Source organism: Dermacentor variabilis, chromosome 10 (genome assembly GCF_050947875.1).
Source record: "Dermacentor variabilis isolate Ectoservices chromosome 10, ASM5094787v1, whole genome shotgun sequence".
NCBI classification, from domain to species: domain Eukaryota; kingdom Metazoa; phylum Arthropoda; class Arachnida; order Ixodida; family Ixodidae; genus Dermacentor; species Dermacentor variabilis.
Genome location: NC_134577.1, coordinates 11,151,376 through 11,415,000, shown reverse-complemented (window position 1 = coordinate 11,415,000; position 263,625 = coordinate 11,151,376). Strand labels below are relative to the sequence as shown.

The 263,625-nt window shown below is 44.9% G+C and overlaps 7 protein-coding genes and 1 pseudogene across 13 annotated transcripts in view; 2 read left to right on the top strand and 6 right to left on the bottom strand.

The window, feature by feature from the left end:
• The window catches only part of bt (projectin protein bent), a 243,329-nt gene extending 234,266 nt beyond the window's left edge, over positions 1–9,063 (bottom strand). For 2 of the 6 annotated variants that reach the window (XM_075671547.1, XM_075671549.1), the window contains exon 1: positions 8,751–9,063. The gene's annotated coding sequence lies outside the window, so the exon portion shown is untranslated. The remainder of the gene's footprint in view (positions 1–8,750) is intronic. The other 4 variants (XM_075671550.1, XM_075671548.1, XM_075671553.1 and 1 more) reach the window with 3 other exon arrangements.
• Positions 9,064–34,271: 25,208 nt separating this feature from the next.
• LOC142559883 (ATP-binding cassette sub-family C member 3-like) lies at positions 34,272–120,892 on the bottom strand. Its single transcript, XM_075671569.1, has 38 exons — positions 120,517–120,892; positions 119,487–119,799; positions 117,822–117,995; positions 115,956–116,101; positions 114,494–114,569; positions 113,515–113,655; positions 113,276–113,361; positions 111,582–111,679; positions 110,209–110,314; positions 106,590–106,662; positions 104,630–104,749; positions 95,082–95,154; positions 89,574–89,707; positions 88,676–88,747; positions 87,730–87,908; positions 86,660–86,718; positions 86,404–86,492; positions 82,425–82,502; positions 65,488–65,660; positions 63,682–63,844; positions 60,896–61,153; positions 55,609–55,905; positions 54,725–54,871; positions 54,176–54,269; positions 53,658–53,878; positions 52,791–52,967; positions 51,101–51,268; positions 49,852–50,039; positions 47,328–47,403; positions 46,111–46,318; positions 44,216–44,526; positions 41,311–41,637; positions 38,684–38,785; positions 37,760–37,957; positions 37,487–37,645; positions 35,632–35,798; positions 35,283–35,477; positions 34,272–34,680 (listed from the first exon to the last, which is right to left on the bottom strand). The coding sequence occupies exons 1-38, from the start codon at positions 120,594–120,596 to the stop codon at positions 34,554–34,556; spliced, it is 5,853 nt and encodes a 1,950-aa protein (XP_075527684.1). The 5' UTR covers positions 120,597–120,892; the 3' UTR covers positions 34,272–34,553.
• LOC142559862 (uncharacterized) lies at positions 66,279–73,079 on the bottom strand. The gene is made up of 6 exons (XM_075671541.1): positions 72,938–73,079; positions 71,823–71,927; positions 70,432–70,572; positions 69,097–69,216; positions 68,739–68,806; positions 66,279–66,464 (listed from the first exon to the last, which is right to left on the bottom strand). Exons 1-6 carry the CDS (start codon positions 73,070–73,072, stop codon positions 66,341–66,343), a joined length of 693 nt encoding a protein of 230 aa, XP_075527656.1. The 5' UTR covers positions 73,073–73,079; the 3' UTR covers positions 66,279–66,340.
• On the top strand, positions 96,430–100,686 carry LOC142559860 (uncharacterized). The gene is made up of 5 exons (XM_075671539.1): positions 96,430–96,753; positions 96,835–96,963; positions 97,275–97,370; positions 97,939–97,998; positions 98,056–100,686. The coding sequence occupies exons 1-5, from the start codon at positions 96,531–96,533 to the stop codon at positions 99,036–99,038; spliced, it is 1,491 nt and encodes a 496-aa protein (XP_075527654.1). The 5' UTR covers positions 96,430–96,530; the 3' UTR covers positions 99,039–100,686.
• On the bottom strand, positions 100,421–104,108 carry LOC142559861 (uncharacterized). The gene is made up of 3 exons (XM_075671540.1): positions 103,800–104,108; positions 103,186–103,259; positions 100,421–102,576 (listed from the first exon to the last, which is right to left on the bottom strand). The coding sequence occupies exons 1-3, from the start codon at positions 104,091–104,093 to the stop codon at positions 101,481–101,483; spliced, it is 1,464 nt and encodes a 487-aa protein (XP_075527655.1). The 5' UTR covers positions 104,094–104,108; the 3' UTR covers positions 100,421–101,480.
• A 160-nt stretch (positions 120,893–121,052) lies between the features above and the next one.
• LOC142559863 (protein FAM32A-like) lies at positions 121,053–123,668 on the top strand. 2 transcript variants are annotated; one of them, XM_075671542.1, is made up of 4 exons: positions 121,053–121,235; positions 121,707–121,851; positions 122,736–122,789; positions 123,267–123,668. In XM_075671542.1, exons 1-4 carry the CDS (start codon positions 121,171–121,173, stop codon positions 123,417–123,419), a joined length of 417 nt encoding a protein of 138 aa, XP_075527657.1. In that variant the 5' UTR covers positions 121,053–121,170; the 3' UTR covers positions 123,420–123,668. The 2 variants fall into 2 exon arrangements, with proteins under 2 accessions (XP_075527657.1, XP_075527658.1); XM_075671543.1 differs by having other exon boundaries at positions 121,056–121,235; positions 123,283–123,668.
• A 3,525-nt stretch (positions 123,669–127,193) lies between these two features.
• On the bottom strand, positions 127,194–186,770 carry LOC142559859 (endoplasmic reticulum metallopeptidase 1-like). Its single transcript, XM_075671537.1, has 14 exons — positions 186,014–186,770; positions 159,531–159,658; positions 158,162–158,267; positions 155,851–155,997; positions 155,424–155,516; positions 150,110–150,340; positions 147,760–148,025; positions 145,500–145,710; positions 144,492–144,682; positions 142,620–142,772; positions 141,543–141,742; positions 140,490–140,605; positions 138,249–138,424; positions 127,194–135,240 (listed from the first exon to the last, which is right to left on the bottom strand). The coding sequence occupies exons 1-14, from the start codon at positions 186,633–186,635 to the stop codon at positions 135,070–135,072; spliced, it is 2,811 nt and encodes a 936-aa protein (XP_075527652.1). The 5' UTR covers positions 186,636–186,770; the 3' UTR covers positions 127,194–135,069.
• On the bottom strand, positions 175,661–179,338 carry LOC142559797 (uncharacterized; annotated as a pseudogene).
• Positions 186,771–263,625: the final 76,855 nt, after the last annotated feature.

Sequence of the window (263,625 nt, the reverse complement as noted above, 5' to 3'; positions counted from 1 at the left end):
CAACTGCGTATTGTCATCTTGAGAATAATCATCAAGCTCAAATATGAAAGTAATGAAGTTCCCATAACTTTTCGTCATTAGACAGTGAAACAGCAGCCCATATTGCCAACACCAACTGTATTAAACGCTATCTGTCTTTGCGCAGCAACGCAATCTTTGTATCTTGCAACTAATCATCCATTTGTCCAACCTCCGTGTGCCTTATGTTGGCCATCCTGCCGCGCACGGGCAGGAGGGATACAGAATGCAGAAGTCTGTAGAAGGTGCGTATGGTTATTACGTAATGTGGCACCGCTTCATGTCTATTGCTTTTTCGAACTGCAGTACTGGTAACATGCCGTATATGTTTCCTTGTTTTTATTCATGGCTTATACCAAACAAAAAATGGCTTTCGAAATAAGGTGAACGTTATCACAATGTGACTGTGGCCGGAACACAGAACTGTATGCTCTTCTGTCAACCCATCGTGGCCTCATGAGTGTGTTCCAACTGGACTACAGAAGCGGGCAGCTCGCATAACGCACGACTGCCAGAGTCACAATGGTTCGTAATGGGATCTTCGCCCTTGACCTTTCCGCGCGCTTTTCATCATTATTATCACCGCGACTGCGCGCGCTATACTTGCCTACTTTCCAGAACTTTCACCCCTTTTTCTACTGCCTTAACTTTGTCTTCACCCTCTTCAACCACAATGTTATAAATTAAATGGATGTAAACGTAAAAAGCGTCACCAATAAGCTCACCGTCGGCAGAGTGAAATCCGTACTCTTGAGGCCTATATTTCAGATGTGGCGAAGAAAACACACCCGCTGGCAGACAACCGCACCAGACTTGCAGGACGGAGAACTGCCGACGAGCCGCTGGGCGAGCACGCGGCCGCTTCGAAGGGGACACATAGAATGCACCGCCCGACAAGGACCAGAGAGAGACGACACATTTGTAAGACAGAAAGAACGGCAAAGCCTTTCGTTCTCGAGCCGAGCTCAAATAAAGCAAGTGCCATACGCTCACGCCTATCACTAAGACGCGGGGTAACAGACGCGTAAAGCAAAAACATTCATGGAAAGATTGACTAGCCAAGGAAGTAGACAGCGGGAACGCAGTGGGCCCACGCGCCGTCTGTTTCTATACTCGGTCTCGCTAAATGCGTGCAGCGCTGCAGCGGCTGGGGATGAACGCCAACGATCCTTAGGCTGAAGCTGAACGGGAGCCTTGAGCTGTTCGGCTTAGCCGTGAGCTCCGAGACCATACGCGCTGTCTGTTTAAAGCGACAGAACTTGACACGAAAATTGCTACGGCGCAGCCTGTTTATGCGCTACCTCGTTTACACATCATTAGACTCGCGGACAACAACTATTTGGCGCTCGAGGTGCATTCGCGCCACCATCGAGCTGTCCTGCTATCAACGGCGCAAGTGCGGCCTGCACGTGGAAGGTCGACAGACGCGCGACCTGGCGCAGTGCGCCTGCAAAAATCGACGAAGCCAAACGGACGCGCCGTCACGCTCCTGCCAGTCAGCTCTGCCGCAACCAGGGCAGTGTTCTGGCTTCCGCTGCCGGCATGAGCGTTGCGCGCTCACACGTTAGCGCTCCTGCTGAGCAGCCGTGTGCATAACCCCACACCGTGGTGCCATACACTGGCGTGAGCGGAACGGACGGTACTAAATCTCGTTGCTTTGGGCGCCGACAAACGTTCATGGTTTCCCTTCGGTCTCGTCTCGAGCAACGTCGAGGTGCGAAGCCTGCAACGCCGCTGGCACGCCTCTCGTCACGCCAGCGTTCTCAGACGGCTTCACGATGTATGTATGTATGTATGTATGTATGTATGTATGTATGTATGTATGTATGTATGTATGTATGTATGTATGTATGTATGTATGTATGTATGTATGTATGTATGTATGTATGTATGTATGTATGTATGTATGTATGTATGTATGTATGTATGTATGTATGTATGTATGTATGTATGTATGTATGTATGTATGTATGTATGTATGTATGTATGTATGTATGTATTTTTCGTTCTTTCAGTTCGTTCGTTGGCGGCGTACTGAAAAACATCAGTCTCGGAGAATAAATTAACATAATATTTTTGATATAGTGAATTTGCGATGACAAATAATACTCAAGGTTAATTTTATATAGGAATTTACAAACACGCTTGAAACACGATGACCCGCCGTGGTTGCTCAGTGGCTATGGTGTTGGGCTGCTGAGCACGAGGTCGCGGGATCGAATCCCGGCCACGGCGGCCGCATTTCGATGGGGGCGAAATGCGAAAACACCCGTGTGCTTAGATTTAGGTGCACGTTAAAGAACCCCAGGTGGTCAAAATTTCCGGAGTCCTCCACTACGGCGTGCCTCATAATCAGAAAGTGGTTTTGGCACGTAAAACCCCAAATATTATTGAAACACGATGATGAAGCTTTATACAGATCCACGTAATGAGAAGAATCTATTATGTCGGCAGATCGCGTAAAGAGAAGCATCAGGTTAGCCGCTCGTAGCCTTTGTGCTGAACACTGTAGTGATTGCGCTAGTCTTCCGATTGCACGATTTTGCCGCTGTATATTGCACGAGTTTGCCGCTAGCAGCCTTTGTGTCGAATCCTGTAGCGATTGCACTAGAAAGCTCTATTACAGCGGTCTAGCGTAAGCAACGAATGGCGGTTCACAGTGCGCACCCGCGAAACGTTTACAGCCTATACGCAAGTCCTATGAGTGCGCTGTAGTAAAACTGCAACACTGTTCACTATTTCAGATACAAGTGCAACAATAACAGACAACCATAAATGCCTTGCTTACAGCATAGAGCTTGGCGTGTAGCTTCAAAGGAAGGTAGCGCAAGTACAGCACAGGTAAAAGGAAGCACACGAATGAAATAAACCATGTGGTTTAGCGTTCCAGAACAGCTCACCGAGTATGTCCTACATGTCCTCTACCGGAGGACTCCAGATTATTTCGATTACCAGGGGCTCCTTACTTTGCCGCTGAATTGGATTGTACAAACTTTGATAAAGGTCCTGCAGGACGCACGTCAGCGCGCAGTGGGCGTCTCCCACGCAGGGACCGACAGGGAGTACCTGGCGACCGCTGCGCGAGCCTGCTGGACGCCCCATTTTGCCACTGAAGTACTTTCTTTTTGCATTTAGACCTCATCGGAATGCGGCCGCCGTGGCCGTGGATCGGAATCGAACCCGCGACATTGTGTTGGGTAGCAGAAAGCCAAAGCCACTGATGTCATTTAGCAAGAGGTGATTAGTGACTTGCCCTCTTATTTACGATTGTGATCGATACAACAAGCCAGCTAGGTACCTTTAATGACGCGGATGGTGCTTACACTGAGAGCACGGTGATGGTGATAACTTATTGGCATCTCATTTGAAAGGGGCGTTGACAAATAGTCACGTAGCCTGCTTGAGCTAATCAGGTATGCTGTACATGTTTTAAAGCGCCGCTCTTACCGGCCCGTTCCTGCAGCGAGCGTCGGCGTAGGCGGCAGTGGCGTAACCAAGCGAACGAGCACAGCAGCGAAAGATGAAAGAGCGAACGCGGGGCGGCAGATAAAAGACGCGAGCCGCGAACGGCAGAGACCAGTGAAAGTGGCCCCTTCAGCGAAGTGTGCGCGGTAAACTTATTTCATGCGGAACCGCCCGACTGCTCGATGCGTACTCGTATCTGCTCTCAGCCGGACCTGTCGTTTCGTACTATCATCTTCTCGCGTCCGCTCTCGTTCGCGCTTGTTTGGTTTGGTTGGATTGGTCTGGTTGGACCACTCTGCTTATCTCGACTGCTGACCGGTTGATGCTTTCGCCCAGTTTAAATCCAAGCGCTTCTGGAAGGTGTGCGTTACCTACGTATCTCGCTGGGTGAATACCTTCGCATTGCATTAGGAATGCTGAGTGCTCTCCGAACTTTTGCTGCAGCAGACACATGCCTCATCTTGTTGCGAATATTTGCCCCGATATGATTCTGTCCTTAGGCAACCAAGTCGAGCCTCAAATAGCAAGGCACCGCCTTTTGTGTTATCCTACAAATTTTCCCTTCTAATTTCTTTCTTCCCATTCTTGTAAATCTCTATGGTCTTCTTTGTTTACACTCTTTGCATCCAATTTACTGTCTCTGTTTCTCTCACTTCCTTTTGGATGGCCCCTGGTTGTCTATTTCGACTTTCAATTAAGCTGTACTCGGTTGCCAACTTCCTTGACCTCTTTTCCCATTCTGTGACCATGCTTTTAGGGTAAAGATACTTGTGCACTTTACCCGCCCGTTTATTTTAATCCATGTTCCTGAGTCATTATTCGAAACTAATGTCGCTCTGCGCTTCCCTGACTTTAAAAAAACTCATGTCAACCTGCACTGCCTCACTTGTGGTTTTACCGCGAGCTCTTAAATCCAACCGGCCTACCGATCTTTGGTTAATTTCCAATTCCGACTAGGTATCCTATATTAAGCCCACAATGGCATTTGCCAGCGTCAGCGCTGGCACCACAACTCCTTTCAAAATTCCACGCACCGCCTGATACTTATTGTGGCCCCAAAGTGCTCTGTTTCATTACTGCTGCATTCCGCTCCCCCTTTATTTTCAGCTTATCTTGGTGGGTGTGTCAGTAAACCATTGCTTCGTTTTCTGTATACGCCCAGGTAGTTTATAGCTTGAAAATGGAAGCATTCTATCCTTGCTTCGACGGATGATGATGTAGTTAGGACACCTTTATAGAATTCGCCGGATTACTTTGTATTAACCAAAGCATAGACATCTGGCGGGGCAAGGGCAATGCGAAAGGAAAGGGTGACAGAATTCAGTCTCGGAATCCGGCGAACCCGCAAACCGTCTGCCTCTAAGGGCAAGGACCGTTCGTCGGATGCAGCCGCGGCTGGCACCGCTGCAGCGAAGAACGAGATCCGAAATAAGCATTCGGGAATGCGCCGAGGGAAGCAAGAGAAAGTCGCGCCCAAAACAGCCATCCGCCCCGCGTCGCAAGCCACAGTCGTCTTCCACTTGCAGAGCACAAAGATGCCGCCCTCAGAGTCGACGCGCGGACAGACGGACACGCTGTTGAGACCAGAGCCCACACGCGTTGGGCGCACGGCGGGTATCAGCGTTTTGAGCCATGCATCTGAAATCGAGATAAGGGAAGAGCTACGCCGTAATATAGGAGCATGCTTGCTCCTCGTTTACTTGACTCCCGACGATGTCGGAGAGAGACGGACCGGAATAATTTATCATAAACTGCAGACCGTCCGCGGAAGTTCTACAGCAAAGCCACAGAGAGGAATGGTGGCGCTGCTTTTAGGAACGCCGCAAAGACGTCTTGGCCGGGCCGAACATCTTTCCCGGGCGGCCATCCACAGGGACCTAAGTTCTTTCGACCAATGCGGTGGAGCAGAATGCACGGTGTGCGATCACACCCGACGACCACAGCTGCGGACAGTACGCGAAGGGTTGCTTTCGTGTGGGCACCGTCGCGACGCCCCGGAGTGTGAGGACGGCCGTTCTCTTTTGTTCTGGCAGCGCCACCAGTGCTACGCGAGACTCCCGTCCTACTGCATTAAAACAGTTTCGGTCACGCGCGGAGCACACCTCGCTAGCACAAATGAGTGCAGGGGTCACGGAATGCAATAAAACACTGGTGTTGCCAGTTCCTAGGCGTCAAGAGTGTCCAAAGTTTCTTCCATTGCCGCGCCTCACTGGTTCCAAAGGCCGAGAATAGCGCCGGCAGCTCTAAAAGAACGCTTACGGGGCGAGTGGCTTCTTCCAGACAGCGACGCCAGACAAGCCGAGACGGCATCGCTCGCTGTGGGGCGATAAGACGAAGGCTGCGCGTGCGGGAAAGAAAGGGCGCCCGCGTGATTGTGTCTGTGTATGTGCGCGGCCGCGTCCGCCGCAGTGATGAATGGCTCGCGATAGGCCACGAAAGACGCACAGCGGGGTTGTTCAACCTGCAGCGGGAGGGCCACAGAACACGCCGGCTGAGGAAAATGTAGGTGTATATTTAGACGGGACAGAATCCCGCGACGCCAGCGGCAGCGACATCAGCATCAGCCGGGCAGGAAACTATCCAAAGGCGGGCCCGCCTCCTTTCCACATCGCTCAGTGCCTTTCTGCACCTGTCGTCCTGGCCGTGGCAACAACAAAACAGTAGAGCCTCTTTGTTTCACGCCTGCGGTGAGTGGGCAGCGGTTTTAGTCAATCCAAAAAGGAAAACGGTAACTTCAAGAAATGAGACGAAGCAATTGGCAGCACTAGGACGAATTATAGCTGGCTCCATTTACAATACTGGTAATTTCGTGCGCACTGCGATGCATATGTGTCATATTTGTTGAAAATTTGACAGACTGTACTCGTCGTCTACCAAGATTTGTGCAAGGAATGCATAGCTTGTAGGTACATTATTCGCCAGGTACTAGAGTCATGCAGTAGTGTGTCATGAAAGCGCATTATTTCCGTTTTTTCTTTGATCGCAACTGTTTCTTTTCTTTTTTTTTTTCTAGTTTTATCCTGCTGTTTCTACTGCCATTCCGCTTGTCTTACTGTATATAGGGTGCTGGGAGAACAAAGTTGGATCCCACCAAAGCGCACGTAATTATTGTCTGTGCGTGAGCTACTAGGCAGCAGAGCAGCCCCCGTCAGCAAAGTCCCGGAGGATTCGCGAAGAAGGACGGCCTGACATTCTCCCTCAGCCAACAACTAAGGCCAGAAACGTGAGGCTTAGTTGGCTACCTACCGCGTGTTCACGGCGGCACACTGCCCGTTGCAGTCACCCAGTGTTCCAAGAAAGCTTTCTGTGCCCGGGAATGAGCTCGACGACGCCGAGTCAAAGATGGTCCCTCTCACCGATGGCAGCATGATAAGTGTCCCCTTTCGTCAGACGTGACGCAAAATGCGTGCTTCGCCATGTCGCACGCGATGTGGCTGCATGCGTCTTTGTGGCTCTAGCCAGATGACAACCGAGGCTTTCCTTATGGACATGACCCAATACTTGCCTTCGTGTCTGCTGCTTACCACAAAAAGAAACCTTGCAACTGCAACATTCTTTAGTGGTGTACTAAATAAATAGGTTAAAGCAGTTTTTAAAAAGATACTCGGAAAAGTATGGATTATAAAGGCACATTATGTCACACTTCTACGGCTTCAGCACACTTCATTTATGTTCGGCTGTTGCATATGTACAGTTTATATCTATTTATATTTATCATTATAACAAGAGCTGCAATTATTTTGTTAGTGTTGTTTCTTTTCCGATAATGGTGAAAGTTGTGGATCAGTAGCACGCATGAGGCATACGCCAAGACATAATTTGCATCGGTTCGCCTGAAACACGTCTGTACACATCTTAGCGTGGATTATTTCTAGAATATTCTTAAAATATATTACTGACAGAAGGGTCCACTAATTTATCGCTTAAATGCCAACATCACGGGAGTATTCACGTGAAATAATAAACATTTTAAAAGAAATCTTAATCTGTCGAGAATATAAAGCAATATCAACCATAAAGGAAACGTTGAGAAAATGCATTAGTAATGTTAACCAAGCTATGTTTCTTCTCTGTACCCGCCGTGGTTGCTCAGTGGCTATGGTGTTGGGCTGCTGAGCACGAGGTCGCGGGATCGAATCCCGCCCATGGCGGCCGCATTTCCATGGGGGCGAAATGTGAAAACACCCGTGTACTTAGATTTAGGTGCACAATAAAGAACCCCAGGTGGTCGAAATTTCCGGAGTCCATCACTACGGCGTGTCTCATAATAGGAAAGTGGCTTTGGCACGTAAAACCTCATAATAGAAAAAAAGTCTATTTCTCTCTATGAATTTTGTTTTGTAGGTGATATATTTGGAAAACAAATTCATTTCCCATGTGAGGCCTCTTCGGTGTTCTACGGGTTTCGAACAGTCCTGCAGACGACTTTCTCTCTGCTTTATTCTACATAATAAAACATCGGCATGCTTAGGCCAGCAGATGCTGCTTATCTCTCGAAACTTTTAATTTCAACTCGGTTCTCCAAGTGCCACAGCCACTCTGGAAGTTCGACGGAGACCAGAATGTTCCAGTCGCTGCGGCTTAAATATGCAGAGGCAGTGCGCTGGTCCTAAAATAATTCCAGCGCCGTCGCAAGCCCGAAGCTGCGTTTGCGGTCCTAACTATAGAGGCTGGTCTGCGCGGCACGGCAGCGAACGTCCGGCATGCTGCAAGAAAGCGCGCTTCGCGAAGACACTCTGCACACGCCCCACTGCGGGTTTTGCGCGCGTAACCCACTTATGGTGCCGTGTGCACCCGTTGAAACCACGTGCGCTCCGCCATGCCGGCACCTGTCGGGAAACACATTTCCCATTAGTGATACATTTCAAGGCGATATCAGAAATGACGCTGAGGATCGATTAACTAAATGCTGTGAGCACGATGTAGCTCACCGTCGAGTCTCGAAAGCGCCCGAAAACCGGACGCTAGAGCCGTTTCCGCGACCACTGATTAGCCGGCACGGTGCCGTCTGGAGGCAGCCATCTTTGACAGCAGTGGCGGAAGTTGCCGGAGCTAGTATAAGGCTTAACAGCGCGTTGTAGTGTTCTGATATCGCTCACTGACAAAGCAGAGGAGGGGCAGGTACGATATAAACTCAAGGGCCGAGGTCTCAGTAACTGCAGATGCCAGGCTTGAACACTTGACCTCATGGGCGTCGCCATCTTTGAAGCGCTGCGCGAGAAGCACTTTCGCAGAGGCGGCAAGAGGGGCGTGGCGAAGGCACTCACCTTTGCTACTCGACAAAAAAAACCTCGTCGATGGCGCGGTGCAGTCGATCAAAGCACCACGCGCTCTCCTCGAATCAGAGCGCGGGCCGCTCGTCGGTCGGTCGGTCGGGCGGGGAAGTTTCGCGGGGGTCAGCTCGGGCACGGTACGCGACGCACACAACACACGCACACAACACACGAAGGAAGGAAGCGAGACACAGGTCCCCCCTCTCGCACGGGCGAGGAAAAAGGGAGAGCCGCAGCCGGAACGCGGCACTAAACCCCCGCGCAAAACGCCTACCAAAGGAACTTGTGCGTCTCCTGCCCTTCGTGCTGGACTCCCTTCCGGTCCTTCCCCCCCACGCTCTCACCCGTAGCGCTGGCTCGCACCGGAACGCCAGACGACAGAGCGTTCACGTGGAGGAGAAAAGCCCAACCAAAAAGACTCCCTCTAAGAGCGCTGACGAGGAGGGATAAACTTCTCTTGCGGTCCCCAGAGGTGAAGGGAAATGGTACGGAGCTGTCTGGCTGAAAGCAGAAGGGCAGGGGAGAGAGAGACAGAAAGAAGAAAAAGATGGGAACAAAATTTCGTTCCTGGCTAGCAGAAGTGTCAAGCCCGAGAAATGGTCCCAAAAGCCGGCCCCGCACGCTTCCTGCGCGCCCTCCACCGGAGGAGCGCGCGTTATCTAATTTTAAGCACGCGTCGAGGAAGCGGCACAGCGCCGTGCGTGCATAAGACGAGTCGAGGGCCACCGAAAGGAACTTGGTGTACCTCTGCTCGGTCTGCTGAGGATCTGTCTCTTTAAGCGGTCATTGACTATGACAAAGACTCTGTAACTTATCCGTCTCCCCCCCCCCCCTGTCTCCCCCTCCCGTAAACCGTTACAATGTAACAAAAAAAAAAGATTTTTTTTTCTTTCTCTACGGGTTCATGTCATTGCACTAAAACAAGTAGAGACGATGTATAATGGCCGATGTGCCCGAAAATTTTAGTTGAAGCGCCTAGTGGAAGCACAATTGAACGTCATCTACCTTGATACCCGATTGCATTTCTTGGGAGTAGCAGTTACGGCTTCTCAATGAAACAAGACGACATCCACCACTGCAAATGTGATTCGATAAGGGACCGACGGATGTCAGCCCGCCTTCAGCAGCGAAACTTTTTATTTTTTACAGTTTGTGTTACAAATTGTACGTATCTGCCCATTCTGCAGGGAAGAAAAGAAGAAAGAAAGAAAAAGAAAAGCGAGCTCCAAAGACACAGACGGCTGCCGCCGTTGCTGAGTGCTCTCAACCGACCGAGTGACTCGTCGAGCTAGAGCCGTCGGTTGCACCGCGCGCTTGTTCGCGGTGTACGCGGTGTGCCTACCGCCAACCTCGGGCGCGCGCGCGTGGACGACGTCAGGAAGCGACTCGCCCGCTGGCTGCTCGAAATACTACTTCGGAAATAACCACGCGCGTCCCAAGCTGCGGCAAGCAGCACGAGAAGCGGTGACGGTGAACGAAAACAGAGGCAGCTCGAAACCCTCCCTCCTCCTCTCGGGAGGACGAGAGGAGGACGGGCGAATCGGAGACAGGGGAGAGGCGCGCGTCTAAGAAAGGGAGCACCCGGTAACTCTATCCCCGCTGAGAGCTGAGAGAATGAGGGTAAGGGCTTTGACGCCGGCAGCCAAAGCGCCTGAGGAGATTGCAGCTCGCCTTATAAGACGGCGCCCGGCTCCCCCCGTCCTCTTTTTAACGCACCCTTACTGGCTACGGCGGCCGCAAGCTCTCTCCAGTTTTCTGGTTCTCCAACGCGAGTTTTCTTCTCCAAAAAAACATCCGCGTTTCTGGGTTTTTGCTAACAAAAAAAAAAAGTGTTCTCATACGACTGCAGCAGGCGAGTGACCCAGAACTGACTCTGTTCTCTCCTCCTCTTTTAGCATACTTTTCTTTTTCCTTTGTTTAGCTTCGGCAGATCGCCATGATGAGGAGGGGAAAGCCAGAGCTCACTTTTACTTGGTTCGGGCCACGCTCGACTTTTCGAAATCAGCTGTTCTCCTCGCCTTCGTCTTACTTTTCTCGTGGCCCATTTCTGCCTAGTTCGGGTCGCGATCTTTTAAAAAGAGAAACTAAGGAAAAATACGAGCCATTGTCCAACACACACGGCTGGCCTCAGTGTTTCAGCCTAGGGCACTGTTTCCGCGCAGTTCCCACGGCCGGCTACCCTCGCTCCACCTTCTCCCTCCCTCCCTTCCTCTCCCCGTTGAATTCGCGGTTCCTTATTATGTTTCCCAGGCCTTCTTCTTCTTCTTTCTTTTTTATTTTGCAGGCCTGACGAGCGGGTATCATGGGGCTTGGCGGAAATGGCGCCTCTTTGTGCACAGTCGCCGAGGCACGCGCACAAGGCCGAGATAGTTTTCCGTCGCGGCCGATTAACGGCTGAAGGAGAGAGCAACCTTTCGCTCGGTTTCCATCCGCATGCATCCTGTTACGTAGCAACGCCCTAAGGTGTTACTGGTGCACCCGAACGTTTGCCTGGCACCGTGCGGAAGACGAAGAGACGGTTATGCATAACGCAGTGAGCAGCGAAAATGCCGCTGTTACTGGATACTCTACCAGCATTTAATAGCATGGCATCAAAACCTGCAATGAGAGGGATAGAGAAATGAGCGTTTATTTGATAAAAAGCAGAGATGTATGCCTGATGGTTAGCGGTCCTCCAGCCTGCTAATTTGCCCAGAATGAGAATATGAGACAAAGAGAGGCATCAGGAGTGATGATGAGGAGTGGCAGATGGTGTGACTGCAGATACCTACGTGTGTGATGGACCCATTTAGAGCATTGTATCTAGGCCTGCGTTAATAAAAAAGAACCTGAGAAACCTGCAATAACGTTTGAAAAAGTGTATATATATATATATATATATATATATATATATATATATATATATATATATATATATATATATATATATATATATATATGTGTGTGTGTGTGTGTGTGTGACCCGTGTAGGTTGTGAAGATTACAAAGTCAGTCTGAGAGCGTGTAGCCAAAAAAAAATTCAATCAAGATTCGTGACAGCAAGAACGAAAAAAAAATATTTCACAAGCAGAGGTTAGGTCTATGTGTAAGCCTTATTAGCAATAAATATGATTAAGCACAGTGGAAAACTAGTAAGCTCCTAGTGTATTTTAGGCTCCCTTCAGTGTGTTGGTGTGATCGATTTGTGTACATATTTCTGCGTGTTCTTCGTTATCATCTTCTTTCTAGTTCGCGTCAGCTACTTCCTATTATCATGGTTGCCATGCTTTAACTTTCAACAAGACGCCCCTGGTTTTTCGAACTTTCATGCTGCTTTCCCATCTTCGATAACAATGCTGGCCCGCCATAACCAGATCGTACGCACGCCGCGAACACCGTATTATACTTTTCATGGACGCAAATAGCACCGATTGCTATACACATCGTATAAATAGCTATAAAATTTATAAATAGCAGGGCAGGATTGATCAGCGCCATTCGATTTAACGATCGCTGGTTGTGACTGGCCCTACACGTCAATTAAGTGTTGTGTAACTTTTCAAAAATGTTCGACACGACAAACAGTTTGGTTCGGCCTGTTCATCACCTTCATCTGTGTTCTTACGTGTTCTTACGTGGGTACCGTCACCGCAACGTGACAATACTATTTATCATCGAATACCCAAAATAGCATGACAGGCCGTCGGCCCGGCTAAAATTAGCAGCTTCTCATCAAATTCAGCATATATGTTTTTCTCGTTCCTTAAGTTTCCAGTCCGTCATGTAACAATTTTATTGTATCTTTTTTTTGTCCTTCTTATTGCATTGCTCAGTTCGGTATACATAAAACGCATATATATCATTCCTTTCTTTGTTAATTTCAAGCAGAAAGAAATCCATGTGACGCAAGTTAATCCGCAACAATTAAGCACAGAGATGTGGGAGTAGTAGGCGTGCAGCTTTTCGGTCCAGCCGGTGTTTTAAAGCTGGCTTTGTTGCATTACTCCGCTGCAACATTGAAAGCAAGCTTTGCCGAGCACCTCCATCACTCGAAATTGAGGTTAAACTAGTTTTATATATATATATATATATATATATATATATATATATATATATATATATATATATATATATATATCAGGACGCGTTGTACCCGTAGAAAAACCTTCTCTGAAATGAAAATTTACAAGACACACCCTTAAAGAATTCCACTCGCAAGTCAGCGTTTGCGTATGCCTTTTATCACGACTTCATCTCTTCGCACTGGTTCCGGGAACCAAAATTAAGCTTAACTTGACGTTACGAATAAGGGGGCGAGACCAGTCGCCGTAGGGATCGCAGCCCGTCGACACGCACGCCACAGTCGCCGCGCCGGCGGGGAGCGTGCGGCTTGAGCTGTCGCCAGAGAGCAGCTGCACTGGAGCATGTCGGGCAGGTAGCGCGGTGGGTGCTCCCGAAAATAGAGACGGCCGGCAGCCGCTTCCCCTAGTAAAAAGATAGCCGATGACATCAGCACAGCATGCGCGCGGAGCCCCCATTTCTGGACCACGGCGCGAACGGCTCGTTCTGCCGCTTATACGGCCCCGCCCCCCTTCTCGCACGAAGGGCCACCGCTGGTCTCGGCGCGACGCCCTTGCGAGTGTCGTTTAGGGCCGATTTACGCTCAAACCGCCCATCGCCGCACGCCGCACCGCATGCATGCGGTTCGTGAAAAACCGGCGGTCGTCGCGATCGGTCACAAAATTGCATTTACGCTGAGTCCGCATGATGCGGTGCGGTTCGCATGCGCCCTCTGGTTGTCCAAATAGGTAACCAGCAACTGGCAACATGCATCAGCGAGTTGGCAGCCTCGTGTGCTGGCGACCAGCAATATTTCGCATCGTGCCTGGATATTATTATTACGTTTGCTGTATTATTAGTTATTTTTTTATTAGTTAGCTCTAGCGGTTCGAATGCGCCTGCATCCGCACTTCGGTTTGGGGACGCGACGTCTGTTGAAAGCTGGTAAACATTCGGCAGTGCGCAGAGCAACACTGTTCGAAGTCGGCAACTATCGCCAACAGCAGACGACACTGTCATATTTTTGTCGATGTAGGTTGAAGCTTCCGCGTCATGGTGAAAACGCGACTCTTGCACTCTCATATTCTGTGCTGCATGTGTGGCATTGACGTGGTGACCCACCTTTAGAACACTGTGCCGTCGACTCACCTGTGCCGCTTTTTGTATTATTTATTTACTTGCTACCGCATAATGTTGCGACAACATACGTCACTATGTGCTCGGTTGTGTACGGCGCGATGGCGCACTTTTTGTAGCTGTGCTAGCGAAAGCTTGTGTTGTGGAGAAGCGACGCACCATCACTCCTCGGCTGGACGAAGCACCAGCGCGGAGAAACGGGAAGCGACATTATCCCGAGTCGAGTTCTGAGAATCCTCCGTCGCCCTCAGCGTCTCGGCTACCGGACAGGGACCGAGAGTTTGCCCCCTCGAACACATGCAGCTCTCGCCTGCGTCTTTTGTAGAAAATAAACGCAGTCTGTTTTCTGCCACCAACCGATGCGCACTCCTTTCACGGATGGGGCCAGACCCCGTACGTAACACTGGCGATGAGGCAGGAGTTGCGAAGCAGATATCTATAAGTTTTCGCAGTTAAGGCCATGGCTACAGGACGAATGCACGGCGCTGTCGAGCCTTTCTCGGCCAAATCATGGGAATCGTGGATCCAGCGCCTCGACTTTTACTTCGTGGCGAGCGACGTCAGCGAAGAAGCGGGCACTTCTCCTCACGCTTTGTGCAGCCGACACTTTCGAACACCGTGTGCGCGCTGATAGCGCCGAAGATCCCGGCAGAAGTCAACTTAAATGATTCAGTGACACTTCTTAGGCGGCACTTCGACACCAGGACATCCGAGCTTTAGAGCCGGTACGTGTTTCAAAGACCCGACCAACGGCCAGACGAGTCGATCAGCAGCTACGCTGCGGCCCTCGGAACCTTGACAGCCGACTGCAACTTCGGAGCGCTGCCTTTGTCTACAATATCGACGACGTCACCTGACACCCAAACGACCGCTTCAGCGGCGAACCCAACTATGCCGCCCCAAGATGTGATGCTGCGGGACAGGTTCGTCCGCGCGGCGTCTGGGACGAACATCTTCCGCAGACACTGTTCGCTGAAAAAGCCTTACATTTCAATGCGCTGTGGCCTTAGCCTTGTCAGCGGAAAGTGCGTCAAGGCATCAGCGAGATATCAAGGGAGTGGCAAACTCGGAGGAAATTAACAGGACGTCGCAAATCAAGCCAGGAGGCAAGGATACGTCAGCGCGTCATTGCTATCAATGCGACGGCTTGCACGACCCTGAAACATGCAAATTCAAGACAGCCGAGTGCCGTTTCTGCTCCAAGGAAGGTCACGTCTTGCATGCCTGCATCTCAAAGAAAAAGAAAAACACGGAACCACGCTCCGACAACTAGCAGCAATGGGCACACAGTGTCAAGCCACCACCTGTCAGCAAATCCTGCTGCAAGCTGCACACAGATAGTGTACGTACACACTGCCCCAAGTTGCTCGTGGACTTGATAGTGGAGGGAAAGCCAGTCCAGTCTGAGGTGGACACAGGTACAGCATGCTCCCTGATAAGCGAGGACACGAACTACAGAAGGTGGAAGAAAAACACTCCGTGGCTTTCATGTGAGCCGCTCGATTTGTGCACATGGTCAGGTAAACAATTACACGTCCTGTGCTCCGCACAAGTTCATGTGATGTTGAGATCAAAGGACTATCTGCTGCCGTTGTTGGTTATGACGGGCACCTGGTGCAACCTCCTAGGAAGAGATTGGTTTTTGGCACTTCAAATTCAGGTGAAGGGGATCAACCACATTGGAGAGCCAGCACTAGAAATTACAGAGGTCGTGGGATGACACCCAGGTGTCTTCAAGGAAGGCATTGGAAGCTATACAGGTCCTTTAGTTCACCTGGAACTCGAAGACGGTGCGACAGCAATGTTTTGCAAGGCTCGTCCAATTTCAGTGGCGCTGCAGGCACTTATGGAACATAAGCTTGACCATCTACAGCGCCAAGGTATCCTAAAACCAACGCAGCATACCAAATGGGCAACCCCATTGGTACTTGTTCAGAAGACCGACAGTACACTCAATGTCTGTGGTGACTACAGGAGTACTGTTAATACTGTTACTGTTAATGCAGCAGCGAAGAAGGCATCTTACCTGCTACCAACTACAGATGAAGTGTTTGCAAACCTACATGGTGGAACCCTCTTCTCAATGTTGGATCTTTATCAAGCATATCAACAACTGAAAGTTGATGAGAAAACAGCAGCACTGCTCACAGTGAACACCACAAAACGACTAATCAGGGTGGAATGCCTCCCGTTCTGAATTTCCACTGCACCAGCTATCTTCCAGTGCCTGAGGGAGACAAAGATGCCTGGAATTCCAGGGGTGAGTGTTCCTCTTGACGACATCATTGTCAACGGGAATAGTGCAATGAGCACGCAGAGCATCTGAATCAGGTTCTGTCGAGACCAAATGAGAAAGGCTTACGCCTCAAGAAAGAAAAGTGCAGGTTTGGAATTACGTCAGTTTAGTTTCTGAGACATCGAATTGATGGCAATGGTGTTTGCAACACCGAGAAAAAGGTTGAGGCTATACTTCAAGCACCCAAACCATCTGACAAGACATCCCTAAGGGGTTTTCTGGGCCTTATTTCATTTGACGACTGCGTTTTGGAGAACAGAGCAATGGTCGTGGTGGAATTGTATGGGTTCCTAGAGAAAAACACACCCTGGAAGTGGAAGAGCAAGCATCAAGCCAATTTCGAGGCACTTAAGGAGATGATTCGTGCATCTACAGTGCTCACTCACTACGACGGGACGAAGCCCCTTCTTTTGTCTGTGGACGCATCGCCGTACGGCGTTGATGCCGTCCTCGCTCGGGAAGATGCTATTTGCCGAGAGGCACCCATTGCATTCAGTTCATGAACACTGGGAAGTGCCGAAAAGAGCTACTTCCAGCTCAACAAAGAAAGTGCAGCAGTAATCTACAGCATCAGTCATTTTCATAAGTACACAGCTGGCCGGCATGTGACCATAACAGATTGCCAGGCATTGATTGTAATCGTGAGTGAAACAAAGCAAGTATCCCGGGTCTTTTCATCAAGGATTATGCGATGGTGCCTTAAACTAGCAACATACGATTACAAGTTGCTGTACAGGCCTGGCCTACTGCGCCAAAATGCGGACACTCTAAGCTGACTTCCACTACCGGCACAAGATGAACCTTATCCCCCAAGAGACGTGCTCATGTTGGCTACCATGCCCAGCTTCGAGCTTTCACCGCGTCAAATAGCACGAATGACTCGAGAGGACTCAGTTCTGTCCCAAGTGATGGAGGCTGTTTCAAATGCTGAAGTTCATAAACTGCCAAAAGAACAGTTTTCATCATGCCGGAAACTGGAGACTGAGCTTTCAGCACAGGAAGGGTGCCTTGTTAGAGGCTTCCGGAGGCGAGAAACTACCTTCTTAAACTCGCACCTGCAAACCACCATATAATTGTGGTCATGAAGGCATGTGCACGAAGGTACTTTTGTTGGGCAGGCAGGCATAACAGGCCATCCTTCATTTCAGTAGAAGTTGAGAGCTTCCTAAAGAAGAATGGGGTGATCCATGTAACAAGCACACTGTACCATCCTACAACAAATGGCCAAGCAGAAAGGATGGCTTTTGAAACAAAACAAGCATTAGCCAAAAACAAGGACGAAACATTCGCGTGTAGGCTGGCCCACTTTTTCTAAAGCAACACACCACCATCTGCACATCAACGGGTGAAATGCCAGAAGCACTTGTGTTCGGGCGTGAGCTGGATACAGCTCTCACGTACACTCAGCCCCAAGCAAAAGCGAACAAAATCCATACCAACTGCAACAGGGACACAAAGTCGAGAGTACTCGCTGTCGGACAAGCAGTTTTCTTTTGAAACTTTGGAGGGAATCCGATCTGGACAGAGGGAACGGTTTTGGAAAAGCTAGGCCACAGATCGTGGCTCATTAAAGGCCCCAACAGGTTAGTGCGATGACAATGTGACCACATCAAGCCTGGTATTTTGAGATACTCCACAGAAGATTCGGCGACACAGAATAAGGGCTGTACGCTAACCGCGAGCAGTGTCCCGCTCCCATTTATGCTTGGGATAAAAGAAGATAACTCCACGTCGTCAGAGGCCACTCTCTCAGGAATGCTGGAGCCTTCGCAATCATCGGTGACCAAACCAGAGATCGGCACTGCCCCTGAGACCGTGCCAAACACAACTGCAGAGTCATGCCCGCAGCGGGAACGACACCCTCCGGATCACTACGGCGACTCCATCTGAGAAGGGAGGCAAGTGTTTTGTACAAGCGATGCACCACCACTCCTCGGCTGGATAAGGCACCAGTGCAGACGAAACAGGAAGCCATCCCGCCCCGAGTCGAGTTCCAAGAGTTCTCCATCACCCCCAGTGTCTCGGCCACTAGACAGGGACCGAGAGTTTGCCCCCTCAAACACATGCGGCTCTGATCTGCATCTGTTGTAGAAAATAAACTCGGTCTGTTTTCTGCCACCAACCAATGCACATCCCTTTCACGGATAGGGCCAGACCCTGTACGTAACAGCTTAGAAGAACGCGCATACAGGAACACACAGGTATATCTAAGCCAATGAGCAAGGGATCTGTCACAGCAACAGCGTAGCACGCTGAAGCGCCGCAGCATTATCTATTAACATACTCCTATATAGATGGTTCTATTATCACGGAATACAGCTGTGTTGATTGACAAGTCACTTCGTCACCGGGCACGCATGTGAATCATCAACAGTGGCTTGTTGATTTAGTTGCACTTTGCTGCTGAGGTCTCTTTAGTAGCTGTCAAGTTAATAGTGAGCCTACAATTACTTAGATGATGTAATATGGCATCGCACTTCTGAACAATGATGTTACACCGAATGAAAGTACAGGAGCGCACAGAGCTAGCATTTGTTCATTCTATGTTACGTCATTATTTCAAAGTGCACTGCCATGTTAAGTCATGACTAAACAACTAGCCATCAGTACGTCTTGAGCAATTGATTACAATTATGACAGACATAAAAGTGATATGTACATATCACAGTTACTTCTTCAGGCAGAGATGCTTGTCAGATATGTTTTCAAGAGAAGAATGTTTGCATGAAAACAAATATTAATTCATATTGCTGAAAAGACACCACATATAGGCGTGAATTCACCTAATGTTTACATTTCTTGTTGGTGCTAAAAATGTCCCTGCCAATAGAAGTAGTGTTATGTCATTCATGCCTTAAGAGATGACAGAGGTTTACAGGGTACACAAGGCAGCAATGCCCATGCATAATGGCCTGGGTGGCCAATCTGCTGCCCCTTCACTATTTATCCATACCTCTATCAGCATTTAAACAGTGTACAGCCTGTGGTCAAAGGGAATACAGGCATGCTTGCTCTCTCAGCAATGGTGACAATCAAGGATGATTGCCTTGAGACCGTTTGCTGCTGTCAACATCATTTATGCATGCATTCTCTTTTTATTCTTTTCCCTAGATAAAAAAGAAGCTTGCACAGTCAGTGAGCTATAGCAAAGTAATGTTATTTGATAGCGTTGGGCATGGCCCTAATCTCATTCATGTAGTGACAACCTAGCTAGCTAATGCACAACCACATTAAAAAGAAAGAGAAGTGCATAGGCTAACAAACAGGTGCACAGTACGTATACTTCATCTCAAAGCAAAGCAAGATTATCAAGCGACTATAGAGATCTACATTAAGGGGACGCAAGCATTGAGGCCCCCTAGTACTTCGAGCCTCAACGATTGCATCCCCCTGATCTAAAACTCTCTAATAAGCTTTGCAATGAGTGCAGTGATCTTGCATGCGAAATGGTTGATGTAGTAAGTCGTTTTATATTTGCCTTTCTGAATCAGTAACAGCTTAAACAGGTACACGACAATGAAATGAAATGCTGGCTCGTATGGTGCACAAGACACAAGTAGGGGAGAACATTTGCTATGCCTGCTGTAACACCAATTCCAACATGCCGTAGCTTGTAGGCAATGAATGCAGGTTCATTGTTTTGGGGCAACTTGCACCTACCCCTAATGAAAGAACAGAATGTCTGCATCGTAGACATTAGTTAATTAGCAGCATGTGCGGGGCAGCACAAGAAAGTAAGGGAATGTTTGTTGCCTTTTTTTGTTTTCATAACCAACAGACAGTTTCTTGGGTGGAGCTTTATGATGAATTCATATTATGTTCTGTGTAAATCTGTAATGTGGGCATGTTCTATTATCCAATCACTTCATAAGTAGCCAAATGAATGCAGGTAGCCCCATGAACACTGTGAAACGGAACGCAGAAATTTCCAGTTAAGAAGCCATAGTGACTCACACTCTGTGCTGAACATAAAATAGAAAAAATGCGTAGTGGCAAATCGGGTGCACATTCTCATCTGCCATACAAATCCATATATTACAAGTAATCTTTCACTAATTCTCGTATTGCTTACAGTTGCACAAACCTTACTGCAGCATCCTCTGTGGAGTAAAATAATCTTGCCAGTCACAGCTACTCGTTCACTCTATTAACATATATTAGCCCCCAGGCTCTCCTGTATTCCTTCACGCATGCTACAATAGCATGGCTGTGCTCAATCACCTATTTCCATTCCACTGAAATGAAGATGGCATATATTTGTTACCAAAATATGCTCTAAAGCATAACTGTTTATCATTCTTTAAGCCTCTGAGAAGTAAGGATGGATGTTCAGCCTTGCTGTTGTGGCATTTCATAGGTTTTAACCCACCGTCATATTTCTAAACAAGCAATGATGAAATTATATATTCAAACCATACCATCAGTACAACTGAGGTATTGCTTTCCCAGGAAGTCTCACTGCCACCTCCCCAATTTCGTAAATAATTAGACATGTTGACAACCTCGACATGTTGAAGTTACCTTCACAGCCTGTGTTTTAACACGACAATTAAACCAGATTAACCAAACAGCCCTTACATCATTCTCTTAATCACTTGGTATACTAACTAGCACATGGCATTATAGTCATATTATATTCTGTTTTTATGTTTGGTGAATTGCACAAATCATTTTCGTCGCCCTTACAGCCTAGCTGATGCTGTCTTACTTTATAACATTGAAGCAACAACCTTACTTGGTGCATTGCTGTGAGAACTATAACTAGCTTCACAGTAGCACTGCACATGTACCCTCAGACCACATCGTAGACATGCCTCTGTACATACTAGAGGCTAGCCACAATCAGCATATTTTGAAATCTAGACGAACAGGGTGCGAATTCATGTGTATCAAATAAATGTCTGTTCCATTGAGAGGCTGTGTGTATGCGATATAGTTATCAGTTCACTATACTTATGGCAGAAGAACAGAATACGCAGAACAACAAAATCAAGTTCTCTCTGAAAAGCTGCTTTTTGCCACTATTATATGCAGCAAAGTAAGACTTCAGAAAGCACAAACATGGCTTAGAACGACAGAAAGCTGAGCTAGTTGGTAAGGATACTTTATGCAAAAAAGAGGTGAGGTGTGCAGACAGGAAACAAGAGTAGAGAAGTCCACTTCTCTACTCTTGTGTCCTGTCTGCATGCCTCACCTCTTTTTTGCATCACAAATATGGCTTGGGCGCCTCTTCATGCATTGTGAGGTGGGCGAATGTTAATTTTTTTCAAACAGAAATTGAACAAAAATAGTAAGTGTCAAATATTGAATAGTGACACAACGACGTGAGTACTTGTAGTAGCAATATTTATTTCCGTATATTTAGGTACTACATCTTAATCAACTAGTGCGAAATGGAGCTAACTATTGGGGACAAAGGATAAGTTTTAAATGCAAGGCTACTAATGTTATATAAAAAAATACTTTAAAAGTGTATCAACAACTTTAGAGCCTCGTTGCAAAGAAGCTTTCCAAGAAATAATGGCTGCCGTATGAAGAGCTTCCAAAAATGCAAAATAAATTGTTTCCAAAAAAACATGAAAGTTGTAGAAAAAACAAACATAATGAAGGGCCAATGTTTTGCGGACACATGTAAAAGGACTTGCTGCAAGGAAAACAGCAGAGACTTGTCACATAAAAGATAAATCTGCTAGATTGAGATGGGTGGTTGGCTTTAGGCAAAAAAAAGCCCATGGAAAAGTTTTGTGCCAATATGGCTAAAAGATACATTCGTAACCGTGCTTGCCTTTGGAAGGCTGCATACGCTTGTTCACATGCAAGTACTTGTCACACATTCTTTGTTAAAAAACTTCCAATTTATATATTGACACAAAAGCCTCCTCTGATCATGGAAAAAGAATAGTATTGTCATATAGTATACATAACATTTAGAACATCAGGGTACTATTTTTCACAGTACGCAAATACTCATGAAAGACAAAACTGCAAGAAACAGCACAACACTTTGGCATAATCCGTAACTGATTATATCAACGAGTTTCCCATTTCATGTGGCAAAGTTGCATAGGGCAGATAAGATGTGATATCTGTGATTCAGAGATGCGTTATTGTATCTGAGCACAAGTATTATACAACTGATCGTTGTGGGAATAAAGAAATAACAGGCATTGATTACCAGTATGTCATCATGTCACTTCCATCTAAAAAGTGACTAACATTTCAAGTCAAACTTGCAACTGGCAAACTTGCATAGAGAATCATCTTTATGTGCCCATATATGTGGGCCCCATGAACCGTTGCTTTAAGTTATGGCCAGTGTCATGTCATTCCTGTATGTAAATGTGGTTTTGCACTATACAACTATAAAATTTTTGATCAGCATCCTAGTAAATTTCCTTGAATTTGCACCACAGGCTTTCTGTCGCAACACCCTCTTCACATCCATGATAAATGCTGTAGTCAGTAAAATATAGCTTTAGATTATTTCCTAAACTGCTTTCATTCCAGCAAGTAGACGCCGAGCAGACGCTGTGCCGCAAGTGAACATTTATGAGGGCATTCATACTTGCTGTTTATTAAGGTGGCTGCAAGGTAAATGGAGGGAAAGTGTACAGGTGAAGCGAAGCTCTGCTGTCGCATGCACGTAAACAAAGCTTCTGGTTATGGCATCAAAACATTTTTTTCATCAATCCTCCAACAATGGAGCATGTACTGACAGGACGGAAAGCAGACACCGAGCAGACGGTGCGGTGCAATGAAGACACCTTGAGGGGCATTCAGCCTTCCTATTAACTAGGGATCCCTGCAGCTTCCCTAGTGCGGCAAGGAACTACTGAGATGGAGTACAGCTCACAGAACACATTGTTAGCGTGAAAGGTTGGTGTCGTGTTCCAGGGCTTCCGTGAACGAAGAGGCAGACTGAACTTGAAACATGTTTTATTGAATGGCAGCAACTTAACGTGGCAGAATGACGGCCAAGGAATATAAGGACAAAAAGTACACCACAGCTTGGCGGCCAATGATTACATACACGTAGTGAGCGAGGTTGATGTGATCGCAATATGACCCGCGTGACAGAAAGGGAAACTCTATCACACATGTACACGTGTACAGATATGCGACAGTTGGGCAGTGGCAGAGAAGGTGTTTTGCTGTGTCGCCACATGTGCAAAAAATTGCATAAGGAGCATATGCATAGCTTACATTACAGCACATGACACCTAGCACAAAATGAATGATTGCAATACGTGGAGCAGTGATATAACTTCTAAGCTGTTCCCTAGCCTCCCCTCTTCATAAAGTGTAAAATGTGCAGAGACAGCTCTGGAAACAAACATGTACAAAGCAAGGAATCTGCTTTGATACAATACCTATATTGAGAGGCATAAGAGCATAAACGATCAGCGATGCTTCTGCAATGTTTATTACTGCAGAGCACATGCAATTGACAGAAAAAAATCAGACGATTATGATACTCCCTAATACGAAATTTGAGTGCAGCTCTACATGTGTTGTCATTTTGTTGGCATGGACAATCGGTCTCGTGTGGCATGTTGCAAATGGAGCGAAGTGTGGCACCACTGCCTTGCCAATCTGGAGATCGCATGAGCCAGCACATGCGTGACGCGTGGGCGTGGTTCACAGAAGCCACCGCCAACAAACCTCCCAGACATTGCGTGCTACTCTGGCACCATCTCATAGCTACCGTCACTGCACTTCGCTTTTATTTGCACACTTTTGCCATACACTCCTCTCCTTTCTGCCTCATGGTTATGCTGCACCTTCCTATCCACTTTCCTCCTCATGCCTCTTCTCACTTGCCGATTTTTTAATCTCCCACTGCCCCATGCTGCCTTCGCTCTCATCTTTTGCTGAACTTGTTCGCTCCGTTTAACCAAGCGAACGAGTGGTCCTCTCAGCACGACAAAAGCTAAAGGAAATGTGCTCAAAAGTAAATGGAATGACCAGCAAAAGGAATACCCTGAATGCGTGCACTATAAACCACGTTAAAGGATTGACTGAATGCACGATAGACATGGTCTACAAGATACCTTTGACACGTGGGGCTGATTACATGGGCCAAACAGGCAGGTGCATAAATGATTGACTGTGCGACCACCTATACAACTACAGTCTGATACAAGCACCCAGAAGCCTTGCCATACACTGCGCTTCATGCCGTATCTTCCACAGGATGGGGATCTTGCTGAAATGTAGTAACCAAAGAAAAAGAAGTCATGGAAGCCTACAACATCAAGATGACCCCATGTGCCATCTATATCAGTCAGCAAAGAGATTAGCTTAATGACTGACAATAGATGGCATGGTTAGACTGGGAAGAACATCCTTGAACATGCGAGTAGGCTATATGAAGGTCTCATTTTCCAAAAATAAAACACTTGTTAGTTTGCACTTGGGTGTCGTGCATTGTTTTTCTCTCTTAAGTCCTGTCCCTTAGTCACTTTGTGCAACAGTGTTATGTCAAACCAACTAGCCCACTGGGAATTTTTTTTTAGTTATATGCAATATGCTCTGAGTGCACATTTACTTGAGTCTTGTTTGCAATGCACATGTGAAAGACAGCACAAAAAAGATGCAATATTACAGGTGAGCAAATAAGGGTTTTTGGGACCGAATAGTATAGTGCCAGAAGCAAATTGAATCGAACACTTTTCTAAAAATGAACAGCCATTATCATAATTAACATAAACTGATGTTTATATCACTGTATTTTTGAAGTTAGCAAATTTCTGTAATAGTATAGTACCTCACTAAGTATTGTATTTGAAAAACACCCCAAACTGAGCATACGAGCAAACAAGTACTTTATTCGCATGCACAGGGCTCTTCAGAGGATGCAAATGATCACTGTAGAGCCTGTAAAGTGTGGCTGCCTGAGTAACCTAGCCTGCTAGTCTACGCAAGTTCTCATGTTTTATGGCTATAGCATGCCTGTCATGGTGAAAATTTACCGTACTTTTCTGCAATTTAGTGTTTATGTGGGTGCAGTTGGCATTTTGAAATATCCGAAACGTATGAAAAAAATATTCACATTTACAAAAGGTGACCACCGAATCGAATAGGGCACTATTCGATGCATAATTACAAAGTTGCAAATATTGACACATCCTTATGCAATACAACAGCTTAAAATAATGGTTTCGACACTTACATACACACTACATGCTCCAGCAGCCAACAGAATATCATATATTGACAAAAGGGTGTTTAACTGGGCTACTTGGTTATTCTTTGAGGATTGTAGCAGCAAAACTTAAGGAACATGGACACAGAAGGAACGACTAGACGAATACGCAGCTGCACTGTCAACTGATTTCTTGATTGAAATTCCCACTATTATTTATTTCATCGCCATATCTCTTCTCTTATACATCTGAGGCTGTCTCAAAAAGGCGACTTCCTTTCTTGTCAAGGCCACTGACGGTGTACTTACACATTACACTCCTGTTTTACTTATCTCGAATGCCTCAAGGATCTCCAGAGTTAGCCTATCGTCGTTCCTTTTCAGGACTTGTACTTCATGAAATTACGAGTTACGACAAGAAAAGTTTGCCAAAGTCTGGTGCCTACTGTCAGCGGCATGTGTTCGTGTAGTGTCTCTGCGTTTCTCGTTGGACGGGGTGAAGCGATGGAGCAAGACCATTCTCAGGAGAAAAGAGAAAAGTGTGCGCACATGAAACAAACTTACGAGCGTCTCAACAGACATTATTTGCAAAAGAAGCCTCCAAAGCAAAGATTTCTCGCCATCAACTTAGCATGAACGATCATTGTCAGCAGTGAGATAGCCGAGCGTCTAACGGTGGTGTTCGAGCATTGTGTAGCACCGTTGATTGATTGCTTTCCACCAGTGCTCACCATGCGCGCAAGCTGTAGAATGTGTGCTGTGGCACAGTCACGCATAAGTTGTGCTGCCAGCGCTCGATATGGTTTCCCACAACATAGCTTCACGCTGCTTTTAGATTCTCGTGATATGTTGCAATTAAAAATTTCCAAGACAGTGTTAAGAGAGCGGTAAAAAAAAAAATAATACAAGAAGGTAGGTAAAGCAGCTTGTGAACCCACTCCTATAATACCTCTACCCGCGTCTGTTCGTAAATGTGTTTTCTTGCGTTTGTCAATTTTTTTTTAATTTCCCACATTTCTTTCTATTCAATGTTTTCTTAGTTTTTGCATGTGTGTGAACACATGCCTGCTACCATGCGTGTTTGCGCTTACTCTTATTTCTGTCCTTTTATTTTATATTAGCATTTGTTTTTGCTAGTTTTTTTTTAGCAAAGTCTTTACACATTTTCATTAACAAGTCTCATTCAAAGCACTAACTCCTGTACACTGCAGGGCTGGCCTCTTCCATCTCATTAAAACCTGTCTCACTGGTCTACCTCGTCTTTTCAATCTGCCTACTCGCTGTGTTTCTGTCCTTGCTTCTTGTGTTGTTGCTGCAATGTGATTAACCAACTTGCTCAAAACAAATTTTGGTCGCCTATGAAAACAGAAAGGTTTAGAAATACATTTTCTTAAAAGCGTCATGTGGGTTGCACAGTACTTTGCCTTTTACCTCTGTTCATGTTTATGCATCAGTGCATGTGGTAGCTTGCCAAAGTGCACATGAAAGGCTGCATATTGCAAAACAACACCTTGCTATGCTGTTGCACTTTTCATGCATTCAGTCTTAGTAAACAGACGGTTTCGCTGCCCATCACATATGATGGTAAAAATATTCAACATGAATAACATTGTGCAGTGGGGTATCATTTCCTGTCTGATGCTTTCGTCGTTGCAAAGACATTTTTCAGTGAATGGAGCCCGGCAAAGCAGTGCACTGAGAGCTTTTGCAACTTTCACCATTTATTACTTCACAAATGTCATTGTCTGAACCTGGCCATCGATCGCTATGCCGATGGCTTGTGAATTAAATAATTGCCTCAATAAAACACATTCAACTTCACTCAGCATTTTTTAGTACAAACAATGTTAGCAGAGCTATTTAGGGTGAATAATTGTGCTTACATTGGTGTTACTTGCCCGGTCAGATAAACAAATACAACAATGGCTGCGGCATGACTGTGATTTGATGTGCAGATTGCAAATGGTGCCTTTCAAGCATGCCCTTGACTACTGCTATTAATACCTACCCGACTGAGTATTTTGGGCCTAACTAAGCTATTGATGTTTGATAATTGTTCTCTTATTCGCATTACTTGCCTGGGCCAGGTAGCCAAAATAAACAATGCCACCACATTAATGTGTGTTTGCATGCAAGTTGCCAACAGTGGCTGTCCTTTTTGCGTTGATTGCTGCCGTTTCACCGACAGTGGCGACAACTTGACTGTGCTTTGACGTGCAGACTGCTAATGGTGCCTTTCAAGCGTGCTCTCGACTACTGCTATTAATAGTTACCCAAATTAGTATTTTGGTCCTCACTAAGAATGATGTTTCATAATTGTTCTCTTGTCCATATTACTTGCCTGAGCCATATAACCAAAATAAAGAATGCGACCACATGAATGTGCTTTTGCATGCAAACTGCTAAAGTGGTGGTCAATTTCGCGTTGACTGCTGCTGTTTCACCTACAATGTCTACGACATGGCTGCGCTTTGAAGTGCAGATGCTAAAGGTGCCTTTCAAGCATGCCCTGACGACTGTTATCTCATCACAGGGCCCGTCATGCTCGTAGGTGGTTGCCTAATAGAGTATTTTGGGCCTTCGGACATTGCCATTAGTCATCTCAGTGGGCTGGAAATAACAGTAGGGGCAGCACAACTGCACGCAAAGCACAATGTGCTTTGGCGTGCACATTGGTGTGGCTGTCACTTTCACGTTGACTACTGCTTTTTCGTGTGAAGCTGGACAGTGGCTACCCGAATGAGCATTTTGGGCCCCGCATAGTTATTCAGGGTTAACAACTGTATTTGCATTCAGATTTTCCAGCATTTCAGCACGTTTCCATGCCAATACTTATATTGAGCACGATCTGTGCAGGACGTTGCTTTTTCAGAATTGGGCTTCCATTAAAAGGAATATGTCACCAAATGAACTGCTTATTTATTTGAGAGGTCAGGGCAGAATGCTTGGCTGCTGCGAACCCACCGGCAATATTTTGGTAGCCCTAATAAGGGCTGCTCTTTCATTAAAAAGAAGCCATTATGCTTCATCGAGTGGCTCAATGCCGGACAGCTCGCAGTCGGAGTCGCTTTCTTCACTGTCACCTTCACCCAGTTGGATGATGATGGGTTGCACGTGGTCACTTCCAGATGTATCAAGCCTGAACTTTGCCTTCAGGTCCATCACATGGTGAAGTTTTTTCCTCCAGTCTTCCACCGTTACGTGCTTGATTTTTTCCCTCAAGCCGTCTTTGACCGTGGACAGCTTGACGCCTCTGTTGTCCTCAGCTATGCCACTTTTTTACCTTTGCCCACACGAGCTCGATAGGATTAAATTTGCAGTGGTATGGTGGGAGCCCGAGTACGATGCAATCGGCCCTTTCAGCTGCATTGTCTACGATGTAGCTCAGAAGTGTGGCTTTACAGATGCTACCAACTCAAGCAGTTGCTTTTTAACCACCCTTTCGCTGTAGGTGATGTTTTTGCTTTTGAGTCACTCCTGTATTTTTTCCTTCTTCCAAGCTGTTGACGGCAATTTCTCTTCTCGCCAGGAATGGTAAGATGCATTAGCCAAAACAATGACGCTACCAGCAGGCAACTTCTGCAGAACGTCGTTAAGCCATCCCTCGAAGTGATTGCCGTCCATTTCTTCATGGTAGCCGCTTGTTTTTTGGCCTCAGAATATATCTAAGCAGCCGTTGACGAAGCCATCCTTGCTGCCAATGTGCGTCACAATCAGGCGCTGGCCTTTTCCAGAAGGTTGTTCCAGACCCATTGACAGGACATTTGCTCGAGCGTATAGGTGTCCGCGCTTCTGCACCACGATGTCTGTCCACACGATCAACCCAGTGTGTACCGCCGTCACCCATGTCTCGTCCAGGAAAAAGATCTTTTGGCCTTCTGCCCGTAGCGCTCCACGTCACGAAGGTAGCGATTCTGCCATTCAGCGATGTCATCCCGTTCGGTCAGCAACGAATTGCCTCTCCTCTTCTCGTGCTTGAATCAGATCTCAACAAGCAGGCGATGCACAGTACACCGCTTCAGTGATGGGAGATCCATTGTTGCGTGTGTCGAGGTATGTGTGGCTGGCAGGAGGTCTGGACCCCACTTCATGCAGAGTCAGAGACGAGGAGAGCTTTCTCGGTGAAGAATTCTTTATATAATGTTGACATGTTGTCGTTATCAGGAGAGAGACCAACAGAGCAGCTGCAAGCTGCTCAAATAACACCCCTCAGTCCACAGATTCACCAGACAGTCCCTAAGGACAAAACAAGGTCGAGAGAGAGAGGGTCTGGGCAGCTTCTGTGGTCCTAACGCCACTCTCGTTGGCCGGCACATCCTCGAACCGCGCTGCAGCATCGGGCCGATCTGGCGGTCGGTCAGAATGGTGCGCCGGGGAAGTTTTATGGCCCGCATAGGACAAAGGGAACCAACTGTAAGGCACAGGGTCGAAACACAGCCTTCCTTTGGAAACCATCCCAAACACAGTGGGAGTCGTTTGTGGTGCAAGCACTGCTGGACAAAGGAGGGGGGGTTGTGTTGCTGCCGGCACGGGGAGGGGCCGAATAGCAGTCCGTGGTCCGGTGGCCGCTTCCGTTGTGGATGCAGTGCAGCCACGGGGAAACCCGAGCCGTGCACGTAGTCGTGTGCCCGAAGCAGGGACCATGCGGGGACGAATGCTGCCTCCATAGTCGACACACCATAGCACTGGCCTTCCGTCAGACAAATCCCAGGGCACAAACATAACACCATATACGCTTCGAGAACTCGTTAGTGATCTTCTCAACCGTCCGTATCTCGTTGTGGCAAAAGAAATTGTGCACACGACCTCGGTGTGCACAACGTGTCATACTTCGTGCTGCATCTTCTTTTCTCCGCATTTCGTGGGCACTTTCGCGAGGGCGTCGACAGTTTGCCACCCGAAATATGTGAAGCTTTGACCTCCCTCCTAACCTTGAACACTGTGCTTTCGCTGACACCGAGCATCTTGAGTTTGTAATGGTTGCAATAAATGCATTGTTTTATATAAGTACTTGTTCAATGGCAACTGATTCATTTGAAGCTCGGAACAGGAGTAGTAAATGTGCCGTGTACATGCAAACAAGCGCAAAGCTAGAGCTTCTCTTTCTACTTTTGTCACTTGCATGAAGCTAAAGAGCAGACGACGGGCAGCGTTGTGGAAGGCAAGGGGTTATTTTTCGGTCGTGATCCGGCATGTGCTGTAGCACGAGAGCTCCACTAAACCAGTTTTATCAAAATACAAAAGTCTTTATTTATACCTAGAATTGCGCGTTTCAGAAGCATGATTTTTTTAGTGGAATTATTTTAGTCACGAAGGCAATCGGACATCGCGCTTTGGTCATCTGGGCGGGGCCTCCCCTTTTTTCTAAAGTTGTATCCGACTATAGTCGTTCCTTCTGTGCCTGCATTCTTTAAGTTCTGCTACAATCCTCGAATCATATATTGACCATACCAGTTGTGTTGCCATCTTCATGCTTTGTTAAAATATGCATATGGCTTTTTATCAAAAAATGCAAATTGTCAAGAATCAAAATGAAGTATCTAGTTTTCACACATTATATGCTTATCATGCTGAGCCACTGGTGTTGGCACTAACAGTGTGTACTCAGACACTAACAAGAAACAAGCAGCTGAATTTCTTGCACATGCAAGGCGCTCACATCTCTCAGTATAAGAATGTATACTTTGCTTAATCTAGAAATACGCCTCAGGATTTCTGCTGTTTACACCAATGTCCCCATGACAAAAATGAAGAGTGCCCGAAATTTGCGTTCATGAGAACAGTGCATCCGTGCGTCCACATTTCACGACAGCGTGCATGTACTCATGTAACTTTAAAGCTGTTCCTTATATTGCCCTCAGCGACTATAAATACCTTCATAGCACAGAAATAACTTCTGAAAAACACACAAGATACGTGAACGAGGCAGAAAGGGCCGGAACCAAAACTCGCCCGCAACTCTTATGCACTGTTCACTTCAGAACATGTGCATATTGCATGAAACGAACACTTATACGCCTAGCACCACTGCGACACATTGCACGTACATATCACAGTACACTTACGCTTCGTAAAAGTAAGAACGCTAGCGCTCGAACATTCTGTACGTGTTCGCGGTCAACAATGCGCATCGCAGCCGGCAAAACAGCTCACACGAAGCAAGACACAAACAGCACATTACGATTGCCTGCAATGAAACGACAATGAAGCTCATCGCTACACATCGTGTCATCACTTCTGAAACACAAACCAGCACTGCACAAACGTGCAATCTTCGTATCGATGAAGCGCGCACACACAACACCCACGAACACTATATGCTGATGTGGGCGATCGCAAATCTTTTCTTTTTGGCGCGTACCGAACTAGTGTCATGCTTAGAATGCAGGTTTGTGCGATGGCCTTCACGTTTGTAATGCACATGCAAAAAAACGGCCTAAAACACACGAAATCGGCGGCTTCATTCCTTCCGATCCTCGCGTAAACACAACACACATCCGTCTGTTTCCTTTGGCGATCGCACGTACTGAAGACTGTCAGAAAGAGTACAGCTGCTTGTTGCGTTAGACAAATAGCTTTGCAGGTGCTGAATAGCTCTTGCAATCATCACAATAAACCACACAAAAAACAAACTGCCGCTGCAGCCTAGGGGTCTAGGCCTTGCGCCCCGCTTCGCTTCGAACCAGCGCCATGTTTGTGCGGACACCGCACGGAGGCAAAAGTTCACGACCGCCTCTCATGACGTCACGTCGGCCATAATTGGCGGACCGCTGGCTTGCGGTGCGGCGTGCGGCCATGGGCGGTTTGAGCGTAAATCGGCCCTTACCCGCGTCGACGCCAAGCGTACCGCTAGCTCCACCTGGCGCTGGTATATGTGCGCGTCGGTAGATGGCGCTGGTACATACGACAGCACGCTCTCTTTTTTCTCTCCTCCTCCTGGTGCTGATGATTTGCTGGCATCACCTTTGAAACGGAGCGGACAAATAGTCAACTAGCTTGCTTGATTTAATCAGCTATGCTCTACATGTGTCTCATTATAGCATTCTTGTACAGATTTTCGTATCCTTTCTATGTTGTAGTGCGCCATCTGTCGACTTTGTTTTAAGACTTCGCGGGTATTCGGATTGAGTGCTGTGGAGTGCTGGAAAAGTTCAGGCTGCACATTTAAATAAAAAAGAAGAAGAAGCTAGAAGCTTTACGAAAGGAAAAATACTTTACGAACCCTCGCGGCATGCTCTTTAGCACTGATGCCTGCAATGAACAATTACAGTTACGTTCAGAGGATGCTATCAACATTCAAACGCCGGGCGATTTGTTCAATGTTGTGCAGAGTGACGTTAAGCGTCGGGTGTATTTTGCTGCCATAACAACACTTGTACACGTTACAGAAAAAAAAGTGGCTGCAATTACAATTACTTCACTCAAAAATATGATTGGTTAGGGCTACCAATAACAACACTTGTGCATGTTACAGAAAAAAAGTGGCTGCAATTACAATTACTTCACTCAAAAATATAATTGGTTAGGGCTACCAATTACTACCTCGCAAAATTAACTGGGCAGTTACTAAACTGTAATTGATTGTTCTTACGGCGCTTTACTCCCCACCTTTATAAACATCGCACAATTAAATTGAACGACCTGACCTGGCTCCTACAGTGCGTGCCCAGCAGTTCTTCGCGCGTTATCTTCACAAACAAGTGCCTTCTAAATTTTTTATCGGACAGCTTCCGCTGTTTTCATGTGAAAACACCAGCAGCGACACTGTAAACTCACTTAGTGTACATGCTAGCGGGAAGGACGGTGTTGAAACACCCGCACTATAGTTGCGGAGTGTGGCCCTCTATATTCTATTACCATTCGGTTCTCCACAATAGAGGTCAGCGTAATTTGACTCATTTTAAGTCCTCCGATTGCCACTTCTGGAATGGCCGAGCTGATCCATTCCATTTCTACAATTCCAGTAAATGAAATGCTTTCTCTAAATTTGTTTACTACTTGCGCTTGCGTGTTACAGTAACTGAAAACATTTTAGAGCGGCGTTCTGAGACGCCCATTCCTGCGGCGAGCGTCGGCGTCGGCGTAACCGAGCGAACGAGCACAGCGAAAGATGAAAGAGCGAACGCGGAGCGCGAGATGAAATACATGTGTGTGTGTATGCGTGCGTGCGTGCGTGCGTGCGTGCGTGCGTGCGTGTTTTACGATATCCTTGGCTTTGGGTTTTCGCACGTTCTAACCTAAACAGCTTATTGACGAGACAAGCTGCAACGGGTGACGGAGCTTTGGGCACGTGAATTTGGGCGGAAAATTATGCAGGAAAATTATAATCCGCTCTGATTGTGTACAACAGCCCCCCCCCCCTCCCTTCTATTCCTGTAAATAAAGCCCCGTGCTTCTACAGCAGCACTCTATTTTAGCGCTTGCACCGCGAGGTGTGCCTCGCTCATTTGGTAAATTTCTCTATTTGATTCTACTTGATGACAATGGAAAGTTCAGTCGGGGATGATAGTCTCTTCTCCTGCGTTCTTATTGTACTGAACAGATCAGAAAGAATAAGAAAAGAAAAATTTGTCCTCCTTTCTCCTGTACGTCGTAAGCGCCCGGTGTATTCTATGGTAGCTAGGCTGCCATGGTATACTTATCCTGGCGGCGGCGAGAAATATGGCTGAACGGGCACCACTGGTCAACAACAACAAAAAATACTAATCTATCCAGTTCTAGGAGCTCGGAGCCTCGTAACCTGCTGCCAAAAGCGAGACCGGGCCTTTATCAGGGCACCTGAGGCTCCGCCGAGGTCTCCACTGCGGGATGCTGAAATCGATGGTTTTGTGAACAAGGTACAGAAGCCAAAACAACTAACACTTATTAAAAGCACTTTTTTTTGTCTGCGTCCTTCTATTTCTTTTCACCTGCCAGCTGCTCACAATGGGCTCTCATTTGGAGCTACAACTACAGTGGCTACTGTACTACAACACAACAGTGGATAAGCAGTCAAGTCAAGATAGTCAGTCAGCCAAGTCACGTCACGTCAGTCAGTGAGTCAGTCACTCAGTCAGTCACTCAGTTAGTTAGTTGTTAGTTACACTCCCAAGAAATTGCAGACGCGCGATGAATTCTCGCAGTTTGAAGAGCTCTTAAAACATACGTACTGAGCGTTGCGGAAGTTTCTCATAGCTAACACTCAGCGTATTGTCGCAAGGTCAATTCCTGCAGTAAGAGCCATTTCCCGGAACACTGAGCTTGGGTCGGCGGCCAGTTCAGCTACTGTGCCGAATTCTGCGACGCCACCGTCTCTCATGACCAAGATCCTGCAAGAGAAAGAGCCAAACAGCGTCATCATGACCAGCGGGATTAAGTACAGAGAACGCAAACTCTCGCTCCCCAGTAATCTGCTGTTATCTCTTGCTCCAGCCTAATATACTATATTGGCGATTTGCCTAAACTTGCCTTTCCACTAATTCTCGTCTTCCGCGTCTGACTGCTTTTATTTCTTTGATATTCACAGTGCGCAAGAGGCTGCGCCATGCTAAAAATTGCTGCAAAAGCCAACTTCCTATTACAGCATTGAATACGAAGATACAAACACGCGCCTGATCAAAAGCAAACTCCAAGACACTCTGGACATCAGCTTACCAGGGGCACGATATACGACAGCCGGAAACGGTTAATGCCGAAATATCCGATGTGCTTTGGTTACCACTCATAGACAATTCTATTTGCGTTTCGTGAGCGCCGATATGTATTAAGCAGTTACACGAAACACTAAAGATGCCTGTCCAACCATTTTTACCCATCCAGATCAAGCGTAGTACAGTGAATCATCACTGCAGTAAGGAAACGCCGATGTTAACCGTCCACCATGGCAGCACTCGAGCACTTCCGCCCAACCTTTGTCCGACAGCGCCCTCACCTGTCGCATGCGAGCACCGTGTGCAGCCGGTGGGCGACTGTGATGACGGTGCATGCGGCGAAGCTCTCTTGGATCGTCCGCTGCACAATCCGGTCCGTGTCGCCGTCCATGCGCGACGTGGCCTCGTCCAGCAGCAGAACTCGCGGGCAGCGAAGCAGCGCTCGCGCAAGACACACCAGCTGACGCTGTCCCACACTGCAGGGTGGGAGGAAACTTCTGTTGTCGTAACATCGCTCTTACAACGGCCTTGACGTGCTCGATTTGTCTAATTGACTATACTGTCACTTTCGTTTAGGCTATAAGCTACCAACGTTTTTCAGCAGCTGTACTTTTTGATGCAGTATAGTACCTGAGGTTATCGGCCCCGTCTTCAATCTCCATGAGGAGGCCGCTTGGATGCCGGGATACGAAGTCAAACAGGTGCGCTTTCTTCAGTGCCTCCCAGAGCTCCTCGTCTGAATGTCTCCGCAAGGCATCGAGGTTGTCGCGAAGGCTCCCCATCATCAGGTACGGCTCCTGCCGACAGCCCGACGCATAATTGTCAGGGTGCCCTGAGACTCAGTGTCGTAAAAAAAACTGTTACAGGTCAGCTAATTCTGCATAACACTTCGATGCAGCTGCTTTCTCGCTATTCTCTTATAACTGTCTTGTCTCTCTTATTTGCTGATCAGTCTCTCGTGTAGGTTTTTCTCCACAGAAAGCGACTAATGCTGGTTTCAGCTCCTTTTACCCCCTTTACCCCTTTCATGCCCGAACGCATTCGAGAGGAGTGGCCGTGCCCTGTCAATCAAATAAATTCACTGTTGACATCTCTATCGAGTTCGAGCCAGCGTCCTATCTTCTCTGCCCTTAGCCTCGAGACTGCAGTGCGGTGCACCGAGGAAGCTGCCAGCTATACGTGGAATATGAGGTTCCATTGTATTCCAAGAGCACACAATTTTTATCTCTGTATCCGCCAAGTAAATCGATTTCCTAATTATCATAAACGTTATACCGCACCCTGATTTACTTTTCCGTTTAAAGTTTTTCTCTCTCCCTTGGCTTCTTGGCCAATACCCCGTAGTGGGCAAGTGATACAAGTGAGGAGCAAGCAAGCAATCAACCAAGTACCGTAGAGTTTCTTACTATAGCATCTAGAGGGAATCTGACGTCACCGTCTATGGCAGTTTCCTCGCGCTGTGCTGTCATGGGAACGACGGTATATGTGTCTGCGAGGCTTGTGCTGGCTGGTGTTGTAATAGGCTTCGTCTAAAACGTGGATATGGCTACACAAATTGAGCTAACCTTCACATTGAGCTGACCTTCACAGCGCGGCTTACCTTTATCATACGAGGCCCCGCCCAAAAGTTAAAAGCGAATGTAAGGCGACAATAACCATGCACGATGTTAGCCGCCTACAGCGAGAATCAGTTAATACTTGCATGTGTGTGACTGAACTCGTGCTTGTAAGGGAGTTTTAAACACTGATACATTTTGGACGAATCTACTGGGACGGTTCACTGCTGCAATGTTTTCATTCAGCATATTACATCTTTCAATGAAGTTTTCTCACCTACGATGCATGATCAAGCGAAGAAAAGCAAGAACAGACGACAAACTTCCAAAGCGAGGGCGAATCTTGTCGTCTGTCTCTAGCGGCCCGCTGATACTTTTTACGTTTCATATCATTGTACATGCAATAACAAGCTCTCATAATTAGACAAAACATATTTTTGTGTTATAATAAAGCTAAGACAGCTTTTAATAATAATAATATTCGGGGTTTTACGTGCCAAAACCACTTTCTGATTATGAGGCACGCCGTAGTCGAGGACTCCGGAAATTTTGTCCACCTGGGGTTCTTTAACGTGCACCTAAATCTAAGCACACGGGTGTTTTCGCATTTCGCCCCCATCGAAATGCGGCCGCCGTGGCCGGGATTCGATCCCGCGACCTCGTGCTCAGCAGCCCAACACCATAGCCACTGAGCAACCACGGCGGGTAAGACAGCTTTTTATTTATGTTTTAGTAGAACATGAATCATTGTGACAGAGGGAACGGTTCTTGCCAGGCGCGTCTTCAAGGTGTCCTGGCGAACGGTGCCTATCCTAAGTCACAATATACCGGAGTCCCCATGCATACCACGGCGCAGCAGCGCCAGATTTCCCTCTAGGTAAGATTGTGAGTAACTTTATGCCAAGTACGAGGTGCCTGCCTCGGCTCACCTGTGGAATGACGGTGAGCGCAGATCGCAGGGTGCTTCGGGGAACAGAGGCAGTGTCAACACCATCGATGACGATGCGGCCTTGCGACGGCCTCAGTACTCGAAGTAACGAGAGAATGAGCGACGACTTGCCGGCTCCTGTGCGACCCACCACGCCGACCTGCAGCGGTGATGGATCAGAATTTTTTTAACGAAGACAGATCTGCTAAAACGTGGTAGTCATGAGAATTTAAGTTGCTCCAATACGAGCGTATCGCACCCACCAGAAACTTGCCTTCTCACGGGCTTTTATAACAAAGGAAACGTTGATAAGAACTTGTGGCAGGACACCTGGCTTGTAAGACGTTGAGAAATCGTCGAATACGATCTCTCCTTCGACAGGCCAGGCACCCTGTGCGTCTGTTGAGTTATCAGTAGCGACCTTCTTCCCTTTTTTTGGTTTATGTGAGTCGTATTTGTGGCCAGTGTCCTCCTGCGGGCACAACAAAAGCGACGAAGTGGATGTCGAGTCGCCGAAAGATGGGAACATATGTTCGGCGCAGTGAACCGTCCCAGTAGATTCCTCCAAAATGTATCAGTGTTTAAAGCTCCCCTACAAGCACGAGTTCAGTCACACACATGCAAGTATTAACTGATTCTCGCTGTAGGCGGCTAACATCGTGCATGGTTAATGTCGCCTTACATTCGCTTTTAACTTTTGGGCGGGGCCTCGTATGATAAATGTAAGCCGCGCTGTGAAGATCAGCTCAATTATTCTTTTAGTGGTACACAAATTAGAGAGCATGGTAATTAGAGAAAGATAAGAGCGTTTTCGTTTGATTGAGTGCAACATTAAAAGTCTGTTTGTTTCATTGTTTGACGATATTAAAGGTAACTCAACCAGGCCGACCACCGAACCTCCTTCATTTCGGTGCAGTTTGTTTCTAATGCGCGCAATAATCATCACGGCAACCATATTTCATAACCATGGTGTCTTCAACACTGGGTTTTGTCGCCTGACGTGAGTTGCGCATTTCATAAAGGACTCGACGAGAGCAACGTCGCTACGATACGTATATAGGTTTGGACCAAAGGCGCCAACAGGACAGCAACGTAATGGTCTACAATAAGTTTAATCCAGCGTAAGGAAACGCGTCGAGTGGTGTGCACTTGATATCTTAAAATGTAGATGGAAACACAAGGCGCCGCCTCTACTCACCTCCGGCGGTAGCCTGGTGAACTCGAGAGCCCGCTCGAAGGCGATTGAATTCAGGAAGCAGAAGAACAAGGACGCGTTCACAGCAGCCAGCGACATCGAAATCTGCGGGTATATGGAGAACAGCCAACGGTCTAGAAGGCAGCGAGACGCGGTGTTGAATGCATTGATTACAAAGAGGCAAACCTTTGTACAGCGTGCAAGCGTCAAAGACAACTCGCGACGCTAGATGTAACTTAAAGAACAGTAATTTTCGATCCGTGCCGCTGTTTAGGATCGCGATGGCGAATGTGCGGCACGTGTAATGCTAAAAACGACGTACAGCACGAAGGACAAGGACTGCGAGAGACGACAGACAGTGCGCCGACTTCCAACAATATTTTTATTGCGTTGCCACATCATGTGTGTATATATATATATATATATATATATATATATATATATATATATATATATATATATATATATATATATATATATATATATATATATATATATATATATATATATATATATATATATATATATATATATATATATATATATACACAGGAGGGGGCATGTGCAGAAAATGAAAGGCGGTCACAAGGGCTGTTCTAACAGTAAGTCATTGTATTAAGTACATGGTCACGTGAAGAAAAGACGCACGTTACTATTACCATCTGTTCAGATACATGACTTCACTGGGTGTCTGCGCGATATAGGGAGCGCTAACGCACAAACTACCCAGTTTTCTGATGAAATCCGCTTCTATAATCTCGTGCGTGAGCTGTGAGCTGTGTCTCGTTAAAACTTCCAATGGATGCCCAAATGTCCTTGAACAGTGTTATGAACGTTGTTGTAGTGCCCTCTTCAGCGATCGTTTGAGAGAGCACTACAAGGATCGTTAAGCGATCCTTCGCGCTGTACGTTGTTTTTACCATGAGTTACCAACTAGGCCAAGCAACCACCCTTGTACGTTTAATGCGTCAGTCGTATTGCTGCGATTAGCACATTTAGGCTACCTTACGCACTTTCCTGGATGTTCGTATGTTTCTACAGATATCTCTAACCGCTTTCCTGCCAACTTGGGTCACTAAGTATTCGACGGTCTGTCTCATGAGCAAAACATCGGCTCCTCTGCTGACGGAACCGGTTTCGAAATCAACCGTCGGACCAACTTGGGTCACAGGATATGGGCCACTGAATATGTGAAGCTGTTCAATGAACCTCTTTGGCGCCAACTTGATCACAGCGTATGTGCCACTGGGTAGGCGCCGTTTTCAACAACAAAGGATCAGTTATAGGCCCTAGCTCTTCTTTTTTTAATTTACATTAACGATTTACCCAATGACGTTTGTTCTAATATTTACCTTTTCGCAGATGACTGTGTTATCCTCCGTGAAATCACGGACAAATCTGACCACAAATTCTTACAAGACGATATAAACGCTATCTCTAACTGGTGTGACGTATGGTTAATGCAACTTAACGTAAGTAAATGTAAATGTATGCGTGTAACTCGCAGCCATATTCCTCCACCGAACTATTACTTTAATGATACTCCCCTGGAGGTCGTAACCTCCTATAAATACCTAGGCGTCCACATAACCTCGTCACTTTCCTGGTCGTTGCACATCGACAACGTAATTAACAATACTAATCACATGCTAGGTTATCTTCGCCGAAACTTTTCTTCTGCTCCTGCATCATTAAAATTAATTCTATACAAAACGCTTATTAGGAGTAAAATGGAGTACGCCTCATCCATCTGGGACCCGCACCTCGAAACCCTTACTCAATCCCTTGAACTAATCCAAAACAATGCCGTACGTTTCATTCATAGCAATTACAGCAGTACATCAAGTGTAACTGCCATGAAAAACTCTCTGCTGCTTGCTCCTCTCTCAGCCCGGCGTAAGTGCTTTCGACTTGCTTTACTTAATAAACTATATTTCCACAATTCGTACCTACGCGATAATCTAATATCACCTCCTACCTACATTTCCTCTCGCATCGACCATAGCCATAAGGTTGGAATCATTCAGTGCCGCACCAGAACCTGTAACGAATCATTCATTCCTAGGACTTCTCAGGAATGGAACCACCTTCCCGGCGCAGTTGTCGCAATCAAAGACAACTCAAAGTTTCGTTCGGCCTTATCAGACATCATTACTTCCGGATGCAATTAACTAATCACATTTGTTGTTTATTGCTGCTTTGTTTATTTACTTGTGTATGTTTTTTTTACCCACTCCCCTCTGTAATACTTCGGTCTTGAGGGTACAATAAAATAAATAAAGAAAGAAAAAAAAGTTCACTTAATGTTTATCTGGTGCTAGGTAGGATGCCGCGTCATATATATTCGAACAATCTTGCCTGAATACATATCTATACATGCTCCACGCGCGGTTTTCGCGGCGGTGCCGCCAGATGGCGTAGCGTGTCCAGAGATAAGCGCGAGAAAGGAGCATGGCTAGAGTACGCGCCTCATAAACGACGCGTTTCGGCAGAAACAATGCGGTGTGTGGCTACATTGTGTCAACGTTAATAGCATTAACGTCGACATTCAGCGTGAGATGGGTTCGCCGGAATTTATTATCGCCTTTTGCTTAATCCACACAACTTCCCACGTTCTTTTTTTTCCTCACCGACATGGAGGCACTCAGGGCCAAGCCGAGCCCGCTCTGGGACGGTCCGGAGTCGGCAAGCGAAACGGCCCGCAGCGATCCGACGACGGCGCAGAGACCCGCGGCGGCACCGGCGAGGCCCGTCAGCCGCACGCAAGCTACCAGCGCCCAGAAGGGCCGCAGTGCGCCGTCGACGAGCCGGTAGAAGCGGCCGCACACCAGGGCGGCCGCGCCGTAGCAACGCACGCTGCTCATCGAGTCGCGCGTCTCGGTCAGATGCTGCAGCATCCGCGACAGCCACGCGTTCTCCAGGCACCGGAGCGCGCTGGACGCCCGCACCGTGACCACCTGCGAGTGCGAAACGGCTGCGGTGATGATCGCGCACACTGGATCCGTCCGCTGCACTTCTCAACGCTGCCCTGAATGAAAAGAAATTATTATTATTATTATTATTATTATTATTATTATTATTATTATTATTATTATTATTATTATTATTATTATTATTATTATTATTATTATTATTATTATTATTATTATTATTCGATTTGAAAACGCACATAAAATGGACAAAGAAGGAAACAGTGAGGAAGCAGGCTGGCAACTGCCACCGAGAAGGGCAACCTGCTCTTTAAGAAGGGAAGGAAAGAAACACAAGTAGAAGATAGGAAGGAGGAAAGTGAAGAGCAAAGAAAGAACAAGGTGATAGGATGGAAAGACAAAAATAAAGCAACGACAAATCATAGACTACGCCAGTAGCAACAACATAGACACAGAGGAACAGAAAAGAAAAGAAAAGAGAAAGTACGCAGGTCGCACTAAATACGAAAGAATGTGCAAAAAAATATGTGGAGAAAATGAAAAAGAAAGGTCTCACTTAGTTTCTCGGAAAGAAAACGAAATGCTCTACAAACGCGAAGCTAAGTCAGTTTCTTGTAGAAAAGTAAGCAGAGCGCGATGGGAGCCTGGTGACGTCGAGAAGCACGACCACTCGGATACAGGCAATCACAGAGTCTCGTACACCACAGAAGTAGACTACAGTCCCTTAGAAGTGAAGTGCGCTGCGCCAGGAAAGCAGGCAACTCTAATGTAAGGTTCACGAAAGAAAACGAGCATAACATAAACGACGCGGAGGCTGGTAGGGCATATACTTGGCTGACAACTGTTCTAACAACAGCAGTACTTGAGCAGTCCCCTTCAGTGTTCATGTTTTATTTGTTATAACTTTTTTGTTCGTTTAGCACTGGTCAAAATCAAATTCCCTCAACGTGCAATGGCAGAAGCCAATGGCATTAAAGGAAAATCAGTACCTTTAGCCGCCATCATGAGCAGGAAACAGGCGCTGAAATAGAGTCTTTTGCGAATACGAGTATTTCATCTCGCAGGACGCGAAACGAAAGTGCTACATAGAAAAAAGGTTCCATGCGCTTTGACGCGTGCACTGCACAGAGCAGTACTGCTTCTCACGGTCAGAGTTTCCTGTCCCACTGGAATTACCCCAGAAAGCTCGTGTTCAAAAAACAAATTTAAAGATAAAGAAACGAAAGCGTAGCGATTGCTGAGATCGAAACAGTGGTCATTGAGGAAGGCACTGTAGCGCAAAAAAACTAACACAAAGAACAGAAGACGCGCCGGACACCATGGCCGCTGCTGCGGTGTCCGGTCTTCCGTTCTTTGCGTGTTTTATTGGTGTTGCAATAGGCTGTTGTGGAACAGGGCTGGCCCCCAAAGATAGCCCCCCCCCCCCCCCCCAACGATTACCAGCGTCTAGCCACAGCGCATGCGGCGAAACCAAAATAACCTGCTTTGCATCGTCTCGACGTCGCCGCGAACATCTTAAAAACGCGTCAGCGCCTCTTTATTAAAAATAATAAACTCTGAGATATACTTTTCATCCTGTGAAATATTTGATTTTTTTTTCTGGCATTATGTTTTCACTCTACTTCCCCGAGAAGGAAGGGCGCTGCAATCGCTTGACGCTAACGCAAGCAGGGAAACCTATTAGAGAAATTTAGAATAGGGGCCCCAATAGTTTGGGGCCCCAAAGAACTTTGCGGGTGTTAGCGTTGGGGCACGCAGGAGTAAAGAGCTTTAGAATAAGGCTTTGCGTTTGTGGATAGCGGCTTGCGCTGACAGCGCCACTACGGCGTCAAAGAAAAGCTATTAGAAATAATTAAATAAAATGTACCATTTTATGATAGGAACAGTAATTTTGACTTGTGTGCATTCGCGTTTAATTACAATATATAGTTTATTCTGCAAGCAGCAAACAATTCGTTGAGCTCAGTTTTGAGCAAACCAACTTTACGTGCCTCCACCAGCCAAGCTTAGCCGTGTTAGGCCTACGAGCCATAAAATCCACAATCGAATTCGTAATCAGTGGCGTCTAATGAATCAATCTTCATAACACACGCTAGTTGAGAGAAAGCGATAACCGCAGTCACTTCTCATAGCTCGCGAACTTCACGTGTTACCACGAATCGAACCCAGTTTAGTGCTAGGCTAGAGCCGTCGCTTCGATGGGTGCCGCCATGTTTGCTTACGCAAAGCTTTCGATGCCGCCATTTGGGCTCCCGCTAAATCTGTGAAATAGCGTTCCCAACGCAAAACCCAAACGAAGTTTGCGTCTCGCGCACGCGCAGTGGCTTCGACGCTATTTCTTTGGGGCCCCAAAACGTTTGGGGCCCTTATTCTAAAACTATCTATTCAAAAGACCTTCCCGGCAGGGCAGACCGCGAATGCAAATCGGTGGCTAGTTGTGGCACTCTAAGCTCGAGACCCTCGCTCTAAACCTCCCTAATGACGTCCGAAAGCACCAGCCAACTTGCCCAAAAACAAGTTATTGCCCAAAAGAGTTCACACTTCCCAGGTGCATCACCAAATCTGCGCTGATGAGAAGGGACAATCGGCGCCGTGACTCGCTCACCGCCACGACGAGATAGGCGGCCAGGGCGAGGACTCCCAGGCCGGCGGCGGCGGGAGCCTGCGATCCTGCGGCGGCGAGGTTGGCCAGGGCCACGGTGACCGCCTGCAGCACTTCCTTGCCGGTCACGCACAGCTGGCAGTCGACCTGGTGCAGGTCGGCCGAGAAGCGATTCAGTAGCCGTCCGCGGGGCGTCGCCTCGAAGAAGGACAGCGCGCAGCTCAGCACGCGACGGAGCATGGAGGCGTGCACTCGCGCCGACAGTCGCCGGAAGGAGAGCGCCAACAGGAAGCCGCCCAGCGAGCACAGGAGCACTGCAGCGAGTTGCGGTGAGGAGAAGTGCCGAGAAGAGCGCACGTCTTCACGAGGTGCTAAATAGAGTGCCAAACCTGCACCTTATCTCGCACTCTGTCTTGGAAAGCGTAATTCTTACAGACGAGGACGTTTCTTTTAACGCGAAACATTCTTTTCTTCCTTCCTGGCACACTGCGGCAGGAAGGTAGCTAGGCAGATTTCTGTCTCGCCTGAAAAGGAATGAAAAGGAAATATATTGCGGCCGACGGTGGAACCGAGCTTCCGCCGTCGAGAGCAGCAGCTTGGTGCTCTATACCGCTAGGCCACAATCACTTTCTTTTTGTTTATTGCCACATTGAAGAGCACAAGCACATATAAAGGTACATTTCGGGATACTAGTCTCTAGTACTAGTCTCTGGCTTTACACGATCCTAAGCATAATTATCTCGTTCCAAAGCGAGCCAGTTCGAAACGCTCGGCGCGTCTCCCCCGTGTGGCACTTCCTCCTCTTCTTTCCTTGCGACAGCTCGCGGTCTGAGTTAGACCACACGATCTCCGGTACCAGCCCACTTTCTTCAGCACTTTCCCCGTAGCACACGACGTGGAAATTGTGCGACCTGTACCGACTTCACGATCGCCCAAGTTAATAGTGTAACATTTCTTTGCCAGAGTACAAATGTCAACGTCTTTGTGCACATATCACATGACATAGCCACAGATACGCACAAGTGCATAACAAGTAGTCGCGGATGAGGTAAAAATCTGCGGTTCCCTTTTTTACGCTCGTGCACTACATAAGCAGAAGCTAACAATTACCATGTCGTAAGATTGCATCCAACGGCCGGCATCGAAATCGTGCCATTTCCGCCACATGCTCGTCTTCAACGCGGCCGTTGTCGTGCTGCTGTCGTCACAGGCACGCACGCTCGCGACCCATGCACACAACTACCCAGCTTGGACAAACACGATGGTCCACCTGGTATCGCGTTTTGGAGCCCCAAATGATGCTAAGTAACCGGGTAGCAGGTTAAATGCTTCGCATAACATCGATTACCACAGTGCGTGGGATCTGAAAAATTCCTTTACGCTCCATATCTTTTGTTTGCCGTCTCAGTATGGTAACTTGTGTGACTCAATGTCCCGAGAACAGACACTTGAACCACACAACTGTCCCGAGACTGCACATCGGGTTATGAGGGATGCCTTAGTAGAGGGCTCCAAAATAACTTTGACCACCAGGAGTTCTTTCACGTGCACTTAAATATACGCACACGACCGGTTTCTTTTTCTTTTATTTTTTTCCTTTCTTTTTTTTTTCGACCACGTCCAAATGCAGCCTCCGGGGCCAGGAATTGAATCCGTGCTTTTGTATACAGTGCCAGATCGCCATAGCCACTAAGACACCGCGACGGACTGTTGCGTTACGCTACGTAACCCATGATGCCTGTCATTGTTTCACTCTGACAGACTGTGTTGCGAAGACTTACATGCTACAGTTAGGCAGGTCCTTCCCTCCGCTTCCTTGGTATACTTGAACTGAATAAAAAGCTTGCTGGCACGTGAGAGCATGCGACGTGCGACATCGTTACGTGACCCTTACTCACAGTCGCAGAGACAGAGTGCGGCCAACACCATGACCCAGGTTCTCGTGGACACGTCCCCGACCGGTACGGCGACGCTCGCGTCTGTCCAAGCCTTGGTCCCGATAAGAAACAGCCACACGGCCACCGCGTGTGCCAAGATGCAGAGCACGGCCAGGGGCAGGCAGGCGCCGGACATGGTCACGAAGGAGCGCAGCAGCTCCACGGCACTCTTGGAAAAGGGAACGGCGTGATTAACGCTCAGGCGGTGCGCAGGGCGACACTTTGAGAACGGAACCGACCCAGCTGACCCTCCTGGCTTTCTGTTCGCGCGACCATATATGGGGAAGTATTCTAATGCATCACCGTCTAAAAGCATGTTGTCTCCGACTTTTGTGGCCGTGTTGGAGAAGCCTACCCTTTTTTTATATACTTCAAAGGCAATTACTTAACGAAAAAGGCCACATGCGACGGTTTCTACGGAATAAAAAGGAATCAATTAAGCGCTATACCCAGCTAATTATAATGGTAATGTCGTGACCGAAGCATTGGAGCACATTGTACACGCTGCATCGTGTGTATTCAGCCCTCAAGACTGTTACAATCATATATAGCGAGGGTAATGTTTCCTTGTTTAAGGTGTAAAAGACACGGAATGATGTGAGGAATCGACAGGACAGGAAGGACATAATGTAAGATTAAGAACAATAAGCTTTCCTGACACGAATACACTGGCAAACAATGTGCCGAGACGAATTTCCGCTGCAGAATTCGTATTGTTCCTATCTTGTTTGTTTATACTTATCAAAACTTTATTGGAGCAGGAGAAGCGCTTGCACTAAATAACACATATTACCAGTCGAGTGCTCTACAGCTCACTGCGGAGGAGGAGGAATAAACTTTATTAGTTGAAATGAGCTGACGGTAAAATCGTCCGAGGTGGGCGGCGTCCCTAGTCCAGGATGCCGTGGGCTTGAGCTGATAGCTTGGCCCTGCTCACCAGGCGATGCTGGTCTTCAGGGCTCGAGCTTATCAGTTGGGCCTCCCACTGCTCGACGGTTGGTCTGGTGATGGGCGGTGTCGATGGATTTTGTTGACATTCCCATACCATGTGGTAGAGGGTATTAAGCGTAGAGCAGAAGGCGCATTTGTGAGTATAGGTCGTAGGGTACATTGCGTGTAGCAGGGTGCCGTGCGGGAATGTGCCGGTCTGTGGTATGAAAATAAAACGGCATACGTACCAAACTCGTGTCGCGGACTTCCTGAGAGGTGAGCTGTGCCGCGACGCCACCTTCAACTGTGAGCAACGCGTCGCAGCTGCAACGAACCGAATAAGGAGCGCATATTATAAGAATGCGAAAGAATATAAAGGAGCATTCGGCGAGAGAGTCGCGACGCTCAATTGATTTCGTCCCACCGTAAAGAAATTCGATGGTTCTTGAAGCTTTCCACACAATTCTGTCATTCAAGGCTTGCAACACACCGTAAGACAGCTAGAACACAATAAAATTATTATTTCATTTCGAAGAACAATAACTAGCTTTCAATTTATGAAGTTTACTAGCATTCGCACTGCAGATGCTTTCTATAGCGAGAGGATCTATTCACGTACCTCCACTATATATTTTCTATTTGTGGTTATGTGACCTCTAAGTTGTGCAATTGTGACCCGTGCATAGTAGTTTCTGGTAGTAACTTTCTTAGTAACGTAAGTACGGTTCGAAGAACGTGCGGCGCGGGACATGACTAGGAGTGCGAGGAGTCGGATGCTTGTCAAGTCGAATGAACAGAAGAGGTAAACCGGTATGAGATCATGCCGAACTGTCGTTACGGTTCTAAATATTCTAATTTAGTGTTTCGAGTACACGTTGCTTGAACGAAAGCGCGTACAAGAAAATAAGACGGGCCATCGGTCAAGTCAATGGACACAACGTTAGTAAGTCACGGTGTGTTGTCCTTCTCTCGAAGTTTCCCTGAGCTGCTTTAAAGCGACAAATTTTATTTTTTTCTGCCTCTTCTGCTGCCTCTTTAAATTTTGTTTATTATTTGTGTTCGTTCAACCTCTCGCAATCCTCATTAGATCAGAGTAAATCTATCTCGTTCTTTTTTTTTTTACTTAAGGTGGTACTTTTTTGGGGACTTGCGACTAAGTGGAAAAGTTTTTTATACTATCAGCATAAAATTCAAATGTGCACTATTCCGCAACTACACCGATGTGTTGTTTCATTTCCAGGTTCACACGTATTTGCAACTTAATTCACACTCCAAAATGTACACTTGAGACTACCTCATGCTTAGAAACAATCTACGGTGCGACAACAAGCTGCTCTTACATTTATAATTACGCGCACGCTATAGTCCTTTTGATCACTTATTTACTATTCAGCGTTTCATTTACGCTGATTGTACCTTATTTCAAAACAAATACGTATTGCAACGATAAAACAGACTGCTTCATGATTACAAACATTTTAATTACTAGCTGTTTGTGATGCTGAATGCTTTCGATGTACGTAAACACGCCCAGCTACCATGTTACTAAGCATTTCTTACGAATACACATCGATACCACAACATGGTCCCGCGCTCCGACTGATTTCCTTCTTTACAAACTGTGAATTATGTAGTTTTTCCACCGAAAGGGCTATCCCAAGACAGCCAATTGGATTGGATTGGAGAAACTTTATTTATGCCTGCAGTTGGGCGCTCGCGCGCCCCGACGAGGGCCTACGTCATCCTCGAAGTTGCCGTTACTCGGCGCGGGTCTCCGCTCGCCGTTGCCGGCTCGCTGGGTCCGTGCCTTTCGAGCGCCTCGAGGACCTGCTGGACGGCCCAGAGCTGATCGTCTCGGTCGTAGCTCTTCGCGGCTGCCTCGAGACGCGGTGGGAGTGGTCTTGATTTAGCGTCTTCTGGATATTTAATGCAGTCCCACAAGATGTGCGTGTAGTCTGCGGTCTCCCTCCGGCAGACTCTGCACATATCTGTCGGATATGTCTCGGGGTACATGCGATTCATCAGTTTCGGGCTCGGTAGCGATCCGGTCTGGAGCTGTCTCAGTACTACCGCCTCCGCTCGACTCAGTCTCGGGTGCCAAGAAAACTAACTAGAAGAGGAAATCACAATAAAATAACAAAACACTCTCGGAATAAAGTTATAGGTTAAGGAAAGTACAGATATAAAATGCGTTATAAAAGTACAAGAACAACATAAGCATGAACAAATCATAGAAACCCAGAGAAAAAGAGAACGCAAACAAACTGATGTTCTCATACAATTGATCGCATCACTATTAACGACAAAATCCCATATAGCTTTGAGAGGTAGTCTCTGTTCGCAGGGGCAACGACCAAGGTCCAAATTTCTTTCTGTGCAGACAAAGAACATCGGTAAGAACGTTGATACGACCACGAAGCATGCTTCGCCGCTGGCCACGTTGCGGGGGGCTCACAGAGGCAGTGCTCCACACAGGCTTCCACAGTGCCACAAACATTGGAAGAATGTAGGACAAACTTTGCTAACTGTAGTATAACCGCGAGTATTGCACACGCCATTGTCATAGTGCATTGTCATGCTGCACTCAGATAATGTCCTTACACGGTGCAAGTAAGGCGTGTAGGCCACCTTCTAAGCGGCCACCTAAGCGTTGTGTGAGCGTGTCTGATGTTCGGTCCATCTTGAGGCATACAGAGAAGCGACGCAGACGATCAGTGCTATACGACAGATACGAAGCGACTAACGCTCAATAAGGTGTAATCCGTCAATCACCCGCTGTCACGGCGCTTCGCAGTGGATGGTGCCTTCTGCCTGCTGCCAAACAGCAGCGTCTTCGGAGCCACGGCGTCCGCGTTCAGCTCGGAAAGGGAGCCGTACGGAACGACTCGGTTGTCCGACAGAAGCAGCAGCTTGTCGACGTGCTTCACGAATGCCTCTTGACTGCAGACCATTATTCGCGTCTGTGAATCGAAACAAGCGGTATGAATTTCAGCAATTTATTTATTTATTTATTTATTTATTTATTTATTTATTTATTTATTTATTTTAACGACCCAAGGCCAAACACAGGGACTACGAGAAACGCTCTAGAGGAGAACTCCGGTTCAATTTTGACCACCTGGTGCTAACCGGACGCGCGTTATGCGAATACTAGAACATAACCAATTTCTTTTTCAGCACAACATATATCATCTCGAAGACAACTTATCTTGCTGTTTCTGCTTTATGGTTCTGATTTCTGTCTGAATCTTCCGAGGTTTACTTATTGTGATACCGTTTTGTGTACATTTTATTTATATTACGAAGAGCCGAAACCTTATTGGCACCATCAAAATTGGCCCCCTGCTGCTGAAGAACATTGCAGTGTCGCGATGGTGCGTCACCAGAAAACTAAGTATTCCTTAGTTGACAAAAAACGCTGACGATTAATTAGTGATGTTCCCTACGTTTTCACATTGTAAGTACTAATTTTCTTTCTGTTTACTGCCAACTCAAACAACATAAATACTTTTAAATGCATTTACATACCAGATGTTTCTACGAACCTTTTAAGCAATGCTTAAGTAGAGCCACTTGGAAATAAAAGGACCGTTCCTTCGAAGACATAGTGTCAGCGGTGCCGACCACGGGGTGAAACTGAAGCTTCCCAGTTTCGGTTTCGCGCGTGCCGATAGCCGAAATTCGTCGTGCCACAGTTTCGCTAGTAACCGCATTTTTTCCCAGATTCATAAGCAGGCATGGCTTGTACGGAGGTTTCACTCCAATTTCCCAGTTACAATGAGCCAGCCGAAACTAAAAGCCTTTTTTTTTTTATTAGCGTCCAATTAAATCCTATCACCCGTTACCCCGTAGTCGGCACCGCTGACGGCATGTCTCCGAAGTAACTGTCTTTTTATTTCAGAAGCGCTATTTTTTAAATATTACTTAGGGTATTCGTAGAAACACTCGGTTTATATTCAGCATGAACTACCGTTATTGTTTCCGTAAGCAAAGTGATAACGAGAGAGTCTGTGTCCCGTACCTTGTCCCTGAGAAGGCCCTCAGGTCCGATCACCCGTGCAAACACCTTGGCAGCTGTGTGCACGTCCAAAGCACTGAGAGTGTCGTCGATGAGGTAGACGTCGCTGTCACTGTACACGGCTCGAGCCAGAGCCACCCGCTGCTTCTGCCCTCCACTTAGCGTATCTCCCTGCGCATAAAATAAATAAATAAATAAATAAATAAATAAATAAATAAATAAATAAATAAATAAATAAATCTCAGATAAGCGCATTCGCTACATTGTGCACGCGAAATACTCGTGCGCGGAAGCTGAGGGCACATGAAACTCAACGTTCCGTCCATTTCAAGCGCTCTCGTAGTGCAAGGTTCGAGAAAACGCCGTCTGCAGCCGAAGGGCGAAAATTGTCAGTAAAATCGAGCATTCGCCGAAAGAAAAAAAGAAATGAAAGTGCACTGACGTTTCAAAGGCCCATTTTTGCGGAGAGTAAGATCAGTCGTAGGCAGGCGCTTGACGCAATATACCACTTTAAAACGTTCGATTTTCTTGGACAACGCAAGGCTTTGAGTGCTATAAATAATAAATGTAGCACATGGTTCGCACGGTGAGCTGTAACATACCTAACCTGGAGAGAAATGAACTGAGCGTGGGCCTTGTGAGCAGGTGCCACTGCGACTTTCTTCAAGAAATGATGAGAAAGTTAAAGAAAAGGTCTGCTCGGCAGCCGGCCATATCAATAGCTCATATTTTATTGACGCTGAAACAGGAAAACCAATTACCTAGCCACTCCCAGGGTCCGCTCACAGGTGAACGCACATCCCGAACAAAGATACAATAGCACGCAGAGAGCACTCGTGTTTCATCTAAGCAGACAAAACAAGTAATTTTATTCGCTAATTTTCTCTGAAGGCCAAAGCATTGCCGAGAGGAGTGGGTCAGTTATGCTAAACAATAACAATAAAAATAAAGAAATGTTACAGTAAAGCGCTGCTGAAAATATTCATGAGCAATCGCTGTCTTGAAAGCGTTCATGTAGGTGATCGCGGCAGTAGAGACGGGAGATTGTAATGGAGATTGCGATGCAGATTGAATGCTTCACAGAAGAAAAGCATAACTGGACTTCGTTGGCCCAGTGACGTTAGCGCATGTTGCTCCATTTCTGCACCTATCACACTTACAAAAGTAAAGCTAAAGGAACCGGTCAAGGTAGGAAAGAATTGACCACAGAGCAACTTCGACTAGCGCAGCAAAATTTAGTTTGAAATTGTGTGTGTTACTTCCCTTAGTCCGTGACAGAGATATGTAGTCTTCTTTGGGTAATAGTCACAGTCGAATAGATGAGGTTTTGTCAAAATTCATAAAACATCGATAAAAACCATCGAAGCATTCAGTAGATACCCGAATTGCTACGACTGGCGAGTTTTCACCAATAGACAAGGCCAATCGCGGAACAAAATCGCAAAGAAACGCCCTCTTTGGCTCCCCCCTGGAATACATCGAGGACGCAAAACTACTGATGCACTTTTATCTTTGCCTGTCATATCTCATTCCCTTTTCCTTCTGAGATGGCAGCCACCAAGGAAGGTAATACCCGCATCTAGTTAATAGAGCATTTTGACCGTCACCACCTCTCATTTCACATTCCTGTCAGCGTGTCCTGTAGGCCATTGCATGGTTTCCATCACGACGTAATACAGTTTAGCAGCTATACCTTCTCTCCAAGTTCGGTGAGGTCACCGGCCGGCAGGAGCTCGAGGTCTCGAGCCAGGTCGCACGCTTCGAGCACACGGTGGTAGCGGTACGGTTCCATGGGCCTCCCGAAGAGCACGTTGTCACGGATAGGCATGTTGAAGATGCAGGCTGTCTGCGGGAGGTACGCCACCCTGCCCTGTCACCATGAGGAGTAATGCCATGTGCGGTGATAGTGAACATCGTTGATCAGCCATCTCAGGCACTTCAAGGTAAACGTTCAACGTAGACTGTTCACTTTAAAGCAGCTGCTCAATTGACACTCGTCAAGTCGACCGTATAGTTCGCCGGCGGTTCGGTTGCCCTGTACGTATTAGCGCGGAGAAATGCGCACCGCAGTCACTAAAAGTATGTGCGTAAGACTCGTCTTTGCGTCTTGTCCTATGAATGTTCGCTATGGGCGTTATTTATTGCAATTGCAAATGGGCGCGAAAAACACCAGACAAAAAAAGACCACACAAACAAATGCTCTGGGAGTCCAGTTCCTTGAGCAAAACGGAGCACCGAGCGACGGTCCTTGGTACCCAATTTCATGCAGTAACAAGTTTGAACCCACTGAGGGTTGCGATTCAGGCTTGCTGGTGCGTCATCCAGACGACGCTCAGTGTAGCCCGAAGTACAAGGACGACAAGATGACTGCGTGTGTGTCCTGTATCTCATCTGCATCTGTGTACTATAGTTGTGCTACACGTCAAGCCTTCGCACTACGACCTACATCTCGTTTCACTTTCTACTTAAGCAAAACAGATTTCACAGACTTATGTAACTATGCGTAAAACAACAGCAGAATGCATTCTCCCGAAAGGAGTGCTTGATTCGAGGCACTTACCCCAACGTGTGCGGTTCCACGAAGCCGCCGCAGCTCGCCCAGTATAGCCGCCAGCAGCGCAGATTTCCCGCTTCCTACGACTCCGACGACGCCAAGCAGGGTACCCGGGGCGATGTCAAGGCTGACGTCGTAGAGTGTGGGTGTGTCTGCACCTAACAATTTACGTTTGCCTCTCTCTAGCCCACTCCAGCAAAACGTGCACTTTTCCAGCAACACTGCACCTGCAGACATAAGAAAGAGGCCCTAGAATGTTCGCTTTTGGCTTTTTTTCGTGACGCGTTCATGACCTAAGTCGCTTCGCTCCCGTGTTTCCGAACTACATAAGAAACCAACTTGAAGACCCTTTCAAAAGTGCACATGAGAAAAAAAATGGTGTAGTGATTTCCAATATTTCTGTTTACGTTGCGTAGCATTTCGTTGGCTTGGTGTTGACAGTGTAATTAATCGCCGTGTCGTACGAAGTCGTAAACTGTCACCAGATCACTAGTTGGACACACCTCAGGTGCGGCAATACTAACCTTTCCGGACTTCCAAGTTTTCTTTGACATCCGCACCAATGACGTCCTCTTCGGCTGTGAGGGTCTTCATCATTCTTTTCAGACCCTGTGATACCTGAAACATTCACGGTAGCAAGCGTCAGTCATTTTCACTAGTTCATACGAGCTCCATTTGATTATTCGTTAAAATATTTTTAATTGCATTGTTTCGTATTGAGACTTACAGATAAACAATATGACAGATTGATATTAAGAGGTCAGGCTGTTGAAGATGTAACACTGCCTTACTTAGGATCTGACATTACAATGGCCATTGTGCCGTACCGAGAGTTTGCATAGTGCTCTGACACACCTGTATGAACAGCATGCGCATAGAACACCAAGTATGTCGTTTTCGTAGGTTCTTTCTTTTATTCTCTCTTCTTTTCTTTTAATATGTTTACTCTATTTCTTCTTCTCTGACAGGAATAGATGCGCTTTCAAGAAGTTTGTGAGAGAAATTACAATATTTAGGAGAGGTTTTAATTGATATATTTTGTGTTCGTAGAAGAGAAACGCTGGGTTACATACCATACTCCCGTAGCGAAACACAGTAGGCATGTTCTTGAACACCATATCAATGATGAACAGCATGTAGAGAGCAGAAAAAGAATGCGCTGCTGTCAGTACCACCGGCCGGTTCAAAGCAGCATAAGTGCCCAGAAGTAAGATCATCATCTGAAATAGGCAATATCGCATAACGGCGGTGCTTAATTTCGGGTCTAGACTAAAGCTCAAAAAAAAAAAAGAAAGATTGGTACAAGACACGTACACAGACAAAGGGAAGCGAAGTGATATACAGCGGGTCTATCAAGGGCAGGAGCAAGCCCTTGTAAGTCAGTGTTCTGTGTGTCTGCTGCTGTCCGTCTCGTGTTCCTGCCCTCTACATCGAATCATGAATCATCCACAAGACAAAATTATCGTTCTCCTGGAGCCAATGCTTCTACAAGATCGAGAAAGACAATTTACCTTCTCGAAACGTTGAAACGTTGCTTCAAGCCTGAATTATCTATTGTTCACGCACTGTTCTTCACTCGAAGAAGTACGACATAGTATACGTCGGCTACGTCGTTTCTGCAAGCATTATTTTGCCTTGATCTTAGTGCGCGCGTTACTCAAAGTGCCCTGCATCCTTCCCTTTGCTGTGCACAGGAAATTGACTTGCACATGGTTTGTACGACTATGACTGAGAACGCTAGTTATTTCTTCCTATCGTTCCTACTCAGTTATTTTTCAGAAATTTGTTTGATTTTGTTCTGTAGGGCAACGCAACATTTGCTGATTTTTTTTTCCTTTTGCAAACACTTTTGCAAGGGCAGCGCTGCTGAGACAAGCGTCATACTGCTCAAAGGAACACCGAAGCGCTATATCGCGAAACCTGTTTCAATATTCAAAGCCAGCCGTCGGCAGCTTACCACGGTACTAGAACAAGACTGTAGTGATTCGGTGAAGCCGTTGAGTAAGTTGGAGAAGAACAGGAGGCGGCCCTCCCTGGCACGCAGTCGGCTCACAGCCTGAGTGACGGCCTCTTCCCAGGCGTAGAACTTGACGAGCCGCACGCACGACAGCGTGTCGGCCATCTTGTTCAGCCTCTCGTCGCGGTAGCGGATGATGCGCTTCTGTCGGTATTGAAAGCAACGAAGAGACAAAGCTTTCTCAAAACGAAAACAAAAGTCACCAGCGTTATAGTGCGTGCGTGCGTGCCTGAGTGAGTGAGTGAGTGAGTGAGTGAGTGAGTGAGTGAGTGAGTGAGTGAGTGAGTGAGTGAGTGAGTGAGTGAGTGAGTGAGTGAGTGAGTGAGTGAGTGAGTGAGTGAGTGAGTGAGTGAGTGAGTGAGTGAGTGAGTGAGTGAGTGAGTGAGTGAGTGAGTGAGTGAGTGAGTGCCATGCGTTTAAGTTTTTCGGGAAATTATAGAGAGAGAAGAAATCAGGCGAAAAAAAGAAGTCACGTATTCTAGGATATATGCAAAAGAAAAAAAGGAAAGGAGAGAAGCGTCGCGAGATCGCAAGCCGAACGAAGAAAAAGAAGATGAATAGAATGGGTTGAGGTAGCAGATTAGATAGTATTCATGACGTCTTTGAAGAGAAGTTTGCGAATCGGGAACCCTTCAGAACGTCCGGATAAGGGGATGGGTGACATTACGATCGAGTTTTGCATAACCAAGGAGATGAGGATAGAAGAGACAACAGGTACTTCGCATCGGAACGACGTGGCTTTTGTATTTGAATACTGTTTCAGTATTCAAATGTTTCAGTTACTGGAAGTCGTAAGGGAATACATCTACTTAGGGCAGGTAGTGACGGCGGATCCGGATGATGAGACGGAAATAATCAGAAGAACAAGAATGGGCTGGAGTGCGTTTGGCAGGCATTCCCAAATCATGAACAGCAGGTTGCCGTTATCCCTCAAGAGAAAAGTATATAATAGCTGTGTCTTACCAGTACTCACCTACGGGGCAGAAACCTGGAGGCTTACGAAAAGGGTTCTACTCAAATTGAGGATGACACAACGAGCTATGGAAAGAAGAATGATAGGTGTAACGTTAAGGGATAAGAAAAGAGCAGATTGGGTGAGGGAACAAACGCGAGTTAATGACATCTTAGTTCAAACTAACTTTCCCTTTTCCACAAACTCTATTACAATTTCCCACACCTCAGGAACACTCTCTTACTTCCGCCCAACCGCTCTTCTAAGCGTCTCTTTAACAACCTGAGTCTACAACGTCTCCATGGTTCCTCAAATGCCTTCAACAACTCTTTCTTACCCAGTGTTATTGAATTGTGGAACGCGCTACCCAACAGCATAGTAAATGAAAGTAATCCAGATAAATTTAGACACCTCTTGTCATGTTTTCTAAACCCTTAACCTACCAGTACTATGCTGTTACTCTAACGTCTAAGTTCTTTTTTTTTTCACTTTTATGTTATATTGCAGGTTCTGTTGCCATTTCTACTTTCGGTTCGTACCTTACTTTTTTTTTTTTCTTGCCCGTCGTCTACTAGCATGCATACTACGTTTTGTTTGCCGTTGTACTAATGAGTTAACCATTGTATAATGATGACCATAGCGTTTCTTGATGCTTTTGCCCCCCCCCCTTATGTAATACCCTGAAAAGGGTCTTTAAGGGTCAATAAATGATGATGATGAAATGATGATGAAATCAAGGAAAAGAAATGGGCATGGGCAGGACATGTAATGAGGAGGGAAGATAACCGATGGTCATTAAGGGTTACGGACTGGATCCCAAGGGAAGGGAAGCGTAGCAGGGGGCGGCAGAAAGTTAGGTGGGCGGATGAGATTAAGAAGTTTGCAGGCACGGCATGGCCACAATTAGTACATGACCGGGGTTGTTGGAGAAGTATGGGAGAGGCCTTTGCCCTGCAGTGGGCGTAACCAGGCTGATGATGATGATGATGATGATGATGATGATGATGATGATGATGATGATGATGATGATGATGATGATGATGATGATGACGACGACGACGACGATGACGATGACGACGACGACGACGACGACGACGACGACGACGATGACGACGACGAAGACTGTTTCAGTGAACTCCAAGTACCAGAAATGACGATCTACGAGGGCATCAAACAAAGAGGGCGCACAGAAGAAAAGAAGAGTTCATCGGCGTACAGTACGTCAGCTGAGAAATCGGCGAAGAGCCTGCACAAGACACGACAGTGCCCGACCGCCACAGGGGCGACTGTTCGAAAGCATGGCCAGCGTCGACGGCCTCTAAAACGGTAAGGACAAGAAGGAGAAGAGTGAAGTTCCATGTCCAGACGAACCCAGGTGCACAAGCTGCAAGAGTGGCGCAGAAGGACCAGACGTAGCAGCGCCAAGAGAGATAGAGTTCAATAAGAAAGCACATCAGTGGATCATAAGATAGCGGCAGAAGAACAGACCGAAGGAGTGGCGGGACGACAGTAATATTGGGAAACGATTTTCAACAAGTCTTGAAGGAACTACGGCAGGGCGGCACTGCACAGCGATCACTGCAGAGCATCGAAAAAAAGAACAAAGATCAGTCGATGAAGTTTTCACTATCAAGACATACACACATGTCCAGAGCAAGTACCACGGGTGCTCACAAGCAGAAGTCTCCGCAAAAAGTTTGATTAAGGTGTGTGCCTAATGCGGAGAGACTAAGGAAGAGTCATTTCAGTTCCGAGAACAAGGACAAAGCCAGTAGATAACCTAATCGCCCAAGGTGTGCAACGTGTAAGTGTGGAAAGAAGATTAGTAAGAGGCTGAGAGCAAGATGGTGTTATAACGTGTGCTTGAGGAGACATATAGCGGGTCAATGGGAAAGAAAATGAAGCCGAAGTTAAGCCAGAGTCATTCAAACTTTTACAGTAAATGTGTAGGATAGGAAAAAGAGGGAAACAGACAGGAAGTAGAATATCGTGGCTATCTCCAAGGCGGCCAAAAAAGGGCGCAGCTGCAATACTGGAAGGATCTTAAAAATATTATTTAGGAATGACATGCAACAGTTGTCAGCTTACGGGAACGTGGGTAGATATAAAGCGTTGGAACCGTACTTATGTTTAATACAGTTGACCAACTCGGATATACTTTGGTTCAGTGCGAAGAATCTAAGAGTGCGTAAATTGCCTTTCAGGTATTGTGAAATGGGTTCACATATTGTCCACACTAGTGTAAGTTAAGCTTTAAGAACACATTTGAAATTATATTGTGTGTTCATTTTTTATAAGGTGCCTGTGTGGCAGAAAGCCAACAAGATACATCGTCAGGCGCAGCTGGTGTAGATTGCGTAGCGTAGTGAGCATAGTATTGTAAACGCTGTTTGCTAACTGCCCTCAGTTTTGTAGGTGTGGTGTATAGTGACATACTTGGATGTGAAGTGATGTGAAACTGTAGACAGCTGCGTGGTATGTGAACGTTTTGTAGGAAATATTTTATGCCACGTTGCAACACGAGTGGTGAGTAGTACTTTTATTTTATAAAGATCTTAGAATGGGGGCCTATGCCATGAGTGACAAGCGAACCACGTAGGTCCGGCGTGCAGAAGACAACGGCGCCGGTCGGCAAAAATAAGGAATGTATATACGTAAAAGAGAAATGAACACGAGTAAAATGAATTCATCTGAATGGTAAGCACGTTGAAGCGCGAGAAGAAAAGAATACAAAGGAAGAGAGGAGAGATTCAAGGCTGACTACCTTACTACACGCTATTTCATTTTATTTACTGTCGGTTTCTTTCACATTTTCGATTAACTTTATCCCCGCTTCTTTTTAGTATTACCACCGGGTTCGCGGTCTGTCTCCACAGTGACCTTGTGCCATTAAAAAATTGGATCTAACATAAACGAACAATTTTTTTCCTGTTTCCCTGAAACTGCCTCGTACGCTGATACGTTTTCTGCGCGGTGCATAACAAGTATACAAGCTTTTATCTTTTTTGTGCACACCTTAGGAACTTAAGAAGAATTCACCGAACATTACGATATTCCCTAATTCGAAATTTGAGTGTAGCTCTATATTTATCATTTTGCGATATATTGGCCGGCGCGCGCAATATGTCGCATGCGGCACGTTGCAAACGGAGCGAAGTATGGCGCGACTGCCTCGCTAATCGGGATATCGCGAGAGACAGCGAGCGGGTGACGCGTGGGCGCGATTCACAGCAGCTGCCGCAGACAGACCTCTGCTCATGCAGCACTTAGTTTCCATACGTGATATCGGTGGCGTCATCGGCGAACAGACGACGCGCGCTACTCGAGCACCATCTCGTAGCCATCGTAGCCGCAGAGCTCGTCTTGCGCGGCACTACGATTTTCTTCTCGCGCTTTCACCATACCGTCCTCCTCCGCTTTCCTCCTCGCGCACTATTCACTCCCGCCATCTTTCATTCCCCGCTGCACTCCTGCTTCGCTGTGCTCGTTCGCTCGGTTATGCCGAGGATACCGAGGGACGCCGACGCTCGCCGCAGGAACGGGCGGCTAAGAGCTGCGCTCTAAAAGGAATGATCACCATCATCGATGAGCTGGCATAAATGACGTGGGCATGGACTGGTACAGACACATCGTTTATCCCCAGAGTGGATTGGTGCCACTAACATCTAGACTCTACATCTACGTCTGTGTCGCTAGCTGTACTCTGGTGGCGTGATCGGGATTAATAGGGAATTATAGGGGACCCGGACCGGAGAGGGAACATCTGATATTTAGCCGGCCACAGCTCCCGCTCCTGAGCCCGGTTTACGGTGCCGCGGCAGTGAAGCCTTCACTGCAACTGTCCAGTGCCATGGAGGCAACCGTCTGCCGGTTGGCGATCTGGCGCACTACCGTCTACGATCACGTCTGTACCACGTGAGCCGCGGGTGTACTGCCTCCACTGCGGAAGCCAGCCCCGTCAATCGACAGCAACGCAGTCCGACGTCTGCGTCACGTCGGAGCTACAACGGCCGCGACTTGTGCTCTTTGCAATTGTTTCTTACGTTTTTTTTTTTTGTTGTTGTTATAAATGGCTTTTTATCATGCTAACTTTGTTTCCTGTCTGCTTCTAGACCGCCGAAATTCGTGGCAGCCACGATCCTCGCGCAATATCCACACGCGTCCGTTTCGTGTTTTCCTGTCAGTGTGCCTGCGTGTGCCACCTAAGCAGCGCAACTTGCACTACACGGTCACGTTCTCAAGCGCGAAAAAGCTAGGCGAAAAAAGACCACTCGCCCACAATCTGGTCTGCAACCTCGAGACCAGCGCGGAGAGTGCAAACACAGCGAGCGGCCAGGCGACGCAAGCGACGACGGGCAGCGTGCCCACGCGCCTGGACAGCATCCACAGCAGGACGGGCAGGCACAGCAGGCCGCTCAGCGTGTGCGATGAGAGCACCATGACCGTGTGCAGTAGTTCGCAGTCGACTGCCACCAAGGAGACCAGGTATCCCGCCGGGGCCTCGGACAGCGCGCGGGCGGTCATGCGTGTCGTCTGCCGCACAGAAGCGTACAATCGTAAACTCGTTACTCATAAGTTACAATAAGTAAGTAGAACATATCTGCATTAATGTTTCACTTACTTAGTGAAATTTATGTAGAACAAGATCGATCAAGCGGCTATTTTCAGTTAGGCAAAAGAATTGTCTGTCTAGCAGAATTCTTTGCTGGACCAGTTGGCGAACAGCGAAGGACTGTCATCTCGCCTCCTGTTTTTTTCTTTTTTCTTCTAAATTTCAAGTTGCCTGTCCTCATGGTTGACCCAGCGAGTCTACAGTGTGAAAGCTTTTAATTCGAATCATTCTTGTAGAGCTTAGCCCGGTTTTTCCTGCTATCTGTCTGACCGTTCTTGAGAAACAGCTAGAGCTATCAAACGCCTAGATAGTGCCCGAAAGCCGGCGAAACAGGGCGCAATCATTTATCGCCTGATACGTCCGCTGTCGGCTTCCGGGAAAAGAGATTGTTGACGTTGACGTTAGCCCTAGGCATCTAGTAATCTAAGTTACGATTGATTGTAAACGCCCTAGGCGCGTGTAAGTGACGTCAGAACTCTACATTGAGAGGTTCGCTCCTTCCCGCTTCTGTGTGCCTTGGGATCTGCTTAGAGTCTCCACGTCGCTCTAAAGGACTGTTTCCCGCCAAAATGCCTCACTTCAAGTAGCTTATTGCCCCAGCCGAGTTCGAGCAACGCAAAAGTAAGCACGCTGAGGCCCCTCGTTGTTCTGCAGCTAAGGAGCGCGCTGCCATACTGTAACGAAAATAGATCGCTGAACGTGAACGTTATAAATTAATGCATTCAATGTAACCATTAAACCAACAGACATTAAATAACTTAGTGTCAAACTAATGTAACATTAAGCACGTAATCATCTCTAATATTTCAGTGTAAACCAAAATCAAGAAGTGGGCTACCCGCCATGGTTGCTTAGTAACTATGGTGTTGGGCTGCTAAGCACGAGATCGCGAGATCGAATCCCGGCCATAGCGGCCGAATTTCGATGGGGGCGAATGCGAAAACACTCGTGTGCTTAGATTTAGGTGCACGTTAAAGAACCCCAGGTGCTCCAAATTTCCGGAGAGCCCTACTATGGCGTGCCTCATAGTCAGATCGTGGGTTTGGCACGTAAAACCCATAATTTAATTACTTTTTAAGAAGTGGGCTGACAAGTGGAATAGCCCTCTGTTGTATAGAATATACATAAACAGGGATAAAGTGCCTTAGAAAGGCCGGCCTATACGCTTCAATAGGTAGAACTATCTTTAGGCCATATGTTTTGGGGCACTTTATCTCTGTTGATGTAACATCTGTACTTCAAGTTAAAATACTTCATCTTCGACAACCACTGTGTCATTTCCGCTGCAGATACCACCAGTTCGCACACACGATACGACTGCAGTCGCCATTTCGCTCCAGAAAATTAACACGATTCGTGAGGACCGTTCTTCAAACCAAACAACAATGTTTCGTCTCACGTTGCACTCAGCTTTGGTTGCGGAAATGTTTCGAAGGCTGTAATAATTATGCGCCGATGTGAGTCGACGCGGTAACACGCCTGTTCAGCAACCTACTGGAACGTTCACTGCGTTTGGCTTGCAGGGGTTCCAGTTGACACAAGCGTTCGTTCTCTTTTCTACCATCACACCTTAACTCTTACTGCGATAGCAATTATATGAACACTCTAGGCTCATTCCCGCCACCGTCGCCGTCGCCATGACGTTCAATATAAAGTCCAAGTGCGATAATATCAAGGCCCTGCGAGTGAAAGGTGCGAGTGATAGGTGCGAGTGAAAGCGTGCGAGGGTGAACCAAGGATGGTGGCTCAAACTAGCGCGCGCAAGGCAGGAAGGCTAGAAAGAAGCGTGCCGTCTTCTATCGAACGCAAGGCACAGGGGGTTGGGGGGGGGCGGATTTTACTTTGGCGGCGGCAGCGTTTGGCGAGCCTAAACGCGGCCAGGCAGGCCTTATCTTGAAAACGGTGTGCAATGGGGGACAGAGTCCAGGCACACTGAGGGCTGATAGATTCGTGTGCACTGTTTTCTCGGCACTTTCTTTCGCGTTTAAGCTAGAGGCAGCACGAAGGCAAAATCGCTCGCTGCTGCTGCCGCTCTTCCTCGAGCCAGCGTTTTGACAGCGAGTGTCCGAGGTCATCTACTGAGATGTGTTCATGTTTGTCTGTGCGCGAGTGACTCCATGCTCGTTAATTTAGTTAAGAAGCGAATGTTTCCAAGTTTACGAGGCCGATAAGACAATTATCCTTACTTAGTACAGCTGTCTAATAATTTGCTATCGCAATCGATGCTTCGCTTTTCGAACGAAACTGCGACTTTTTTTCTAGTAATAGTATGTGTTATCTACTCCTGCATTTCCGGGACAGGCAGCCGTCGGCTCAAGGGCCTGACCTCGTTACCAAGATGTGTGCACGCTAACCACCCTCTTCAATTATTCACAGCCCTGAAAAATAAAGAAAGACAAGCAGAACAACAGGCACTTTTTTTTCAAAGTTAAAGAAAGATTCCACTCACTTTCGTGAAGAGCGCTGCTTGCATGAGGAGCTTCAGTTGGGTGCTGAAGCGCAGCGCCACGTACTCGAGGAAACCGAAAAGGCAGACCTCGGCCACGCACGACGAAAGGAACAGCACAGTCAACGCCTTTGCTTCCCGACTACCGACGTCATCAATCAGGGACCTTGGAGTTCGAGAAATGTGTGCTTGCTAAATGTCCGTGGTTTGCACGTGCTTTCTGACAGTAGCGCGCAAAAGTAAAAGCTGCTCATGAGCATAGCTAGTACACTTCACACCAGGTATATGCGTGACTTGGAATAAAATACGAGACGAAAAGATTGGCACGCTCTGTCGGCGTCGCACTAAGGCCATCACGAAAAACTATATTTCAAATAGCACATCACGTAATGCTGGTCTGCCAGGTGCGTTTTCTGTTCTCTTTCTCTCTTTTTTGCGCTAAATGGATTAAGCGGGCGGAAGTTGATTAGTACATCCCCTTTAAGAATATTACTATGTCTCAATAGGGGGCGATTCAGGTGTGAAACAAGTTTTCCCTAATCGCGCGAACTGCGACAGAAAGAGGAGTGTGTTTGCTGCCAATGACCGAAACACGTGGCATATTCATGGAAATTCATGGATATTCATGGATATTCATGGATATTCGTGGAAATTACCGTGGGATACAGACACGTGAATTTCTGTGCTTGGATTATGCATCTTGCAAATCACTACGATGTGAAAGGTTATATGCTGAATCATCGGATCAATACTAGCAGTAAAATAAGGAAGCAAGAATAAACAAAAGCAAGTGCGTTCACCTGTAAGTTCAAGCACGTTTAAATTCGAGGGCCAAGGAGTCCTTCTTGATGCCAAATGTTTGATTCGACATTGACTCCTCATAGTGTTTTCTTTTTACTTCGAACACATTTTTTTAAATAAAGCCGTCTAAGATTACTCGAATCACCTCACTATACATTAATTATGTGCCCAAGCGGACACCAATTCCAAAAAAAATTAAAGCAATCCATTCAGTGATTAAACCAGTTACAATTATTAACATCTTAGCTACAAACTTTATGGCACATGTCTGTATTGGAAAGTTGAATGAAAGTCTAGTACCGTGTCTGAACATTTCAAAAAGGCAATTTTAAACGGCCCTGCGAACCGAAATATTTGGCATCAGATTATTTGTTTAACTTGCATAACGAGGTTGCCGTCACCTTTCTCTCTTCACGAGATCTTATTCCGATTAGTGCTGGTGGGCGCCTCCCGATAGGATGCACATTCACTTCAGCAGCAGACGCAAGACGCTTTATCACACCGCGAAGCCCAGCTTCCCTTCTCGCCATCCTGCTACCTCACAAGAGTGTATTTTCACCGCAAGCCGCGCTTCGCAGTGCTGCGTGCGTAGTCAGGTAAATTCAACAAATAATTTCAGACCAATTACTTCGGTTTACATGGCCGTTTTGAAATGTTGAAACACGAAACTATACTTTTATGATAATCTCCTTCAATTTTCCAGCATAAACATGTGCCGTAATGTTTCCCTTTAACTGAAAATTTATTCAAAGTAAGTAGTTTAATTATTGAATGGATTGCTTTGGTTTTTCTTGAAAATTATGTCTGCCTATAGGCGTATATTTAATGTGTAGTGACGTGGTTACAGTAACTTTTGTGGGCTTTTTTACAAGAAAGGTGTTCGAAGTAAAAACAAAGAGAGAAAGAGAGCACTGTATATTACGCATGACATAGTTAGGCACCTGCCGAATGAGCGGGTGAAATTGTGCGAACAATAGACGCGCTCGACAAATGTACCCGGCGGCTCACTCAAGCAGCGGGACCCGGACGATGAGCGCGGCGTAGTAGGCGAGTCCGGTCAGCGGTATCCACAGGGCCTCGTGCCACAACACACGCACGAAGGAACAGAACACGCGGCCCTTGGCGTTCGGACCCGTCCTGGAAACGGTGGAAGCGCCACTGTCAGACAGGCGCCACCGTTCCTGGGGCGCCACAAGGAGATGAAACTTTTCAACAGGCTAGGCACCACGCCCCCTGGCATTTCGTACTCGATTTGTTAAGTGACAAAACCACGCGTTTCTCGTGTGTGATGGCGTTAGAACTATATTGAAATATCAAGCGTAGAGTAAACAAAGCTTATACACTAATATATATATATGTGTATATATATATATATATATATATATATATATATGTGTGTGTGTGTGTGTGTGTGTGTGTGTGTGTGTGTGTGTGTGTGTGTGTGTGTGTGTGTGTGTGTGTGTGTGTGTGTGTGTGTTACATGTACATGTTACACGTAGAAAGACACAGACGAAAGGGGCTATTTACAGGCTATTTACACTGGACTGGAGCCAGAGCACCAGGCCGACATTCACTCGCGCCAAGGGCACAGACCCACTTCGTCGTCGTTCTCGCGGCGGCTCGTCCCTTGAGCGTCGCTCGATGATATCATAATAATATATATATATATATATATATATATATATATATATATATATATATATATATATATATATATATATATATATATATATATATATATATATATATGTGTGTGTGTGTGTGTGTGTGTGTATATATATATATACCGCGCTCTAACATCATTGACTAAACGTATCAGCCTCACCTAGTTTTCAGGTATCCGTGTCTGATGGCACTCAACTTACCATTTATACTTTGTCAAAGGTGGCAACAAGGCAACAAGTCGTCTGCATTTGAGCCTTTTTACGAGTGGAAGAATGTCTTTCTCGTCGTATTTTGATAAGAGTCCAGTTTTCACAACGTACCTGCAAAACGTAGAGAACTACAGTTCACAAAGAACAATGTAGTGCATTCACAATGCTCTCGTGTTTGAGCACGACTTCCTGAGTACAACTTTTCTTTAGCGTCGGAGTACGCGAAAACCGCGATTCGCAGGTAACAGTAAAGCATATTGAATTAATTTCCAACGCTCTCTTTTCGTCTTGCACCTACATTGAAAGTTTACGTAGACAGAGGCGCAAGCATACAAACGCAAAGCATGACACGAACACAAAGAGCGCGCCGTCCTGTTTGCTTCCTTTGTTTATATTTGTCTGATCACACCTGCGTTTAAATTAGCCACGAAGCTCCAGGAACAAGTTTTATGCAAAATTTTGCGACACTCGGCAGATTCCAGAAAAACATGAAGTCTAATGGATGCATTTCAGTAGGTGAAATGAAACCTGAAAGCGTCCAAAACAGAAAGAGTTGGTATGTTGTGCATTAGTGCAACATTTGTCACATCGTGTCTTGTGATTTTTCCAAAATTAGTGAAAACAAATATAAGATATCACTTAAGTTAACACGCAGATATTGTCTCCTTTAAAAACTCTACCATGTGTGGTCTACTTAACTGTGAACTCCAACTACGCTACGTGATAACGAAATTGCAAATCCAATGTTTAATGGACTGTATTCACAAAAACCTCTTACGCTACAAAATTGTTCGTAAAAGCCCATTTCAGCCAACTTTGATGCCAGCAATATCATTAGCGAAGACGACCAGCTAATGGCAAATAGTAAATAATTGCGGATTAGGCCCCAGTTCTAAATTTGTCCAAATGTTTACCATATTTGTTGAATTTTCGCCAAGAACTTTGAGACTGTGAATTGACAACATAACCTAAAGACAACAGTCAGAGCTTAACGTTTTCTCTTAAATGATTCAATACGAAAGCCGCCATATGTGAGCTTCCTCCAAATTGCTTTCTCTTGCGCAGATACGTTTCTCCGCATTGCACTTGCAATATAGATATATAAAATAATAAATGTGATTATTCAACAGCGGTATTTATCACATGTGGTTCCAAACATTCAAAGGTTAACAGCTGCAGAATACGCGTAGGCACCCAACGAAAAAATAAATAAAACACCCGCAGTAGCGTATGTTCCTTTGTGACACCTGGTGGACATCTGCCACTGGGCTCGTGAAGCCCTCAAACGCGCACAGGTGAACCGTAACGAGAGATGATAAACGATACGTATATTTATGTTCGGCGCCCCCTTCCCCTCTCTCTCTCTCTCTCTATCTATCTATCTATCTATCTATCTATCTATCTATCTATCTATCTATCTATCTGTCTGTCTGTCTGTCTGTCTGTCTGTCTGTCTGTCTGTCTGTCTGTCTGTCTGTCTGTCCGTCCGTCCGTCCGTCCGTCCGTCCGTCCGTCCGTCCGTCCATTCTGGTAGAAATATTGTCTGACTTGTTTTTATTTCTCTTGCACATAAGCAGTCTACCTACGCGTCGTATTAGCGGTGCGCTAACACACTTTTTCTTCTTTATCTTTTCTTTTCCAAGTTGTTGAGAGTAGAAACAGGCTGAGTATCAGGTTACGTTTTATTCCGTACATTTATTTCCGTACATTTACGTTTTATTACGTACGTTTTATTCCGTAATGTATGTATATACATACACACATTTGCTCGATGATAAAATTTTCAATCAGTTTCACCAAACTGTTACTGTACCTGCATTTGTCCTCTCTCTCTCTCTCTCCCCGCTCATTTATGAGGTGAGAGTAAACAGCATTTGCTCTTCCATTAAAGCTTCACGTGCCAAAATCACGATCTGCTTATGAGGCACGCCGTAGAAGGGGGCTGCGGATTAATTTTGACCACCTGGAGTTCTTTAACGTGCACCCAACACGCGGTACGCGAGCGTTTTTTGCCACCGCCACCATCGCCACATTCCGCCACCATCGGAATGCGGCCGCCGTGGCAAGGATCGAGCTCGAGACCTCGAGATCAGCAGCGAGACGTCATAGCCACTGTGCTACAGCGGTGGGTAAACAGAAACAGCACATTTCGATAGGAAGAGTCTCGAAACACAACCGCAGCGTTGCGAATATCAAATGTAAAGGACCTATGCGTGGGACAAGGCAAATTTGTGACCTATGACGCCATCTTTGTCTCTGTCCATTCTCCTTCTCGTCCCTGTACGTGTTCCGCGCTGTCAAGTTGGCATTAACAGCTGAGCGCTTGGTTATTAACTTATTGTAGTAGCAGGCGGTTTCGTAAGCATACCATAAGACCGGACTCACCTAAAGACAGCACTGCCCACAAGCTTCCCGCACGACGAGAAGGTCTCTTCGTGGGCGATGGTTTGCATCTGAGGAAAACAGCAAAGGTTTACATGAAATGTATTTCTGTTAGGGCACAAGCTTGTTCTAAGCGGTTTTATTTTTTAAAGAAAGAATGATGAGTGCCTGTGTATGTTTGCATTGTGCGAAACTGCATTAAACATGCTCAGATGCGCCAATAGTGATTAACTTTATTGATGAGGGCTGTGAACAGGATTCGCAAGAATCTAGCAAAATGTGGACGTCTCCCGGATGAACGTGACAATTTGACGCGTTTAATTCTCAAACGAGCTTCACTTAGCACATGTAGAAGTACAACCTCATGTGTGTTCTTGTCGACGACTGGACTGCTTCGAAAACAGGCATACAAGAAACTGCCCAGAGTCGTAAGTGCCAGCAGTGAACTCTGGTTTGCCATTCGGACGTCATTCTTGCGACTCTGAAAAAGAAATGGGCGTGCGCACAATGATGCAGAAGGAGGGCTGGTTATTCTCACTCCTCAGTAAATACTGAGATGCTCATAACCCTTTTGCTTGTAACATGGATCCGCAAATGAGCAAAACTCCTACGAAAATTCTATGTTGACGTTACACACACACACACACACACACACACACACACACACACACACACACACACACACACACACACACACACACACACACACACACACACACACACACACATATATATATATATATATATATATATATATATATATATATATATATATATATATATATATATATATATATATATATATATATACGGAATCTAATTATAATCGAAATCGAATGTATTACGCAGGAAGTAGCCGACAACACATGGTACCTAAACCAAGCCTCGCAAGCCATCTGTACAAGTCCAAAGGAGTTCCTGCAGCTTGATTTCGCCTCCAATATCCCTTAACAATACGTCTCGTTCACCTTGCACACTGTAGAGTAGCCAACTGGGCGAAGTCTTGGTTGACCTCTCTGCATATTCCCTCTGCCCTCACCCTCTCTATCTCTCCGTGTGAGTTAATCGAAATCCGCAAAGTAAACGTTGACCCCCTTTATTCTTTTAAGGTGGCTTTTCCACACTAACGCTCTTTGTAAGGAGAAGCCCACTTTTACGTTTCTCTTCGTTTAACTTGGCGAGATCTTGTATTTTGAAAATACTTGTGCAACAGAGAATGTTGCGATTGCGACGGTAAGCGTTGTTTTTGGATTTTATCAGACAGACCGCGTCGCCTTTAACATATGCACGCTCGTCGGCTCCACTTACTGCCGTCACTGCGACAGCTGCGATTATGTATCGTACTATCTGATTCGTCACACGGCCGCCAAAGGCCACCGCCTTACAGAGGGAATAAAGTAATGACTTAAATTGAACGGTTAAAAATTGGGCGATACCTTATGAGATACATTAGGATCATTTTTTTAACAAGCTTGGCGAATACAGATGTCAATACCAAACAACGTACCTAGAAAAGGAAGAACAAAAACAAATACGGTTAACGAAGGAAGTGGAGCAGGAGAAATACGCTCGGATTAGACAGAGAGAGAGAGAGAGAAAGAGAGAGAGAGCGTCAAGCGCTAATACAGTGAGCGATGCTTCAGGGTACGAGTGCGGTCAAAGATAAGCTCGGTCACGATTCAAAACACAGTCTCACCCAAGTGACAAGTACATGCTGTCGCTGCACGAGTAAGTCGCTGACGGCGGCAACAAAGTGAAGTGCATGAAGCGAGAACAGGAAATTGGAGGCGCACAGTCCCTTCAAGCGCTGGCAAACTGCGCTGAATGTGAGCCAGACCTGTTTCAGTGGAGAGAAGAACGTCGGCCTTGTCACTCGGCAGGAGGGCGCTGAAGTGGGCTTAGCTCGTGCATTACTGGAACGTAAAGGCAAACGGCGCCCACAGCGAGACAAAGTCAAGAGCATGACAAACGCGGCCCTCTGCTTGCCTAATCTCGACTTTGTCCCACTTTTTTGTCCTGTGTCCCTTTTTCGTTCCGGACACCGCAGGCAAAGCGAGTTAGTATCAAACTACATATTAAAATAAGTTAGGTTAAAGGAGCCAAAGCCGCAAGCTAGCGATGACGAAAGCCGTTGTGACGGACTCCTGATGAATTTCGACCTCCTGGGTTTCTTTAACGTGCACCCAAAGCAGGGTACACGAGTTATTTTGCAATCAAACGGCGGCCGACAAAGCAGGGAGTCGCATCCCAGCAGCTGAATGGCATAGCCACTGAGCCATAGCTGCAGTAGGTGCAGTAGGTGCTCTTTATCAGGCTCTTTCACATCAAAATAACCAGCGGTTTCAGAATGCTCACGTAGGTAAGTCTAGAATCCCCGAGAACATCATAATCTCGGTGAGGCTTTGTTACACGACCTGGGCCACTGCCGAGGTGAGTAGGCTGCGACGAGCTTTCGCCTAAATTCTAGAATGTTCAAGTGTAGTGCGTGGACTGTCCTCACTTATATGCGCACTGCTCTACAATCTCAGCAGTCACCGCACATGCAAGAACAATTTGTGTTGACATCAACTATTTATTTGCAGATACAAAAATCCCGCATGTTTAACCGCAGAGTTATGCCGCAGTGGTTGTTCTCAACAACGCGGCATAGCGCCGCTGCGAGAAAGCCGATCAAGCAACTGGAACAGACCCAGGTGGCTCCTCGCAGTTGCTTCTCACACAATTCCTTCCACGTGATGCAGCAGCTCTTGTGTATCCTAGTGTTTCTTGTGGCGTAAATTGGAACGGGTCCCTTCGATACGTTGATCTAAATTATGAATTTTGCATGCCACGTGGTCTCGATAGGCGCAACCATGCCTGCTTGCGTCGCACTCGGCTCAATGCCGCCTTGAATAAGCAGACTACTTAAATTGAGCATTATAGCACTCCTATGCGCCACACGCTCAGTGTTTGCGAGCACTTGGCAAACACAATTTCTACTTGTAAGCTTTTTATAACTTAAAGAAATGACTTAAAGTGTTCGTTAAGCCCCGGTCGCGATGCAACCAACATTGAAACTGTCTACGACATCCAAGCTGCCGTACTCACCATTGCACCAGCGATGGAGACGTCCGTGAGCACTTGAGTCTGGCTAGGAAAGACGGACGTGGCGGCAGTCCAGCACAAAGTCGTGACCGTGAGCATGTTACAGAGCTGAAAGCAAAAAAAAAAAAGAAAGAAAGAAAGAAAGAAGCAGAGGGAAAGCCCCTGTTTATGTTTTCCGAGGTGAGAATTCCCCCAACATCGCACCTATCACCTGTCTTTCGAGCTACACAGAAAACGTAAGAAATCATCTTTTAAGTTAAAAATCCCGCGACAATTTCTTTCCCTAATTTTCTAAACCAGCTCTAACGTAATACCTCCTCGTGGGGTTTTCGGGAAAATAAAACTGAAATGAAATGAATGGACAACTGGAGTCGCCATTTTTAAGCAGTTAGCATTTCACACCTGCCCATGAACTCAGCCAAGCGCCATGCTTCACTCCTACCCTGTCTAGATCGGAAACAATGAAGTGCACGTGAAAAAAAAATCCTTCTAATAAATTATTTATGTAAGAGAGGAAATTACCGCAACTATAAACCTAGGTGGGGAAAAAGAAAGGAAGCAGGCGTTACAAAGGTTAGAAAATTTAATTGTAACCAGCCGGATTCGAACCCGCACCCTTAACAACGCGTACCTGCACCACAATGTAAGTTACTTCTTTTTTTTTCACGTAAGCTTTTGAATGTACACCCGTGAGCAAAAGTATGCGGACCAGAGTTTCCGTGATAAAACTCATTTTCTACTCTGTCTGTGAATGCAACTTGAACTAAAAGGCTGCAATCCAAACTTGCCATTACGAATTTTCTAGTTCACTCGTGAGTTTCCGTTTATGCATGTTAACTACGAAGAAATTCTGTTATTTTTTTTTAGGCGATCCTGTGGTCCGTATACGTTTGCTCACGGGTGTACGTATTGTATTGTTATCACTGATTGTGCTTGCAGGTTAAGTGTTACCGGGAGCACGAGCCCCCGCCTACCTTCATGTACCCTTATTTCTGTTCTGCCGAAGAAAGACTCAATATGCAAGACTCCAAATCTGACATTTTTCTCTGTTGTGCGGACTAGTTTCTTTCTCTCGACCATTTGAAACGTTGTTCGAGGCAAACTACAGCGCAGCTCACCAGGTATGCGATGTCGCAGAGTGTCAGGCACACCGGACGCCTGGGCGACAGGTTCGGCCTCTGCACGAGTTCGACCGCAGACACGAGCGACGCTCCGACGAAGGTCCCCTTGAGCAGCGCGGACGCGCCGGCCATGAGCACGGACGGCTGCCGTCGAGGTTCACGCCAATGGGCAGCAAGCGAGGGTTCATGCATAGAAACGTTAAACGTGCTGGTAGCAAAAGCGCACCTATTTTAATAGCTGGGCACGACTACCCAACTCGGCTGCCGTCGTCCCCGGCGGAAGGGGTAAAAGGGGAGGGAGCACTGGAGATTGGCGCTGAATGAACGTTATAACAGCACTGTCAAATCGTATTTCCACAATCAACTTCATAGGCGGTTTTATCGAGTTCTCACGTTAAGCGGGACGGCTACAGACTACTACCCCCTCGCCCCCCCCCCTCCTCAATGGAAAACCAACAAGCCCAAGCTGTTATTCTAGTGAAATACATAGACTACTATTTTGTTTCGGTTGAGGACTGAGCGCTGCGATTAAAATGACGGCGTCAGATAGCCTGTTCCTACAATACAATTTGATTTAAAATGTTATGTGATTGTTTTTGAGCTGCGCTTCTACGGTCGGCGGCAGAGGGAGTCTATGGCCTAACCATCGACACTGAAATCTTCAAGAGTGCTGGCTTGGGCGTCACCCGCTGCCGTAAAAGGATCGACCTCGATCAGTGACAAGTATTTTAAACACAAACTTGGTGAGCTCTTGCAAATATGCGTAGACACGCTTGCTTAAGTGGCATTCTTTGTTTGAACAGAGTGACTATTTTATTTTATTTTATTGGCACACTCGTATAGTCAGGATACGCAAAGGCCATAACATCTACACCGGAAGAGTTCCTGTGATTTGCCCTAGATCGTTCGGCACGTCTATAGCACGTGTTGGGCGAGACTTGGTAGAACCATGCATGGCTTCCGATGAGCCCCCGCACTAGGGTCTGCGTTGAATAAAATTCGATCTTTGCCCTCCTCTCGGTGTCCTGAAAATGGGCAGGTGAGGCAGTATTGCGTGCTTAAAGTTTATCGAATAAAGGCCCGTCACCTGCGCATTCTTTGTGGTTATACTTATTGCAAGGAGTTTTGCAGCTTTTGAGACCAACATTCAGCGAAGCACGGTACCATACGAGTTAAGCCATTTTTTTTTAAATCTCTCTGCCTAAGCAACCCGAACCAACAACCTCATATAGCTCTGTGAACAGCGTGAATCAGAGGGAAGTATAAAGGACATGTATGTGCACAGATACTCATCTATTGTCTGGAGCATTGCAAATGTCTAGCGATGGGCGAATTTTCGAGAGTTTCGTCAAGCGAATGGAATATCCTGCTAGTCGATCCTGTAGACTAGGAACCGAAAGGCTGCTGGTTGATTTGGTGCTCCAGTTCCGTAATGAAAGCCTTAATTATTTCTTGCGACGCTAGTTTCCGAGTAGTGTGCACTGACTGTCCCTGCCGAACTACGTATCACTCGGCCAGAAGTATAAGAGTACGCGGAAGGTTTCCGCAATACTCGATTGAAATCGATTGAAAGCTATTCCGTTCGGCGAAATCGATTCGTAATCGCCTCAGCGGCGTTATTATTCGCCTCGCACTTAATTAGGTTTCCAAAAATCTCTGACGTCCTTCCGAAACTCAGGTCACCAATTTCTTTTTTTTAAATAATGACATGCAGACACAGTACCTCTGCAATGACGTTCATCGCTTGTCGTTTTTCGTGTCGCTCACAGCAGGAGATGAACCGCAACTCGCATCGGTCGCTGGCGCGAACAGCGCCTTAATCCGTCTATATTAACTGAAACCTGTAGATGCACGGAAAAACAAAACAGATGCCCTTCGACGGTAACCATCCATGACCACCACAGCTGGACTTATTTCACAGGAAAGATCACGTGACACCTGCATTCAGCCGTGCGCGACGCCTTGCGCGCAGGCGTGCCACCGTCACGGCTCGCGTCATGGTCGAAGTTTTTTCCTGTTTCTGGACACGGTCTCGAGTTCGATGCCCGCCGCTGGCAGCCACTTGTGAACGCGCTCAAAACGTTTCAGCACGGTATACTCTTCGCATTGCGTACTACGCACCTATCTGGCGAGCACAGAAACCATGCAGGGGGCGTTATAATCTCTGGCGGTTACGTGGTCCCGACGAAAACAGATCCAGCCAGATCCACACAAGGTCTAAGACCGTTCGCCCCTTCGTCTGCATATTTGCATACAAAACACGATGCCCCGTCATCACTGGCCGGTGCTTAGGCGCAAAGCAGGCCGGAAGAACTCTCCCATGCAGATATATTCAATTATGCCGCGGTGCGCCGCGTCGGAAAAGCCGTTCCTATGGCTGCAGATTCCCCAAGCTCGCCGCGTGGTCTAACCTTTTCCGTTACAAATTACGATGCACTAATGATAAATGTGTCAAAGAAGCACAATTTTATTCTAAGGCACTGCAGATTCTACTGAAAAAATTTCGGTGTGTCCGAATTGAGTTTTCTGCATTTCCTACTTTCAGACTTCACAATAACATCGTGCTCAAACGTATAGATTTACTGGACAATCAGTAATCTGGCGTTTATGCACGAACTGAATCCCCCGTCTCGATGTGCATGCGCAGTTCATTTATTCGCTGCATGCGTCACGAGGCGGCAGAAACGGTCCTTTCTGACGGAACGCGGCTTGTGAACGTCGCGTCGCAATCGGCGTAGCGCCTTCAATAAAGCGGCCAGTATGAGTGAAAAATGCAGACTGAAGTTAAATCCTGCCATAGAGAATATGCAGGGGCCATATAATTGGCCCGCAGTTTAATGTCGATGTTCTTTTCTCCTTGCTTCCACTGGACAGAACTGGCAAAATGAAGCCACGCACGCCGATGTGTGCAGCGTTACTACTGAAGGAGCTGATCCTCCGCCGCCATAAACCCGCTCGTAATCTGCTTCGCTTTCTGAGATGAACGTTCTCGTTAAAGAATGCCGCCAGAGTTAACTATTCAGTCTAACACAGACTAACAGCAATCATTAGCGGAGCAGTGCGAGGTACAGCTCGCCAGCTCGGACCTGGGGGTGCAGAGGACACTCTTCCAGCAAGTCCAGCAGGCGGCCGAGGCCAGTGGAGTCCTGGAGTCCTGTACTAAGGGAGCCACCCATCGCTCTTTGGCCCCTTTCCCCCCCTCCCTTTCTTAATAAAGCTTTACTACTACTTCGCTGCGATTCATAAAATTCCGGGGGTTGTATCAAGCAAGAACTTCTCGCCCAGAGTCCAAGAACGCACGTTCATCGAGTTTCGGACGCACCTTAAGAAATCTCAGATAGTCAAAACTATTTAGACCTCCACTCATAACCCATGTGTCTCTCGTAGGATCTGCGTTGCTTTAGGGCATCAAAGCAATTAAATGAATAAATAAATAAATAAATAAATAAATAAATAGCAATGCTTATCAGACGTGGTGAAAAAAGCTATAGTAATGCGAGAAATCAAAGAGCCAGCAATTGTATAATTGCATATTTTTGTGCAGACTTGGTGCCCTAGGTCATTTATTATGTCAAAAATTTTGCAATACTCATGCGTCGCATGGGGCTGCGATTAGACCCTTTCCATCGCATTTAATGCCTGGTGATGTGCCGTAAAACATGCCGTGGACTGCATTTGTATAGCCACTTCGCGGGCGCTAATGACTACATTGCAGCTTTTAAGACTCATAAGCTCCCTAAAATCTGCTGAATTCATGACACAAGTCCCAACATTTGTGGAAAACTCCACTTCCTTTTCTTACTTTTCTCGTTCATATTGGCAGAATATTTATGCACAACTAGAAAAACGAAATTCGGACCAGAATCGGGTAAAATAGGGATATAGTGCTTCGCTTTCTCTTTCATTCAAGCGCAAATTCGAACTCAGTCCTTGGATTTGTGCTTGATCTTGAAAATCTTTTCATATTGTATTAAACATATAATGACGAAAGTGTGTGTGGCCTTGTAGGTATATACTGTATCGAGCTATATCGCTGGGAGCTGTGGTTCTTAACACAATATGTCGCCACCAGCGTTGGTGGTGACGTCGATGTCATCCGGTAGTACGCCTCCACAATATGCTAAACGTTTCAGAATGCAAACGCCGCCACAGAAGAGTCTAAATTATCTAATCAACTCCTCAGTTATTATAATTAGATGGAAAATGACAGAGAAATGTGTAGAGAAACATGAAAAACTCCTGATACAGCTTTTTGTTGCTCAGTACGCGCTATATACAAGAGTTTTTCCGAGCATGAAAGAAGCCCGCGAATACACGCAATGTGCCTCAAGTGGCCAATCGCGCGGCAATCTAAATGTAGGAGCGCTCACAAGAATGAATAATCCACAGCCTGCCGACAAGAAGAAAAAAGTAGTTGTAATGCCATATGCACATAAACTATCACACCGCCTCAGGAATGTAGCAGGCAGGTTTGATGTAAAGGTTCTTTTCTCTGCCCTGAACAAGACGACCAAATTTGCGGTAAGACTGATAAGAAGTTGGCCCAGACTGCCTCCGCTCATGCTGGGAAAGGCTGCACTGTTAAGTACACGTCCATGTCTGTGCGCTGTACAATGGGAGTTGTTTACGAGTTTCCATTTTCCTGCGGTCACGTCTATATCGGCCCAAAAGGTCGTTGCCTGAACATTAGATTGTCTGAGCACAGGCGCTCGCTAACGGGTAATGCCTACTCGCATGTCGCGCGGCATTGCTCTGAGCATGGGTGCACTCCAATCTATGAAGACACCACAATACTTTCCGCCCAACCCGCCGTGGATGCTCAGTGGCTATGGTGTTGGGCTGCTGAGCACGAGGTCGCGGGATCGAATCCCGGCCACGGCGGCCGCATTTCGATGTGGGCGAAATGCAAAAACACCAGTGTACTGAGATTTAGGTGCACGTTAAAAAAACCCAGGTGGTCGAAATTTCCGGAGTCCTCTACTACGGCGTGCCTCATAATCAGAAAGTGGTTTTGGCACGTAAACCCCATAATTTAATTAATTTCCGCCCGTAGCAATCAGACTACGGGGGAGATTATTGAGACCTACTATATCAGGCAAAAAGGATCGCGTTGTGTAAGCATGCCACCATTAAATTTGTATGACAGTGAATTTCAAGTTTTAAACTCTCTCATAGTGGTAGCACTAGATTACATGATTTTTCGTTTTTGCCTGCGCACTAATAATGACGCCATCGATGGGAGAGCACGTGGTATTGGTTGTAGTACATAAGTTTGCGTATCCCTTCTAATAAAGTTCAGCGCTGTCCTGGTATGTTTCTTGCCTTTTGTCTTCGTCGTCTTGCGCTGCTCCTTCAAGAGGTCGTAAAACTTAAAAATGATCACCCTGCATATTAAAAAAAAAAAAACGGTCCCAACACCGATCCTTGCGGAACGCCCGATGTCACCTCCGCTGAACAGGACTGGACACTAATGATAAAGAAGTGGCGGCGTAATGCGAAGTAATCAGCTACCTGTGAAATGACGTGAGGATTCATTCCATAAGCAGTCATCATTCAGAGAAGTAAACAGCGTGTTACTTTGTCAAATGCCTTCTTAATGTATACAAAGATGCAATCTGATTTTCTTTTGTCTAATGCGTATGCTACATCGTGAGTAAATTCCGTTAGTTGAGTAGTACAGGACAGGCCTTGGCGAAACCCATGTTGTAGTCGCATAAATAACGAATGCTTAGTAAAGTGATCCGTTATACTAGCACACATAACGTGTCCAAGGATTTTTTCCACACTACACAAGTGAGGGGTTGTAGGTCAGTGGTTAGAAACATCGCGTGGTGGGTCAGACTTGTGGATTGGTACTACCATTGCCGTTTTCCAATCTGACGGAAGGCTTGCGTCATGAAGTGAGTGGAGTCCCTGGAGCCATAAGAAAAAAATTATATTCTGGGCACGTTTCGATCCGCAGTTGCACTAGGCGAGACCGAGGCTCCAGAAACACCAGAAGTGCAACACAACACTCTGGATCAGCGTTGAAAATGCTACCAAATAAACATATGCATGATGTCCTACATGCAAATATATGTATATGTATCCAGCTTGTCTATATATAATTCACTGCAAATAAAATCATTTCTTCGCATAACATATGCTGCTCTTTAATACGAATGTTTGTACCTTGAAAACCACACTTCATATGCGCGCCCACGTGGTTCATGCGCCAATCACACCAGGAATGCTTCGCGTTACATAGATGTCAACTGGAATCGAATCTGCCAGGAATTTTTTTATTATTTAAATGAAGGTCCGGGACCTCTAAACTCCAGAAGCAATACTGTCAAGCTGCACAATGCCCTTAACAAATTAATAAAGCAGCTTTTCAACAGTCAGTTTCAGTTTCGTTTCTACAAAGTCGTGACGTCAGATGCAATATATGATCACGTGAGCAGGAAATGGCGATGCGACACCCGCCCCAGTTCGCTCGGTAGTCCGCTATGCTACTACATAGGCCCTCACGAGTAGCAGCATACAAGGCGACCGAGCGAGCCGCGGCGATTCTCAAAACGTCGCAATCTCCTGCTCTCACACGACCACATACTGAGTCATGATGTCGCGACACAGTATCCTCCTGAGATACGAAAACCAATTAGGCTATAGAAAAGCTATTATGCAGTCGAGCACCGTTAGTTTGACCTACGGGACCAACGAACTTGATCGAATTATCCGGCGGGTCGAATTAAACAAGGTGCTGAAAAAAACACTAAAACATGCCGCCGATTCATTTAGCAGTATTTGCCCGATTCTAACACACCTTTGAATCAAACGTGCAACCATCTTTTTCAAAATGGTGATTAGCCGGGCTTGTCGGTACGAACGCATACTTCAGCGAACAGCGGAATAACGGGACACAGAACACGACATGCGCCCAAAGCAGCAAATAGACGTAGAAATGACGTTTAAGCTTCTAAACAAAGCAGAAATTTAAAGCGCACACCTTTTTTTTAATTTTTTTGCAAGGGGAATGGGCAAGGGTATATGTGTTGCACAATGGCGGCCGGTTTTCTAAAGTCATGTTCGTTGCAATTCACTTGCGTTATGCAGTAAAGCACACGAACGCCACGAAGCCGGTTTTGGTTCTGTATCCTATTGCAATGCGAAGGCAATTTCCTGCCCAATTGGGAAAAAAGGGGAGCACGTTAGAATTGTGCAAATACCGTATTCAGACATTGTGAGCTACGGCTATTCGTAGAGCATATTTTAGGGCAGGCCGAAAATAGGCGTTTTCGACGGGAGATGACAGTTGTTCCATGCATATACTGTCCTCAAAGCTTCTCTGTCGAGACAGGAGCTGCCACTAAACGGGGTCGCTGTCGGGGTTACACAGGGGTCAGGCGCGTGCGTGTTGAGTGGTCAAGTTCGAATTATCCAGCGAAAGCCACTTTTAGGATCTAAATGACGATAGTCTGGGCCCGTAGAAATGTATGGACGTCGGCCGATACCTTCGGTCTGGATCAAATTAACAAAAAAAAAAAAGAATTAACCTGAGTCGCATTAACGGGTCTACTGTATTATTTACGGCTCTCGGAGGTTTGTCACTATATTTTTCTACAGTTAGAGACGTCTATAGGACCTTCATTTAAGGAAAAAAATGAATTGTCGAAAATATGACAGTACCCCCTTTAAAATGCACCTAAATATAACTAACTACACGAGCGTTTTTACATTTAGCCCCCATCGGAATGCAGCTGCTGAGGCCCGGACTATGGAGGAAGGAAAAAACGACTGCGAGAAAGCATGACGTCAGGCAGCTTAGCCTCGGCAAGCCAACTTTTGGTAAATAGGCCTCACGCAATTGCAGGCTTTTTTAAAGGCATTGTTAGGTTCGTGGTAGCTCTCTGTGATCGACGCCCTCGTCACAATCGGCCTTCGCCACCCGCTTTACCCTCACTCATTCTCTCAGTGCTCGGAGGGCCTACTTAGTCACATTTTCCTTTCTTTTTAATTACTAAGCTTCAAAGCTATCCCGTGAAGCTTCCTCATAGACTTTCTTCCTTTCTCCGTGGTGGTGGTGGCAAATACTCAAAGGGATGAGGAGGAACGTATCGCCAATGAGAGAGAGCTGGTACAATAGCTGCAGGCTATTGCGTCGTCGCGTGACAGCGTGGCACCGTATTATATATTCTCACTGGGTTGCGCCAGTCACGGTGCCGACTTTTTTTTTATTTGCTTGAGTTTCCATGCGGCATAACGTCAGTATGAAACTAAATGTAAGCATGCAGACCCGGTTCATAGAAGTACTGCAACAGTGACTTATGGAATGTGTCGTCCATAATACGTCATTCGTGTCTCCAGTTTGATCACTGTTCAATTTCACACCTTTTAAGAAAACTTTTGCCAACTGCATTTGTGCCAAGGCACTTCTAGAGGATATGGCGGGCACTCGGTGCATACGCAGGAGCGCAGCACTTCGGGCACTGGACGATGTCTTCGTATCGTTGACCCCAAACATAAGTGATGGCTGTGACGCTGTGCGATATGCAGGTTGCCGAATGCAACAAACTCGCAGCATGGCGACCATGTCCCAAGTGGAGGCAGCTGCAGCGGCGGAGGTGACAAGGTGTTACCAAACCGAAGCAGCACGGAAACATCGGGCTGCCATAACAACGTGCCGCTTGGAAGTCACTCGGGTATCGATGGTGCGTCGTTTGGCAAAACGCAACAACAGCTAAAACGCAACGGCTAAGACTGACGGGATTTATGCAGAAAAATACTCTGAACGAAATTTTCGTGGGATTCTCGCATAAGATTTCCCACCGCGTGCTTCAAGAAAAATTTAAAGTTCATTTAATGCGAATATGTGGTAGGATCTCTTCAGTTGCTATTCCAAGTGCTGTCGTTTGATACCTCGATCTCTCGGGTTATGATAACGTACGTGCGGGGTGTGCGGAGTTTAGTCTTTTCATAGACAAAAAGAAATCCCCGCGTTTTTACATCTAACATTTCAAAGGGCAAGACTCACACCCGAGACTTAAACCACACCCTCAAATTATTCAAACCCAGGCCTCTGGTTTTCAAATTGTCAAGTGCTTCGTTAAAGGCAGCTTCACTGCATTTTCCATACAAAGTGTAAAGGTCGATGGTATATGCATTACACGAAAGACAGCAAGGATGATAAGAAGGGAAGCGCCGCAGTTCCTGCAATGCTCCAGAGGGCACTGTTGCACATTCAACGCGGTGGGGTCCAAACGAGTTTCTAGCATCGCCTTTCCTTCTGCGACTCGCTCCTATCATGTAAACACGCGCTCTGAACCACCCCCCAACGCGGTGTGCCAGACAGCTGCAGCCACAGCAGCAGCAGTGGGTAAGTCGAAGGATGAGGCAAAGAAAGCTTCGGTTCAAAACAATAAACATCTGTTTGTAGATTTTACACTCATGAAAACAACGTGTAGGTGGTGTCAGCCTTTAACAGAGGGTTGTCGAATCAACCCACTCCTCTATGGAGCCCATGATGTTGGGTAAGCTTCCAGTAGACACCTTTCAGCCTTGTCAAAGACTTGTGGTCTCCAATCTGAAAATTAAATGAACCAAATGAAATAACTTCAGACTCCTCCACACATTACCAGAGATACAGTTGTACCCCCATTATAACGTATGAGCTTAAACCATGCGTTATTACAAATACAGTTCAGCAGAATTACCAACTTGGTTGGGCGCAGTGTAAGGGATGGAAACTAAACCTATGGATGCAAAGCCGTGCTTGTTGTTTCACTTTTGTCTCCGCCTCTTGCGTTGTCCCCAAACATGACGCATGCCATACCCACAAAAGCATAATTTCGTTACATATCTTTTACACACACATAGAATATAAATATGCAGGGCGTTTCTACGAAGACTTGAAGCAATGTTTAAACATAGCTGTTATGAAATAAGAGGGCGATTCCTTCGTACACATGCCGTCAGCGGTGACGACCACTGGGTGACGGGTGATATGTGGTAATTACTCGCTAGTTAACAAAAATCCATTAACTTTTTCACTTTTAGTTTCGGCGGGCTCATACGATTGCGAAATTGGAGCAAAATCTGCGTACAAACTGCACGAACTTGTGGGTCTTGAAAAATGCATTTACCCGCGGAACTGTGGCACGACAAATTTTTTATATCAGCGCGCGTGAAACCGGAACTGGGAGGCTGCAACGAGAGCAGAGGCGCGGCCGCCGAGGCCACGTTCTACTTACGTCATCCAGATGCGGACAGCCAGTGAGCTGCGGCAGCGATGAGCACGTGCTCCTCCGTGCTCGCGCACTGGCTGCCAGATGGTGGGTGACGTAAGCAGAACGCCGCTTCTCTCTGAGAGCTAAAATTCCTCGTGCCACATTTCCGCAGGTAATCGCATTTTTTTTTTCAGATCCAAAAGTTGATATGGCTTATACGTAGATTTTGCTTCAATTTCCCAATTATGATTTTGCTGTAGTAAAAGTTCAAAAGTTAATAAACAGCTGTTTGTTAATTACAAACTAATTACTATGTGTACGAAGGAACCAACCTTTTATTTCAAAACAGCTATTTTTAAATATTACTTCAAGTCTTCGTGGAAACACGCGGTATATAACGTGCTTCAAGTCAAAAGCCCTCTCGGCATACAAGCGTCGTTCTCTAAAAGGCTCTCGTCGAAGTTGGCTTCACCACAACCCGATTCTACGCGGGGAGAAGCCAGCTTCACTATTTCCCTCCACTTTTGGGGCGATAGAGTTGGAGTGTGGACGCACTGGCGCTCACGTGTGATTAAGAACGTTACACTGGCAACTGCGAGCAAGCGCGTCAGGCGGGATCATGCTTCCTTTCTATCCTGAGAACCGATTTAGCACAACTAGGGCATCAGCGCATGCACATTGAGAATCTCAAAGAAAAAGCGAAGCAGATCTCAAGCATTGTAGGAACCGACGTTATGCGAAGAATTTTGATAGTACTTTGCTACCCAGCACCATATGAGACTACGGAAAGCGTTACCGCATGGAGCAACATGTTTGCATAAGACGAATCGCTATGTGTCTGGAGCAAGTGTGCGTGTGGTGACAGAAGCAAGGTGACGCCGATGGCATTTCTTCTCCAGACGTTTGACGCGAGCTCACAGCATGCTGACTGTTGTGTTCTATATAGGTGCTCGACGAGCGTAAGCGAGAAAAACATGGATTGTGACGTCAATCGTACGTACCTATGGCTCTGTAGTATGGTGTAGAATTAGATCACCTGTGAACTGCGATGTTACTGTCTGTAGCTACATTTACTCTGAAAGGGCACCCCCTATTGTCGCGGAAAAGATCACGCGACTGTCTCAGGCGAGATAGATTTGTTTCGTTCCGCTCTCGCTTTCTCGCAGACACATGCCCCTTTCGGTACGTGCGAGTTTGTATTATCCCTGCGGCATAGATTGTCTTTCCCGCACGTGTCAGTTGTCTGGTGGACGAGCACGTCACTTATTGAAGAGTGTAAGGGAAAGATTGCGCTGTAGACCTCACGACCTTGACCAGGCGGTGCTACTGAGCCCGTTGAGAGCGCGCCCTATTGAATGTCTCTTTTTGCGGTCGCGTCGCCGCGCCACTGTAATCTCTCTACGGCAGCACACGTGCTCCTTTCTCGTTGCTTGTGGCACTGTACGTTGGACAGCAGCACAAGGGCTAGTTAGGAAACAGCTATGTGTAAACTACAGTGCCATTTCAGAGAAACTGTCTGACGCAGAATACCCTTCTCACAGTGGGAACATCAAGAAAGGCAAGCACCTGCTGTGCCTACATTTTTAGGGCATTAAATGAAATGAAGGACGCAATTACAAAAGCCAAGTAAGTTCTGCACATCAGCAACAAGATTTTCTGCAACACCGAGCTTGAAGCATACGCCAATTCAATGAAAAGGAAGCCGCCATGCTTAGAAAATGTGTGAAACAAAAACGAGCACCCCATTTGTTTATTTACTTGCGATAATAGCATTGTCACTAATAACATTCCTGGGGTGCTGAGTGCCATTCGAATTTTTTGAAGGTGTATCTGTATGCAAATGGTAACTTGGCAACATTGGCATGGCAACATTGCAACATGGCAACATTGGCACAATGTAAAGTGCAAGCACATTCAATGGCTTCGTACACAGCAGTCACGTGTCTCACCAGTCCCGATTAGTTTAGTAAACTGCATGACAGAAATTTCTGTTGTGCGATTATAACGTTGTTAACATTAAAAAAATAAACATTAAGCAACTTGTAATTCTGATATTGCATTGTTCTAAAACAATCACCATCACTTAGTGGGGGGATGCCAAATTTAAAAGAAAGATAAGTGATCTTTGTTTTCGCAATGGTTACAAGCAATGATTAGTGCAAGAGTTGTGAGGGGTTGCAAAGATTAATGAACAATTTGACGTAATAGTTCTGTGGAAACCCTCAAGGTGGAGAGAAGTAATTATAATTAATAAACAATGTGCAATTGCCAATTGTTTAAACTACTGCATCTGTCGTTCTGTCATGCAGGACTTCACAGGCTCGCAGACTGCAATTTTAATTTCCAGAAAACACCCCTTTTCACTGCTGTCATAACATTCTCTTGCAGTTACTGCGTTTCCATATTGCACACTTAACCACTACAATGTTTCCTATCTGCTGGTCCTGCTGAGCGCTTGTTCCCGAAAAGGGGAAAGCATCGAGTGAACATGCCAGTACGTCTGAAGCTTACTAAGCTGTGTACGGTATGTAAGGGCCACTCAATTTACCGCAAGACATATATCAAAAGAAGACACGTGAGAAGAAAAGTTTAGAATTTGTCTATATGCAGTGCAGCAATTGTCTTATCTGTGAATTTTCCAGAAATAAGCAGTTTCACGGGCTGGTCCATGTTTCATGTTTTTGAGGCTGCTGTGTCACTGAACGACACACTTGTTAACGTGCAGACACTACCACCGGTTGCATACATTCCAATGCAAATGGGCAAGCCGTTGCTCTGACAGGAAAGGAGGCGGCCGCCGACATTCGAATATGCAGCACCAGGGGGGGGCAAATGGTGATGATGTTGCAAGCAGAAACATGAGGCTGTCTTACCTATATGAGAAGTGCTGTTTCAAACATTTCAAGAGGTGCTTTCTTGAGATGGTAAATTTTCTTTCAAAATCCTGCTTTATCTGTGCAAATGCAACAACTACAGAACTTACAGAATTTCTTTTTTTTCTTTAAACCTGTGTAGGCGGCAGCTGGTAACAATATGACTTAGGTTAATGCGCAGCCCTTACTCACGTTGGCAGATTGTTTGTCAGTTAACAAAAGAATTGGGAATGGTCCACTACATTAAAAACATTTGCTAATCAATATCTTGAATCTCATAAGTTCTGTATGATGAATGAATAAGGTATGTTTGTTGCACTTGAGCAGGACTTCTAGCAATTTTCACTGCAGTAGTCGTTAAGGCAAGCACCAGATTGTGCATTACCTCAACAATGTTCCCATCCAGCAAGACAGCAATGATGTCAGCATTTCTGATGGTAGACAGCCGATGAGCAATGACAAGAACAGTTCGACCTGAGAAAAGAACAAAACATCAATAAAGAATGCCTTGCCAAAGCAACAGTTACTCAGCATGCAGTACGCAAAGATTCTAACAAATGGAACCTAGGAATCTTTTACAGTTATTCTAATTTATAGCCCTCAACTAACCATAAACCAACTTATCCAAGATGATGACATACCTTTACTCAGCCTGTCTAGGGCTGCCTGAACTACCGTCTCTGATTCCGTGTCCAGTGCACTGAAAACGAAAGGAATAAAAAATTAAACATCCCATCACAGCCATTGAGTTACCAGGTTGTTACACTGAGAAGTTTACACATTCAATCCTGCTTATTTCTAGACATGCAAGTCTTCATATACTAAACAGTTCTAAGTTTTCAATAACAGCATATAATGCAAAAACTATGACAACAAATACATGCAGCAAATGATCAAGATATCCTGAACACAACCAGCTTTCTTCAGGACACCAAAGACAAGTCCAAAAGTCTTATGCATTATTTTTATGCCTTCACAATAGCCCAATTTATTACCCTAAACACTACAAGCACATTCTTTCATTGACTTAATATGCTCCTTAAGAAACAGTTTCCTTAGTGAAAAAGATGTCCAAAGGCATCCTAGATACAAAACAAAAGAAGATATGATAATGGCAACAATGTTAAATGCTCAGACAATACACAAAGGGCAGGAAAACAATATGCAGAGTTGTAGCACAGCAACAAACGATAGCACTGAAATAGCTTGGAAAATGCAAACACAACATTCTGAACTACTGAAATAAATCTGACCAATGACTAGTACGACACCGTAAATGCACAAAGCACAACGGGCTCAGCTAAAATTAATGTATCACAACATAATGGACAGACATTTGCAATATTATGCATAGGCCTCAAATAAAATGTTCTCATTTTCACAAGAATGCGTATTATTGTGCATCAAACAATGTTTCTGCATTCCACTCCAATACCAATAGACAATGCCATTAAATTACGTTCATTCCAGTAGAGTCAAACCTCAATATAACAAACATGGATGTAAAAAAATTATAATATGTAACTAACTAAATCTACAATCTTTCTTACCGATATCAGCATGTAATGAACGCATCCTATAACAAAGATATTTTTTTGTCAAGTGCAACTTCATTATATGAGGTTTCACTGCACATAGTAAAAGCACCGTAGCATTGTCAAGACAGTACTAAACTAAGAAAATAGAGCAGAAAATGTGTTTGTGCGCCCACCTCGTGGCTTCATCGAGTATAAGCACTTGCGGGTTTTTGAGTAATGCCCTGGCAATCGCAATGCGCTGCTTCTGCCCACCCGAGACTGTGATGCCACGCTCTCCAACAACAGTGTCGTATTGACGTGGAAACGACATGATGAAGTCATGAGCATTCGCTTGCTTTGCAGCACTGTACACCTACAACAGAAACATCACCAACTCAGCAAAGCTCCAATTTTGTTCTCTCATAGAAGGGACAAATAGTGCTGCATACATGGACAAGATAAAGCATGCAACATGCATGCTGATAGAACAACCGACTAACGTTGGCTGTTAGTTGTTAGTTGCTGTGTATTATGTGTCCTCCTTGATATTGTCCATGCTTTTGCTCTATCTGCCCCTTACATGAGCTCACCCAACTAATGTTTAGGCAACTCCAAAAATACCAAGGCACCCTATATAAATTAAATCAATTGAATGTTGTAAGCCTTTGTGCATTATAGTCAGCTTTTATGTTAGAAAGAGTACAGATAATGTGAGACAAGAAAGAAAAATGATTTCTTACTTAATCAAAAGTAATTAAATAACTTTCTAACAGATCACTTGATAACGAAAATGTTACTTAGATAAATGCAGGAAGCACTGAGAAAAACCCAGTTCAACTTCAACTTCTTGACATTTGATCTTTAAAGTGATTAAGTAAACAGTTCCTTAATTAACCAGCTGTTGCTTAATGATTTAGCCACAGTAAAAGAAAACAAAAACAAGAACACATGTCTGATGGCAACATGTACTTGGTTGTCTTTATACAAAGCTATCTATTACTTCTGAAATTGTGTTCCCTTTTAGTTTGGGACACTCTGTAGGTTCTTTGCTGTATGCCACCACAAAACAATTTCTGTGCTTTATGCATAGCACTGCTTCTATCACAGCAGCACTATGTAAAGTGTGCATTCATATCTCACCTCTTCATCCGTTGCATCAGGTTTGCCATACCGAATGTTCTCTTTAATCGTTGTGGCAAACAACAGTGGTTCCTGCAAAGACAAAATTTCCTTTCTTCTTTTTTTTTTCTAAGTTTCATAAGAGGCACTATAGCAGCACTTGCACATTCTGCAAGGATTCCTTTAACAAGCAAACCACAAGAGATATGTTATACGCTGTTGTCTTGCAATGACTCTGGCAATCACTTTAACTAGTGACTTTCTGCAGGAAATACTGCACAAAAATGTGATATAGCAGTCAGGAGCTTAATTTAAAAATATAACACCTTTGAGGTGTTCAAACAAAACCTCACACCACATGGAAATCCACGCAACCATGCACCAGTACAGTTATGTTTACCTCAAATTAGAAAGCATACTTTAATCAATGCAACACTAAAATAATTGCAGAGACGCTATATGCAATTAGAAGAGAAGGTTCCACACAAGACCGAGAACAGAAAGCTCTTTAAGTGCCTGTCAATTTTTTTCCCTTTATAGTTTGCATCATAAATATCAATAATAACATTTTAGGCAATTACATCTGCATGTCACACTGAAAGTAGCAGATGTTAAGCATTAACAAAGACATTAAAGGCACTACAAAATTTGTTGTCAGCACCTCTGCCACAAAGGTTTAAAGCTTAAATGTTAAACCCTTCCAGAGACACCAACCTGCAGGAATATATAAAACCATAACTGTTGTTGAGTTTTTGCTTGCTCAAACAAAAGTTAAAGTTCACTAAATCAGTGCAATGACTGCATGCTTCATAACCCTTGCCTTAAAACAAACAATCAAAAGCTATCTCCATCGAATATCAGAAGTGTAAATGCACAGAATGCTTGTAGTTATCGAAAAGAATGAGTAATGGAGACGCACCTGTCGAATGAAACCAATCACATTGCGTCGAAGCCAGTCAGGGTCCAGTTCCTTCAAGTCATGCCCATCTAAGGTTATGGAACCACCAGTTACATCGTAGAAACGTTCCAGTAATGCTGCAATTGTGGACTTGCCTGTTGTAAATCAAGGATAGGAAGGCATCAGCTGTTGTGATGGCTTCAAATAAATATGTGAAAGGAAAAAAAAATTAAATTCTGGGGTTTTATGTGCCAAAACCACTTTCTGATTATGAGGCACGCCGTAGTGGAGGACTCCGGAAATTTCGACCACCTGGGGTTCTTTAACGTGCACCTAAATCTAAGCACACGGGTGTTTTCGGATTTCACCCCCATCGTATGTGAAAGGAAGATGACCTTCACCAATGAAGAAAGACATCTATAATTCATCCAAGACACTCAGAACAGTATGGCCTAGATAAATAACCGAGATGTTTGAATCTGTACCGCACCGATTGTCTGCTATAGATTTGGAAGTTCAAATTCCCTAAATCAGTAGTATGTCAATCAGTGTTAGGTCCCTCTGTAAGTTTTCTTTACTTCTATAGTTATTTACCTACTTTACTATGCCCTTTGCTTTTCTTACTATACATACTGTGGAAGTCTGCTCAGTATACAGCTAGAGCTGAAGGTGAGCTCAGGATCTAGCAACACAGTCGTTCCACAGTACTCCCCAACCTGCAGCGCATGTAATCGCAGCTACGTTGGGTTCAGATGAATAAGGCAACCAGCATCATCAGCTCTAACAATGTTTATTGCAACAAGCAATAAATAACAATTGCAGAGGAGAAGTCCCCTTTGGTAATAAATAGGCTTGCCTTGTTGCGTGTGATAGTCAGGCAATGAGGTCATTCATGAGTTGAGGCAGGTATCCCTTAGGTCGTTGGTTTGGTTTGAGGTCAGGGCGCCAGAGAGAAGAGCGCCTCTCTGGTGACGCTCTTTTATGACCTTTTACCTTCGTCAGAAAAATGTCCTCCTCACATGTCGAATAACTTTCCCTTTCCCACAAGTCTGGGCGAAGGGCGGGCACATCGCGACAGTGGAGGGAGAACCGGGAGAAGGTGTAGTGGTGCCTCTCCCGTGTCTATGTTGGCTCTCGACACGTTCGCAAGCAAATGCGGTGACATGAGTACGCAGGAGGGAATGGGCACGATTGCTACCTGCAATACTTACCCGCAAGGTTGTTTAATTCTAAATACTGCAGTTGCACAGAAAATCTTACATGTTATAGCGCACATATAACAATCCCACAAACCATGAAAACAGATGCACATGATAAGTGCATATGAATTCTGTACAAGAATGACAAGCCAGGGACATAAGAGAAAAAATATTGTTGCGTGGAAGCCGAGTAGGTGAACTATTTACACGGTGTATATACAAGGAGTAGCAAGCACTAGCCAACATGGAAGCCAGCCAACATCAAGCAAGGCAGGTTGTTATCCTCATATCAACCAGAGGCCGCTTATCGGTACGTCCCACTATACACAACTCTCCACATCATCTTCCTCAAACAGCACGTAGCATGACCCCCAGTGGCAGAAGCACCAGCCTGGCACCACTAACGACCCACAGCAGAGGAAGGGTGGTAATGCTTAAGTCTAAAAATGTGGACGACGTCGCTGGACAACGGAACAGAAGATGTTGTGGGACTGGCGGACACAATCTCGTACGTGATGTCAGTCCCTTGTCAAAGGACATGGTATGGGCCCGTGTAGCAAAGGAGCTTTTCAGAAAAACACACACGTCAGGAGGGGGTCCAAAGTAGCACAACAGCACCCAGAGCAACATGTTCCTCGTGGTGTCACTGGTCATAAAGGCACTTCTGATTGTATTGGGAAGCAGCAAGTCTACTAAAGGCTATCTGTCACACATAATCAGCCCGGGAAATGGCGTCGCACTAGTCAAAGTTGCAGGGGAAGGGAGAAATGTGTCCCACAGTAAAGCTGGTTCACGTCCGAAAAAAAAGGTAAAAGGGAGAGTATCCAGCAGTGTGGTGGCGGGAGGAATGGTTTGTGAGTGTCATGTATGGCAGTGCAAGGTCCCAATCACAGTGGTCAGCCGGCACGTGCTTGGAAAGCATATCTGTTAAGGTCCGATTCAAGCGCTAGGTGAGCCCGTTCATCTGGGGATGGTATGACATGGTGATCTTGTGCTGCGTGGAGCAGCAGCACAGGATATCATCAATGACTTTCTACAGGAAGGTACAGCCTCGGTCAGTCAGCAATTGATGTGGAGCACCGTGTACTAAGATTACGTCACAGAGGAGAAAGTCCGCCACGTCTATAGCATAGCTGGTCGCCAGCGCTTGTGTCATTGCGTAGCGTGTCACGTAATTAGTAGCGACAGCAACCCATTTGTTTCCTGAAGCAGATGTAGGAAAGGGTCCGAGAAGGTCCAAACCAATACAGAAGAAACGGACAGGTGAGACGTCGATGGGCTGAAGATACCCAGCAGGAAGAATACACAGTTTCTTTCGTCGTTGACAGATCTCGCAGATGCTGACGTAATGCTGCAATGAGCTGGCCAGGCCAGGCCAATAGAAGCGATGGTGCACGCAGTCATGTGTGCGAGTGACACCAAGGTGACCAGCAATTGGGACATCGTGAAGCTCAAGAAGAACTGCAAAGCGCAGGTGTGATGGTATACCTATCCTATAAGTTTTCTATAATGCAAAAAAGCTAGAAAGCAGACAGATGTTCACTGCACGTGCAATTTACAAGACAGTGAATTTAGCACTGTGGCTGATTTTGGTTTGTTCTCTTTTTTTTTTTTTGCACAACTGTTCTTATCCGGTGATGCCTGTGGAATGCAGGAAAAAAAATGCAGCTAAATATTGCATGGTGTTAATGAAGCCAGTTACTCACTGCAGTAACTCAGTGGCTGTGGTGCACTGCAGCTGGGCACAAGGTTGCAGATTCGATTGCCTGCCTCAACGACTACATTCCAATGATGGCAGGGTGCAAAAACACTCATGTACTGAGCAATGGGGGCATGTTAAAAGAGCCACAGGTGGTCAAAACTTATCTAGAGCACACAACAACAGTAACTCTCAAAGCTCTTGTGTTGGTTTGGGATGTCTCACCTTATTGCTCGTTAGCCCAGAAAGCCCTAAAAGCTCTTCTACAACACCTGAAGGCAACAGATTTGAGTGCCCAACTGTAGAAACGGTGTGCCTTGCATGTGATTGAGCCAAACTTCTGTATTTTCTCTTTTTCACTCCCCATCCCCACATGTAGGGTAGCAAACTGGAGATCGTTCAGTTAATCTTCCTGCCTTTCCTTCTCTCTCTCTCTTCACCTCATCAGTCAGTCTAATGAAGTTGCTGCAAAGGGGTGTCTGGATTTACTAGCATAGAGAGCCAATATAGATTGAAGCTTACATTCTAGAACTTTTTAAGTTTTACAGAATATTTAAAAATTGCTTGTGGCAGATAGCTTAATTTTCACCTTTGAGCTGGATTATTCAAAAAGGCAAACATTATTTGCACAAGAAATCAAAACATATATTAAATTAATTGACGAAAATTTACTTCTGAACTTCCCAATTAATTACTTTTTGGCACAAATTGCAATTTATGAATTGCAGCTGGTGAGATTGCAAGGCACATCCACTTAGAATGAATTTTGAGGATGGCATGGTTTTTCAAGATATGCACCATCATACCAGCAATTGATATGCACGGTTCTTCCACTTAATTTTTTTAAGAAAACACTCTTTTATGGATGGAAACAAAAAAGTAACTTGAATGCACATGTATTTCATCCCACAATTTGGTAATGAAGCTTGAGCAATTGCAGCTTGAGCTCAACAAATTTAGCTCAAGCTGCAATTTGTTGAGAATAAGATGCAACAGTGCCCTGCTGACACATTTTGTTGTGACCACTTGTGCAAAAAGTGTGCAAAAGAGTGAGACATGGCTAGTCGTAATGAACATTTCAAGAAGTTAATTAATAATTTTTGTTAATTAGTTGAATATGTGTTTCAATTTCTTGTGCAAGTAATGTCCAACTCTTTGAATAACACAGATAAAGGACTCGAACTGTGCTTTTTGCCACAGGCGATATTTAAACGTACTGTAAAACTTGAATCTGATAACCCGGTATAGGATAATGAGTTAAAAACTTTTGCTAGTCACAACCACTAGATGCCAACAGACAATGAAGTCAATGAATTGAGGAAAGCACAGGTGAAATTTAAATGTTCATGTTTAATTTAAATGTATAACTGACCAGGAAAAGGGAAATGAAAGTGGACAAAAAGGCAGCTTTCTAGTGGCGGGAACCAAACCCACATACTATTCCAAATTCCACGTGCAATTCTCTGCCAAGTGAGCTACAGCAGCGGCTATCCTCCCATCCACTTGTGTTAGTACATTTTGTGTGTGTATGCTGGATATAAGAACGTCAGTCAGCACCACTCACAGCCATGGTAGAGTGCACTAGAACCTTTCCTGAGTGGTGCGACCCCGCCTCTCCACCTGATGCATTTTGTGTTGTCAGTAATGGCAGTGCTGCTATCACTAACTACTGAAGCTGGAGAGGTAAAGTGCGTCACATGCTGGAGCACAGCCGATTTGGAGCGTGCGTCTGGCGCCCGACCTGACACATGCTCCAGACTGGTCATGGTTAGGGCTATGGCTTGCTAAATGATTTAAAGAGTGAGCGACGGCAATGCCACCGATACAAGCATCACTTTGCAAGTCACGCGTTATAAGACATGGGACACTACCCATAAGTTCTAGTTCTTTGTAGCACGGTGGCAGATTTAGAACATATTTTCAACTACAGAGCAATGAGAGGTCTCATAGTGGAGGATTTATACCTCTGTGGCTCTTTATAGTCACTTGATACATGTTACACTTACTTGTTCATGGTATCACTGTAATAGCTAATATTGTATAAATAGGAAGAACTTTGTTTTGTACTTAATCCTTGTATCTGTGACCACACCATTGTGTAATGCCTTTTTGACCATGACGGTAAATAAATAAATAAATAAATACTCGACTTGACCCCCCTCTCTCTTCTTATAGATATTCACAGTCAGGTATATATAGGTGCCTGTATCTGCTTTTCACTTTTTTCTATTCTCTTTAACACCTATTTTATTGTAATTTTTCTCTCCCATATCTTTGCACTTAGCCTACATCTTTCTCATGGCCACGGGACAGTTCAGGTGTCCGTTGAGAAGCAGAACAGTTACAATGCTCACAGACCTTCATTTCCTATCTACTTTTGTGCTTATTGTCCATATCACCACAAACTTCTACTATAGCACTTTCAGTCCATCAGAATGCAGCCAAAATGGCTACAAATCAAACCAAAGACCTTGCATTAGCAATTAAAGCACTCCTCTGGCATTAAACTACCACAGCCAGTATGGCTTGATTCACGAGCCCAACCACATAGGGCGACAATGTTGGCATAAAGGGTTGAGATGAAAGGGTCTGTCATAAAACTGTCATCACATCAATTAGGAAGTAGCTTACCGCTGCCTGACGGTCCACATATGGCTACTATCTTTCCTGCTGGAAGCTTGAGTGAGACATCTTCAAGAACAGTCTGGAAGACAATGAATAAGTTCACCTTAAAACTTAACTACTGCAACACCCTACACTTTAGTCATTCACTGCTCTATGCCTCCAAGGGCTATAATGTGTAATAATTCATTTCACTTTGCATTGTTTCCACTATCTGTTAGTGTTGCAGACACTGCAATACTGCTGTTATCAGTGGGATTGGCCACTTGACATGAAAGAATGAAAAATATAATGGTTTGTTACAAAATATGTCCTCAGGAGTTGCAGAAATCAGAAAAGCAAGATACCGAACATTTTTCTGGCCTTGGAGAAATTAATGGCAAGAGAAGCATTCATCTTTTAAGTGAAATAAACTGTAATTGTGCAGAATTCACTGAAACAGACCAAGACAATCCATCATGGCCAAATCTGGAATCTCCAACTGTTACTAAGCCCACCATCTGCCATAAGCCATAATCAAAATCACTCTGACACATTTCAAAATATATGTTAGCTGTTCTCATAAATTCCAGAATGCACATCATTGGGATATCTGTTCAAACTAGTTTTGGTCGCACTGTGGTGAGTGACAAGATTTTTGGCCTTAGTGTTTTCTGTCATCAAATGGCTTTTTTGTTAATACATCTGAATATGTTTCTTTAGATATCAAAAAAAAAAAATTATGGGCTTTCACATGCCAAAACCGCTTTCTGATTATGAGGCACGCCGTAGTGGAGGACTCCGGAAATTTCTACCACCTGGGGTTCTTTAACGTGCACCTAAATCTAAGTACACGGGTGTTTTCGCATTTCGCCCCCATCGAAATGCGGCCGCCGTGGCCGGGATTCGATCCCGCGACCTCGTGCTCAGCAGCCCAATACCATAGCCACTGAGCAACCATGACGGGTAGATATCAAAAAATGCCACAACTCCGCTAATTTGCTCGCAATGCCACACAAACCCTGATGGCAAAAAAGTGCACATGAAATGTGGTTACACACTGCTACCAACAAAGACATGAGCTTGACTTCCCTGTCAACTTGTGTGCTCATTTTATTACTTAGAGCAACCAGTAGGCAAGATGTTCATTGCTACATGTCCAAATTACTTGTGAGATTCATAGTTACAGGGCATTGTTAATGGGCAGACTCATGGCCACATGTCATTGGTAATGAGAAAAATTTCCTTTCAATATTCATAAAGTGCTTTCCTGTATGCTTCTGGTAACTTATCTGCCTGCTACCAGAAATGGTCACAAATGTTTGAGCAAACTGGAATGGTCCAAGTCAGGTCCAAGTATTCGCGCTTTCCAGAAACGCTAGCGCCGCCGCGCGGATCTTTTCGGAAGCCGGGAGGGGGTGATGGATTTCTCGCTCACGCGGTTTCTGCAGCTGCGTTGGCGTACTTGTGCTCTTCGTTATGGAAGAAAACAGTCGACGAGCGAAGAGCAACCGCATGTGCAGTGTGCCGCAATGCACAAATCGTGCAATTTCCGGAAAAGTGAGCCTGCACCACTTTCCAAAAGATAAAAAACGGAGGAAGTTGTGGGCGATCAAGCTCCGCATCGGGAAGCAAGTGAGCGAAGAAATGGTCGTATGTAGCGATCATTTTAACAAAGACGACTTCTTTTGGGGCCACCTTGGTGAGTAATTGACTGTTGCGATGCTCTCAATGATTTCATTTTATTCTTGTGGTGAGCTGATTGTGAAATTTTGCCTTAAAGACGGGTTGAAGCCCTTACGAAAGCGGCTGAAAAGAAACGCCGTGCCTTCGCAAAAGATCCCTATGCGCTCCCACGAAGCAAGTGTGAGGCCTAGGGTTCCCCGAAGAAAGCCCCCCACAGATTCTCAAGGTAAGTTTAAGTACGCAAGTGTCACCGTTTATTAAATGTTCTGCCTGCACTCGCGCTGTTTCGGTAAATATTCCTCGACGGTGCCTGACGCTGCGTAGTGAGCATTTCACACTAGCGAACGTATTCTGCATCTGTTCTTAGTCGTTCTGTGTGAAAATCAAACAGGCGGTCAATGTGCAAGGCGTTCGCTACTTTTTTTGGCTGTAGTGAAAGTTGTGTACCGATCGGAGGTACTGCGCAAGCGTTTGTGATCTTGTATTTGTTTTGCTTGGTCTTAAAGCATCTCTTCTATTGACCTAACAATGTTGCAGGAAACGAGGGCCAACAGGACGACGTATCTGAAGTCGTCATTAATGAAGATTGCGCATGCGAGCTTCCTGATAATTTGGAAGAAAGTGAATACAATGGTGAGAATTTTTTTTCCGACCTTCGCACCCAAGTTTTGATGATGCATAGGCGTTACCGCATGTTTAAGTTTGCCGTTTCACCAAACAAGGCGAGTCCGGTTGTGCAACTGCAAAGGGCAATATATCGAGAGTGGTATCGCCGAAAGATTTTGGGCACCTAGATAAATACACGTTCTACTATTAAGAGACTAAGGCTTTTCTAATGTCACCTTAGGCAAGTAACCTACTGGAGTGACTCTGATGCAATAGTGTTCTGTGTGTGTGAATGTGTTTTTTTCTATGATCTTTCTCACTTTTTGTGCTTTTCTTTGTAATATTTCGGCACCCCCCTTACCCTTTCACCTGTGCACCAGGTTAGCAAAGTGGATGTTTACCTTCCAGGTAACCTCCCTGCCAACCTACCCGCCTTTCGCATCTGATACTTTCTCTCTCTGCTCTTGAATTTTAGAGCAAAGGCAAGCCAGTGCAATGCATCTTGTTTTATTTTGCCGTAGGACTGAATACACCGTGTTGTAGGACACTTCACATGGTTTTATGAAGGATTTAGTTCACCATCATTGTATTGCAGACCCACCTGTGCAGGATTGGCTTCCCCCCCTTTCAAGCTCTTGCTCACGAACAACAGCAGGTAACTTTTTGCTTAAAACTGTACCAATTTCGCTCTAAATTTTTTCTTGCGTTACAGAACGAGACGCTGCAAGGGCACTTGTTGAACTTCAAGAGCTGGGCCACACACCTGAGCTAAACAAATCCGTTCAAGTGAACTCACTGGACTTCACACAAAAATTTAGGATTTCGGACGTGCTTCTTTCTGATGCTCACCTAAACACTTTGACTGGCGTACCTTCTCATGCACTTCTAAACAAGATTGTTTCACTCGTAGAGAAGTATGAGGCGGCAAATAGGATGGAAGCTTCTGTGAGGGACAGAGTTATTTTGGTGTTCATAGTTCTGAAACAGGCTATGTCATTTTCCTGTCTCAGTGTACTTTTTCAATGCAGCATTTCGTCCATACACAGATATTTTGTGCACACACTGCCTCTTGCTGCTGCAGTGCTGAAAGCTGCCATTGAGTGGCCTTCAAAGGAGGAAATTTTAAACAATATGCCTTCGCACTTTAAACAGTATCCGAGAGTGCGAGGTGTTGTAGATTGCACAGAAATCCCAGTTGAAAGATCTCGCTGTGTGAAATGTCAGCTACTGACATATTCACAATACAAGTCGACTTACACTGTAAAATTTCTCATATGTGTAAGTCCAGCTGGCACAATAACATTCATCAGTGAAGCATTTGGTGGACGAGCCTCAGACAAAGCCATTACAGCTGAGTGTGCAATACTGGAGAAGTTCGAGTCATTCACAGATGACATTATGGTCGATAGGGGTTTTTTCATTGATGACTTGTGCACTGCCCGTGCAATTGGCGTAATTCGGCCACCTTTTGCTAAAAAGGACTGCCAGTTTGACCGCAATGATGCCCTTAGGACAGCTGATATTGCTAGGGCACGGGTTCATGTAGAACGAGCAATACAACGAGTTAAAATATTTAAGCTCTTCAACTCAACTCTGTCCTGGGAAATGCTGCCTTATATCAATGAGCTGTTCACAGTTGCGTGTGGGCTAACTAACTTGTGCGCACCAATACTGGCTGATGATAAATTTCAGTAAGCACGCTTGCAAAGCTGACACAATTCATCCTCATCATTGCAATCCTATTTTATGTCCACTGCAGGACGAAGGTCTATCCCTGCGACTTTTCAATTATCCCTGTCCTGTGCCAGCCGATTTCAACTAGTGCCTGCGAATTTCTTAATTTCATCACCCCAGCTATACTTCTCCCGTACTCGACTGAGCTTCCTTTCTCTTCGCACCCATTCTGCAACCCTAATGGTCTACCGGTTTTCTAACCTACGCATTACATGATGTGCCCAGCTCAAATTTTTCTAATAATGTCAATAAGTATATTCGGTATCTTTGTTTGCTCTCTGATCCACACCACTATCTTCCTGTCTCTTAACTATATGCCTAACATTCTTCGTTCCATCGCTCTTTGCGCGTTCCTCAACTTGTTCGCAAGCTTCTTTGTCAGTCTTCACGTTTCTGCCCATATGTTAGCACCGGTAGAATGCGCTGATTGTATACCTTTCTTTTTAATGATAATGGTAAGCTTCCAGCCAGGATCTGGCATGTGCTCCAACCCATTTGTATTCTTTTGCTGCTTTTACTATAACTTCGAGATTGCTGGTGCCATTACCCTGCTTATCTTTTAGTGCATACATCTTGGTTTGACCTACGCCAAGCTTCCTTCACCGATTTCATGCTGCGTCCATCTTTTACGGCTTTTTTCAGTCTTTATCGCGTTATAATTTCGAATCAATTATTTTCGCCTTGTTGATCAGTTTTGACAGTTTCGCAAATTCTATCTTATCTCTTGAGTTGGACACTTTCATTCTTTGTCGCTTCTTTATTAGGTCCTTTGTTACTTGGGAGAGCTTGCCTACTGGTTGCCTTGGTGCCTTGCCTCCCACTTCAATTGCTGCCTCTGAAGCCATCCTCGTAACGGTTTCATTCATTAGCTCTATGTCATCTTCATCTCTGTTCTAAGGCTGCATATTTGTTTGCAACTACCAGCCTGAATTGGTCTGCTTTTACCCTTACTGCATCTAGATTGGCTTGTTTCTTCTTGACCAATTTTAATCTTTCCCTGTTCAAATTGAGGTGAATCCTAGCCCTCACTAACCTATCAGTGTTGATCAGACACATATTGCTATGGTTAACGGAACACAAACTGGCGAATGTTAATGTTACTTTAACAGAACAATCTCTTTTGGTGTATTTTCCACTTAATTTGTGCGACATCATCAGCTGTTCAATTATACATACTGTCTATAGTATGCGCTGTTGGGTCAAATAGGCGTGATGGTTATTTTTTTTTTATTTTTTCATCACTTTGTCGTGTACATTGCAATGTGTGACTAAGTACAGCTGTGAACTTGTGGGCATTGCAACCACAAAGACGTGAAGAATGTGAACCGAGAGCAGGTGGCAAATATACGAGCATGCGAGAGCCTCGCATGTGGCATACATTTATTTGCAGACAACCTATACAAATGGAAGTGATGTGTACACATTCAGTTAAGAGACATATGAAAGTTGAGAGGAGGGCGAATATCAACATTTTCTAACAAATAGTAAATATTGAATATCACATAGCAAAACGCAGACACACATTTACAGGAGGAATGTTTATTGTGGTATGTTTATAGGTGTGATACGTGTACTGACAAGTAAAAAAAAAAAGCAGCCAAGTATATCAGGTACAAAGGACCAGTTATAAACACAGAAGCACTAATTTTCAAGTAAAAAACTACTTGTATTCGCTCAAGTACTTTAGAGTGACTGCAAACAAGCTCTTCAGGAATTATGAGCTGCTGTGTGACTAGCTTTTCGAAGAATGCAAAATAAATAGTTGCTTAAAAAAAGGATCAACAGCTTTCTTCTCTTTTTTGCAACATGTGCACTGTAGACACTTGTAAAGGTGTCATTTGCAGAGAAAACATCACAGGTTGTAGAGTAAAAAATGAAACTCCATGACTAGACATCCAAAAGCACTAAATGACAGAATACAAGCAAAATTTGCAGCTGGCCATTTATGCATATGCTGCAAAACCTAGAACCAAACTTGAACTCCTCATTTTGCTTCTTCGATGCTTCAAAAACTCTTGCCATTTCAGTTCTCACAATTTGCTATACTTTCCTTAGCAGACATTGAACAGTAAATATAATTAACAATTGCTTAATTGCTGCTACATATATTGCAATTCACGGCGGCCGCATTTCGATGGAAGCGAAATGCGAAAGCACCCGTGTACTTAGATTTTCGTGCACGTTAAAGAACCCCAGGTGGTTGAAATTTCCGGAGTCCTCCACTACGGCGTGCCTCGTAATCAGAAAGTGGTTTTGACACGTAAAACCCCATAATTTAATTTTTTAATATATTGCAATTCGTAAATATTACAAAGTACTGAATAGCTTTTCTTCTAAGTATCCCCCCTCCCACTGAATGGAAGTGATCAACAACGAAAAAAACCTATGAACACCAACATACTTTCAAGCCTTGCTAATCTGCACAAGCTTAGGTAGTACCCTTTTGAAGTAGACATACTGCAGCCTGTCTACAAGTGCCTGAATATGCTCGGTGTCTCTCGGCACATGAATGACAAGGCTCTCAACTTTCGAATATACTATAAAATGACACAGATTCATGTTAAGGAGGAGCATGCCCAGTTGAACCTGGGAATAATACTTGTGAGCACGTCTCAATGCATAATTTTCTCCATCACACACAATAAATGCCAGCTTCTTAGCATTTACAAGGTCTTGTATGCTAGAGTGCTTGCCTAGAACAGGACACTTCACTTCCAGCAAGATGTTCGTTCCCCTCTGCTCACTTATTCCATCCGGGCTGTAGCCAAGCCAAGGAACATCTGGAATGACGACGAGTCCCAGCTTGCTCACGCTTTCGTTATGAGTCTTCTCGTACTCTTCAAGTGCAAGAGGCTCGTTGTCTTTTCCATACATTGTGGCTTCATTTCCCTTGAAAGGCTCCCTGCAGTACAGCCTGTCCAGCTTTGCTTCCCAACTGCGTGTACCTCTTTCTTCAAACGTGTAGAGTTCTCTGCAGATGCTTCCAGTAATTCTTTTTTTTCTTTCGCTGTGCCACAGAGTGGATGACTGATCAGTTGTCTCGCGGCATATTTCCCTAGCTTTGGCATAGGAGAGGCACACATTTTGAAGATAGAAACTCTTTTCATTTTCATTGAGATGTTCAAGAGTAAACCTTTTCAGTACTGTTTTTTCACCATCTAGCACCGATTCAAAAAATGAAAATTTTGTGTGCTCTCTCAAGTAGCAACCTTGTGTGAAAATTGTGTCGATGGCGCGGACTATGTTCAAATTGCTAGTGAAAGGGATTGACTTTCTTGCACGAGTTTTGTGTTTTGCCAGTGCAGAATTTGGTACTGCATCGATAAGTTCTTTCCTAATCAGGGCTTGAACATCTTCAGGGACACTTATTGGTTGAAGCTGCTCGACGTGGCAAAACAAACTAATTGGCCTTGGTTTGTAGATGCTGGCGGCACTGGCACGTCCCCACTGTTGTTGCACATCCGTGCATGACAATGCATCCAGGGAAGTGGCACTTGTCCTGTACATCAAAATAAACATACCTTGCTGAAATACTCTGTGTATTGGCTTTTTTCTGCATCTTTCATATGATTCAAGAAAATGTTTCCTAACAGTGTCGCGATGGGGCTAGTTGGAATTCTATGATGCAACTTGGTAGTGCGGAAAAAAAAATGAGACAGACGGGAACCATTTCAGTTTTGAGTTAGCGCTTGTGTACATTGGTTCCATTTTGTTTCATCCTTTGTTTCCGTGTTAGTAAGTTACATCAACAATATTTTACAGCAGATTCAGAATCAAAATCCTACAGTAAACAAATAAAAAAGCCCAGAACGTTTAAAACATTTCTGGGCATTCTGTGGTTATTAATACAGCCTGTGCCCACCTGAAGTGACTGAAGCAACACATACTCAATTGATTGCTGTGTGCATGTTCTTGAAACTCTGTTCCTAGTGCAACAACAAGCCCCAGATGGCATTGAAAAGGCATCATTGCCACTGACTTCTATGTTCGCCTTTTACAATGTGGCTCTTAGTTCGACATAAGGTAAACATATTCACTGTCACTTGATGCACATTACAGGCAAGCCAACTAATGAAAATAAATAAACACATGATGTATAAAGTTTTACCTGTTCAAATATATCAAAGTGGCAAACAAATGTTTGCATTGACCAGAGAGACCGGCCTTGCACGTGCATTCTCCCTGAAAACAATCAAACCAATGTTAAGCACGCAAACGACCTTAAAACCGCGCTAATTATTTACAGGGCAAATGCGTAGGCTCCCACATGCACATTGAATTCTGGAAGCCGAAAACAACACATTGGTGCTTTTATGACACTAGAACGACGAAATTGCGCGTTTAAGCCCGAGAAGTAAGTAAAAAAATAATTGCATTTAACGCGTTGCACTTTGGCGAAATCGCCGTACAGCACGCGAAAACGCTAATCATGCTGGAAACGGGGCGCGCTGGCACACCTCATTGTCTCGCTCATAGCTTCTAAATCGGCACTACTGAAATGTTTCCGTGTTACCTGGCATTTTTAACAAGCATTCCACAAATAAGCCATTGCAGGGAGCCATGAATGCACATAACGTCATCAATGCACACAACGTTTATATTATGCAGCGGCATGAGGGGTACTGCGCTTTGTTTACATCCGAGCGCCACCAATTAACTGCTTGGTGTCAATTCTCGTACATCACGTATATCTTTAAAAAAAACGTAAGGTGAAATACTGACCTTTACGGCGCCGGTTTCATTGCAGACTTGAACTTTTATAGTATGCGGGGGGCCTCTCACGGCGCTTGTCTGCAGGCATAGTGACTCGACCTCGACAGCCGCGCTTGTCGTCGCTCGTATACCGCAGCATATTATATGGCCAGCGTTAAACGCAGCCTCTCCTTCTACAACACATCTCTGCGTTTCCTTTGCAAGATCAAGGATCGCGCTTAGAGATACTAGAGGCCCGTGAGCCGCCTGCACCTGTAGACGCGCACGCTTTCGTGTCGGCTCCATCACCTCTATCCCCGCCATATTGAAACGTTCTCCGCGCCCCCTATAGTCGCTGGAAAGTGCGAATAAGCGGGCTTGTGAGGGCATACTAAAGACATGTGTTTCACATCAGGAAAATAAATATTTTCACTTGCATACACTTTTTGATTGATTGATTGATTGATTGATTGATTGATTGATTGATTGATTGATTGATTGATTGATTGATTGATTGGACAATATCAAAGGGAAAGAAAGAAAAACAACAGTTGGTCGCAAATTCAGAATTCAGTTACATTAAAGCACGCACATTATACACTAGTATATATATGCACATTGCCCTAGAATGACTCAACCACTTGCACTAAAAATGGCTTCTCTGGTTTCCCTAAATATAAGGACGACTGATAATTGCACTTGTTTTCTGTTTCCAATTTTTTGGGTAATCAATCCAAGGCACACCATATGAGGGAATCATGGTAGAACTCTTAAAACACGGGAGCTGGTAGATATCAACTCAAAGATCACTAATATAATGTGTTGCTATTCGTCACAACACACTGTTTTTGGTGACTTACCTGGTCTGGCCTTGTTGAATAGGCAAAATAAACGTGGCGGAACTCAACATCCCCGCGCAATGTACTGAGGTTTAGCTGCTTTGCTCCAGTTATAGCCACTTCACTCTTCAAGTCGATAAGCTATAAGGAAAAAAAATCAAGCATCAATTACTAACTGCAAAGCCTTGATGCAGTGAATAAAAAGAAATAAAAACAGCACCACTCTGATATCGACATCACAACAGTGTGGACATCAACTACATCAGAGCTCGGATTATGTTTCCTTAAAGAAAATAAGAAAAAAGAAGAAAGAAGGAAAACATAAGAAGAAATTGTATTATTGAAATCACATGTTCTGAGAGTACTTTCAATGTTTTTCACCATGAACACAAAAACATAAAAGTTTTTGAACCTGAAGCATGTCAACAAGGTTCTACCGTACTCCCTTCATACAATCAGCATGTACTGCCATTGCTTATTCAACTAACACCCACACTGTTACAGGTAAAGAAAAGCACATCATCAAGAAGCACACAATCACAGTAACAATCCTGATTCTAGATGAAGCGATAATTCATGATATTGCTCATAGAACCAATGCGCAGTCAGCCACAAACATTTACACGGACAAGGATTCCACGAAAAATGTGAGCTTCTGCTCTGTTAAGGCAATGCACTTCTAATCGAATTTATCCCTGTGTAGGTTGTATAGGCTACTACAGTTTTTATTTTCTATTTATTTCATACTGCCAGCCTGTTTTATAGGTCCTAGGCAGGAGTGGGATATACGTAAAGGGTTTAACAACCTAATAACACCTGAAACACAAGAAAGAAAAAAAGAAAAAAAAGTTAAGAGAAAAGAAAAAAAGGGTGGAAACAAGCAAAGCGTCATCTTGTTACAATGCAAAAAAGAAGAAACAACGATAAACAACAATATAAAAAAATTCTGCAATACAGCACACATTTGCACAATGGCTTATGCACATAAAAATAAGGGTGCCCTTAACATGATATGATCTGTATCACATAGTGTATGGAATAGGGCAGAGATCGTGGGGAACGTTTCGGGTCATAGATTAATGAGAGCGTGCACAAAGGACGATAAGGTTGAGCTTTGAAGAACGTTTTCAGGCAGGGCGTTCCAGTCATGGATGGTTCGGGGGAAAAACGACTGCTTAAATAAAGTGGTATGGTGCGAATACTCGGTGCGAATACAGTTGAACCTCATTATAATGAAGCTGCATTCGACAAAGAAGCACACTCACTATGTTTGATATTTGTTATAAGCATATATTCGTTACTCAATGATATCAGCAAGAAAGCTTTTATACTTACATCGAGTAATTCATTATATGTGTGTTATATCGAGTTTCGACTTTACACACAGAAACCTTAAATATGAGGCTATGTGCATGAGCTTCACAGTAGTTCACGCTTTTCACAACTCCTTAAACTTTTGCGGCCGACTATAGATTGATAGAGGTCACAACTATTAAATTTTTCTTGCTCATCCTTTTTTAGCGCATTTAATAGCCCACTAATATCATAATAACATTGGTGCCTACACACAGCTAGTCACCACACATGGAATCTGATATCTGCTTGAAAGTGAAGAGGCAGAAAACACAATCTTGGATGGCATCATGTGGCTATGCTTCACAGATTCAAGCAAGCCAGTGCTTAGCATGCAGCAATGATGTTTGAGGATTTCAGCCATGTGTTTTACTCTCTTAAACAAAATGAACACAGGATTTTTCCCTTCTAAGGATATAGCATATCAATTGACTAGACCATGCTGTAGATGCTACTTTCTGTCTTCATATTTTTTTTCTAAGCATGTGGAGGCAAGAGCTGTCTGACATGTTACAGACTAATTGCTTGTGCAAGAGCTGTGTGACTAGTATAAGAATGTCAATAAGCATCAAACTTAGCACCTCAGATAGACCGCGTGATCCCAAATGCAAAGTCCATTCAGACTTGCCTCAAAGATTCTTGATCCAGCAGCGATACCACGGACATAGTGTCCAAAGAGGACAAAGAGCTGTGAAAGCGACCTGCATATATGACCAAACAAAAAGAATGTCAGAACGAGACGAGCCTTTCTTAAATGGCACGGTTACCTCCATGGAAAACTTCCCTATCCAGAGGGTGTCAGAACGAAATGTTTTTCATTTTGGTTTTAATTTCGTTCCACTGAAAAAAGTTCTGTACCAGTTCTGCTCCGTAAAAAAAAAAAAAAATGATCCGTAATGGTTCATAACAGTTTTGGTTCGCATACAAGTATTTCCGAAGCATAGTAATGATTAAAACATAGTATTTATTTTTCTCAATAGGTGAATTATAAATTCCGAGATCATGCTCAGTGCCTTGAGGCAAGGCACTAAGCATTTTCCCAGAAGCAGCACCTCAACGAGTGTATTTGCCCAAATGCGAGGCCACTGTCATGAAAAAAGGAACTTAAACAAACGTAAACGAATGATAAAACTTTAGTAACAAAGTGTAGTACCCGTAGAAAATGAAACGATAAGCCCTTCAGCGCACAAGCCCTGGGTTTTCCTTCAATGCCAATCTGCTAGTGCACCGAGCGACAGGCTTAGATTAGTGGAGCACTCGACCGGCTATCGCTCACACTGTCTCTGCCTGAGATACGTGCTAATGCCGACGTTGCCTGACATCAGTTATTTCAGACTGCCGACTTGCCCCTTGAACCGAAAACCGAGAAAAAAATATTTCAGCTTCACTCTGAAACAAAATAATAAATGTTTCAGTAATAAAAATATTTTTTTTTTCATATTTCGTTTTTGTTTTCGTTACATTCCAACACACTGCCTCTCCACATATTACTTTGGTTGACCTTGCAATGCAAGACCCATGTTCCAAATCTCATTGCAAAACCAAATATGCACATTAAATTTATGAGCTTAACATAACAGGGAGACTAGATGCAGCCAGGTAAACAAGCTAAGAGCCATCTCAAGACGACTACAGATAGTCGGTGCTGTGTCTTCACACAGAGCATAAAGAAGAGGCAGACAATAGTTTAAATGATTGCTTAAGGCAAGACTCTTTCTGTAAATACACTCAGATGACATGCATAGCAACAAATCTTTAGCAGGAAATGGGTTTCAGAAAACTGATGCAAACTGGTTGAAATGTGGGCATTGTCGCTGCTTACTGTGTTAATTTGTGCTATGGCAACAGTATCTCAACTGCTCTTTCTTTCTTTTCTGTTACAAGTACGCATTTCAATAGACATAGTTAACTATAATGCCCAAATAACTTGCAATACAAAGATAATACATAAGATTACCATACTTAAAAGCAAAGCTAACACAAACGTGTCAAAGACCAAAAATATACAAAAGTTATTCCCGTCAGTCACAAATTACCATAGTTACTCGCATAATGAACGCACTTTTTTGTCAAGAAAGATATGCACAAAGTTGGAGGGTGCGTTCATTACACACGGTAAAATATCGAGGAATTTTTTTTTTTCCACAGCCACCTCTAAAAAAAGTTAGTTTCGCCCGAAGTGCAAACCGTAGATTACGACAGCAAATGTGTAGACAGCTACATGAAATAAGGATAGTAGTTTTATCGGCCGTATAAACTTGCAAACATTCGCTTCAACGCAAACTAACGCAGCATGCACAAAGGTATGAGCTGCCATCGACTCAGCCACCCCCCCTGCAGATCACTCTGAAGATATGGCGCGCTGTGGCCGTGCAATGTGCAGTTGCTGCCAGAGTAAAACGCCACCAGCCCCCACTCTCCCCTCCCCCAGTGCCATGCGCACGATGGGAGACGGCATGCTTCCTTCCCGCTTCCCGCCCTTGTACGCGGGAGATTGAGCAGCGATCGTCGGCACCCCTCAGGCATGGTTGTGCAATATGCAGTTGCTGCCAGAGCACAATGCCGCCTCTCCCTCTCGGGGCCTTTTGAGCGCGGAAAGCCGGCACGCGAGATTGAACCACGATCATCAGCTTCCCACATGTGCTTTCACTCACACCTACACCATGCGGCATGCGGCAACGACGACAACGGCAAAAATGTGCCTGGAGCATCCATGTAATTGCAATCGCAATAAATGTAGGCGACATGGTACGATTCGGCAACAGACACGGCATCGGACTCAATCGCACCAGCCGGACGCCATATCAGACGCCGAATAGTACCATGTGTCTCATATTTCACAATGGCAAGTTCAGGGTGCGATCATTATGCAAGAAAAACAAAAAAAAAAAACACTTCTTTATAGGAAAAGTGGGGACCGTGCGCATTACACGAGTGTGTTCATTATGCGAGTAAATATAGTACAACTGAGTATTTTTAAGGCCTCCAAAATAATATATTTTTCTGGAAACAGCACAAACTTTGCAGAATAAAGTTTAAGTGTGTAGCAAGAACATTTCAGTCACACTTGACCAGTTCTCATAATTAAAAAAAATAACTGATTCTGGATATTAAGCTCAGTAGATGATGCGTGATATCACGAAAAGAACTGAAATGTTCATTAAAGTAGACAAGCTGGTTAATATTTTGTTTAGGGACCTGGGAGGCAAGAAGAAAGACTAACTAGCCGCAATGAACGAGAAGAAGTGTTACAGAGAGGCTCAATTTTTTTTATAGACACTACAACATAAAGTCCACAGATAATGAAGTTCAGGAAAGCAGTGGAGAAATAACCTTTTGTTTTTAATTGAAATACAGAAATTATAAGGTAAAGGGAAATGAGAGTGATTAAAACCGACTTGCTCCACCGGTAGGAGCCAAACCCATATCTTCTGAATTAGAGGCATGACCCTTTACGAATTGACCTATGGCAACAGCTGTTCTCTGTCTAAGGCACTCATATGTGAAGAAGATCTGGCCCTGCGAGTGTGTTATCTAGTACCACTCATGGCCATGGCAGTGTAAGCAGAACATTCTTTTACCAAAGGTGGTTAATCGGTAGAGTATTTCATACGTACAGTGGAAGATGTGGATTCAGCTCCCACGGGCAGCAAGCTGTTTTCTGGCCACTTTTGTTTCTGGCCACCTTATTATTCTTATATTTCAATTAAAGAACACAGGTAGTTTCCCGTATGCTTTCCTTGCTTTCGTCATCTGTTGGCTTGGTGTGGTTGTATCTCACGGCAGTGATACAGAGTAACATGTTGAACAACTCATGAATCCTGGTAGTACAACTCTTAAGGTAACATTGTTTTACACTACTCTCTGTGCTGAAGTGACTTATACCATTGCTTTTTATTAATAGAAACTGATGGTTACATTCAGCGCTACGGACAAGTTTGTTGTTTCCTCGGCATAACTCCTAAGAACGTTCAAAGGTAAGTTGCGTCTCGATATGCAGACACTGTAAATTAAAGCTTTACAAGAGCATCATTAAAAGACCTCTAAAAGATAGAGACAAATTCCCTCAGAATAAGCAAAACTAGCAAAACTACAGGAAATGCTTACCACAACAATAGAGGTACCGAAGACTCATTAATGTTTACTGATCACAATTTATACGTAACACTGCTACAAGGCATAGTAATATCATTTAAGTCATTGTGGATAAAGCCCTTGAAGTTACATCACATTTTCTTTGGGCATACCTCTGAATTATTTGGCTGGACACAAAAAAAGACATAACCTGGCCGGCATTCAGGCTGTCTGATTCCATCATGGTGCCTCCAACATACAATACGCCAAGCACAACACCTGCAAAAACCAGAACAGCTCTTAGAAAATGCATAAAGACCATCGACAGAGTTCTAAAAGCAGCTGAAACTGCTTAAACAGTTTTAACTTTTTGCTGTCTAAACCAAGAACTAACTATGGGAAAATTCACTGCCAATTTCGCTTCAACTTTTTTATGGAATTACTCAACCACTAGCCTAATGAACTAATACCGCCATTAGTTGATTTAAATTCAAGTTGCACACCTTCTTGCAGTACATGTAATCTCAATTTAGCATATATTCTGATGTAGGCGTGCCTCATAATTAGAAAGTGGTTTTGGCCCGTAAAACCCCATAATTTACCTTTTAATTCTAATGTAGTATTCTTTTGCAATTTTTCTGTTTCTGTAGTTATGCTTTATTGTTTACTATGCATTTACACTCACATTTCTATCGTGTATGTAACAATTTGCCCTCTGCTGTAACAATGTTTATTTTTCCTGTTTGTAAGTGTTCCACCTTGCAGCTTTTCACATTGAGATCTCCTTCCGCATATATTTCAAGCCTAAATGTACTTATGCTATATGTGATAAATAAATTGAAAATAAATTGAAATAAAGCCACAAAAGAAGCCAAAGCAGCTTGCCACAAACAGGCTAAAAGAAAAGTAGAGAACAGAGAGAACACACAATGGCAGCTTATGACAGTATACAATTGCTCACAAGGTACTATAGTTGAGTACAACTTTAGAAGGCAGTGGCATGTGCCCCCTTTTTTTATATATATAGTTGTACTTGGACCAGGTGATTGGCCAAAGGTAACAGCAAAATCATATTCTCATTACATCAAGTTGAATGAATGACTGATGAATTCCACTGTCTAAGCATTACTACATGGCTTATACAGCATGTGTCAGCATAATGTGTGTCAGCAGATATTACAAGTGCTTATAAGTTTACAAGTTTATTGTGCCAAAGTGGTCACAAGTTTTGACAGATATGAAATACAAAAGGAGGTCCCATAGTCAAAGTCTCTATTGGGACGTCGGAAGGAAAAAGGAGGAAATTTTGCATTTTACAAGTAAATGGGCTTTTAAAAACATCATAACAATTATTTAAATAACATAACCAGAACCAGAAATGAGACTGTAGTACCAAAGGAACAGTCTCTTTTTCATCATAGACTGATTCACTAAAAAGGTCCTGCAGGCACTGACAGAGTGAGTGAGATCGCTTTAACCAGACAACAGCTATAAGTAAAAAGAAATTTTGATATTGCTAATACAATAGTTAAAGGACAAGCCTTACCGTTGAGGCTGAGGTTGGTAAGCCCCTGAAAGCAGCCAATACCAACGCCAAGTGCAGTATGCAGGTTTTCAGCCTTGTCAACTTCATGCTTAAAGAGCCTTGTAGGAATATGAACAAAAAGAGTGAAATATAGGCTGGCTCAATTACTCAGTCAGTCCGTCACTCAGTCAGCCAATCAATCAATCAATCAATCAATCAATCAATCAATCAATCAATCAATCAATCAATCAATCAATCAATCAATCAATCAATCAACATGCATACCGAACTTGAGTATCAACCTAGTCTCACCTTACCTGGCATTATTGTATTCAACTTTAGCTTTCTGTATTTAACCTTACTTTCTTATGTACTGTATATGTTCATGTAAGAGCCGCACTTTTTTTTCGATCTTGACAACATGCGGCCCTTGCACCAGATTGAGCCATTAGGGTCTAATTCTTTGGGCTGCACGTAATACCCGTTTATTTCTTTATCCAAAAAGAGTGAATGCTGTTGTTTTCATGACACAAATATTTGGTTATACAAGCATGCCATGCAGCTGGTGCCTGTCTAGAGTCCTCACTACTGTCACTGTCATCACTGCTCACATTAAGATAGGCAGCCCACTCTCGGATGCAGTAGTCTTCAGTGCCCTCCATGGTGTTATATACAGGATGTTTTCTTCTAGCTGCACTGCATTTTTTAAATATTGCCTGTGGCAGATAATACAATTATAACCCTTGATCTAAATTACTCGATGAGGCAGCCATTACTCCTAAAAAAACAAAATGGTTGATTCACTAATTAACAAAATTATGCTAATTACTTTTTGATTAATTACGTTACATCACATATTACAATCTACGAATTATAGCTGCTGAGTTTGCATGGCGTATTCACTAGGAACAAATTCTTCTACAGCACCAGTTCTGAAATATTAATTTTCATAGTGTCCATCGAAATGCATTGGTGTTCTAGTTACTTAAGTGTTTCAATGCATAAAACAGCGGTTTCCTAAATAAGTAAATGGAACGCCAATGCACTTCGCCAGACACTTCAAAAATTAATATCTGGAAACTGGTGCAGTCCAGAGAATTCATTCCATGCGGATACACCATGTGAACTCAGCGGCTACAATTCGTAGATTGAAATATGTGGCATAAAGTAATTAATTTAAGCTTAATTAGTGTAATTATGTTAATCATTAAATGAACCATTTTGATTTCTTGTAGAAGTAGTGGTCGCCTCATCGAGTAATTTAGACCAAGGGTTTGAATCGTGCTACACGCCATAGGCAATCTTTAAAAAATTTTGTGCAGCTAAAAAAACACCGTGTGTGTGTATGTATATATATATTATATATATACACACACATGACTGTAACATTAAAGCTTTCCACAAGGATGTCTGCAGACCATGCATACCACACGCTCAGAATCCAAGAGCATGTACACAGGCTATAACGCTATGTTCAGTCTTCGAATTCTTTATTTCTAGATTACATGAGTGCGGCCCTTAGTGCAGTATATATATGGCACCTAGCAGTCTCTCTATATATCAAAGGAAACTTATGACTTAACGACAGAAAATATAAATATATGCCTCACAATTAGGTCTCCAAAACCTATTCTAGGCCTTGGCCTAAATCATGCACAGGCATTCCATTAATTTGTGATGCAGTGCATAAGCAAAAGGGACTGTTGTGAACTCACTGAACTTCGGTGTCCTCCATAGCAAATGACCGAACTGTCCTGATGTTGCTCAATGCTTCGTCAGCCACACCTGCAGCTCGGGCACTCTACAAGAAAGGCAGAAAACATAGAGTAACTACAAAAGACAGCACCTAAAGCAACCACTGTGAAAAAAGAAGAAAATGTCAAAGCTATTACACTCAAGAATTGTTTATCGCGCCAGTAAGGAATAAAACTACTGACAGGCAACCCATATTCACCTGCTCTTGTGCTTTCCGAGAAAGTACTCGCAGAAATGAGCCAAATACCGTGCCCGTTGCCAACATCACAGGCATAACGACCACAGTCAACATGGTCATCTTCGGCGAGATGTAATACAGCGATATCGCACACCCAACCGTCTGAAAGAGAGAATTTTCATGTTAGTTTGTGCAGTAACAAGGTGTTGGTGACCAGCAACATGAGCAATGCCTTAATGTGGTCCGCAACCAAAAAAAATTTAGCCCCTAGATTCCCCTAATTCTTCTCGCTCATTGCATAGCAAAAGTTTCAACTTTGGCAGCATTGATGCTATAAGGTCACATACAAAAACGCATTGGCCAGTTGCCCGCTCATAAATTCACATACGAGGGGTGTTCAAGTCAAACCTGGACTTCATAGTTTTCTAGATTACAACACATGTTCACATGCGTGGAAGTGGTCTCATTTCTCAAGGTAATCCACGATGAAACTGATGCACTTATCCCAGCTTTTCAACAGTGCATGGATGGCAGCAGCATAGCAAGGTTTCTCCTTGCTTTATCAGTTAAAAGGTGTACAATGAAGCAATATGTGATCATAACAACATTTTGATGAGCTCGAGACATTTTGCTGGCATTTCAACCAGGGGAAGAAAATGGCCTTTGTGGCTTTGTTTATCAGCGTATACACTTAAATTTCTACTTCACATGTTGTCAAGTATCTCTCTTTTTTTTTGCCGTTTTGCTGTGTCTGCCTTGTAACGGTTACCTGGGCCTCTGTCAAGCTTTCTATGCAGCTTTTAGTCCCAGGTAGCCATCCAGTACTATATGGTCAATAAACTCAATTGAACTGATTTGAAAGTGGAGTTAAAATATTTTTCCAAGAACAAAAAAAAAAGCCCAGTTATAAGAGGTTCATCTTTATTGCAAAATAGTGTAATGATAAGAGGTTACTACTCTACAAGAAGCCTGATGACACAGTGATGAAAAATATGCACACCTGGGCCACACTCCTGATTCCTTGTGATACACACAGCTTGAAGGCACTTTTGAACTCCTGTACATCTCCACTGAGGCTGTAAAGGACAAGTGAGGAGGCAATTATAAACTAGTACTTAATATATGCTTAAAAGATCTTCACATATGTTAATAACAATGATCTGATAACAAGGTATGTTTAGTAAGTTTCATCAAGCCAAGAAAAGGTCCATTTTAGTATACAAGTGAAAAAAGCAGAGGTCCATGGCATAAGTAAAACACTCGACTCCTACAACTGAATGCAGCATAAGATGCTGCTTAGACAAGTAAACTACCACAAAGTATTTTCTTCTTTCTTTAACTTACAGCACTTCAGTAACAGTCAATTAGTTTACACCAACATATCATTTGCATTATATCTACACTTTCATTTTAACTAATGCAACTAACTGGAATAAACTTGACAAAAACAGATACTCTTTACAGTATGGAATACACCTGAAACAACAACAGGGTAATCTACAAAGCTTTCTTTTCTCAATGGGAAAGTTTCAGTTTACCAAACTACAGCACAATGCCACAAAGGAAATCTTTGAGTGTTCAGGTATACAACTTTTCTTTGTATGTGTTTCAAAGCTCTGCAATAGGGCTATGAAAAATGCCATGGTGGAGATTCTTTGGATTATTCCTAAAAACTCGACAGTGCTTTTCATTTCTTGTTCTCTTGTTCTACATACTGGTTCAGATAGCCGACAATTCATGCTATACAGAGGCTGGTTTTTAGTGATCCCTTCCTCCTGATTCAGAATTCACGAACAGTTCATAAATCCCTTTGCTTGTCAAAGCGTGGGCAGACGTGCCACACTGGCTCACCATGGTTGCCCTGCCAAGACAGCACTGAGACACTCCATCTGCTGTCAGAAATTTGGATTACAAGATTTGAGTAATTAGAGGACCTCTCTATAAATGACACAATGGACATGCAACATTCCTTTTCGCACAAGTTGCTTTGGTCTCTACCAATGCAACCATAGCACACTTCCTACCTCTGCAGGAAGTATGCTGAAAACACAAATGAGCATACTCAGGAGTGGTAGGGGTAGTGGTAGGGGTAGGTCCCATTATCGCAGGAATGGCAGTGTGAGGGTTCAACTGCACCTACAGCTGAAGACAGGAGCATTTAGAAAAAAATTTCATCTTCAGCCCGTTGTAGTCACTGTAGCTCTGAAGCAAACCCAGCAGAACACAGAGCCACTGAGCCAGTATGGCTAATATTTTATAAACCCACCTCCACCTTGGAAATCTCTATGGGATTCATCTGATAGACCTTTCCTGATAATTCCTCAAACAGTATCCTGCAGCCATTATAGTTATGAGAATATCCTTGACTAAAAGTGATTTGTGCATCAGTTAGCACCTCTCCAGTGGCAAGCAAAACCAGAGTTTTATTTATGATCTCCAGTGTCTCTCGACTCGGGCCTCACCAGTTCATGATCTCGCCAGTCTTTGTCTTGTCAAAGAAGCACATGTCCTGCTTGAGCACAGACTCGAGCAGCGCTTGGCGAAGCCTCGTGGCATAGCGCTCGCCGGTGAAGGACAGCGTTGATATGTAGATGGCTGTAAACACACTCTGAAGGGCAGTGAGAGAGCACGGATGCTTCAGCAAGGCTATTTAAGTGACCTCAGAGAATTATAGGAAATAACCACATACATATATATGGAAAATAGGCTACCAGTGAGCTTGTACAAGTTTATGGGAAATATACACTAGAGAGAAATATCAAGTCAAGCTGCATTAGTAAACTGCACCTTCAGAATAGTGTAAAGGCCAGTCTTACCATGAGTAGAGTTTCGGTAAGCCAGAAAATATGAAGCAATGAAAAATGAGTGATGAAGCTCTTATGAAGTGCTTGTACTAGCCTCCTTTGGCATCATGGATTTTAGCAGTGTGTTTGCTTGTCTAGAAATAGTTTATTGATGAAGATAAACAGTGCATCACAACTGAGCTCAAAGAACTCACTATAGAAAGTTCTAATGACTTTCTGTGCATTAAAACATCCCAGTTATGATAGAATACCCTAAAATCGACGACATCACACTTGTTTGACACATAAGCTTGGCAAGAAATTTGAAAATTAGAAATCTGGCCCTCCTTTTCTCAGCTAGTAGCCAATGTTTTTCTGCTGATGTAATGAAAACAGAGTTTTAGAAGAATACATAGTCTACCATGACTTAGTTTCTTTTTAGTGTTTTTTTAAGAGTAAGTTTTATCTATGAGCTTCTATTAAATGAATGAGAAAGGAGAAATCATTTTCTCCAGCACCCACTGAACCCACTTTGAAGAGGTTTATTATATTCAAAAGAACAGGCTACAATGTACTGAGTGGTTATTTATTTATTCATTTATTTATTTACTTATTTATTATGCCCTCAAGGTATAATTGTGCATTGCAGAGGGGAAGTGCAAAGGGTAGAGGTAAATACAGAGGCAAATAACACATACTTGATTATATATACAAGAAATAATGCAAATTAGCAAATAAACTTTAAAAAAAAAAGTCAAAGGCAAACAGATGGAAGTCAATAACTAATAAAAAAAAAGAATTGTCCCGGTAGTGTTAGATAAGTAGCTCAATACAATATATGGCAAAGATGGTGCACATGGCATGCAAAATGATAAGTATGGTAAACAAAAACATGGCATGCATAACAAAAATACATGGTATAAATTCAAAAAGAAATTCTACCTTGCTGGCAAACTAGAAAAGTGTCAGTTCGGGTGCTTTTTTTAGTGTATCTAGTGCTTGGCTCAATGCAGCAACCAGCCACAGAAACAACTTCAGCCCTACAGGAAAGGACCGCAGCAACAAGCTAAGTAGCACAGAAAAATAACACATGCACATGCATTACTGTTATTGAGGGGAATCAGCACGAGAAAATAAACACTCACAGGAAGGGAAACTACATCCTGAAATAATTTTGCACCCTTTGGAGCATAGCTTGCCCCAAAATAATAATCATCCTCAGTGTTGCTTGCATTTTCTTTCTTAAAAATTCTGTGCTTGCTACTTTCCCACCAGAAATCCCATGTTGCGCTGATAATGTGTATGCTGTTCATGACCTAGAAGTACCGGGCGAGTGGCATTATTGAAAGGAAAAGCGTGCAAGACAGATGAAGATTATTGTTTGAGGACGAGATAAGCCAAGGGGTGTAACCTTTTCTTAGAGTAGAACACAAGTGCTTGTGTTCATCGTCACTTCCTGCAAATGCATCTTCTTTAGCACTATTTCCCCTGAACATTATAAGAGACCAACTAGCCTAACAGTAAGCACTCTTTAGGTATACTCACTTGCATGACGTAAATGAGAAAAAGTCGTGTTGCTGGTCCACGTATTTCCTCAAAAAAGTTTATGGCAGTTTCGCCAGGGCTTGAGCTGCCAGATTTTATCCTGCTCAGGACGTCAACAACTGCACCCAGGAACACCGGGATTTGAATGTTGAGAGCAGCAACAATTAAGGCACTCTGCAGGGCACACAGAGAAAATTGTATGTTACAAGCTTTGCAAAAGGAAGCACAATTCCTATGCTGTGTTGAAGGCTTGCAATGGGAAAAAACAACTATTCGAACAGCTCTACTAAGAATGGCATACCTTTATAAAAACAAAAAGAAGTTTTTTGTTAAAAGGTCTATTTCTTTAAAATTTATACATTAGTAGACAACCTGTGTATCAGCCCGTATTGATGCACAAGCTAAATGAAGTGAATATTTTGCTGTTAATTTCCTTATATTTGTAAGACAATCAAACCTGTCACTTTCTCAAGATAGTTATGCATTTTGACTTAGTTAATGTAATACTTTCAGACAACACAATGAAGTGTAGATTGACCAGTTAACTGGAAATGAGGCTTTGAAAATGTGAATAAGAATTCATTTCAAGGAAGAACAGGCTACAAAGTCAAGGTCACTCCAAATTAAGGGCGAGGTTTTTCATTAAAAGAGAATACACCTTAACATGAGTCAGCTGTACTATTCATTATCTTAAAATGGCATAAAAACAAGCAAAACAAAGAGCGTTGAAAAAACTCACTTAATCATGACAGAAGGCATGCGTTTTTAACATGTTATACATTATGTAAATAGTTTCCTTCATCCTAGTCTACTGTCTCTCTCTGTCTATTCCTCCACCCCCCACCCCCATTGTCAAGCCTGCCCCCACTGCTGACTGCCGTTCAGGTGCCAGCAGATGTAGCTAGATAGTTAGTGTGGTCAGCAGTAGCTTTCTTTGCTTTCATTTTCTTCATAAACAACCTACTATTACTCACATCTGCAATAGACACATCAGCCTTCTGTCACTGTGTGCTGCAAAGTTCACATGTAAATGAATGCTACGGCAAAGCAAGTGGTGTGCCCTCAAATCTTTGTTTTAAGGCTCTCACACTATAAAAATGAAGCAAGAAAGCCTGGTCTCTAATCTATCTCACCAATTCTGAGATTAGGTACAAACCAGTGCAGCGAAAGCTATGGGCCACATCAGCCAACAATAGGAGAACCAGAAGAAGGGCTCTTTCAATGTCCACCTCTGATCACACTCCATATGATGTATCAACTGACCAGAAGCATCATGGAAGGGCTGATAGCGAACAATGGCCAAGCCACGCTCCTTTCTCTGGAACATGCAGCTAGTTCACTTTACTGAGTGGCCGAGCCCTTGCCTTTGCCACACTGTATCACCTTGGCTAGACTGAGTTTAGGAGGAACAAACAAATGACATAGCACTTTGTCGTCCGCTTCTTTCCTCCTTTTCATTTCTGCACAGCTCCTGTTGAAGAGCGAAATGAGCATTATTCAGTGGTCAGATATGGGGTTCATATCATACTACCGTCAAGCTACTGCAGGCTGTACTGTTGCTGAAGTAACAACGATTAAGTGGCTAGAAACAACAGATTCCATGAGATACAAGTTACACTGATGATGAATGGCAGAGAAGAAAGTGAAATAGATATACATACTTACTACAACAGCTATGAGAAGCGGGAGCCAGTCTGGCTTCAAGAAGCGAAAAAAAGAAGCCCAGTTGAAAGGCACTGTGCTGCCTTTTTTGGCATCAAGGAGCCTTGTGTTGTGCTTGGCACACTGCACTCTCGTCTGCAGCAGGCACCGGCCCAAGGCAATGGACAGTGTCACAGTGCATCCTCCACCAAACACGAAAATATGTTGCAGGGGATGATAGCATCGAGATGATCTGGCTGCCGGGAGCGAAGTTGCGGAAGTCTTAGCGAGTCCTCCTAGTGAGTTGTTTACAGAGAGCTTGCAAAAGGAGGCCACACTGCAAAGAAAAGTACGTAAGTTTCATTACGAATATCATCTTTATTTTAACTGAAAAGGATGTCCCAATGCATTTATCATACAAAGATTTATTTACTCATAAATTTTTAATATATTCGTTTCTTTTCTCGTGACCTTCCCAATTGCTCCTTCTCCAATAAAAATGTTCACCACTATTTATAAATTAATATAGAAGTTCATTGTAGAAGCGGCAGTAGCATTCTTTTATTTAATTTTATTTTTGTAATTTCCAGTGTGCAAAGTCTTGCACATGAAGTCAGGGAAGTTACTGCCTTAATCAAGAGCGGCTCAGCAGCTATTGTTTTTTGCTGCCGAGCGCAACGTCGCGGGTGCGATTCTGGCGCCCGTATGCCGACTGTGTATCGAAAAGACGCCTTCCAGTTCTGGCCTCAAAGTTACAGTCAAATGAGTCGCTTCTGACTACAATTTTGATGGCAATGGGTTTGTGTAAATAGATACCTTACCAGGAAACGTCGTCAACAGGAAAGACAATCATAATTAAGGCACGTGTCTCACGTGTGTTTGTGGTGCAATATTCAAGTCATTCATGGCAATTAAGCAACTGTCCAAACTACCGTGATGTAGCAGGACGCGTAAAAGTGGGGCATGTCGCAGTTGGTTTTGGAACTGCGCATCGTCGTGTAGAAAGAACTGTCTGCTCGTATGAAAGCATACAGTACGATTATGGAACGCTCACCTTTTCCTAGCAGAGAACTTGAGCAGAGACAAGTAATGCCTGCAGACCGCACCGTTGAATCTCAAAGCAGCGTACAGCATTTTACATATTAAAAGAATGTTAGCTACAAAATCGAAACAAACATCTTTTCAAGAGCAGCAAGTTCTCCAATGACAGCGACCTTGATACCGTTAAGTTGCGAAACGCACAAGAAGCGTCTGATATGTCAAACAGATGCACCACATCATGCATAATATTCTAATCTTACGTGCTACAAAAAATTATTGTTTCAGCAAAGTCCATAACCGAAGAATATCACTTGCATACAACGTTCTTAACACGGACGGCATGGTAGCAGTTGTAAGAGCGTAGCAGCCGATGAGACGATGACCACCGTAAGCTGAATGGGCAATTAATGCAAAGCCGTAATATTATATTAACTTAGTTTTATTAGAATTACACCTACCGTTGTTATAGTTTAATTTTTAGATGCAAAAATTTGTCATTTTAAATTAATGAGCGAAGGGGAAGAGCCCGCACTCAGGCAAGCCAAGCAAGGTCCTTAAGCCAAGCCAGCTGGCCAAGCTTCGTTTTCTCCGTTTTGCTCGTGCTTCGGTGCTTCTGCGAGTCGCTGTTTACCACTCCTTCTACTTCTGTATTTAGTAAACCACAACGATGTCTGACTACGACTTGGTGACAAAAGCTCCTCTAAAGCTCAAGAGTCCCTCTGCTATTAAAAAGTAAGCTGACAAGTGATGTCCGTGTCGCGAAAACACCGAGTTGCGATTAGGCGTCTAGTCCGTGTTTGATTTCGAGCAAGTTGTCCGAAACATGTCAGAAATTGACGCTGACAGTACGTGTACCCTTGGCTGATATTGCTCTTGGCCATTTCATGAAATTTGTAATAGTGCAGGCATCGTATGAGGTATTCCAGAAGGACTTCTTCTTGGGCAAGTTGGTGCTTAGATTTTCTATGCATACTTTGTGGCGCAAAATGCGTTTTGCGCGCCACGAAGTATACATAGGACATCGTATGCTTTCGTACGGGCCGGGGCGGAGCGTCTCTTGACCGCTCGTGAACGCGACAAGCGCGAAAGGCATTGCTACGAAATCGCGGTCCAGTATTGCTTTGCGCTCACAGCTGATCGAACAACAGTGTATTTGCATTACACCGAAGTTCTCTCTTTAATGTTTCTTTTTGTCTCCTACAGAAAAAAGAAAAAGGACAAGGATCTCAAGAAGGCTCTGGAACACGTAAACGTGACTTCATCAGAGGGACAACAGAAGCAACCGGTTGTCAAAGAAATACACAGGACCAACGCAGAGAAGGCGTTCTTGAAGATGCAAGAGAAACGGGTAATATATATATATATATATATATATATATATATATATATATATATATATATATATATATATATATATATATATATATATATAATGCTGCAGCACTAACGCTGATAGCTTGTTTGATCTTTCCGCTCTGACGACTATGCTTAATAATCTACAGCGGGAAGTCATCATAGGATTTCGATAGTGCTAAGAAAGAAAGTGCATAGTGAATCCTGCACCAAGTGTTTGCGATGTGCGAGATGAAAACATTGTATGCCACAAGAACTCGTCACCACATCAGATGTGCAACCGTTCTATGTTGCTGCATATATGGCATACCAATCACTGGTGCTGCACTGTAAAACACAATTGGCTGCACTACAATAATACTGCAATGGACTTCGACTATAAGCCACATGTTTTTATTTCATTCATCATATTGTAGTAAATAGCTATGCTTTGTAAATTTTTGTTTGTTTTTAGTCTGCGCTGTCAAAATACTCTAACTAGCTTCTGGCCAAGGAGCCTGATATATTGTAAACAGAAGTTACAGTATACTATCAACATGCCTCTGTGATTACATTATTCAATGAAATAAACAAAAAGTATCTGCATACTGCCTGCTTCACTTGAGAATGGTTGGTCATGACGTACTCTGACACATCAGGCAGTAAGATTCTGTGATAGATTAATGATTTGTTATGAAATTTTATTGCATGAGGCTAGCAAGACCTTTTTTTTTTTTTATGTACTGGCATACTTAACAAGAGGAATAACTTGCTTTCATGAAACAGCGAACTGTCAGGCAATCTGTATAGTGTACCATTTTTGACAAGGCTTCCTTTGACAGCTTAGGCATAAATGTTTGCAACATTGAGCTTATGTGGTGATCAATCTTCCTTTTGCAGCAAATCGAAAGGATCATGGAGAAAGCATCAAAGACCCACAAGCAAAGGGTAGAGGCAAGTGGTGGCCCTTTTTTTTGAACTTTTTTATGTGTGTAACCTACATACTCACTTGATAACTGTTCTGAATGTGACGTGAAGTTCGGTAAGCTGGCGCCCGGGTGAACTTCATGGAAGACGCTTGCAAACTACGAAAGTGTTAACAAGCAGCACATCTTGCCTTTTATGTTTTATCCCTATGTAGGTACCAGTGCACCGACTCTGTTGTCTTGAAATGGCAAATCCAATGCCAGATGACACTTGTCTGAACAGTAGATACCTCTCTTTTGTTTGTTACAAGATAGCATCCTTTCAAGCCAGTTTACAGATCAGGACTTGAATTAGGTATAAAAAGAAATAGCGTATGTGTGTGCATGTGCTCATGCAACAATAAGGACAATGTTTTCACTGTTTATTATACTGCAGGTGTCTTCTCTCTGCTGCATGCACTGAAACCCTGTGGTGCAATTTTTAGATATGCATCAACAAAAACAGTTTTCCCATATTACAGGAATTCAACCGGCACCTGGATTCACTGACAGAGCATTACGACATTCCCAAAGTGAGCTGGACAAAATAAGCATCCTTCGCATACTTCTTGAGAGGACATTTGCTTTCAAGGACATTCGTCAATATGTGCTTTGGTGAACTGCGCTCAACTCGGCGTGCATTGTCTTCTGTCAGATTGCGCAGGTTGATGTATTGTGGTTGTAGTACACATCTGTGTGCACACAATCTTGTCAATTATTGTGGAACCAAAAACTGCCCAGCTGTATAGTATTGGTGAAAAAAAAAAAGCGGACTGTCTCCTGATCACTAAGAATGTCCTCTGTGCTAATGCATATATTACTGCATTATCAATACTACAACAAAAAGTGGGACTCTTCACAACTTGGGAAATAAAAATATTACTATTGTGAAACAAAAATGTTGTGAATGCTTCTATAGCCAAATGGGCAAAATCAAATACTCCAAATATTATGATGCATGATCCGCTAAAGCAGGATGCAGCTGTATGCGATCACTTGCCAAAGCAGCAGGGTCCATGCTGAGACATTCTGTCATTCCGACACAGACACACTACAGTACAATGCATTTCCATGTATGAGTTCATTGCATGTACCAGCAGGTCATTCCATTAACTCTCTATCACCTGTTTCATATTTGCAACACTGCAAAAAAAAAAGAAAAACTTTGCAGATGTATGCCAATCAGAGAAACTGATGCATCAAAGACATACTTCAACGTGTTGTTTTCACTGGCTTTACTCAACAATAAAATAACAAAAACAGAGAAGTTTCGCCACCTATGCGGGTGGCATCGTCAGTACACAAATGGCAACAAATGAGAAATACATACTACTTATATATGATACTGCCATAAACATCCAGCAGGAAGTCATGGTTAGAATTGCATGAAGATTGATTGCGGCGAATGAACCATGATTCCACAAATTTTCTTGGGCCCCATCGGTGTTCCCGTGCTAACATGATTACATTATCAAAATCGGACATGTGTCCCTTTGTTAAACAATGATCCACCAATTCCGTCTTGGCACGTGTGGCATGGGTGGCTTTCATAGCCGCCCCGTCTCGCCAAAGAAGCTGGCACAACAGTCCGGGCAGTTGACCTTGCAGACGACACCACTTTGTTCGTCTGGAGGGCCACCCCTGAACCCCATCAAGGACATAACAAAGTTTTATCTCTCTCTCTCTCTCTCTCTCTGTGCGATCATTTGGATTCGAGAACATGTTTGCCCTGCGCACTGTGTCTGATACATTGCAGACATACGGAATGCACGCAAAGGAAGCCGGCCTTTCAGCCTTTGCTCTTGTGGGGTCTCCGCATGCGGCGTCGCATATCATTGACAAAGCGCTCAGGGTAACTCCGTTTATGCAAAAGAGCGGCAACATTTGTTAATTCTCGCTCCCTCAAAGTTTGCGTTGACGAGAGTGCATCGCAATGGGACAGGAATGTACATACCACGGCATGTTTGTATTCTGTAGGGTGGTGAGAGTCAAAACACGGGAGACTCCCGTTATCGCAAGATTTGCGATATACGGCTTGCTCCACTGAACCTCCTTCGCTCCATCGTACCAGCACATCTAGAAAGGCTAGGCTGCCACTATTCTCCGTCTCGCATGTAAATTGAATGGCATGATGGACGGCATTAAGCACCTCGTGCATGGCATGCAGGTTTTTCAACAATCACAAAGGTGTCATCTACATAGCGACAATACATTTTGACAGGGAAGGGCAAGGACGTCATCACAGCTGTTTCCACATGCTGCGTTAATGGATCAGCCACGATCACAGAAACGGGACTGCCCATCGGGATGCCTTCTATCTGGTGATATATGGTTCCGGCAAATGTGAAATATGTTTGCTTCAAGCAGAACCTAAGCAGAATCATGATGTCGTCGACAGTCAGGAAAGTGCGGCTTTCTAACGTACAGTCATCCTGCAGGCGTTTCTCAATGATATTCATAGCCAATATTATCAGCACATTCATGAACAAGGACTTGACATCATAAGATACCATAACATCGCCATCCCTAAGATGCTGCTGACGTACCATGGTAACAAATTCTTTAGAATTCTTGACCGTGAACGTGCTCCCTTCTGCAAGTGGCTTCAAGATTTCAACCAAAAGCTTAGACAAGTTGTATGTTGGCGACCCAACAACAACAACTGTCGCTATGTACATGACACCTTTGTGATTGTCGAAAAGAAAAACCTGCATGCCAAGCATGAGGTGCTTAATGCTGTCCATCATTCCATCCAATTTACATGTGAAAGGGAGAACAGTGGCAGCCTAGCCTTTCTAGATGTGCTGGTACGACAGAGCAAAGGAGGTTCAGTGGAGACAGCCGTATATCACAAATCTTGCGATAGCGGGAGTGTCCTGTGTTTTGACTCTCACCACCCTACAGAACACAAACATGCCGTGGTATGTACACTCTTGTCAACGCAAACTTTGAGGGAGCATGTTGCCGCTCTTTTGCATAAATGGAGTTACCCTAAGCGCTTTGTCAATGATACGCGACGCCGCATGCAGAGACCCCGCGAGAGCAAGGCCAAAGGGCCGGCTTCCTTTGTGTGCACTCCGTATGTCCGCGGTGTATCAGACGCAGTGCACAGGGCTTTACGGCCTTTGGGTGTTCGAACTGTGTTAAAACCCTCGTACACATTGGCAAACATGTTCCCGAAGCCAAAGGACCGCACACCTCCGGACGAACATAGTGGCGTCGTCTACAAGGCCGACTGCTCGGACTGTAGTGTCAGCTACATTGGCGAAACGGGGCGGCGACGTCGCACTCAACTCAAGGAACACTTAAGGGATGCTACGAAATCCACCTATGCCACACGTGCCAAGACAGAATTGGTGGATCATTGTTTAACAAAGGGACACATGTTCGATTTTGATAATGTAACCACATTAGCATGGGAACACCGATGGAGCCCACGAAAATTTGTGGAATCATGGTTCATCCGTTGCAATCAATCTTCATGCAATTCTAACCGTGGCCCCCTGCCGGATATTTATGGCAGTATTATCCATAAATAGTATGTATTTCTCATTTGTTTCCATTTGTGTAGCGACGACACCACCCGCATAGGTGGCGAAACGTCTATGTTTTTGTTATTTTATTGTTGAGTAAAGCCAGTGAAAACAACACATTGAAGTACGAGTTCCCCTGGCTTTTGGTACATTTTTTCGAATCAAAGACAGCAACGCTGTACAAGAGAGTTCTCGTACACTTCATTGGAAGCACTAAGCGTTTGTTTACTGGCTGTTCTTAGTGATGATTAATCACCGACCCCAGATTCATATTAGCACTTTGGGGCTCCCACATAGTTGCTGGCTGGTGCTTCAGCTGGTAAAGACGATATTACTTGCGCCTTCTTTACAATGAAGGCATTGCTCAAGCGGAAGGGTCGGGGCCGCACTAGACGGCAACCAAGTGAGATGCATTTGTGGCTGTGAATTCAGCACTGCTTGCACAACATGCAAAAGAGTGATTCTGCGGGTATTATCAAGATTAAGATATAAAACAGTAAATGTTAATACTTCTCGCTCATGTTTACACAAATATGGTATGACTTTGCTGCATGGTTAGCCACTTGCAGTTTAGAAGGATCGACATTTGGGCGAGTTGGTACTGGTTGAACGTCTTGAAGGGGCAGCGCAAGACGACGAAAGCAGAAGGCAGGACCTTTCACTGCTGTCCTGTGTGTTCCTGCCTTCTGTCTTCGTCTTCTTGCGCTGCCCCTTCAAGATGTTCACTTGCAGTTTGTTTATTTCATCCATGACGCAAGCATACGAAATGTCAATAAATGTAAACTAGCTTGACTTAAACGCCCTTAAGCATCATGCCGAGTCAATGTTGTGTTCTATGCATACAAGAAATTGAATTCATCTTCCAGAAAGAAAAAAGCCTTTATTTCTCAACAGCTTTGTTACTCTCGTAGTTGCAATCTAAAACCATGGTAGACACTGCATGGCAATTTATGTTCAACCAGCTCAATGCAAACTGGCTACGCTAGGTGCTACGCAGATGCACCATTATTTTTTACCTTTATGTCTGCTGAAGCCTAGTGACCAAGCCACAGCTGAACACTGAACACTTCGACTTACACAAGCAGCAACTACTATGCATTAGTGCAGCCAGCTTAAGTAAGGCTAAGACACATGTTACAGGCTTCTACAGAACTCAAAAGGATGCTAAAGGCAAACATTAGGTCAACTAATGGCTATAGAGCACACTGTCCAATACCTTTAGTGAGCATTCTGTGCCAAAAGAATACTTAGCCAAGAGGAAAATCACAATTGAAGACGGCAGCCATGTCTCTCTGTGAATTCAATTTGCCAGCAAAAAGACAGTGCACATTATTCACAGCACAGGCACATTAAGCTGCACTGATGATCTCAGAGGCCATGCTCTGCCATCATTGGTAAGTTACAGGACAGCACAGAAAGGACACAATGTGCCTCTGGATAGTTCTGACAGTGCAGTGCAAAGAGATAGCGTCAGCAAGATCTTTAGCAAAATGGCCAAGCTGCTTCTTTTCCTTCATATTCAAATTTACTGTAATCTGCCCTAATGAGCAGTGGCTGGCAACTCTTAATTTGTTGCCTGTAATGGACACACACATCAGTGGAAGCTGGTTCCACATTTTACATTACGGTAGTGCCACTTTTCTCCAATGTTTATTATTTAGCAATGTTAACGTATTTCGTTTAATAGTACAATCACTTTCATCATCATGAAGTTTGATAACTTCATCACATCACCTAATCCTCTGCCACCCTCAAATGTGTTTCTCTTTCCTTGGCACCCAATGTTACTCTAGAGAACTCGTTACCAGTCCTATGCACTACATTAACTATCAACACTCACGGTTACTCTAATAGACCACCTGTTATATGTACCATGCATTACATTAACGATCAGCTTAGCCTGACCTAATTTCTGCCTTTAGTGCCCCTTTAAGAACAGCGCTGGGCTTCAAGTTAAAATTTCTAAGCATGCAGACTCTGCATTGTAACAGAGGCATATAGAAGGCACACGCCGTTGTACAATGCAATTGCAACTATGTCACTGGCACAGCATTACAAAACACTATCACAACTCCTTGAATATATCTCTTAGTAGATCACAGACTTCCTTTTGTTGTTTTTGTTGCATTCTAGACAACCACTTAAACACTGAAGCATGACATTTGCAGGGCGGCTTGTGTCAAGCTTCTACACAAAGCCAAGTTTTACTTTTCAGTGAAGTGTTTGTTTAGAAAGTCTGAATGTTGAGGTCAATGATACACAAGCAATAGATCATATTTTTCGCAGCATATGGCTGCCCTCTGGGAATATGAAGTGCTGAAGTTTCATAGCTTCCTCGAGAAACTCAACACACCAGATTTTAGTTGTGTACGAGACCAAACAGGCCAGACAACCCTGCTGCCAACACTACCTCATGACACTTTTGTAGGCCATTGACTAGGCAAGCACTCACTGCATGCATATCAAGTGAAAAAGAAATGTTTTAGTATTGGGATGCTGGTCACACATTCTCTCTGCCCTCAATGTGTCTTACAATACTTTCTTCACTGGTCAAGAAACTCCCACAGAGTTCCATATGGGAGAGACAAAACCTAACTACAAGAGAAATATCAACAGATGGGTGCTGAGTAGTGCTCTACGGCACAAGTCATGTGAAACGATTGCAGTAATGCCAGTAGTAAGTAGGTCGCCACTTAGTTTCAAGTAAAATAATTATGCTTTATTATGTTATTGCATTTACTCATTGCACTGCATACCATATTTTGCCACACTTAATTGGGAAACATTAATGATCTGGCATTAAAATATACACACAAACTGGACTTTCCCGCTGAGTATGTGCTGTTAAAGCATCATGCAAAACAAAGTTAGCTAAGGGCCATGGTAGGAGCCACTATAAGTGCTAATCCATATATCCATAACAAATACACCTTTCACTGGCTTTAGATGTCCATAGCTAAAGTCTGTACAGCTCTAAAGTATAATATGGCATTGTTCAAGTTGGTTTAGATAATAATTTATTATAAAATTGATAAACTGTCAAAGAAAAAAATGTGGGGCTGTATTATGTAATGGCTGTGTTTCTTTGATCCTTTTGTTCCTTATCGTCTGTCTCGCCAAGTGGCTGATCCTAACCATAATGGGAGCGTGGCTTCTTGTGAGCCAATGGCAAAGAGCAGAAAGAATGGAAAATTGAAAGGGTAATTACAAACTATACCTCCAGCCTAAGTAGGCCCCTTATTGGCCAACTGCAACGAAAGTTCACTTTGGCCAAATTGGTAGCACGTGATATACTACTGAAGCAATTTTAGCAAAGCTTCAGGGCTGTTAATTGTCTAATTTTCTTATTACCGGCCTTTGAATAGCACCTAAGCATTGATATATGTAAGTGGCTGTGAGCGGATATGACACAAGGTACAGCATGTCGCCCGAGATGTTTCAGCACCCTGCAGGAAGCTGTGGGTGGTGCCTTATCTTGGAGGTCATGCTGAGAAGTTGGGCATTCTGACTAATGCATCACTTCTGGCGAGCAGTAATGGCAGCATTTTGATGTGGTTAGGATTCTTATGGAACTTCACCTACTTTGCAGTATGTATGTTTGTCCGTATGTGACCTTTTTCACACTAACTTGGGGCATTGGGCAATTGCCATTCGTCAAAAAAAAAAAAATTCAAGGGCCACTTAGTTATTCCTATGTGGATGAATGCGAAAGCACTGTGATTATGTGACTCAAGTGGCCATGTCAGCAGAAGTGCGGCAATGTCTGGTGGTGCCACTGGCGGAGTCGTGCAATTTGAGCGGTCACGTGGTCACGTGACCAATGGTGTTCGTCACAAGGTGCATACCACGCAAGGTCGTGGGCACGACTCCCAACAAAAGTTGTCGGTTCGAGCGTCTAAACTAACTCTACCTTAATTATTGGTGCCTTAATTAACTTTGCCTTAACACCAAAAGTAGTGGGTTCGTCTTGCATCAAAGGTCATGGGTTCAAGTGCCTTAATTAGCTCTATCTTAATTAAGTGAACCTTAATTATCGCCGAAGGGTGTGGGTTCAACTCCCACCAAAAGTCGTGGGTTCAAGTGCCTTAACTAACTTTACCTTAATAAACAGCAAAGGTCATGGGTTCGACTCCCCCAGAGGTCAAGGGTTCGATGGCTTTGGTCATACCAACACAGACAATTACACTGGATTTTTTGCCTCATGGGCTATATAATGCTTTCGCAATAATAATTTTGTGGAACCCACCTCACGATGACTGCTGACAGTAATGCATTTAGCATTCAATCAATATAGCAACACAATGTATTGCCATCGTGGAAACGAGTTATGTATGAGGCTTGTACTTCAGCAGGATTTCTCTTTCATGCTTCTCTAAGAACACTCGGTGTCATCTAGCACCATCGCTGTGAGGTCTGCGCGTGCTCTCCGAAATGCCTGCCACATCGGTGCATGTGAACACTGAGAAATGTGTGATGTGGCAACCAAGCTCCTCTCTCTAGCTTATTTCTTGACATGCTGCACCATCTAGTGGTGCTGCCAAGAAGTTTGTGCATGGCCTCCGAGACAAGAAGAGTGGCACACCAATGCTTGTGAGCTCCGAGATTTGTTCCCTCACTTGCCGCACACTCAGTACCTAGCTACCCAAGTTGGCGTCAAAGGCATTTGTTGAAGAGTGGCACACTTGCTAGTACATACCCAGTGAGCCAACTTGGCATCAAAGAGGTTAATTGAAGACCAGCACAGACAAAATGGCACATACCCAGTGCTCGCAGTCCTTGTCAAAAAGCTTCTTCAGACAGCAGTACCTACACAGTCCCTCATCTACAGTGACCTATGGCAGCGTGAAAGAAGTTCGTTGAAGAGTGGCACGTGTGTACACATTGCCATACTCTTAGTGACTCAAGTTGATCCGATGGTTGATTTCAAACCCTGCTCCCTTAGCACAGCAGCATGATGCACTACCCATTCGTCCACACACTGCCCAGTGACCCAGGTAGGTGGGAAAATTACATAGAAACATACATACATACAAACTACATACATACGTAACCTCCAGAAAGTGTGTGAAGTACCCTAAGAATGCTAATGCATTAAGATCTTTTAAAATTTCTCCTGTGTGGAGAATCAAATCTGTGTCACATGTGTTCATCAAGCACAGCAGCCAGATGCTTCAGCAAGCGGTGCCACAAATGTACTGGGTATATGCCACTTTTCAATAAACCACTTTCAAGCCAGCTTGGGTCACTCAATATGTGTCACTGGGTATGTGCTACTCTTCAATGAAAGCACATTGCACGGGTTATTCAAGCTGAGCAGCCAGATGCTTTAATGTGATGTGCCATGAATTGTCACAGCCAGCAAAGGAATAATGCCCAGTGCTCGCAAGGACTTCATGATGCCACAACCAGATGGCGCTGCATGTCCAGAGGGAAGCGCGAGAGAAAAGTCTAGTGACAGTACACCTCATACACAACACGTTTCGTAGGTGGCAAATAAGGTTTGTCGCTACATTGCATTTAACGTCTACATTTGTTGCAAGCTGGATTCTGTCATTATGTTTTTCAGTATCAGCATCTAAGGCATCTACTTTTGCAAGCCTTTCATGACACATTCATTTGTATTTCATTTGTAAAATTTTCCATGGTGGCTGCCCTATATCTAAACTTGCTAAAACAAGGCTTCTTATGTGGCACAAAACTTCATTGCAGTCGGCCTTTAAGCTTCATCACGTGACTCTGCTACTCCATATAAAGCACTCCCTTATTTGTTACAGAAAGTTACCCCAACAAAAAAAGAAAACATTGAAGACTGTGGCATTAGTGATAGATGTCATGCTCAATCTCAAAACCTGCACCTTCATTAAGCCAGCTTTGTCATGCTGAAGGTCATACCTACAAAACAAGCTTCGCATCTATAGAAGCTTCTGTGGCAAGGCCAAGGAGGGTGTTTTAGTCCGTACCAGCAGTCCCTGTCTTGCTTGCAAATGATACACCAAACCACTAAAAAGTTGTTTTAAAATAAGGATGCGGTAGTGATGGCAGCGTAATGGCCTGTGTCTCCCTGCTTGATGAATGCTTCAGTGCACGGCAGTTTAAGTGCAGTCTGTGACAGTAGGTACCTGTCAGCACTTCATAAATACAGTAAACTGTAAATAAACATCTAAACAATGTTGGTCCACAAGAACAGCACATGCAACTTTGAGATGATGTCTTTTTGTTAATGACATATGATGAATCATGAACAATTTCTCTGGATAAGCAACCCAGATCCCATCCTCTACCCCCGTGTTTTTCGTGAATGACAATGTGACTAGGTTACAGATTATGCAGAACTTTACATGTGTTTCCACACAACCAAGGTCTTTTACACACGTGTAATGATATGTTGCATAGTCCAGGGCTTAAAAAAGGAAGAAAAAAAACACTCATTAAACAGTTCAGTTCACATGGCGCAATGGACTAGAATGTGGCTAATAACAAGCATGGCGTGACGACAACCCATATTGAAGGCACGAGCGCAATTGTATAAGACCTAACACACATGGAGCATGCATATTTAAAATAATGAGAAATTCTCCAAAAAATTCTGCAAAGCATCTTATCTTCAAGCACAATGTTTCAGGAATATAACAAATCGGCCAGTGCAACCCATAATCAACAAGTTCGACAATGATTCCTTCAATGCTGTTTTACCAACTGTGAACACACATTTGTGATATAGCATAAGGGAATATGTGAATGTGAATGCTACCCTGTGCACCTAACAGCTTGGTTTAATGCACTGCTCAAGCATAGACTAGCATAACCACTGGAATTGGTAAGAGACTGTTGGCTTTTAAGGTACATAAAAGAAGTTACAATAAACATAATTACAAAATTTTTAGCTAAGCAAACACAATTTTTTTTAATAATGGAATGCATCATACAAGGCTGTTATATCTTCAGCCAAGCTGATACAGTCTTGGAATGCAATCTTTACTCAAACAAACCTATCCCATCTTGATGTTGATAAAAATTCTGGAAAATTAAGGTTCAGAAAGTTCATCCTCAGATAATGCATTCTGCCATGATTTTAAAAAAATCAGGAACTCTTGTGGAACTCCACAGAGCTTGAAACAGTTTGCTTGAGTTGTGGATAATGTGTCAACAACTGCAGCCTAGAAAAAGTAACGTGTGGTGCTGTGTAAATGATTATGATAAATTTTAACATTGTACACATAGCTTGCACAATGGCATGCTCATAAGCTTAATGTATTTGAAATACAACATTCTGTTCCCAACACACAAAACCAGCACGCTCTTTATGGTGACCCTTGAAATGACATAACTGCATTGCACAAGACCAAAGTCCCAAAAGGGCTGTTTATGTGAAGGGGAAAACCTGTTAATGTCAGAGTCATGCTAATGGCAGTGCACATGCTAATTTGACGAATTTTCTCAACTTTATCAGCTATATTTGCACCTATCGGGCGCTCTTTATCCTTTACGATCCTACAGCTACACGAGTTGTGCATCAAACCTGTTACAGAAATTACTTTTCTGCAATTGCACACTTAACATCAGCCACACACACACAAGTTCAGTCTTGGCGATCAGTCTCACAAATGCACCTGGAATCCCAAACGTTCCGAGAACATTGCACCTTAGTACACAACAGCCGTGCATAGTTTGGCATTGCTTGCACATATAAATGCCCTAGCCTTCCCCACAACACTGCAACCTTGAGAACACATGCACAAACTCTGGCAACGTTTGTTCAAACTTAAGTATGTCCTTCTAAATGGCCAACCAAACAGTAAAAGGTGGTATTGCAAGAAGCAGTGTGAATGTGATGTTGCAAGTTCTTTTTCAAAGAAAAAGCATTGAATGCTGAGGAACAAGATCAATCCCACAGATTCAACAGCAAGGAACTTGCAGCGCTTTTCAGAATAATATGAAATGGTCCCCTCATGATAACAGCTTGGCCAAACAGAACAACCTACAGAATGCAAAGCCTTACGCGACACCCTGGCTAACAAAAGACATGTAAAAAATATTGTTGCGAACACACTGTTCTAAGAGACCTCTCCTTGTAAACTTCAAGAACGAGTTGCAAGTGGAGTTATTTGACTACTGCATCAGGAATTTCAGACTGTTACTTTAAAAATATTTTTTGTTTGCACATTCAAAACACACTGCAGTTAAGCATTTCATTTCAGTTCACCTGAAACTGCAAGATACTGTCACCCAGGATGTTTCACCTTTATGTGCAGTCACATATTAAGTGACTATTCTATATGTTATGCATGATTACTCTGCACATTAGGAGTGTTTATATGTTTTGCAGCACAGCACACTGTCAATGGCAAACTAGAGTGCCGGCGACAAGCTGATGCCCTAAAATCTTTCTCTATACATGCACATTTTTGCCCACTGTAGCAGGTAGTGTTTGCCAAGCAGAGGCCTACTTAGAACAAACAACAAGTGTGCCTTGCAGGTGGCATCATATGCCAGCCCTCTCGACAAGACAACATCCAGTAGCAGAATGTATTCAGGCTCATACCAGCCTGATAATTTAACTCATGGTACAGCTGTGGCACGTTCCACACAAGAAGTGCCCGGTGTTCAAATCTTGTGGACGGCCAATGCGCAGAGTTCCTCGCAGTGGTCGTGCATTTGGAATCTTCAAGATAATGAAAAACGTTATACCAATCTCCACCCCCTAACCCACTGGCCACCCTGTGGAATGCAGCCGCTTCAGAAGACATAGAAGTCTGAGCTTGATGTCCATGCAGTGGCGTGAATCCATTCTGGCAACTCGTTGAGGAAGTTTATGAAGGCTGGCTGCCTGTGCTCAGACTTCTGAAGGCGATATGTGTGGAAAGCGATGTCCACGGCGGACTTGTCTGCTGGGTAGCCATGGGGTAGCTGCCATTACAGAAGCAGAGAGAAATGATGCCATGCATTATAACTGGGTGTGATGGGGCAGTCCAACACAAAAGTACCTTCATTATATCTAATCTTCGTTATAAACATATATTTGTTACACATTAATATAGGCGACAAATGTTCTGAATTCACTTCATTATATCCGACAGTTCATTACATCCATGTTTGTTACACTGAAGTTTGGCTGTATATGAATTTTGTGTTGCAGCTATTGTAATCCTCATCACCAGGCTATTCAATAGAAATCTGCAGTTTGATGGCAACAACTTTGGCTCAGAGCAGGGCCTGTCAGTCGTACCATTTGTGAAACTCCCCACAAGCCATATTTCTCATAATGTGGACACAGTTACTGTAGAAAAGCTCACTGTTGCATCAATTATTAAAAACAAATTTAACTATAGAAGATTGCTTTTCTTTCCATACGTATGAACTGGCAATGTGACACACAAGGGACATGAAAAGAAGCAACAAGTGCTGACTATCAACTGAAATTTAATGAACACGAAAAAAATGTATATATCAAACAAGCTCACAAGGCAACTGTAACAGAAAATGCCATGTCGCCCCTGCAAACTTCTTAATCTCATCTGCCCACTTAACCTTCTGCCGCCCTCTGCTATGCTTCCCATCCCTTGGAATCCAGTCCGTCACCCTTAATGACCATCGGTTATCTTCCCTCCTCATTACATGTCCTGCCCATGCCCATTTCATTTCTTGATTTCAACTAAGATGTCATTAACTCGCGTTTGTTCCCTCACCCAATCTGCTCTTTTCTTATCCCTTAAAGTATATACACATATCATTCTTCTTTCCATAGCTCGTTGCATCGTCCTCAACTTAAGTAGAACCCTTTTCGTAAGCCTCCAGGTTTCTGCTTCATACGTGAGTACTGGTACACTGTAAGTACACTGTACACAGTACACTGTAAGCAAAAGCAAATAAACAAAACTTATGATAGCAACCTTTCTTCCTCTGGTTTTGCCACTTCCAAGCACTTTTTAGCTGGCAATTGAAGCTTCATTTTTGTCACCCACGGGTGGTGCAAGTCCGTTAACACCCATTGAACTATAGTGCCCAGAGTAATGCTCAGCATTCAAAATGGAGTTATGGAACTGGCATGATTGAAGAAGTGTGCGGTTAGGAGCAGTAATGGTACCTTTTTCTCGACATGGATCATTAAGCCTTACAGAGTTTTGGGTTAGCACTTCCTTTGTATATTCTTCTGCAGTAAGCTATAGTAAGCACAGTATAAAATGAAGGCATCTCCTGAGTATATTCTGTTACCCATGTCTTGAGTCAGCCAAACCAATCCTGTAGGCACAGAATGATGCAACAGTACACCAAAGATGAGGATGAAGGTAAGTAACACAACAAAAACTTCAATGAAGGATGTACAGTAGCACCTGATCGTTCATACGTTTCGGAAAAAAAAACACGCGCAAAACGTACTAACCGAAAAAACGTACGATCCGAAGTAAATAAAAAATTTTGGCAGACTCAACTATTGTTGACATCTATTGTAATGCGAAGCGTCGCGCGGATCGTTGCGACACGAAACACCGACGCGTGTCGAGTTGGTGATGCTGCCGCGGGCGGATGCGCGTTTTGTTTTCCTATTCCGTAGTTTTTCTTTTTTTTTTTTAAGAGAGCGACGGGGAAACCGAAACAAAATCGAGCTGGTGGGTGACAACGGATGCTGCCGGAGCGAAAGGGATGCCCACATCGCACAGCAGGGAACGGCCGCGCGTTTGTATTATCGCCTGCTAAAGGCGTGCAGTACGCTACCAATGGCACTACACAACACGCGCTGTAAAACAGATAGGTGAAGATGATTATCGCAATAGGTCTGGCGGCGATAGCTGCGACTGTGGCGTGCGACGACCCGGCCGGAGTTACTGCTGGTACCGAAATAAGGAACTGTGCGCGCCGTCATTTTCAGGCGAGACGGGCGGCTATATATATTGCTCTCGATCGCGCGCGCCTCGCGCCTTTTCTCGTTCACATGGGATCTAGCGGCCGGAAAACGTATACGATCGCAGTCTGCAGCTGGGAACGGCGGCGCGCTTCGGTTATCGCGTATTAAAAGCGTGCGCTGCGCTTCCGACGGCACCACGCGCTCTGAAATAGATAGGCGCAGATACTTATCGCAATTGGATTGGCGGTGATATATCCGCGAATGCCGCGTGCAACGACCCTGGAGAAGATTTGCTGATACCGAAGTGAGAATTGAGTGCACGTCGGCGGCGTCACGTGAGACGGGCGGGCGAATATTGCGGTAAAGCTGCCGCGGCGGGCAGCTATATACTGTTCTCGATCTCGCGCGCCTAGCGAATTTTCTTGTTTTACATGGGATCTAGCGGCCGGAAAACGTATAATTCGATCGCAGTATGGCGACGTGTACTGAATGTTGGTGCCGAAAAATCGTGTGTTCCGGGGATCTATGAACAGGTAAAAAATTTGCGCAACTCTATTGGGTCATTTTTTATGTTCTCGATTGCGAACGTTGGCGCCGGGAAAGCGTACGTAACGGGAACGTATCAACGAGGTTCTACTGTATTGTAAAAATGGGGATAATATACATTATACTGTGCATAATCTTGCAATTAAATGCCATAAAGATGATAGATGAGATTACCATAAAACACAGCAGAAGCCTGCGCTTTTATTCAACTACCTCTGTGTACATAATTAAATTATAAGCACAAACTGTGGTCGGAAACATTTATGTAACTACATCACAAGAGCAGTGGCTTTAACTGTAGCACAATTGCTTGCTTTGGCTTTGTTCCATATAGCAAAATATCGCCACTAGGTCTCATTCTGGATAGGTGAAATGCCAACTAAGAACTAAACCGATGGTTTTGCCCTCAACAGAATCACAAAGCCACTCGAGAGCTATGAGGAAAATTATTGCTAACGAAAAGCATAGCATATACTAGAACCCCAAACTTTCCATATATTACATACAACATTTTAAAAATATTTACCTGCAGCTCGAGCCAAACGTTCCAAGGTCCCATGTCAACTCCTTGAGAAAGGTAGACAAACTTGGTGTCCCTATTCTTCCACTCGATACCTTTGTGCGGCGTGTCAGAGGTGAAGGACCAGCGGCTGATACTTACGCCTTCCCAGGGAGAGATGATCAGACCCATGTGGCTGGGACCTGCAACGCAGTGCCCAAAAGGCAACAGATATTCGAGTTGATAAAAAGAGACGTACACCCATATTCTATAATGTTCCATCACTTGAAACTCCACTTCTACTAAGCAAAGTAGAAGGCAGATGAATTCCCTTGATTGAAGAGGTCACTAATATCCAATAATTCCCCAGGTGATCCCCAAGTGAAAATTTTGTGACTAAGAAGTCTTGAAGGTGTTACAGTCGAATGCAGCTAAAATGAAGGTGCATCTGAACACAAAATACCTTCGTTACATCCGATATTTGTTATAAGCATATTTGTTACATTCGTCATATCCATTTGTTACATAATATATCCATTCGTTATATATGTGTTCATTATATTGAGGTTTGATGATACACATATGCATCTCAGTGAAGGTGTGCCTCGAGCAACTTCATGTCTTAAGAAATGCCGAGGAGCATCATTGAAGCTGAGTGCCTTCTTCAGCCAAGGGGCAGCACTGTGCTACAGTCAGTGGAGTCTAGGATCAACTTCGCGTCGAGATCCATTTGTGAGTAATGGTGTTAGCTAAACCCGGGCACAATACCTTTTCTTAGCATTTTTCTTCCGTAGCATATTATATAAGCACAATAGGAGTTTGTGAATACTTAAATACAAATCAAATCATCCTTGTTATTCAATTCATATCCTATTCAAGAAACCACTATTACTATTTGAAGTTGTCAAGTATTTCTTTCTTTCAAATACATAAAGGATAACAACACTTATGCCTTGAGCGAGATAGAATGAAGGAAGTGAGGACTGTTCTGAATGATTCTGCTGTCTTGTTGAGCAGGGGCACCAACTCCTGAGCAAATGCACAAGGCAGATAGCTTCCACTTAATAATTTCTAGTCATTAATAAGAATGGCTCGCTTTTAGGCAGACTAGATACAAATTTGTTTCGATTTATCATTTCACCAGTCTCATCATGTTTGCAACTTCTATAAAACAACCTGTGTTGCTGCAGCATCACACTTCCCTCCTTCAATGAACATACCACTGTATATGCATTTGGCGACATTCTGTTCCCTTGTTTCACTACTGAGATTGCAATAGTGCCACACATAACCCAAAGTAGTTGTTTCTCACTTGCAAACTCCTCAGTTGTCCCGATGTCTAGCGGCAATCAGTATTGCATGCATGTGTCAAATAATGTACCTAAACCCTATTTTTCTTATTTTACCAAACTGACTCTACACATACTTTATGTTTAAAAATGAGAAAATATCTGGTATTTGATTTGATGTTCGGTGGCTGTTCTTCCTGAATAATCGTATTCGATTCAATTGAAAAATTTCACTGTTCAAACACCCCTAATGCACAACACTTAATATATACAGCAGCATGTAATGTCATATCATTATATATAATGGTACACAAAATATCACATGTGCAACACAAAATATAATACTGCCAGCATAGCAGTGGGAGCTCACAGGCAGAAACACTAGCAAAAAAGATTATTAAGAATAGAACTGTTTACAGGACAAACTGATGTATGGGAAGCAAAGCAACACCTAGGCGACAACTATAGCCGCAAGCACATTTGGCAATCATTGAATCATTTGTCACTGCTTTGCCACACAATTTGCCACACAATTTATGCATACATGCTGATGCATTCCGGAGCAATCAGTGGTGACCATATTGGTTCGAGAATGGCATTTGTGACAAGTATATGGTGTGATTATGAATGGCCCATCTTACTTCTTCAAAAAGACGAGAATGAGCCCAAACGTTTCAGTACTACACTAGCACATCCTGCGAAAGAGTAACATGATAACTGTGATACTTTGGTGATAACCAATCACTGTACAAAAAGAAAACAATGCCATGCATGGTGCTGAGTTGCAGTAACAAATGTACTGATACAGAAGTATTGTTTCTTTTCCTTTTTCTCCAATCCACTTTCAATTTTTATATGCTGTTTGTGGTGAACAGCAAGATTCTGGCATACCAAGTACTTGAAGTAAGTATGATTACGTGGACATGCACAAAGGCATATCATTAGAAATTCACCCATGTGTAGTCATGCTCACTCTCACCTGTAAATTCAAAGCTGAGCATTATCACATTGGCCTTAGTGATGTTTCGAGATAGAAGACGAAATGTTCTCTCCTTGTCAAAGATGGGCCCAGGAAAATCAACATAGAAGGTCTCTCTAGAAAAATAAATGGAAGTTTGAATAAACAGAGCAACCAGCCAGCTTTCAAAAAGAAGCATTCTAAATGTTCTACAGCCAAGGTTCTTTCTGTTGTTGTTTTGTGTGTAGAACAATGCTATGCAGACAGATGAAATACATAATGTCTACATTAAATGTACCTGATGCTGAACAACTCCTACAAACTCAATGAAAGCGCCCTTCACCGATCTATAAGAATAATGAGCAGAAATGTAGATACAAAGCAGCAGCAACATAGTGAAGCAATGAAAGATCTGATGCAATTGTGAGTGAAGCACTGTCAAAGGCACCCTCAGTCAAAGCACCAAAGGAGGATGACTAGCTCTCTAAGAAGACAATTCACTGCCACTTCCTCTTTTCCTCATTTTCACCATGTGGGCCATGCATAGTTGAAGAGCTTGATTGCTATGAAGCCATCCTGCTTTCTATGCAGTCCAAACAGGACTGGTGCGCACTCAAGCCCAGGCATTCAAGATTGGTCACACTAATTCTCTCCTCTGCGTAGACAGTGGGCAGTGCAGAGCACTACACATGATGATGGTCCTTAGACACAAATAAAAATATAATTTGGCAAATTGTAGAGAAGAGGGTTTCCTGATACTATGTGTGTGCAACAAGACCCCAGAATTAAGGAACGTGCATAATGCAAACGAAGTCGTCGAGTATCCTGACATTTTTATGGTCGTGGACACATGGTCGGGGTGCACATTGTTTTTTGTTCAGCAATGCTCAAGTGGAAAAATTATCTGTGATAAATGCCAAATTAACACTGCCTGTAGCAACAACACCACCATGACCACCACCACCTGTATATTAAGATTGGCAGAGGTAAAAATGCGGCAATAATTGTTGCGCAAACATGCTTAAGTGCAATAAACAAAGTAGAGGACAATCAATTCTATGGAAACACACTCACTTCAGCTTTGTGATGACCGGAAAGTAATATGGCATACCACAGTAGACATGCTCACTACAGTCCACTTCTCTTATCTTGTGCTTTGTTCCTATATGCTGCCGAATAGTGCGCGGACCATTGAAGTCAAGCGGGACGGCCCACACTCCTGCATCTTGGTTAACCATCTTCTGGTGCCTGTCGTAAAACTTTCGCTCCACATTCTGAAATAAACATTAAGCAATAAACTTGCCTAAGAATAAGAATTTCACTGAACAAACCATGTACCTGACTTGTCTACTATTGCAGACAAAATCCAAATCCAAAGACAACAGCTGTATATATATTTAAACAATATGATCTTGTAGCAGATTATGAGTAAAAACAGAGCCATGGTAAGTGAAAAATATTTTTTTCAAAGCTATTTAAATGAAAACACAACTATCTCACTGTACATATACCATCTTTCATGAACATAAATGTGAACTGGAGGCTACTGCTTGCATCTAGTTCTGTCCCTGCCCTGTTCAGTGCAAGTTGCTTCTTAAAAAGTATGTATGTAATATCATTATCCTTCTTGTTGTCGTCGTGGTTGTTGTTGTTGTCGTTGTTGTTGTAGCAGCAGCAGCAGCAGCTCTGTTATTTACTGTTCCAGCATCTGCTGCATACATTTTTTTGAAGTTTTACAGTATCTATTGTTCATGCTGCACATTTACCTTCTGTGTCTCTGTTTTTACCTTGTACAATATGTCTTCCTATTGTCTTCTTCTTTACAATATCTACTTTATCTTTTATAACATAACTTGCCTTCTCTATACTGTATATACAGCTCTGCCTGTTTTATGTGACATAACCATAGTCTCTTTGTTTGGTTTTTATAAGGACACGCCTTGCTAAGTGCACTAGTACCAAGTTGAATAGGTGTTCCTAGGCACTATAATAAAAATTGATTGATTGATTGATTGATTGATTGATTGATTGATTGATTGATTGATTGATTGATTGATTGATTGATTGATTGATTGATTGATTGATTGAACATTGGAGGCACATGTGTATAGGGGAAAGAGAAGGCAAATAAAAAGGTTGGTGCAGACTCACAAAAAGCAGCATTCGTTGTGGGGCCACTTCTCCTGGGTCAGCAGAGAATGGAAATCCCAATGGGCTTATGGCGACCAGCATACTTAATGCAACAAACCCAGAAAGGACGGCTATGGGCTTCCAGCCATCACGTGACACGTGTGTGAGTGGCACCTGCAGGAAAACACCAGGACAGCAATCAGAGTTTCGGACAATAATACTTAGAGGAAGCCCTGGAACCATCACGTATGCGAGTTTCTTAAGTGGCACTGAACGAACATGGGAATACTGGGATATGGGTGTGCGAGGCTTGTTGTGAATGTGACTTGGCCTAAACAATGCTCATGGCTGTGCAAATAAAGCTTTCTCCAACTAAAGCTTTCATAAAAAATCTTCGTTCACCCACACCAAATCTAGAACTAAAGATTACTCACATATCGCACAATAAGCGAAGAAAACAGAAAGATAAGATTAAAATTGGTGCACAGTGAGCACAGACCTTGTTGGCTTTCTACCAACTTTGGCAGCCCATTGGTACTGTTCACGTTTTATATCATTTGACAACCAAGCAGAAAGCCTTTCAATTTAATAAAACGTTTTTTTTACTTTGTAAGACTACAGCAAAATATTGACTCGCCATCCCGGCCCTGTGAGAGTGGATGTCCAGCGAAGCTGTTGAAAACCACCACTACAGCTGCTGAGGAGGGTATACAATGCTTTATTCCTTTAGAGTAATGGTAGTAATGGTAACTGACAGTAATGGGAGTAATGCTAATTTTGACAGCAAGCTGCCACTGGTTGTACTGTCATTTCTTTTCCCTTTGCCACTCCTCGTATTCACGCTGCCCATCAGGAGTCCCGATTATGCGTTGCCTAAATATAGCAGTGTTGCAACAACAATGAAATCAGTTGCTAGGCCGGTTCTTTTATACATGAAAGGCTATAGTGATGTCACTCTCCATGTCGCAAGTTTCCGTCGCCATGGCAGCTTGCGCAACAGTAGTCTTTGCCGGGAAATGTATACAGGGAGCGCTACATGCTTTGCAGGATTATCAGGAGTATCTTATCATCACTGATGTGATTTGAATGCTTGTTTTGTGCTTGTTCTCTATTGAAATGAATGCTGTGCTGTATGTTGTATGCATGATACCAAAGAATGCATGCACTTTTCACTTCGAAAATATCCTGAAGGTCTTCTTTAATCGCTGAAAGTATTTCTTTTCCGTGAGGATGCACCATGAAAAAACCCAACCAACTAGATGCTAGCAGCTTCACTCTAAAATATAAGCATTTTATGTATTGTTTCAGTAAAGAGATGACCATTGCAACAGACAGAACACTGTTCGCCAGATGTGCCAGACGTGTCTTCAAGGTGTACTGGCTCTCCATGAAAGATCTTAATCCAAAGCCACTACTTCATGGCATTCCCACGCGTACAACAGTGTGGCAGAACCAATTTTCCTTCCATGCAACTACAATAAACCCCATAGCAGCAAGTTTAGTAAGTACATTAATTTTTATGTGTAAGTCTTGGTTGTCTCACACTCATCTCTGGCTGAATTTGGTGAAAGGTTGTCAGCAGCTTGTACTCTTGAAAGCAGGTTATAAGCAGATTACGTTGTGCTATAACATGGGACACAATAAAATAAAGTGCTTCTGGCCCCGCATTGTGTTCAATATTACATAATGACAGAAGTCATAGGAGCTGTCAAATTTTATTGAAAATGATGTCTACTTTATTCCTCCCTTTTCTCACCTTGGCTTGGATTGCTGCCGGCTTCTGTGTTGTCACAGCTTGTCTTAGGACACTGTAAGTGTCTCTTCTGTTGTGTCCCATGTTTCAGCACTACGTTTTTTCACCGCACTGGTCCAGAGGGACAGACTTATGCTCACCACGAATGACGTGCAGGCAATGGCAAGGATGCCCGACATGATTGCCACTGCAATTTCGGGGTTGTCCAGGGTGCCATTGCGGCCCATGATGGGCACAATGGCCATGTGGATGTTAAAGCTCAGGTAGATAGTGAGGAGCAGTGGAAGGAATACGGCACCCAAAATGGCCACCATAAGGCCTCTTTTCTCACCTGCATGGAGCGTATGACACAGTGAAACGCCATCTGACAGCCCTGAAGAAATCACCGAGAGCACAGCCTTGGTAATTCATATGTTGGCAAATATACTTTGGTGCCATACTGATGCTCATCAGATCTGCAGATTTCGACGCTTTCTTGTATTCTACTCAAAGAGGCCCACTAAACCTGCTTTAACCAGCTTTCTGCCATGGCATCCATTTATATGCAATAACTTATTTTTATTTATTTATTTCATACATACTGCTTGCCTTATATATAAGGCTGTAACAGGGCCAGGACACAAATACAACTGTGAAAGTAGTATCAAACATGGTTAACAGTTTCTGTTCATAACAATTCCAAATATTGTGGACAAAGTATAAAGGCAGTACAGACACTTTCCTGCAAGTCATGTCAATGTATGCAATTCGTATACACAAAGGTATTAATAGCAGTATAAACATATTTAAAAAAAAGAAGACTTACCACGAACCATTACTGACACGAAAAACACCGATACAACATTTAATTTTTTCAAGCTAGGGCAGTAGAGAAATATAATTGGTTAGTCTTGAGACAAACATATCAGTTTAACTACTACCAACGATGTGTTAAGGTAGTGCATTCCATTCTGTTATTTTCCATGGGAAACAACAATAAATAAATAAATTGACCTGATCTGACACCTGCAAAAATGCTTAAACCATTTTTTTTTTGGCTCTGGCATCCATTTCTATACTGCACTTTGAAATAAATACTTGATCTTATTGCCTGCCAAAATGAGAAAAGAATGTAAAAAAAATCCAGTTAGCCATTGAAGCATCCATACCTTTTCGGCCCATGCCCAATGTCCAGTGGGAAAGTACGGACACAACTGTGCCTGTGCAGACGGCCCAAAGGTTCGGGATGTAATAACTTAGTATGTTCTTGGACGACAACCAGAACACCAGTGCCAGCCACAGCAGCTGGGTGGCATCCAGGTACCGCTCGAGTACGTCCCAGTCATCACATTCCTCGCTTTCACCCAGAACCTTCAGCCCCTGCAGATGCATTGACAACTCCTCTATAGCATTTGTATACCATCACATTGTAGTGATGGTGATGATCCAATCACTTCTAAAAGTGCAAGTTAAAAATCTAACTCTTATGAGGTGAACATGTATCCAGAGAGACAAGCAGCACTTGGATCACAATGCTAGCTGTGAACAGAAACATTGGTCATTGAATCTGAATCTCACAGGTCAAGTCTGTCTGCTATTTATACTATCATCACCACGCATCCATAATAATTTCCGGTGCTTGTGAACAATCAACTACGTTCGTGTTGTGCACACAATCAGATTAGACAAAAATTTCACTATGAAATTGGTGACATTTGAGAAACTTTGAATACAATAGGTGCATCTTCTGCTGAATGATGACTTGACAGCAGTGATGATCCAGTGGAAAACAGTCTCGTACAAAAGTAAAATATACATGTGACAATATATTGGCAGATATATCAACAAGTACTGTTATTTTTATTTTGTTTGCAATCAAAAACAGTCCTAGGAACCTCGGGATAAGATTAAAGAAAACACCAGAAACTGCCAGCAGAGCTGAAATAATGACCACTGCATTGTTTGTACAAGTTTTGCAATGGTTATATGCACAACTTACTGATAAATTTAAGAGCACTGTATAATGCATCAATTATCTCTATTTTAAACATCCTAATGAATCACTTTGCAGGACTTTAATAGAGGTATATCTGTTTTTATTGCACAGGTAAACAGTTATTAACTTGAAGCTTAATTTTTCTTGCTTTTCTTTAATTTTCTGCAATTTTCCTAAAAGACAGAAGCCTAGAAAAATCGCCTCACATAACTACTAGAACAGAAAAATTTTTTTTTTAGCAGCATAATTGGATACTCACTCACCAGTATTTTTTCAGGCTCTGTGCTCACTAAAATCATGTGCAATCACACTCATTGGTGCTCACTCACATTTCTACTTGCACCCACTCATCCTCACTCATATTCACAGTCACCTTTCACTCACGCTTACTGGCACCTACTCATGCATATATTGTGTCCACTCCCAATTACCAACAGTCACTCATGTTCATACTCACATCTACTGAAACTCACTGTCACTTAATTACTTTTGTTCATACTCATGTTAACTGGCATTCACTCATATTCATGCACAAACCCATTCATTCCCCTTATCATTTACTAACACTTCATCTCACACATGAGTGTGAAGCAAGTATGAGTCAGTGTACTTGTTAGTGAGCATACCAACCTATGCAAATTTCATTCACATTAATTCAGTAGTTGTTCAACGAGAGAATTTCAAATGCATTTAAACAGAGCAGACACGTGGTATACCTTGCTCCTTTAAAGGGGCCCTGTAGCAATTTCTTTTTTTAATTGAGAACACACTGAATTGAGTACATATCATTCAGTGATCATATTCCCACTGAAATCTTTAAAAAGTACTTAATAACAACAGTGATATAAAGAGTGTAATGTTTACTTTCCCTATTTCTCCTCAGTGCCATACTTCCTCTCAGCTGGGGTGGTGCAAATAGCAATGCCCTACCTATTGTGTCTTTCTTACTTTTTTTTCATCGTTCCGATGTGCATTTAGGCAACTCTTCAACATTGGCATTCGGCAAATGCACCAGAGAATGACAAAGAAATAGTGAGAGGATGGGTGGGATACATTAACAACTGTTGTTTTTCCATTTGCCGGACGATTGGAGAAATGTGCAAGCACTTGCTAGGGGCTTTCACTCATGAGTAATTCATAGTCATGAACGATTGCCCAATGGCTGGCGTCTATGGGCCGTTGCGTGGGTCTATGACATCATAGGCAGGACATAACAGAGAGTGCCTCGAAAGCCGCAGGAGACAGACAGTGAACATTTATGAGAGATTGTGGGCTCCCTGCTGCATACAACGGAATAATATTTGGCTCCCATTTTCACAGCAGCATTGTCTGCAGATTTCAAACAATTTTTACTGTTTTCAAAAAGAGTTGCAGTGCCAATTAATGCACATCAGAGGGTTCAGTGCTAACACTTTTACTTCTACCCTGCTGACCGTGGTGAATGGCTTGAGATTCCTGCGACGTATCACTGTGAGGCCCCAGTGGCAAGCCATGAGGGTGGCAATCATGGTGCTGTAGTAGAGTCCCAGCACCAGGTATGGTTGCTTGTACCAGGACATAGTGCTCCTGGTCGCCGTCAGCGTCAAGGCCACAAGCACACAGGCCATGAGGCCGAGTCCCCAACTGCACACTGTCACCAGGAGGGCCTGAATCCGCCCCCACACTTGCAGAGCCAGTTCTCGACGGTGCAGCTCTCGTCCTGTCTCAGCCACGGCCAATTAGGAGAGAGAAAAGATTTCACCCTTTGTAGTCATGATTACTTTGTGGCAGTTCCAGCCAGAAACTATTTTGTGCACTTTGCACTCCATGCAGAAAAAGAATATGTGTAAACACATAGTGAGTCATTTATTCCAGAGAGGTTTCCTTATTCCTGAGGCTATTTATTGTACCTAGTCTTCTACCAGCATGTGGGTGGTCACCAATGGAACGATTTTTTTAGAATCCTTCTGTTGCCTTTCTCTCCAGCGCTCTCATCCAAGGACATTTGCTGGTCATTGGAAGGCATAGTATTCCTCCTTGGCATTTATGTCATCTTCAGATTCACTAAACTCACATGAATTCTTTCTATAAAACACACACATAAAAAATGATGCCATTTCCTGTGCTTTATGCCACAAAAAGTGTGTACAAATTCCTTCAGAAGTGCTGCCCTTATACAGAGACACTGCGAAGCACATTTATATTTTGAACAGTGGAAAAAGTTTCTGAAAGGTGTCGCACCAAAAACAAAGAAAAAGAAACGGTGCACGTGTGCACTTGTCAGGCACTGTACAACATCCAACCGGAGCCAATATTTTTGTGTCGAGAGTGGCCCCAACACATGGCCACCATAACAGGTTAAAAGTTAGCGAGGGATGAAGAAGAAAATGTGAGGTTTATGGGGGCTGTGAGTGCCTGGCCAGCCTCGTCACCAAGGCAGGTGACCAAAACAATATAAAAACAGCATAGGCTAGAGAGCTCATACCAATAGGGAGTTAAACTAAAAACTTATTGCCCTGACGTATGTGATGGTTCGTGACAGCGATATGTGTAGGAACATTCCTATATGTGGTGACAACCTCAGTACACAAGCTACGACTATAAAGCTTTGCTGTATCTGTCCTCTGTGCCTGCGTGCTCCAAAACATAGTTCCTGAGTTACACCGACATGAAAAGAAGTTAACCGTTATGCCACAGAAATAAGCAAACGCAATTGGCTGCAGCATCTATACAATTTCTCCTGAGCTGGACAGAAGTGTGTATTCCACTGTATTGGGTTCTCACTGAGTCTAGCTCATTTTTGTAACAGCTGGTTTTTCACTTTGACTATAAGAAGGCCTGCACTGAGGCCACTAGAATTGGAGTTGCATATCATTTCAAGAAAGTTACACCTACTGTGAAACATGTTTAAGAAATGTATCACAGATAGCTAGTCTCTTCGGTCATGAATTTAAATTTACATATCTTTCTGGAAACGCAGCACAAGCCTTGGAGAAAAGAATTTTGGACCTGCAGCATAAATATTTAAGTCACAGCAGGTCGTGCAGTCATCATAATTGCAAAAATTAATTGTTGATGAACCTTGACCTCTTATAGATGAAGTGTTGTGTCATAGAAAAAATTGAAATATTTTATACAAGTAGATGCAGTGGTTACTATCGAGTAGTGTGCCTTCTGACGCAATAAAGAACACTCGATTAGCAGCAATGATATATGTCATGATATATATATATATATATATATATATATATATATATATATATATATATATATATATATATATATATATATATATATATATATGAGCAACATGTCAAAGTTATTATCAACCCTCTTGGTACTCTGTACTAGAATGACTACTAATGGTATTGTTTTATCATAAGTTGTTTAGTTGTCATAAGTTGTCATAGTTTTATCACAAGTTGAGCCTACATATGGAGACACTGTGACTGATGGGGTTAATGCAGTTTCCTTTTAACAACAACAAACTACTTATTTCGATTCACAGTACAAACGACAGACTGAGGAAGATTGGACTAAATGTGGTTCACAACAGCTGACAAAGGTGCAGCCTCCCTTCAGTAGTTAAAGCACATGCGATTGCAGCTGAAGATTTACAAAAATGTTGCACAATGTTAAGGGATTGTCGCAGCACCCCGTGCCAGCCACGGTAGATTACGCTATGCAGCACTTCACTGCCATATCGGCAGTGCAGCAGACATTGCTACGTGCAGTGCAAAAATGAAATTATTTTTCTGACTGTTTTCACCTAAAAAGAACTACTCATTTCAACAGACTACTCACCCCCAGTTGCAGAAGCTTTCATCCGCATAGCCATGGAAACAAGTGAGATGATGATGATTAGCTTGACCATGATACTGCTCACAGCGACCGAGTAGTTCACCATGAAAATGCCAAGGAAGTCATAGTACACAGCACGAATGGTGTTTGTGTCTCCATTGGCTCCCACTGAGCTGCCATCACTGAGTTCTTGTGCCTCCAGGATCTTAAGAATGAGACCCAGGATGTTGTCACCTGGGCAGTGAAATACAAATAATAAGCCAGTATGCGAATTAATCACTCAACATCCAACAGCTAACATAACTAGCATGAAGTCTAACTATGAGCAGATGCAGCTCAGAAATCCATTTACACTATTATTAAAGCTACTTGGATGAAATTTATGTACAATAATGAGTTTATTCTCCTATTTTTCGAATACGATTTTAGTTTCTTAGTATCTTACCTCGTTATTTTTTTGTAGCCCTTGAAGTGGGAAAAGTGGGGTCTCTTATGCAATGTTTTAGCTTCATACCATTATAGCTTATATTGCTCTTTATAAGCAAATAATTGAATATAAGCTAAAACATGGTTTACTTTAGTTTTATTATCTAAAAAAAGATTTAATCTTGACTGTAGTTATCAAATATATTGATTGGCCTTCTAGAATGCATGTGACCAAAATTGCTGCAAATTACAGTAAAGTCTAGAAATTTACATACTGGTGAATTTACATGAAAAATTTAGCCAAGATCGAGTAAAATAAGATACAATAATTTTTTTCACTATTAAAAACCAGCGCAAGATTGAAAGAAATATAAAAACAAGGTTGAAATTATCTAAACATGTTTACTACTCTTGCAGACCAAATTGCATGAAATAAGGCCACAATGCAGACTTGTCTTTCTGGAAGTATAAAACTACCAAATTCTCCCGCTGCGTAGATGATACCCTCAACACCCTTGCAAGCTTCCTCCTCCAGGCTTCCTCCTCCACCGGGCTTTCTTTGCTACACAGCAACAACGACAATTAGCTTCAGCTCTCTGTGTTCCAAAGATTATTTTGATTCTTCTAAGGTCTCTCTAGCTGCTCAGAGAGGTCAACTCCTGCACTCAGAGGGCACCCAATGCCTGTAGTATGTCTACAAAGCCTTTTTGGCCTTTGTTTTACTACAGTATATAGAAATTATTTATTTATTTATTTATTTGTTTATTTTTTGTTTATGTATTCTAAATACCCTCAAATGCAGATGCATCTTCACAACAATGTGTGAAGAAACGCTTGTTTTGGAGCACAGTAACCAAATCTTGCTGCTGAGAGGACTCAGCTGCATTTTGGAGTTTGCCCTGAATGCAGATAAACAACAGGATTTCAAATGTAAGCCTCTCATATGTGGGAAGCATAGCCTCTTCCTAAGCACCGATGAAAAGCAGAGCATGAGCTCATGCCGATTCAGCCAGGGCTAGTGCTTGCTTGTTGCTATACCAGAAACGCTCACCATCTGTGTAGAAACCGTAGAAACCGTAGAAACCTCAACCGTAGAGCATGAATGGAAAAATGAAGCCCCTACAGCTACCATGCCTTGATTAAAATAATTCTTTATAGTTTTCTGATTAGACAAATACCTTAATTTATTTTATGCATGAAAATAGAATGTTGAAGCATAATTCTGCAATCAACATCTAAAAAATAATTTTTTGAAAGAAGAATGTGATTTTTTTTTACCAACATCTTCCCTTAAAGGAGCCCTGAAACACTTTTCTAACTAATTGTAGAACGGCCTCACTACTAAAGTATGCCATCTGACAAATCCCATGTCACAAAAATTTTTTGAATCTTTCAACCATAAGTGGAATTACTGCACCGATACCTGGCTTTCTTTCTCTTTTTGTCTCAGCTGGTGTGCTGGAAGCTACACAGTGGAGAAGCCAAGAGGACAAAGCCCCAGCCAAAAGCTTAGTGTCGTGGCGACGAAAGGGCTCGTCATGGCACCCCGTGCCGGCCACGGTAGACTGCACTATGCAGCACTTTGCTGCCACCTCGAAGGCCACGTGCTGCAGACACAGCTACACGCAGTGCAACAATGAAATGATTTTTCTGTATTCTTGAGATTGCAGATATTGTATATATTTTGCATTTATGTAACTCAAAATTAGCAATTATGTATTACTGAGAATGCTCTTGCAATCATGAAATCAGTCAACAGTGTTGGCAAACGAACTACTTTCGATGATGACATTGCAGATGCGAGAGCAAGCAACTGTTTACTGCTTTTGACATGAGTGAGTAAATTGCATGCTACATGCAGTGCAATAATATTTGGCTGACGTGTTCAAGGAGCCTCGTTAACAGATAAGCAACATTTTTTTACTATGTTCAAGAAGTGTATCAAAGCGCCCCTTCAAGTCAAAACCAGTTGTGTTATGGCATAAGGTTAAACGAATTTGTCTATTCTGTAAATTTGCTTTTTAACTGTAAAACAGCATGACAGACTACTTTTTCCCTTCGTATATGTTATCACCAGTTGACCACAGACATTATGCGGGTATGATGTGCTGAAAGATCGAGACTTGTTCTGATTCATATGTTAAATTCAAATCTCTGTACAGCCTTCCCTTTATATACTGCAGCCACAATGACAAATATGTTTTATTCTATTTTGAATTCATTCACCTATTGAACTAGCGTAATTTATCTTTATTACAGTTGTCTTTCTTTTCTTTCCATTTCTTTAAATATGGATTTTCATGACTTGTATATATATGACATTGTACTCGCTTTATTACTTTGTTATTGGCTATGTTAAATAATAAATCAATTCAGACTAGTATGTAGATTGTTATTTCAAAATTGCCTTTGCAGCTAAGTAACCTTCCTCCTGACTAAATAGAACTACCTAGCAAAAGAAAAAAAAATCAAGGCAGACTTTGCCTTCTTGATTTTCAAGATATATATTTCATTCACACATGTACACCAAAAATATTTCCTTTTTGTAGGTGCACTCACAAATTAAGCAGTGCATAGGCAAATTGTGCGACTCTTGTACATTAAAAATTTATAAGTGAGGACAACATAAAGCAAAAATGACAGCAAATGCGCAAACTTGCAGCTGGACTTTTGAGTTTGCACACATCCCATCCACTTTTGTTTATGCTGTCTCCATTCATACGTTTTAGACTGATCGGTATGAAGCAACCAGCGCTGTAGTGTACATTGTGTGAATCCAGTGAATGTGATTCTGACACATTTACTCCTGGCATAGATGCCTCAGTGTCCATAGTAAGCAAATGCGTTACCAAACATTGATGACAATAGCATTTTGTTGTCCACTATGTTGAACAGACAGACAAATGTGCAGATGGACAGACCGATAAGGTCAGTGGTGTAGTAATTTCGGGGGGGGGGGGGGGGGGGGGGGGCGTTCTCCACCTAAACTACCACTCCTTCCCTTCCTTCACCTCTGTCTGTCTCTCTCTCTCTCTGCAGAGGTTGTACACCATGCAAAGACAAACAAACTTCTAGCACTCCATGGACAAGAATACTTTAACAACGATGACGGATGCACGTTTTTCGGTTGCTGGAACAACACTTCGTTGAACTTCTGACAAAAGTTTTTCATTGCTAAGGCGTACAGTCACTTTGCATCAAATTATGCTATCACCCATATGCTATGTTTAAAAATGATGACATTAAAAAAATGTAAAGTTTTGTTTACGAATTGATGCATTCCTATAATGTATGTCAATGACTTAGCGGGTACTTGACTTCAAAAAACAAGCAGCGCTAAAAACGGGGCCAAATAAAAACAAGACAGCACACTGCCATGTGTCTTATTGTTTGCAGGCCAGACTCGTTGCAGCCCAAGTAACAGTTTTCCAGTCAGGTCCTCTAGTGAGTGGTACAGCGACAGCTACGTACGGAAGAGGGAGGGCACTATATTGCAAGTCGCCGACCACTCAATCGCGCTTTTGGCATTGTAGGCATGCTATATTATTCTAGATTTAAAAATACAGGAACGAAGCTTTGCGGTGGAACTTTGATAGTATCATATGATGCAAATTTCACTCACTTTCAGTAACCTGCGGTTCGACTTGTTTGAATTTATGTTTTGAAGTAATTGCAATCATGGTATTGTAGTGGTCACGCGATGCATATTGTTATTTGATCGCAGTCAGGAATTGATGAGGCAGACAGACCGAAGCAGGGCTGCTTCCTGTTTAGAAGCCTTTGTAAAAATTACGGCATCCGTAGTTCACAGCAAAATATGGGCCAGTAGCTTCAAGAGATTTGAAAGGGTCATATTTCCTGACACCTGCCTATTCTGAAAATTGCTGAGATGTTTAGTTAGGATGGTCTCTCCGCAGCAAGCAGCACGTGTTAGAACAGGATAGGTGGGCCACAGCTAAGCGACTGGCCACAGCTGTCTGATGTTGAGTGATCAGGCAGCAATTAGACGCTCTCCCTATGTCCATAATTAACCGTCAACTTCGTTCTTTACATCTTTTATGCATGTCCCCGTCCCCTCCTCGTATCCATTGCCCCACTCACCTTATTAAAAGTATTTTCTGTTAGTCGCTGTCACATTCTTTAACATTCACAATATTTTTGGAATGTTTTTCTTCCGCGCAGTGTGGCCGATGATTCGGTCAACTATCAGAAATGAAAAGCTCTTCGACGAGGCGAAGGCCTGATGGGGAGCAACAACGCCTCCAACTTTTATGCATGCACTCATCCCATATTTGTCTCACTGTGGAATTTTTATAGCTGATTCCCCCTCAGCAGTTAAGGTTAACACGATCCGGAATGAGGTAAAGGTGCGCCATGAGTAGGGTCGCAATGTTCTGTGCATGGGAGAGAGGATCACCCCCGTGACAATGCTGCCTCCCCCCCCCCCCCTTGGAGTGCAACTAGCCCTCAACTTACTTTCACATTCAAGCTTTCCATTCATGCTGCTCTTTTGGAGCCCACCTCCTGAAACATTCTGTTCCTTGGGAAAGGGGGAAGAGGGTTCGACACCCCCAACCCCTCCCACCCTGGCTATGCCAATGGATGAGGTAGACCAGATAGATAGTTTAGCATCCCAAGTCTACCCAGAGGCCCTGAGTGGTGCTGTGTGGATAGCCTTGAATTAGTTTGGACCACATGGGGTTCTTCAATATGGCACCAAAGCACTGTACAAAAGAGTTTTTTCATCCCGCTCTGATCGGTTTTCCAATGCAACATTGCAGGAATTGAATTCACAACCTCATGCTCAGTAGCAGAATGCCATGGGCACTGAACTACCGTGGCAGGTACTGAACCCATATCATGGGATCAGCCATGAAGAACATGGACTTACCTGCATGCTGAATTGAGCCGTCTGGTATGTAGTCCATGTTGTCATACTTTGTATGGTACACGTAGCCATTTTTGGCAAAGGCAAAATCAAGGCCTGTGGAGAATTCATAAGAGATAACATGACGGCTGAATCCCAAGCAACCAATAACTTGTGCCTAAACATCTTGCATTGCAAACAAAGCTCCAGTAAGCAGCATCTTCAGCAGAAACTTGTGCAAGATTTTCACATATAATCTAACTTTTTAATTAAACAAGGCTGCACATATAGAGAGCTACTGTGAGCACTTAAGCACTCTGGGTTAGATTAATAGTGAAGCAAGAAACAAACGTAAAATGTGAGGCCAGAATCTACATTTTTTTTTCTTCTCTCATACACACCTCAGCTTTGCTTTAGCAGCAATAAACCAAGGCAGATGAAAGTGACTTGCCTGGTATGCCTCCAAAATCTCTGAAGATGCGAAAATCTGTGTCAGAAGGAATAAGGCCACTTTGAAAGACTTCTTCTGCAACGATGGAGCCAAACGGTCTCACAGCACCATCAACGTATGCTTTCACCAACCATGGATCACTGGGACCTACAAAAGAGATGAAAGATTTCTACATTTTAACGCGATAGCGTTAAGGAGCTCGTGTCGCAGAAAAGCCGGTGTCGTCGGCGTCGGTGTCGGCGTCCGCGGCGTTGGCCGTGAGCGATAAATCACGGCAGGCACTTCATAAATAAAAAGCAACTTCCAAGATGGGCTGGGTGGGAATCGAACCAGGGTCTCCGGAGTGTGAGACGGAGACGTTACCACTGAGCCACGAGTTCGATGCTTCAAAGTGGTACAAAAGCGCTTCTAGTGAACGCGGTGTTGCCTTAGATACGAGCTGTTTCTAAGGCTCAGGCGTGCGTCGCTTGCTCAGGCGCACATTTCGTTGTCGCGCCGAACACTGCATTGCTCGACGCTCACCGCGTCCGATGCGGGGCGCGTAGTCGCTGCGCCGTAGACCATTGTCTTACACCCCTTGGCGGGTCGACGGGAACGCTGTCGCGTTCCACTCTTGAAGGCGAAGCTTAAGCGTCCTCAAATTTTTTATTTACTAAGCTCTCTAGAAATATTGAATGTTGTGTAGACAAGGCAGGCAATTATAAATGACTCCTCTAGCTAAACTAGTGGAACATTCACCACTGAATCAAATTTTTATTTGCAGTTAATTTACGCACAAAAAATATATCGTATTAGAATCTTTGAACATTTGAATCCCTAGCCTAAGGCTAATTGAGATCCATTAAGATATAAATAAAGAAGTGAGCATACAGTCGTATTACTGACTAAAATAATAAGTCAGTGCAAAGATAACATAGGAATACAAGAAAGCTCATTCAAGACATAACAAAAAGACCTAATGTTTTATAATCCACTAACTCGCACAAGTAACACAGTCGTACAAACAGTATATGATTCAATCAGATTTTGCTCAGAGGGAGCATTTCAATTATTGTCATTTGAGTGCAAAAATAAAACAGACATAAGTACGCAAAGTGGGGTACACAATGCACTCCAGTGCATGTTTATGTGTGCTTTATTCATGGGCTCTAATCACAGTAATTGATACGCTTAACCAACTAGCCCAGAAGCAAGTACTTCAGGTAGCAGTGTATAGAATATCTTTTGCAGTAAGGCTAGAGGAAGAATGTACATTTCCTTAGCAACAAAAGAGTGTTACTGTTTATACATGCTTATCACTGCTATGGCAAGGCATGGAAGTGCTTTAGTGAACCTTAACAATGACACATGGCACCAATATTTCTTTCACTGCAACATATACTTTCTGGTACCATATTGTCACATACAACAGGCAATTGAAATTTATGCTGAATGAAAGAGGCAAGTGCAGAACGTTAAGTTGATATTAAACAATATAGCCATGAAATACTACCTCTTTGTGTAATCTGTGCAATTTGTGCAACAGAGAAAGAAATGTCTCAAACACAACATGAAGTCATTTAAAAGAATGTAAAAAGGTTATCGTGCATCTCAAACCATGACTGCATGAAGAACAGCACAGGTTAGGAGGGTGCAAATTTGGGCTAGTTGGTTGGGCATAAATTAACTAACATCACTGAAGCGATGAAAAAACAAATACTCACCAAAGTAAGTGAAAATAATAATAAAGAGCACTTACATCATTATTATTGTTCCTTACTTTGGCGAGTGCTTGTTTCCTCTTAATTCAGTATGTACCCTCCTTGCCAAATGGTATTCTGTCAAACTCTTGGCTATTAAATAGATCAACAACGCAAAAGCTGAACATCCCATCCCATCTATTATTCTTGTGTCCAAGTTCTACTTTAACACTGCTAGTTCAATTTAATTTGACAGATCAAAGAACTGATACTGCACAGTTAATTCAAGGTTTGCGAAAGAAGCGCTCCTGTATACCTAGTTAGTTCTCAATACAAGGGAAATGCTCAATAGAATTGCATCTTGAGTAAATAAATGAACAAATTAATGAACGATCAAATTTAGTGTAACGTCCCAAAGTAACAGCTAGGCTTCATGAAAACGCTATAGTATAGAAGCGGGTATTAATTTTGACCAAGTTCTTTAACATACACTTAAATCTAAGTACATCGTAGTTTTCCTGTCACACCTGCATAAGAAGCAGTTGCCATGCCTAGGAATACACAGCCTCAAGCTCAGCAGTAGAACGCGTAGCCATCTCACTATCAAGGCAAGTCCTACAAAGGCACCTTACTTGCTTGGAAGAGCAGTTCCTTGCCACCTGCACCGCAGGCTTCCAGGTTCACAAAAGCAGCCACCTCCTTTGCCCATTTGTGTTGCGTGACAAAACCATGTGAACCCTGAAGCAGAGACCACAAAGAAAAAAAAAAAATAAGTACAAGAAAATGTGAGGTGTGTTCCGTGCTGTTCAAACATTTTTTTTCTTCTGTTTTGTGTCTTTATTGCCTTTTCTGACACATTATTTTATGGGGTGTTTAAGGAGTGAACAAATGTGCAGCTGTGCAATATACAAAGTTTTCAACGCCCTGTAATATAGCTTAATTTGAACTAAGCTTTTAGTCGAACTGCTGTTTGTATGCCAGGGACAGCAAAAACCAAATATAGCAGCTCATGTGGCCAAAAGCTAATCAAAGTATAATGGGAGTTGAATATCCCTAAGTCTCAATATCGAAGTCTCACATGTAGTAGCAAACCAACTGCAGCTGTCTTAAAACACAATGTCACCACTGTTACACTGTTTTCACCAGATTTACATGAACTAGTACAGTGAACCTTGATATTATGAAGTTGCATCCGACATAACACTACCGTTGTTATATCTGATATTTATTATAAGCATGTATTCTTTACATACATGATATCTGCAATAAACATTCAAGATTTCTTCTTCTTCCTCGGCCTTAGTCCCATTCAGTTGTGGGGTTGGCTCTTGTAGATCACAGTCTCCATTTTTTTCTATCGTGGGCATTGTCACTTTAAATTTACTTCGTTCTATCCAATAATTCACAATATCTGTGTTCATTATACTAAGCTTTGATGTACTCAGTTCATTTTCTATTCTGTAGGAGTCTAGATATGCTTCATATGTCCAGATATATATTCATTATCTGCAGCTGTATCACAGGTTGCCATTAATCACATCTTATGCAACTCAGGGATTTTTGAACTTGTGGAAATCAAAAGTTTGTAGTCACAAAAAAGACTGACGCAACCAGAGTCGAACACCTTTAATGCATTAGGATTCGCATAATCTTTGGCCGTGCAAGTTCTGCAGAAATTCACAAGGCGGAGAGACGTTCAGAAATGAGAAGATTGGTATTGACCTGATTGTTGCCTGTAGCTATACATTCTACTTCACCTTTCATAAACACATAGACCTACATTGCTATGCAAAAGCAGACATGCTATGACAGACAGTTAGTCTGCTCACAAAAGTCGGACACAATGACATTTATAAAGGACCTGCCATCCCTGACAAGTAGACAGATGAATTGTCTGCTGTCAGATCATTGTGTGTACGTGGCAAGCACTGGCAAAGTGACAAGACCAATTGTCTGCGCAGACACTAGAGGAAGAGACAAAGAAACAAATTATGCACAAACCTGCAGGATGTTCTCTTCTGCTCCATTAAACAGGAAAATGATGGGATGGGGCAGTGGTTCTTTCCTCCTTGAAAGGACGTGAAGGATCTCCAGCATAATGGCACAGCCAATGGAATCATCGCTGGCACCTGAAACGAGTTAATGGAGGACTGCTATTAAAAATATATTACTCAAATAGTCTTATTTACAGTGCAGGAAACAGCGTTGCTTCTAACCAGCTGTGCTCAAGCATTCTCAATAAAGTTGTCAAATTTTTAGCAATTTCCACTACTTCGCCATTAACTTCTTAACTACTTCGGAATGGTTTCAATTACCATTAAATTGTCCAGTGAAAAATTTAATTAGAAAGCTAAAACCTTCTTTATTCCCTAGTTTTGGCTCAATTAGAATTATGTTTTCGAAGTGTAGTTCTCATTCCGCCATTACAATTACAAAGATCTTTCAGTTGTCACTTGATAATGGCTCTCAACCTGACCAATGAGAAGTAGGGAATGTGACTTGCACTACAGATATAAGGTAACAACGATTGATTCATGGGGTTTAGCATCCAAAGGAAACACGGAAACTATGAGAGGTGCCATTTATGAGGGCTCCCAATTTATTTTGGTTACCTGAGTTCTTTTAAAATTCATATTGTTCCCATTAAAATGCAGGTGCCCCAACAGAAAGATGAACCTGCAACCTCCTGTTCAGCAGCACAGCAGCCCACAGACACTGAGCCTGAGCCAATACGGCACGTTCAGGTAGCAAGCATTCCCCACTCAATCAGTAGTTCACTTCAATTTTCTCTAATTTAACACTTTTTTCACATGTTCACAACATGGGTTTCAGAAAACCTAATCATGTGAAACGATTTGAATTGCTCACAAATAATCTAAACATTGTCCTTGACTACAGTTTATTTGCCAAATGGTTTTATTTTTTAAGAATTTTCAAAGGCTTTTGCAAGGTACACCAGAAATTATCACAGTACAAATTGTATTTATTTAACCCTAAATTTCTCACCTGGCTCGAACTTCTTTTGCTGAACACCCATCTACTCCAACATGTCAAGGCTCTGGCCTAGCTCATGCTTTTTCTTATCACCATTAACACATTCTAGATACCTTAAACCTGTGTTTCATTTAATTAATATATACACCTGTCTGTTGATCACTGCATTATCTTTCACAAAACAGATAAATAAATTGTAATCTTTAAGCCCGCTTTAGAATCCTGCATGGATGAATGAACCATTTTTACTATGTTGCCAGAACAATGGTAAGATAGACAAATTGAATTAGTTATACTTTATGCTTTTAACACTCCCGCACTTTCTCAGTATGATATAAACATAGCCCTCAGAATTATTTTGTTGCTGTTGAATGCTGCTTTTTCCCTCTCTCATACAGGCATTTTGTTTGAATGTAATTATATATGGCAACCTTCTAAAAATGTGTAACGTCACTTCTATTATCCCCACTCCCACTATAGCTGTGCCATTGTTTCGTTGCAAAGGCTGCAACTTTAATGCAGAATTAAGTGCTACCGCACATAATGTTGTGCCATTGTTTTGTAGCAACAAATCTAAGGCTGCAATGTTAATGCAGAGTGAAGTGCTATAGCGTACGTCATGCTACAGAATGGCAACATTCCATGCATGCTAATTGCAACTCCTACTTAATTGGCCGCAGAAGAAAAGGTCTGAAAAAGTTTGGTGTTCAGACAACACACTATGACAGTCACAAAATATATATCAGCAAAATACAGCTTCATATTCTTTTTTTTTTTTCAGCCTAATTGGTGTGAGATAGACATTGGCACAAACAAAACGAATAGCCCGATAGGGCTGCAGTATGTACAAATAAATAAAATGTGGTTTCAGCCAAGTGATTTTCTGGCAAATTTTCTCACGCGTGCATGAAGCATCCTTAATTACATTTAGCCAACAAGGTATACATATATGCCCAACATGTCAAATGCACTCATTGTCACTGGCAAAGCACGCCCGCACAGAAGCTAATGCTTTAAGTTACTGAAAACACAGGCGTTTTATTATCGTACTAGCGTGACACACACACAAACACACACACACACACACACACACACACACACACACACACACACACACACACACACGCATATATACGCATGCACCCACACGAGGCAACCAGGAAACATGTACGTGGCATATTAATTGCAACAGAGTGACCTCCAACAAAACAGCAGACAGGTGGAAATGTCCCTGCATAAGGTCAAACTCATTATTCATGCTTTATCGAGCCACACCCAGGAACAGGGATTCAGCTCCAATGGTGTTTGATCTACAGCGGACAGGTGGTTCAAAATAACTTATTGAAGGAGGCTGTACGTGGATATGGTGATAAATCAATGTAAAGTCAGCTTTACCACACTTCCTCACTTTAAGTGTCCTAGCTATAGCTAGCTAAATCCTTTTGTATTTATGTATGACACGCGGTATGCATATACATGTGATGCTGTGGCAGTTTCGTCGTTCCGTGTTTAAGCTGACAACCATCAATTGGCTGTGCGGGTGTGAGCCTGCGCGAGAAAAACAATCGTGCCCTGCAATGCTGAAAACAAGAACCGCAGCCATCTGCAAGTCCGCAGCGCTCAGCCCAGTGCGAGAGCAAGTAGTCCGAGCTAGCTGACCTTCGTAAAGAACAACTATGTAACCAGTAGTGAAACTGTTGGCGTACCACGACTGAACACACATGTCGTACACGACTTTGAGGCATTTATTACTCAAGGTTGCAAAAATGTATTTTCCGCGCCGGCTGGATACGTGTACATGCGCTGTTCCACCACCATAGTTATGCCACCACTCACCGCGTCAGGTGATTTCGCGCGCGATGTTCGGTCCGGCAAGTGGAGCGGTTCGACTGGTAAAACAAGTAACAGAACACTTATTCAACGGTGTTGTTTCCGTTGCAGCAGGTCTTGATTTTTTGTTCATTCGCTTGACCATGTTCAGGACATCCGCCGTTTTCGGCTTTAGTTTATGGGCTCTCAGATGTCACCGCCGGTGAACTCCCAGAGAGGTAAGTACGATCGAGGATCTCGTCTACCATACTGCCTTGTCTCGTCTAGTACTGCCAGGTTGAGCATTCCTCCGTCAAAGGCGCAAATTGATTGAGCACGCGTTTAAGCAAGAAACCTAGGAGTACTGAATGCTAGGCGCGTTGGTATTCCATACTGACAAAAAATGGCGCGAAATAACAACGGACGAGAAAGAAATACATGAAAGAAAGCACTCATATCGTTTCTTTATCGTCCCTTGTTATTTCGTGCTATTTTTAATCAGTACGGAGCCTAGCTAGCTTAAATGGCAAGCCGCTGTTTTCGCTGAGTTGTTCGGGTCTGTTTGATGCAACACTTTACGGCATCCGGCATTCGCTGGCTTTCGTGTGGAGTTCCAACTGATTGTGCGCCCGTGAAAATTAATAATTCGCTTCGGGAACATTACTAGTTTGAGAACGACTGCGGTACAGCATTTGTAGTAGCACCAACGAATATTCTGCCAATTTATTCGTATACATTTTACATACAGCGCCAATTCTGATTTCATGGATATTCGCGGCAACCGATCTTCCGTGCACGACCGCTTCCGTGCCCATCGTTTTCCCGCCAAAACGGAACTCTAGCTAAGCTAGGCATATCTTACTCAATCTTTTTTTTCGTTTTTATTAATTTACTTATTTTGAATACTAGTTATATATTGATGTTGACGCAAGTTCTCTCTCTCTCTCTTTTTAATGCAGCTATTTGCATGAATTGAAAGCCATGCACTGTGCGAAGCTTTCTGTGCCGTGTTCGTTCATTGACGATATTTGGCGGTGATGTTGACGGCCTACGACAATCGAGATGCGATGCTAAATATTACCTCGCGTGCACACTTGTGTTTGTCTACGTAGTGCACGGGACACACAGTGAGACATGTTTACTCGAGGCGTTGTTGTGCGGCATTGTTCGTAGCCTGCGGGAAAGGTATCACTGTCATTCCCTGGCACGGGCGCATCGCATCGTGGTCGCTGGACAGCTGTTCGCATGTCTTGACGCTGCGGTGCTTTGGTGCGGCTGCACGCCCTGCGTCAGTGGTCCGCATGTACAAATTTGCACGGTGTTCATATTTGAGAAATAGTATGAACGTGCCGCATCATATACCTTGATCTAAAATTTTTAGTTTGTACGCAACTGTGGCCACGTCTAGCAATAGTGTTTCTTTTATTGGAAATGCCCCAAATGAAGCATGCTTTCTGACGGCGCTTTTCCCTTCTCCCGCTATTATACTATGTATGCAAGCTGTCATGAGTGAAGAGTGGCTATTTCGCTATGGGCCCGTTTCGTCAGGGTGTTGGCTTTACGCATTCTTTGTCCCCTCTTTTAGAGCGTAGCTATTTGGTGTCCTGTTCCTGCGTTGAGGGTCGGCGTGCCTCGGCGTATCCGAACAAACGAGCACAGCGGAGGATGAAATAGCAAATGCGGAGCACAGTGACGGATGAAAGACTGCGAAAGCAAAGAGAGCGCGAGGAAGTAAGCAGAGGAGGCCACCTTGAAGCACCACCAGATGGCGCTCACATCCGCGGAAAAGGACAAAGGGAAGCAGGGACAGGTAGGAGAGAGTGAAAGGGTGATTATCGCCGGCTGCTCAAACTTGGCTGTGTGCTCAGACGCAATTGTGGAGAGGCTGAAAGGCGATAAAAGAGTGACGGTAGGGACATTTCCAGGGCGGACACTGCGTTCTGTCATGGAGCGAGCAAAAAAAAAAAGCTAGCGAAAAATGCCCATGTGTGCAACCTTGTCATAGTAGCAGGTGGGCTAAATGACGTCCTAAACAGGAAGGGGACAGGACTAGCCCAGTGCTTGGCGAAGGGGGTGGACGACTTGCGCGAGCTATCCCCTCAGATGCAGATCGTGGTGTGTGCAGTGCCGGAGGTGCTTGTACGTGACAATCACGTACAAAGAGCCGTAGTGGCTGCTAATGAGGCGATAGGGAAAATGAGCCGAGAGAAAGGCTTCGAGCTTGTCGAAGTAAACAGGGAAATGAGAAGGTGCGGTTGTTTTAAACGAGACAGGATCCACTTCAATTACAGGTTAGTACGAGAAGCGGGCTGGCGACTTGGTGGTCGCGCTGTTGCTTTTTAGGAGGCCCACGGGCGCTCAGGAGGCCAGAGTAGGTAGTAATGAAGGAGGTCCCCTAGGGGAACCTCAGAAGAGCATCGCCATCGATAACATAAAAAGGAGGAAATCAAGAAGGAGAGCTCACCATGCAATAGGCTACATAAACATGCAGGGTGGCAAAAGAAAGGAAAAGTGGGCAGAGATTGAGGAATAGTTAAATAGAGAACAAATAGGGGTGTATGCGGTGAGAGAAACCCACCTTAGAGACTCAGAAGAGCCGCCAGTGATTGAGAATTATGTATGGGAAGGGTGCAACAGAACTAAGTCGGAAAGAAAGGGAGGGGGAGTCTGAATGCTCATCCATCAGGGAGCCAAATGGAAAAGAGTAAATTCAAAACGTCAAGAGCATCTTTGGTTACCAGGTACAATGAGTGGGAAAAAAACGTGGCTGGGCGTTACGTATTTGTGGACCGGAAATAATTGCACAGAGAAGAATAAAGAGTTCGTGGAATGCATAAGCGCTGATATTAAGAGTTTTGGGAATGGTGCTGAAATTATCCTATTAGGTGACATGAATGCCCACACACAGGATTTAGATGTCTATACCGACAACGGGAAGTCAGTGCTAGACCTTTGTGAGCAACATGACCTCGTTATTGTGAATACAGGGCCTAAGTGAGACGGGTAGATCACGTGGGAAGTGGGAAACTGGCAATCAACCATTGATTACTGTCTGATGACAAAAGAAATAATGATAAGTTGAGAGAAATGGTCATTGATGAGGAAGTGTATAGCAGCATAGGGAGTGACCATAAACACATCATTTTGAAAATGGGATATGTAGTTGGGAAAGAGAGCAAGGAGTGCAAAATTGCCAGTCCAAATTTGAATGCTGAACAAATAACAAATATAGTCATAGAGTCAAGGAAGAACTTGGCAAATGGCCAAATAAAGAGTGAGAATATGGCGAGCTTCTAAATGTAATAACGACAGAAATACGGAAAGAGAAACAACATGTTCGTTGGAAAGGAAGAAAGAAACTGAAAAGCTGGTGGAACAGGAAGATACGAGAAGCGATCGCCGAAAGACAGAAAGCATTTCGAGAGCACAGGCAGGCAAAGAAAGCGCAGTTGCCACAGGATGAAGTAGCCAGTAAATGGAAAATATACCGGGAGAAAAATCTGTGGTTCAAATACTGATGCAAGCAAAATTAAAAGGTGAAAGTGAACGTTGGTTGTCAGAAATATGTGAGAAAAAGAAGGCCGCACCTAGAATATTTTGGAAACACATAAAATTGTTAGGCAGGAAGTCAACAACAATACAACAACATATCCTAGACTAAGATGAAAACAGTCTGTAAAGAGAAGCGGCAATAAATTGTATCTGAAAAATAACAGCCAAATCTTTCCAAGGCAATGCCGAGGCTGTATTTGAAGAAAAAAGGAGCATGAAAGAGACCCAGGTGAAAAAGGAGCTGGTGCCAACAAATTTCAACTGGAAGAAAGCAGAACAGAAAATTCCGAAGTGCACAGGCACAGGGTTACACAAGCTTCCCGTTTGGTTGATTAATAAACTAGGACCAAAAAGTAAGGAAGCTCTGGTAAAAGCAATGGAAAAAACTTTAAAAGATAGACGAATAGCAGACAGTTGGCAACAAAGTAGAGGGAACTTAATTTATAAAGGTAAGGGGGAGAAAGATAGAATTCACTCGTATAGACTGTTGACCATTACATCAGTAATATACAGGCTAACAATGCAGGCAATCAAATTGAAGCTTCAAGCATGGGCACAGAATAATGGAATTTTGGGAGAACTTCAGTATGGCTTCAGAATAGGTAGGCGTTTAGATGATAACTTATTTGTTCTTACTCAGTGTATTGAAATATCAAAATTAGAAAGCAGACCGTTATATGTGGCCTTTTTAGACATTACAGGAGCCTATAACAATGGAGACCACAACGTCTTGTGGAATATTCTGGAAGGGGAATGCTTAGGTGACGATTGTCTACAGCTTTTGAGAGAGATTTACCTAGAAAATACCGTTTGCATTGAATGGGAAGGGATGAAGGGCGAGGAGAAATTTCATATGAACAAGGGACTGAGGCAGGGGTGCCCTTTATCCCCACTGCTGTTTATGATGTACATGGTGAGGATGGAGAGGGCTCTAGAAGGAAGTAATATCGGTTTTAATCTCTCATACAAACAGGCGGGTACAGTAGTAGAGCAGTAGCTTCAAAGTTTATTTTATGCGGACAATATTGTGTTGCTAGCTAACAAGCAAAGTGATTTGCAACATCTGGCTAATATCTGTGGACAGGAAGGCAACAATTTAGGTTTGAAATTTAGCGTCAGAAAATCAGGTGTTACGGTATTCAATGAAAACAGTGAACAGACAGTGGCGATACATGGCCAGGAAATACTTCGGGTAGCAGAGTATAAATACCTTGATATATGGATAAACGAAGGCAATAGATATATGGAAACACAGGAGAAACCATAACAGTGAAGGGGAAGAGAAATGCAGCCATAATGGAAGCACAGAGCACTATGGGGACACAATAGGTACGGGGTGCTCCGGGGTATGTAGAAAGGTGTAATAGTTCCAGGCCTTACTTTTGGAAATGCGGTCGTTTGCTTTAGATCAGGGGTACAATCAGGACTCGATGTGAACCAAAGGTCAGTGGGTCGCCTCGCTTTGGGCGCTCATGGGACGACTACAAATGAAGCTGTGCAGGGTGATATAGGCTGGACTAGTTTTGAAGTGAGGGAAGCTTGCAGTAAAATTGAGTATGAAGAACAACTGAGGAGTATGGAAAAATGTATATGGGCTGGGAGAGTGTTGAGGTATCTGTACAGGAAAAAGATTCACAGTGGAGCAAAAGAACTAGGAAGCTTACCAGCAAGTATGTGGCCTGTAGGGTAGGCAACACAGTAACAAAGAACATCAAGCGGAAAGTCAGAGAGGCCGAAATAATCTCATGGGTGGCGGCAATGGAAATGAAACCTGCCATAAGTAACTGCTTAAGAGGAAAAAACGAAATCAGGAAAGAAACAATTTACGATAACTCAAAGGGAAGCTCATTACTTTTCGAAACAAGATCGGGATGCCTTAGAACATGCACATATGAAGTGAGATATAAGAAGGAAGAAGAAGCACGTGCTTGCTGCAGTAAAGCTAGGGAAACTATGGAGGATGTTTTATTAGAATGTGAAGACTTCTACCCAGCGGTCGATTTAGGCACCACTGGCCTCCTTGAAGCCCTTGGGTTGAACGAAAGCAGTGGAAAAGTAAACATGTCCACAATAGGGATTAGCAAGAGGTGATTGGAGGATTGGTGGAATAAGAGTAGGGAAACGACAAAAAACGGAGACATGCAAAAGCACAGTTTGCAATAGCGGATCAGAAAATCTGGTTGTGGGAGTTCATAGTGTTTTTTTTTTCTTTCTTTTTTTATTGTTTAACCTAGGTAGGACATTAGGCAGTATAGTAACAAGAGGTTGGTGGCGCAACCCACCGCCCCGTTCCAAAGGGGATGCTCATAACATACATCCATCCATCGATCATGCTCATTGGAAAGGAAGAAAGAAATGGAAAAGCTGGTGGAACACTGAGATATGGGAAGTGATTGCCGAATGACAGAAAGCATCATGAGAGCACAGGCAGGCAAAAAAAGCACAGTTCTTGCAGGAAATAGCCAGAAAATGGGAAATATACCAGGAGAAAGAAAATCTATGGTGCAAATACTGATTCAAGCAAATAGATGAAAGGTGAAAGTGAACATTGATTGTCAGAAATACGTGAGAAAAAGAAGGCCTCACCTAGAATATTTGGAACCACTTTAACTTATTAAGCAGGAAGTCTGGAATGATACAACATATCTTAGACAGAGATAGAAACGAAATGGAAGGGGACGTGACATTAAATTACGTCCAAAAAATAACGGCTGAATCTTTCCAAAGCAATGACAAGGTTGTATTTGAGGCAAAAAACAGCACGAAACAGAATAGATAGAAAAGGAGCTGGTGCTGACTAATTTCAATTGGAAGAGAGCTGAAGAAAAAATTCCTAAGCGCACAGCCACAAGGTTCGACGAGGTTCCTGTTAGGCTGATTAATGAACTAGGACCAAAAAGTAAGGAAGCTCTTTAGAAAGCTGTAGAAAAAAACCTTAAAAGATAGACAAATACCAGACAGTTGGCAACAAGGTAGAATGAATTTAATTTATAAGGGTAAAGGGAAAAACAGAATTCACTAGTATAGACCGTTGACCACATCGGTAATGTACAGGTTAGCAATTCAGGCGATTAAATTAAAGCGTCAAGCATGGGCAGAGAATAATGGCATATCGGGAGGTCTTCAGAATGGCTTCAGAATCAGTAGGCATCTGTATGATAACTTATTTGCTCTTACTCAGTGTATTGAAATCGCCAGAGTAGAAAGGAGACTGTTATGTGTGGCTTTTTTAGACATTACAGGAGTGTGTGGTCAACGTAGACCACAACATTTGTGGGATATTCTGGAAAGGGAAGGTCTAGCGATGATTGCATACAGCTTTTAAGAGAAGTGATTTACCTAGAAAATAATGTTTGTGTTAATGTTTGCGTTGAATGGGAAGGGATGAGAAGTGAGGCGAAATCTATAACAAGGGACTGAGGCAGGGGTGCCCTTTATCCCCACTGCTGCTTATGATGTACACGGCAACAACGGAAAGGGTGCTAGAGCAAAGAAATATTGAGTTTAATCTCTCATACAAACAGGCGGGCACAGTAGTAGAGCAGCAGCTTCCTGGTTTGTTTTATACAGATGACATTGTGTTGCCAGCTGACAAGCAGAGTGATATGCAACGTCTGGCTAATATCTGTGGAAAGGAAGGCGAGAATTTAGTTCTGAAGTTTAGCGTTAGAAAATTAGGTGTCATGGTATTCAATGAAAACAGTGGACGGACAGTGTTAATGCAGGGCCAGGAAATACGTTGGGTAAAAGAATATAAATAACTTGGTATATGGATAAACGAAGGCAATAGATATATGGAAACACAGCAGAAAACAATAACAGCAAATGGGAAGATAAATGCGGCCATAATGAAACACAGAGCGCTATGGGGATACAATAAGCACGAGGTGCTTGGCGGCATCTGGAAAGGCGTAATGGTTCCAGGGCTTACATTTGGAAATGCGGTTGCTTGCTTGAAGTCAGGGGTACAATCAGGAATCGATGGCAACCAAAGGTCAGTGGGACGACTTGCATTGGGCGCTCACGGGAAAACTACAAATTAAGCTGTGCAAGATGATATGGGCTGGACAACTTTTGAAGTGAGGGAAGCTCACAGTAAAATAGGTTGTGAAGAACGACTGAGCAACATGGCAGAAAGTAAATACGCTGGGAGAGTGTTCAGGTATTCGTACAGAAAAAAACATTGATTCACAGTGAAGGAAAACAACTAGCTAGGGAGTTTACCAGCGAGCATGCGACCAGTATGGTGACCAACATGGCAACAAATAAGGTCAAGCAGGAAGTCAAAGAGGCTGAGAGGCCTGCTCTGAGGAACTGCAGAGGAAAAAACAGTATCAGGAAAGAAACAATTTATGATAACTCAAAGGGAAGCTCATTACTTTTCGAAGTGAGATCTGGATGTCTTGGAACATGCACTTATAAAGCGAGATACAAGGATGAAGAAGCAAGTGCTTGCTGCGGTAAAGCTAGGAAATCTATGGCGCATGTTTTATTAGAATGTGAAGATATCTTCCCGGCGGTCGATTTAGCACCTCTGGCCTCTTTGAAGCCCTTGGGTTCAGCGAGAGCAGGAGGGGGAAAGTAAACATGTCTGCAATAGATATTAGTAAGAGGTGATTGGAATATTGGCAGAAGAAAAGTAGGGAAACAACAAACAGTGGAGACATACAAGAACAAAGTTCACAATATGGGTTCAGAAAGTTTGATGGGAATTCTTTGAGTTTCTTTTTCACGTTATTTTTTAAAAATTTTTTTAACATAGTTAGGACATTAGGCAATAACAAGAGCTTGGTGCAACCCACCGCCTCATTCCAATGGGGATGCCCATAGCATCTATTCACCTTGCACCTGAGAAGCCCGGGAAATTAAAATTTAGCTTTCATTGGAAAAAAGCTGAAGAAAATGTCTCTAATAACATGGCTGTAGGACCCGATGAAATCCCAATGCAGCTAATTAAACACCTCGGTCCAAAGAGCAAGGCATTGCTAACTAATGCCATAGAACAAATGATTAGAACAAAGAAAGTTCCGGTTGGATGGCGGGAAAGCAAGATGAACCTCATCTGTAAAGGCAAAGGTAATAAGGATAAGATGAGCTTGTACAGGCCAGCTACAGTAACGTCAGTGATATATACAGAACGGCAATGTAAGCCGTAAATATTAAACTGCCGTAGTGGGTGAAGAAAAATGATGTACCGGGGGAACTGCAAAATGTTTTCAGGCCAGGCAGATGCTTAGAGGATATGTTTGTACTAACTCAGTAGATAGAGATTTCCGTATCTCAGAATAGACCTTTATCGATAACATTTCTAGATATTAAAGGAGCCTATGACAGCGGAGACAGGGAATTGTTATGGGATATTCTTAAGCACGAAGGTATAGAGGACGATTTTGTGAAGCTGCTAAGGGAGATATACCTATAGAGACAACCGAGTACTAGTTGTATGGGTACCATCTGGGTATCCACCTGGCCACCGGCGCCTTCAGAATAAGCCCTGTTGAAAGTCTATACAGTGAATCAAATGAGTTGTCCCTTCACCTACAAATAACATATTGCAGTTTTACATATTTCCTCAGAGTACAGTCTAACTTATGACATCCTCGCTACACATGCATTAATGATATGGCATGTGCTGCACTATTCCATAATCGACCCTCAGTAAGAGAGCCTTCGTCAATGCGAGTCAGAAAACTTAGTGATGAAGTGGGTGTCCCAATCCTCGAACATTGCCTAATGGCACCAGTAAAGCTGTTACTGCTGTGATAATAGCAAACCGTTGAATGTGACACATCATTTGTAGGTGTTACAAAATACGCGCCAGATGCGCACATACATAGGCACTTTAAAGAGCTCCAGTCAACGTACACCTGCCCAGAGTTTTACACAGATGCCTCAAAGTCGCAAGCCGGCATTTCTTATATGGCTGCTAAATCGTCATTTTCGGAATCTGACGTTTCTTGGCCCAGAACCTGTTTGAAAGCAAGGCAGTGCTTAACTTCCTACATGATGTTGCGCTGCATGTTATTTTAGCCAGAGAGATTCATAGCCTTCTGTCTGTCTAGAGGGTACTGCTGCGAGCATCCCGTTTTCTAGAGCACATGCCTCCAGACCCTTGTGCTCAAGGGTCTTAGTGAGGCGGTAGTGCTAGTGAAATTCACACATTTTTCTGTGTTACTTCATTTTAGAATATATTTTGAAAAAGTAAACAGAGATACTGACTAAAAATGATACGGTTTAAGAAAAAAACAGAACACTTCAAGATGATTCAGCTTCCGTATGGAAGCCTTGTTCACAAAAAAGTGGCTCGACGAGGTGAGCTTATGTTCGTTTTAGTATGTGACCAAGGTGCCTAGCATTCGCTGGTGGAAGATTGCATAATTTCTGTTTTGCAGGTTTTTTTTTTTTTTTAGTCTGGACAAGAAGAGATTCCAAATACTGATGGGAACACCACTTTCTTTTGCGACTATGCTTGCCTTGTCCCAGTCAACCTCATGATTAGAAGTTTCCACATGTTCCGTGAGTGCGTTGGGCACAACTTTTTTCTTTCTGACATCATTCATATGGTCTTTCAGCTGTCTTTCAAAGTATTGGCTCTCGCTAGCATAAACATAGTCACAATATGTGCAGGGAATTCACAGTCTGCACAGGCTCATGTATCTTATGGTCATCGCCCAGGTCACTCGTCCTTGACATTATTTTATTACTTGCATATTTTACGCACCTTACAGGGAATAATTTAGGCCTCTATAAAGCTTTGCTACATCTGGCACGTCATTTAGTGCATCATCGACTTTCTCACACCATTTCTTGGCACTCTTTGCCAATCCCTGGCCCTTGTGCAAAAATCACCCAGACATCAAGTTGTATGGGAAGGTCAAAAAGGTAATGAAGTGGTAGGAATTCATCAAGGACTGAAGCAAGGATGTCCTCTGTCTCCTTTGTGTTCGCACTTAGGTTGAGGGCATAGAAAGACAACAGGAAGAAAGCAAATTAGGGTTTGATTTATGCTACGTGCGCAATAGAAGAATGGCGCAACAGAAGCTACCTGGACTGATGTATGCGGACAACATAGTGCTATTGGCAGACAATAAAAGAGATCTACAGACACTTGTGAATATCTGCGGTAACGCAGCGACATGTGTAGGCCTTATGTTTAGCTCAGAGAAATAGGGAATTATGATTTTTAATGTAATAGTTCTGCGGAAACTCGCAAGGTGGAGAGAATCAACAAAGGGAAAATGAGACATCCACCCAAACGTAGTTAAGTGCTACAAACCAAACCCATACAGGTTCCTCAAAAGGAAAGCTTCGCAGTTGAAAAAAAATTCATCTGCAGAACTATTACGTCAAACTTGCCTTTGCTTCTGAGTTGATAAATTCGACTTGCCTGCCATCTGCTAACTGCCTGGTTAGCTCAGATGGTAGAGCGGCTGCCCCGGAAAGGTGGTGGTGCCGCATTCGAGTCCCGGACCACTACGAATTTTTCTTCAACTGCGAAGCTTTCCTTTCGAGGAAACCATGTGGGTTTCCTTTGTAGCACTTAACTACGTTTGGGTGGATGTCTCATCTTCCCTTTATTAATGATTTTTAATGAAGAGACGAGTAATTATGTGGTGTCAATTCAACAGCAAGTCATACGCATATTCAAGCAATATAAATACCTCGGCATATACCTAAACTAAGGAAAGACTTACTCAAGCACCTACTAAAGGAATCTGAAATTAAAGGGGAAGCATAATGCTGCAATAATAGGGAGTTTTAGAATAGGGGCCCCAATAGTTTGGGGTCCCAAAGAGCTTTGCGGGTGTTAGCGTTGGGGCACGTAGGAGTGAAGAGTTTTAGAATAGGGTTTTACGTTTGCGGATACCGTCTTACGCTGACAGCGCCACTACGGCGTCAAAGAAAAGCTATTAGAAATAATTAAATAAAATATACCATTTTGTGATAGGAATAATAACCTTGACTTGCGTGTATTCGCGTTTAATTACAATTTAGAGGTTATTCTGTAAGCAGCAAACAATTAGTTGCGCTTAGTCTTGAGCAAACCAACTTTACTAGCCTTCACCAGCCAAGCTTAGCTGTGTTAGGCTTACGAGCCATAAAATCCGCAATCGAATTCAAAATCAGCGGCGTCTAATGAGTCAATCTTCATAACACACGCTAGTTGAGAGAAAGCGATAACCGCAGTCACTTCTCCTAGCTTGCGAACTTCACGCGTTACCGCGAATCGAACCCAGTTTTGTGCTAGGTTAGAGCCGTCGCTTCGATGGGTGCTGCCATGTTTGCCGACGCAAAGTTTTTGGGGCTGCTATTTGGGCTCACGCTAAATCGGTGAAATAGCATTCCCAACGCAAAACCCAAACGGAGTTTGCGTCTTGCGCATACGCAGTGGCTTCGACGCTATTTTTTTGGGGCCCCTATTCTAAAACTCTCTAATGAAACACAGCACTGTGGGGCCACAATAAGTACTGAGATGGTACATGGAATCTGGTAAAGAGTAACAGTGCCAGTGCTAACATTCGCAAATGCCATTGTGTGCTTAAAATTGGACATCTTGTTGGGGTTGGAAGTTAACCAAAGAAGGCCAGTTGGCTTTGCAAACCCATGGTAAAACCACAAACGAGGCACTGCAGGGTGACATGGGTTGGGCCTCTTTTGAAGTCAGAGAAGCACAGAGCAAAATTAGTTATGAAGAAATACTCAGGACATGGTTGGAAATAAATGGGCAGCTAAAGTGCACAAGTATCTGCTTGAAAAACTTGGACACAGAATAGAGGAAGAGGTAAAAAAGTTGGCGACCAAATACAGGGTAATTGAAACTGTAAACAGACAACCAGGAAGCATCAGAAAGGAAGTGAGAAACATAGACAGTTAATCGGATGCAAAGAATTGAAACGAAAAAGAATCATGTAGATTTACAAGAATGAGAAGAAAAAAAATTAGAAGGGAGAACCTGTATGATAAAACAGGGGGCAGTGCCTTGCTATTTGAGGCTCGAGCTGGTTGGCTAAGGACAAACACATACTAGAACAAATATTCAGAACCAGATGAGGCATGTGTATGCTGCAGCAAAATCCGGAGATCACTTGGCACATCCTAGTGGAATGCAAAAGGATTCACCCTGTGAGAACCGTAGGTAATGTACACCTTCCAGAAGTGCTTGGGTTTAAAGTGGACGGAAGAGTCAACTGGTCAGCAGCCGAGATAAACAAGAGATGTTTAGAGTATTGGTGGAAAAAAAACAGGGAACAGATTGATACGACCGGATCTCTTAGTCATAGCTAGTGGTGCAAGGTAGATTCTGAAGAGGGGGGGGGGGATTAAGGATATGTATAAAAAAATGCTAGATAAAAGTATTTGTCACCACCCCGTTTCAAAGGGGATGCCATTAATTTGTCATAATCACAATGGCACTGGCCGTGCAGGGGAAAACAAAAAGAACCAGAAAGCTTGCTTTGCGCATGACGTTCGCCGGAAGCGTTTCCTGATAGAGATTACGATTGCATAAGCTGCAACTGCCAGAAAGTGGCAACTGTGTGGCCAGTCTATATATAGTGCCACGTGTCGCGGCTCTGCCAGCCTGCGCGGTCATCGGTGCGACGTCTTAATATATTGTGAAATGAAAAAAAAAATTGCAGACGATTACGTTACTTTCTAATGCGAAATTTGAGCGCAACCCTTCTGCTGTTTCGGTTTTTCGATATATTGAGGTAAAGAATTCGAGCAAGACATGTACTCACAGTTACCCAGACAACTTTTTATTCATACATATTCCTTCAAGAAACATTGCACTCCAAGTTCTTGATTGTCATGAGGGAAGCTTTGTGGTTGAAGAAATAGATGGATATATGCTCGACTTCCTACACCAATGCCTGGTTCTCAAAGACGAGGTCTATGCAAGTATTTCATGAGGTTCTCACAGCCGTGGGAGGCGTTACGAGCGAGAGGAATGGGATGTTCTCCCGCGTAAGTGGTAAGAAATTCCTTTTGTCTTTATATCTACATTAAGGTCCCCCACTACTAACATTGGTGTGGATCGATGGGCGGTTAATGTGAGTCGCAGTAAGTGCACGGCGTCCTTGGTGAGTGCGTTAGGGGAGAAGTAGAAAGCCACTACCAGCAAGCCGTTGGCCAATTCTGCGGCACACAGTTCACCAACTTCACCTGACGTGCCAAACATTTTGATCGGTATTGCAGAGAGACCCGTACGCAAGTAGATAGCCACTCCTGCTGCTCTGTTGTAGTCCTGCGAGTGCCACAGCAGTACTGGTAATCTTTGATTTCGAGAGGCTCTTCGGGATTCATCCAGGTTTCCGCAACGCAAAATACAGGGTCATGCCGTAGAATGTGATCGAGATGTACGTCCTTGGCATTAAGCGCGGAGATCGACAAGTATTGCAGCTGTTCAGTCATGGCAAGGCATGTGGCGGTGATGGTGTCAAGTTTGCGGGACTGTAACTGATGAAATTCATCGGCGCGCTCTCAGTCGCCACCACAGAGGAGAATGGATACATGCAGTGGCGAACGGCGGCGGCTATGCGTTTCGGCTTGGGCACATCAGCAGTACATCATCGAGATCAGCCGCCACCGAGCCGGCACTACCGGCGCTCTGATTGCCGCCGCACAGGGGTGGCATTGGGGGAGGAAAGTGAGCAAGGCTCGCGCCGTGCGCGAGAGATGGCGCCAGGAGCGCGCGCAGAGCGCGGGCCCCTGCTACGGAGCTGGTTACGGCGAGGGACGGCGGCGCCGCGAAACGCAGGAACGGGCGCCCAAGAGCTGCGCTCTAAAACGTATAGAACTGCGCTCAAATTTCCCATTAACAAGTATCGTAATCGGTGATTTTTTTAAAGCGAAGCTTTGTTTGCGTCTTCCTTCGACTTTACCACTGCTGCTGCTGTCGCGCACACCGCGTCGGGGGGTGGGGGGGGGGGTTCAGAACAGGCGCGAGTAAAAGGTACGGGAGAAACCCGTTTTCACCCCACCGCGTCGAATGTGCACAATACCCTCTGGAGCTCCCTGGCCGTCGCCCCAGCCGCTTGACAGCTGTAATTATCCTTGCCTCCCCTCAGAAGCATTGCAGAAACTGCAGCGCTTCCCTTTCTGCTAACGTGCAAGGCCAGAGGAGACGCAGATAGAGCTGTAAAGATGAGAAGGAGAGGGAGGAGAAGAGGCAGTTTGCATACAAGAGAGGGGGGGGAGAGGTGACGTGAGATATATATATCAAAACGTTTATTTAAAAAAATGCAGAAAGCGAGTGGGTGGAGCCCCTAGTCCAGGGCCCCACTGGCTTGAGCGGTCCGCCGTGCTTGGTCGAGGAGCGCTACTTGCATCTCCCGATCCTCGCTGGCGAGCCAAGTCTCCCAGGCAAGGAAGCCCCACTACATTGTGACAGCGGTTGCGGTGACACAGGATAAGCTTAAGTTCAAGGTACGGTACAGTACGTTGCTGCTATTTATGAAAAATAAATGCCATGAAATATGTCAAGTGCGCAGAAGCAGAGCCGTATTTATTGAAGCGCACCGCGGGGTCCAGGAGACGCTACGGAAGCGGTCGACCGTCACATCAACACTTCTGTGCCCGCCGCGCCAGCTTTGCGGCTATGGCATTGCTAGAGGTCGTGGATTTGATCCCAGTCGCGGCAGCCGCATTTTGACGGGAGCGAAATAGAAAATGCACGTGCGCTTAGATTATGGGACACGTTAAATGTCATCACGCTGTCAAAATTATTCCGGAGTCCACCACTACGGCGTGCCCCATAATCCGATTGTGGTTTTGGCACGTACAGTCCAATAATCCAAGTTTAATACTTCTGCCACAATGCGATGTGCCATGTGAAGCAAAGACAACGTGACTTTTTAGGCTTGTAGCGCAGCTCAGAAAGAGCAAAAAAGGAAGAAGGTAGGGGTAATGAAAGGGAACGGAAAACACTCACTGTTTTCCGTTCCCCTTCATTACCCCTACCTCCTTCCTTTTTTGCTTTTTCTGAGCTGCGCTACAAGCCTAAAAAAGTCATGACATACCAACTCGCCCAAACTGCCACGCTTTTGGCAAAGACAACGCTCTACCCTCTCAGAGGTTATAAAATATGGCGCACAACGCCTCAAGGAAATACCTCTTGCTGTGTGTTCTGTCTACTACGCAGACAAACAGCAATGGTGCACGCAAGGTAACGTTTAACATCAACTCACCACTTTCGTGTTAACCTAAACGTTGAAGAAATTAAGCTTTAGCCGTCAACATCACCAGTAATTATCGTCAATCAAAGCATGCAGCACGGAAAGCTTCGCTTACATCGATTCCCACATGCGTGGGATCCGCATAATTTTTAACCATACTATCTCCTCTCTGGGTTGTCGCACGTGAGTACAAAAGTAAGCGCTGCATGCAACTTCTACAATGCTTTTGCGTAGGGCTAACGCCCGTGGAGTGGTTCAGGACAACTTTAACGTGCACCCAATGCACGGTACAATACACGTTTTTTGAATTTCGCCCCATCGAAATACTGCCGCTGGGGTCGGCAATCAAACCCGTTACCTTGTGCTTAGTAACACAACAAGCGACCGCGGCGGGTTATATGTCCAGTTAGAGAAACGACCACGATGGCATCATGACACGAGCACATAGTGGCCCAAGTATAATGTCATGCCATGTCATGCATATTCTGACATATATCCATTTAAAGAATTAACCTTGGTGGCTTCATGACCACAGCGTGTGATGCATGTCGTCAATTCGAGTCGTTCATATCATGTTATGATATGCATGTTATGACATGCATGCACGCCATGGACACATGCACACACACACATTTAAACGATCCCGGCGGCATAACGACCAGGAGCGCGCGTACCCATGGCCCAAGTTAGACAACATGGGTCACTTGATCCGCATAGGAAGATGATTAGATAGATAGATAGATAGATAGATAGATAGATAGATAGATAGATAGATAGATAGATAGATAGATAGATAGATAGATAGATAGATAGATTCAGGTACAACTTTAGAAGGCAGCGGCATTCACCCTTCAAAGGCGGATGCACACTATCTTCCACTACTAATGGGCGCGCACTCTAGACTGACGTCATGAGCCGGATCGCTGGCGACTCTGTCGACGTAGAGCCTGGTAGAGCGTCAATGTGGCCGCCGCGCTTCGAAGTGGGCCGAGTGGCGTCAGCTGTGCGCGTCTGCCCCTCGTTAGAGTAAATTCACGAACTGTTTATGGTGCACTATCGTGCCGGAAATATTGCGAGCTTACGATGCACCTTTTGTACCGCATGCATTCGTTCGCTTTTGCTTACACCGAGCATCTCGGCGACAAAGTAGCTCGTGTACAAGCTGCATTGAGGCTCCCTGTTACGCCAATACGTGTAGCAGTGGAAGATCATATTGCGTGAATCGCTGTTCAGGATGTGACCGCTCTTATTCTTGCCAAGGCTCCCTGGTATGGACATCGAGGCGACACAAGGCTCGTTTGGCAACAACGGATCGCGTTCCAATGTCACCTCGCTCTGCTCCACGGCGAAAAACTCGCACGAACACCGCCGCGGGATTGCAGGTTTGCAAAACGAAAAGTGAAAAGGAACGAAAAAAGTAACTATCACATTCTTAAGACCAGTTTGTGAAAGCGCAAAACCAGAAATTATAAATCTGATGCTATTTAAAACCAAGAGACAAGCATCCGTGTATTTATTTAAAATATAAATGAAGCATTTTTGCATCTTTCCTGTCTTGTCTTCTCGACCCAGGTTTGTAATGGTTTCGATGAATGCATTGCTTTTTTTAAGTACTTATTTAATAACAATTGATTCATTTTAAGCTCGGGAAACGAGTATTAAATGTTCCGTGTACTTAATGTAAACAAGCGCAGAAGTGCAGCGCTGCTCTAGCTACCTTTGTCCCTTGCAACGAAGCTAAAAAAAGTTATTCATAGGGTTTGACGTCCCAAACCACATTTTGGTTATGAGGGACGCCGTAGTGGAGGGCTCCGGATTAATTCTGACTCCGTGGGGATCTTTAACGTGCACTACAAAGCAAACACACGGGCTTTTTTACATTTTGACAGTAAAGGCAAACATTTCAGTTTCATATTTGCAGAGCGGTACGCCTAGAGGGCGCCTGTGGATTAAACCAACGACTGCATTTTAAAAACGTACGCCCGCGGCTGTCGATCTTGCGCCATAGCGGACGACGTGCAGCGTTGCAGCCTCGGCGTCGTACCTCGCAACCGAGCGAACGAGCACAGCAAAAGATGAAAGCGAACGCGAAGCGCATCGGGAGATGAAAGAAGAGAGCCGGAGGAGAAAAGTGGAGGAGAAGGTTACAGTGAAAGCGTGAGGCGGACGGTGGGGAAACTGTCTGCGCATGCGCCGAGTTGCCGGCGGCCACGGCATCCGCAGCCGCTTGGGTACAGTGTTCTAGAACACTGTACGCGCGGGCAAACTCATCTGCGCTTCAGAGGGGGCAGTGGGGGGGGGGGGGTGAGGACTACACTTGTTCGTGGCGTCAGCTGCTGAGGTCAGTCCACGGTAGCAGCGTGCGACGAGGATTACTGCTCCTGCAAGGGGCAATGGCGAGCGGCTACGAGTAAGGCTCGATGTGACGCTCCCTTGGGCGTTGTCGCTGATACCGATGGCACGATTTCCCCGCGACGAAGGGCCACTCTCGTCGTTGGTGGAACGAAAGCGTGAGAATACTGTAGTGCCGCGCAAGACGGGCTGTGCGGCGACGATCGCTACGATATGGCGCCAGAGTAGCCCGCGTCGTCTGTATTGGAACAAAGCGCTGCCTGCATGAGCGGAGGTCTGTCAGTGGCGGCGGCTGTAAATCGCACCTACGTGTCACCCACGCGCTGCCTCGCAGCTAGCGTGGCAGTCGCGCCACATACTTCGCTTCTTCTGCAATGTGCCGCACGAGACAGATTGTCCGCGCCAGCTACTCAACTCAGCGTTCTCTTCCTAATATAAACCGTGTGCACATATAATCATAATACAAAATATTAACAGGTAAAATGAAAACGCATATAGAGCTGCGCTCAAATTTCGCATTAGGGGGTATCGTAATCGGTGATATATTTTTTTTTCTCGCGCGATCTATAGCATTCTCATACGAGTGCTCTGCCAAACCTCTCAAGATATAAAGTCTTATTTAGCGTGAAATACGATTTTAGAAGCACGATTTTGAGCGGGGCTATTTCCCTAGCCGCGGAGGCAATCAGCTGCCGCGCTTCGCTGATTCGGGCGGTGCCTCTCCTGCCTTCTTAAGTTGTAACAGACAGACAGACAGACAGACAGACAGACAGACAGACAGACAGACAGACAGACAGACAGACAGACAGACAGACAGACAGACAGACAGACAGACAGACAGACAGACAGACAGACAGACAGACAGACAGACAGACAGACAGACAGACAGACAGACAGACAGACAGACAGACAGACAGACAGACAGACAGACAGACAGACAGACAGACAGACAGACAGACAGACAGACAGACAGACAGACAGACAGACAGACAGACAGACAGACAGACAGACAGACAGACAGACAGACAGACAGACAGACAGACAGACAGACAGACAGACAGACAGACAGACAGACAGACAGACAGACAGACAGACAGACAGACAGACAGACAGACAGACAGACAGACAGACAGACAGACAGACAGACAGACAGACAGACAGACAGACAGACAGACAGACAGACAGACAGACAGACAGACAGACAGACAGACAGACAGACAGACAGACAGACAGACAGACAGACAGACAGACAGACAGACAGACAGACAGACAGACAGACAGACAGACAGACAGACAGACAGACAGACAGACAGACAGACAGACAGACAGACAGACAGACAGACAGACAGACAGACAGACAGACAGACAGACAGACAGACAGACAGACAGACAGACAGACAGACAGACAGACAGACAGACAGACAGACAGACAGACAGACAGACAGACAGACAGACAGACAGACAGACAGACAGACAGACAGACAGACAGACAGACAGACAGACAGACAGACAGACAGACAGACAGACAGACAGACAGACAGACAGACAGACAGACAGACAGACAGACAGACAGACAGACAGACAGACAGACAGACAGACAGACAGACAGACAGACAGACAGACAGACAGACAGACAGACAGACAGACAGACAGACAGACAGACAGACAGACAGACAGACAGACAGACAGACAGACAGACAGACAGACAGACAGACAGACAGACAGACAGACAGACAGACAGACAGACAGACAGACAGACAGACAGACAGACAGACAGACAGACAGACAGACAGACAGACAGACAGACAGACAGACAGACAGACAGACAGACAGACAGACAGACAGACAGACAGACAGACAGACAGACAGACAGACAGACAGACAGACAGACAGACAGACAGACAGACAGACAGACAGACAGACAGACAGACAGACAGACAGACAGACAGACAGACAGACAGACAGACAGACAGACAGACAGACAGACAGACAGACAGACAGACAGACAGACAGACAGACAGACAGACAGACAGACAGACAGACAGACAGACAGACAGACAGACAGACAGACAGACAGACAGACAGACAGAAAGTGCGTAAAATAGGCAAAGAATGCCTTGCATTTAAAATCTTACTATTTGAGAACATGAAACACGTCATGTTATAAATCTTGGGGCACTAGCTGAAGTATTTAGTATAATAATTCATCCCACAGAAAGATGCATGCGATGAAAATGATAGCTCGTATCTAACAAAAGTCAGTTGACGTAATTGTCGACCCAGGTGGACACATCTTAATTTCAACCGCCTCGCTCAACATAAATTTGTTGCGCTCGATGGTCCACATGCAACACATGACGAAAAAATGACAAGGATGGAATGACCGCGACGTCATGAAGACTGCGTGACGACAACGAAACGACGAGGACGACAATGGCATGGCACTGAAGGTGGAACGACCACCACGGCATGACTACGATGCAATGACGACAATGGCATGGCAACGACTGTGTGACGACGGTGGCATAGCGACCATGGAATGACGACACTGTAGTGACAAGGACGGAAAAAGACGTTAACAGCATGGCGGTAATAGGATGAGATGCTAAAATGATTACAATGCTATGATGACAATGGTTGACAATGCCAGACTGAAGGCGGCCGTATGATGACAATGGGAATGAATGAATGTTTAGTGGCGCAAGGGCCAAAGAGCGCCATGCCAGTGTTAGTGACTTCGCAGGGGAGTGAGACGACGGCGACACTGGGAATCGCTGCGGCAAAATGACGAAGATGGAACAACCATGACGACTATGGAATAATGACAATGGCGTGACTACCATGGGATGACCACCCTCGAGTGACGACAAAGGTGTGATGACAACGTGATGATGGTGATGCAGTGAAGACGACGGTGTGATGAAGGGATTGACGGAGCTGCAGTGACGCCGGGAGAATGGCGATGCTAATATGATTAGGATGGTTTGACGACAACGGCACGACGACAATGTTATGACGACGGCGTGACGAAAAGGCATGCCGACAAAGATATGACAATAGAATAACTACGACGAAATGACGACCACCACAGCATGGCAGCGACTTTTTGACGACGAAGCAATGACGATGGAGCAACGATGACATTATGACGACGACGGCTTGAAGATGCAGGCGCGTTGACGACGATGACAACGCAGCGACAGAGTGAAGATGGCGACGATGACATGACAACGAAGGAATTATGACTGGCATGACAACAAGGGAGTGTTGGTGATAGAGCTTACGTCCGCGCTTGCGAGCACCACCTGCCACTGCGGGCCGCCTCGACTCGCACAATATGTGCTGTTCGCACTCTGTTCGGTCCCGTCCAATCGTCAAGGCAGCAGGGATGACAATTCAACGACGACGGCGTGCCGACGTCATTACATTCAGTTCTAGCTCTTTGGTAAAACAGCAGCAGCGGCGGGAAAGTTGAAGCAAGAGGCAAAGAAGGTTTTGCTGCAATAGAAGAATCGGTGGGAGAGGTGTGCTATTCACTGCCTTAATGTTACACCAAAGAAAAAAAAAAACATTCTTTCGTATCGGTAAATTACCCTTCTGCACTATCAAAAACACCAATATTACCCCGATAAGACGCTTGGTAAGCCAGGAAAATCGCAATAACGAAATACGGGTGGCGACGCCTCCTTGAAGTTGCCGCACCAGATCGCTGTGGCGTCATGGGTTTTGACAAGTGTCTTCTAAGGCCTAGTTAATGCTTTAGCGGTAAATATAGACTACACTATAGTGTTCTAAAGGAGCCAAAGATTGAACATGGCGAGTTTCGGGGAGTACTTGTTGAGCCATCGCGGCCTAAATACGAAAATATAATTTGAAATTCGTGGCGTCACAGTTACGTACTGGCGTTGGGGATTCGGCGCGAAATTCAAAAAGTAACACGTTGACCTTTTTCTGTTCATAATCAACCTATGATCTCGAAGTTAACTACAACATAGTTTTCAAAGAACGCTTTATCCGTCCAAACTGATTTAGTCTTTTGCTTTAGTGTCCGTTTAAATCAAATTTTTATGATGCAATTCTTAGAAGGATGCATGTCACGTTCTTCCAGTGCGCATCGACGCTGCACACTGCATAAGTGTTTAGACTAATTGTAATTTCAATAAAAGTGTTTCGCGGAGAACTAGTGCGTTCTTGTGTTAATACTACTGCATTTATTGATGATCCATTTACGGGATGCAGCATGCGTTGAGCGTTCATTAGTCACTGCATTATTCATAGCTTAAAAATAATTTTTTGGCAATTCCCAAAACAGTCACCGAGCAAATCGTAAAAATGCCTTTGCGCTTTGGAAGGCGAATAATACTAATTAAGCGTCTTCGTAGCACCCCATCTTGCCAATGGTATTCCATTGTTGGCCGTCCACTGCTCGGTCAATGAACTTGTCACATCCAAGTACGGAACAGTGTCATTTCCAATTTGTTGCCATCGTTGGAAACAACCCGAGACCGCAAACTCGAAATGAATTATTTGCATTCGTATCACACGGCGAAAGCGCACCAAATATTTAATTACGCGCACGCCTCCGGTACTGGATGCCCTAAATATTGTCACCAAGCTCAGACGAATGATTCATTTATGTCGAGTCTCCTAGGTGACGTCCTGTAATTTTGTACAATTTAGCACTGCCTTTGTGCAAATTGGACCCAGTCACTCCGCAGATCTAAACAGCACACCGCCGCCCTCGTAAAACGACAGCGCTCCACGGCCGCGCTAGCGTTTGACGACAGAGTGGGCATTCCAGTCACGGAAACCGTCCGCACACAGCGCGCGCGTCGCTATACCATTACAGGAAACAACTAAAAAGACGCAAGCTCTTATTTGCGGTGCACGCGCGCGCTTAACGACTGGGCCCGGAAGAGGCGCGTCGTCGCCGTCGAGCCCCGCAAGGTTACGTCAGTGGAGCGTGAGCCAGAGGGGACAGCGGGACGTCGAAGGCCGCGCGTAATTTGGCCCAGAGCTACCTCGTTCTGGGCGGTCGAGCGCCACCGGGCTCTGGTCGTTGCAGGCGCGACCTTCGCTCGCAGAGGAGCCGCCCGACAACGCGGACACGAAGACGATCGCTCGAGACGATGTCGTACCGCCGCGGTGCTCTTCAAGCAGCTGTTCGCGAAAGAGGGGGCGTGGCCGCCACTAGCAGCCGCGCACGTCCTGACCGCCGGAATTGGCCCAAACGAAAAAGCGCCGCGCCTTTAAGTCGAATCGTTCTGTTCCGCGGTGGCGTAATCTCCTGACGTGCCGGTATTTGACGTCCATACAAAAGCAGACGCCTGGCACATCGAAGGGTAATAGCGCTTTTCGTTCCGCGAAAAAGCTGCCGCACCGCGCGCCTCTCGGTGCTCCTCTCTGAACCACTCGTCGGCGAGCCACTTGGATGTTTTCTTTTGGCCAGCCAATCAAGGAACACGGAGTGGTGCACGCGCGAGCGCGCGCGCTCGTCGGAATCGGAAGCCAACTTTAGGATGGCGGCATGGCAGCGCAGGGGGAGATTGAGCGTGACTGAGGGGATACATCTTGACTGAGGGGATGCATCTCGGGGCTTACCTGGGCTGCCTGGCGCCGTGTCGTAGTGACAGTTGACGAGCAAGGAATGCCTCTGATCGACCGCCAGCGGAGGATCCCTGGGTGCCAGGCGCGCGATCACGTTCTGGATGCCTCGGTAGCTCGAGGTGAAGCCGTCGATGAAGTCGAGAAAAAAGGAGCCGTTCGCCTTCTGCACCTCAAACTCGAGCTTGTGCGCGGGTCGCGCCCGCTTCCTGAGCTGCTCCAACTCGCGCACGAGATAGTCCACGGCGATCGCCTCGTTCTCGAGGCTGCCGACCGTGCGCTGGCCGATCGCCACCAGTTTGGCGAGCCGTTGCCTCGCCCTGGCGCCCACAAACACGCGTCCGTCGTCGGCAGGGTCCGTCGATACGGCGTCCGGTAGAGACAGTTGCAGGCGGCGCACCAACAGCGCCGTTCCGAGGTAGAACACTAGAAGGCACGCGTAGAACGTTAAGCCGAGCAGCCGCTTTTGATGCCTGGCTAGCGGCAGCCGCTGGCCGTTTGCTTGAGATGTGACGTAGCTGCCGCCGTCTTGGAGGACTCCGTTCCAGGGTGGCTGGTGCACGCCGTTGGTGCCTTTCTGGCGGTAACGAAGCGAGCCATCCCTCGTATCGCACGCCATCGCGTCGTGGTTCGCTTGTCTCGATGCCGCTGCTGCTCCCAACACCACCCGCCGCGCCGAAGCCAGCCGAGCGTCGGCACGTGATCACGCAGCCGCCCTTTCCGCGTGCGCTCTCATCGGCGCGGCGCTCGTTCCTCCATCCGATGCGACCGCTACCGCTTGGCGGCGTTGACGGTATGGGTCACGTGCTTCCTCTAACGGCAGTGATTGGAGAGAGCGCGAATTCTTACCGTTACCTGGCCGGCGGCGCGCGCAAATTTGAAGGGGAAATACGTTTACACTGGTGTCTGAAGCGTACTTGCCGGCGTGCAGTGTGTCATTCCTGCCGGACATGATGGACTATGATTGTCTTAAGTAGTTTTGCATAATGAATCCTTACCAACTAGCTCAGCTTTCTGTCGTTCTAGTTTTGCCTGCCGTGGAGTGACGATGCAAACGCGGCCAGTTGGTCGGAGAACACGGAAGAAATGCGCACATAGACTGAGTTCGATCTCTCGTTTCGATAGATAATTCCAGCGAGTAGGCTTGTGATTCCGTCATCTAAACTTTTCCCGCCGTCCGAAGATCTCTCAGCACGGCCTTGCTGCTTCGGGAACTGCCCTTAGAAACGCCGGCTATAAATACACCTTCCCCATTGAATACGTGAGCACTCGACCGAAGCTGAAGGCAGACTGAGGGTTCCACAGTGCAGCATTTATCATCGTTCTCCGTTACCTTGGAGCGTTAAGTATAAACGGATTTCTCTTCCGTGTCACTCGTAGCGCTCCATTCCTTCATTTACGAGTTGAATAGCTTGCTGTGTTCGTATTGCACTGACTTATATACTTGCCCTATGCTTATTAAGTTCTTAAAGATAAGGATACAGCTTACTATATCCTTATTGTATTGGCGTCGGGGTATCGCTGGTTTCGCGCACCGACTCACGCTGCTTTACCATGCAAGCTCGTTTTCTGCGTTAATTATTTTTCTTGATTAGTTATTTTTTAGCGAACGTCAGACTTGGAAAAGAAGAAAGGCGTATCCTTAGCCGATCAGAAAATATATCCTGTGAATGGGATCCTTGTAAGAAATAACAGACAACGCTGATTTGCGGGACGTGGTATTGGTAACGTAGACGGCAGGATGAAATAACTATTTTGGGACGTAATTTATTGAGCACTTCGCCGTCATGAAGCATTATTGCAATACGTGCTCCTTACGTGTGTCAGTGTTCTCACAAAGTACGATATTGGGCTAGTTGGTGCATAACTGTCAATGTTTGTGGCGCGAAAGGCCCTCTAACCTTTTGCGCCACAAACATTGACAGCCAATGCATGTACTGAAGCCAGCATGTCGGGTTACTGCGAAGGGTGTGCTGTCTGAGTAGAGGCTCTTCATTGGTCTGGTGATTGGCCTGTCTTGATCTTGTACTGCTCCTTAGAGTCAATTGTGTGCATATGGTTCGTTCCGCGCATTCTGCGATATTTTGAGTCGGAAAGCGTTAATTTATTCATTCACCTATCGGTCCGTCCGCCCGTTTGGCCAACTCATTAATTTGTTTTGTTTGTTCCGTGCAACGATCTTTCTTCTTTCTATCTTTCTTCGTTTTTGTACGTTGCGAAGTTCTTTTTTTCCCTCGCCATTACAAGCGCGACGTTTGGCTTTCATTGTGCATGTGGTGTTTTTCGTGTGGTGTCGCAAAGCGATGCGGAACCTGCTATCCCGATTCCCATTGATTGTGTTCTCGCTGGCGGTAATTGCGTGTATATTCTAAAAGACTGCTTCCTTCGGTTCCTATATCTCAGAATATAGGAAACATTCTCTCTATTATGGGCCGTTCTGTACAGCGAGTCTGTAAGTGCACCTAGGGGCGCTCGAGAACGCTGTACACGTATGGCTGTGTTAGCGGCTTTTCGGAGAAAAAAGAAAGAAAGAAAAAGACACACAAAGTTTACATTTCGAATAAATGTAGGAAATTTCAGAGCTCATATGCATGCACAATTGTAAATCGTGTGGGTTAATTAGAGGCTAAATTAAATTTGTTACATCCCCGTTTTAGGCCTGTTTAGGGGTGATACATGAAACGCTCGCAGTGCCTCCGCTTTGAGAGGACCAATGGCGGCCGCGATTTCGTATTGGAAGGAAACGGAGGCCGTGCTGTGGGTGAGGTATACCGAAATTTTGAAGTTTGTAGGTTAATTATGTGCTTTGAGAATATTTACCGAGTACTCTATTTCTTGCAATTTTCATGCAGTATACGTGTTGTGTCGTTGGTTTTACCAGTGTCCTAGGTATGCGAGGCACATTGCTGATATTTGGTTAAAGTAGGAAGCACGTTGTCGGTGACGTATGGTAAATGTTTGATCTGTGTAGGTTAGTCACAGCGATTGTAGAAAATTACTTATTCAAGCGTTAGAGAGTGTCGTATACGGCCGTTATCCGCAATATATTCCAGAGTTCTAAAAAAAACTGTGCTTGACACAGAGTCCGCACTCTGTGGAAATAGGGGGTATGTTAATTGTAACGTCTGGAGAAACATTAACGATCCTAGCTTAATTAGGAGCTTTGCAAGTAATCACTAAAGCGTCGTACTTGACCTAATTTATTGCGTTATTCGACGCTTGTAGTTGGTTTCCCTTGTGTCCTCGGTGAACTAAATGAGTGCACATTGTATTTGGTGAAAATAAAGGGCACGTTATGGGGGATGTGTAGGCAAAGTTCGAAGTGATTGGGTTAACTGCTACCTTTGTAATAAGTTAGTTATGCAAGCGCTTTTGTAATTTAGCCTGCTACACCGGCATAACTACCAAATGTTACCGAGATCAAATTTAGCAAAATTGGGGAGACACTATCGCCAGTCAGTACGCGAAGTTAAATGCGTGTGGATCGCTCATCACAACTCATCACCCTTATGAGAACAAAGAAAAACTGCACAAAAAAGAACAAGACAGAGAAAGAACCACATGACACAGCTGCGCAGGTTCTTTCTCTGTCTTGTTCTTTTTTGCGCAGTTTTTCTTTGTTCTCATAATGTCATACCAACTAGCCCCTCACCGTACGCTTCTAGACTTCATCACCCTTGTTAAGGCTTTCACAATGGTAACAGCGCGATCAAAAAGACGACCTTGTGAAAGGACACAGAACGAGCGCTGACTCGCAACTAAGTTTACCGAAACAAACGTGAGGAATATAAGCGACACAGGTCCATATGAGATGCAGGTTGTCTTTTCGGCTCCTGGAAAATTGAGTGCTATTTGTCCGGCGGTCGGAAGGCGAGAAAGTGGAGCAGAACGTAATTCTAAAGTAAGGTGCAAAGTGAAACATGTTAACAGGTATGTAGGCTGCACTACCAATGTGTTGTACTCTTTCCCGCTCAAGTGTGGGTGAGTGTACTTAGGGCAAACCGGCCGGTGCATCAATGTAAAACTTAGGGAGCATGAATTGTCCTGGGACAAGAATGATTATGCGAATGTGTCTGCCCATTGCCGGCAACGTAAGTGTAAGCCTCTGCTGAAAGAGACAATTTTGTTTAAGCATACTGATGCATCTGCTAGATTAGTCGTGGAAGCAGCCCACATTGAGCGAAAGGGCACGTGGTGCATTAGCCAGCCTTCGATCGTGCTTTCTCAGCAGGAATTAATTTACCTAGACAGCTCAATACCATCACAGATGTCTTGTATCCACGTGGCCTGGTTGTGAATTCCTCGATTGGCCATGTGATCGCCTGTGTCGCTTATATTCCTGATGTGTGTATCAGTAAACTTAGTTGTGAGTCAGCGCTCGTCCTGTGTCCTTGCACTCCGTCGTCGTTTTGATCGCGCTGTTACCTTTATGAATGTATACCAACTCGGCCAACTTTCCACATTGTTAAGGCTTGTTATTGGGCTAGTTGTTTCTGATTCACAGTGAACGAATAACTGCGCGAAAAGACAAGGACGAGAAGGGGACATACACATGCGCTGACTTAAACCTCCTAAAAAAAAAAAAAGGAACCCTAGCCGATAACGATAGCAATAGCCCTAGCTATTGCTACAACAGCGTAGCAATAGCTAATAAAATCAACGACTAGTTTTGCAGTCTGGTGTCCATCGTTGTTATTCCTGACGCATTTTTGTTTTAGTTAACTATTACTCCAGCATCTGCTTGCCGTACGTATTAAGACGTTTGAACACATATTACGCCTGCTGCACTCTGTAACGTTCTATACCAAAACCGAGGAGTGACAGACGCAGTTATCGCCTCTTTTCTTTATGTAGTATGTGGTTTATATGATAAGGAATCCCGGTTTCTTGATAGTTAGACTTTCTTTAACTTTTAACGTTGCCTTTGATATTTAATCCGTGATCCTTGACACGCATGCGCAGCCGACCTACTTCGTTTTTGTACACATGTATTCGCTTCCTTTCAACAAACTTGTTCAGTTGTGAGTAAGCGCCTCGTCTTGTCCACTCTCTTCGTTCTTGCTCTTGTGCGTTTCTACAGTTTCAAGATGCAAAGTACCAAAAGCACGATACGGTTCCCAGGTATTTGGTTTGAATACCGCAATCTTCCTCGCATGAACAGATGAACATCCATCTAACTACGAGTTTCTAGCATGCCAACAAACTGTGGTGCCTATTTTAGTTTATGTTTCAGGCTACTATAATCAAAGTCTCGCCAGCATGTTTAGGTACTGGACTGATTGCAGGTATTACAGCCACAGTAGCACTTTGTATGTCCGAAATGACTCTTTAGTTTGTGTGTGCGTGCGTGCCTGAACAAGTGACTGCCCACGACGTCGTAGAGAACAGTTTAATAGCTGTAATGATTCACGTCACCTCATATCATCGTTTCACTCATACGTTAGCTTAACGTTGTAGAGAAACTGACGAGATATATGCAATACAAAAATGAATGAATCAATCAAGCTAGCAAGCAATAAGAAACTTCAAAAAATCAGTGACACATAGCTAGATTACTAACTATATAATAACTCTAGTTTAACTTGCATGTTCGTGCTCCGTGCGGGTGAATTCAAGCCGGTAGATTTTCGTGGTCATCTGCGTAGCTTCCCGCGAATGGGCTTGAGTTCATACGAACTTGGTTTGTTCGATGTTTCTTAGTAAAATGGCGTACCCTACACTCGGAGATCGGCCAGCTAGCAATCGGGCGGTGCGAGGGTTCAAGAATATAAAACAGAATTTGGAAGTTGAATGGAATTTAATAACCGGAAACATTGGAATTAAGAGTTAACGCGTACACGAACAGTGACCCATATCACGTTCTCGGACCAACTGCAATTTGCAAGGGATTGGCGGCATTGCACACACACACATAATATGTTCTCGTCTTGTGAATCCTCAGTGTGCCTCCTTTGTATATTTCACTTAGTGTTTCCTAGAAATGTGTTATTATTCCTTGTCTCCCAATCTACGGCATTTTTATGAAATGAATGAAATCGTTTTGGGCTGCTTAATTGACGTATGAAAGAAATCTTCATCTCCTTGCTTTTTTTTTTAATCTGTGTACTCGGTTTGTAGCCTCCATTATCAGCTCATCTTTCAAAAGATGAAGCGCCAACATTGACGGCACACTAGGAAGGAACAAAGACAGGAAGCGCCTTGTCCTGTCTTTGTTCCTACCTAGTGTGCCGTCACTGTTGGCGCTTCATCTTTTGAAAGCTATGCACCAACTTGCCCCACAATGTGTTTTACTGCAGCTGGTCTTCTTTAGTTTGTCCATATGGTGCGCGTCTATGCAATGAATTATAGATTAATTCGACTTATTTTATCTTTCCTTTTAATAGAATTCGTTTCTCGTCACATGCAGATTTTGTCTGCGCCACTATGTACAGAGATCAGGGCTGAGGTTAAGTAGCTCCGCAACATTTTTCTTGATGATCTTTCACATGTATGTGTTTATGGGAAACGAATTGATGCAGACATGGAGTAAACTATTCTAAATTTTACAATATAAAAGGAACGAGGGCACGTACGAAAATGGAGAAATTTTAGTATGCAATTCTTTTTGTCCCGCTTAGGAAATTGAACATAACGCCACCAACGTTCCTGTTGCTGAAACCCAGAGGGGTAGAAGGAATGAAAGAACCGCCATAAGGAGTTACGTTCACTCCGATCTTTCGAAAGGTATTTTCAAAAATTCCTTTTCGTGGAACAGTAAAATGGCGGCATGCAGAGACATTGCACATTGGGAAGCGTACACGCGCAGAACGTCTTCGTCGCTGGCACAGCTGAGCCTGTGTCGCTGTTTTCCTGCCGTGCGCAGGCCAGATTAAAAAAAAAATAATAATAAAAAAGCAGTCAGAAAACTGACGTTGGACGTCTTCGCGCTAGAGCTACTGCACTTTGTGCGTAAGAAAGGCGTCAGTTTGCTTTCAACCATATCGAATACCAAAGAGTTGTCGTTTCTCGCATCTCTTGAACGTGATAATGCCTCTTGTTAGTACAGTTTATAGTATGGGGGCTGCTCATTATACACTACGGGCGCCTCGAGGAACCTCGATTAGCGCTTTGTTCTCGGCTTCCAACGCGCTTACGCCTACGTGAAGTGGTTACGAGATTGGTATACTATACGGTATAAGGTTTCGACAAGGTCTTATCATGGCTCTTGGGAATGTATTAGCGCCGTCGTTAGGCTGAATATATTAGTGCTGCCACTGGCAGGTGCAGCACGCGGCCTCTTGACGTAAGTTGGCTTGTTACTGTGAGCATTCTACTTTTATATGCGTGACTGCGGGAAGTAGGAAATAAAGAAATTTTCGTTACTCAACTTGTTTTGCTAGCAAACGTTCTAAAAAAAGAGAAAGAGAGAGAGAGAGAGATACGGTTAAGCGGCTGTCGTAACTATATGAAAACTACGTCAGGAGCGTTGTGATCTCTTAATTTTCATTGTACAGTTGAAACTCCGTTTAACGAAGTGATGGCCACGCTCGAATTATTTCTTTAAATCGGGCAGTTCGGAAAATCCAGTGAGGGGTTTTTCGGTCCTTCGAAATCTGAAATTGTAACTTAGCGACACCCGAAATGTACCGCGGCATTGTATTTGCCGCTAACCCACGCCTGCGCGTGTAAAAACTCCGCGAGGGTGGCTCACCGCCGCCCCTAGCGCCATTTGCATGGTACGCACGAACACTATAGCGACTGCTGAGTCCGTTCCGTACTTGGGCGCGTCGTGCAACCTCGTCGAAAGAAAGCTAGGGCCGTGACTAGGGCGCGTAGATGTTTTAACGCGATAGCGTTAGAGCGCACGCTCGAAGAAAAACCCGTCTTCGTCAGTATTAGAAAGAAATCGCAGCTTTTTTTACTCATTTATTTCTGGAAAAGCTTCGTTAAATCGGGTTTAATGCAAGCTAGTTTCTTTCACTCGGGTTGATGATAACATTTAGCATTACGGGTACTTGCCGGGGAATGGAAATTTTTTTGTTAGATCGGGAACTTCGTAAAATCAGGTTTCGTTAGATCGAGTTACAACTATACAAAACCATCGACAGCGTGTCAGCTTAAACGTTCGTGTAATTCAGCCGTGGCAAATTTTCCCACCGTCGACTCTCTGTGATGGCGGTTTAGGAGCGCTTCGAAGTGCGTACCCGAAAAGTGCTCTCGGGAATGAATGAAAAACTTTATTTTCACAAAGGAGGTATACCAGCGAAGGTGGAGCCCTCAGTCCAGGGCCCCTGTGGCCTTTGCCATCTTGCTAGCTCTGTCGATAAGCTTGAGCTGTTCTTCAGGCTTCGAGCAGGACAGCGCAGCCTTCCACTGCTCCGGTGTTGGTGTTTTGTGTACTGGCGCTACCTTTGGTTTCTGGCAGGCCCATGTAACGTGGTAAATCGTTGCGTGTTCCCCGCATAGCGGGAATTTATTGTCATATGTTGACGGATAGATTTTGCTGAGCAGACTCAGATTGGGGTACGTACTAGTCTGCAGTTGTCTCCAGGCAACCGACTGCTCTCTACTAAGGTCTTTGTGGGGAGGGGGGTAGATCCTCCTTAGGGCTCTTTGGTTTTCTAAAATTGCTCCATAGCGTCTGGTGACTGTGTCCGGTTCCCCGTCGTCGTGCGCCTCCCGGTTGGCGTATGCTCGGGCGTTGGCGTCAGCACGCTGGTTCCCTGTCACAGTCTCATCATTTCATCATCATTTATTTACCCTTAAAGGCCCTTGGCTTAGGGCATTACATAAGGGGGGGAGGGAGCAGTCGTTACATATACAATGGCCGGTAACAACAAAAAAGCAATACAAAGTGACCTGGCGTCCACGTAATAAAGCATCTCGAAAAGGTGATTTTTCTCGTCTTGAGTATGCGGATGGCCGCAGTGGATATGCGTCCACTGATGTACCTTCTGCACGCTTCTTGCGAGTCCGTAAGTATTGCTGTAGTGGCCTCTTCGCCTTGGTGGGTGAATGCGAGTGCGATTGCCGCTTCCTCAGCCTCTAGGGTGTTGTTGCCTTTGATCGAAGCGCAATTGCTTTCTCTAAGATGGTGATCTACAACGCTGACTACCGCCCCGGAGTGCTCTCTGTATGTGGTCGCGTCGACGTATAACACGTCTTTTCTCGCCGCGAAATATCTGTTGTGTGCTTCTGATCTTGCCTTTCTTCTGGCCTTGTGTAATTTAGGGTGCATATTTCTCGGTATCGGGCTGACCTCAATGATCTCTCGGATCTCTTTAGGTATGCTTTCCGTGCTGTTAATTTCTCTGCAAGCATCCCTCATACCCAGTATCTTCAGCGTGTTCCTGCCCGCTGGAGTCAACATGAGTCTCATTTTCTGCGCGAGAAGGTGAGCTTAGATGTGTTCTTGCACTGTGTTTATGCCCAATTGAAGGAATTTCTCCGTCGAGGTGTTGACCGGCAGTCCGAGAGCGCATTTGTAAGCTTTCCTAAGGATTGCCTCTAATTGTTCTTTTTCCTGCTCGAGCGGTGTTTGGTCGGGGACACTGTATACAATCCTACTGACCATGAGGGCCTGTATTAGCCTACATGTGTCCTCTTCCTTCATACCGCGTCGTCTGCGATTCTTGCGATCCTCCGGCACGAACAATCGGGGGATCACGTTTGGTTCACTTCGACATTTCCTCGTTCGCCCACTGGAAAGTATAGCATTCTTCGAGACTTACGCATGTTCAAATTGAAAAAAAAAAAAAAAATCGCGGGACGAAATCAGTGTCGTGTAAGTTCATCGGGCAACATCAAGTAAAACAAGGTTTGTTTTCCTTCTATCGGGCTTTCTCCGAGAGCGGATTTGTTGCTTCGCAACGAACGTACGCGGCGGTGGCGCCCCCTTTCCGCCACTGAGCTGCGCCGGCCGATGTCGCATTAAGGAGAATGCCGCGAACCTTGAAGCCATTATAAAGATGGGCCGCAGTCGCACACGGTAGCGACTTCTTTCTCACAGCATCTCTTGAATTCACGGTAAAAGAATTTGCACAAGTGCAACGCACACATTAGGATTTATGTTGAGTGAAGTAATTAAATTCTATATACAATTAACGGTAGTGCTTACAATTGTTTTCGCTTTAATCCTAAATCTCATGCAACGTATATGTTTAGCTTTATGTTTTAACGCGACAGCGTTAAGGAACTCGTGTCGCAGAAAAGCTGGTGTCGTCGGCGTTGACCGTGAGCGAAAAATGGCGTAAGGCAATTCATAAATAAGAACAACTTGCAAGACGGGCTGGGTGAGAACCGAACCAGGGTCTCCGGAGTGTAACACGGAGACGCTGCCATTCTTTCAGTGCGCTTCTCGAATGATTACCTGTCCGGTGTGAGCAAAAACAAACTGTATTGTGCTTTGTGCGACGTTCTTTTCCCAGTGCCATTGTACAGGTCCTTGTACGGTGGAGGCCCAAGCAGCGGTAAAGAAAATGCAGGTCCCGCCAGGAAAAAGAAACCTTCTTTTTTAAATTACACACGGGAACATTACGAGTTAAGCAGTTTTCGGAGAGAAAGGGAGTATATTTACCGTGTGGAACGCACTGTCTAATTTGCAAGCAGCCAGAGACAATAGATCAAGTTTTTTAAACTGTTGGGAAGGCGTGTTTTTCTGGGATGCATTGCAGACGACACTAAAGATAGAATTTCCACTAGACCCGTATGGCATTCGTTACTTAAGCATAGATAATGAGGATGGAGTGCCTTTTTATCTAATTATGCTCTTGGGCCTTCACCATATTTGGCGCGCGAGAATGGCAGGATACCATGTTGATAAGATGCGCGGTCGGCAAGAATGTATTTCAGGGAACAGATGCACTTGTTTGTCGCTCTCCATAAAGCGACAGAGGAACCACCCGAGTGGCTCCCAAGAGTAGAGCCGTTGGTGGATTTGCGCGAATTTTGATTAGACTGAGCCAGCACGATGCTGGTTGAATACGTGCAAACACAGCAAATGTATATTCTACTTTGGTTGTCGTTACGGTGACTGTTGTCTCTTGTGAGAAGTTATGTACCAAAAATCAGGCAATAATAAAAAAGGAAAACTCAGCCATGAGTTCGATGCTTCAAAGCGGGACAAAAGCGCTTCTAGGGAATGCGAGGTTGCCTTAGAAACGTGCCGTAGAAAGTTATACTGTGGTGTATATCGGTAATTATCAGCATGTAAATTACAGAAGTCGCAGTTAAACGCGTAACGAAGTATGTTTCCGCTACATTTCTTCTGCGCTTGGCGCGCACTTAGAGCCATCTTGCGGCAAACACAGAAGACCCCCTCCTCGCAATGTACGGCGCTGCCCCGACAGGTGGCGCGCCACTCGCCCGCTTCTCGCTTTTGTCTCGATTGAGCGCATTGGGGTCGTGCGGAGACCGGTGCGAGGATGCCCCAATATCCTTGCGTTTAATAAGTTTTCTCGCTCTCTCCCCTTCCACCTTCCAGCGTGCGTCACTCGAACCCTCGTGTTTAGGCGACGCGGCTCCTCTTTCCGCTCACATTGCGATTCCTAGGTGCAGCGTCCGATGCGGGACGCCTCTGACGTGATCCCTCCGCCGTAGCGCGTCTGGTGGGAAAGCGTCTCCTGCGATGTGTGCCGTGCTGCTGGCGAGGAGTCATGCGTCTGCGTGGTGCTCCCAAGCGAGATAGAGGACGATCCCATCGAGGCGTCAGTCTCATGATCGCGTCCGCCTTCATGGCGCGTCGCGGCCCGGCTGTCCGTGCCGATCACGACGTTTGACTCGCGTAGATTGTTTCTTCCTGCGAGACCCCGAGTTCTTTGGTTCGTTCCGCTTGCTCAGGCGCAGGTTTCGTCTTTGTGTGACTCAAGGGCTTGCCGAGCGAACGAGTGGGCGGTGCGAACGGGGTGCGATAACCCTATCGCGTTCCACTCTTGAAGGCGAAGCTTAAGCGTCCTCCAATTTTTAACGCGATAGCGTTAAGGAGCTCGTGTCGCAGAAAAGCCGGTGTCGTCGGTGTCGGCGTCGGCGTCCGCGGCGTTGGCCGTGAGCGATAAATCACGGCAGGCACTTCATAAATAAAAAGCAACTTCCAAGATGGGCTGGGTGGGAATCGAACCAGGGTCTCCGGAGTGTGAGACGGAGACGTTACCACTGAGCAACGAGTTTTTATGTTAGCGTATATGTTTTATGTCTGACCTGCCATGGTGCACGGCCTAGCGGCTATGGCGTTGCGCTGCTATGCGTGAGGTCGAGGATTCGATACCGAGCCTCTACGGCCGCATTTCGATGGCGGCTGCTGAAACGCCCGTATATGGTGCGTTGGGTGCGGGTTAAAGAACTCCAGGTGGTCAAAATTAAAGCGGAATCACCCACTACGGCGTGCCTGATAATCAGGTCGCGGTTTTGGTGCGTAAAACTTAAGAATTAAAGTTTTTTTTAATACCCATATTGGATGACTGGCCAAAATTGGGCGCACACCCAGTGACACATACGGAATGGCTAAATCAAATGGAATCAAGTAAATAAAGTAATCTACAGAATATAATGCGTTTTTCTATGAAGACGTCGCTGTGCTTTATAGGTACTTACGAGCCGACATTGTATGTTCAAATTTTATGAAGGAATTAATTCTGTTATCACGCAAGACGGAGGTGTTCTTACTGGCATTACCTTGTCGGTCAGCATACACGGGTATGCTTACCGACAGAGTGGTCGGTCACATATACAGGGTGTTTCAGCGAACGATTTAAAAAATGTTTGAAAATTACCTGTGACACATATCGCAATTCTAGTCCATGGGCTGGTCTTCTCGAAGAGGCGGACATGTACAAAAATTTAAATGCATCGTCCATGAATTAAAAGAAATTCGCTAATTATGTTTTCAACTACCTCACGGTACATATTGAAATTTACAAATTATATAGTGGGTGAGACTGCAAGGCATATCCAAATGAAGAAAATAAAAATATTTTGTGAATAACACCATGTATGGGATATGTGCATTGAAACACAATAGTAACTGGAAAGCGAATGCATTTCTCCGCAAAGTTCGGGAATTAATATCCCGAAACTGGTTTCATCCTGAGAATTTTTAGAATTTCTAAATTGCAATGTGTGCCATAAGGTAATTAGTCAAAAACTTAACTAGTGATTTTGTTTATTAGCCGATTATGCATTTCAATTTTTGTGCAAGTTATGTCCGCCTCTTCGAATAGACCAGCTCATGGTCTAAAATTAATTGGTCTATCTGCCACAGGCAATTTAAATAAATTTTGAAAGTGTTTGTTGAAACACCCGGTATACATATATATCCACTGGATTTTTTAAATGGGCCAAGCGTGTTTAGAAAGATCACAAGCACAACATTGCGGTTATATCTGTTTTATTTACCCAACACTTTCGGTCGGTAAACCGACATATCTCAAGGGATAGAGAAAAATGTCGATCCACCGAGCGAAACTGTTGGGTAAATAAACCAAAGATAACCGCGACGTTGTGCTTCTTTGCTATGTATATATAGCAAAGAAGCAAGGAGAGAGGGGAGTGTTGCTTGCTGCAGGCAGACCTAGCCTTTCAAAGGCCAAATATCAAATGCGGTAGGGTCTGAAGGCCGTCACATCCCATCTGGTAACGCATGTCGCAACATACTAATAAATGCGGATTTGGATCGGGGCGCAACAGGCTGCACGCCATCCATTTCGCGTTAACTCACACGGCTCACTACTGTCCATTTAAAGCCTCGCTTTGAGGCACCTGGGTATACAGGGTGCGGATCCGTCCTTTTAGTTCTAGCAACTGAAGACAGTAGGGCTGGGATGGGGTGATGGGGCTAGAAAGGGTGGGCTGACGTTTCAGATGCATGCACGATCGTGAGCAATCCGAGAGGAGACACTGAATTCGTGAAATCTGACGCGCTGATATATAAGAAGAAGCCTTCCCGTTCAGCATCGAGGGTCAGGCCCACTGCAAGGCGCCGAACGAGCAGAAAGTGCTCGGCGGACTGGACGGCGAGCGACGGCGGAGGCCCGCGGCTGCAGCCAAAGTTGGCTGCTCAACTTGCGGAACAAGCAAACCACTTGCCATGCACCGTGCTTGCGCATTTCTTTCGGCTCGATCGTCAAAGGGCGTGCCTGGCCATAGGAAAGGCGTTCGCCATCTGGCAGTTTGCGAGGGACACCTCTGCGAGGGCCATCACTTCCGAACGACGGCGTTTATGCGTTACCGTTCTGCGGAAGAAGCGAATTCTCAGATACACGCCCTAGGCTGGTGTCGACTGTTTATATATCGACATGGGATCCCAAGTGTGAACCCGAATACCTGTTGAGAACGGGCAGCTCCGGCATAGCAGTTGCGGGCCTCACGCTGATCTGTGTCTGCGGAGGCCGACGAAGGCTGGAGCTAACGGGTGACCTATAAAGAACCAATTGTGGCTGCGTTTGTGGTGTGGGAGGGACGCTACCGTGCCTGAGACCAATGAACAACTCCTGGGAAAGACTGCGGCCGAGCTCAAGACCAACGAACAGCTGCTGGGAAAAATTACTGCCAAATTCTGAACCAGTTGACAATTTCTGAGAAATGGGAACCATCAGTTGATTGGAGATTACTGTTCACTGTTTTTAGAAATTCAATTTTCAGAGAGTATCCAACTTTTGCAGAGGGAAAAGAATAAAAATCCGGCTAATTTATATTGCTTGTCTGTAGAGGTTTTCAGAGTACGTTGAAAGTAGGAGAACAGATGCTGCGTTGCGAATAGGAGTTTCGAAGCGTAAATACAATTACGTATAAGACCACATAATAGCAGTCGCATCAAGCTTGACAAATTTAACTTTGAATGTTTAAACTGCTAGCGCAATTTAGTCTTGTTTATTCAATAATCAAGCATTAGCCGTACGCTAACACATGCGCCGTTTTTCTCCCCCGTTGCCTTCGAAAGTTTTCGATGTCTAGTGAACGACAGTGTCGTCATTATGACAGTCAAAGAAGAATGCTGGGCTAGCGGGTAACGCGTTGGCAAGGTGCTGCGTTTTGCCAAACAGGTGGGTGCGGTAATCACCGATTGAGGGAGCTCCGCACGAATTGGGGAAGGCCCGCGTAGCAGGGAGCAATTCGATCACTGCAATACGTATATCCCCAGCATACGCGATGCAGCCACACAGGGCTCTATTCCAGGCTTACTTGATATAAAGAAAAGTGGCATGTGCACTATCGCTTGACCTAAACGAGTCCTTGTCGAAAATTGTACAGCTCTATCTAAGACAGATGTCTCATTTACATGCGCGAAGTCTGTGGTCGTGTTTGACGATAGCGGTGCCCAATGATTAAGATTTTGCGTACTCTACGCGCGACGACTGTTTCGAACATCGTTGCCTAGTCCTACGTCCCGCGTTAATCCTGTGTGTATTGTCTCACTTCTTCCCACCTAAATTGGGCGCCGATAAATCATGTTCGTTATGTTATGCTCTGACGATGTATGGAATTCCCAATTACAGAGCCGCAGCCCACCGCCGTTCTTCTTTCGGCTTGTGCAGTCAGCCATTAGAGCTGTGCCATTGGATCGTCCACGTGTGCCATAGGCGTATTACGAATCGCAGGTAATAATAGCATGACAGAAAAGAAAGCTAACACATTTCCTTCTTCTCTCATTTTTTTTTCTTTCTTTCGGAGCCACCAGCTGCGAGATACAGGTGGTCGGAGCGCGCTGCTGGAGAGGGCCTCCACGTGTGGCTCTTGTGCGTGTATACTCCTCAACGACCTGACGTTATGATCCCCTCCACATAAGCCGCTGTTTCTCGCGTATCTTACGGAGACAAAGGGTTGTTATGTAAATCGGAAAAAAATAATAAAATGTCCAGGGTAGTGCGAAGCGTGTCGTCTACGCGTGTACGTGATCCGGGAGTCAAAGCGGCAAAAACGCATATAAGCACTGCTACGTCTCACATCTCACCCCTGAGGGAGCGGGTTTGGCTCCGAAACGTTGGGTCTTTCAAATAAATTTTAATTAAGAGTTTTCCGCCTCTTTAATTCATTTGTCCCCAACTATAGGCAAATATCTGCCGAATGTTTACCTTTGACATTGCAGACATTGCAGCGACACGCACAAACGGTTTCGTAAACTCGCCGAACCACGCCGCCAGAAAAAAAAAAAAAAAAAGAAAAACGTGGGTTGTCAAGAGCTTTAACTTTGCCGTGAGAACTGTTTTCTTGCGGCCATGCATTATAATCTTAAGAAGATCGTTGCAGACGTGTGTGATGTGGTATGGCGCTGGAAACTACAAACGGGCTACGTATGCCAGCAGCCGAAGTTCCAGTGCGGCGTCGCGTATCTACCGGAACCATGGAGGAACGAAAAAGAAAAGGGAGGGAGCGTGCTCTCAACTTTTGCGAGTCAATGCATTCCGATTACGTTCTTCGTATCTTTCTCACTTTCTGCGACATGCAAAGCGCACCAGGAAGGTCTGCAGTCATACAGAGAGAGAAAGAGAGAGAGAGAGAGAGCAATACGCAAATAGTTTACTGCAAATTCCGTTTCCTTCCCATCCTTCGTACCCCGACCACGTACACCTCCTCACCACAAATCCGCCTACAAGCACTTGCACATAGACTTTAAAAACAACTAAGAAACCGAAATTGTTATGTTAAGTACTTCCCTTGTACTTGTCACCTTCTCCGAGTTCGATTAACGAAATAAATGGATCTGAGTAAAGACGTGCTATCAGCATAAATTCAGGCGCGAACAAGACGATAACGACTAGAATATGTTCTTGCCTATCCAAGTTCAAGCGCGTTCGTAATCTTAGCGTAGTTTAGGCGCATGGAACGTGCATATAAGTCTGAGACTATACCATGGTCAGAAACCGTCTGCGGTATGATCGCACACATCACGCCCACGTAATCATGCATAACAGGTGTTTTGATCAACAGGTCTGATTAATTTGTACTGATGGTATGCATCGGGTAGTGTGCTAACTCTCGAAAAGGGAGTAAAAATATTATTCGAGCAGTGAAGGACTGCACAAACCTGTTGCCCGCACCACTTTATGCAGTGTGCACTTCTGGCTTGTTCCGCTTTGGGGTCTGTGAAACCTCAGGCTAAATAATTGTCGATACCCTTCATTGCACGGCGAGACATGCTATACCCCGTGCATTAAATATGCAGTGTCTGCACGGTGCATTTATGCTATTATACTCCTAGTCATAGATTCAGGGTTCAGAAACGAGAGATAAAAAAAAGGAGAGGGAAATAAAGACGCCGGAAACTTGCGTCTGTAGTTTCTTTGCAGGTTGTGCCTCAATGTAACTCAGTTAAATCATACGTAAAGGCAGCACGGAAACTTAGTGTAGCAGATCACGCTCCATTAATGCAAACAGCTGTCTGCAGTTGGCCCTGGAAACTTCACTCAGAATTAGCACAGTATCCCAAGCTTAGGAACAAACATCTGGTCAAGAAGTGTACAAGCCACCGTTCTGTTAAAAGAAAACGAACTTAAATTCAGATACTGCGTTACGTTAGGCTTTTGCCGCAGACTATACATTGCAGCATGGTCAGCGGAGACTCTTCATTGCTTCATGTGTATTGTCGTGTGCCCAGCGTCGTGATTCACTGGAACAGCAACGTCGTTCACGGCTCCTATAAGGCGAACGCGATGCACCGTTATTTCTCGCTGGCAGCGTAGCAGAGAAAAATCGAGGGTGCTTTCGAGAACCCGTTGCGCGGCGAATTCTAGTCAACGGGCGCGCTGTGTTTGCCGCTCGCTCGCCTCCTTGTTTTCTCGATCGCCGCAGTTGCCAGGCTCGGCATATCGATTGCCGCGTAAATGTCATCTTGGCCACCGGTGCGTGGACCCGTGGTGATCAAATGCGCTCTCGGTCGCTGACCTCCGCGGCTGGCGTGGCTTTTGGTTCCTGATCCGGCTGAGGGACTGGGTGACGTAAAAAAATGGAGAAACGAAACGTCATACGCATTTGATGTGGAGTTATTAAAAAAAAAAGCCTCTTTGCATTGCTATGACTCAAAGGATTCGGGATAGCAAGTTCAGGTCTCTTGTGCACACGGTGTCGCTGACGTACAGTGTGGTTCACTTTTAAAGGGAACACACTAATGTGCGGCTCTGACTCTGCTGGCGCTATAGTTGCAAGCACCGGCGCACTGCACAGATCTGTAGGAAATTGCTCTTCACTCTCGTGTTCTCTTTAGCAGATGCTCAAGAATCGGCGATTCAAGTGCTCGCTGAGAAACTCGCGCTAAGCGTCTTAATGCATATCCTCTATGTAGCACACACTCGGAAAGGGACATCTGCATTTTCTGCTTTCCTGATGAGACTTATGGCACACAAAAGGCTTCACACAAAATGACACGAACAAGTGCAAACACTAAGCTTCTAATTTTGCGCGATTGCACATCTCGGATGCACACATGACACACTAGACGCCTCGCTAACCAGTATACACGTACATTGCCTTACCTATCCCGTATTCCGAAGCATATAAACATGTAGGCAAGAGCTTGACGAAAGGTCGTCTAGCCAGGTACCATAACGAAAGTCAACGTAACGAAGGTCAAGCCCTACGCACGTGTTTAGGGCTGCCTCGGTGCACTTCAACAGCAGCAACAATTGCCATCGCGGGAGACCATATGCTCCAGAACATGTAGCTGTCGACTCTCTCAGAGCGCACATTCGCCATCTGTCAAGGATTCCCGACCATCATTTGACCTCCCTACCAGCCGAGAGACCTCAAGCGACCTTTTCAAGAGGGATTAGCGCTCATCAAGAGTACATACCGTCATCTTTTACACCGGCGGCGAAGCCTTCATATCCCCTGTGGTGCCTGTGACAGCCTCAAGTGAATTTTGTTATTCCCGGAATTACAAATAATTCCAATCATCCATCGCCGGCTCTGAAGCAACCTACGCTCCTATTACTGCACCAGACGTATAATGATCACATACATATATATACCGATGGTTCGACCTCAGCTATACCAGCTCAACTGCCGCGTTCGTCGTTCCAGCTAAGCTGGTTACAGTTAGATTCAAATTGTCACACATGACTACATCTACGTTGGCAGAACTTGCAGCTCTCCATGCCGCTATTACGTACGTCACCGAAGAGCCAACAGAGAAATAGGTCGTATTTTGTGATTCTAAGGCAGCTCTTCACAGTATCAAGTCTGCATTACACCACAGAACTTACGAGCAGATATCTGATATCAGGGAAGTGCACCACCATGCTCTGGAAAGAGGGCGCACCATCATATTTCAATGGATTCCTGCTCACTGTTGCATCGTCGGCAACAGCCTAGCTGACAAGGCTGCCTGGTCTGCCCACGAAGATACCTAGACGCGTCCAACACCTTTGGCGAGGTCGGACGCTGCCAGTGAACTTCGCATACTTGCACGCAAAAAGTCACAAGATCTCTGGAGTTCAAGTGCCTTCAATTGCCGATTACGTAAACTGGACACCACGCTACGGCTACAACTGCCATCTAGCCTTTCCTGCGGCGAAACAACCTTGCTGTGCCGCTTGTGGCTAGGAGCGGCGTTCACGAACGCATACTCCTATCGCTTTAGAATGGGCGAGAGCCCGATGTGCGACTCCTGTGGGTGCTTGCATTACATTGCTTGTATTACGTTACATTGCTTGCATTACATTACATTACATTGCTTGCATTACATTACATTACAGTGCTTACATTACATTGCATTACAGTGCTTACAATACATTGCAGTGCGAGGAAACCATCGAGCACCTATTGTATACCTGCCCTCGCTACGATGTACAACACCTCTCTCTGCGGGCAACTTTACACCGACTAGACTCAAGACCGTCCACTGAGTCAAAGATACTGCGGACCGTGGCCACACACGTCACTGGCACGAAAAGCGCTTCGTGCACTAGTGCAATACTTGAAGTGCAGCGGCTTAAGAGACCGTTTATAGTGTGCCTATGTATAGTGTCCCTCCCACACGCACTCAGTGCTTACTCTTTTTTTCCTCTTTCTATTCCCCTTTCCCCCACCCACAGTGTAGGGTAGCAAACCGGGTGCTCTTCTGGTCGACCTCCCTGCCTTTCCTGTCCTTGCTTTCTCTCTCTCTTAGTCAAACACCTGCATAACGATGTGATCGGGACCTCCAAAATTTTTATCCAGGTCACTGCGTTGTAAAGCTGACACCATACCGCTCCCGATAGAGTAGGCTAAGCACGCCCAGCAAAATGATGATGACAAAATGTATTTATTAAGGGATGGCTCGAAGGCCTCTAATGGGGAATAGGAAGAGGAGGGGGGAGGTGTATTCAGAGCCGTCCTAGGAGCTGCGCATCCTTGGCAAAAGCCAAGAGCGAGTCCAGAATGACCCTGTCCGAATCCATCGAGCCAGTTGCCGGTCTAATCCACTCCTCGTAGGGCGACACTCGCACCGCCCTCAGGTGGTGGTCCCGCTGCTGAGCGTGTCGCTGGCACTCCCAAAACAGATGGGCTGTGGATGGCCGCGTGGCCATGTCGCAGTCAGGGCACCTGTGTGGCGCCTGGAGTGCTTCTGGGTCCGCGGAGGCTGTGGGCAAATAAAACGTTTGTTTAGCGACAATTCAATGATAATCATACAGGGCACGTGGCACCTCTGAATACTGTGAGCTACTGTGTAAACTGCACGTGGCGTTGTCGATGAACCATCGCTGTTGGCGTTGACGTTCTCGATGCTTTCGACGTTGTCTTCCACCAACAACCTTATTCTGGGTGCATCCTATGTTGTGGGTATGTGCCACGTAGCATCGTCATAGCCTTGCAGGCCTCCCTTGTGCCGCCGACGCAGTTTCCACGAGCATGACGACGATGAATCGCGTGGAAACACACCGCCATCTTGTCAAGAACAGTTTCTATGCCATGCACATGATGACAGTATTGCTCGTTTCGGTGGCGGTGGTGGGTTGTAGCAACAGGCGGGTTTAGCCTGGCGATCAAGGCCGGCAATTGCTCCGCCCGAGCGTCTCTTATGGTATCACTGCGGTATTTCATCACATGCCCATCAGGCCAGTCTCTCTTAAGAATGCGGTAAGGAGACGTGAAGTTTCTTTGCAGGCTATAACTGGTCCTTCGGGGAACGCAAGGCTTTGCTCGTTCCGGCTTATACATGCACAGATGCCACTGCTCTCAGGGTCTGTGTGGAGCGCTAAACTTTGCGCGAATTGCACTGCACTGTTGTTGCGCGATAGCTCAGCGGTTGTGCGCCCTCGACGCCCACATGCACACTGCTTCGCTGGCATCGGTTCAAATTCCCGTGGGGGAGTTTTATTTTTCGCCCCAGCTGTCGCAATGGCGAAATTGAGGACGTAGCCTGACGACGACAAAAATCACCGTTGTGTGTTGTCGATGACGACGAAGATTGTCGTCTGTGTCGGCCGGATGCACCGACGAGGTAAACACAGTTCCGAGCGCTTGACTGCTGTCACAACTGCTGCCACCGTAAAATGTGCGTGTTATAATCTAATATACACGGTACTTCAACCTGTTTGCCTAGCCGTGTTCATTTTTGTAGAAACGCGTTGCAGGAAACCTCAGTAATGTTTTCTGGTGTGTTATTTATTGCAGTTACTTTTGTTACTGCTGCCTATTTGCTTCTGTATTTTTGATGCTGCGTGGCAAAGAACGTGTTATTCATTAATGACTGCATCTATTGCAGCGCTGGTGTATGTCGCTTTGTTTCCTTGCGCTGTATCACAAGAATGGCAACAAGGGTCCGGGACCATGCAAGTCAGGCACATTATATATATATATATATATATATATATATATATATATATATATATATATATATATATATATATATATATATGTATATATATATATTCTGGGGTTTTAAGCGTCAGAACTGTGATCTGATTATGAGGCACGCCGTACTAAGGGACTCAGGATAAATTTGGACACCTGGGGTTCTTTAACGAGCACCTATATCTAAGCACACGAACGTTTTTTTTTTTCGTCTTTTTTTTTTCTTTTTCACAATTGGCCCACATTGTTTAAGTGCGGCCTTCAGCTTAGCAGCTACTAAGCCACCGGCGGGTGCCGATATGCTTGGACATAGGCTTATGCACAATGTCTGTCGGAAGTAAAATTCAAATCACTACTGCAATAGAAGCCATAAAGGCCGTCGTAAGATATTCTAATAGCGCCAGCAGGAAGTAACAGGGAACACAGGATGACACAAATACACACGCACGAATACCTGTCAACATTTAAAGTTTTATCGCAAACGTCTCGGTTTTAAGAACTCGTTTACGTTTTTCGGAACGGCATTATTAATTTTACGATATATTTTTTTAATTTGAGTTCAGTTTTGGGTACAATCGAGTTATGAGATACAATCGCCGACAGAGTGCGAAGACTGATGTTTTAGATCAGCTCGATTATTCGAACCTACCCGCAGCATTCCTCACGCAGCTCATAAAGCTGCCATACGGCAGCTGAAATTTTCGCAGCCTTTGCAAGAATATTATGTGGGGTGCTTAACTTTAATAATAGCCTGTGGCAGACATCGCTATTGTAGTTCTTGAGATGGATTACTCGAAGCGACGGAGAACAGTCGCACGCGAAATTGGAATGTATAATCGTCTAATTAGCAACATTAACGAGTTAGCTTTTGAATTAACGACTTTAAGGCACATAGTGCCATTTACGAATTGTGGCCGGTGAGTTTGCAATACATGTTCACTTGAAATGAATTTTAAGGAGGGAACCGGTTTCGAAATATGGTGCCGTGAAACTTGCAGTAAGGATGCTCTATTACTGCATTTACCTTTTTTAACAAACCGCCGTTTTCTTAGCACAAAAACACAAAAGTAACTGCTACGCCCATCTATGTTGTCGGACACATTGAGGAAAATATACACACACACACACGTGTGTGTGTGTGTGTGTGTGTGTGTGTGTGTGTGTGTGTGTGTGTGTGTGTGTGTGTGTGTGTGTGTGTGTGTGTGTCACTTTTTTATCGCCTGTGGCCCATAGCATAATTATAGTTACTAGAATCATGTTTGCGCAGTTCATTCTAGCCGCGACTGTAAGCTGAGTACCTGCATAGAAGAAAACCTGTGAATTTTGTTGTAGGAAATGAACGTTTTAAGTAATAAAGCACTTTCGAGTATTTTTCACCATACTTTAGAATTTTATGGCATCGAGTGTAGTAGCTTTCAAAATTTAAGATTGTGAGGTCTGCACACGATGTCTGGCCCTTACAGAAACAATACAATGCATTCAGTTGCATCTCAAATGACATTCTATTAAAGTCAATAGAAAGTCAATATAAGCGCAACACTACCTCTGTGATGGTTTTTGTAAGGGCTCCTTCTGTTCGTATTCTTGCTTGCGCAACTATGGAACACCATAATGTCGTACGAACAAGCCCGTGTTGCAGTTGCCGTCGTAAGTAAAGGCAAATGCTTTCGGGCTTCCCCTCGTCTAATTATATTTTTCTTCCTTTTCATATTGCAACAACTGACCACCGTATATAGCTTCTTTGTGACGCCGGCAAACTGTCGACCAAATCTCGGCTCTACAAATAAATAAAAATACAAAGAAGAACAAAGAAAGACAGCTGTCTAATCATAGGCGCCCGTATCTGCGGCGAGCGAACGAGCATTCAAAAGCAAGTGCACGCACCGCGGGCCACTTTCACTGCCGAGGCGTATGGCGTGGATGTAGGCTTCGCATTCGTTATCAGCACGCGGATAACGCGGACCTGCTGCGGCGTACGTTTGTCCCTAGCGGCTCTCCAAGGAAAGATCGTTATTTGTCGCCACGGCGGAACGGCGCGTGTCTTCCTGTCTGAAACAGTGCGCCGTGCACTGCTCGAGACCGAGAACGCGATAAGACGCTGGCCAGAGAAGTACCCGCGGCACAGAGAGAGCTTACGCATTCTTTTTTTTTTTTTGGTTCGCAAGGAGGTTGCATTGTCAGTGCAAACCATTAATCTCTTGCGAAGAAAATGCAGTGCCGATAAGTGTTCGCTAAAACAGCAATGCATTTTGCCGCAGGTCATGAACGTGTTTTTCGATCGCTGTCTTGCACTGACGTCATCGTAGCCGCCACGGTGAGAAGCTATGTCCGTGACGTCACGTGCAAGCTGTCAATACCCGGTGCTAGGTACATGGCATATAGCAAATGTGCGGGCTTTACGCTCGAGTTAGGTTCGATTTTACGGTTAGTTGTCCCCTAAAGGGGTCAGCTAAATGTTAATCAGGGAATTTTAAGTAATTAGTTCATTTAGAAGCTGCCACATATCTTAGCGCCAGCAACCGCGAAATTCATGTTGCGCAGAAAGTTGTCGCCCAGAGGACCCCTAAACCACACTGAGCTCGAAGGGGAACGAGCGATTTCTCTGCCCTCTCCACGACGGACGCTCGCTCCTCGCCGCGTACTTCTGTAGAAGACACGTCGACATTACGTGAGTGCCTGCCGTGATCGCTTAATGGTTATGGTGTTGGGCTGCTACACACGAAGTCGCGGGATCGAATCCCGGCCACGGCGGCCGCACTTCTATGGGGGTGAAATGCGAAAACACCCGTGTACTTAGATTTAGGTGCACGTTGAACAACCCCAGGTGGTCCAAAAATCATTCCGGAGTCCCCCGCTACGGCGTGCCTCATGATCAGATCGTGGTTTTGCACGTGAAACCCCCATAAGTTAATTAACATTACCTGAGTACCGAACGTCACGTTGGTGCTCGTTTCTTTTGTCGCAAATGCCATCAACTCCGCCCTTTTTGACTGCATGCGGTTGCCGTCCCACGCGCAGTTCAAAACAGGCCCCGCGGGGTGAAATCAGTTGACTGCGCATGACAAGCAAGCGAGACACGGAAGAGCGGGCGTGCGACTGCTGGCTGGCAGGTGCGAATTGATGTCCCTCGCATTTGAACCGATCGATAGCCTTTACCCTGGTGACGCCACGTGCATGCATGACCCTGTTGGCATCGCGACGTGACAAGAAGGGACCTGAAATGCTCGCGAGAACACGCCTGTTCTTTTCATTTAAAATTATCAGAGGTGGTTTTGGGCTCTTTAATTAACTGCATTTTATGATCACTTAATGCATTCGATGAAATGCCCGGTATAGTGATTGCCGATCGCGTGGCAGGCCTTGCATTTCGGCTAGGCGGCCGAAAACTTGCCGCGGGAGGAAGCGCGAAAACTATGTCTTGCTAACACATCGCTGCGCGCCCTAAGCATGCCGCCGAAACCTTCCACACGACTCCTCACTTTCTTGGCAGGCTCTTCGCCGAGTCACCCGGTGAGCGGGAACGAGCCGATATCGACATCCTCCCTCGGTCAGATGTGGGTAAGCCGCTCTTACTCCTAGAATACAGACAAGCTATTGCGAAAGCGAGGTCCGTGCAGCGAACCGCCGTCAAAATATCGGCCTTAATCTTTCAGGGCTCGGAAAGATACAAACTTCGCATTGCTCTTTCCTGGACCGCGATGTAACATTTCAAATAGAGCTCAAATTTTTTTTCTTTTCCGGCTTCCTTTCAAGCATTTCTTATTCAGAGATTCCGGTTTGGAGTCCCGGACCAGGACGAATTTTTCTTCAACTGCGAGGCTTTCTTTCTGAGAAACCCGCATGGGTTTCGTTTGTAGCTTCGTTCTACAATTCGGGTGGACGCCAATTTTTTTCCCTTTCATTCACTTTCCTCCACCTTGCGGGCGTCCACAGAACTGATTTGCCTTTTACGTGCCTGTTCATGCACGCGTGCGCGCAACTGTTCTCGGTTACCACGCACCCTATACTAGGCGAGGAAACGACGATCAACCCCGGGGACGAATAATTCGCTGTAATACATTTACGTCTTCGTACTCCTTGTGTCACAACGGTACATCCATTTAGTAGGCAACTTGGTGACGTCACCCTGTGGGTGGGCATGCGCTGGCTCTCTTGCTGAAAATGGTGTACTAACAAGCGCAAACAGTCACGATGGCAGATGCCCTGTGACCGAGCCCAGTTGTCTACTCGGCAAGAGAGCAGCTAGCCAGTGCTGCCAATTTCGGAAGCCGAATTTTTTTTTCTACATCGATGAAAAAAGTTTATAATTTCCCCAGTTTTTTACAATACAGTTTTTCCCTTTGGCGATATACTTTTCGTAGAGGTAAATTTGTTTAAAGCAGATAGACTGAAAATTTGTAGCTCAAATTTATTTCGAAGCTTGTGTTTATGAATTCAAATAATGTTGAAATCGCTGCACTTTTTGCTGTACAAGTGCAAGCTTTTTGCTGTACAAGAGTTTTCCCTTCCTCCACGAATTTTCTCTAGATTTGAAAAGTATTTCCTAAGAAAGACCTAGGATCGCTAAATCTAGGGAAATTATCCTTGCTGTAGCAGTGCCGCAGCCAGCACATAGACAGTGACCCAAGTTCTCTATATACATCCGGCGAGGGGAAGACGACTCATGCCAAACCTCGGGAAAGAGCCAAAAAAACCTTCGCTGTAAAAGTTCATGGAGCCGAAAGATGGGAAAAAATATCGCATTTATATTCAGACGAAAGCCCTAGGTGGCTCATGGGTTGAAAAAATCCGATGTCCGGCGTTATGGCACATGGCACCAAAATCCATAGGGAGTCGTACCCTCGACCTTTCGTTGCAGACGAATTCACGAACGCTGGTGTTAATTAAGGTTAAGTTAATCAAGACCCACGACCTTTGGTATTAATTAGGGCGAATTACGCCATCAATTTCTTTACAACAAAGCGTGAAGCCGAAGCGAAGAAGAACAGTCAGGTATTTTATTAAGGCGAAAACTAATAAAATAAAACAACAATAAAGGTCTAGTGGTGTCCCATGTGTGTGTGCTTCCCCGTCCCACCCCTGTTGCGTGCCCCGTTTGTGAAACGTGCTGAATTGTCCGGAACCAAAAAAAAAAAAAAAAAAAAGCAGTAAGCGAGCTTAGCTCCAAGTTAATCGCTCAAGTCTGCTGATTCTTTTTCGGTTTTTTGCCTATTCATACAGCAATCTTGAGGGCATCATGTTCTTGATATTTGTTTTGTTGGGCCGTTCTGAAAGGGACAGCAACGTGATCGCGATGCCGATTTGGCTCTGCCAAGAACTCTCGTGCGGAAATCTCGAAGAGCGCCTCTCGCAGCTGGACAGCGTCGATGCCAAAGAGAGAACGGCGAAACCGTGCTTACATCTCGAGCATGCATTATGCGTTTATTTCTCACTCTAAAGTGGCCTCCTGGTATCGACGTGCAGTGGCCTTCCGTTATTGTACCTCGACGGAACCGCGAACACCGGGTCCATTTACATGGGAAGGTCGAGTTAGTGGTCTTGTCGTCAACGTTGCTACAGGAAAGTGATCGTGGCAGGGCAGGCCTAGTTGTAGCTTACAGTATACTTCCTATTTTGACACCATCGCTACTATCATATACGGTCTGTCCGAAGCATTATAAAGTAAGAGGAAACGACAACAACAACTATAATAATATGAGCTTCGCAGGTGTATCTAAATCAGAACAATTCGTCAGACAGCTTAGGTGAATAACATAGTCCACATCCTTCGGCAGTCCTACGGGTTTAATTTGTCACTGACCGAAATTTTCCTGGGACTTTGCAAAAGCGTCACTATATCCCGTGCAATTCCTTAGCTATATCTGAGCTTAGTACTTTTATACTCTCCGCTCCATACGATGCGCTTTTGTCTCCTCCTCCTGCTCGATATCGAGGAGACACAGCACCCCTGCACAGCTGTGCTGTAAAGGAGAAAAAAGAAAAGTTCACTCGCCATCCCGACCTTCCGAAAGTGGATGGCCTGCGAAGCTGTTAGAAAACCACTCAAATGCCGTCGATGGCGATATGAAATGTTTTATTGTTCTGCCTAGTCTTAGCACGACACCGTTGTTGAGCATTACGATGTTGCACTCTTCGATGCTCATCGTATTCACGCTGCTCTTCGGGAGTCTTCACGTGTTCTACCCATAGCGGTCTTGCGATGAACTGAACGAGTTGCTAGGCAGATCTCCCTTTTATATATGAAGTTTGGTGACGTCACTCACTGATTCGTCTGCCGCTGTTTCCCCTTCCTCCCCGGAGGAGCTTATGCAACCGTAATCTTTACCGGGAAACACACGCGAGGAGAAGGACCGTGCCTCGCATTGTTCACAGGCGCCTTATCACCCATCGTGCGGTTTTGACGCTTGTTTTGTGCCTTTCTTTATTGAAATTGCAATGAAGCAGACGCGCCCCTGTGTATGTGCCGACTGAGGAGGAAGACGAAGGACCGTGCCGTAATCGCGAGTGAGCCCCGTGCTACGGACAGCGCTTGCAGTGCCTTCCTATACCTAGCGTTCCAGCAACGTTGTCAACGACGATAAACCTAATCGCATTTGGTGTAGGTGCTGAGTTCATGTATACTGAGCTGCGTGTTGTATGCCTGATTCCAAGGGAGGTATGCACTTCCTCCGATTCGTTTTTTTTTTTTTTTTTTTTTGCTGACGGACACGAAAAAATCTCATCGAACCAGAGTCTAACAGCTTCACTGTAAATATTACGCTTACTTGTAACTTAGTCAACTGTGCCAACCTCTTCAAGTAGAGGTTCCGCTCTGAGCAGCAGCTCTGAGCCAAAAACGATCGCCGTCACTGACTGCCACAATAACACTGCCTGTAGCAACAACACGACTACCACCACCACCACCACGGCATATCTAGCATACTTTGTAAGAGATGGGTTCGGGCATGTCGAAAGGGGCGAAAGGGGGGAGGGGGGGATGGCCCATGGCGTCGTCCGATTCATCCACGCTAAGGACGTTGTTGAAGGGAGGAACATGTTCTCGTCGAGAATGAGGAGTACTGGGTTTATTTGCAATATTTACGTGAGGCGTGGAGAAGGGTACGTCTCATCATTCTAGCTTGACTGAATTGAAGCACACTGAGGAACCGAAGAAGTGCGCTTAAACATCCTCTGTCCTTAGATCCCTAGGCCAGGGAAAACTGTCGCCCCACCTTCGTCCAATCGGAGCGTCTGAAGTCGTTGAAGGAATCGCGTTGAGTGCGAGGGTGCACACAATCACTCCCGCATCTTTGTTCACTGAACACACAGAAAGGAGGGAAGCTTCGTAGACAGGGGTTGTCACGCTTGAATCAAGCTGGCGCGTCTTGGTTTCTGGAATGACCCAGCAGTTAGCTGGAGCGTCTGTCAGACGACCGTGGCGGTTACCGGAGTCCGCGAGGAAATGCCGTAGGACGCCCTTTTCCAGGAGTTTCTTGCTCCCATCTTCCGTGACGGCAACAATGAGCCAACAAACAATACTCGATCAGCCAAACGTGTCTTGGCTTCCTGGCGCCGCACGTCTGTCCGAGAGGAACGCATTGTTAGCTTCACGAAGCGATTCGTCGCACTGGTGCAGGTGAGGCTCGACGATCACTACCCTCGCTGGCCGATCGTAACAACCTCTAATCGGCGTCAGCAGCGGGACAGGGATAGCTATTTTATCTCTAGTAGAAAGTCATTCTCGTAATCTCAACTGGAATATCAGCTTCTCTGGCATGCTATTCAAACCATGCGGCTTTCTAGCGATCTCTTAACGATAGGCATGTCAGTTTCTGTTCAACCATGACTGGAGCAACATTTTGCGAACGCGAGTTTCGAGTGATTTCAGTAAATTACTCAAAAGGTATGGATGGAACTACTATCTTTGGTGTCTTACGGGAGAAAAGTTAACTTAAACAGCTGGAATTTTCCCACATAATAAGGGAGTTGAAGTGAAAGGGTTAGAGTGACACTTCTAACGGGAATGCCTAAGGATTTAGACATCCTGGAAGCAATGGAAGCAGTCCAATTCCATCCAGACGGGTCCTAGTTCTTCGGAGGCGTGAAACACGTAACGGACCTGAGCCCTTGAAGCCCGTGCCCGTCGCGTCTGTTTGTGTGAGCCTTGGCCAGCACTCGCGCATGCGTTCCCAACTCGCAGCGCTGTTAAAGTGGCACAACGCGGCGGCACGCGCCTAATGAGACGAAAACTCAGCCTCGTCGACGGCCATGCCGCAGAGTAGGTGTGGTTTCCAGCTTGCAATGGTCGTCCGCGCCTGGCCCTCACGCCGCTGCCTTCGCAGGCTTGCTGCGGCGAAGGTCGTGGGGAGCCGCCACAAAAACATCTGCGTGGGTAAGGCCGCCCCTTCTCACGCAGACTGCCCCCCCCCCCCCCGCTACTTTTGTTGATCTACCACTGTCGCCACCCTAGCTTCGTCGTTATTTCGTCGCGTGACTACTCTTGCGCGCTCTACCGCTCACCCAGGTGGCGGCAGCGAGTAAGGATGTGATAGGGAGCGAGTTGGCATCGGTATGGCGGACAAACAGATGTGTAAATATTGTCAGGATCCTTCAATATATCTTGGAGGACCCTGATATCATGAATCGGCCCTGTTTACTTCCCTTCCTTCTTCCTCTTTCAACTTTTATGATGTTATGCTATGTACGTGGGTCGTATGTAATCGGTCCCCCTTATTTTCTCCTCGTGGTATGAAGTGTTTTAGCCTTTCATCGTGTTTATGCCACTTTTCTATACCCTCCTCCCCCTCCTGAAGTAGCGCTGACGGGCTGCAGTATTTTCAATACAAACAAATAAATAAATGATTGAATCTTCTATGCTATCCAGTTTTTACAACATTAGCCGGTCGTTATGATTCGCTGTCATTACCAACCGCCAGTAATCAGTCATTACAGCGGCACTTTCCACTATGCACCGTTTATACCTTTTTTGCCTTCATGTCTTCTTTTTTTCCCCATAAAGAAGTGTTACATAACTCAAGGAATGGGCCTTCAGTCCACAACCTGAAAGTCTGGCTCTGCGATTGCAGAGCCTTCCAGTACGTCATAGCCCCAGCGTTGGGGCGTCAAACCCCTCGGAATCGCGCTCGATAAATCGGTTAGTTGATATCACTTACACCCGGGTTCCCGTGAGCAGCATTAGGTAATGGAGACGTCGCACGAAAATTTGTGCACAGCCTGCTTCAAGTCTCTGCCTTATGTATACAACTACAAAAATACATTACTTTATACATAATTACACGAGAAATATAAGACCAAAATTACGTACGCACGGAATATGCTTTTAACTGCTGAACCAACTAGATCACCGGTTCAAGGACACTAGATCAGTGTCCGCCTCAAGGTAGGACACCTACGAAGCCGGCGGCGGCCACCATTTCTTCACCCGCCCTTGTTTCGACGCAATAAGTACCGCTAATACCTAAAGGGTCGTCCCGCGAGACTGCAGGATTTCGAGCGGGGTTTCGCCGCAGCAGCAGCTGCTGCTTCTATGGGATTAAGAAACTTTTTTTTTTTTTCGTGATGGCCTTGGCCCCGTGCGTCACAGACAGAAGCGCTCCAGGCTCCGTGACGCTTGATTGCTTTCCTTTTCATTGCGGAAGCGTGACCACGGCGTAGCGCCACCTTCTCACCCGCGCGTGCTTACGTACACGGCGCGGGCTCTCGTGGAGGTTTCACCGCTTGTCTGTCCGCTTGGCGGTGACGTCGATGATCGTCTGATGCGTTATGGTGTGTGGAAATGGTAGCGCACAATCTACTGAGCATGTTCTGTTAGCATGCCGCAGTGTACGCCTAGAGGTACATAAGCAAGCAGGCTTTATAAAAACGACTGAGGAAAGGTGAATGAATCTGGCAGCAAGGAATAGCAAAGGACGCCTGGAAAACTGGGAGTGTAAGGTTAGGGAATGCAAAATGAAAACGATAGAGGTGCGCGAATATTCGAAACTGTCGAGTAACGAAACGAATAGTACCCTATTCGTTGTGGCTTCGTTGTGGTATGGTATGATATGATGAACTTTATTCAGGTCCTGAAGATCAACCTTTAGGTTGACGCAGGCGTCTCCCACGTCGGGACAGCAAGGTTTAACCTTACCGACGTATCGTGGGCTCTCTGGACGGCCTGTACTTGATCTAAAAAAAATTCCACTGTGAAGGACTCGTCACCACCAGTCTCTTCCTTGTCACAGTCTGGTAAAGACGAATATTTTTTTTTTAACAGTCTTCGAATATTTCAAAGCGCCGATTGTGCGCAATCACGCATAAATGTGCAGCAAAAGTACGAAAAATTTCAACCCCGCGGAAAGTAAGACATATAACATGGGAACGTATGTAGTGGAGCAGACTATGCGTCGCTTGGAAAGCGAGCCTTTACCGCCTATACAGCGATCATTCGCACTTTTCGAAGGTGCGAAGTGCTTATTTGTTCACAATGCTATATTTGTGCTTGTCATAAGCGATTATTTATAATGTGCGATGTAATGACGGATCCTTAATTTTATGAATTACTAGGTGTGAACATCGTTTTATATTAATTCTGAAAACGGCTGTTCATTATTGTAAAACTAGTCGAAAAGTATTCGATTCGTTATTCGGTCAAGTCTTAAAAAAAAAAGGCTAGTCTCACACACCTAGAAAATACGTTCCCTTTTAGAGCAATAAATTCATTCGAGATTCGATGGTTGCACCAAACCCATCTTAGCCTTCTCGAGCCGTTTACGTTGGTGGAATTTGTACTTGACGATCTTTATTCTGGACGTGCGAGCTTCCACATTATCTTCACTTTGAAAATAAGCCAGTCGCGTTAATCTTTATGAAAAAAAAATGTTGCATTAAAGTAACTTCCCGTTTTCTTCAATGTAGCAGTAACCACACCGCGACTTGCACGCCGTAAAATAGAACGCGCCGCTGCTGCAGCAGTCTGTGCGCGCCGTGATTCGCATAGGTAGCTCTCACTTCCTCTGTCCTTATTTGTATCTGCTCTGATTAAACAAGCAAAGAAGTCATGAAATGACGTTGTTGCGAAAAGGAATGCGTCAGCGTGCTCTTGAAAGAGCTGTTAATATGCGAGGCTGCTGGTGCGCTGCCGTGTTGTTTGGCAATGTGCCAGTGGCATGGTGTCTTCTTTGTAATTTTCTTTATTGACATGAATAAATCAATAAATGAGGAGATGTTGGTGCCAACTGATGGCGCCTGCTTCTCTTTTTTCGCCTGGGTGACATGAAAAGCACCACACAATATCACAAAAGTAAAACAAAAGCAATTTAAAATGACACATTATAAGTGTCACAAACACCAGAAAGAGAGATAGGGAGAGAAAGTGCATGATAATATGACACAATATAAATGTTCCAAACGCTTCAAGTGCTATACAGACAGACATTAAGACAAAGGTGCACACTGTATACGCATTTTCATTGCACATACGTACAGTGTTATTTTCACTAGGGAAAACTCGCGTGCTTTTCTTATTCTGACATTTCTCCGCAATATAAATGACCTCCAAAAACACTTTTATAGCAGTGAGCGTGCGTTTTAGATGAGCAGCTGTTGCCACGGTCTTGGCAGCTTCTTTGGGTTCATTGGCCTTCGATCAATCGTCATGACTTTTGACACTAGCTGGTTTCTTGGCTCAAAGTATTTGCGACATTCTAAAAGTAAATGTAAAGAAACACAATAGATTCCTGCTCTCCGCCAGTGAACTCCTGCATGCATACCAAAGCTTTATCTGGCATAAGCGCATTTCTGTTTATTGTGAGTTTTGTTTCATTGTTTTGTGGATATGTCTAAACGAAATATGTAAAGTAAACAAAAGTATGCAAGTCGTCACCGAGCGCTATAGCCTTGAACGGGTCCAGGCTGATACGTATTGAACAATAGTTGCAGCGGAATGTGCGGATGTGAGACCTGTCACGGTATTTCAGTGCTATAACTTATATAACGTTATATGGTATTAAAGAAAACTAAGCAACAATGATGTCGCTGTTGTCTGGCGTTCTGGTTCTGAGCGCTCTATGTCGCGTGCAGTTATGTTGGCTCGTTGGTATGACATCTTCTACTTTGTTGTAGCGCAATCTGAACGACAGGGACATCAGAAAGGCACTGTTTGGCTTTCGAATGCGCCATTTTGTGGTGCCTGTCGATGATCGTTTAACCTGCGCTAGAACTAATTAGAAGATTCAGCGGGCGGCGGTGGCCGCTCGCGTTTACTGTGATTAGGGCGTACGTAAAAAAAAGAAAGCAGGTGGTTAAGCGTAATCCGGAGAGAGAGAAAGAGAGAGAGAGAGAGTAGGGAAGAATGAAAGGCAAGGAGGTTAACCAGACTGAGTCGAGTTTGCTACCCTACTCGTGGGGATGGGATAGGGGAGTAAAAGAGAAAGAAAGAAAGAACTTAGGTGTAGGATGTCTATAGTCGGGCACTCAAGTCTGTTGCCTTCAGGTAGTGAAAAAGCGCTCGAACTGCTTTCTGGGCTAATGAACTGTGAGGCCAGGCTCCCAAGATCTTCAATTCCGTAAATGGCCTGTCATCCAGTCTATTCAAGGCACATTGGAGGGTCTCACGGTGCTATCCGGAGCCTCCTGCTACAGCCTTTGGTCCAAGCCTGTGCGTTGGCTTGGGACGTTAAACCCCATGATGAAATAAATTATCGATTTGTAAATTACCTAGGTGCTATCTCCACGCCTTTGTAAACAGCGCCAGAGCAAGTCCGTGGGTCAACATCTCTCTCTGTCTCTCATTTTTTTTTTCTCGATTACTTGTGCATGTATATTGACACGTAATTGCTCAGGCGCGTGTTTTTTGTTCCTTGGATATGCGGTTGAGCATCGCTGTAAGTATGTTCTAATTCATGTTTTCTTTTTCTCCCAAAGCTGTAATAATCTCAGTGAGGGATTGACAGTATATTAAAATAAAGAAATTCGGCAGAGACACTGAGTACTGCTTACGTGTGGGAATGCGGGAGCATTATAGTACCTTTGGTGAAATGTATTTATTTTACACACACATGACGTGGCGCCACCTCCTCCCCATTGGCTGCGCCGTCACGTGCCCAATGACGCACGGACTAGGCCGCACCTTTAGTCAGCCGGAGCTGTGGAGCCGCAGTGGCTTTGGCGAATCGCGCTCGTCCCGCACCCCCGGAAGCACAGGTTCGATTTACACCTAGACCGAAACGTACAGAATTTGGTTTTCAAAGCCATTAATTTACTTTGTTTACAGGAGCCTCCCTGAGAAATGTGATGTCAAACCGAGCATCTGTTTGACCTGTTTTTATTCTTTGCCCCGTCGGCTATATTTGGTACCATCGCTCGATCACACCGCAACCGACCCCGGATTTTCGCTTTACGGGGCATATAATGCTTCCGCATTAAAATATCCAAAGCAGTCGAGCTGCGTTCAGGGTAAGTGTCCTCCCACTCCGTTCGAATCCGCAGCTTTTCATGTTCGATAACGAGCTAGACGGGTTCAACGGCGACGGCTTTCAGTGACCACTGGGAACGCGCGTACTGTACGGCGGTCCAGATTCGCTCTCTCGCAAGTGCCGGCGAGAAGCTTCGCTTTCGGGCAACTTCGGGAGAAACGCCCATCGTGCTCGCGCGCAAACAACCGCGCACGTTCTCAAACGAAACGCCGGCTAAGTGCGCGCGATTCTTTTCCCCTCGGTGGTCGCGACGGTGCCGGAGTTTCGCGACGTGCAATTACGAGCAATCAAGTCGAGTGTCGCGGAGTGGCTTCGACGAACGCCGTTATTGATCCCCGAGTCGCGCCGCCGTAATTTCCTACTTCTGCGGCCGCGAGAGAGAGAGAGAGAGAGAGAGAGAGAGAGAGAGAGAGAGAGAGAGAGAGAGAGAGAGAGAGAGAGAGAGAGAGAGAGAGAGAGAGTGAAAGTGAAAGTGCATCGTGAAAAGAAAGTGGGTGGCCAAGGCTAGAGAGAGAGAGACAGAGAGAGACTGCCTGTCTTGCGGGAAAGCCGACCCACCATGAGACGCCAAGCGCCGAAGGATGCGCGAGGCTCGATTCTGCTGCCAGATGCATTGATGTCACGCAGCGCTGTGGAAAAATGAATTACCGGCAAGCGTTATCGCGAAAATCTGTGGGGATCTTTAAGTGGCCCCCCCTTTTTTAGGCTTCCCATTTCGCCTGTCTTCGCGCTTGCTAAGGTTCAGTCAGGCACAGTCTTCATTTTGCCTAAATATGACTAGTAAGCCAGACAAGAAACCCGGGAAAGGACAACACTCGCCGAAATGCATCCGCACCATGTTATCGGACCTGGCTTCAATCGTGCATGTACATCGCTTTCCGATATTTGTAATGACAAAATGTTGTTCTCTGCTTTGTGGCCTAGCTATACATATATCGGGTGTGTCAGCGAACACTTTAAAAAATTTTTAGAAATTGCCTGTAGCAGATAAGGCAATCCATGAGCTGGTCTACTCGAACAGGCGGACATGCAAAAGAAATTGAAATTCACAGTCGACCATTTAAGGAAAATTCACTAATTAAGTTATAGTCTAATTACCTTATGGCCCATATTGCAATTTACAAATTCTAATCGAGGAGTTCGCAAGGCGGATCCACTTGGAACGAATCCTCAGGATGACATCATTCTCGAGATATTGATTCCCGAACTTTGCGAAGAAAAGCGTTGGTGTTTCAGTTACTTTTGTGCTTGAATGCATAAAACGACTTTTTGTTTAGAAGGTAAGTGGAACGGCAGTGCATTTTTATCGCAAGTTTGACGGCGCATATGTCGTGAATGGTGTCATTTGCACAATTCATTTCAAGTGGATAGGCCTTAGAATGTAAATTAGTATTGTGTGCCGTAAGGTAACTAGCTAAAAACTAAAATAGTGATTTGTTGTTAATTAATCGATTATGCATTTGAACTTCTTGTGCAGGTAATGTCCGCGCCTTCCTCATTCCGGGAGAAGAGATGCTTGCTCAATTGCGCAGCATTGTGACCGGTCTGCAGGCCGCCTTTTTACTACAACGGATCCTGGAACAGGTAAACATCTGAGCACGCTACAAGACAGCGCCGTTGACGTCATTGGGTGGACGATTTCGATCTGCCTTCGAGAATCGTTTATGCATGTCCACGGGGCACAGTATGAAAGAAATAACGCCAGCTTTCCGTTTAAAGCAGGTAATTTTCCTCCTTCCTGCTCCGAAATGAAGACAAAAATGTTTCCTTACATACGTATGCAGATTATGTCACAGGTGCAGTTCTTCCGTGTGCGCTTGCAGGAATCCATGTTTGCTTATTAAGTTTTGCGTTTCATTATGGCTGGAGTGTGTACGGTGCCAGAGATAGGAACGAATAAACTAACGTATGCTTGTGGTTTCGTCTTCCGCGATTTCATCTGTGTTTGCGCTTTCTTAAATTCAGTTCAGCTCTGTTCTTCGTTTGCAATCTACTCTGAGAGACACGTAATATCGGTTTCTTAACTTGAAGGTACGGTCGGGCTGCTTGACAGGACTTGGGCACCGTTCTTGCTTGACAGCTGGTAGTGTAAAGCTCGATATATTGTGAGCTCATATCAAATATGTGCCATATTAAGGCAGTATGCTAACTCCAGGTATACTTCTTGTTCGACGGTTAATCCCTTGCCAAACCTTCTCATTCCTGTGGGCTTCTCTCTTGTTTGACTTCCATCGCTGTATGTGGTATTCTAACAGATGCTGCGAATTTGTGAATGCGTCCCTCGTTGTAGGCAAGCGTAGCAGTGTACAGTGTCGTACTTGTAGAAGGGCTGAGGGTGATCACAGCCGCAGTGACGGATCAACCACCATGAACGACGGCTTCAATTCTACAGAGTATTCCAAGGAGCCAGCGTGATGTCTCGAGCAACCGGACGTCCGTCTGATTAACCACCCTTGCGTTTTGCTGGTCCCCCCCCCCCCCCCCCGCTCCCACTTTCTGCCGGAAATCATGTTTGCCCCTTTTGGTGCTGAAAATAAATGACTAGGCGAATATGCAAATGTCTTGCATATGCTCACCACTAAAGCACAATCCTGATTACTTCCATTGTACATGCATTTATTAAAAGCACGCGCACTCGGACACGCATGCAGACGGAGATTGGCGTTCGGGAGAAATGCATGGAAACAGCATCTGCCAGTCAACTCGCTTCACTTTCCGCCTTGCTGCAAATAAAGCGTAGCGCTCATACCCTCTGTATAGCTTGTGCGCGCGGCCTCATAAAGACTTCGGGAACCTTTTTTTTTTGTTTTTTCGAGCTTTAGACGAAGGCTGTCCGTTTCAACGCCGCGTGCAGTTCGACGTTGCGTGCTCGCAGTCGTCGAGGCAATGACGCGTAATCAGGGTTTGCGCAGCAGTAAACACAGGGCGCCCAGGACGAGGAACAAGGTGGTTAAGGGCGAGAGGGAAGGGGCGAGGGGGAGGGCGGGCGTATAACCGTCACGCGAACTGACATCTCGCCCAAACAATGGGACACAGCAGGACATTCAAGTCGCTCGCTATAGCGCGCACTAATTCGTGAACCCCGCAAACAAAGGGAGGCCAACCAGCTGCGTAAAACGCGAATGCGTTGCTATGTGGACGCTCGAAAGAATCAAAGCGGGTACTGCTGCGGACACGGTTTTTATTTATTTATTTATTTATTTATTTATTTATTTATTTATATACATACTGCAATAGGAGGGCTATTTCAGGAGTGGGTAAAAACAGTGGTGAACAAAAAATAAAGTGAAGTCAACAATGACTCTTACAGCATTTGTACGACCATAAATCTCCGAAAACATGCATCTTCGAACGACGGCCGATTTTCGAGAACGAGGCAGCGAAAGGTTCGTTTAATGCGAATAGCAGTCCTTGTGTACTTCAGCCGTATTGGGCTTATCTCCGTCCGTCCGTCCTCTTGCGCTACAGTGGCCCAACTTGTCTTCCTGCTTTAGCCGCTGGGTACGTGCTTTCGGTCGAGATGCCGTCGTGGTCTTTCCAGCCTCGTGATCTTACTCTCCTCATGTCGTCGTCGTTGCGCTATTTATCCCGACCCCGTTGCCCTAATTTTATAGCAGCTTGGGCCGCGAGGTATGGATTCATGGCCGTGATGCCATCGCGGTCGCTGCATCGCTATCATTCCAGCTTTGTCATCAAACGCTAGTCATGCTGCCGACATCACGCCATCGTCGTCATACAGTCGTCATGCATTCGTTGTCACATCCTCGTAGTATTGTCGGGGTGGTGATGCAATCGCCGTCATTCCAGCTTTGTGTTCTGACTTGTCGAGCTGTGATCGTTCACGCCTTCTTCTCCGAGTGGTCCAAGTAGCTCGGATCATTAGGTGTGTGTCAGGGGCCGTGATCCCGTCCTGGTTATTGAGTCGTTGTCAGTCTAGCTTTGTCATCTGACCCCGGTCGTGCCGTCATTAGGCCATTGTCTTCATGTCGTCGCGCTGTCGTTTTATCATTGTCATCACTTCAGTGACGTCATCCCGTGGTTGTCATACCGCCTTCGTCTTTCCATCGACGTAAATTTTTCATAGAAGGTTACTGGTTTGGGCTAGTTGGGTAACAATTCACGATAAATGTTATGTGCGCAACACTTGAAACGAGGGCTACGAATCGACAAATACAAGCGCAGTTTTTCATCATTGTATTGTAGTCATACTGTCGTCATTCAGTCGTTATTATGGCGCCCTTTTCGTGCCATCATCGTCTGTAGCTATCATGCCTCCACTGTCAGACCGTCCTCGTGATGCCGTCGCGGTCGTGTCATCATGGTCCCTCCAGCTACGTCATGCCTTCATTCCGTCGTCGTCATACAGGTTTCGTGATGCAGTCATCGTCACGCCATTGCCACCGTACACTCGTTATACCATTGTCCATTTGCCGTTGTCTCGGCATCGTCGTCATGCGGTCGTACTGTTGTCGTCATGCCATTGCCTCCACGCCGTCGTTTCGCCATCGTAATCACGTCAGTATCGCCATGCCACTGTCGTGCCATCGTCTTTGATCCATCGACGTCATTCCTTGTTCGTCATTCTATCGTTATCATGCTCTCGTCATTCCGTCTTGATTACGCCGGTGTTGTGATGTCGTCGTCGTCAATGCATCGTCGTCACGCAGATGCTATCATACGTCCGCTTTCATACCGTCGTCTTCATGCCGTCTTGGTCGTGGCATCATCGTCATTCCCGCTTCATCCGGTTGTGATGCCCTCGTCGTCACCGCATCACCGTCATATAATTTTTATCTCATTGTCTTCATGTCGTCGTCATGTTGTCGTCGTTATACCATCGCAGTGGTGAGAAAGCTGCGCCATTGCGCCAATCTGCGCCTACTGGAATTTGTTGCGCCATACTGCTAGAAAAGGTTTTTTTTTTTTGCTTGCGCCATTGCTGCGCCACGACGCATGCTAAAGCGACAGTATGCTAAAGAATGCAGAACTGCTAATTGAGCGTGGCATGAAGATGAAAAATTTCAGTGACAGTGTGGGCAAGCTGTGTTGATACAAGCGAGGGAGAAAATGACAGCTAGTGTGAAACAGCTAGAGTTGGTGAAAAGGGCAAAGAAAGAAACAGGGCAGTGCACACTGAAGTGAACGTTCTGTACGGATATGCTTGTGTTAAAATTCAAGCACATCACGAGTTCATTTTGCTAGATCTTATGCTTTGTTAGTGCTTATTGATATTCTTCTTGTGCTGTGCTGGTGCAAAAAGGGAACGCATTGATAAACACTGAGCTTTCATATTTTTGTAAAAGCATCTTCTTACGAACATGCTCATGCTGCAAGCAGCTTGTTCCTATGTGCGGTATCATAACATTATTTCTGTTAATTCCCTAATATAAATAGACCCTGTGATACTCTGCCTTAAAGTAATAGAATGGGTTAATATGTGTTTTGCAACATGTTCTGCTGTTCTTAAGGATAATACAGAATCACGCTTTTGTTTGAAGTGGGCTCCTTCTGGGATGTTTATAATAGTGTGATGATCTTTTCTTTTTTCCTTTTACGAACTGTGCTAACATTTTTATCGAAGAGGTAAGAGGCGCGTGACTTTTGCTTGCCTATAAAAATAATATATTCTTGATCTTATATTCATGGTTCTTATGACGATTATATGAACTAGTGAGAACATTAGACTAAATATTGTTCATCTGGTATGCGCTTTCATGAAAACCCAACGCCTGCTCCCAACACAGGCGCAGCTGCTCCAGAAGTAGATTTCGCTTGCTCTAATGGCAGCTGTAAAACAATGGAGACCATTTCCACCTTTGCCACCGTCACATTTTAAAAATCGACAGCTCATTGTCGTCGTCGTTATAGAAGGATGAAAGAGGCTTATAAAAAAATAAACTAGGGGAAAATGTATTCTGCTCGGTGTTCAAAGTGGAACAATCATCATGCTAAAGTAAATCGAAAAATGGCTAATCAGTTATTTCAATGGACTGTTTTAGGAAGGCAGCCGATTGGTATCAAGAATGAAGTCTTTGATCGCTGTGCAAACATTCTGGTGTCTGTGCCCTAACGTGGTAGCTCCAAACGAAAGCAAAACTGGGACGTTTATGCTGAGGCCAAGCTTATTTACCGGGACCTCGAGCACTATTCTTCTTACTGAGGAAAATCGTCGTTATGCAAGGAAAAAGTGGTCGAAAGATGACGAGTTGCGTGCCAAACTCAGCAAGAAAGAATGTTTTTCTGGCATGCAAAAAACAGTTCCACGGATCGCTGCCGAGCATGTGCAGTAAAAAAAAAAAGAAAGATACTTTAAGAAAGAAGAAAGAAACAGAAATTACACAGCAACGAAGCGCGTGCTTAGCTTTGTGTCATTAGTGTTTTATTCAAATATGTGAACTTTTTACCATTAAGTTGGACAGATAATTCACTTACGCATAAGCCTGTGCCGAAGTTCCTGATGTGAAAAGCTTCGCATGTATAGCTATTTTTCCAATCTAGTTTGCTCTCTGCCCACGACTGACTCATGCGAAAAGGAAGGGCTGCAGCCACACCTCTTGCAGTGGAGGGCAAGGCATCTTCCTGCGCCCGTTGGAAACAGATTCCGGTGCTCACGCGACACAGCGAACTGTCTGGCCAACGCAGCACTGGTCGTACGATAGTGGAATCATAAACTACAGAAAGAGCACATTTTCTGAAAGCAGTGCCGTCATTTGACCACAACCTTGGTTCAGTTCTTTCTTTTCCTACTTTATAGTGCAGTCTCTGCCAACTACCCACTGCTACAAGCTCTCTTCTATCAGAGCATGGACATGCATGAACAACCAGAAATAACATGACGTAGGACAACGTTTGTTCGTGTGTCTACGAGCCGAGATCTGCGTAACATTCTGTACAAAACAAACGTGCCCTCTCGTCCGAACCCTTTTGAGGCTCGAGTGACTGGCACGGTCGTCGCTATATTTTGCAGCAGTGACAGCGCCTGTCGCTAGTGCAAGATGCCTGTGACTGCTTGCATACCACTCTGCTTGGGATTTGACTGGGAGACCGAGAAGTCCTTTCCAATACGAAAGGGTGCATATTAAATCGTTAAGAGACAAAGCCGGCAACATCATTACTAATATGGATGAGATAGTTCAAGTGGCTGAGGAGTTCTATAGAGATTTATACAGTACCAGTGGCATCCACGACGATAATGGAAGAGAAAATAGTCTAGAGGAATTCGAAATCGCGAAGGTAACGCCGGAAGAAGTAAAGAAAGCCTTAGGAGATATGCAAAGGGGCAAGGCAGCTGGGGAGGATCAGGTAACAGCAGATTTGTTGAAGGATGGTGGACAGATTGTTCTAGAGAAACTGGCCACCCTGTATACGCAATGCCTCATGACCTCGAGCGTACCGGAATCTTGGAAGAACGCTAACATAATCCTAATCCATAAGAAAGGGGACGCCAAAGACTTGAAAAATTATAGACCGATCAGCTTACTGTCCGTTGCCTACAAAGTATTTACTAAGGTAATTGCAAATAGAATCAGGAACACCTTAGACTTCTGTCAACCAAAGGACCAGGCAGGATTCCGTAAAGGCTACTCAACAATAGACCATATTCACACTATCAATCAAGTGATAGAGAAATGTGCAGAATATAACCAACCCTTATATATAGCTTTCATTGATTACGAGAAAGCGTTTGATTCAGTCGAAACCTCAGCAGTCACGGAGGCATTACGGAATCAGGGTGTAGATGAGCCATATGTAAAAATACTGGAAGATATCTATAGCGGCTCCACAGCCACCGTAGTTCTCCATAAAGCAAGCAACAAAATCCCAATAAAGAAAGGCGTCAGGCAGGGAGATACGATATCTCCAATGCTATTCACAGCGTGTTTACAGGAGGTATTCAGAGACCTGGATTGGGAAGAATTGGAGATAAAAGTTAATGGAGAATACCTTAGTAACTTGCGATTCGCTGATGATATTGCCTTGCTTAGTAACTCAGGGGACCAATTACAATGCATGCTCACTGACCTGGAGAGGCAAAGCAGAAGAATGGGTCTAAAAATTAATCTGCAGAAAACTAAAGTAATGCTTAACAGTCTCGGGAGAGAACAGCAATTTACGATAGGCAGCGAGGCACTGGAAGTCGTAAGGGAATACATCTACTTAGGGCAGGTAGTGACGGCGGATCCGGATCATGAGACGGAAATAATCAGAAGAATAAGAATGGGCTGGGGTGCGTTTGGCAGGCATTCCCAAATCATGAACAGCAGGTTGCCATTATCCCTCAAGAGAAAAGTATATAATAGCTGTGTCTTACCAGTACTCACCTACGGGGCAGAAACCTGGAGGCTTACTAAAAGGGTTCTACTCAAATTGAGGACGACACAACGAGCTATGGAAAGAAGAATGATAGGTGTAACGTTAAGGGATAAGAAAAGAGCAGATTGGGTGAGGGAACAAACGCGAGTTAATGACATCTTAGTTGAAATCAAGAAAAAGAAATGGGCATGGGCAGGACATGTAATGAGGAGGGAAGATAACCGATGGTCATTAAGGGTTACGGACTGGATCCCAAGGGAAGGGAAGCGTAGCAGGGGGCGGCAGAAAGTTAGGTGGGCGGATGAGATTAAGAAGTTTGCAGGCATGGCATGGCCACAATTAGTACATGACCGGGGTTGTTGGAGAAGTATGGGAGAGGCCTTTGCCCTGCAGTGGGCGTAACCAGGCTGATGATGATGATGATGATGATGATATTAAATCGTCTATTCGCGCGCACTTTCATTCATTGCAACCTTTGTAGTGTTTTTTTTTAAAAGTGGCAGTTTCGTACAAAAGGTGAAACTGACCTCCCAATGGAGGGTGCCTTGCGCGCGATGGAAGACGGCACGCTACCTTCCCGCTTTCCTCGCGCGCGCGCGACGAGGGTGAGCCACCATCGTCTGCTCACCCTCGTCGCTTTCACTCGCACATACAGCATATGGCGCGCGGCGACGATCTTATCGCACTTAATCTCACGAGAGATTATGGTGACGACGGAAATACGCCTGGAGTGTCCATATAGTTGCTATTGCAATAAAAAAACAAACATAAGGGAACAAACAACATAAACAGCCTCGTCGAAACGAAAAGTACTCTACCAGCCCTCCCAATCGGACCACGTTGAAGAAAGACTGTATGAACGTTTCTCCATTCAACTCTATCCATTCAGCAGTATCTGCTGACGATGCTGATGACCGTTGTCCATTCCTCCGAAGCTGCTGGCTTACGAACCGAGCGCTCGTCTCGTTTCGGTGCGTACGCGTAACTTCGATTGCGGTAATATTCTGTCCCCTTTTCGGCCGCTCGGCCTGGTGCGCCCCCTTTCTAAAGGCTGCCGCGTGCGTATGCAAAAAAAAAAAAAAGGAACAATGCCAGGGTTTTTCGTGTAGCGCGTTACTCTGCCCGCAAAAGAAGGTGGTCTTGGTTGCGTCGTAGCCAAGTCGGGCGGACATCTCCTTTTGTATTATATAGATAAGAGTATCGACCCGTTACGGGGGAGCGGACAAGAGGACAACAGGGTCCGGTCGATGTCCGCCGGCATGTGTGGTGCGCGCGCCCGCTGCCGTACCGTGTAGAGCGAGCACACTGCAGTTGAGCTATGCAGTTTTCTCTACGCCGATCGACCGAGACCCGAGTGCCTGGCCACTGGTCTATAGGAGCACGCATGCCGTATTGCGTGCGGCCACTATAAAGAAAGGGGGTGTGTGGAGGCTCACTCGAGGGAAGGAAGCGGCGCATGATGACCCGCCCCCTGTACTCCCGCGCTATATACCACTCTCCGGCGCATCTCTTTCAACCCCAATTTTACTCCATATTTTTTCGAACTCTTTCTCTTTAATCCTCTTTCTTTCCTTTTTTCAACTCCTCCTTTCTTTTTGTTGCGTACCTGCTAAGCGAGTTTCTTGTGCATGTCAACCGAACATTAAGACTTTATATTTATATTTATATAATTTTATATTCTTGTTTTCATCTGAGTACTTTCCGGTGCGTCTTCTTTCCCTGCGATCTCCTTGGCGTGTGTTTGCGAGATGACCGATGGACTTTTGATGCGAATGGCGAAGACAATTTGTGTTCTTCTATAGCGCAGCTGGTGCAGATGCGCCCACGCTTCTATAGCGTGCTGTAGTGCCGTAGGCTATTGCGGTGTTGTGAAGGCTTTGCATCGCTGATTGAGAAAAAAGAAAGAATGACATTGCGAGAACGTAAAGAGGAAGAAGGTGAATGGCTTTCGATTATGTATGATGTTATTAACGGACCTGTAATAGCGGAGTTGTTCGTGAGCGTGCCGGTACTGTGTCAGCGTCGCGATGCTTGTTCCACTGAGGCGGTGTAAAATATTTCCACGCAGCAAACTAATGCCGCGAAAAAAACAACAACCAAAAAGCTCATGTTGGGTTGAAAGCTGCGCAGCTGTCAGCCGGTTGCTATTTTGAAAGTGCAGCTCTGAAAAGAAAGGGGAAAAATGAAAAAGGAACAGCGAGCAGTGCCGTTCGCTGAACTTCAGCCGATCGTTTTCACGGCAGAAAAAGAACGCGATGTGTGCACAAGTGTAGATGTAGATTGTTCAGGAGCCGTTGCCAAGGTATAAAGCGTTTCACATTTCATCGTAGAGCCAATACAGTCACACGCTTGACATGTTTGCGCACACAGCGTTCTGTGCGCACTAACTGATGCATTCCAGAAAATAAATCACGTCCAGGACGTCGTATGTCAACAGGAACGATCTCTATGTGCAAGAATATTGCATGTTTCAACGCACTAGCGGGTCACCAGTGTCGGTGGTATTTAGCTGTTTACTGAATGCTATGGATACCGGGAAAATTGGCTCTGGAATAAATGGCTCCCGAAGGTTTGGCCCCACGTATAAAGTAGGCGAAAATGACCCCAGAGGTCAGATAACACTTGTGAAAACTGCTGTAATCAAACCTCATGTAACAATAATGGGATCCACCACATCGCCATAAGAAAGTCATTGGCATACGAAAGATATTGTTTTACGGAACACTATGACAAGTGCAGGATGACGTATTGCAGTGAGCCAGCGCGCAAAGCTAGATCAAAATGTTACACTCTGCAGCGCCCTGGATTCCGCTCTGCAGTTCAACGGCTGTGAGGCGCATCCGCCTTACAGCCGCATATAAGCCATGGAAGATGTCGAGGATGGCGTGTGTGCGTTGAAAGGAAAAATGCCAGAAACTGCACGAGATGTACTAGCAAAATTATTTTGATGCAGCCTATGTTTCTGGAAGCTACGGTAGAATAAGCTGAGCGAGCGGCGTTGTAATAGTGCGACAAACGCCTCCGCCTTAGCCCCCTGCAAACGACGTGGAACGCCCACTCGGCTACAGTGGATGTAGGCTGACGGAGAAGCAATCATTTCGAAGCTAGAACGAGGGGGTTTGGAAACATGTCCGGTCATAGCCGCCCGGCAGCGTAGAAGGCGGTCGACGCGTTGCGGTCTTGACAAGCGACCGTGACAATTAAAATGGCCCAGGGGTGAATCCACGCTCCTCCCAAGAGGAACAAGTCAGCGCTCGTCTCCAGGCAATTGAGACCGCCTCCATGTGCGCAGTTTATTCCTGGGACGAAAAATAAGTTTATAAGTAAATAAATAAAATTCTGGGGGCTGTTCGACAAACAATGCGTTTTAACTTTCCTGTGCGAAAAGTCGAAAATGCTTGACTCGCCCAATAACAGCTGTCCTTTCAGAAATTAAAAAAAAAAATTTATTGCCTCACATTTCCAAATGGATTCCTCCAGGAGTAATTTTTGTCACTTGGGGCCGTTTTCTGCTACAAGTCGTTGGCTCCGGGGCCATTTTCTTTTCCCGGGAGCGTTTCTTCCTAGGACATTTTTCCTGCACCCATACGGCATATAAATACGGATGAAGGACCTTAATTCTATAGGCAATAACAATAAAGTGGTACGATTATGCTAGAACTGGGGGAAGTTCCATTTTGTTGTTGTTGTTGTTTTTTCTATGTTGACTATAAAAAATGAGGCGTTGAATTGAATTGGGGGGCTTAACCCTCGGAAACTGGACAGTAGTTTGAGGAACGCCGTAGTTGAGGCCCCCACGGATTGATTTTGAACGCCTAAGTTTCTTTAACCGGCACCCTAAGCAGGACACACAATCTTTTTTTTTTTGTTATTATTATTTCCCGCATCTATCTGAATGAGGCCGCTGTGGCCGGGAATCGAACCCAAGACCACGTGCTCAGCAGCGGAAAGAGCCACTGAGCCGGGTTATTGACTGTTTAGGCATGTTTGCGAAAAGCCTTTTATGGGCGGAACATTTTTATATCACCTCATACTAATCATTCTTTCGTGTTTGAACGATTCATTGTTTGCAGTGGAGCCGGCGACCACACAACAAGCTGCCAACACTTCCAGTTTTATCGAAATCGGTCAGTCAATGGCCTTGGGCCATGCCAGTCATGTCTATTTTAGTGAAAACCCGAACGCAAGAGGATTTCATTGATAAAGTGCCGATCACTCTTTAGCCCCGTGGGGAAACGGGAGAACTCTTAGTTCCCCCGTTTCCCTTTGAAAGAGACACGGCTTATTGTCACCCAAGAGAGAGAGAGAAAATAATGCAGAGAAAGGCAGGGAGGTTAACCAGAGGTAGTTCCGGTTGGCTATCTTGCGCAGGGAGAAGGGTTAAGGGGGATAAAAAGAGAAACAGAGTGGAAGGGATGTCGACATGCATGGATCTACCGAGTTCGTCGTCTTAAGCAGGGCGACGAAAAATGTTTTCCTACGGAACACTAGTAGCAAGTGCAGGATGACGTAGTACAGTGAGCAAGCGCGAAAAGATCAAACAAATTGCACTGTGCAGCGCCCTTTCTCTCAGCACCGTTTGGCGTTAACTATGACGTTCAACTGAGAAGTATGAGATTGCGTGTCCTATTCTGTGGTGTGGTGTGTGGGCGGCAGAAAGTTAGGTGGGCGGATGAAATTAAGAAGTTTGCAGGGACAGCATGGCCACAATTAGTGGATGACCGGGGTAGTTGGAGAAATTTGGGAGAGGCCTTTGCCCTGCAGTGGGCGTAACCAGGCTGATGATAATGATGATGATGATGATGATGATCGACCACGATGGCATCACGACGACGGTAAGACCACGAATTTATGACTACGACTGTACAACGATGACGCAATGACGGTGGTGGTATGACAACTGCGGCACGATCACGCTGGACTTCTACAATCCTCAAAGAGGTCCAAATAGTATTGGCTGACACGTAGAAACTAATATAGGAGTTCTGATTTTTGTCGAGTAAGATCGGCAATGACTTCCAGGTACAGGCCATTTCTTTGTGTGCACGATTACGTCCGCGGGCTTTGTGAAATGCACCTAATGATCAGGACATTTCGGTGCGCGGGCGCCTAGAAACACAAATTCGTAAAAGGCGGGTTTCTCGACAACTGCTCGAGCAGCATGGCATATCTACGTTCTGTGAAAGAGCTGCAGCCCTACAATGGGCACTCTCGGTGTTTAAGGTTCCTCCGGGGGCCCCATTGTTTATTGTTCACCTCTGAAGAATCGCTGCCGTCGTTCGGAGAGACAATTCAACTGGGGGTAAAATCCGCTGTGAAATAAATGGATCACCGCCGCTGTCATCGTCATCATATCTTCATTATTACCATAATTTGGCGCACCGCGAGGCAAAACTGTGTCACTGATATCTGGACCTATTGAGCACTTAACGGGATAAAAACAATAGCGTTTTTTTAACACAACGTGCAGGCGTGGGCAAGATATCACGTTGTATGCTAGCACGTGCCTAACTGTATGTCTGCTTCCTCTGACGAAGAAAGCGCCTGGTATCGAGACATGACATTGCGCGTACTCGTCCTGTTGTGCTCATGTGCCCGCCAATACGCCAGCTTCTGGCCAGCCTGCTCTCGGAATCGCATGCATGCAAAATATTACAATATGAAAGCGGTGTCTGTTTCGGTGTGTGTCACATGCAATGCGAGAATGCATCGCACGCTCCGCCGGCCTTAACCAGTGGACCTTCAAGCCTGTTCTGCTGAGCACTTGCTGAGCGTTTCGATTGATTAATTATTAGTTTAAACGTGTGCCTTTACGGTCTTGGGACGCCTTCAACGTCGACCCAAGGAAACATTCGGATCATGAAATACTTGGCACCTTGCTGGAAAAGATTTCCAGCTATAAAACACTGACATCGGTACTATTTTTTCTTGGTGTCGATGTCATTGCCACTGAGCCATCGCCAATGGTAGCGTGCACTTTGAACTTGTTGCGGTGAATGATGCAATCAATGACATGTTGCTGTAATTAATGACCTGTTGCGTGTGTGTGTGTGTGTGCAGCCTCTTACGCCGACCAAGCGACTCAAGTTGAATACCAGCTTCGACCGCTAGGTGTGCGCTCGTGATTGTTATACCGTCGTGATCGTATAACAATAACGTATAGTATAACGTATAACAATCGTATAGTATAACGTGTGTGTGTGTGTGTGTGTGTGTTGTGTTCAAAACGGCTCATGTAGGCAAAGAATGTTACTAGCATGAAAATTCAACCCTCGGCACGTCTTCTGTTTCATTGGCTTATGTAGATTAACTCTTGGTTTATCATCACTAGTGCTTTTATCTTATGGGCAGCCGAAAAATAAGTGGTCACGTGGTCAAACCCTCGGTGACTATTTCTTTGTCGCTTCATCCAGTGCATTACCTGCGCAAATAAGTTATAGAAAAGAATTCAGAGCCATTCCACTTTGTGAAGGTCGGTGACCAGCGGAGCTGTCTACATGGGGATAATTAAGTTGATGATAAATATGTTGATTGCAAATAAAAGACACATACCACAATGAATTTTTCACGATTTTTGCTGTTGTTTTATTAAATTGCATACTCAATGCTTTTTTTTTTATTTTTAACCTCCCTTTATTTGCTCCTTTTATTTATTATTTGGTAACCAAGGTGACTATTGCTTTATGATCGCTATGATATACGGCCAGTGGCTCTGTGGCGACACTGGAAAGGTTCTTGGCCAATGTGAGGTCTATAGACGACGGAAGGCTCGTCGTGGGCACACTGACGTTTGTGTAACATTGAATGCCGAATCTTTGAAAAAGAAACGCCACGAACCACTTTCCGTCTGCTCGAGGCACACCCATTGTCAAGATCACCCACAGTTACGACGGGAGTGGAGTCGGTTGGGGTGATCCAACCAAAGGCGCACACGCTTGGCGTTTGCGGCACGATCTTTGCTCGTATTACGTGCCGCCCGCCGTCGCCGCGCACATTCCCGCTTCTTCCGGAGACCTCACCGCATTCGGCCTAACCGTTGCCCGGGTGGAAGGGAACTGAGACCAGGTTACGTGGTTTGCCTATAGAGCCCGTGACGTCAAACCGCAATCTATACTAAACAGTGTCTATTCCGGTTTTAGATTTTTTATTAGGATATTTTTTAATCACAATAGGCTTTGACACTTCTCGCGATTAAACCCAGCTAGGGCATATTCGGCGGCACTGTTTTGTTTCATGCTTTAGCTCTTTTAGCTCTGGAATGGCCGCCATCTTTCTTTTTGCCTACGCACACAAACCGCCGGAACCTAGCGCATAGCAGCTCCGCTGTAAAATGTTATCTTTCAAGGTATTCGAAAGAAAGAAGGAGGTTGGTGTGAGAATGTGCCTTGTATGCACTGTTGGCATTCGACGTTAAATAGGCAGGTAATATCCGGAAGACGAGACACACCCGTAACGCGCCCCAGAAAGCCGTAGCAGGCGGCTTGCGCCGAGTGTGTAGGCAGATAGCGGTACAGTCGTGCTGTTGCGATATTGCGTCGATAACAATAAGAGGCGCCGACGCGTAACGTCGCCCAGTCTTCTGTGCTTATGAAACGAGGAAGCGGCGTGCGCAGGGTGCGCTCGTGTTGACATGCGTGGCTTTATTGCGGCGTTTTCTTGTCTGCGGCTTTCGCGCATAGCGCACTAGGATGGGATTGCGGGTCGAATAGGGACCTCGGTTCCTGGCTTTCTTTTTATGTTCTTTGCTAGCTTGTTGATATATTTATTATGGTGGAGTGCAGGCCACTTGAGTACACATCATGAAAGCACGGTAAAAGGCCATCTCTGCCTACTGTACTGTTCCCGTTCAAAACACAATTTGGCGCCATTTGAAATGCCTTCATGCTTTTGGGTGGTGTGTTTTGTTGTCTTGTCATTATCGATTTCCCGATCATTCATTACGACACGCCATCTCCTGTCCTTGTTTTCTTCTTTCTTCTCGTAAAAAGCCATTAACCGCCGCTGTGAGCAATGTGGTGGCCGTTTCTTTGTAAATCACGACCGTGCCGCGCTTCGTGACGGACATTTGCGCAGGCCGACGCGTTGGCGCAGCCGAAGCCAAAGCCGAAGCCAAATTGCAGACGCCGCTGACGGCAAGCCAAGTGCCCGCGCGCTCGAAATTCGACCCGCGCGCGTTCTTGGAAGCACACCATTAAGGGAAAAGCCATTACTCGGCGAACGCGCGTCGTTCAATAACTTGGTGGTCGAAGCACTGCCGACACGTTGTCGCTACTAACTTGCGACAATCTTGGGTCCTTAACTTTGCCTCGAGGAACCTCTCAAATCACTTGAATGGTTTCATCTGTGTCTCTGTGGGGCTGGTTTGGTGGTATTGCTCACTTCAAAGCAATACCAGTACCAATAAAAAAGCCACAATGTTCTCAGGAAAAAAGAAAGAGGCAGATGAGAAGGAGAAGACAGCAGACTTGTACGTCTTCACAATATCAAAGCCCAAATTCCTGCGATGTAGTTTCTTTAGGGAAGTGGCATTAAGAATTTCAGTTGCCTGTAATCAAACCATGCACACACGCCAGAACATTTCCAGCAGATAACGTTTCTGAGCTCTTGTATAGGGAATTTTAAGTAAAGGCCGTACTTCATCCACGTACTTTTAACTTCACCTGGATATGAGGCCGTTCCGTCATCAAATATGATCTGAATGGCTGTTACAGATATTGCCGTATAGCTAGCTAAATGCTACGCCGCTCTTAAAAAGCCCATAATTCTCTGCAGCATTTGAACAAGTAAATTACCGGAGAGGCCGTAATTGACCTATACATATCAACCATAACCTGCCCTATATACGTTTCCATGAAATTGATACAAGGTGAGTCGTCCACGTCACCGAGGACACAGTGGGCGCATCGCACAACGCGCGAAATAAGAAGAAACCAGGATTCAGTAATGATTTATAATCTGATAATTACGCCAGAAATGTTAACGTTTCGCCACTCGTGACACTTGGCATGCCGTACTCATCACCCACCACTTGCCCTTTATTTTCACTAAGTATAAGCAAGGCACCTCGTTGAGTTCTCTCAGAGCACCCGGGAAACCCACTACGAACCTCCCATAACGCATGAAAATGGGCAGAAAACGGGCATTCAGTGAAAACTTGAGACGACCATAATTAAGTCAGAAACGTTGAAGTTTCTCCACACATTCGGCCGTGTATCATGACTTCCATTTTGACAGAATATTAACTCGATGTTTTGTAGTTTTCCTAGGAATCTGGCAAACATTGAGGATCATGGCTGTGTAGTACTTGCCTAAGGAGTATTTACCAGACGCTCTCGAAACTTTGCCCAACCATCACCGCCGGCATGAATTTCCACCGGCACATTCCCTTAAAATGTAAACCTTGTGGTATACGTTGAGCTTTGCCAAGACTTTGGCCAAACGTCCTACGCTGTTCGTAAAATACGCTTGTGAATCTCTGTAACACCTGTATAAGTACAATGTACTACAAATGCTCTAAGCGAAGGGAAAAATCTGGAAAGCGTTTCACATAACGCATAGAAACAGGCAGAAAACGAGTGCTTAGCAATTTTCATTTAGCCCCTATTTAATTTAACCAACATGCTTCAATATTTGCCTGCACATCACACCTAAGGTATACAGTAGAACGCCTTTATAACTAAGTGCTTGGGGCCTCTAAAATGATTCGTTATACAGGTCACTTCGTTGTAAAGGTCGCACACCACACAGCTCGCAATAGAGGCGGGACGGAATTATTCCTTCGTTATACAGGTCTCTACGTTGTAGAGGCGTTCGTTTTAGAGGTGCATGACTAGCAGTATGCCTTCATTTCATCTAAATATAAACTCGTTAAATGAATAAAATTTTTTGAACAACCATAAAGACATCGAAACGTGCGTATGACGCTTTCGGGCGCTTCTAGTCGCACTTACAGCTTCGTTGTAAAAGCTATTCAGTGCAATTTTCAGTGCAGTTCAGTGCAATATTCAATGCAATATTCAGTGCAATTCAACGCCTCTACAACGAAATTACCTTTGTTATAAGGATTGATTATGTTCCGGTCAAATTTTATCCTGCATATGTATTGTGAACGTCTTTGCAACGAAGACCACTACAACGAATTTACCTGTTCAGCGAAGGAATTTAGGTGTCCCCGACGGCTGATTTGTTGCTTTACAGCGAACGTCACATGTAGGTGCCGCCACTGCCTTCTGCAGGCGCCACTCAGCTACGCTCTGGGCTGGTGCTCACGACAGCTCTAGCGGATTAAGCAACGAGTGTGCCGATGTCAGCGAGAGTTGCGGTCCTATACTGCCCTGCTCCTGGAATCGCTCAATTCGTGCGCTGCTTCTAACATAGCAGCGGGTGCGACGATTGACGAATACGGCGCACTTGATGACGAGGTGGTGTTGTAACGACGTCTTCAGAGATGTCTAGAGCGGGATGGACTCCAATGTCAGCGAAAGCAACAATGGGGTCAATGACGTAATATTTCTGCGGAAACCCGCAAGGTGGAGAGAAGTAATTAAATTAGGGGAAAGGAGACGTGCACGCAAACATAGCTAAGTGCTACAAAGGAAACCCATACGGGTTCCTTGAAAGAAAAGCCTTACAGTTGAAGAAAAATTCGTCCTTGTCCGGGACTCGAACCCGGGACCACCGCCTTTCCGGGCCAGCCGCTCTACCATCTGCGCTAACCAGGCGGCTAGCAGATGGCAGGGCGAAGTCGAATTTGTCAGTAACTCGAGTCAAAGGCAAGAGCTTCACGTAATAGTTCCGCGGAAACCCGCAAGGTGGAAACAAGCAATTAAAATTGATTACTTTTTAGTAATTGCTCAGTTAATTTCGTGGCGCAGTAATCGAAAACTAATCAATTACAATTTTCAATGAATTAATTGTAATTGTAATCGGCTACCTTTTTTCTGTAACGTGTGCAAGACTGCCTGCACCCGAACCACGCAATACTTGTGTTTTCGCGGCCAGCCCCCGTCGGAATGCAGCCGCTACTTCATCCTGCGACCAGCGAGAAATTTGCTGGCTTAACCAATCGGCGTCCACTGAGAGTGCTGTCTACGAAAGTGATTGGTGCAAAATACGGCCACAGACATGTTCTTTGGGGAGTAGCTAGAGCACAATAAAAACGCTGTAAACACTCAGAAGTAAGTTTCCCCCTCCCCTTTTTTTTTGTCACACACTGGCCTCATCACGCCTTTTACAGCCTGCACAACAATGGCGCAGATTTTTCGTGAGACTCAAGCTTAGCGGATGCTGCTGTGTATCACGAATTACGTTCCTCGCAGCTGAGGCTGCGGGCGGTGTCAACTTATCCAGAAGGAGAACCGGCTGTATGCCTTGTTCATTGTTATTCTGTATTTATTACACTAATCCTCCCGTTTGAGCCGCAGGTTGATCTCGGTGAACCTAGGAACAAGCAGTGAGCGAGCCCTTCATCCTGGGCGGTCGGCTACGTGATTGTGAGATGTGTTCGCAAGAGATCAATGAAGTTGAGCTGCGTTGTTCTGGGTAAGTTCTACAGACGTAGACCATCTAGGGAAAGCCTAATGCTGTCAGCTTCTCTTTCCAGTAGCATAGGTGCACATGAACCCGCCAGAGTTGGGAACGCCAGGCTCGTCAGGCGAAATATGGGTGTCGAGTCGGGCTGGGTCAGCCCGCCTGCAAGGGAACAGCCCCGGCAAGAGAGAGAGAGAGAGAGAAGTTTAATGATATGAAATGCTGAGAGGTCGGCCTGAGGTATATCCCTCTAGCCAGCTACTCGGCATTGGGGGAAGCCCCGGCAAAATGCGTGTTAACGCTGTGTGGTGCGGTCGCTCTGGGTCATCTGGACTTCTCGTTCAACCCGCTCGCGTCGAGTTCCTGTAAGCGAAGACAGTTAGTAAACGAAACCTGACTTTTACTTCGTGCTAACTTGACTACTTCAGGAACAGCCCCAAACATGTTGGCCACTTTTTTTTTTAATCCAAAATACCGCCACTTTCCTGTATCGGATACATCTGTTCCTAGCTTATTGCATGATCGGGCTAGTGCAGTAAAAAAAAATATGTGACAAAACTCATGATGATGATGATGATGATGATGATGATGAACCATATAACTTATTGAGCCGCGCTGATCGGGACTATGATAATAATTGTGATGAGGATGACGATGATAATTGATGACAGAAAGTTGAAAGGTGATTCACCCTCTAGTTCACGTGGATGAAACGCTGTCGCGCGGCTCTCACAATAAATTGTACAGTTGATACCCTCTATTCTGACCACTAGCTTGCCCAGGAAGATATTGTGTTTCATCGACTTCAAGTAGACGTAGACGTTGAGTGGCCTTACGCCTTTCTTCGGACACGCGCTGCCGGCACTTCCTCCCGATTGGCTCGCGGTGGCTGCTGTGCATGTAATTGGCGAGACGCGTTCGTGTAGTTGTCTACTGCCGGCGCCGCGTTTTCTGGCAGCATCGATCGCATCGAGTGGAAGCACTGAAGAGAGGGATAGCGCAAGGCTTTGGAAAAGAACGAAAGCCCGAGCGGCCTCTCGGGCGTGCAGCAGGAGCGAGGAGGCCGCGCGCCGCTCTCCGCAGCCGCGTGTTTCCCGAGGCAGTCGCATTTCGCCACACGGCGCTCGCTCTGACGCGTGTTCCTGATTCAGTGCACGAAGGCGCATGCAACCTCCAAGACCCCCTCCGCCTCTTCCCGTTTCCTTCATTTCATTTATTTATTTCGTGCCGTTCTTCTTCCTGCGGCACCTTCCTCAGCGTTTGACTCAACACTGAACCCTTTCTTGCCCGCTCTCGCTTCCATTTCGCGCCAATATATCGGAGCGATAGACCGCGACCGCCGCTTCTTAATATGTTTTGTTTAAGTTTTGTGTTTCTTCTTTCTTCTTGGTTCTTGGTTATTGGAAGATAAAATGAAGGTCAGAGTTCCATAAATAAAAGAAAAGCAAATTCGAGGCGGAACTATATACAGTGCTGGTTTGTCAGTGTGGCGTCGCGTATTTCTGCCAATTTTCTCGTATTCGGGCCGTGATGGCGCAATAAATGTTCGTGAAACTAGCTAAGTTCAGTGTATGGACCTTTTACAACTCAACATGGCTCATCTTTATAAGATAAGCAATTAATGAGGCCCAAACAGACGCCGTCAAAATCTGTGATGTCACGGAGAGCTGGAACAACTACTTCATGGCGGCAGCGTCACCCGTCTTTCGTTTTTGTTTGAGTGCAACGATATTTCACTTTGGCCTACTTTTCTATATACATACATATATATATATATAGTAGGAGTAGTATGTAATGTTGAAGTAATCTTTGGCAAAGCTGCCGGTCAGGTAATTTCCCAACTTTTTATCAGCAACCTATAAGTAACCGCTAAACAGACGCCGCTTGCTCTAGCAGAAAACGCGCGAGTCATTGCTTGAGCTATATATATGCCAAGAGACCTTGACTGCGTGCGCTTAGCCATTAGGGACGATGAAGGCACCGGGCAATGCTAACCGCAGCGTTTACGATCGCAGCTCCCCCTGAGGGCGGCGAGACTGGCACCAAGAACGTTCGGAGAGCAGCCCCTTTGTTTACGCACCGTAATTCGTGCTGGTTATTATGGCCGCTAACTATACCATGGCAACATGTACCGAGTGCCAAGATGAAAGCGACGAAGTATAGGGATAAACAGTAAATATTTTCGCCCCATAAACACGGTAGCGGTAACGGAAGGGCATAAAAAAACAGGACGAGTGGTCATCCTGTCTTTGTGTCCTTCCTTTCCTGCGATCGCGTTTTTGGCGCGAAAAATCTTTTCCGTTGCACGTGCTCCAACTATAGTCGAACAGCAAGTGCAACTATAGGGACCAGGAGGCATTAGAAGACTGACGCAGTCTTAGAAAAAAAAAAAAAAACAGACATAAAGGGCCTATCAATAATAATAATAATATTTGGGGTTTTACGTGCCAAAACCACTTTCTGATTATGAGGCACGCCGTAGTGGAGGACTCCGGAAATTTCGACCACCTGGGGTTCTTTAACGTGCACCTAAACCTAAGCACACGGGTGTTTTCGCATTTCGCCCCCATCGAAATGCGGCCGCCGTGGCCGGGATTAAAGGGCCTATCAAAGAACTTAATTCATGACGACTTCTTCTGAGTGAGCTGGTGTTGGTCTTCTGCTTACAAGTGTTGAGTGCGCGGCTGTTAGCAGATTGAACAACCACTGCGTCCTCAGTTTTTAAGCTTGTTTTTCTTTCTTACTCTTTTTAGAGCACTAATGTAATTTTTTTGATGGTACGCACAGTAACATAGATTGATCTCGTGGGAATGAACATGCTTTTTTAGAGCAAGAATTGGGGCGTACGCTGCTTTGACAGTAAACATATTCAGATTGTATTTTGTGGCAGTCGGTTGCAAATGAACTTATTGAACTAGACACACTCGCATTTACTTTTACTGTTGGTAGCTGAATTATTGCCCAGTCATGCCTTCCTGTTCTCAACGGTCCGGTAGCAACGCATATCAACTGTGCTCGTAAAGATTTTGCTAGAGCTGGACACATGATGCTCCCGATAATGCCCTTAGTGCTTTGGTGCATTTTCTTCGGTCAGAAATATGAGGTCACTGAAGATTTTTTAGCAAGCTAGGGGAAATGTCACATCTTGTGACACCGCGTAGGTTTGCAGAGCGCCGGAGAGCGAAACTTACTTCATAGCTTACGTAGAGCTGCATGAAGCAGCAGTTTGTGTCGTGCAAATCCAATAATGTCTCTTAGTGCGCCTCCTTTTTGGTTTCCATGTTGTTTTCATTATTACTTTGTTTCGTCGATATTTCAGCGCACTTGGAATAGCAACTGTTGTGTTCTGCGGATCACTTCTGTTATGACGATAGCATGATAAGACGAACAGGTCGGCCAAATCCTCATCCTCGTCAGACCTGAACACCGTTCATACACATAATCGCATCTTAAGTCGTCTCTTATTACCGGCGGGTAAGCCACAAACATTTAGAAACCAATTTTTTTTTGTTTGAATACCATGGTCACACAAAGAAGGCGCCATTTTTACGTGCTTCAACTCGCGCTATTTTAAACGCATCTCGTGGGTACTTTTCGTCGTCCGTGATAACACGACGGTCCAGATCAAATTAGTGTCACTTCTCACGAAAGCTGGCGGAAGAAATTAATTTAAATCACTTATTTCATTTCACTTATTATTTCAATCACTTACATTCATTTTCGCATGCATCCGACTCTAATTCAGGGATGACTATATTACGTCATCACTTCCGAGTTCATCTTTTAAAGCGATTGAAAGCAATGATAACTTTAATGTACAGAAAGTCGCACGAAAATATATAGCGGGAAATCGGTTAAGAAGGCAGCGCTATTTGCACGGCTAGTTACTGAACTTAATATTGAGCCCACCTCGCTTACCCATCACCTTCATCAATAATTTTATTTCAGTATCAAAGACACTTGGAGGGTGCAGACAAAACGTCATTTATCAGGCTTGGCAGGGTCGTCTGTCGCCAGTCGATTTACGTAAGAGCGACAGCGCAAACTCGTTACGTCAGCTTTGCTCGCGAGCAGCGATGGCCTCGGTAGAAGGAGGCAGAAAAGTGCGAAGGGCGGGGTGCAGGGGCTTCCTGCATATGACGTGCGAGATGAAGCGAGGGAGAGGAAGAGGGCGAACGGGGCCAGTCCGTGGGGTCGGGCGCCGACTTCCTCCTCGTTTTTACAGCTCGTATTCGAAGGGATCGATGGCTGACCCGGCTCCAATATTAATCCGGGACCCAGCTCTCTCTCTCTCTGCCCTCCTCTCCTTCCTTCCCCGTCGTCATCTATATCGTCGCTGCGGTTTATGACACTCGCCTACGCAGGTATGCGTGCGCCTTAATATAGACGAATTTATCACGAGCTCTGGGATGACGCCATACCGGCCTTCTATAGCGGAGAAAGAAGACCGAAACCTTCGAATATCATGCGCTGTTTTCACGTATTTAGCCAGTCTGTGTGCTTAAAGGATGTCTATTAGGGAACTGTGTATGTTTGAGCGTGATTGACTGCGCATATAAGCAAGAATCACGAAAGTAGTCTGGGCCGCTGTGTGGTTTGTGTTTATATCAGACTTGTAAAACGAGTTACGTGCAATTAATTATTTGTAATCAATTAGGTTTTTGTTGATATTGTAGTTGAAAGATTACATGGCTTACTCGGTAACGCCCACTGTAGTTTAATGACGTTTTTCGGCAACCAGTTACACGTAACCAGTTACTTTATTTACAAGACAAAGTGCAACAAGTGACGCGCAACTTTCAGAACCTGAATTTGGTGACTACTGCAGTAGAACGCCCGAGATGGTGCCGTGCCGCATCCTCGCGAATTCACATGTTCCGACAGTTCAACCCGGGGGCTCAGTGTTTGTTTCCTGATCTTAACGCTCCACCAGATGTTGGCCGATGAATTGAATAGGCGTGGGTACGTACGTCTACATAGCGCAATCCACTTGGGACCTTAATGCTTGAAAATCACGTAAGGACGTTTTCTTTTAAAATCTTTTCTGTCCCAGCCGAGAGTGTCTTCTCCAAGTACCAGCTAGAATGAAGTGCAGCTCTTTATGGAGGACCCAGATGCTGAGTAACCGCAATTTTGTGCGTAATATTCTGTGTATACTTCAGAACGCCGCCCTATCCACCAAGCGCGCACATCGAGCGGACTGGCTAACTTGCCTCCCTTTCTCTCTCTTTTTCCTCCTCGAGCAAGCTTTCGGTGTCGCTGCTGGTGTCTTCACAACAAAAACGAGGGACGATGACCGACGAAACTAAAAACAAACAAACAATTGTTGGTGGAGGTAATCAATCTATGATGGGCCGCAGAGGATGCACTGAAAGGGGGGAGGGGGGCAGGCCAGCGGGTTCTGTTTGCTGCATCTAGGCAATGTTAATAAAAGTTCGGAGCAAAGTAACGTAGGAGTAGTCGATTCCTATTTAGTAAGTCCTCGATTACTATCGTGGGGCAATAATTGGTAACTGTAATTAATTACATTTTCTGAATAATGTAATTGGAATTGGAATCGGTTACATTTTTTTTCTGTAACTTGTACAAATCTGGCTTATACGCTCATTGAGTCATGCTAATGAGGTGTACGAAATAGTCCACCGAAATGCTATAATGGAACCGAATACAGGGTTTCTCAGCTACTGTGCAAAAGTGCAAAAAAGAAGTGAACTCTTCTGTGAGAATGAAACCAACTATGTGTTGTTAGCTGCAACCTTGGAAGGCGTCCGGTATTTTTTTTTTTTTTGTTCATAATTCAAATACGCGTCCAGCGGATTCCCCGTGCTGCTCCACCCGGAAATACCCAGGCGGATTTGGAGCGCACTAGCTCAGGTCGATCTCTCTAGCTTTTCTATCAATAAACTCTTTCTGTGTTTCTGTGGTCGGACCCCTTTGCGTGCTTTTTTAGATACTTTTGTACTATGTCAAAAGGCAAGCTTTGCTTCTGCTCCAGATCGCGACTGGCTTGAAGAGATAAAGTAGGACCCCTTGAGCAGAATCACGCGCTGACTCTTTTTATCACTGCACGCTTTATCTGCGTTTAGCCAATGTCTCGTATACAATAGAGATTACGCAACTAAAGGGCATGGTGCAATGGCTTATCAGGCGCGCTTGGTCTTCCTGTCTACGGTCTTCTCAGACGATAACATCGGGAAATATTGACTCGTCTTGTCGGGCGCATTCGATGAAGGTGAAACAGCCTTATCGGAAGATTGTTGTATATTTCGGGCTTGGCCAACACCACCTAGATATCACAAGGCCTTTTCACTCCGATCCATGACGTCACGCTACCTGGCCCGAAATTTCCATTGACAAGGCTGGCGTGACGAAAGCGTCGTCGTCAAAATCACTGTTGCCTATTCGTGAGCATCCCCATTAGATTCTATGGCAGTCGGGCCAGGTAACATGACGTCATGGATCGGAGTGAAAAGGCCTTGTGCTATCTAGGTGGTGTTGGCTTGGCACGTTGTCAACAATACCAGGTTTGTGATCACCCAGTGGGTGAGCATAATCACGTGCCTGTTCTCTTGTGACCTCACTGGGGAGCACTGCGACATTGCTCCATATCAACCATATCATGGTCATGTCGCTGAGGCGGGTTAATAAATTTATCCTCACTTGTGTTAACAATCAGTCGTTTAAGGACTTTTCGTAAGCAAGAGCTTCATGCTTTGACTATCGGCCGCAGTTCTTCGACCTCTTACAGCACGAATTGTTGTGATAAAATCTGGTGGCCTCAAGGACGTTTTAGTTCCTGTTTGTACTGCGAAAGGATTTCGAGAGAGAATGTACGTTCGGGCTTGCTGGTATTGTATGTCAGGCTAGCACAGCGCACAAAAGGCACAGGGACAGTGCAACAGACGCAGACAAAGCGCTTTGTCTTCTATGCATGGTCGCTTCATGCACACTTTGTGGCGTCTAGCTGTGTCAGAGCTCATTATTATGTCTGTCGCCTTCCTGTTTCCTCACAGGAGTGACGACCGGATACTTCACTCTTATTCAACTGACTTTCGATCTTTGGCCGACAATATGCGAATCGTCTTTCTGTCGTCTTGCCTTGAACATCATCCTTACCATCACCTCCACTACTGCCACGACCACCGCAACAACAACAACAACAACAACAACAACAACAACAACAACAATAATAATAATAATAATACGTTATTATTATTATTATTATTATTATTATTATTATTATTATTATTATTATTATTATTATTATTATTATTATTGTCGCCGTTGTCGTCGCTTCAGGGCTTCCATTTGGTGATTTGAATTTTTTTTTTTTTTCGTCCCCTTCAGAAGTGTATGGATGGCGGCATCCTGAACGTACCCATATGCTGGGGATTTAGACGTCAGCAGCAACGACAGCTGAGTGTCTCGCTTACCAAGCACCGTGTCATTTGCTACGTTCGTGACAATCGGAACGAGTACACGCGTCGATTCGGTTTCGCTTCTTTGCGGAAATTTTCTACGCCGAAACGACATCGTTTGCATGCACGCAACGGCTCGGGGCAGGCTCGTTATTCAGCGATAAGCGATCGCCGCGGCTCGCCTTGTGCGGGTAGGAGCGGACACGCGCTCTGCGCCGGCGAGCGTGCCCTGAACGTCGAGGGGTCTTTCCGTTTGCGCACGCACTCACTCGCGCGGGCCAGAAAATGCCGGAAGAGAGACGCTGCTCGCGACAGGCTCCGGTGAGTAATCGCCGCCGTACGACGCTGGCGTCCCGACACCGCGTGTTCTTGCCTGCAGAACCCGTTAAATCCAGCTGGCGGCAGGAGAAAGTTCACATGCGCGAGTACCGCATATTCCTTCGTGTACCTGCAAACCAAACGCAAGAAGTTCAACTGCGCGCGGAAGAACTGACGGTAACAAATGGTATGCAGTTGCCCGCTTAGCGCAGAGGGAAACTGCGCCTTGACTACCTCTCTTCACTTATTACGCTTATTAAATATTAACTTTCAACACGCCTCGAACCCTTAAATACCATATATATAGCACGTATTGAGCAACAGGAAGCTGTATCGGGAGTTTCTCATGTTGCTCTACAATTTTCTCATTGACGCTTTTCATCTAATTGTAATAATTGAGAAATTGAGTAATTAATTAAGGCTAGTTATCTAATTAGGCGGAATGCGACATATAAACTGAGTATCTCCAAGCGACGGCAAACAACATTACCTTGGTTCGGTCCAGCTACGTGGCATTTGCATGTAGGTCTGAACCCTCTGGGCGCTATAAGTAATGCCGAAAGTCATCATAGTGCCTAAATAATTTACTCAAATACTTGTTATTACGCGCCACTTTTGGTTTCGCTAGCCTGAAGTGCCCCCGTCATGACGTCACGATACACCGCCTCGCTTGAACCCAGCAATCGCTGCGGCCGACTGGTCTTTACTTTTCTGCGATAGAGTGTACAAGCAACACTGCATTTAACAAAGGAATAAACAGCGGTGAATCGATCATCAGCTGTTCCACGTGTTGCGTAACCTGCACATGTCCACTCTTCTTCTCAGTGTTAAGCATAATTAACACACTTGAGCTAATTAAAGGTTGCATTTAATTGTCGTGCAGAATTTGACGTCCACAGCTGAAAAAAAAAAAACTATCCATACCAACTGCAATGTTTTTAAGTATAATATATACTGGAGCATCCGCTATATCAAATTTAGAATTACAGTGCAAGCGCGGGAATCGTGCTTTACAGCGCAAGTTTTTTATTCGCCTATGTCGTCAGGCTGCATGATGTAGGACTAAAATTGCATTTAAGCACGGGGCCCCGTTTAGTGTAGATACTGCACCAGCGGCTCGTGAAATGCGTATTGTTCGTAAGCCATCGTTCTTAGTCTTCAGGTCGGTCAGTTTATAACTTCCCATCCCTGTATTCACATAATAAATTTTGGAATGTGTTACATTCGGGAAAATGCGGGACGTCGTCCTCGGCTCTTGACGTTCCGGCCAAGCGACCGATCCGGCTTAGCGGGCACGATTGTGTGTCAGGTTCATCGGGTGAGCACCGTCTTGACCTCGAACGGAGGTCTTCGCGCGCCTGCACGGCGGGGAGAAGCGTTGCGATAGCATGCGACGCAGTGCGCAGTGCAGACCGGTTTCGAAGCGAAACTGTCACAAGGCTATCGGCACCGTTCCTTCTCGTTTTCATCGAGATTATACAGCGTGTCCGCAGGGCGAAAGCAGCGCCGCTGCTTCCGGCGGCGAAATGGCTTGAAGAGGCTGGTGAGCTTTAGAAAGTGAAATGTCGGAAGCAGATGGCGGACGAAATTATGAAAAAAAAAAAGCGAAGAACGAGTAGGCGAAGAAGAAAGAAATACCGAGAATGTCATAAAGAAAATTGCTCGGAAGAAGGAAGGGAAAGAAGAGGAGAAGAAAAAAAAAAGAACACCTACCGGGCGAACGGTAGGTAGGTGTTCCGGGCGAACGGGGTTTGAACCCGCGATTTTATCCCCAGAAGCACAAGAACCCTTTAGTCGCGATGGAGGGTATCCACTGGCCTAGCGCGGGCACGGCCGGCGGAAGAGCTAAACAACCAAGCATATGTATCGTGCACGCGTTCAGATTTGTTATGTAGCATGCGATATAGTTAAGTGTAGTTTGATTGCTTCACTCGATGGTCTGCAACTGCCGTGAACTTCTTTGCGTGTGCAACTGCCGGGAACTTCTTTGCGTGTTTTCGGATTCATTTTCAGTGCGTTCGCTCTTTTATGGGAATCGTAAATGTTTGTTAGCTACATTTCCGTTTTTCGTGTTCCTCTACACTCGTCTGTGCCTTACGTAATCCGCGCTCGGAACTCTACCATGTAATTTTGCTTGCAATGTTGGTTTGCCCAACGACGAGGAGGAGCCGGCCTCACCGAAAGGCACCAACCTCGTCTTTAAAGTCGTATCATTAAACAAGAAAAATGAAATAGTAGACACGCTGCTAATGATCTCGCATGACGAAGAGCAATAATCTAGTTCACGCTCGCCGCTTTTAAGAGAAACTAGACGTGTGCCACTTTTAAAGTGCATCCTGTTGACCTCTCTCGTGTCCGAAAGCCGTATCTCGTCATCGCTGAAAGAACCAGCTCTCGACAACGCCAACTCTGCACCTCTCTTTCCGTTTAACCGCGTACGAAACTAGCCGAGTGAACCAACCGGACACTGAAGGATTTATTCGTACAAGCGAAACGGCTGAGAAAGCGTAGGGCGAGCGGGCGGGCGAGCAAGAAGTTGGTCAGCGAAAAGGCGACCTCCGCCCCGCTCCTTCTGACCCGGACACAAAGGGCTGCGTAGGACCGGGAAAACAATTTCTCCCCGGAGATTGACGGGCCGGAAGCAGGGTTCGCTGGAGAGAGAGGGGAAACGTTTTCTTCTGCGCCGCTGCTGCCACGAGGGTGTACGCCCGGTTTTTGCTGGCTTTGGTCGCCAGATGGAGCGCACTCGTCGCGCTCGTATAGTATCTATGAAAGCACCGCGCTATCCATTAAGCATCTCCAATATCCTTCACAGCAGTGTCTTGGTATCAACCCCGTGATAAATGGGGACGTAGTTTAGTGTAGAGGCTTCGGCTTTTAAGGAGATTAAGAGAATATAACGGAATACGCAGTCAATTGATAAGAGATGGCATAGAACATTCGTTGCGAAAAGGGAAAACACTCAGTTGAAACAAACGTTGTGTGTTAGATAACTTAGTTTGGTTGTAAAAAAAAGTGATTGAAAGCTAAGGTACACCAGAGATGTGACAAAAACGAGCTTCGTATCGTGTGCTTCGACGCCGTTTCAGAGGATGCTCATATCACCATCCTCGTCCGCTCTAGTTGCTAGCTGCATTAAAAAGAAACCTAGCGCTAGTGTTTGCTGCATGTTCACGCTCTCCTTGTACTGCGGCTAAGCCAGCGCGTGATTTTAATCAGTAGGAAGGCTACATCATCGGCTGCAGATGGATTTGTCCGAACCTTCGTTTGCTAAGTGCAAACGGCATCCTTTAAGCTAACTTCTCATCGTGAACTCTTCGTATGGCATTCAGTTGTCTGATTTCGATTATCGCTCGACTGTCTTCACAACGTCATTATCAAATTTGTTTACTGTACAAATAAATTGTCCCCGTTGCGCGTGACATGCAACAAATAGCCAATATTTATTTATGCACTGAAAATTCGGCAATCAAACTTGATTGGTTCTCAATATGGCAATGTTTGTCTCTAGTAACATTTGTTGGCTAGAGCGTTAACATAACTACACCACAAAGAGCAATGACAGAAGCTGCAGTCTGCTCTCTTGAAGGTCATATGGCGAATTCGCCTTTCTTGTGAGATGTAACCGAAGCTCAATATAAAATATTCACAAGAAAAACAACATCAACAACACAATTAAGTACAACTACTACTACTCTACAACATTAGTGAATCAAAGATCAAGTACATAATTCATAATTAGTTCTAGGTAGGAAAACAAATCAAATGTTGCTTATGAACATACGAAAAAAAAAATACACGAGAACAGTCTAAATGAAACGTCGCCTAAAGTTTCTTTAAAACTTCGTTTCACTTTTGGAGGCAACAGTCGGAAGGCGATTGTACTCTTTAGATCTTTGCGGAACGAAATAACGCAGGAAGGTGGAAAATTTACATGACGCAATGGTGAAATTGTGTTGGTGTTCAAGCTGAAATGATAGGTAATAGTGTGGCCAAAGAAGTTCGCTCCGATGTCGAAATAATTTGTGCGTGAGAGGGAGAGACAGAACAATTGGCGGCGCAACGCTAAGGGAGCTAGCGGTGGATTAGGCTTGAATATGCCGATCCTTGCTGTCCCGTTGTAGTTCGAGAATATAAATCGTGTGAATTAATCTTTGTCATTTCTACTGTATAAATTAAATCGCCACTGAATAATGTGAATTACCAGTGTGAAGAACAAAAATTTCGAATCAAAAGTGATCAAAGAATGTCAAAAAAGGAAATTACGTTGCGGAAACTTTACCGATCCCGAAACCTCAATTTTTGCTTTTGGATGTTAGTCAGCTTGAGTCCTCCACTACGGCGTGCCTCATAATCAGAGAGTGGTTTTGGCACGTAAAACACCATAATTTAATTTTTAAATTTAACTTAATAATCAACATTTTGTTTCGGCTAATTTGTTCGTGGTAAGTCAACAACAGTACATAGGAGTGTTGCCTAAATGGTGGCTTACACTTCTGTGAAGTTAGGCTAGCAACTTCATTTTGAAATGTTATTTTAAATATTAAGCTTTTAAGCTACCTGTTCCACTAGTGATACTTTTGCCTCACCAGACGGTGTTCTGGTGAACTCTCGATTACGCAAGCCAAGCTGCATTGTGCTTGTTCAAAGCTTGAGAGGAAGACCACGTGATAACGCCGACCGTCGATGGGCCCGCAGCTGTCGCCGAATACTGCACTCCTGTACCCCTGCACGTGACACGGTGACGACGCCTGCCTCCGGTTGAAGAGCGTCTCCCGCCTCACATCTACAAGTGCTGTTGCCGTGTCGTATATTTGTTTTTATTGTTATTCCTTTTCGAGGATCAAATTGGCGTTGCGCACGAGGCAGGAAAAATAGAGGGAGTTGTAGCCTCCTGACCCAATGACCGCAGTGACATCACATGACCTGTTAATACATAAAATGAGCACTCTTAATTTGGATGCGAAAGTCATGAAGGTTACTGAATACTACCTGAACGACAGAATACAATGTGTAATTATAGGAATCAACAATTCTAGTTTTGTCCAAGTCACTTCTGGAGTGCCGCAAGGCTCGGTGCTGGGGCCGCTGCTGTTTTTAATTTACATCAATGACATCGCTTCAAACATTTCCTCGCAAATTAGACTTTTCGCAGATGACTACGTTGTTTACAGATCCATTCGCAATCAACATGATATAGACGTACTCCAGCAGGACCTCAACAGCATAGCCTCCTGGTGTCAAAACTGGGAACTTAGCCTGAATACTGATAGATGTTACCAGGTAACATTCACTAAATCTAAAATCATTAATGAACCTACTTACAAACTGGGAGATTCCATACTCCGGAAGGTTAACGAAATTAAATATTTAGGTGTTCATCTAACTGCTGATCGGTCCTTTTCCAGCCATATTGATATGACCGTCAGGAAAGCCGGGAAAATGCTTAGCCTAGGTATACGAACCCTTAGAACTGCCCCTCAGGTTCTTAAAACCATAGCATATAAGTCGCTGGTAAGGCCGCAATTAGAATATGCCACCGCCTTGTGGGATCCCCACCGGCGGTGCCTGATTGATAAGTTAGAATGCATACAAAACCGCGCTGCCAGGTTTATATCAAGGCAGTACTCCAGACACGCAAGCATAACGGCAATAAAGAAACACAACGGACTAGAGCCGCTACAGATAAGACGCCAGAAGCACTGACTGAAACTTCTGCACGCAATATACACTGACGCGGCAGGTATTGACAAGCTAAAGTACCTTAAAGCACTCCACTATATCTCAAACAGAAAAGACCAGTTTCAAAATACGTGAAATTTCCTGCAAAACGAATTATATGAAGTTTTCTTTTTTTCCCCGCAGTATTTCTGAATGGAATAAGTTGCCAGTTGAAGTTGTGAGTGCTCCTCAGGATGCATTTTTAAGACTAATCAATGATTTGTAATTGCAATCTTCTACCAAACCAATGACTGCAGGCTGAATGAACTTTATTTTTCTTGTACTGTTATTCATGGTACTTTTTTCATGTACTTTTTTTTTTATCTTGATGCATTGCTCCTTTGTCGCCCCTCCCTTTTGTGTGATTATATTCTCGTGCTAGTCACTTCATGTTGTACCCACTCCCCTGCTATAATGCTTCGGCGCTGCAGGGTGTTCTGTAAATAAATAGTGGATATAATTTGGATTTCCACGGCAAGCATATGGATATCCCTAGGATGTGCCGAATTAATCCAGCGGATGCCCCTTGCACGATTGTTTGGCTGCACCTTCCGCGTCCTGCGGAAATCCCACCCATGCGCGTGACGGAGAAGCTGAGTTCATTGTAAGGACATGTCGCGTCTTTGTGCGCTGCGGTTGCTATAATGATTATTATGTTCGCAGCAGACGCTGCGTGACAAATGCAACGGGCACTATAGTATGCGCCCACGCAAAATGATCAGACGCATCGCGGGCACACAAGCGCACACAAGTGCGCGTCAGGACATTGTACACTCTAAAAAAATGTCTACGCGCTTTTGGGACGTATCTACGTCCCACAACAAGTAATCGTCATCAGGCTTGCGTGCCTTTATGTTTTTTTAACGCTTTGCGCCCGGTAATTTCGTGTCACGAACGACGTACGCGTTGCCAGCGTGACATAACGTTCGTGAGAGTATAGTAGCGAGCGGAGAGTTTTCAAGGAAGCAAATAATGCGAGCAAGGCAGATGACGATTATTGTTGTGGGACGGCAAAAATACGCCCCAAAGTGCGCAAAGTGTTTTTAGAGTGCAGGCCTTGCTCCAGGCACAAGCAAAGCATTAAACAAACCTTTGTTTTCAAAATAAATTCTATCAAAATATACGCAAAGTACGACGCACCCGTCAGCTGCAGACAAGATGGTTTTCTAACTTGAGCATAAAAAGAAGAAAGAAAAAGAAACATAATTTGGTCACGAGGAAAGCGCAAGACAAAACCTATGGGAAGAGAACTATTCCTGCCTAGGCCAAAATCTCCAGGTGCAATATCCTTGGGAAGTCCTTAAAGATGCCTGAAATTGGACGGCCGGCGGATGTCCTATTTGTCTCCGAAATAGTGCACGGGTATTGGGAGATGATTTGGATGTCCCGCGGATGAAGTGTTTCCACTGATGATGTAACAAAAAAACTTAAAAACGACTAACGTGACTGTCATCAAATAACAAATACAGTAAATATAGGCAATTCATGCAATGGGCACTCTTTAAATGTCTGCGACATCTTTTCGCCTAGGATCTCCGAATCTATGTTGGAGATAAACCTTGACTTGATAATTACGAAGGACAAAAGTACGGGCAGTAAACTGACGTAAATCCAGTTCTGTTTTGTGGGATATATAAATATACGCCCACATATTACGGAGAGCGGGATCGTACTTGTATTCTGGAACTAGGATTTGTAACGAATTTGTGATGTCGATTATACAAAGATATTAACTGCGCAAAAGCTTAACTTAGTAATCAGCCGCCGTGGTTGCTCAGTGGCTATGATGTTGGGCTGCTGAGCACGGGGTCGCGGGATCGAATCCCGCCCACGGCAGCCGCATTTCGATGGGGGCGAAAACAACCGTGTAGTTAGATTTAGGTGCACGTTAAAGAACTCCAGGTGGTCGAAACTTCGGGAGTCCTCCACTACGGCGTGTCTCGTAATCAGAGAGTGGTTTTGGCTTGTAAAACATCACAATTTAATTTTAACTTAATAATCAACATTTTGTTTCGGCTAATTCGTCCGTGGTAAGTCTACAACAGTACATAGGAGTGTTGCCTAAATGGCGACTTACACTTCTGTGATGGTAGGCTAGCAACTTCATTTTGAAATGTTATTTTAAATATTAAGCTTAAAAAGCATTCGCAAAATCCGTTTAATCAGATAATAAAAGCTTTTTTATATTCGCATGCTACCCGTGACTCAAAGGGGACCCGGAACTGGCAAAACTTGTTATGAAAATAGCGTCGTGCGATGCTCCTACTGCAGCGCAAGATTTCACTCGAACGTCATTGCAGACCTGCCAACCAATTAAAATTTGGTAGTTGAGAAAGTAGAGACCGAGAAATTATAATGTTAGGTGAAAAATACTAAAAATATTTTGATTACTCAAGATGTTGACTATATATTTTTGTTAAATTCACCGACTTTATTCCATAGGCAAACTGAACAGGCACTTAGGCCTTGTAACGGCAAGAAAAATCATTGCCACGGACAAACGGAAATGTTTGTGAAGCTTACGCACGAAATCTTCACGAAGCGGCGCCCAAACTTTCGGTTGCCGTAATACGGCAATTCATTGTTAAAAAGCACCAAGAAACGGACTCAGAACACCGAGTCATCTAGGTGTTCTGTGTCCGTTTGTTCGAGCTCTTTAACAACGAATCTGTGCCAACTAGCCCAGCTCTATACTCTGTTGCAATACGGTGATTATATGAACGAATGAACATCTAGTACTTTTTTCCACGTGCGTGTAACGTTAGTATAGGTAACTTGTATACGAGTTCAGGCTACCCATAGCTTATCGGAAAACATTTCGGGGTATCCACCCAAGACTCTTACATGTGTCGCTAACGAAAAGGACAATAATTCACGCAACCCATTGAGCTGAACAATCATAGGTGCAATACCCACGAAGAACATCAAGCAAAAAGTACCCCACACACTTGCAATGCTACTCTACAAAATGGTGACCACAAACGCATGGCCAGAAGATACCATAGTACCGAACATTATTGACGCTTTCACTCTGTCACGAAGAAAGTATATTCGTGTTCACATTAGTTGCTTAATATTTGCCTAATTTCGTTACCGCTTGTCTGACCTATTCTATGTGTATCAGTCATAGCGAATGTCTTTGATATGCTCATTTGAAGTAGCGCTCTGCTTTGAAGCAAGTCTTCTGCTTTGATGAGTGGTAAGTGCATGGAAGGCCAGTCAAGCTGACCAGTTCAGCTTTTTTTTTTTTTTGCTCATCCTATTTGTGTACTTATGTACATTTGATTTTTAATAAATTTTGCTTAACCTTGATTTGGGTAGTGCAGCTGCAGGCAAGTCCGAATAATCAAGTGGGTCCGAAAGCTCGGGTTTTGAAACTTCAGCTCTTGACTGTATTTGTATTCTTTTGAAATGAGATCTGCCCTAAAATGGACGGAATCATATCAAAATAGAAATATGCGGGTTAATGTCCCAAAACAAGCGCACTGGCTACGATCATGGGAACGCGTGAGGGAGGGGGGTGCCGGAATAATTTCAGCCGCCTGGTGTTCTTCAACGTGCACCTATAGATATAAGTACACGAACGTTTCCACTCCGCCCCGATTGAAACGTCGGCGCCGCGACGGGGAATCGACCTCGCGACCTCGCGTTCAGCAGCATAACGCCATAGATCCTGAGCCAACGTGGCGGGTTGAATGAATAATCGTAAAATTAATGTCGTCGTTACATTACACATCCAAATATCGGCACTTTTCATCTGGTTATGCAACCAGAGGACGACACAGCCTTTCATTGGCCCCGACTCAGCCGAAAAACAACGTATTTAAGCATCCCTTCATTCCGCTAAGGATAACAGAGTGCGATTATTTGGATCTGAATTCATTTGGAACGGATATAAAGTTCAAGGGTTAATGCCAACTGATTCCTTTCTCGTACAAAATTTCTTTCCTTTGCACTACTGCTCTTTATTTGAAATATTGTTGTTGTGTGCGCGCATTGACGATCTGTTCCCCGCTCTGCGACGAATCCTACGGAAGCTAGCCGTATCGTAAAACAAGAGACAAGCTCTAAAGGTCGGGCACCTTGCTGCCAAGGAGCAAAGATTGGCAGCCATGCGCCAGCGTGGAACTGTATGCGTCGCGCACCGCGGCTTGTACTAGCGTCGCAGCCTTGGCTCACAGTGCTGTCCGACCTCGCCGGGACGACGAGCCGTCGGGATATTAATGGGCGACCGAGAGAGGAGGCCGGCGGGCTGCGTAATCACTCGCCCGCTGCTGCCCCTTTTCTGAGATCGATGGGGTTGTCCCAGCGTCGAGCGGCAGCATCAGCTTACCGCGGGTCTGTCTCGTTTGTGTACCAACTCTCTCTCTCTCTCTTACTTTGTGCTTGCCTCGCTGGCTCGCCGGGTCCCTCTCCGTGCACACACACGTACACCCGTGAGCACCAGCCGCGCGGTGGCTATTCATCCTCGCGGCGATTCGAGATTGCCGCGCGTTCACGAGGTGGCCCAGTTCCGGCTTGTACGTCGTCGTCGCGTATCCGTACGAAGCTGGCGCGTGCGTTGGTATCAGGGACAGTTTGTCAAGATGTGTGTCGCTACGTGTCCGTGCTTTCTCGTCGAGATATAATGCGCAATATGCCGTAATGCGCGCTTATGATGATCCGCCATCCCTGATCACGCTGTCCCATCTCGCATACGCGTCATTGAGAAACGACTCTGACGAACAGGTAACTGATGAATGTGGGCTCTCGAAGTATGCGGCGAAAGGGTCGATAATGCACTGGAGGGTGGTATCGATATCCGGGCCGCGTAGTCGCCGTCGATCACATTTGGCGCATGCTTTCGATTTTGAGCGGCCTGACGGCTTTCTGAGTGCAGCGATCTATGGACGTCCTATCTTCTAGTAATAACGAATATTCGCGAAAGGGATCGACCGAGAATACGTGCTCAGCGTTGTTCTCGCGTCGCATATAGATACCGAATGCATCCGGGCTATGGTGTTCCAGCAGGGGCTAAATGCAAAACCCTTATATATATATATGTACATATCAAGTGTATGTTTTGTTGGTTGTGTTAAGTCACTGAAAGATCCAGTTCTCATATAATATCGCAATAAAAATAATATGAAAAAAAAAACCCGCAGATACCACGCATTGTGGGAGTTGTTGGATATCCATCTGCTGCCAGCTGGATATCCAACATCGTCTGGAATTCTACCGAGCTGCAAACGTCCCCAGATAGACTAACGTGTTTTTGTAAGGCGAGCTTTGAGGTGCGTGAGGCGAGCGATCGTGTGGCGACAGCAGCAAGGCGATGACGACGATAATATGGCGGCAACATCATGACAGCGACGACGATAGTAATGACCGTAAGATGGCTGATTGATTCATTGTACGAAGAACCATTGCAGCCTGGGCCGACCCAGAATGTTGTTTAAACTGCGGAGGTTGTGCTCATTCACCGTTACTCAGCAGGCAGGCTACACCCAGGAGGAAGAGGCAAAGCTTCGCCTAAATACAGGAAACGGGGAAAAAAGAAGAAAAAAGACGCCTTTGTGTTCTGCTTTAGGCGCACGTTACATAACTCCAGGTGGACCATATCGTTCCCGACATTCCGTCTGTTGCGATGTCTTACACAGTCTGGTTTTGGCTTTGAGACTTTATATCGCGCTTCTTTTTTTTTTTTCAAGTGCCTCGGCAACATGCCCAGCGCTACATGTAGGCGTCACTTACGTCACGCAAAAATGGAATTCCGCGAAAGTTGATTGATCGAGAGTATACGGGCCGCAGCGACAGCGTCGAGAGTGCGCGCGAGAACGCCATTGTGTGGACGGTCAAAAACCGAGGCCATTCGTACATGTGGAAAAGCAGCTGCGCCCCCCCGCCCCCTTCCTGTTTAGCTGTTTCAGTATATATAGGCTGCCGCGGAGAGCTGGAGTATAAAATACTTCAGTCTGCATATATGTCTTTCACAGATAATAATAAAAATGTGATAACAAAGATAAGGATACGACGACGGAGAGTTCAGTCACTTGTTCAATCCACGTCGCTACACAAATGCGGGACATGTTTTTTTTTTTTTGCATTCTTTAACCGTTGGTTCGGGAGTCCTCGAAGTATCAACGTGGACGGGAGGAGGTCTAAACACACAGCTTAGTTCGAGGTCAGTCCACAGTAAAAAACGTAAATTCGCCACTGCCCATCGTTCCGTTCGAGCTCAGTCCACACTATTATAACGTAAATTTGCCACTGCATACATCGCCTATATAAAACCTCACTTATTGTTTAGTTTCAAATCAAACGCAATGTCGCAATCTTGACCTTGCTTGTTCACGTTACCAGCGCAAAATTAAATGGGATACAAAGCGCTGTGCAGATGCAACACATGTTCCCCTATGCAACGCGTAATCTCATGCAATGTCAATGTTTATTCATCACAAAGGTCCCGACTTTGATGTTTATTTTTTTTCTTTTTGCATTATACTGCTCACAAGCTATGCCAAAATGCGATCAGCAAATCAGGCGGCTGCACACTGTCAAACGTCTGCACAGCGATGTCACGACGGTGAAGGCTATGTATCACGCTTCTTGGGAAAGTAACGGCGATGAAAGGTGTATCTGCAGAAAGACTATGTAAATTTAAATATTCTGTACCAGTTGCGTCATAGTGGTGCGTATTCCTTCTGGAGGAGTGGCCAAGAATGGGCCCACATCCAGTGACACATACGGAATGGCTAAATCAAATGGAATAAAACAAATAAAAGAATCCGTTGAATGTAATGCGCTATGCCATTAAGGGGTCGCTCTGCTTTAGTGATATATACCTATAAGGTGACATTGTGTGTTCAGGCCTTACGTAGGATTTTTTTTTTTTGTGTGTGTGTCACGCAGAACAGATGCATGCTTACTGGCACAACTTAGGAGGTCAGCATACAGTGCTTATACAGCGTCATTTCTTGGTACTCGCAATTGGCGTTCATATCACATTCACGAATATGTCCGCCAAGATGCCGATTGACCCAGCAGCAGACAGCAGCCACATCAAAAGGCTCTTGCGTGTTACACATGCAGCGACTCGTGCGAAACAACTCGTCGCTGCCGCGCACTTCGCTGAGCGAAAACAACATGGAAACCGGTAATACGTTGAGTGCTGTTACTTATTTAAACACAGAATAAGTAGCACGCTTTGTATTCGTTAACAATGGTCTACATTTACTATTGCTTAGTGCTCAACTGCGGAGACGCCTGTACAACACATCATAAGATAGACCTCAGGAGGAAAGCGCAATTTCGACGGCGCGATCAACTTGGCGGAACCCAGTCGCGGAGAGCTACGACGATCGCGGCAGTCGCGGAGCGACAGAAATCACTGTGTCGCTGAGTGAAAATCGCGCCGTGTAGGACATCCTAAACCCGCGAGGGTAGCCAAAGAAAGTTTCTTTTAAAAGAAGACGAAGACACCACAAACGCTCGACCAGAGCCGAAGCTTAACACATGCATAACAAACATCTTTACATAACAAACAGCTTTATTGCCGCTTATGTGTGGCGTTCATCCTCTGGCCGCGATAATCCATCTTTTTGTGTGTTACCAACAAAAGCAGTACTGATGCAGTTATTACACTTCTTTTAAAATGCTAGACCTCTCGGTGACCAATCAGGTAGGTTCTTTTTTTATTGATATGAAATTAAAGGAGAGGTTGGCATGGCTCCGGCAACTATACTTTCGCAGGGCAAGCAGGACAAAGCACGAATAAACTGAAAAATGCTGGAGACAGTCAAATATCACGATCATATTGCTTTATTTGTCTGTTGGATGTTTTGCTGCTGTAGTAACAGGGCATTCTGATTTGTTTTTCTGCAATATTGAAAGTGTTATATCTTCTTTATTCCAATTTGGTTTATAAATGTTCCTTTACATTACTTTTTTCGTCTGAACTGTTTATGCTTCACTTATGAAATTGAACAAGTGAGTCTTCTTAACATTTGTTTGAAGAAACATTTGTTGAAACTGCTTCTCATATTACGAAATGTCTGACTCTCATTGAATAATATATTTATGATTTTTCTTTTATATGGCACTCGTTGCCAACTGAAGGAGCAGGGGCCCCGCCAGGAGTCTGCAGCACCTGTGTCCTCAGGCACGATCTGTAATAAAGCGAAATTGAAACTGTTATTTCCGTATTTCCGCACACAAGTTGAGCACAGAAGAGAGTAAAATGACATTAAGACACAGTCAGTTCCGTTAACGAGTGAAACTGCATAAAATAGTTTGAACAAGCGCCCATGAGTTCAGAGTATTGCAGATGAGGCGGTTGACGTATCTACATAGCCGCATCCTTAGTAGGCATAAAAACAGGAAAAGATAAGTAGCACAGCAGGCGACGTCACTCGGGGAGCCAGACTTCGCCGGGCAAACCTCGACCATTTCCACTCTCCGAAGAGCCCTGGGCATACGAACACATTACATATTTGTTCTTAATGCACTATTTGTTCTTTTAGTAAGCAAGGCTGCATAACGTGCAGTGTGATGACAGAAAGTAAACAGGCTACGGCGGCCGCATTTCGATGGGGGCGAAATGCGCAAACACCCGTGTACTTGGATTTAAGTGCACGTTAAAGAACCCCAGGTGGTCGAAATTCCCGGAGTCCTCCACTACGGCGTGCCTCATAATCAGAAAGTGGTTTTGGCACGTAAAACCCCATAATTTAATTTCTTTAACGTAAACATTGTTTTATAAGAATGGCGATTAATATAAGCTAAATTATGGGGCCTTACGTGCCAAAATCACGGTCTGGTTATCAGACACGCCGTAGCGGGAGATTCCCGATTAATTTCGACCCCATCAGGGTTCTTTATTGCCGTGCACCTAAGCTGAGGTGCACGAGCGTTGTCGCATCTCGCCCCCGTCGAAATGCGGTCGCCGCGGCCGGAGTCGCCGTGGCCTCGAGCCTATGGCAGGGCCGCGCCATAGCCGCTAAGGCACCGCGGCGGTTTGCAATGTTGATGAGAACAGCTGTTCATTATTAGAAAACCATTCGACTCGACTCGCTTCTGGCACTATTCGATTCGTATTCGATTTGTACTAAAAGATTACTATTTGCACACCCCCAGA

What these genes read in the sequence shown, in the direction of transcription:
- LOC142559861 (XM_075671540.1), bottom strand. Translation starts at nt 104,093, where the DNA reads ATGGCGGGGATAGAGGTGATGGAGCCGACACGAAAGCGTGCGCGTCTA. An exon ending in ATGAAACCGGCGCCGTAAAG is followed by an intron (nt 103,260 to 103,799) that starts GTCAGTATTTCA and finishes GATTGTTTTCAG; the next exon opens with GGAGAATGCACGTGCAAGGC. An exon ending in ACTTTGATATATTTGAACAG is followed by an intron (nt 102,577 to 103,185) that starts GTAAAACTTTAT and finishes TTTGATGTACAG; the next exon opens with GACAAGTGCCACTTCCCTGG.
- LOC142559859 (XM_075671537.1), bottom strand. Translation starts at nt 186,635, where the DNA reads ATGGCGTGCGATACGAGGGATGGCTCGCTTCGTTACCGCCAGAAAGGC. An exon ending in CACAACGAATGCTGCTTTTT is followed by an intron (nt 141,743 to 142,619) that starts GTGAGTCTGCAC and finishes TGTTTATTTCAG; the next exon opens with AATGTGGAGCGAAAGTTTTA. An exon ending in GCTCAGCTTTGAATTTACAG is followed by an intron (nt 138,425 to 140,489) that starts GTGAGAGTGAGC and finishes ACTGCGTTGCAG; the next exon opens with GTCCCAGCCACATGGGTCTG.
- LOC142559883 (XM_075671569.1), bottom strand. Translation starts at nt 120,596, where the DNA reads ATGCTGTACGCTGCTTTGAGATTCAACGGTGCGGTCTGCAGGCATTAC. An exon ending in GTCCGGGTCCCGCTGCTTGA is followed by an intron (nt 63,845 to 65,487) that starts GTGAGCCGCCGG and finishes TCGAACTCCAAG; the next exon opens with GTCCCTGATTGATGACGTCG. An exon ending in TCACCAGGCTACCGCCGGAG is followed by an intron (nt 37,958 to 38,683) that starts GTGAGTAGAGGC and finishes TTGTGCCCGCAG; the next exon opens with GAGGACACTGGCCACAAATA.
- LOC142559863 (XM_075671542.1), top strand. Translation starts at nt 121,171, where the DNA reads ATGTCTGACTACGACTTGGTGACAAAAGCTCCTCTAAAGCTCAAGAGT. An exon ending in AGTCCCTCTGCTATTAAAAA is followed by an intron (nt 121,236 to 121,706) that starts GTAAGCTGACAA and finishes TGTCTCCTACAG; the next exon opens with AAAAAAGAAAAAGGACAAGG. An exon ending in CCCACAAGCAAAGGGTAGAG is followed by an intron (nt 122,790 to 123,266) that starts GCAAGTGGTGGC and finishes CAACAAAAACAG; the next exon opens with TTTTCCCATATTACAGGAAT.
- LOC142559860 (XM_075671539.1), top strand. Translation starts at nt 96,531, where the DNA reads ATGGAAGAAAACAGTCGACGAGCGAAGAGCAACCGCATGTGCAGTGTG. An exon ending in GCCCCCCACAGATTCTCAAG is followed by an intron (nt 96,964 to 97,274) that starts GTAAGTTTAAGT and finishes ACAATGTTGCAG; the next exon opens with GAAACGAGGGCCAACAGGAC. An exon ending in TTGCTCACGAACAACAGCAG is followed by an intron (nt 97,999 to 98,055) that starts GTAACTTTTTGC and finishes CTTGCGTTACAG; the next exon opens with AACGAGACGCTGCAAGGGCA.
- LOC142559862 (XM_075671541.1), bottom strand. Translation starts at nt 73,072, where the DNA reads ATGGCCGGCGCGTCCGCGCTGCTCAAGGGGACCTTCGTCGGAGCGTCG. An exon ending in AGCATGTACTTGTCACTTGG is followed by an intron (nt 69,217 to 70,431) that starts GTGAGACTGTGT and finishes TTTCTTTTTCAG; the next exon opens with AGTCGCAAGAATGACGTCCG. An exon ending in GTGGGCAGTGCTGTCTTTAG is followed by an intron (nt 66,465 to 68,738) that starts GTGAGTCCGGTC and finishes TACGTTTTGCAG; the next exon opens with GTACGTTGTGAAAACTGGAC.